Below are 283,616 nucleotides of genomic sequence, written 5' to 3'. Positions count from 1 at the left end.
CCATCTTTCCTCTAGTGTAAGTTTTTGGCCCTTTGTCAAACATCTGGTAGCTGAACGTGCTTGGGGTTGTTTTTGCATCCTCTTTTCTGTTCCATTGATCCACAACCCCCCCCCCCCGCATACAATGCCCTTAAAGAAAATCACTGCAGCTTTGTAGTATACCTTGAGATTAGGAATTGTGATGCCTTGCTCTTGTTGCCCAGGGCTGGTTTTGCCATTCCAGATCTCTTCTGGTTCTATATTATTTTTAGGATTGTTCTTTTTCTAGTTCTGTGAGAAATTCGATTGATATTTTTATTGGGATTGTGTTAAATCTTTATATCCCTTTTGGAAGTATGGCCCTTTTGGACTACAGTATTTTGGTTCTGCCTATTCAAAACAGGGGTTATCTTTCCATTTTCTGATGTCCTTTATGAGCTTTTTCAGGGTACTATAGTTTTCATTGTAGAGGTCTTTCACTTCCTTAGTTAGGTTAATTCTTCAGTATTTAATTTTTCTTTTTCTTTTTTTCTTTTTGGTACTGGGGATCTAACTCGGGACCTTGCACTTGCGAGGCAGGTGCCAGCACCACTGAGATAAATCCCCGGCCCATAATTTTTCTTGATGCTGTTGTGAAAGTTGTTGTTCACCCAATTTCTTTCTTGGTGAGTTTATTATTGGAGTACAGGAACACTACTGATTTTTGTGTCTTGACTTTGTATCCTGCTATGCTACATATGTGATGCATTACATCTACTGATGTGCATATGTTGAAACATTTCTGCATCCCTGAATGAATTCTACTTGGTCATGATGTATAATCTTTTTGATGATATGTTAAATCCTATTCACCAGTATTTTGTTGAGGATTTTTATGTCAATTTTCACTGGAGAGATTGGCTTGTTATTCTCTATTTTGGTTGGGTCATTTTCTCATTTTGGAATCAGGGTAATGCTAGCTTTCAGGAATGACTTTGGGAATAGTGCTTCCTTTTCTATTTCATTGAAGAATTTGAGGACTATGGGCATTAGATCTTCCCTAAAGTTCTTGTAGAATTCAGCAATGAAGCCACTGGGACCTGACCTTAGTTGTTAGTTTAAAAAAAAAATTACTCCTTCAATATCATTGCCTATTGTTGGATTATTAGGGATTTTTTTTTAATCTTCTTGGTTCAGCTTTGGTAGTTCTAGAAATCTAGGAATCTATCCATGTCTTTGAATTATCTATTTTATTAGAGTATAGGTTTTCAAAAGAGTTACTATAATAATCTAAATTTCAGCACAGTGTATTATGATTTCACTTTTTTTTTTTATATCGAGGATCCAACTTAGGACCTTGCGCTTTTGAGGCAGGCACGGTGCCACTGATTTAAATCCCCAGCCCCATGATTTCACTTTTTAAATTTCTTTCTTTCTCCCTCTCTTTCTTTCTTTCTTTCTTTCTTTCTTTCTTTCTTTCTTTCTTTCTTTCTTTCTTTCTTTCTTTCTTTCTTCCTTCCTTCCTTCCTTCCTTCCTTCCTTCCTTTCTTTCTTTCTTTTTCCTTCCTTCCTCCCTCCCTCCCTCCCTCTCCCTCCCTCTCTCTCTTTCTTTCTTTCTTTCTTTCACCAGGGAATCAAACTCAGGATCTTGTGCTTGAAAGGCAGGCAACAGAACCACTGAGCTAAATCCCTGGCCCACTTTTTAAATTTCTAATTGCATTGATTGGGTCTTTTTTCTGGTAAGACTGAATAATGCTCTTACAAACACTGTCACCAAATGTTTTCATATGCACATGTTCATTCCTTTTGGGAAAATAATAAATGGACTTGTGAATGAGAGCATTGGTACAAGTTTAATTTTATAAGATACAAACCCTGATTTCTTTTTTAAAAACTGCTACTTAATCAAATAGAAAAATGAACTTGAAAACATGTACAGATTTCTACAGTATGTGTAGAAAGCATGACCCACATGGTACAATTTTTATGTATTGGAACAGTGATTCACTGACTCCTCATTTATTTTTCTTCTTTTTTTCTCTCTCTTTTTATTTTGAAGTACTGGGGGCTGAACCAATCCCTAGCATTTTCTAATTTTTTAAAATTTTGAGACAGGGTCTCATTAAATCACTAAGTAGCCAGGTTGGGCACGCAATCAACCTGCCTTAGCCCCCATAGTTCTGGGATCACAGGTGTGGGGCACCGTGCCTGGCTCATTTAAGTATGTTTCTGTTGAGAAATACACATAACATAATACTGCCCATCTTAATCATTTCAAAAGTGTACAATTCTGTGGGGTTATTGTTATATACATTCAGATTGTTAGTCATTACCACCAACAATCTTAAGGATTTTTCATCTTCCGTTCTTCCCATTTTGCATTTATATTTCTTCTTTCGGTAGCCTGGACTTTCTAGGGATGTGATAGAAACTGTGAATATCTGGGAACAATTCTGGACAAAGTTTCTTGTTTTTTCCCCTGTTGAGTATTCTGTACAACTCTTTTTTTGTTTTTTGTTTTTTTTTGGTACCGGGAATCGAACTCAGGTCCTTGCGCTTGTGCAGCAGGCGGCGAAACCACTGAGCTAAATCCCCGGCCCCTGTACAACTCTTTTAACATAGTGTCTTCATTTATTTCATTTTCTATTATTCTCTTCTGTCCCACCCCCTTTCTAGATCTTCTGGGAAACCTTGAACAGGCATTAGAATTATTCTAGGCATGGGCAAAAAAGGTATCAGGAGTTATTTTTCAATCAGAAGTTTTCATGCCTGACTGGTTGTCAGAATCATCTTGAGCACTTTATTTATTTATTTTGTGATATTGGAGAGTGAACCCAGGACTTTTGCATGGAGTGACATCCCCATGCCTTTTACATTTTTTTAGTTTCAGATGAGATCTTGCTAAGTCACTAAGTTGCTAGGGCTGGACAATCCTCTTGCCTCAGCCTTCCATGCCCAGATTGGGAGCTTTAAATAATAAAGACTTTAAATAATAAAGAGCCCATCTGAGATCTGCTGAATTGGAATTTCCATGTGTGGCACCAGGAATACTTTATTATTGTTTTTAAAAACAATTTGCTGGATGTGGTAAGCAGAATTATATGACAGAGAGTATACCAAAATGAGCCCTGGATAATGACACAAGCTCTTTAAATCTGCATCTAGAAGTAAGAGTTGCAGAAAGTCAGATGTCAGAGAATCAGAACTTGAAAAGGATTTGACCTGTCATTGTTGGCTCTGAATGTGGTAGGAGCCATATGGCAAAAGCCTGAGAGATCTTCTAGAAGCTGAGAATGACATCTGGCTAATAATGGTGACAAACCAGGGACCTTAGTCTTCCAATTCAAGGAACTGAATTCTGATAACATGAATGAACCGAGGCACAATTCTTCCTCACAGCCTCTGTGGAGGATGTAGTTTGGTCAACACCTGCATTATGAATCTAGCTGAGCTTTTCCCAGACTTTTGACTCACAGATGCCATGAGATAATAAATCAGTGTTGCTTTTAGCCACTTCATTTGTGGTAATTTGTTACACAGTAGTAGGTAACTGATACATCTGGTTGTGTGGCCAATCTTTTTTTTTTTTTTTTTTGGTACCGGGGATCAAACTCAGGACCTTGCACTTGTGAGGCAGGCATCGGAACCACCGAGCTAAATCTCCGGCAAGTGTGGGAAATCTTTTTCATTTATTTTTATTTTTTTATTTATTTTATTTTATTTTAAATATGACTGCCTATTTAATGCCGTGGACTATTAGTTGCCTTAGGTGTGTTAGTAGGTTTTTTTTGGTACCGGGGATCGAACTCGGGTCCTTGCGCTTGTGAAGCAGGTGGTGGAACCACTGAGCTAAATCCCCAGCCCTGTCGCATCATTCTTGAAATTCTAAAGCAGGTTGGAAGTCCTCTCTCGTTGCACTGTTGTGGCTGCCTTGGTGTCTTCAATTGGTTAAAAATGTTGACCTTTCATGGTGATTTTGACTTTGGGAAGAGCAAGAGGTCACACAGTGCGAGATTCCATGAATAAGGTGGATGGAGACACAGTGTAATGTTTATACATGGCACTCAGCCCCACCAGCAGCTACTGGATTTTTGACCAATTTTTGACCATTTTGTGAAAGCACTCATGATATAGGACTCGTAGAACTGCTTCAGAAAGTGACAAGAATGATGGGCTAAGTGTGTTTGAAGTGAGGAGGAGTCATTTGAGGGGCACTAATGACAATGTTTCTTTTTCTGTCATAAATTTGTTAATGGGAACATTTACCATGTATTTCAGTCACCCCTCAGGTGTGCACTCAGTGTTTCCTTTTACTGACTCATTTATTTATTCATACATATGGCAGTACATAATGATTGCATTGGGAGTTGGTACATGTACATAACACATCTTAGTTCTAGTTAGGACTCCTCACTTTCTCCCCTCCTCCCTCAATCTCTTGGTCCATTTCTTATTTGTAAATGATCTATCTTCTTATTTTCTATTATCTGTCTTTTATTTTACTGTATAGTTTATTTATACTTTGAGTTTCTCATGTCAGAGAACCCATGTGATATTTAAGCTTGTGTGTTTGATTTATTTAACTTAATGTTATTGTCTCAAGGTGCATCCATTTTCCTGCAGTTGGCCCAAGTTTATTCCTCTTTATGGGAGGGTAGTACTACATCGTGTATAAATACCACCTTCATTCATTCTTTCTATTGCTTTTTTAGTCTTGATTTCATTAATTTCTACACTGATCTTTATAATTTCCTTCCTTATATTATTTGCTTTGGATTTGAATTGTTCTTGTTTTTCTAAGACCTTGAGGTGCATAATTAGATTAGTATTTGGGCTCTTTTTTTGTTTGCTTGTGTTATTTTTTGAGACAGAGTCTCACTATGTAGTTCAGGCTGGCCTTGAACTCACTATGTAGCCCAGGCTGGCCTTGAACTCATGACAATTCTCCTGCCTCAGTCTCTCAAATGCTGGAATTACAGATGTGAGACACCATGCCTGACTTCATTTTTTTTTTCTAATGTGGGCATTTACAGCTATTCATTTCCCTCTTAGAACTGCTTGCATTGAGTCCCGTAAGTTCTGGTATATTGTACTGGAATTATCATTTGAATCTAGGAACTAAGTTCTTCCTTTATTTCTTCTATGACCCATTGATTATTCAAGAGTGTATTGCTTAATTTCTGTGTATTTGCATAATTTCTGTGGTTTCTTTTGCCATTGCTTTTTAGTTTCATCACACTATGATCTGATAATATGCATAAAGTAACTTTGATTTTTTTGTATTTTTATGTATTTACTTAAGGGTGCTTTATGGGTTAGTGTATGGTCTATTTTGGAGCAAATTGCACGTGGTGCCAAGAGGAATGTGTATTCTGCTGTTGTTGGGTGGAGCATTCTGTGGATAACTATTAAGCCTATTTGTTTGAAGGTGCAGTTCAACTCTGATATCTCTTTCTGATTTTTTACTACTTGATCTATCTATTTGTGATAATGGGGTATTGAGGTCCCTCACTATAAATATGTTATTTATTTTATCTTTCATGTCCAATAGTATTTGTTTAATGAAGTTGGCTGCACCAGTGTTTGGTGCATATATGTTTATAATTGTTATGTTTTACTGTGGAATTATTCCCTTCACCAATATTCAGTGACCTTCATGGCCTCTTCTGATCAATTTTAGCTTAAAGTTTACTTTTCCTGGGCCAGGAATTTAGCTCAGTGGTTTCACTGCCTGCTGCTCAAGTGCAAGGACCCGAGTTTGATCCCCAGTACCAAAAAATAAATAAATAAAGTTTACTTTTCCTGAAAATAGGATAGCTACTCCTGATTGTTTTGAGGTTCCCATTTTATGGAATATTGTTTCCCATGCTTTGATTTTTATTGTGTGAATTTCTTTTTGGATGTAATGTTTCTTGTATACAGCATACTGCTGGCTTTTGTTTTTTGATCTAGTCTGTCAGTCTGTGTCTTTTGATTGTCATGTTAGGACCTTTTACTTTGAGTTGTATTTTTGAAAGGTATTGACTTATTCCTGCCATAGCATTATTTTTCTGATGTTGGTTCCTGTTTATTTCCTTATGCTTACCTGGTCACCTTGGCTAGTGTATTCATCCTATTTGGAACTTTTGGCATTTTTTTTTAACTTCATCATCTTTATCTAAAATAGCATTGAGAATTTTTTTTTTTTTTTTAGTACCGGGGATCAAACTTGGGACCTTGTGCTTGCTAGGCAGGTGGCAGAACCACTGAGCTAAATCCTTGGCACTACACTGAGAATTTTTTGGAGTGCTGGTTTGATGACTTTCTTAAGGTGCTCTTTGTCATTGAAAGATCTTATTTCTCCATAAATTTTAAAAGATATTTCTCAGGATATATTAATGTGGGTCAGAAGTTGTTTTCTTTTAGGCCTTGAAACATTTCACTGTAAATTCTTCAGTACTTTAAAGTTAGTGTTCAGATGTCTGCTGTAATTCTAATGGGTTTACCTTTATAAATGATTTGTTATTTTTCTCTAACAGCTTTTAAAATTCTGTTCTTGTGTTGGACTTCTAGGATCTTGACTATGATGTGTCACAGACAGGTTCTTTTATGATCATGGATATTTTGGATTACTTATGCTTTTCTTCTGTGTATTTTGTTTTCCCATATTTGGAAAGTTTTGAGCTATTATTTTTGTAATCCAGTTTTTTAATGCCGTTTGTGCTGTCTTCTGATTTTTCAACAATTCCAATTAATCTTAGATTATTCTTCTTTTCATTTAGTTGCTGTTTAATCTATTTTTAATTTTCTCTTGTTTTGAAAGTATCTCTGAGTATGTGGTCACCTGCATGAGCCCCATCTTTTAGTACTGACACTCTGTCCTTATCTCAGCTGCTTTCTCAACAGAACCCCAATTTCCTAAAATGTAATTCCAAGAATCAGCCAATGGCACTATATGAAAGTAAAAAGTTTTTGCACAGCAAAGGAAGCAACCAACTGCAGGAAGAGGCCACTTACAGAAATATTTTGCCAGCTACTTCTCAGGCAGAGGTCTAAAATATAGGACATATAAAAAACTTCAAAAATTAGATTCCCCCAAAGAAAAGATGCATTTAAAAAATGAGAAATTGGGCCAGGGATTTAGCTCAGTGGTTCCACTGCCTGCATTCCAAGCACAAAGTTCTGAGTTGGATCCCTGGTACCAAAAAAAATGTTATCAAAAAATGAGAAATTGAAGTGAATTTGGTCTTTGCTGTTAAACTTTAACAGGGAGCTTATACCAATGTTTATAGCAGCACAGTTCATAACAGTTAAATCTGGAAGCAGCCTGTATACCCATCAACAGGTGATTGGATGAAGAAAATGTGGTATCTATATATAATGGAATACTACTTGGCTATAAAGAATGATACATTTGAGACATTTGTAGGAAAAGGGATGCACCTGGAAAATACAATGTTGAGAAAAATAAACCAGACACACAAGCTTCTGTATGGTAGCTCTCATCCAAGCAAGACAAAGTACAAAGACAATGATAGAAGATGGGTGGAAAGGGATAGGGGATGGATCTCTTGCAATAGGAAAGTGGTCCAAGGGAACAAGGGTGAGGGGCGAGGAGGAGGGGAAGGGGAAATAAGAATAAAGATGGACCACGTACAGGAACCTAATAACCCCAATGAATGTAAACACTCTATGCCATAACATGAGCTAAGACGAATAATATCAACAAGTATAAAAAGGGGGTAGGGGGACTGGAGGAAGCGTGGGGGAGGGGAGGCAATGAAGGGGGTTAAAAAGAAACAAACTGTAACATGTACACGTAACCATTCCCGAAGATGACTGTAAACTGCATGAATGTCAAACATGTAGTAATAAAATAAAATAAATATTGAAAAAACAAGGTGCCTAATTTCTTTGACCTAAGTTTTCTAGTCTTTATTTACTATATCTTCTCTTATATCCATGTTATGGAGCTCTACGGATTGTTTTTTAAATTCTAGCTGCTACTGAAAATTCAAGAGGTAAATCTCAAGATAATTCTACCCACCTGTCAGGGTTCTCAAAATCCTGAGACCCTTCTTGACACCCCTGTGGGAGTGGTCTCTCCCCAGGCTTGATTAAAGTATCCAGAGGGTCTTTGTAGTTATCGGTCTCTGGGAAGGATGATTATTTTGCCAGCAGGAAGGAGAAGGCGCTGTGTTTTTGCCGATCAGATGGGTGGATTCTCTTATGGACGAGTGTTCGTCACCTTATACTTTCAGCTTTATTTCTGGGGTTGCCATGACGCGTGCCTATGGTGATTTGCTACTTTCCTTTCCCAGCACAGGAGCAAGATGGAGCCTCCTTCAGCCCACTACGAGCTGGACCCCTTGCGGATCTGTGTGCGGTGTGAGCAGTAAATAAATTTTACTGTGAAAAGATTTTTTAAGAGCTGTTTGTCACTACAGCAGGAACTAGCCCCGCCCACTCCAATACACAGCATCAGGTTTTTTATGAAATTATAGCTTTTGGGTTCCTATTAAGGCAACGCTAAGTCTTTTTTTCCCCTTTTTGGGGAATTACTAGGGAGGGAACCCAGTGCTCTGCCATTGAGCTACATCCTCATTTCAATTTTTATCTGTACTGTTTTTTTTTGGTACCGGGGATCGAACTGGGGACCTTGCACTTGCGAGCTAGGCGGAGGAACCACTGAGCTAAATCTCCGGCCTCATTTCAATTTTTAGATGAATGGATATTAAGTATGCAGACAAGTGGGCATCATTTTTATGTTTGTGCATGTATACATTACACATTGGCCAGTTTCTCCCTGAGCCCCATCTTCTTCCCTCCCCTTTCTTTTTTTCTAATAGTCTCCTTTCTTTCACGCCATCTCTTCTTTGTTTTTGTTTTTTCTGTTTTTCCCCTAGATTTATCATAAGATTGAATAAGTGATATTTGAGTTTCTGGGTATGGCTTATTTCACTTAACATGATGATCTCCAGTTCCATTCATTGTCCTGCAAATGCTATGATTTCATTCTTCTTCATGGCTGCTTAATAATCTATTAGGTGTTTTTTATACCCCACATTTTATTTACCAATTTATTTATTGATGAGCACCTAGTGTCATTCCACAGCTTTCAGGCTAAGTCTTGAACACAAAGTTTTGCCAAGAGAAAAAAAAGTGTTTTATAAATTCTTTAAGTCTTCAGGCTCCCAATTACGTGTTGGCATTCAGACCTACAAGACTGGTCAAGGTTACTGTTTGCCAAATATAGAAAATATTATGGTAGGAATTATAGTAATAAGAGCAGCAACAGCTGTAAGAGTAGCAATAAGTAGAAATAGTAGCAGTATAATAGTAGCCACCACCAGTTCCTTACTATGTGACAGCTCTGGGTTAAACAGTTCAGATGAAATTTTACATTTTAAAAACTCTTCATAGCAAGCTTATGTGATAGATACTTCTATTCTTCTGGGAAACTGAGGCACAGAGAGGTTAAGTGCCTCTATTGTTTATTCAAAACATTTGAGGGCCAGGGATTTAGCTCAGTGGTTCCGCTGCCTGCCTCGAAAAGACAAGGACCCAAGTTCGATCCCTGGTACCAAAAAAAAAAAAAAAAAAATTGACATTTTGTTAAATATTGATCTTTTCTGCATTAACTTATTAATTTTTTTTTTTTGGTACCGGGGATGGAACTCGGGTCCTTGCACTTGGGCAGCAGGTGGCGAAACCACTGAGCTAAATCCCCGCCCTTAACTTATGAATTTTTAAAAATATTACACAAGCAGGGTGTGAGGGCATGTGCCTATAATCTCAGCAAACTGGGAGGCTGAGGGAGGAGGAGCACACGTTCAAGCTCAGCCTGTGCAAGTTGGCAAATGAGCAATAAACTGCCTTGAAAACATTTTTTTTGAAGGCCTGGGGCTGTAGTTCAGTGTGAAGGCCCTTGATTCAATCCCTATTACCCCAAAAAGAAAGAAGGAAAGGGAGAGGGGGAGGGAGGAAAAGAAAAAGGAAAGAAAAAGAAAAGTGAGGTGAGGGACTGCCACGTTCGACAAAGGGGAAGATTGGAGGTGACCCTTGTAAGGTATCCTTAGACCCCAGAGCTAAGAAGGGAGGCAGGGATTTCCAAAAAAATCCCCACAGAAAGCGGAAGGCACCCAAAAATCAGCCCGGGGCGGGGGGGGGGGTGAGGCCAAAATGACGTCACTTCCGGTGTCCTCTCGCCCCTAAGCCAATCGCCCGCGCTGGGCTCCGGAGTCTGCGGACTTAGGGGAAGAGGAGTGGTGAGGGGGCCGGAAGGGAGTTGGCCAGGGAGGGGAGGCTGGGGTGGCGAAGTTTCTCCTGAAGAGAGTCTGCAGCGGGGAGGGAGGGGCAGGTTCCAGAAAACCCCAGATGGACCACAGACGATGGAATGCGTGAGATAGTGGTAAAAAGAAAATTTCGGTGTTTGAGGTTTCAGGCCAAGACCAGGCAGACCTTGGATGTCTAGTGGGGGCCAGATGGCAAGGACTGGGGTTCATGGTGGTGCGAACGACTCCCCTCACGGCCAGGAAGGAGAGAAAGGGGAGGGGAGGGCCGAGACCAGAAGAGGGCAGGGCCCCCAACTCTGCAGCCACACTCCCAGTGACCTAAGGGCGCGGCTCTGTTTACGGGGACACGCAGGACCCAAGCTGACAATCCTCTCAGCCTCTCCCGGACTGGGGTGCAGTCAGTGAGAGCCAACTCCAGTCACCAAGGGCCGGGCTGGAGGGCCGGGCTCTTCACGTGAGTGGTGCAAATCTTTTCTGCAGAGCGAACGCTCCCACAGCGGTTCTTCTCGCCAGGAATGACGCTCCGGATAGGGGAGATGGGAAGGCCAGGCAGGCAGGCTGCGCAGAACTGGGCGATGGCTGCAGTGGGGACCATGACAGCTGGGAGGTTCTACAAACCTACAGCAGCGATGGAGCCAGACCTTAGGACATGGCGGGGATCGGTCAGACGGTGATGAGGAAGACTGGGGAAAGTTACTCCGTCCATCCCTCCACGCTTGGGATATCTTGGGGTGAAGTCATTTTGGAGGATGCTGCCAGCTGAGCCCCAATATCTGTAGACGACGTAGGACTCCTGAGAAGCAAATTCTGTCAGTGTTGAGGGGTCTAAAAGAGTGTATGGTGACTACTGGATTCCCAGAATTGCGGACGTCATTGAATCTCCGCTTTCTTTTCTTGGGGTGGATGGTGCGTGCTCGAAATTGATCTGGGAGCTTTTGAATTGAGCTCTATTCCCAGCCCTTTTAATTTTTTTAGTTTCGAGACAGAGTTTCACTCAATTGTTACATTTCTGGGCTGGGCTTGTAATTGTAATCTTCCGCCTCAGCCTGTACCTCCATAACCACCTGGCTGGCTGGCTTCCCTCCTTTTTCATCTCCCCTCTCCCCCTATCACCGCGTACAGGAAATCCAGAACTCTTGCATTTGCATCTCTTTTCCTACCGGAGTTAGGCCACGGTCTTCTCTCACTTTCAAAACAAAATTTCCGATTTCAGTTTGCAAGAACAAAGCTTTCCTAGACCTCAGTTACTCAGACTGCCACGTGCAGTCTGCAGTCTGCAGAGCGATTTCAGGTTCAGGGCGAGTTGGGGGGGCGGTGCTGGGCTGTGGCCCGGTGGGGAGCGCTTTCCTAGCTGCATGAGCCCTGAGTTGCAACCCCAGCTGCACACACAGACACACACACACACACACACACACACACACACACACACACACGTGACATCCTGGCACAAATCCTCCATTGTAGGTCTACATGGCACCTATTTCTTGGGGTTATCATGACAAAGAAACACAGAAATGGACTCTCCCTGTCCCATGAGCTAAAGTCTAAAATCAAGGTGAAGCCTCCCCGAAAGGATCTTTTGCCTCTTCCTGTGTCCGGTGGTCACCCCCAGCTCAGTTGCTCTTGTCTGCTTTTGTCTTCATATGGCCGTCTTCCCTGTGCGTCTCTGTGTCTCTCCCCACTTCTTACTTTAAAAATTTTTATTTTGTCATGATTGAAACAGGGCCTTAGCAGCGAGCCTCATCTCCAGCTGTTTTTATTTTCTACTTGAGTCAGGGCCTCACTATATCTCTTAAGTTGCCCAGGTTGGGCTCATATTTGTGATTCCCCTGCCTCAGCCTCCCAGGTGCTCGGACGACAGGCGTGCCTGCACCCAGCTTCCTCCTCTTCCTATGAGCACTGTCGTTGGATCTAGAGCTGCCCTGCCCATCTCAACCTACTACCTCGGCATGACCTGTGCTCAGCTGAAGTCACGTTCGAGGTTCCAGGGGACTTGCGCTTTGGGAGGACGCTGTTCAGCCCACTAAGCCGTCAGACAGGGGTCTCCAAGGACGAAGGGCCCTGTGGAGAACGGACGCGCGGTGCCAGATCGCTGTAGGAGCCACCACGCCAGGGCCATTTGAACTCAGTGCACTTGGCAGGGCTGTCAGCTCGTCCCCCTGACGCAGTCGGCAGGGGACAGGAGCGCACCACCTTTCCGGAGCCCTGCCAGGCGCAGGATGCTTGCTGTGCTTTCCCACTAGAACCCAGCACAGCGGCTGGTCGTAGATGCTGAGTCAGGGTTTGGTGAATGAATAAAGGAGCACCAAGCAGTCTGCTAAGAAGATGCAAATATTCTCTGCCCAAGGGGCGATCCCCACCCAGCCCACCCACCTCACCCCTGCCGCTCTGCTGAAGAGGGGATGAGATAACTCAGAAGGGAGCTTCCCTGCCAGCGAGGAGATCGAGGTCTTCCCCTGGAAGGGGTCTTCCACAAGGTCAGACCAGGCAGACACCAGGGCTGGGTGAGGTCAGCGGCGGCGTCTCCTCCCCTCCTGCAGCCACTGTTCGAGGATCGCGGAACAGCGGGGGCTCCGGAGGCTGCGGAGGAGGACGGCTCGCTGGGCGCGGTTGCCCGCACCTACCGGCAGGTGGCGCAGCGCCCCACGGTCCCCGGCTCCTGCGCACCCGCGCGGTGCAGCTCGGCCCCGGGGCTTAGGGACGGGGTGCAGGGCCCGTGCCGCGGCTGGGGGAGCCCGGCGGGAGAGCTGCGCCGAAGCGCAGCAGGACGAGGATCTGGGAAGACGAAATGGGCGTGAGCCAGGGATAAAAGGAGGAGGAGCTGGTGGAGGGGAGAAGGGAGCTGCGGGGAGGGATGGGGAGGGAGGGAGGGGGCGGGCGGCCTCGGCCTGCGAAGGGTGGGGGTGGGGCGGCCCCGACCCCAGGCGCCCGCGTCCCGTGCTCCTCGGTCCCCACCCGCGTTGCGCCCCGACGCCCGCGCGACTTCCGGGAAACCAGCCGTGTCTCTGCGTCCCGCGGACCCAAAGCAACATTCTGGTCAGGGCGTCTTTTATCCCATTATGTTTCTCGGTGCGTTTTAGGTACATTATGATCGCATTCATCACTGGGAATTTGTACCTGTACATGATGTATCTTGGTTCTTGTTTTCCCCCATTCCCAGCCCTCCCTTCCCCTCCACCCCTCCCTATTTACAAAAGCTTTGTTTCCGTTTTTTCCTTTTTTTCTCATATTTTTGTCTTTCCCTTCTTTGCTTTCCCCCATTCTCCCGCTTTACTTCCCCTTCCCCTTCGGTCCTTCGTGTCAGCCCGCAGTATCGATGATGCCCCAAACACGCTGTAAGCAGTGCAGGCTGCTGAGTTAAATCCCTCGATTGGCTTACTTTAAGAAGCGAGTCTGACTGAGGCTAAGTGACCCACAGAACCATCTCGTGAGCACTGCGGTAGCGCGCAGGTTAACGTGACCTCCCCGCTGACGGCCACGGCCCAGACCAGAGTGATGACCTAGGAAGCTGTAGGGCTGTAACATCCAGCTGAGGTCGAGGAATCGCACCCAAATTCCATTCCCACAGTTCGTGCCCTCATAGCTTGAAGGACAGTGCTGTAATCACAACCATATATTTTGTCCATCTTGATTCTAATTTGAAAATGCTTTGACTTCTCTTTAAAGCCTTGCCTGCATTAGTTTCCATGGTAATTTCGCGTACTGCACATCTGTACATGCACCTTTACCCTGATTGATGAATAATAAAATTCGGTGGAAGAGACGGGACGGTGACTTTTGCCGAAGGAGCATTGACCGTCGCAGTTCACACTTTCTCTTTAACGCTGTCTTAAGTGTCACGCAATGGGCAGGTGCGGACTAGAGACTTACTGCAGGAGTCTCTGGGATTGGCGCCCAACGGTGGGGGCTTGACCCACAAGCAACCACCTGCTCAGTGAAGCTACTCAGAATAAAAAAGAATAAAAGGAAATCAGCGACCAAGGGGCAAGAGTCATCAAAGGACGTACACAGGAGCATAAACTCGAAAAAGAGAAAGAGGTAAGTGCTTCAGATGTGAGTAAATAATTGACTGGGACTTAATGAAAGAAAGAAAGAGAGAGAGAGAAGGAAAGAAAGAAAAGAAAAGAAAAGAAAGAAAGAAAGAAAAAGAAAAAAAGAAAGAAAGAAAGAAAGAAAAGAGAAAAAAAATACGGGGCAGTCTTTCTCAGCTGAGCAACGGAGTTACATCCATGTGCTCCGTGCTCTTTTTAAACCAGCAAATTGTACTGTGTCAGTCCGCAGTATTGAAAACATGCCAAAAAGATGTTTAGAAACATGATTTGGGATTCCCAAGGGCAGGTTTGGCAGCTTGTGGGAGAAAACTTCTGCGCTGCTCAGCAGAGAGGAAAAACTGTTTCCCAGAGACCCTAACAGCTTGGGCTCTGGTGTGCTCCATTCTGGCACCTTTGCAGCCTAGCTCGGTAACGTCCAAAACTTTCACCAAACTTGCTGCATTCCACACAGCAGCTCCTTTCTTTTTTTTTTTTTTTTTTGGTACTGGGGATCGAACTTGGGTCCTTGTGCTTGCACAGCAGGCGGTGAAACCACTGAGCTAAATCCCTGGCCCATGCCCCAGGGCCCATGCTCCAGAGCGGTGGGTTCTCAGTGGAGGCTCCTAGTGATCCTCCCTTTCGGGAGGAGGAACACTCTCCTCCTCTGCCAGAGCTGCTGGAGCCTGCTTTGCCCACGAAGACATTGCAATCCAGCAGCACTGACACCTGGTATTAAAAGGTGATACAGCAAGCTGCTAGGCGCAGAGAGCATTTTGGCTCTGCAATGTGTTTTTCTGTCGGCGTACAGGAAGATCCTGATCATCCTGATCAGAAAATACAAGCTTATGCACCATTTGAATTTAAAATCTTGAAAAATTTGAAAGACAGTGTTGCCAGTAACGGCATACAAAGCCCTTACACCACTGGTTTAGTAGAAAATGTTTTGCAAGCTTATATGGTGACACCCTTTGATGTCAGTCATTTGGCAAAAAACATTCCTGCTCCCTTCCCAGTATCTGTACTTTTAAGTTCAACGGCAGTCTGATAAATGAACAGGCTCATAAGAACAGGAATGGAGGAAGAGAGGAAGCTGACATCACTTTAGGCTTGCTTTCAGGTACCGGTGAATTTGCTGATGTAAATCAGCAGGTCCGTTGTCCTAGGGTGTTTTTCACTCAGATGGCTGATTTGATGTGTCATACTTGGACTTCGGTGCCCGAGGATGGTGCCCCAGTTCGATCTTTTACTCAGATCTTCCAAGGTCCAAATGAGCACTGCATGGAGTTTGTGGTCAAATTACAAGCTACAATTAAGAGGCAGCTATCTAATCTGCAGGCAGCTGATATCTTGGTGTTACAACTGGTTTACAACAATGCTAACACTCAGTGGTTCCGCCACCTGCCTCACAAGTGCAAGGTCCCAAGTTTGATCCCTGGTACCAAAAAAAAAAAATGATAATGCTAACAAAGATTGCAGGCAGGCAACTAATACCATAAAGTTTCCCAATGATCTTGGAGCCTACATTAGAGCCTGCAGGGATATTGGATCTCCCTCAAATAATACGGCTTTGATGGCACAAAAAATTAGGCAAACTATGCAGGGAAATCAGGCTGATCCAAAAACGCCAGGAGCCCAAAGCCACTTTCTCTTTAGGACTTCTTTGAAAAGGAAATGGATGCATGCCGAGATATTGCATAGTTTCTCCTTTTTTTAAAAAAAGAGAAATATTTTTATTGTAATATAAAATGCACGTGTAAAATGTCCACAGAAGGCATGTAATTTTTGACTGCTATATAAGTTTATTGGGAGTATGTTATTCACCATCGAGTGCCACCTAAAACATCATATAAACAATGAGTCGTACTCAAATACGAATGCTTCACTGATTCTCAACAACCATTGGTTTAATAATAATTAAAGATTATATAATCACATCTATATTCTGGAGTGCCCATTTGCTTTCATTTGTGCAGTGGAAATTTGAGTATAATTGCACATGAGTCCTACAGGAAAAACATTCACTGGTGAATGATTGGATATCTTCAACAGAGGTGATCATCATGACTAGAGAGTGCAGCTTCAGCTGTGCTCTACAACATAGGTCCAGGATTCTTGGTTTTGTTCCTTTGTTTTTTTTGGTACCCGGGATGGAACTCGGGTCTTTGTGCTTGTGTAGCAGGTGGCAAAACCACTGAGCTAAATCCCCGGCCCAGCTCCAGGATTCTTAATGCAACAATTTGCAAGTGTATGTGTCTATTTGTGCGCCCATGGGAAAACAAAGTATATCTTTAGTAAACAAGTACAACTTGACTCTTCTGCAGTTTAAATGGTTGAATAATTTGTAAACAAACAAAAACTTCCACACAAACACTCAGTTGTATTTTTAAAAACCTGACAGGGCCTGGGGATTTAGTTCAGTGGCAGTAGGCCTGACTTCCAAGGTCCTGAGTTCATATCTGGTACCAGAAAAAAAAAAATCCGTCAAACCATAGTTATAGGATGTATTTCATACACGGAATTTCTGAAAGGTGTACGTAGTATCTTAGGCATTAAGCTTTAGCAATGAGTGCTTCATATTTCCTACTAGGAAATTTGTATTTCTAATATTTGTTTTATACAGCATGAAGTTTAGGTCAAGAAATTACAAATCCTGGATACTCACAGTTCACTTAGAAAACACCCGCAGTGGCTCTGCAGCAGGTCTAACAGATTAAATCTGAAATCTTCTAGCTCCTTTATTTCAAGTATCAAACAAATATGAGGCACAGAATCTCTGTAGGTTGTAAATGAAAATGCACAGCTTTAGAGAAAAGTTAAATATGTTTTGAAATAAGCTATTAATTGAAACAAAATTCATAGACTAAATGTATATTTGTGTTAGGTTGTTTAATGGTAGGGCTTTAAAACAATTTTACATTTGAATAATTGCTAAAAGTGATAAAGAACATAATTCGCCTATAAATACATGGTTTTGGAGAAAAAAATTCTGAAACTTTTAAACTATTTTCACTTTAGTTTTGTTTCTGTTTGAATGATAGTAATTTACATTTTACTATGAACATAAACATTTGGCCTCACAGTACTCAAAATGAAATGACTTACTTTAGAAAGAAACATTTTTTAAAGTACTAGAAAAAGAATTTACGAACATTGTTAAAGTCAGTGGCAACAGAAATTCTGCAGTATAGAAAGTGTCTGGGGCCAGGGATTTAGCTTAGTGGTTCTGGCGCCTGCCTCTCAAGCGCAAGGTCCCGAGTTTGATCCCCGGTACCAGAAAAAAAAAAAAAGTGTCTGGTAACCTAGTTTCAGCATGAGCTGCTCTTCAGAATTTTTTTTGTTTATATTTTGGTACCAGGGATCTAACTTGGGACCTTGCACTTGTGAGGCAGGCATGTGGCACCACTGAGCTAAATCCCTGGCCCTCTTCAGAGATATTAATGCCACAAAAACCCCCAAAATAAATCTAAAAAAACTGCTGCGATAAAGCACTATGTGTAAAAGTCGAAAACTTGATCCCAGTCCGTTAGTGTCAGCATTGTTCCTTAGAGTAAGCAACTTTCCATCTTTTCTGAGGCGCCTAACATTTCAGCCTAGAAAATAACCTACCCTGGTTCTTCACCCAGTCAGCAAGGAGCATGACTCTTTCACGGACTTCCTGATTCTCTCTCTCTAAAAGAAAAAATCAGATGTCTCATTATGAGTAAGGAGAAATATACCCTTTTAAAAAAGATATTCAACTTTCTCAAACTGGCCTGACTATATAGTTTTCAGAATCATGAAAGTGTGGAATCAACACTGTGAAAACTATGACAAAATTAAACATCACTATGTTGAAACTCTTTCTAGCTTTAACTCAAAAGCAGAAACCATGAGTTTTCTATAACATAAATTTTAAAAACACATAGAAATGAAAAGTGCTGTTTTTCAAAAAGTACAATTTCTCTCCCTACTATATAACATGGAATGATTTCAGTTCTGTACTAAAAGCTGAATTTTAAAAAACTAGTCTTGCAATGTTTAGTTTAAGAATTTTAATCAGTGGTCGTTTCTGTTTCAGCTGGAGCCCTAAGAAGTCTTCACGTTCCTCTACTTCCCGCCCGGACCTTTTGGTTTTGCAAAACTTTGCTTATGTGGGTGCTGCTTGGGATGTACTTCCTAATAAAGGAACTGGGCAGTCTGTTCATCCCCAGTGTAGGTCTGGATCTTTCTGATTGCATCCATTTGTAGTTGTCTTTCTGTGATTTCTAGCAGAGGACGCTTGCAGCTAGAATGAATACAGCATCTGTTCTCTTATACTTCGTGTGTATCCAGGCACTGAATAAATAAGAACTATGGACTCTTAAGTAGCCTTGTTCGTGGACATGTTTGTACAGAAAGAAATGATAACATGCAGAATTTTTTTTGGCAAATCTTTCAGTTCTCTATTTGTTGTGTTGGCCAAAATTATAATTTCATTTTTTACATCTATTTCCAACTGCACATAGTTCAGCTGTCTGTTATTCAATTTTTCACAAAGCCTGCAAAGCTTTCTGGAGAAAAAGGAAGTGCTACTCCTTGTCATGTTTGATGCTTAGTGTCCACACCCCTGTCAGTTTGTACCTCATTCATTTTAATCTGTCTAATTCCTCTGCCCCTGCAGTCAGTGGTAAGGGGAAGACTGACAGCAAATATCTCTTCTACCCATGTAACGAGACATCTTCCTTTACTGTACCAAGTATTTCCTCCTTCACGTGCCCACCACCAAACTCCTTTTTCAGAGTTGCTCTTGTTGCTGTGTGAGACATTTTTTTTTTTGGTACTGGGGATGAACTCAGGTCTTTGCTCTTGCGAGGCAGGTGGCGGAACCACTGAGCTAAATTCCTGGCCCTTGCATGAACCATTTTTTGAAGAAAGTAAAAATGGTGTGGAGACCTTACGATGAATATCCACTCACATCCCTGGGCATTCTGAGAATCCAACCTGAATAATACACAGCATGGTTGTCCTCTTACAGGGGCCAAAGGAAGGAATCCTAATCCGTATCCCAGGAGCTGGAAGGGTAACTACAGGAGCCGACCCCAAGTTGGTCATTTTAATAGCTATTTTCAGAAGTCTGTATTTTCCATTTCTGGCTCTGGCAAAGATATCCTTAACTTCTTCACTTGCTTGGATGCAGGTCTGGTGGGACACAGCACGGCCAAGGACTCTGGCTCTGGCGGCTCCGGGAAGATGAGAAACCAAGTATAAATAACTTAGGACAAAATAAAAGAGAAATGATCAGAAATAGGGAGGTAGACTTTGCGGAGAGGGGAAGGGAAAGTCAAAAGCACTGCGACAGAATTCTCATAGGTTCCAGTTCCTCAAGGGGAATTCGTTATTGTGCATCTGAACATATAGTAATAAAAAAGGCAGGAATAAGGAACAGATACATCACTAGCACGCTGGTGGGGTGAGACTCGGCAGACACGGGAAGAGGCTCCTAGGGACAGTTCACCCCAGGCTTACGTCCTCTTCATGTTCTGGTCTTTCCTTCCAGAGGGACGCCGCGGAAGCGGAGCTGCAGCTGAACCTCGCTGGCGACGGGGCTCCGCGGGTGTGTGTGTGTGTCTGTGTGTGTGTGTGTGTGTGTGTGTGTGTGTGTGTGTGTGAGTGACAGAGAGAGGAAAGAGGAGGAGGAATATAAAAAAGGAAGGGGAGGAAACGGGGAAAGAATGGAAGGAAAAAAGAGAGCGAGGAAGACAAAAGGAGAGGAAGCTGCAGGAGGAAGGCTCTTAACTTGCGGACACTTAGCTCCTTTGCTCTGTGCGCAGAGAGAGGGAGAGAAAGAAAAGAGCGAAGGAGAGCCAGCTGTGAGTGCGTTTCCCGTTCCTGGCTCCTCCTAGGAGGCCTCGGCCTCAGTTCTGCATATTTTACTCCCGCGCTGGGAAACCCGGAAACGACTCCAGCAGCCCGGCGCGCAGGGCTGTAACCTTCCCCCGTTCTCACGGAGACGCAGAGGCGAGGCCGTCCAGGTGCGGCCGGGTGAGCGGAGCGGCCAGGTCGGGGCTCCGCGTCCCTCCCGCTCCCGCCCAGGGCGACCGCGAATCCGCCGGGCCTCCCCTGCCTGAGCGCCCGGCTCCATCCCGGCCGGCCCGGACCCCAGAGCGGGAAAGACGGAGCCAGGCCGGGAGGAGAAAGCGGGCGGAGGGCAAGTCCGGGAGGGAAGCTAAGGCCCGGAGCGCGGCCGGGCACCCCGGGAGGGCCCGCTCTCTAAAGTGGGGTGGTGGGGGGCAGCTGGGCCTCTGTGGGCGGACCCTGCCTTCCCGCTCCGTCTCCTCCCTGCAGCTTTCTCCCCTGGGGACGACTGACCCTTTCTTATCCCACCCCCATCTACCCTGTCCCCCCTTTCCTTTGCTGTACTGGGTTTGAACCCCGGGCCGGCCCGCTGAGCTACATTTCCGGCCCTTTTAATTGGGGGGGGGGGGTCCTCTGCAAGTCCCTAAGTTGCCTTACGTGAGATCCTCCTGCCTCAGCGTTGGGAATACCAACCTGTACCACTGCTGCTAGGTTTTCTCGGCCTTTAGATCCCTCCCTCTGCCTCCCTTCACCTCTCCCTCCCTATTTCCCTTGTCCCAGGATCTCCAGGAGTGCCCGGTTTCCCTAACCTCCACCCCAGGTCCCAGGCAGGACCCCAGGCTGCGCTGGCAGGCAGACCCCGCCTCGGGCTGCTCTTTCCTGCGCTGTCGACCGCGAGGGCGTCTACCAGCTGCACGTCCAGGTGACCCTGGCCAGGTGCTGCTCCCAAGGGACACCAGGCACCGCAATGCCACCCTGGCCGTGGGGCTCTGAACCCCGCCCCCCACAGAGTCAGCCTGCTGCGCCTGGGCTTGTCCAGGCCTGCACTGTGGCCTCTCAGCGCCTGACGCCCTCTGCGCCAACCTCAGCCCCCAGCGCCTGCCCTCCCCCAACACCGACAAGAACTTCTTGGGCATCCACTCCTGACCACCCCCGGCTCGGCTGCTCTGCTTCTGTTTTCTGTAAATGAATGTGTTTTTCAATTTCACCTTGACTTGCATATTTGATGGGTGAGTCAATGCCGGCACAGCTGGCTTAGATGGGCAGGAGACGCCTCAGTGTTCCCAGGGCACCAAAAACAAACGCAGCCTGGTGTGGTAGCCTACTTCTCTTGCCAGCAACTCAGGAGGCTGAGGCAGGAGGATCGTAAATCCAGGGCAGGCCTGGGCAACGAATGACTTAGGGAGACACTGTCTCCAAAAATCAAAATGGGTCGGGGGTAGAGTTCAGTGATAGAGCGCCCCTGGGCTTGGTGCCAGTAAAAAATAAAAATTATAAACCCACGCAAAGAACCTAAAGCAAAATGATGCGTAAATATGGTGTAAAATCACAGGAAAAAAGAACATTAAACAAGTAAAGGATATAAATACGGAGAAGTGATGACACAGGCCTCTTGACCCTGCATTCTGGGAGGCTGAGACAGGAGAGGCCCAAGTTTGAGCCCAGCCTGGGCAACTTAGCAACTTAGCAAGACCCTGTCTCAAAATAAAAAATAAAAAAGGCCTGGGTTCAATTTCGGGTAAAGAGACAGAGAGGGAGAGAGAGAGGGAGGGAGGGAGAGAGAGAGAGAGAGAGGGAGAGGATACATAGAGAGTATTTAATAATAGTGTACCATACTAAAACTGGATAAAGATAATAGAAGAGAAAAGTATGAACATAAGAATTTGTTTAATAAAACAAACTATTAGAAGTCAGATCTGGCAGTATGTAGTAAGTGGTTTTATTATAGGGATGGCAGTGTGGGTTCAGCATTGGAAGATCCACCCCCATAAGGCATCATTTTAACAAAGGAAAGGAAAAAGCCATATGATCCTGTCACTAGTTGGAGAAAAAGGTATCGGACTAAATTCCACAGATGTTCATGTTAAAAGCTATTAGGAGACTAGAAGTAGAACAGAACCTTTTCAACAGATTAAAGACTTGTACTCCATACTTCCAGCAAAAACACCTTATATGAATGGAAAAGATACAATGTTGATTTCCTAAAATGAGGGAAATGTTTCTTCTTTTCTCTGCTTTAAATGTTTGATATAATTCGTCAGTTAAAATGTATATGACCCTGTTTTATAGGTAGGTTTTCAAGCTAGGAATATACTTTCTTTAATAGGTGCTATTCAAATTTTATATTTCTTCCAGAGTCAGTTTCATTAATTTGTCTTCCAAGGTACTTCTTAGAAGTTGTCAGATTTATTTCAAAAAAGATTTTTGTAATATGCTTTCGATATTCTTTTAAATTCAGCAAAATCTGTGGTAATGTTCTCTAAATCTTGATATTGTAATTTTTTAAAAAAATGTATAATTGATATTGTGTAATAGGAAGAAAAGGTCTAAAGGAGTAGGGGAAGTGGGAGGGATGGGGAAGGGAAGGAAGGGAAAATAAAAAATATGAGAAAAGAAAAAAATGGAAACAAAGTCTTTGTAAATAGGGAAGGGTGGAGGGGGTGAAGGGAGGGCAGGGAAAGGGGAACAAATAAGAACCAAGCTACATCAGGTAAAGGCACAAGATCCCAATGATGAATGTAACTGTATTGTATCCCTAAAATGTACCTATAAACTTAATGGAAAAAAAATAAAAAAAAATAATAATGGATCTTTTTTTTTTTTTGGTACTGGGGATTGAACTCAGGACCTTGCACTTGCAAGGCAGGTGTGGCACCTCTGAGCTAAATCCCTGGCCCTAGGATTCTTTTTCATAAGAATCCTATCGCTTTATGTCTGGTACTCTGAGTAACTAGTTTGAAGATAATACACCATGTAATAATTATTGTTACTCTTATTATTTGAGTATGAAATTTTGTTTTATTTTTTCATAACATAGTAAAAGATTTTTAAAAAGATGCCACGTTAGTCATTTTGTGATGCAGTAACAGAATCGCTCACGCAGGACATAAATGTGTTGCTGCCAGTTTCAGAGGCTGGACGTTCCAGCTCAATGTGCTGGCAGATTCGGTGTCTGCTTCAGAAATTTGGAAGATGGCACCTGTATTTAGTCCTCAAAAGAGCAAGGGGGACCCCAGGCCTCTGCATAAGGACTGGAATGTGATTCCTGAGACTGCAGCCCCTGACTTAATCACGGCCCAAGTGCTCCGCTTCTTACTATTACATCAGGAGTCAGGCTCCAGATCATGCATCTGGGGGACAGCACATTCCGGCCACAGCAGATGTGACGAGCGAGCAAGTGTGCACATGGGTACACAGGAACTCCGCACACTCTCTGCTTAATTTTCCTAGACATCGAAAGCTGTTTTAAAATACAAAGGCTATGCATTTAAAAAAGCAAGTCAAGTAAAAATGTGGCAGGAAGCTGCAGCAAGAAAAAGGGACTCTGACTTTCAAAATGTTGAGCACGGGGTTTGTAAAACACGAACTCCCAAGGGGATCTCCAGGATCCGGGCAAAATGGTGTCAAAATAGATAAACTAGAAACTTTCCCTTAGGGCATCAGCACCCAAGTCACAGCAGGTTAATTTACCTTAGCTGAGAGGCAAAAGCAGCTGACAGATAGAAGGTCAAACACAGCCCCGAAATATCCCCAGCTGTGGGAGGACGGGTACCCGGCACTGCAGCAGCGTGCATGGGCCCTGAGGACCCTGCGCTCAGTGACCTGAGCCTGACACAGAAGGGCGCACACTGAGGGTCCCGCTCCCAGGAGGCCCTGGATTCCTGGGATCCGCAGAGGCGGGAGGGAGGACAGTGGTGCAGGCTGGGGAGGGGCCGGAGCCACTGTTTCTTGGGGACAGAGGCGCAGTTTGGGGAGATGAGAGGCCTCCAGGGCCATGGGAATGTGCTTCATGCTGCTGCACTTTGCGTCACGGGATGACAGCAAATTTTTTGTGTATTTTGTCCCAACAAAGAAATGATAAGATGAAAAAAAGAGAGGGTTTCAAACTCACTTTCTTCTATTCCTGTTGGATAAACATCCTCAGGGTAGAGAAGAACTCTTTAAAAAATAAGAATAAGCCAACATTTCCAAAACTTGATTTGGTTAATTGTCTTTGTCAGCAAATTGAAAGGTATGGAATACTCATATGTTTATACAACATTAGAAGAATGCTTATCTACACACAGTCACACACAAATGTGTTCACACTCACACATACATCGACACAAATCCCTGAAAATTGTTCCGATGATCTCTCTCAGGTTTAAAGAACATTTCCTATCTCCAATTGCATTCTATTCTATTATGATTTCCCTTCTACTATCAGTGAGTTTTGCTACCCAATGCTGGATGTTATGAGAATCATGAATTAATAAATTACACAGTAATTCTCAACTCGAAGCAAATGAAGTAATCTGATGTCACATGCCACTGAGAATTCTAATACTGTGTCTGTGTAAAAGACTCAAAGAGCAAATTTGAGGAAGTTTCTCAAAATTTCCCCCTTGTCCTTACTTAATGTTTAGGTACAAACGTATTTCATAAGGGGAGAGCAGAAAGCCCAGCTGGATAAATGACCATGCCTATCTCTTTAGCCAATACTAAACTGATCAACTTGAAAGATCTCAACTTAGTGTTATTCTTCTGTTCTACCAACCAACTCCTGCTTACTGTCAAGTGAATTCTGTTTTTTTAAACCACCTATAATATCTCTTTCAGTCACTAATTTTTGTAAAATTTCTTTTATTACACAAACCTCTCTATGTTCAAATTAACGGTTAGAATATAACAGAAAGATCAAGATATTGTTTTAAGAGTTCAGAGGAGCTACTTGGAGAATATAAAAATGGTACAAGTGGTGGACAAAGTGGATTCCTTTGAAATTTCGGCTTTAACATAGTCTGATGAAGTCCTGAAGGAATGCTTACCAAGAGCAGTTTTTCTTTTTCTTTTTGCTAAAAAGAAGCAAATTTACATGATAGGATCACTGAGGAAAGACTGAAATGCCCCTTACACCCAGCCAAAAAGAGAGACAGGGACAGAGGGTAAAAAATATCCCACCCTTCCTCCCTCTGGAAGATGTGGGCACACAGGAAGATGCATTAAGAAAGAAGAGGGAGTCCTCACTGGGGTACTGAGGAGACCCTGGTGATCTGAAGAAAAGTTCTGATGGGCAATAAGGACTAGACAAGATCCAGACAATAGCTCTTCAGAAAATAGTGCTTTATCTATAAATAAGCTGCAAATACTTTCTCAGTACGTCTCATAACATCTTTTCCAGCTTCACCAAAGTGTAACTGACACATAGGAATTAAATACATTGAAGAAGTACAACTTGGGGCTTTGGTTACATATACAGGGCAAAATGACAGCCACAGTCAGGTTAATCAGCACACCCTTCAGATGGAATGGAGTTTGCCAGGACCACTCTAGTTTCTGGAACCCAACAGCATGGAGCAGAACCTATAGCCTGATTGGCATTGCCTGGCAGCACATTCACATTTTCATACAAGAGGATGAGCAAATTAATACAAGACAGTGGATTCACTTGAACTATTATTACAAACCTGACTAATTACTAATGGTTACACAGCATTCTAGCCAGCAGTAATGGTGCAAGCTTATAATTCCTGTACTCTAGGAGGTTGAGGCAGTAGAATCACAAGTTCCAGCCCAATATGGGAGGCTTAGGCCCTTAGACCTGTCTCAAAATAAAATTGAAATGAGATAGAGATGTAGCTCAGTGTGAAGGCTTTGATAAGCAGCTTTCCTCCCTCACACCCTTCTGCTACAATGTTCTACCTCACTCCAGGCTCAGGATAATAGAACCAGCCAACCATGGCCTTTCTTCCTTTCAGTTGTGTTTCTTAGATATTTTGTGAAAACCAAATACAACACTCATTGAACAACCTTTCCTCATCCTTCCTTCCCGTTTGCTTTCTCTACCCTCTGGTAAGTATGTTTATTCTCCACTTCTATGAGATCAACTTTGGAAATCAGTATGGAGATTTCTCCAAAAAAAATTCCATTTGAACCAGCTATACCTTCTGGGGTGTCATACAGAAAGACCTAAAGTCACCATGTTACAAGAATACATGCATAGCCATCTTAATAGATGTACGACTCACAATAGCTAAATCATCAACATGCTATATATGACCATCAACAGATGAATGGATAAAGAAAATATGGTGGATACCCACAGTGGAGGGTTTGTCATGAAGAAGGATACATTTGAATCATTTGTAGGAATGATTCTTGAGACCACAATAGGTTAAATATCACTTGGTTTGTGTAGCATGAGAGGCTCAAGCTATAAATAACTTAAAATGCAGAATAAAGAGTCATGTTAAGAAACATGAAGGTAGATTCTGAAGAGATGTGAAAGGGATCTTGGGAAGGAGAGATTGTGGAGATTAGGGGAGAACGGGGAATAAACATGATCACGACATGGCCATGTGTATCTCAATCCCCCAGGCTGAAGGTGATCACTATGCTTAGTGAACACGCACTAATAAAAGAAAAAGAAAGAAATGCCTTTTTATGATTCATTGTCTGTATGTGGAGTGGACCAGTTCTGGCCTCCTGTAGGTCTCCTCACTAGGGGCTGATTTCCAGAAAGACCAAGCCAGGAGCAGAAGTGAAGACTTTCAGTCCCAGCTCCAGTCTTCAGGGAGGTCTGGCTGATCCTCATGGCTAATGCTTTCATCACCATTCCTACACTAGACAGGAGGTTTCCCTGGAATCTAAAAGGACAAAGTTTTGAGAGCAGCCAGAGAACAGAGGCCCCAGAGACTGCTGCAAGCTGAGAGGCCCAGAGAAGTCCCCAGAGGTCTGTGCCCCCCAGCCTTGTGGTGTGTGGCACCCTTTGAAATGGAAATGCTTCTCTGAGTTCTGTGAGCTGGGCTAGCAAATCCACTGGCCTCAAAAGGGGAGGGCTGGGCTTCCCCTCGAAACCCAGTTGGTCAGCAGCTTCGATGCATCAACTTGGGCAGTCTGAGCAGGGGTAGCCTTGTGGGGCAGCCCCAACAGCTTCAACGCCCTCTGAGAAACGGTTTCCTGCATGTGTGAGAGAAGGCCCTGTTCACATGCCTGAGACCAGTGGATGTTTCATTTGTATCTTCTCAGACCCTCTCCTAGCAGAAATACTGCTCTGGTTCCTCAATACTATCAATTCTATCTATCTATCTTTGAGACAGGATCTCGCTGTGTAGTTCAGGTTAACTTTGAACTCACTATGTAGCCCATGCTGCCATCAAACTCACAGAGGTCCTCCTGCTTCAGCCTACCAAGGGCTGGGAGTGCAGGCTGGCACCACCACGCCCAGCTCAATCCGATCAATTGTGATCATCTGTATGATTTAATCGCATCCAGGACTCTACCTTCCTACTTAACTGTTACTTACAGACCGTGACTCATCCCTGGGACCTGCACACCCCACAGGGCACAGATTGAAGCAAGGACCTCGGTTCTGTCATCCCCCTCCCAACTCACACCTCCTTGGTCTAATTAGAACCGGCCGGGCCGCAGGAAAACTGCCTGTGAAATGCCCTGGAGCCTACAAAGGCTCCAGTCAGACATCTCTTTCTCCCTCCTTGCTTTCACTCACAGTGGGACATGGATGTCCTGCTTGGCTCCCCCTTCCTGTTCCTCTGATCTCTCTGATCTGTGACCAGCCAGGGGTGGTGGTGCATACCTGTAGCACTCTGGGAGGCTGAGGCAGGTAGATCCCAAGTTTGAGTCCAGCCTGGGCAACTTAGGAAGATGCTGTCTTAAAATATAAAAGTGAAAAAGGGCTGGGAGTATAGCTCAGTGCAAAGGCCCTAGATTGAATCTCCAGAACTGAAAAGAAGTTAGAACTTAATCAGCCTTTCTTATGTTTTTCTTTAGCTTTCATGCTATTGCTGTATTGATTAGCTCCATCTTCTATGCTTCCCTTGGTTCATTTCACCTTTCTGCCTCTGGAACAGGACTGAAGTTTTATTGGATATCGTTCTTCTTTATCAGTGAAGGTTTCGAGGGCTGCAATGTTGCACAGAGAGCCACCCGGGCTGTGCCTTGTGGGTTTTGATATATTGCTATTTCTTTGTCATTACACACTGTGGAGAGTTTGTCTCCCCCCACCCCTGTGGCCCACTAATTGAAGTGGTGTTCACCCTAAATAACATGTATTTTGACATTAACACTGCCTGTCCCAGGAGGGGAGACTGCAAACTGTTGGAACAAACAGATTTGGCTCAGAGTACCCTTGGGGGACTTGGCTTGGGGCTCTACTTTGCCTTCAACTCGCCTTCCAAGGAAGCAGAGGGAATTCCCCTAAATCTCATTTAAAGATAAAGTCCCAGAAGTTGTGGCCTTCACAGAGGGCCTGCATGGAAAGGTTGTATATATTTTTAGAGTTTCTATTTTGATCACTATACTGCCATTCTAATGCACACATTCAGAGCAATAAGAGGTAGTTGTTTAGCAGGTTGATAGTAAAGGAGCGAAAATGTTGATAATGGTTGCAGTTAATTGATAGAGAGGAGAGATTGGCTTTTAGACCATTCTGCTATTCTATGTCTGAACATGGGGATTTGGATCTCTGGGTGAATTCACTTCATAACAATATAAAAAGCAGCGGCTTAAAACAACAGAGATATATTCTCTAACTTTTAAATTGCACTAGTAGGGGTTAAACCTAGAGCTTTCACACTGAGCCAGATTCCAGTCTTTTTTCTTTTCTTTTTTTAAATTTTGAGACAGTGTCTTTCTAAGTTGCTAAATCGCCCATGCAGGGCTCAAACTCGTGATCCTCCCAGAGTGCTGGGAGGGTAGTTGTGGATCACTGCGCAGGGATTCACTAATCTTATTGAGGCTGCAAGTGTAGGATCAAGGTGTCTGTGGGCTGGATCCCTTGGGGGCTTTCCCCGGGTTCTCTCCTGGTCCTGGTGGCCTGCTGGACATTTTGGAGGCCTTTGTCTTATAGAAGCATCACCCAACTCCTAACTTCATCTTCAATGGCATCTTCCCTGCATGTGTGACTCTCTCCGAACTTCCCCTGGCTGTAAGGACACAACCACCTTGGATTAGGAGCCATCGAACACCTGTTTGGCCTCAGTTTAGATAACTACAACTGCAGATGCTCTATTTGCAATGATCCCAGCACATTCTGAGGGACGAGGGCATGAGGACTCCATCACACAATGGTGGTAGACGCTCAAACTCAATCCACACCCAGTGGGGTCCATCCCCCGCTTGTCTCACACAATCACCACAGTGAAGCCCGGCTGTTACCAGTAGCCTGAGTTCTGAATGACTGCAGGTTGAGAATTTCACTTCTGCATGTCGAAGCTCACGAGTTCTAAGATAAGCTACATGGAGCTGCAAGACCATGGCTTCCGTTCTGCCAGCAGCAAGACTTTCCACTCAGCTAGATGACGTGGAATATCAGCCCAGAAAGACAGTTGGTGTGGTGCACTGTGGTCTGTTGAGTCAGAGAGGTGGAGCAGTCTTCCTAGGGTCGCACGGCTCTGGTTGGTGACACCATCTGAACCTGAGTGAGTCAGGCAGGTGTCCTGAATGTCTACCCAAGGCCACCCCTGAGTTCTGCCTCTGTGAGACTGCTTGATCTGCCCCTCTTCTGAAAAGCACCCTTACCACCAGGCACTCCGGTGGCCTATTTATACAGTTGTTTTCCTCCTCTGTGCTCAGCTCTGTGAAAGTGACACAAGCAAGAAGCATGAAAACAAGCTGCCTTTTGAGGCTAGGGATGTGAGAGGTCCCTGAGCGCGCGCGCGCGTGCGCACACACACACACACACACACACACACACACTATCTGAAGGGAACTGCTACACTTTCCTTTAACATCACCTGGCCTTTCCTTTCTTAGCATCATGAGGCGCCAGCTCCCAACCCAAAAGACTCCCGAGCTATGTCCATCTGTGCTCCTTTACTGTCACAAAGTGCCCGGGGTGGGAGCTCTACTGTGGATGGGGAAAGTCCTCCAAGGCCCCTGTGTTTTGCTTTTTCTTTTTTTTGTACCGGGGATCAAACTCGGGTCCTTGCGCTTGCGCAGCAGGTGGCAAAACCACTGAGCTAAATCCCCGGCCCAAGGCCCCAGTGTTAAAGTGTTAGTCTCCAGCTTGGAGTATTAACAAGGTGCCATGGTACCCGGTGCCCCCTCAGCGTCAATGCCTCTTTCTGCAAAAGGGCAACCTAGTCTCAGTCTTTTTTGGGGGCATTCTCTAAGAAAGCATATTAAGCTTTAATATAGAAATATTTAGTTTACGTTTAACTTGTGCTCAGGTAATAATAAACGTTTGTTCGATTTTGATCTCATACTTTCTCCCTTCAGGTATGGCCCATCTCCTGGATGCTTGGAGCAACCTTTGGCTATGTGGCTGGCCTTGTTATTTCACCACTCTGGATATACTGGAATAGAAAGCAACTTACATACAGGAACAATTAACCGGAGCAAAGGGAGAGACATTTCTTTGTGCAGATTCCATAAGGGCTGTGCAGAAATGTGTATGGTCAAAGCCAAGCAGTTCCATTTACACCACTGTTGTTTTTTTTCAAATATAGTTTCAACATGATGTGATTGTAGCTTTGTAAACTATGAAAACCCTGAGAGATTGTACCTTCTAGTTGAACTAAAGTATTTATAATAGATTGTGCCTTCAGATTCTGTTTGCTGCTTCATTACAAGAGGTCAGGGTATCGCTGTAGCATTTCATATGCTTTGTGAAGGAAATCGACAGTTTTCTTGGCCACTGAAGTTTTTCACGTAGTCAAACAACAGTTTATACATCTTGATGCTATTCTTTTTTTAACTGTATGTTTCTTTGGAGTTAAAATGGCCATGAAAGCCTCATCAAAAACAGTCTTCAATCCCTTCTGGGTTAAAGCTGAACATGCAACATAGCAGCATGCTCCTATCTCTTTTGCTAGTTTCTATCCTTGTTCCACACATACAGGTTTTTCTTTTATATCATTCAGACTTGCCAAAGTTTTGGGGTCATCCTGGAGATCAATCTGAGTTCAAGCCTATTAATAAAAAGGGTACATTTGGGGCATATTCCTTAAGTTCCGGTACCCACTCTTCTTTCTCATTTTGAAACGAGGCTGGACTGACCACGGAGAAGCATATGAGGAAGACATCAGTCACTGGAATGGATAAAGGCATCAGACGATCAGAGTCTTCCTGTCCCGGCATGTCACAGAGTCCCAGGAGGTACTGCTTGCCCCACGCACTTGAGTAACGGCGCGCTGGGCCGTGAGCCATGCTGCGGCCGGCCACCCTCCGGGGAGGGTCCCCCCCCCCCGCCACCCCGCGCCGGCCGGGCTCAGTCCCAGCGCGCCTGGGGGGGCCGCCGTCCCCACCCCCGCCCCAAGCAGCCCCCCCCCCGCCCCCGGCGGAGGGGAGGACGGGGGCGACGGGCCCGGGGGGCAGCCGCACCCGCCTCCGCCTCGGTCACTGCCGCCCGGGTTCCCGCGTCGATCCCGGTCCCCGCGCGTCCTCTCTGCGGGCCAGGCCTCCCTAGGAGGCTCCGCCGGATCGTAAGACTGGCCGGCCATGGGGGAGAGGGCAACTTGGCGGAGAGCGGCCGCGGGGAGGGGCCCTAGTCTATCTTAGTGAGGCTGCTCCCTGCTGTCTTTGCCTGGGTCCCTGGGAGCTCCTCTTGGGGGTCACACGAGAGGGGGAGAAGGTGCAAACACACCAGCAGACTCTCCCAGCCACTTATCCTCTGTGCCCCTAGACCGGGTCCTGTGGCAGTGTAGGGCTTTCTCTCCTGTGGTTAATCATATACCAGAAGGGCCCATACTTGTGGTTATGCAGATGCACCCGTAGGAGCTGCACCTTGACTACCCAGAAGACAAGCCCGGACATGATCAAGCTTCTTTTAGATTCATGAGCTGTTGTGTATGCCTGTGTGGTGTTCAGGACTGAACCTATGGGCCCTCCACCCCTGAGTGATATTCCTAGGCCTTTTTTATTTTTTACTTTGAGACAGGGTCTCACTAAGTTTCCTAGGCAGGGCTCAAAGTTGTCATCCTCCTGCCTCAGCCGCCTTCAGTGCAAGGATTATACATATCACCAGCCTTCTGGACTTGATTGCAAGCTCCAAATAGACACACCCTCCACAGGACTTGCTCTTTACACCCAGGGGTCTTGAACCTTCTGTTCACACTGTAGACAGCCACATGTCCCCTGGGAGTGTTGTGCTGGGCACACACACACTGAGACTCAGATAAGCAAAACACTTTTGTTCATGTGTGCATCAAGGAGTGGTCAAACTAGAGTAGTTACCAGATTCATCACCTTCGACTTTAACCATTTATTTTTGATTAGTACATTTGAAAGAATGTATACATGAATGAAGACACCATATTGTAATCTACGAAGATGCTTAATTATTAGGTCAATCCAAACATGTTTCAGCCAGGCATGGTGGTGCATACCTGTCATCCCAGCACTCTGGAAGGCTGAAGCAGAAGGATTATAATTTTCAGCTGACCCTGGGCAATTTAATGACTTAGTAAGACCCTGTCTCAAAATAAAACATAACAAAAAGATGGGGGATGTATCTCAGTGCAAAGGTCCTAGGTTCAATCCCTCAGATCAGGGGGAGGGAAAAATCTATATTTGGTAAGAGGAGACTTAATTCAAAAGGGTGATTGCACTGCATTGGAAAAGGACAGTTGCAATACAGCACTCTGATCATGAGATCTGCAAGCATCTTGGGAGTCAGGAACGAAGCTTTTCTTTCATGGAAGAGAAGTAAATGAAGCTGGGCATGGTGGTGCACGCCTGTAATCTAGGACTTGGGAGGTGGAGGCAGGAGGATCTTTGGGAGATTGAGAACAGCCTGGGCTGCACAGTGAGACCCTGTCTCCAAAACCAAAAGCAAACAAAGAAACAAAAGAAGTGAATGAGGCTGGTAAAAGGAGGTGCAGGAAAGTGGGAGGAGGAGCAGTGAGGGCTCCTAGATCAGAGGTCTATGACTGGGACCATCCTGTTTCCTGGAGGCCCTGAGTGCTGAGCGGGGTGAGCGTAGGGTGGGCCCCAGTTTGGAAGCCTGAGGAAGAGAGAAGCTGAACCCCAGTGTGGTCCACACCCACTTTACCCTGATTCATCAGCATCACAAAGAGTTCACTTCCCCGATTAAGGCAAAGACAGGGAGTTAGGAGTCTGGGTCAGGCCTTGCCAAGGGCGCAACGGTCACAGCAGGTGAGTGAGTCTCAGGTCTGAGTCATGTGAGGAAGAGCGGCTTCTCATCATCAGTCTCCAGAGCACAAAGGGCGTGGGGATTTCTTCAAGTCAACATTGCCAACTCATAGCAGAAGGTGAGAAGCCTTCAAGGTGTGAATTGCACTATCCCTAGAGTGCCTTGGTTTGATTCATCCAACAAATGTTAGGAAAACAAAAAATTTACTAAGGGCCGCTAAGGCCACACAGTGTGAACAAATCCATATTGTGAGCCTGTGTCCCTCTATGATCGCTGGTCTAGGAGGCTGAGGAAAGAGGATCCCAAAGTTCAGCCCAGCCTGGGCAACTGAGTGGCTTAAAGTGGGTTTGTCTTAAAATAAAAATGGCTTGGAGTCAAGTGCACTGCAAAAGGCTTGGTTTCAATCCCCTGAGTCACACCACCCCCCAAAATTCCACCATCTGTATAGACAAGAGAATTTACTGAAAGAGTTTTCAGTAACGAAAAGCAGTTTTCGGTGACAAAAAGGGACTGGGCCATAGAGTTAAAACCAGGAACTCTGCAGTGCCCTGCCTGGAACACACGGGCCCCCAGGGTAGCTATATCTAAAGGCACAGGGGCAGAAGCAATTAGCAGAACTCAGACAGCCTAGCTCAGACCTCACCGTACGGGTTACTGTAGACAATATGTGCATTTTGGTACAGTATCGAAGTATAGTTTCAAAAAGCAAACAATCATGGTGATCATATTAATATGTACACTGAGCACAATGTCAAAGATCATATCCAGGTGAGCATGGCGGTGCACGCCTGTTATCCCAGCTCCGGGAGAGCTGGAGACCAGATGATCTCAAGTTGGAGCCTGGCCTGGGCAATTTAGTGGCTTAGTAAGACTTTGACTCAAAATAAAAAATAAAAACCGGCAGGGCATGTAGCTCAGTGAAAAGGCCCTGGCTTACAACCTAATATGCCAAAAAAGAAAAAATTATCCATTTTCTTAATTAATGAGGGAAGCAGAAAGATTATATAATTTGGTGGGCTCAAATTCTCGACAAAATTTATATAGTCTGTCAAAAATAGCCTGAAATGAATTTCCTAATATATACAAAACAGATTAATGCTTATATACAGACATCCATAGAAGCCTTATTCATAATAGCAAAAAAAAAAAAACCCAACTCCATCTACCAACTGAAGAATGGATAAAAAAATGTGGAATAGTCATACAATGGAATATTACCCAGCAATGAAAAGCAAGGAAAAATATTTTGTGGTGTTGGGATAGAACTCAGGCACTGCTGCATGCTAGGCAAATGCTTACCACTGAGGCCCACACCAGCTCAAGCAAAGAGATGTGACACTTCCTATAATACAGATGAACCTTACAAATATTATGTTCAGCGAAATAAGTCAGATACAAAAGACCATATAGAACATAATTTCATGTGTATGATGTTTAGGTTTAAATACAAGGTGTCTCCAAGGACTTGAGCATTAAAAGCTTGATCTCCAATGTAATGCTCACTCCAGTGCAGTGCTCACAGGTCGGTCCTAAGAAGTGACTAAAGGATGAGGTATTTGACCTCATTCGTGGATTAATCCATAGAGGTTGTAGCTGAGCAGGCTGTTAGGAGGTGGGACCCTGATGGGAAAATAAGTCACTAAGGGTGCATGAAGTGTGTATTCTGTCCCCATTCCTACTTTTCCATTTTGTTTTCTGCCTCTATCTCTTTCTCCACTTTGTGACCACCATGAGGTGAGCAGCTTTCCTCCGCTATAGCCATCATGGACTGAGCCCTCTCAAACCATGAGCCAAAATAAACCTTTCCTCCTCAAAGTCTGGTATTTTGTTCTGGCAACAAAAATCTGACAAACACGTATTGGGAAAAGCAAATGGGTAGCAACAAGAGGGCCGGGGATTTAGCTCAGTGGTTCCGCCGCCTGCCCTGAAAGCACAAGGACCTGAGTTTGATCCCCAGTACCAAAAAAAAAGAAAGAAAAAAAAGAAGTAGATGTGTGGTTACCAGGGCTAGTGAGGGAGAGAAAGAGAGAGACTGCCCAAACTTCCTGGGTGATGAAATCATTATAAAATCGATTGCGGTGATGATTCCATAACTGTGAGTCATTGAAATGGATTGAATTTTATACTTTGCATCATATGGAAATACAAATTATATCTCAACCACACCAGCAGAAAGATATGAAGAAAGGGAGAGAGGGAGGAAGAAGGGAGCGAGGGAGGGATGGAATAAAAAAAGAAGAAAGGAATGAAACCAAATGAGAAAGAAGGAAAGAAAGAAAGAAAGAGAGGAAGGAAGGAAGAAAGAAAGAAAGAAAGAAAGAGGAAGAAAGAAAGAAAGAAAGAAAGGAAGAAAGGAAGGAAGGAAGGAAAGATTAAAAATGGTGGATTGGAGACTGGCAGAAAAATGTAGCCTCGGTGGGTATTTAAATTGAGAAGTCTGAAAAGCAATATGGTGCAGAGAAAAAAGAAAGTAAATCTGCAGGAATCAGGAGGGACTTGACAGGAAAACTAGAAACCCCAGAGAAGCTGAAGAAATGAAACACAACACAGGAAAAAAAAAAAAAAAGGAAGAATTCAGGATGTAATCCTGGTTCCTGGAGAGAGAATTTTGCCTTCCATTAACACGCGGTATCTCTGGAGAGGGTTGGTAGCTCCAGGAGAAACAATGGACCCCACCAGCGGCACTAGCCCAAAGAATTTCACTATTATGGCTTGGGTTTAGGAGCCCCCCGCAAAGCCTCATGCTTTTTCTTAGGTGCTGAATCTAGAGTGTGGGATGCTGGGATTAAGGGCATGTGATTACTAATCCTGGTAGTCTGGATGAGATAAAGAGAAAGAAAGACACTGTTGAGGTCCCTTGTTGCTTCTCGTGTCTTCCACTGCCGTGAGCTGCTGTCTCTCTGCCACCCTGCCTTGGAGCCAGTCGATTAAGGACTAAAATCTCTATGAACTGTGAACCAAATAAACCGTTTTCCCTTGAACTTTGAGTATTGGTATTTTGTCTCAGCAATGAGAAAAAAGCAACTAACATCCACTGTAAACTGTAAATCAGCTTGGAGTTTTACTCTGAAATCAACTGCTTCCACATGGCAGGCTAGAGTTGGAATAGAAATCCAGTGCACCTCCTGCCACGTCTGAGAGAGTTTAATCAGCTGCCATTCTGGGAAGGGGTTGACTGTTTAATTCTGAGCTACAGAACAACTATATTTCAGGGTTTCTGCTGTAGTCTACCACAGAGTAGGAGATGGCCATGAGAGTGACCGAGAGGGCACAGACTGGGCACAGATCATCTGAGTGGGTTAAGCTCAGGTGTGGAAGGCCATGGGGATCCCTCCCTCTGAGGTGAAGAGCCAGGCTGCATCAGTGTAGCCTTCAGAGGGGGTAGGTCTGAAAGTGCTGGCCTTAAGTTCAGGGAGCTGCTTGACTCCCCACCCCATTGCCTATATGCAGCACACACAGCTCGGTGATCTGTTTGGTTTCCCTGTCTGCCAGGGTGATCAGGGATATGCTTTGGCTTGGATGGTTGGTTGCCACAGCCAGGGACATATGGACAGAGGGGCCTCTGAAGTGGGTGGAAATCCACAGGCTGTAAAGCAAGACAGAGAAAGTAATGACTTTGCATGCACACAGGGACACGGAAACTGGGCACAGCTGGCATGACCACAGTCCTCATGTGGACACCATTGACTGACCACACCCAGTGAGAAAGGTAGGGAGTATTCAGCATCCACACACAGGAACCCAAGTGTGGTCATGAAACAGGCCTTTGCAGGGACTCACTGTCTCTGGTCTGTATCAGATGGATTTCCACATTGCAGACCTTGAAACACACTCACTCAAAAAGAAGGAGGAATTTTTTCTGAACATATTCCTTTCTTTAATCTTCATGTTTTGTGGTTTTGGGGACTTTCTTTCCTTTTTTATTTCTTTTATATTTTGCTCTTTGTATTTTCTTTGTTCTTTTCTGTTTTTGTTTTTTGGTACAGGGGATTGAACTCAGGACCTTGTGCTTGCGAGGCAGGTGGTAGAACCACTTAGCTAAATCCCTGGCCCCTTTTCTGTTATTTTTATCTAAGTCTACTAATTTTCTATTACTCATTATTATGATCCTTTATCTCATTTTCTATTCTCCTTTTCATCTTCCTTTTCCTTATTTTTAAAATTTTACTTCTTGTATTCTCTCATTTTCCACCCCTGCCATCATTACTAGAATTATTAAGTTTTATTAAACTTTAGATATTTAGTTAACTCTATGTTATTGTTGTTGAATTCTTTTCTATTGTTAATGGTGATGTAGTTGTTGCATTTAATACTTATTTACTGTATGTCAATATTTACTTTGTCTTTGCCTATTTTATCAATGTACATATCTTCTCTATAGTTAAGGGGTACAGTGTTAGCTTATATTCATACTTACGGCATGTCGATATCTAGTTTTTCTCTGAGTTTATTTTTGGTGCTGATTTTGGTGCTATTGACAGGATGGCATAGTTGCTGCTATTAATCGTTTTTTACTCTGTGCTATTATCTGGATTGTTTTTGTGTTATCAATATTACTGTGGTTTATTTCCAGAGAAATGGGTTCTGGGCAAATTATATTGTGCCCCCCTGTCTCAAAATAATGGAGGTTGTCAGATACTGGTACAAAGGCTAAGGCTTATAGTAAGACACGCCCAGTGATCATCACTGAAAAGCAGATAGTTACTAAAGAGATCACCACACTAGTAACAAAGACATTGCATTATAATTGATCCAGAAGCCTCACACACACACACACACACACACACACACACACACAATAGTAACATGAAGAAACATGGCAACAAAATGGTTCCATAAACTCCCAACTCCCCAAAGCTGATACATGGGACATTCAAGCAGAGGAAATCAAAAGACAAACAGTTCAATTATATGAAATGATAAATGAGGAGACTAAAATTCAGGTCAGTAAGGTGTTCAGTAAGCTCACAGATAATATACCTAAACAGATAATAAATTTAATAAGATAACTGGTGAGCTTAGAGAAGACACTAATAAAAAGCTGGCTGAGCTAAACCAAATCATACAAAACATGAATGACCAGTTTAGGAAGGAATTAGGATGCATGAAAAGGTAACACAAAGAAATCCATGAGACTGAAAATTCTTTTTTTTTTTTAATGATCAGTAATTAATCATTCTATTCCCCCTTTACATGCAACTGGAAAATGACAGGATAGCGGACAGAACAACTCGAACTCTGTACTGTTAAAATTATCATCCATTAAAAGAGCGTTAGCTAATGGTTGCTAAATTTACATATTAAGGAAATTGTATATAGAATACTGCAAAAACACAGTAAAAAGACTGAAGTTTGCCCATTTCTGCTCAGGAAGTCCCTCTACTCCCAAGCTTCATAGTACGCTGTCCTTTTGACTCCAAAATCTACTGCTACTATTACTGTTTCTCCTCCTTTTGATCTTCCTTTGGTTCTCCAGTGCCAGAACTTCCAGAGCCTTCTCTTTCAGATGCCACCTTTTTGTATGCCATTTCGAAGAGCTTCAGTGATGCCTGCTGGAGGGAAGATGCTGCCTGCCTGATGTTTTCTCCTGTTTCACTGTCTTTTCGAACCAAGAGCTCCCTCATTTTGGAAATCTCTTCCTTTAGCTTGTTGCACTCACCAGCAGGCAGTTGGTCCTTGAACTCTTCCATCTTTGTTTCTGTGTCATGAATTATTCCTTCAGCCATATTAACTGCTTCAACTCGTTCCTTCTTTGGCCGGTCTTCCTCAGCATACTTCTCTGCATTTTAAACCGTATTTTCTATCATCTTTGCTTAAACCACCAGAAGACTGGATTACAATCTGCTGCTCACATCCTGCACCCTTATCTTTGGCAGAAACATGTACAATCCCATTGGCATCAATGTCAAATGTAACTTCAATCTGAGGGACTCCAGGAGGGGCTGGGGGAATGCCAACCAAAGTAAACTGCCCAAGAAGCTCGTCTCCAGCCATCTCTCTCCCACCCTGACACACTTTAGTCTCCACTTGAGTCTGTCCATCAGCAGCAGTAGAAAACACCTGGCTCTTCTTGGTTGGAATAGTGGTATTCCTGTTAATAAGTTTAGTAAAGACACCTCCCAGAGTCTCAATACCCAGAGACAGAGGAGTGATATCCAGGAGCAGCACATCTGTGACATCACGAGCCAACACACCTCCTTGAATCGCAGCTCCAATGGCCACAGCCTCATCAGGATTGGCAGCTTTACTTGGAGCTCAGCCAAAAAGATCCTGTACAGTCTGCTGAACCTTGGGCATCCTAGTCATCCCACCAACAAGAATCACTTCTCCTAGGTCACTCTTGCTGACTTTGGCATCCTGCATAGCTTTCTGGCATGGAGCAATAGTCCTCTTGATTAGATCAGTGACAATTCCCTCAAACTGAGCTCAAGTCAGCTTCATATTCAAATGTTTGGGCCCAGAAGCATCCATTGTAAGATATGGCAAGTTAATGTCAGTCTGCACAGATGAAGAGAGTTCACACTTAGCCTTCTCAGCAGCTTCCTGCACCCTTTGAAGTGCCGTGTTGTCTTTGGTCAAATCAACTCCTGTCTCTCTCTTGAACTCCTTCACAATGTGTCATAACAAGGCCCGGTCAAAGTCTTCACCACCTAAGAAAGTGTCCCCATTGGTAGATTTCACGTCAAATACTCCTTTCTGAATTTCCAGGATAGAAATATCAACTCTAAACCACCTAAATCATATACAGCAATGATTTTGTCTTTGGATTTATCTAGACCGTATGCCAGAGCACCAGCTGTTGGTTCATTAATCACCTGAAGCACATTCAGTCCAGATATCTGGCCAGTGTCCTTAGTGGCCTGTCTCTGCGAGTCATTGAAATAAGCAGTGACTGTGATCACAGCATTTTTTGCAGTGTCCCCCAAGTAATTTTCTGCAGTCTCTTTCATTTTCATCAACACAAATGCTCCAATCTGACTTGGAGACTAGAGTTTTCCATGAGCCTCAACCCAGGCATCACCATTGGAGGCACGGACAATTTTAAAGGGTACATTTTTAATGTCTTTCTGTACTTCAGGGTCATCATAGCACTGCCCAATGAGGCGCTTGGTGGCATAGAAAGTATTGTTTGGGTTGGAGACAGCTTGTCGCTTTGCTGGCATGCCAACAGGTCGCTCCCCCTCTGCTGTAAAGGCAACAACAGAAGGGTTGGTTCTGGCACCTTTGGGATTCTCGAGCACCTTTGCTTGTTTACCCTCCGTTACTGCCACACAGGAGTTGGTAGTGCCCAAATCAATACCAACAACTGCACTCTTGATCGCTTCTGATGCATAATCTCTCCTTGAAACAAATCTAAATGCCTTTGACTAAGGCCATTCCAGCCATCCTGGTGGCGGGCGACCGTGCCCCGAGAGGCGGGGGCCCCTACGAGACGGGCTGCTGCAGCTCGGCTGGCGCTTATCATGGCGACTACACGGAGGAAACACGAAGAAGGGAACAGCTGTTTAGGTGGCCGTAAACTGCCTAGACTGAAAATTCTTTTGAAATTACGAGCAGCAGAAGTGACCAATGACAAACCAAATGACAAACTGTCAGACCGAGAAAAGAGCAGATGCAGTTGAACATATACTCAGATTCCCTATGAAGAATAAGAGAACATGGAAAATGGACCTAACATCTACCAAATAATGCAAAGAAGACTAATATGCAAGTAATTGCAATTCGTGAGAAATCAGAAGACAGGACAAATATCATGAACATCTGTTTACAGAAATAATATCATAAAACTTTCCAAATATAGGTAAAGAATTTAACATACATTAAGTGAGGTATACAAAGCCCATACAATCAGAAAAGGGTTTCTCCGTGATACATCAGAATTAAAATCCTAGAAGTCCACCCAGAACAGAATCTTAAAAGCTGTTAGAGAAAAGCAATAAATCACTTTAAAATGGAAATCCACTGTATTTACAGCAGACTTCTTAATGCAAACCTTAAAGGCCAGAAGAATGTGGAAAGACGGGTTTCAAGCCCTAAGAGAAAATAACTTCCAATCAGACTGATATATCTTATAAAATTATCTTTCAAAATTGGTGTAGAAATAAGGTATATCCACAACAAAGAGCACCTTAAAACATTTATGACGATAAAACCATTGAACTCTCACTCCAAAAAATTCCAGTGAAATGAATACACCAGGAGAGGTGAGCAGTTAAGCAAAAAACAAAAATCAGCACAGGAAAATGGAGTAATATTAGAAATGGACCTAATAAATAGCTATAGAGTATTCCACACACACACACACACACCAGAATACATATGCTTCTCAGAAACACGTGAATCTTTATCCAAAATAGACCACATAAAAACCCATAAGGTATGCTTAAGTAAATACAGAAGAATCCAAATTATCTCATTCATATCATCACCTTGTACTGTAATGAAACAAAAAATCAGTGGCAACAAACAACAGAATTTATGCAAACACATAGAAATTAAACAATATACTCTTTCTTTTTTCTTTTTTTTTCTTTTGTTACCGGGGATCAAACTCGGGATCCTTGCGCTTGTGAGGCAGGCGCCATAAACAATATACTCTTGAATAATCAAAGGGTCACAGATAAAATCAAGGAAGAAATTAGTGCCTAGAATCAAATGATAACAACCATTAAAACATGCCTGAACATGTCAAACACAATGACAACTGTTTTGTTTTGGTACTGGGGATAGAACTCAGGTCTTTGTGCTTGCGCAGCAGGCGGCAAAACCACTGAGCTAAATCCCTGGCCCCAACAATGACAACTGTTCTAAGGGAGAAGTTTGTATCTGTGAATGCTCACATTAGAAAAAGAGTGAGAGGAGGTGAGCCTTTTGGGCTACTGTACCACCGCCCCCAGCACAGAGGAGGAGAGTCCCCCCCTTGCCCTGGCAGTGCAGAGGAGGTAAGCTGCATGGGCATCAGCAGCACACACCCTCCCCCTGTTGAAATGAGAAGACACATAAACAAGTCTCAAAACCAGACTTCCAGATCACCTAAAGCAACCCCAAAGGGAAACAAGATGGAACAATTTGATACTCAACCACCTGGACTCCCTGAACTGGCAACAAAAGAGGATCTGAAAAAAATGAAATCAGAAATAATTTCTCAGATAACAGCAGAGATTGTGCCCATAGTGCAAGACATGATTAATAAATCTAGAGCAGACACAGATGAAAAAAATAGAGGAGCTGAGGAACATGATGGAATCCCAACATCGGAAACAAATGGAATCCATAAAACAGATGGAAACAGATTTCCAGGAGACTAAAAACTCCATTGAAAGGTTTTTTTTGGGGGTACTGGGGATCGAACTTGGGTCCTTGCACTTGTGGAGCATGCAGCAAAACCACTGAGCTAAATCCCCAGCCCTGTCCATTGAAAGTTTATGCAGCAGAATGAGCCAATGTGAGGACAGAATTTCAGATATAGAAGGTAAGATTGCAATTAATGACCAGGAAAAGAAAAATTGCTTTAAAATTGTAAGCGACAATGAGAAATCAATCCAGCAGCTGCTGGATGATCCAAAGAAGCATAACATAAGACTGATTGGAGTCAATGAAGAAACAGGAGAGAGTGCAGATGACATAAAAAAACTGTTCACAGAAGTGATGGCAGAAAACTTCCTAAGCAGGGGGAAAGAACTTGACACACAGATAAGTGAGGCATATAGGACTCCAACTAGCCTTGATCAAAAAAAAATCTACACATACGTATATAATTGTTAAGATTCCAGAAACCCAACAGAGAAACAAAGTTCTACAAGTAGTTAGAGAAAAGAAACAAATCACATACAAAGGAAAGCCCATCAGAATCACAGAGACTTCTCAATGCAAACCCTCAAGGCAAGAAGAGTTTGGAGTGATGAATACATCACTAAAGGAAAACAGCCTCCAACCCAGATTGATGTACCTTGCAAAACTATCTTTCAAAATTGATGGAGAAATAAGATACTTTCATGACAAAGAGCACCTTAGGGGGCCAGGGATTTAGCTCAGTGGTTTTGCCTCCTGCTGCGCAAGTGCAAGGACCCAAGTTTGATCCCTGGTACCAAAAAAAAAAAAAAAAAAAAAAAATACAGCACCTTAGGAACTTCATGAATAACAAATCAGAACTCCAAAAAATTTTAGACAAAATCCTAGGAAAAGACAATGAGGATCACAACCCCAGGAAGCCCAGCACAATGAATCCACTGGGCCTGGCAAGAAATTAAACACAAAGGGGGAGAATCCAACAAACAGAAAAAATCATGACAATGATAAGTCAATATGTATGAGTTATAACCATCAATGTTAATGGTCTCAATTCACCAATCAAAAGAAATAGACTGGCAGAATGGGTCAAGAAGCAAGATCCAATAATATACTGCATACAAGAAACACATTTAATTCAAAAAGAAACTCATAGTCTGAAAGTTAAAGGGTGGAAAACAATACTCCATGTGTCAGGAACCCGAAAAAAAGCAAGAGTAGCTATCTCTTTGCAGATCAGTGGATTTCTAACGAAAATCTGAAACACTCTGGTCCCAAGAATTTCAGATAAGGGATACTCAACTTGTATGTACAAATCTGTTGTGAACATGTGTTTTCATTCCTCTCAAGTAAAAACTTAAGAACAGGATTGTTGGTTCTTAACAGTAATACAAGAAATTTCTATATTGTTTTCCAAAATGGTTTTATCATTTTACATTCACATTAGCAGTATTAGAAAGGTCTAACTGGTTCACACCTAAGCTGACATTTGTTCTTTTAAAGCTTTTAACTTTGGCCAGGGATTTAGCTCAGCGGTTTCGCGGCCTGCTGCGCAAGTGCAAGGACCCGAGTTCGATCCCTGGTACAAAAAACAAACAAACAAACAAAAACTTTTAACTTCATATCCCTAATGAGTGTATAATTCAATCTTGTTATTGTACTGATTAGTTTTTTTCTGATTCTAGTGTTGCACACCTTTCCTTGTGCTGTACTTGCTATTTATCATCTTCTTGTGTCTACTTTTTAATTGGGTTGTCTATTAATGAGCTGTAAGAGTTCTTTATATATTCTGGTCATAGGTTATATGCATTATAAATATGGTCTGTTTAAGGACTACTTTTCATTATAATGATGTCATTTAAAGTTCTAAATTTTGATGGAATCTCATTTATCAATTTTTTTCTTTTATACATCATGTTTTTTATATCCTAGGAAATTCTTGCCTACCCTAAATTCATAAACATTTTCCCTTATAATTTCTTCTTAAAGTTTTATAGTTTTAGTCTTTCATATTTAGGTTCATAGGTCCTTTCAAGTTATTTTTATGTATGGAAATAAAGGGTTGAGATTAATTTTTTTTTGGTTCCGGGGATTGAACTTGGGTCCTTTTGCTTGTGAGGCAGGTGGCAGAACCACTGAGCTAAATCCCCAGCCAGAAATGAAGATTGTTTTGCTGGGTTTTTTTTTTTTTGGTACCAGGGATCAAACTCGAGTCCTTGCACTTGAGAGGCAGGTGAGCCTGTTGTTGTCATATAGGTAGGTTTTCAAGCTAGGAATATACTTTCTTTAATAGGTGCTATTCAAATTTTATATTTCCTCCAGAGCTAGTTTCATTAATTTGTCCTCCAAGGTACTCCTTAGAAGTTGACAAATTTATTTCAAAAACGATTTTTGTAATATGCTTTCTATATCCTTTTAAATTCTGTAAAATCTGTGGTAATGTCCTCTAAGTTTTGATATTATAATTTAAAAAATATATAATTGATATTGTGTAACAGGAAGAAAGGTCTAAAGGAACAGGGGAAGTGGGAGGGGTGGGGGAAAGGAAAAAAGGGAAAAGAAAAAATATGAGAAAAGGAAAAAAATGGAAACAAAGTCTTTGCAAATAGGGAAGGGTGGAGGGGGTGAAGGGAGGGCAGGGGAAGGGGAACAAAATAAGAACCAAGATACTCATGTAATGGTACAAGATCCCAATGATGAATGTAACTGTATTTTATACCTAAAATGTACCAATAAACTTAATGGGGAAAAAATAAGGCTTGGGAGTGTAGTTCAGTTGAAGACACTGGGTTGAATCCAAGTATAGAAATATGGGGGATGCTAAGGATCACAGGGCACACCAGGGTGTGTATTTATTCCAGGTGTCTTTGAGATACTTTGACCCAAATGGCCAAGAGGGTGTGTTGAATTGATTCTACAGATACACAAGCTCTTTCACTGGGATGTAAATCTTAGAGTATATGCAAGTTTTGGGCAAGGATGAATATCTTAGAAGCAACAGCAAAGATGAAAATGAATTTAGGCATGGTTGTATTTTCCTGTATTCCTAGCATTATGGGAGGCTGAGGTAGGAGGATTGCAGGTTTGAGGCTGGCATGGGTGTCTTAGGGACTTAGAAAGATGCTGTCTTGGGCCGAGGATTTAGCTCAGTGGTTCCGCCACCTGCCTCACAAGCGCAAGGTCCTGAGTTCCGTCCCCGGTACCAAAAAAAAAAAAAAAGAAAAGAAAGATGCTGTCTCAAAATAAAAATTAAAAAGAAGCTAAGGGTATAGCTCAGTGGTAGAATCCCCTGGGTTCAATCTCTAGTGCTGAAAATAAAAAGTTGAAAAGAAGGTATATAAGTCAAGTTCAATGAAACTTCAGTATGCAATGATTCAGTCTGGGAGGACAGAAAAATTCTGAGAAAGAGCAACAAAACAGGAAAGAAATCAGGATTCCAAGGAATGTGTTTCAAGAAAGAAGTAGTAGGGGGTAAGGATATGAGCAGAATATAGTGTCCCAGCTGAACTGCAAGCAGTGTCAAACTCGGGGCAGGGGAGATGAGTGGTGAAAATGACCACTGAGTTTTGTGCACGCGTGGATCTGCCAGAGTGAAAACCATGAATCTATATAACTGACCAAAAAAAGAGTGAAAAAAATCAGCACAAAAAAGTCAGATCAGAGTTTTCCTGGGGACAGGGACTCTGACAGGTGAGGAGCAGGTCTAGAAGCCACAAGGAGTCCCTAGGAGACTTTGGGGTGATGGGCTCATTCTACCTTGGCTGTGCTGATGGGGTCCTGGCGTACACAAATGTAACCCTCCAAACGTGCAGTCTGGCATCAATTTACTGTGTCTCTTTTAAAATCTGTTTTTTTAAAATGAAAGGAAAAAGGAGGAAATAGTGGTCAATAGTGTCCAGCACAACTTAGAGTCAGTTATGACAGAAACTGAGAATGCCCCGATGTTGAATCATGAGAATCACATGTTTTGTGAGGGTTTTTTGTTTTTCAATGTCACAAATGGAGTGGGTTGCATCACAGCAGCTCAGCAAAATTGCAGACGGGAGAATTTGTAACAATTGCCTGTTGTTTTAGTTACTTCTCTTTTCACTGAGACACAGTTCCCAACACCCACAAGTGTAAAGAGGAGAGGTTTATTTTGGCTCACAATTTGTAGAGGTTTCAGTCCTTGGTTGGCTGGCTCCAAAGCAGAAGGAAAAGAGTCAATGGCGTTGGGCAGGAGAGAGTAATCAAGGAAGGAGGGGGAAGATTGACCCTTACAGGACACCCCCCCCAGGGACCCACCTCCACCAAGTCTTCATCTCTCAACATCACACTTAGCTATAAACTCATCAGTGGACTAATCCAAAGATGAGTATCACACCCCCTGATCCAATCACTTCCCAAAAGCTCTGCCTATGAGTGCATGAGTTTCTTGGGGAACATCTAGATACAGACAGCATATGTAACATCTGTGCAGACAGTGGGGCATAACATTGGGTTACAACAATCCATTCCATATTTTCTACTGTAAATTTGTACTTTACCATAATTGTAGCCAGCTATGTGTCTCAGTAGCTGCCCCTGGGGGATACAGGAAGCAATCTTTGTGTTTACCCACTTGGTAGGATGAACAGCAAAGTGTATGCATGCTTGCGAAAGTGTCAAACCAGGATTTTAACCCACATAATGCTCCATCTAACAGGTTTTGCATATGTTTACCTGTGCATCATAGGGGATAAAATACACCCACACCACTCCCCCATTATGTAAACATGTATTTTACTCTAATGGAATGTAGGTGTGACTCACAGTAGCTGCCTCTGAGGAAAGCAAAAATCCAACTGTGCATTCATCCACATGACAAATGAACGACAAGGTGTGCACAGGAGCTCTAAAGCAGCAGCAGGTGAATTTTATCCATGAAATGCTCATTGCTAAATTTCTGTGCATTTAGGATTTGTTTTTTAAAAAGTTTTCTTTTGATGTTTCTAGTAGAAGTAGCCCAATTCAGTAAAATGGTACATGAAAAACAAGATTTGCAAGTTTTGGAGGAGGTCGAAAGTGAATCATCAGAATACTTACGCATGGATGACGAAGATGATAATGACTTTGACATTGGCCATGTGAGCCAAAGTTCCTGTGAAATGAAATGGGCAAGAATCATTCCTGCAGTAAGGTTCTAGTCCCCATCTGCCCAGTGTGCGATGTAAGGTTGACGAAAAACTTAAGAGAGTTAAAGAGAAAGTGTGAACTGCGACGGTCAATGCTCCTTTGGCAAAAGTCACCGTCCCGTCTCTTCCACCGAATTTTATTATTCATCAGCCAGGGTAAAGGTGCATGTACAGATGTGCAGTACGCGAAATTACCATGGAAACTAATGCAGGCAAGGCTTTAAAGAGAAGTCAAAGCAAGATGGACAAAGTATGTGGTTGTGATTAGAGCACTGTCCTTCAAGCTATGAAGGCACTAATTGTGGGAATGGAATTCGGGTGAGATTCCTCCAGCCTCAGCTGTGGATGTTATCTCATGTTATCCTGTATTAGCCCCACACCTTCATAGGCCATCACTCTGGCCTCGGCCGTGGCCGTTAGTGGGGAGGTCATGTTAACTTGCACACTACTGCAGAGCTCATGAAATACTTCTGTGAGTCACGTAGCTTCAGTCAGACTCACTTCTTAAAGTAAGCCCATCAAGGGATTTAACTCTTTGCAGCCTGCACTGCTTATAGCATGTTTTGGGCATAATCAATATTGTGGGCTCTGGCAAGAATCGACTGATACAGACACAGAATGCAGACCTCCTTAGTTCAGATGATAAAGATGATTTTATTTTTTTTTGGAACAGGGATCAAACTCGGGTCCTTGCGCTTGCACAGCAGGCGGCAAAACCACTGAGCTAAATCCCCGGCCCCATTCAGATGATAAAGAAAACAGTGATATGAATACATATTTGACTAGTCAAAATGGTACAAAATGGTCATGCCACCAAACAGAATGATGAAATGTTAGAACTAGGTCTGAAAATACAGTGAGGATCTTGGCAGAGGTGAAACCTTAGTTTTTTGTTGGTTTTTTTGGGTACCAGGGATTGAACTCAGGACCTTGCGCTTTCGAGGCAGGTGGCTGAACCACTGAGCTAAATCCCTGGCCCAGCAGGGGTGAAACCTTTTGGATGGAATGCCAGCACTGCCGTTCAGTGTTGGAAATTGTAACCCACAAAATGCTGCAACATGTTGTGAAATACACAAATGCTGAAATACAAGTAAAACATTCTGTATGCACCAATAGAGATACTCAAAAATGTATCTATTAAGACATCTCACCAGCTGAACTGAAAGCATTCATAGGTCTGCTGTACTCAGCAGGGCTTTCTCATGGTAATCACAGGAAGTAAAAAAACATGGAAAAGCGATGGGTATGAGCTTGAGGTTTGTAGAAAAACAATAACCCTGAGGAGATTTGGTTTCCTTCAAAATTGCCTGTGGTTTGATGACAAAACCACCTGCCAAGAAAGAAAAAGAACTGATATTCTGGCTGCTATCTGCTCACTGTTTGAGAGATGTATGGGTAATTGTCAAACAATTTACACACCATCTGTAAATTGTCACACCAATTTACACCAGTAGTACATAACTACTGGTGATCATCTTGAAGCATTTCATGGTCACTGTAGCATCACAAAGACTTACTACAACAACAATAAAAAACCAAAGATATCAACTGTGCCCTATAAGAAAGGACAGGAAAACAAAACAGACATCCTATCAGTGCAAGCAATACTTGTGTATGGAATGTGCAGTTGTCATGTGTGAAGACTTCCTTGGGTGTGAAAATTGAAGCAAAGACTATTTTTGTTGTAGAGTGCTATTGGTATTTTCATTGAAGTTCATATAGGAATTTATTTCTGATGTTATCTTTTAGGTTTTGTAAGCAAGTACACAGTTGATGTGAAAATGTTGATGTTTATTCTAAACACACAATAAACATTAAGAATTTAATACTTTATGTGTATTTTTTATTTCCTTGCCCTGGTGTAGGAACCAGCCTATGAACTCGAACCTGACCAAGGGGTGACAAGGATGAAAAGTAGACACAGAATCAGGTTAAAATCTGGAGGGCCGGGGGCTCTTGTCTCCCTTTGACATAGAGCCCAAGTGACTGGCACACCTTGGCTTTATTCACTCAGACACAGGCACAAGCAATTAGCGTTACACAGGATTCATCTGTCTCCCACCCTCCATGGTCGTTGTCTGGGTAAACAACAGGACCTCAGGTGTTCTTACTGTTCCCTGCAGTGTGTCAGCACACTTGCACACCCTCTTTCTTCTTAGTGGTCACCAAGGGGGCCAATGAGGCCTCAATCTTCATATCTGATCTCCCACACCTAGGTTCATTAATTGTCAACATTTTGATTTATTTGCTGTATGATTTGCTTCCCCATCTCTCTGTCTATTTTGATCTTTGACTTAGTTTTTTGTTGCTAATATGCTCACAGACAAGGTAAATTATAAAGGAGAAACTTATTCCAGCTCACAGTTCTAGATTTTCGAGGCTTAGGGCCTGAAGTCGGTGGTGCTTTTCTTGGAAACAGAGTCTCAAGGTGGTGCCGGGCGTCGGACGGCAGACACAGGGACCACAGTGTGTCAGGGTCAGTGTGTTCCCTTTCCTCCTCTGCCTACACCTCCTCCCCTTCCTCCTCCTGCTGCTGCTGGGCCTGGGATGGAACCAGAAGCCTCCTGCATGCTAGGCAAGTGCTCCACCACTGAGAAACATCCTAAGCCCTTTTCATTTTTTTATTTTGAGACAAAGTCTCTGTAAGTCTCCAGGAGGTACTCAAGCAGGTGATCCTGTCACCTCAGTTTGTGGAGTACCTAGGATTATAGGCGTGTACCACCCCATAGTCCTTCTCTCTTATAAATCTACCAGGATTCAACCTCAGGGCTCTGCTTGGCTCTGTCCAGCCCCAGTTTCTCCCCCAGGCTAAACCCTGATCCCCACAAGTAGACTAAGTCTCTCCCATCTTAGTACCTTGCAATGGATTGAATCCCTGCAGGGTTCCAGAGGGACAAACTGTTGCAGCCTAGCGCTCTCCCAGGCCCCTCTTCCTTCCTCTGCCCACTGTGGGATACAGTTTTGAAAGTTCCACTCCAGATGAGTCAGGCGAGATCAGGGTCATTGAGAAACAGAAAGAGAGGAAATGAAGCTTCAGAGGCCCGGGCAGCTCTAGGAACCTCCACAAGCAGCATGATTCAAGAAACAGGGACATCTTGGGGGACATCTGTCAAGGTGATTCCTTAGAGAGAAACATAAGACTTTTGGGGTCAGCTTTACTCATTCCTCTGTCCCATGCATTCTGCCCATTTGTCCTTAGGCTGAGAACCTGTTGAGCCTTTGGGAGTCCTTTTCTGATACGTGGTGACAGAAAACAGATCAGAAGCCAGACATAATGACACCTCAAGAGGCTGAGGCAGGAGGATCCCAAGTTTGAGCTCAGGCTGGGCAACTTTTTGACTTAGAAAGTTATTGTCTCAAAATAAATAAGAGCTCAGAATGTAGCTCAGTTTAAGGCACTCTGTAAATGAAAATAAAAATCACAATATCATCACCACCAGAAAAAAAAAGAGATCAGAAAAGAAAACCAAATTTTACAAACATAAACACAAACAGACTAATATGGATCACCAGGCATGTGTCCAAAATTAATACCATGGTCTGCCCCAAAGAAGAATAAGTTTCAGTCACTTGTAGGAAAATTGATGCACTTTTAGGCAATAATATTGAATGAAATAAAACAGACACACAAGCTTAAATATCACATGACTTGTCTAAGTGAAAAACCCAAAGTATAAATAATTCAAAGTAAAAGGTAGATATCAGGAAACAGAAAGGTAGATCTTTGAGAAATGGTAAGGGGGCCAAGAGGTGAAAGAAGAGAGAGGTGAGGAAAAGGAGACATGAAAGAACTAAGATGTGTTATATATGTATGTATCGACTTCACATGAGGAATGTGATCATTACCAATGGCAACCATGTACCAATAAAATTAATACTGTGAAAGACATTCCCCAAATCCAGAAGAACAAAACAGAATGAATATCTGAAGGAATGAAGCTGATGGAGTAAGCAAGCCTTCAGCTGGTTTGTCATATCTGGGGGAAGATTTTATTTTAGGTTAAATGATGTTTGAAAATATAATATTTAAGTCTACAAGGATACTTCCTTACGTTTAATTATAATACCTGTGAAACTTTCAGAGAGATATTAAAGGTTAACACAGCTAATCATGAAAACTATAATGAGATATCCAATCATGCCTGTTACAATGGGAATTATACAAAAGATAAATGACAAGTGCATGCAGAGTAAGGTCCCAGCACACTCTGGAAGCTGAGGCAGGAGGATTGTAAGTTTGAGCCCAGCCTGAGCAGCTGACAGACTTAGCAAGACCCTATCTCAAATCAAAAATAAAATTGAAAGGGCCTTAAGTGCCAAGACCTGGGGTAAATCACCCATTTCAAGAAAAGAAAAGAAAAGAAGAGTTGGCAACGATGTGTAGAAAAAGAGAGGTTGGCTCACAGGAGCGAGAAATGTAAGTTAGTATAGACATAAAAAAATGGTACAGAATTTCCTTGAAAATTAAAACCAGACTACTATATGATGCAGAAATCTCACTTATGGGTTTCTTTTCTCTGTTTTTGGTATCAAGGATCAAACTCAGTACCTTGTGCTTGCAAGGTAGGCATGGTGCCACTGAGCTAAATTCCTAGCCCTCACTTACGGGTTTCTACCTAGAGGAAATGAAGTCAGTGTGTTGAAGACACATCTATACTCCCGTAATCATCACTGCACTATTCACAGCAGACCAGATAGAGAATCAAGCAAAGAGCCTATCAGAAGGTAAGAGAAGCAGACAAAGAAAATGTGTTGTATGTATACAGCGGAATACTACTCAGCTGTGAAAAAGAAGACAAATCTGTCATTGACAGTGACCTAGGTGAAATGGAATGCATTGGGCTGAGTGAAATCTCACAATCATAGAAAAACAAATACTGTATGGTTTTGCTTATTTGTAGAAATGTTTAAAATTCATTTGTAGTGCTAGGATTTGAACCCAGGGCCTTTGTAGTGAGCTTTAAAAAATTTTTCTTTATGAGACAGACATTCACTAAGTCATTAAATTCCCCAGTGTCTTAGTTACTTTTTTCATTACTTAGACAAAAAAGGGTTTATTTTAGCTCACAGTTTGTAGAGGTTTCAGTCCATAGTTGGCTTGCTCCAAGGGAAGGTGGCATGGCAGAGGCATCACAGAGAAGAAACAGTTCATGGGAAAGCAGGGCAAGCAAGTGATAAGCAACAAGAGACTAGGGACCCTCTTTCTGTCCTTTATATTTTACCCCTAAGGGCCTGTAGCACGTACACCCTTAATCCTAGCATCACACTGTGAATCAATCCCGGCATCAGCTCCTTGATCCCAGCAGCACACACCCTAGATCCAGCCACCTCCGAAAAGCCGCACATATGACCACTTGAGGATTTGGGGGCACAGCTAGACACAAGCCATAACACCCAGGCTGGGCTTGAACTTTTGATCCTCCTGCCTCAGCCTCCTAAAGTGCCGGGGTGACAGGTATGCACCCCTATGCCTGGCTTAAATAGGTTGAATTCATAGAATCAGGGTCAACACCCTCAGGTGTATTCCAGGGGAGACTGCTTAGCAAGTTCACATCTCTGCTTCCAAACCAACAAAAATTTTAAAAATGAAAAAATAGAAAAAGAAAAGAAACACAGTAGGAAGGTCATGACCAGGGGCAAGTGGGCTTCGATGGGAAGGGGAGAGGGAAGATGTTCAAAGGTGACAAAGTTTCAGTTAGCCCTGAGGAGGAAGTTTGGGTGACCTGTCGCTTTGCTTAGTGACCACAGTTCATAATAATGCATATTTCACAGTTGCTGAAACAGTCTTTTAATGTTTTCATTGCAAAAAACAAAAAAAAGTGTGAGGCCTGGTGGCAAATGCCAGTAATCCCAGTATTTGGGATGCTGAAGCAGGAGGATCATAAGTTTCAGGCCAGCATGGGCAACATAGCAACATCCAGTCACAAAACACTGAAACAAAAAGAAAATCTAAACCAAAACCAAATAAAACAAAACCCAGAAAGAATTTAAAAAGGTAAGTCGGGAAGGTGATGGGTATATGAATGAGCTTGTTTAAATCTTTGTATAATGTATGCATCAATATATGCCCTTACCTATACACACTTCTATTTGTCAACTAAAGATGAGTCTAAAAATTTTAAAATGCCATTGCCCATTTAAGTTCAAAGGCATTAAAGTCAAAGGAACTGACTGATCAGAGAGAAAAGAGAATACTTTTTCATTCACTCATTAATTTATTCAATACATGTTTGTTCAGAATTTTATTTTTTGCACTAGAGATTGAAACAAAGGCCTAGGCATTGAGCTATTCTCAAGATATTTCTTATTTTTTATTTTGAGACCAAGTCTGGCTGAATTGCGGCATATGTACAGAGAGAGAGAAAGAGAGAGAGAGAGAGAGAACTGAAACACATTCATAACAAAGGAAAGAAAAAAATACTCATGAAAATTACAGTATCATTTCTGTAACCGGTCTTGCTGTAACTAGTCCAGCTTGGCCTGGAACATGATTCTCCTGGCTCAGCCTCCCAAGAGCTGGGATTATAGTCATGCGTCACTGCCCAGTGCATCGCTGGTATTTATAACTACCTTCTTCCATCTGTTCTTGGTATTTACTTCGCTTTGTGTTATTTCAGAGGGATGTGGCTCTTTACCTGGGCGGTGACCCACAGCTACATCCCCGAGGGCCTGGGCCACTCAGTGTCCCCGGGTTGGGTGTCCAGGGTCGATTTTAACCACGGGTGTGGTACTACGGAGAGACGCAGCCTCACGAGGTCTGCTGGACTCCAAACGCAGGCTTCTTCACCCCACTGAGGCACGGTGGGACAGCAACACAGTCACCCCTGGTAGAGACAGCCCTCACCACAAACCAAGTTGGATGGAATTTCGATCTTGTAGTTTTCTATCCCCCAGAACCGTTAGGGAATGATTTCCCATTGTTTAAGCACCTAGTTTTGTTATTTTGTTATGGTAGCCCAAGGTGACTAATACAGGTCTTAGAGCCAAGAAGCGTTGTGCTGTTAAACAAACACCAAAAAGAATATGGAAATTGTAATTGGGCAATGGGTACAAGTGGGAAAAGCATAACAGTGTATGGTAGAAAAATTCTACATGTCCATAAAGGGACTATTGGTAGAAATATGGACAATAAGGTCATTCAAAGCTGGACATTATGGTGCAGATTTGTTATTCTAGCTTCCCAAAAGGCTGGGGCAAATGGATCACAAGTTCAGAGAGGGAAAGTAACAAAATTGGATATTTATTGAAAGAAAATTTTCTCTTTTTCCTCCTTTTTTCCTTCCTTTCCTCCCACTCACCTCCATTCCCCCTTGCTCCCTCCCTCCTTTCCTCCCTCTTTCCCTTCTTCCTTTCTTCTTTCCATCCTCTTTTCTTTCTTCTGGTTCTGGCCAATGAACCCAGGGGTGCTATACCACTGAGGTATATCCCTAGTTTTTAAAAAATATTTCTTTAAAATTTGTAACACGATCTTGCTAAATTGCTTATGCTGGTCTCAAAAGTATGACCCTGAAGCCTCAGTATCTTAAGCAGCTGGAATTACAGGCATGAGCCTCCGTGCCAAGCAGCCGAGATTCCTAGGCAAAGTTTTGAAGGAGCAGCCTGTTTTCTCACAGTTTCTACAAAAATACAAGGAGGAGAAGATATGTTGAAAGAATTCTTTAGCCAAAAGGGTCAAGATCTGGGGATCTAGACAATTCTTCTAGAATCCATGTTGAAAAAACAAATCACAACTGAGAAAACATATTCTGAAAGGAACACCATTAGTGTCATTGAACAATTTGATAGACATTGCTATGGGTGTGAACCATGTATTTTCTTTCTTGCTTTTCTTTTCTTTTCTTTTCGGCCGTGCTGAGGATTAGACTCAGGAGTTCTCTTCTTGAGACACTTTTTTTTTTGGTACCGGGGATTGAACTCGGGTCCTTGTGCTTGCACAGCAGGCGGCAAAACCACTGAGCTAAATCCCCAGCCCTAGGAGTTCTCTTCTCATGAGGTACATCTGCTGACAATTTTTAGTTTTCATCTTGAGACAGGGTCTCAATAGGTTCCCTAGACATAACTTGACCTTGTAATCTTCTTGCCTCCCTTCGTGCTGGGATTCCAGGCTTCCACCATCACACCTGGCAGGGTTCCCCAGGAGTAACCAGCCATCTCAGTGGATGCAAAGAATGGAATTCCAGTTGGCACTAGAGGGACAGGAGGCAGAGCAAAATTAAGGGAAGATTTCACAATTCCGTAATCAATAGAGAGGACATTTCAGTGGTGAATATGAACTATCATTTTAGAAAATGGAAGAATGACATCAAAGGAAATTTGATATTCTCAGGGCTGCTTCTCTCACCCTATGTCAGTGACAAGACTGCCTCCTTCTCAGTTCCAGGAGCTAGGATTCCTCTCTCACTATCTGGGATTGCAGTGTCAGCCATTGCAGCTGCATAGGTGGCGTCACTGCAGAGAGCCTTGGGCTTGAACCACGGGGATCCATCTCCTGCCTGAGCCACAGGAGGTGAGGCTATCACTGCGGTGGGCCTGGAGGTAGGGTGGAGATCACTGAACCAAAAATGATTGTTCTCAAGCCTTAAGACTGAATTGAGTTGGGCATGACGGTTCATGCCAGTAATCCTACCCTTTGGGGAAACTGAGGAAGGAAGATTGCAAGTTCAATTCCTGTCCAGGTGACTTAGTGAGTTAGCAAGGCCTTCACTCAAAATGAAAACTAAAATGGGGCTGGGAATGTAGCTCAGTGCAAAGGCCCTGGGCTCAGCTCCCAGTTTCCCTCACCCCCAAAATTTATGGGATTGGCCCTGCCAAATTTTGAGGGGGCCTGTGATCTGTGTCTTAGGTCCATCCGTGTCATTTGTTACCATAGTTCATCCCCTTTTTCCTTGTCAAATGACATGCTGTTGCATGGACTGGGCACAGTTGTTTTATACATTCCTCAGCTGATGAACATTGGGGTTGCTTCCACTTTGTATTCATTCTGATTAATGCTCTTATAAATGCTGTCACCAAATATCTCCATGAGCCTATGTTCATTCCTCTTACAGGAAATAGCTACAAGCAGAATCTGGGCTATAGAGTTGGTTCAAGTTTAATTTGTAAGACTCAAACCATAAGTTTTAAAAGAACAGCCACTTAAATAGACAATGAAATTGAAAATAATTATATATTAGCACAGCACCTGTAAAATCATAGCACCCACAAAGTATCATTTTTATGTAGTGACACAATGATTCCCTGTCTCTTTTCTCATTTAATTTATTTTCTTCTTTTCACTTTATATCACCTTCCTTCTTTATTTCTTTTTTGCACTACTGGGCATTGAACCTATGCCCATCCACTTTTTTTTTTTTTTTTGGTACCAGGGATCGAACTCGGGTCCTTGTGCTTGTGAGGCAGGGGCCAGAACCACTGAGCTAAATCCCCGGCCCCAAATTTTAATTTTTATGATGAGACAGATTCTTACTAAATCATCAAGTTGCATGATGGGGCATATGATCTCTCTGCCTCATCCTTCTAGAGTTCTGGGAGCCACCACTCCTGGCTCATTTAAATTTGTGTGGGGAAATACATATAATATAATATTGACCATGTGAATCATTTCAGAAGTGTACAGTGCAATGTTACATACATTCAGGTTTCCAATCATCACCACCATCTATGTTTCAAATTGTTTTTATCTCATTTCCTGTTTTGCAACAACATTTCTACTTTTGGTAGGCTGGGCTTTCTAGAAGTGTAATAGAACATGAATATCTGAGAATAATTTTGGACAAAGCTTCTATTTTCTCCCCTTAGTTACTTCCTTGTTTCTGGGACAAAACACCCAACACCCACAAGTTAAAAAAGGAAAGACTTCACAGATGAAATGGCCTAACAACATATTTCTTGGATTGTGTTTCCATCGCGTGTCATATGACTGTATCGAAATTTAAATTAGGGAGAAGCTTGGTTTATGTGGAGTCTGCTAACTAACTGGAGGTTTTTTTCCAGATCACTGTTTGTTCACTGTTGGTTTGGGGATCTTTCTGAAACAAATCACATCCTCTGGTGTCTTGTTAGTGCTTGAGATGCTTTTTTAAATTACATGGAAAAATGTTTAAGTGCTTTTCAGTTTTGTTTTGGTTGAGTTCTACTGTATTTGAATATTATTGTAGTTTTTTTCCTCTTGCATTGTTCTTCTTTGAATGGTTTTAATTTTTTGTACGTGTGTGTGGTTGATAATAAAGTTATTTTTTCAACAAAAAGGAAAAGCTTATTTTTAGCTCACAGTTTGTAGAGGTTTCATTCATAGTCAGCTGGCTCCAAGGCAGGACGCCATGGTGGAGGGTCATGGCAGAGGGACATATCAGTCCATGGCATGGTAGGCAGGAGGCTGTAAGCAGTGAGCCCTTCTTTCCCTTTTATTCCATTCAGGCTACAAGCGTTTTGGTTGTTGGGTTTTCCCACTGGCCACACCCAGAAGTATGCTCATCAGTGGACTAATCCAATATCATACACCCATGATCCAGCCACCTCCCCAAAACCCCACCTATGAGTGCATGAGTCTTTGGGGGGGGGCATCTAAACACAAGCTGTAATATCTGTCAACGAGGAAAAGCCCAGAACTGGATGGATTCACCACTGAATTTTACAAAAACTTTAGGAAAGATAAAATATTCATGCTTGTCATATTCTTTAATGAAATTTAAAGGGAAGGAGTACTCCAGAAGTCACTCCTGAAAGCTAGCATTACCTTGTTTCCTAAACCATAAAATTTCCAACTAAAAAGAACTACTGGCTGATCTATTTAATGAACATGGGGACAAAAATTCTCACAAGATACCGGCAAACAGAATGCAACAAATCATCAAAAAAATCATACATCGTGACAAAGTAGGCTTCCACTCAGATTAAAGGGGTATGGAAAAGGAATGAGTAAAATATTAAGATTTGTTAGGTACAGGTACCAACTCCCCCATGAGGAATGTAATTATCATGTACTATAAACATGAACTAATAAAAAATTAAAATCGAGGAAGAAAGCTTTTATGGCTAATTACATTAGATTGAGTGATGCCTACACGGTTGGGAAAACATCGTTTTGGGTGTGTCTGTGAGGCTGTTTCTGAAGTAGACTGGGCAGGCAGGCGTGATGGCTCAGTCTTGTAATCCCAGTCCTCTGAGAGGCTGAGGCAAGAGGATTACGATTTGGAGCCCAGCCTTGGCAATTTAGTGACCTAGTGAATTCCTGTCTGAAAAACAGAAGAAGAGGAGATGAGAAATCGCATATGCACATCACACGCTCAGGCTTTCTTCACTAGGTGTGTGGTTTGCTGCTGTTGTCGCCTGTGGACTCGCACATTTCATGTACATTGGCACCAGTGACTCTCCAGGTGGCCCTCACAGTTCAGCCTCAGATGGGGCTGCATCATCGGTTCTCCTCTCTCACTCGTGTTCTGAAACTTTCAACTGCTTGGATTCCCTGGCCCTCAGCCTACAGATAGCTGCTGTGGGAATGTTAAATTCTGATCACATGAGACAGTCTATATATTGGTTCTATTATATATTTATATGTAATATATTTATATATTGGTTCTGTTCCCCTGGGGAACCATGACTAACACATTTCCCCACACCCCAGATAAGCGGTTCCTGTTTTAGACTGTCAGGATTAAACCTTTCCCACTCACCAAGAATATGGCCTAGTGGTGAAGTCGGTGAAATCTAGGTGGTGGCAAAGTCCAACAGGTTTCCCAGTGGCTCGGCTTCGGCTTATAGACAGGAGATAAGTAGGTCTGGACTTCTTAAGATGACATCCCACGAGGAAGGAGGAGACTCAGTTTCCACAAAGCGTCCCTTGTGAGAACCTAACACAGACTAGACTTCTCTGTCCTAGTGATGCCAGCATCATTAAGTACAAAAGAAAGCCACTCAGGGGCTTTTGTCTCCATATTTGGATCCATTAGTTCATTAGAGAGAAGGAGGCAAAGCCATTTGGTAGCCTTACCTAGTTCTTGGGTTTTTTGGTTTTGGTTTGTTTTTTTTTTGGTACCAGGGATTGAACTTGGGTCCTTGCGCTTGCGCAGCAGGCAGTGAAACCACCGAGCTAAATCCCTGGCCTGATCTTGGTTTTTTGGGTACTGGAGATTGAACTCGGGACCTTGTGCTTTTGAGGCAGGTGGCAGAACCACTGAGCTAAATCCTCAGCCCTCTTACCTAGTTCTTTAACTCCCATGCATTAAGGGTGGAACTGTCCCAAGCAAAGTTTCCTTAGCCACCTCGTTGAACCTCTTGATGGTCAAGACCCTTGATGATTGAATCTACTTGTGTTCTGAGCCTCTTAATGGCTCAGCTGGTATTTTGAGTCCCTTGATGACTACTTAACCAGAATGGAACGAATTGGGAAAATTGTCTCTTGTATTTACTCCAATAGTAAAAACAAAACAAAACAACCCCCCCACCGAAAAAAAAACCCCAAACCAACTAAGAACAGGGATGGTGTTTTGTATACACATAGTCTCTTTATTTTTGGTACTGGGGATCAAACTCAGGACCTTGCACATGAGAAGCAGGCGCTGGAATCACTGAGCTAAATCCCCGGCCCCATCTGTATCTAAATTTTAAACATTGTCTGTTTATTCTCCTCAGGTCATCATGGATAGGGTTTTAAATCATCTGCACTTAAACAAGGAAGAAATCCAGCCAGGAAGCTATAGTCTGAGGTAAAATTTGAGAAAGGGAGCAGATGACTCAGCTAAAACTCCCTTGAACAGGCTCTCCAGGCCATTACCTCACCCAGGCAAAAGGCTTGGGCATTTCTTTTTTTAAACAGAAAAAGTTTTCTGTTTGGTGTGGGGAAGAGCCACCATGCCAGGTAAAAGAATTCAAAAAGAAAAGAGCCTCCTCCCTCTTGTTCTTCAAAACCAGAGGCTTAGCTTGTTAAGGCCAGTTAATTAAAAAGGAAAATGATGGAGGGAGTTGGTAAAAGTCCACATCTAGCAACATGATTCCATGCAGGCTCTAAGCCTATTTATTGGTGTCACTCACAACCAGGGTGAGGCACCCTTAATCCTAGCATCACACCAAAACACAAACCAAGAAAAAAAAGCCATTTACAAAACCGGGGTAAGTGGAGATCAGATTAACCCCCCGCCCCAAAAGAAGGCAAACAAATGCAACACAAACTGAAAAAGAAACATTCCCTTCCCCCATTCCCACCATCAGGCCAGGAAGCTCCTCCCTGGTAACTGAGAATATTTCCCCAATTCCTGGCTTAGGGGAGAGAGTCAGGAAAAGAAGGAGAGAAGAAAAAAGCCTTGTGGGGAGAAACAAAAATTGTGTGCAACATGGGCCTTACTTGAGTTTTACTCCTGGTGGGCTATGCCAAAATGTTATCAGGAGCCTGATTCTAAAAGTAGCTTGCCAATTAAATGTTACTGGGCCTTGTGATGCTCATATCTTGTTCTGAACCTGATTTCCACGTTCTTCTCATCTGACGAAGAACTGGACAAAATGAGCTAAAAGCAGTGGCAAAGTTTATTTGAAAAAGTAAAAGTGAAGAGTGAGGGAGAAACTGGCTCTGTAGACCAAGCTTGGACTGAGTAAAAGAAGAGAAAAAATAAGAAAAAAGTACACCATGGAAGACACAGAGCAGGTCATCTTGAGGAAAGCCACAATGGCAAGCTCCTCTTGGCATCTGCATCTTTTTATACTGTCCAAATCTCAAGGAAGCCCACAAGAACTTCTACATACGTGTGCTGGGATCCCACAGCTCAGGCTGAGGTCAGGTCTGGGCCATCCTATTGAAAACCCCCTCGAGTTCTCATGAGCAGTCCATGTGCAGGGCTTTGAGAGTTGTTCTGCACATGTGTTCTGGAAACTTGTAATTAACAAGTCACAATTTCCCAGCCAGTTTTGCCATGCCCTAATCTCCTATCTCATTATGACTCCAGGAGTGTGTCACCACGCCCAGCTAAACAGTGTGCCTTGTATGAACAAAAAAGAGATGTCTATTTTCTGCATCATTGTGTTATTGTTACCATGGGTAGAGTTACCCTAATATACTTGCTGTCCTGCAGGCTGCTGGTTCAATTAATTGGGTGTTGAGATATTTTCTGTTTGTTTCTACAGGTGCTCTGTCTACCTCTTCCACCTCTTGAGAGGAAAAGCTTTATGAACAGCACCAACAAATACCTTCATTCTTGGCTGTCAGTTGCATTGTGTCTATGGATGGGAGGGGGTACTGAGGGATGGTATTTTTCCTGCCAATTCCTTTTTTGACTAAATTGCATATGTTTTAAAAAAAAACTTTCCTTCCTCCATCTCATTTTGATTCAAGTTGTCAAAATCTACACTTTTTACATTGTATAACCTTTAAATATTTATTCTATACCATATCAAAATAGAGTCTGAAAACAGAAAGGAAAAGACCCAACCTAGCTGTGGGTGGCACTAACCAGTCAACATGTGGCCTGGATGGAATAAAAAGAAAAAGAAGCCTCAATCCTTTTTTTGAATGAAACACCAGTCTTCGCCGTTACCATTGGACCTTGTTCTCCAGTTCCTTGAGCCCCCCAGCACAAACTCTTCAGCCTTCCAACACAGATGCTTCTGTCAGTGGCTTCCAGTCTTCAATCTTTGACTGCTGTTGGACCCTCTGGCTCTCCAGTGTGCAGTCCACCATTTTGGATTCTCTGTCTCCAATTCCTTCAGTGGTGAATGGGCCTCTGGTGCCTCTGATACTGGATACTTACCTAGTAAATTCCTTGAGCAATTAAATATATTTTGTATTGATTCTATTCCTCTAAGGAAATCTAACTAAAAGTGGTTTATCTCAGGTATATTATTACAGTAATGGAAAGCTGACTAACAGAGATAATTTATACTTTTACACAGACATTTTAAATTTTTATATTAAGACAGATTTTGCTAAGTTGCTAAATTTCACAGGCTAGGATCAAACTTGCTATCTTCCTGCCTCAGCCTCCCAGAGTCCTGGAATTATAGGTGTGTGCCAACACACAAAGCTTACAGGTAATTTTTTAAATGTGCCCACAATAGGTGAATATATACAAACAATAAACAGAGCAGAGAATTTTGGTACTGGGGATCCAACTCGGGACCTTGCCCTTGTGAGGCAGGCAGCAGAACAAGCAGAGAATTTTGGAGTGGGGAAGGTAGTGGAAGATGGGGAGAATTTAGGGAGTAAAAAGAGAAAGATGTTTTAATTTTTAAATATTTTAATACAATTTAAATATTTTAATACAAGGGTAATACAATCATTAAAAATTTTAATACAATCATTATATTTTAATACATATTTTAATTATTTTAATACATTTTAAAATCTTATATTTTAATACAATCATTGTAACTGCATTAAAAGACCCTACACATAAAATGAAGTTCCCAGTAGATAGAGGGACCATATCACCGAAGTCACCATCTACCCGTGCACAGGTCTGCATGACAAATATGTACTACCAAAAATAAAGATTAAAACAAAGAATGTCATAGTTGGGCTTAGTGACTTATAGTTGCAATCCAAGCTCTCTGGGTAGGTGACACGGGAGAATCACAAGTTCAAACCCAGCCTGGACAACTTAGTGAGACCCTGTCTCAAAATAAAATTAAATAGCCTGGGGATATTGGTCAGTACTAAGGATGTGGATTCAATATGAGCAACTGGGAAAATAAAATAAGTAGTTCACATAGCATGGTGTCTTCTACATTTGATTTTGTACCTACTTTTTCCATGACTTCACCACTTCAGGTTTATTTGTGTGCTTACTGGGCATGGAACCCAGGGCCTGAAGCATGCTGGGTAAGCACTCACCACTGAGTTTCTCCCCATGCAGATGTTCTCATTCACTTCCCTTTCAGCTTAAAGAACCCAGGTTAGTATAACTGCATGGTCTCTCTCTGGTGTGGGCACTAACAATGTTGAACTCATAGTGGGAGGAAGTAGAAAGGTGTTCACCATAGGCTTGGATGATTGGTGGGTAGGCGAGAAGATGTAGGTTAAATATATACTATGACGGCTGGAAAGACTCCGTGGATTGGACCCTAAGTGTCCCCAAAGCCCGTGTGTTGATGGTTTTGTTTCCCGTGTGGAGCTGTTGGAAGCTGGTGGAGCCAGGGAGAGGTGAAGCCTAGGGGAGGCCTGTGGGCACTGTAGTCTTCATCCTGGGAAGGGGTGGTGGGACTCTGACCTCTTCATCCTCCTTTCTTTCCCTGTCTTCTCTGGGCTGTCACACACTCCCTGCCATGATGTTCCATCCAGGCACAGGCCCCAAACGATGGATTAAAGAACCAGGAACTTGAACTTCAAAATCCATGGTCCAAAATGTGCCTTTGGTCTTTTAAAGGGAACTGTCTCAGGTATTTCATTACAATAATGGAACGCTGACTAACACAGTATTTTTTTTCTTTTAGCACTGAGATACTTCCCCAGATCTTTTACTTTTTCGTTTTGAGGCAGGGTCTGGTACATTGCTAAGTTTTACAGCCTGGGCTCAAGTCTGTGATTCTACTTCCTCAGCCTCCCAGATTACTAGAATTACACAGGTTTGTACCAACACACCCAGAACACAGACGATATTTTCAAAAAGTGCCTAAAATAGGCAAATAGAGAGAGCTAGAAAGTAGATCAGTGATTTGTGCATTGGGAGTGGGTTGGACATCAAGAGAGGACAGGCTGGGGAGGTGAAGAAGACAGGGAATGACTACTGATTGTTACGGAGTTAGTTCTTTATTTGATGGTAACACGGTGACTTTGATGGTGGTCATAGTGGTTCAAGTCCATGATCACACTGCAAAGTATAGCCACACCTGGTTGCACATGGCTGTAATCCCAGCTACTTGATGGCTGAAGCTGGAGGGTCAGAAGTTCTTGGTCAGTCTGATCTGTGTATTGATACCTTGTCTCAAAAGAAAAAAAAACTTTAAAAAATAGCTGAGGATTTAGCTCAGTGGCACTGTGCCTGCCTCGCAAGCACAAGGTCCTGAGTTCAATTCCCAGTACCAAAAAAAACCCAGAAAAGGCTGGGGAGAAAGCTCAGCACTAGAGTAATTGCCTACCCTGGTGAAGCCCCAAGTTCAATTCCTGATATGAGGGAAAATGAGAGAGTAATGAGGATATTGGCCAGATGATTCGCATGCTCTGGCTTGTCAATGACAAAATCAAAGGAGGTTTTAACTTTGGGGAAAAATAAAAGGCATTTATTCAAAGGCATCTCCCAAGTCACCATCTCCCCGTGCACAGGGATTTTGGGCTCTTTAACAGCAACAAACACTCGAGAGGGAAACCCTGAGACAGCACGGACATTCAGGCCTGATCCATCCCTCCTGAGCCCAGACTTTTCTTTCCGTTTCTGTGGAAATGAAATTGGACTTTCACTTTCTGCTGGAAGCGTCTGCATACACTGTCCCTTCATCTGGGCTGACAAGAGGCTGAGGAAGTTTGGAGAAGGAGCCACTTCTCTCTAGTAGCGAAAACTTCACTCTGAGGATTGCATTTTGCTGTGCAGTTGCATGACCAGCAATGGGGCTCAGAATACAAGATATTTCAGGCAGATTTTCAGCCAAGCCTACAAAGACATCAGAGAGGGGTATGACTCATTAAGGATTTCCACATACCCAGAATAACACAGAATCTTGTGCCCCTGGTAAGCCCATGACGGAGCTATCTCAGTTGAACAGTGTGGAACAGATCCGGAAGGTATTAGCTTCTGAAATTCTTGGCAAACTTCTTTCCTTGGAGGTAAATGGCCAGTTCTGGAAAAAATAAAGATATAAGTAGTTTACATACCATGCTGTCTTCTGAATTTCACTTTATATTTACCTTTCCAGTACATTTTATACTTTCAGTTCTTTTTATGCTTTTCTGGGGATGGAGCACAAGGCCTTGTGCTTTAAGTCAAAGGCTCACCACTGAGCTACACCTGAAACCTGGGTTTCGTTTTTGTATTTTGAGACTGTTCTAGCCTGTTACCCAGGCTGGGCTCTACCTTGCCATCCTCCTGCCTCAGCCCGCCACAGTACTGTAATGACAGGCATGGGCCACTCTGACTGGCTTACAAAGATTAAGCCTTTAAGGGGTGCTGAGGTGGGCTAGGTCATGGTCAATTGTTATTTTGTTCTTGGTTTTGTGGTTTTGGAGAAACACTTATGACCTGAGGGACAATTTGGTTCTTTTTTGGGGGAGGGGGTACCGGGGATCAAACTTAGGATCTTTCGCTTTCAAGGCAGGCATGGCTCCACGGAGTTAAACATCGACCCTTTGGTTCTTATGTTCTTGCTTTGGGGAGCAGTCTCAGTTTTGGGGCCACTGTGCTGGAAGGCAGAGTGACTACAGGTTTAGGGCAAGGCCTGGAGACTCGAGCTGCGCCTGTCAATGGGTAACATGTGGTAGCTGAATGACCCTGTAACCTCTTACTTAGTCATCCTCTGTCTTGAAAGAGGGTGAGACAGGATAGATCAATTTAGGGCTAATAAACCTCAACTGACCAGTTTGGGCCCTGATATCCAGCCAGGGGTGAGGAGAATAATTCTGTGAACTTGAGGACAGCACTGCATCAGAAGATCCTGAAGCCTAACAAGAAGAGAGGAAAATCAAAGGAGGTAAAAAATAAAATAAATTAAAAATTGAAAAAAAAAGTGAAGCAGAAAATTGAAAGACTTAAGTTGGCAACAAAAAGAATACATGCTTAAGAAAAATCTTAACCAAAGAGGAGAAAGACTTGTACACTGAAAACTGACAAAACAGTGATAAAGTAAACCAAAAGACAGCGCAGGTAAATGAAAGGAGAGCCTATGTTCATGGATCAGGAGAATCAATACTGTTAAAATATCCACTCTGCTCAAAGTAGTCTACAGATCCTCTTCCAGATCTTCCAGATCTCAGTGATAGTGTTTACAGAAGTGGAAAAAAGAAGCCAATAAAATTTATGTAAAATCACAAAAGATCCCAAGTACCCAAAGCAATCTTGAGCACAAAGAACAAAGATGGAGGCAACAACCTTCTGATTTAAAAATACATTGCGAGCCAGGTGTGGTGATGCTCGCTTTTAATCCCAGCGCTCTAGGAGGATAGGGGCAAGTTCAAGCCCAACAGGAGCATAGCTACTTAGCAAGACCAGCTCACAATATTAAAAAAAAAACAAATGGCTGGGGATGTAGCTCAATGCAAAGACCTTGGGTTCAATCCCAAGTCCCAGCAAAAACAACAACAACAAAAAAAACCCCCCACAAAACCCAAGGTTGCAGTAATTAAAATAGTATTATGAGAATAAAAGTAGATAAATAAACCAATGGAATAGAATAGAGAAACCAGAAGTAAACCCATCCATTTTTCAACTAGTCTTTGTCTCATCCTTCCTTCCTTCCTTGCTTTGTTCTTCCCTCCTTAAGTTTCTTTCTTTCTTTCTTTCTTTCTTTCTTTCTTTCTTTCTTTCTTTCTTTCTTTCCTCCTTCCTTCCTTTCTTTCTTTCTTTTTCTTTCCATTTTATGTAGTGTTAAGGATTTTAAAGTTGTTCTCATCACAATTTTAGTGGTTTTTAATATGTAAAAGTTTTCACTCAAATTTTTTGTCCTTTGGTCCAAAGACAGGTTGGGGAAGGTTGAATAGTTTCAGAAACAGTGCTCACTTATGAGCCTCTTTACGTTCTGACTAGTAGCTGTTTTTGGCAGTTATCACACTCCAATTTATAGCTATCCAGTGTGATCTCAGTTTCTGGATCTTGTCTAGTGCTTATTGCCCATCAGAACTTTTCTCAGGGTCACCTGGGTCTCCTCAGTACGCCAGTGAGGACGCGCTCTTTGTTAATGTATCTTCCTGAGTGCCTAGGGGGGGTATTTTCCATCCTCTGTCCCTGTCTTTCTTTTAGGTTGAGTGTAAGAGTGGATTTCAATCTCGCTTCAGTGCTTGTGTCATGCAAAATTGCTTCTTTTTAACAAAGAAGTGCTTTTGTTAAGTATTCCTTCAGTACTTGATCATATTTCTAAAAGCTGAGTTTATCAAAGGGATCCACTGTGTCTACTTGTTTCACTTTGTATATTCTCAGAGTGGCCCATGTCAACTTTAACTAACATATCTCAATCTTTCTGCTATATTCCAACTATTAATTTGCACATAGCAATGTTCTCTTAATAAAAGAAATTTTATTAAAAAGTAAAGACTGAAAAAGGTATTATAAGTTGTTTGAAAATCAGAATTCCCAGAACTCTGAGCAAGAATTAGTTGGTGGAACAGAAGGATGACACTAAGTTGAGATTTTTCACATGGATCAGTTTAGTACTGGCTGAATAGAGAGACATGGTCATTTATAGAGTTGGGCTTTCTTCTGTCCACTTATGAAATATATTTTTACCTAAACACTGTGCAGGGAAGAAAAAGAAACTAAGAAACTTCTCAAAATTTGCATACTTTTTCTTCTCATGGACACTATTCTAATTTTTAGTGGCGTGTTAAACTGGATTGCTTAATTTCCTTTGGGGAGAGAATTACTGTGTAATTTATTAATTTATGACACTCATGTCCAGCATAAGTGTAGCAAAAGTCAGGTAGCAGAAGGAAAATTATAATTCTGTAGAATGCAATTTAAAAGTAAGATATGACCTTTATTTTTTTTTTAATTTTTTTATTTTTTGGTACCGGGGATCAAACTCAGGACCTTGTGCTTGCGAGGCAGGTGGTGGAGCCACTGAGCTAAATCCCCAGCCCCTAGATATGGCCTTTAACTCTGAGATCATTTGAATCCTTTATCAAGGATTTGTGTAGATGTGTGTGTGTGTGTTTGTGTGTGTGAGCGTGTGTATAAATAAATATACAGACACGGACATACATGCATTAATCTAATGTATATACATATGCACATTACATACTTTTTAATTTATTGACAAAAAAGTTTTGGAAAAATGGGAAATTCTTGTTTTTTTAAAGAGCATGTTTGAAGCCATCAGATTGTGTCTAGAATTAGCTTTAGCACACGAATGTTGTACATATTGAGTTCTTTGCTATTTGAATTATAGAGGTCTACAGTATTTGTGTTGGCATCGCTTTTTTAACAAGTTTAACAACTATCAGTGTAGTGGAAAACTAGACCTGTGTATTCTTTTTTTGGTACTGAGAATCGAACTCAGGACCTTGCGCTTGTGAGGCAGGCAATGGAACCACTGTGCTAAATCCCCAGCCCCTAGAGCTGGTATTCTTACCTTGGTGTACATTTCTTCAATATCCTCTAAGCAGTGGTTTATTTTTGCTGTTGATCTGGATTAGTATCTTAGTTTCACATTTATTTGCTTTATTTTAAGAAGTATTGGGATAATTTTGAGGTATCTTGACTTTTACACCATACACACACACACACACACACACACACATTTAAATTTATTCAGGACTTTTTAAAACAGCAGTACACATTTAATAGTTGTAATCTATGCCAAAATGTTTTGAGATCTGATAACTTACATAGTAAAAAAAAAAAAAGAGAGAGAGAGCATGTTTGAAGCCATCAGGGTATATCTAAAATTAGCTTCAGGGGCCAGGGATTTAGCTCAGTGGTTTCACCACCTGCTGTGCAAGTGCAAGGACCCGAGTTCGATCCCCAGTACCAAAAAATAATAATAATAATAATAATAATAATAATAATAATAATAAATAAAATTAGCTTCAGCACATGGGCATGTCCATATTGAGCTCTCTGCTGTTTGCATTATAGAGGTCTAGAGTGTGTGTGTTGGCACAGCTTTGATAAAAGACTTACCAAATACCAGGGTGGTGCTTTTATTTTGGCATGGATTCACTCAATGTCCTCTAAACGATGGGGGTTTAAAATGTTGATTTGCCATAATATCCTATTTTTACGTTTATTTATTTTAAGAAGTATTGGCATATCATTTTTTGAAACATCTCTACTTTTACTCTCTGTGCGTGTGTGTGTGTGTGTGTGTGTGTGTGTTCAGGACTTTAGAAATAGCAGTACACACTTAGAAGCTGTAATCTATGCCAAAATGTTTTGAAATCTGATAACTTACACAGTAGTGCGATGTGTTTTTGATGCATTACTTAATAGATAACTCACTGGAGATGGTCAGGATTGCCCAGCAGCTCCTTCAGAATGCCAGAAACTATGTCTAAATATTGTAATCAGCTCACTGCAGCAGTGTTTGAACTCTGTTTTCAGAGCCACAGTTTCTGTCTGTCTAATACCGTGAGAGTGCAGGGCTATCTCTGGCCCCACCAGATCTGCTCCAGTTTAAGAAGCAGCTCTGATGAATCTCTCTATTCAGTCAGTGTGAGGCAGAGGCAGGAGGATGACAAGGTAGATGCCAGCCTGGAGGACTTAGCAAGGACTGAGACCCTGTCTCCAGATTAGAAACTCAAAATTTAAAAATCACTGCGGTTCCTGTCTGGTGAATTTAAACTCCTCAGGAGTGTACAGTAGAACTAAAGAAGAGAATGACCAAGTGTCACCCAAAATCAGTCTGTTCACTGACAATCCCAGGACAAGGTCTGAGCTCACTCCTGGAAGAGTAAGTTTTCCTAAGACTGCTACAGAGATGTTTGCAGAAAGGCTCGGACTCAAGAGTGTTGTGGATTGGGCTTCAGGGGATGCATTTGGTTTCCTGAAAACTGTGGTTTTAGCCCCAAGTCCACTGTTCTGAGCTTTCCTGTCCTGAAAATTGACTAACACAATTGAAGCCCTGGAGAAGAAGCAAAAAAAGAAATAAAAACATGAAGAAAATCTTGCAAAGTTAAGTGATTTTTTAAAAAAGATTGAGGGGATGAACAGACTCTGCAAGCAGAGAAAAATCATGTAGAGAATATGCACCTTTGAAAAGACCCAGTAAAATTTGCTTGGATTCAGTGACACTTAGTACTTGGTAAATGAAATCTGTCCATACAGATGAATCACCCTAGAATCTGACCTCAGGATGGTAGTCACTTTCAGGCTGGAGTATAGAAGCTTGCAGGTAACTTTTGGCAGTTAAAATAAATTAGCACGTGTTATTCATTTTACTCGGAAATTTGAAACTTTTCATGTGCAGTTGTCAGGGGGTGGGGGGATTCCACACCTGACCTCTCACGGGTCTAAGTCAAAATACAAGTGCAATGGTCAGGTGTGGTAGGACACACCTGTTATGCCAGCACCTTAAGGAGGGAGGATTGCAAGTTCAAGTCCAGACTGGTCATTTAGTGACGTAGCCAAATCCAGTCTCAAAGCAAAAAATATTGGTGATGTAGCTGAAGCTCAAGGCCCTGGGTTCAATCCCCCATACCACAAAAAAGCACTAAAAGTACTATATAACATTACCTTTGGATTATATGAAATAAGTGAATTCAGTGTTTAGACTCGTGTCCCTTCCTCAAGATAGCTCATGCAGCTGAGTGTGGTGATGCATATCTGTCATCCCAGAGCTCGGGAGGGTGAGGCAGGAGGATCTCTGAGAGTTCAAAGCCAGCCTGAACTACATAGCAAGACCCTGTCTTCTCCCACTGCCCCCCCAAAAGCAACATCAAAACAGGATATTTCGTGTGTATGCAAATATTTTGAAATCTGAAAAAAAAAAATCTAAAACATTTCTATTCCCACACTGTCTTAGTTACTTTTCTTGTTGCTGAGACAAAATACCCGACACCCAAAATTGAAGGAGGAAAGGTTTATTTAGCTCACAGTTTGTAGTGGTTTCAGTTCATAGTTGGCAGGGCTGGCACATGGCAGAGGGGCATCATAGAGCAGATAGAAGGTGGAAAGCTACAAGGGACAAACAACAGATTCTTTCTGTTCCTTTATATTTTATCCAGGGTGCCTGCCCTTAGGGTAATAAGCACTCATATCCAAGGTGGTGCATCCTTAAACCTACCCAGAACTATGCCTAATCAATCAGTGGACTTGTTTAGTAATTACACACTCTTTTTTTTTTTTTTTTTTTGTACCCAGGATAGAACTCGGGTCCTTGCACTTGCGAGGCAAGCATCAGAACCACTGAGCTAAATCCCAGGCCCTAATCACACACTCTTAATTCCAGCATCACACAACCTAGATCCAGCCACTTCTGAAAAACCCCACCTATGACTTCATGAGGGTTTGGGGGGTACAGCTAGACACAAGCCATAACACATGCATTTCAGAGAAAGGATATTCTATCTATAGTACCAATTCTTTATATGTACTTGATTTATTTGCCATGTAGCAGCTTATTACTGAAATGAAAGCATCCTATGGGTTAAAAAATGACTTTAGGGTGGGGATTTAGCTCAGTGGTTTCGCTGCCTGCTGTGCAAGTGCAAGGAACCGAGTTCCATCCCCGGTACCAAAAAAAAAAAAAGACTTTAGACTATGATCTCTATTCAAGTAGAATACAGTTCATAGAAAAGTCAGAAATGACCTCTTTCAGTGAAAAATTTGCTCAGGTTTAAGAGATATAGTATATTAATCACATCTTTTATTATTATTGCTTATTTCATGCAATGAAATCATTTCCATTTTTCTCAAACCAAAATAATTTTGATCAACAAGTACATCATTTATTTTCTGAACTTATTCTAAGAAATCTGGTAACTAACAAGACATTTGCATTTTAAAGTTTAATTTTATAGAGAATTGTCTTATTTTGACTATGTATAATAACACCTACTGGATATAACCATTTCTACTTATGGACACTACCATATTCTTGGAGCCAAGTTTTTCCGTAACCGTAGGATTTAAATGCACTGAAAATACCAAGCCATGTGGTATCTTGGAAGGTTTCCTTGTGCTAATTAGAACTGTCAAATACTTAGAATGTCTTATCAGAGAATTTGCTGATTGTGTAGGTATTTGTGTAGAATTTGCTGATCTCATTCTTGTTTCATGCTTTGTTTTAACCTGTGATTATTATTATTATTATTATTTTGGTACCGGGGATGGAACTCGGGTCCTTGTACTTGCGCAGCAGGCAGCGAAACCACTGAGCTAAATCCCCGGCCCCTAAACTCAGGTCCTTGCGCTTGCGCAGCAGGCGTCGAAACCACGGAGCTAAATCCTCGGCTGTTTTAACTTGTGTACTAGAGATGTCCTGTACTTTTAAATCAAGCAGGTTGAGGTGAAAATTAAAATTTAAAATTTCTTTTAAAGAACTCTCTAAGGGTTAACATTTAAGTCCTACTGCTTGAGTGGGAATGGAAGGCTTAAAAGTTGAAAAAAAATTATTGGCACAGTAGTGATCCAAATAGAAATTATGTCAAAAAGAGAATATGCTGTCCAGAGCAGAAGGATCTTTCTGTTGAGTAGTGTAACCGAAGCTTTCGGCGATTAAACATGACTTTTAAAACACATGGTCTGCTAATTTTATTCACTGCTGTATTTAATAAGCTTATTAATGTTTTCTGCACCCCTGGTGATGAATTTTATGTTACAGTAATTGAAACAGCTCTTATTTAAAACTAAAACTGCATGTTAAAATACATGCTTTACAAAGGCAAGAAGTGCTGTAGGTATGGCTCAGGGTGAAGGCCCTGGGTTCGATCTCTAATGTCCCCCACACCCACAAAGACAGTTTTACAGAAAAGCAAATGCAAATGATTTAAATGGCTTACCATCTTGAGAAAAACACTATTTTACTAGCAGTAACACAATCCCTAAAAGAGGGTTTCATATGGAGATTAATGCTGATGAGTTGAGCACACCTGCTCTTTGACCCAGCAGCTCCACTCCTGGAAATCACTCCTATAAATTTAGGCAGGAAAAGACCCGTCCAAGGATGTCCACTGCTGGCTGGGTTCTGGTGATGAGAGACTGGGAAGGGCCGGGAGTGAAGGCGCACACCTGTAATCCCAGCACTTGGGAGGCTGAGGCAGGAGGGTAGCTAGGAGTTCAAGGCCAGCCTGGACTACGTAGTGGGACCCTGACTCAAAGAAAAGACTGAGAAGGAACACCTCCATCTACAGGAGTCGCTGGGTCACCAAAGTCAGACAGGTGATGGTAGGTAACCGTGGTGCACAGTTCAGCAGCATAAAGCACATTCCCATGGCCCTAGAGGCCTCTCATCTCCCCAAACTGCACCTCTGTCCCCAAGAAACAGTGGCTCCGGCCCCTCCCCAGCCCGCACCACTGTCCTCCCTCCCGCCTCTGCGGATCCCAGGACTCCAGGGCCTCCCGGGAGCGGGACCCTCAGTGTGTGCCCTTCTGTGTCAGGCTCGGGTCACTGAGCGCAGGGTCCTCAGGGCCCATCCCCGCTGTGGCAGTGCCCAGTGCCGGGTCCCTGTCCTCCCACAGCTGGGGAATACTCTGTTGCACAGTGGAGCCAGCATGCATTTGTCCTTTGATCTGTCGGCTGCTTTTGCTTTGGGGCTATGGTAAATTAATGCTGTTATGCACACAATTTTGTGTGCACAGGGGAATTTTCAAGTTCCCATCTTTTGATATCATTTTCTGGGCCTGGGATTTAGCTCAGTGGTTCTGGTGCCTGCCTCACAAGCACAAGGTCCCGAGTTCGATCCCCAGTACCAAAAATAAAAAATAAAAAAGTCCTTGGCAAAAAGCTTCTGCACTGCAAAAGAAACCACTAACAGAGCTAAGAGACAATCTACAATGTGGGATATCATTTTCCGTGGGTCCTGGAGATCTCCTTGGAAGCTTCTGTTTAACAAGCCTGGTGCTTAAAATTTTGAAACTTGGAATCCCTTTTTTTCTGCTGCAATCCTTCCCCATCTTTATTTCACTTATTTTAAAAACAAATGCATCTTATATTTTTGAATGGTTTTAGACGTACAGAAAAACTGAGCAAGGAATGTGGAGCTTCCTACGTACCCTAGGCACTTCCTCACTTGTGACATCTGCTGTGGTTGGGATGATGGTGTCGCCCAGAATTCATGCTTTGGACCCCAATACCTGATGCAATGGTAAGCCATGGAGCCTTCGGGAAGGGATTATGTCAAGGGGGCTGCACCCTAATGATGGGACCAGTATCCTTGTAAAAGATGCTGGGGTCCCCCTTGCTCCAAAGAGGACTAAATACAGGCGCCATCTTCAAAGTCTTTGATGCAGACTCAGCCCTCACCAGACACTTAATCTGCCAGACCCCTGATCTTGAACTTCCAGCCTCAAGAACCGTGAACAACACATTTACGTTGTTTAATAAGATGTCCAGTGTAAAGTATTTTGTTACTGCATCCCAAAGTTACTAAGACAGCATCTTGCACTAGTCAGATATATTTGTTATAACTAAGAAACCAAAACAACTTTGTCATAATTAAATCCTTACTACCTCTCTCTTGCTTTTTTCTTTCTTTATAATTTTCTTTCTTTCTCCCTTCCTTCCTTCCTTTCTGTTTTTCCCCTTTCTTTCTGTGATATGGGGGATTCAACCCAGAGCTTTTACACTGAGCTACATCCCTATGTCCTTTTTATTTTTTATTTTGAGACAGGGTCTCACTAAGTCATTAAAAACCCCAGTCTGGGGTCAAAATTATAATCCTCCTGCCTCAGCCTCCCGGAGTGCTGGGATGAGAGGTATATGTTGCTACTCCTAGATATTTATATTGTTTTTACTTGTTCTCTAATGTCCCTTTTCTTCTTCATGATTTTTACTCACCATTTTTCCTTAGATTCCTTTGCACAACCTTAATTTTAATGTGTGTGTGCGTGCACGCGTGCACACACGCGCGCGTGTGGTACCCACCGAACTCTACCCCAGCCAATTGTTTTTGACACAGGGTCTCTTCAATTCACTATGTTGCCCAGGCAGGCCTTGAACTTACCATCATCATCCTCTGCCCCCCAAAGAGCTGTGACCACAGTTGGGCTCTGACACAACTTCCTGGGTTTGGTTTTGAAGCCCTGGGCAGCACTGAGGAGTCTCCTGCCCATCTAAGCCAGCTGTGCCCGGCTTTGCTTACCCATCAAATACACAAGTCAAGGAGAAATTGGAGCATATATGTATTTACAGAAAGCAAGCAGTGCAGCTCAGCAGGGTGAGGTCAGGAGCTGACCCACTGGATGCCCAAGAAGGTCTCATCAGCGTTGGGGGAGGGCAGCAGCGGCAGGCTGAGGTTTACGCAGAGGACGTCCCCACGGGCCAGCGGCGTGAGGCGCTGCGAGGCCACAGTGCAGGCCTGGCCAAAGCCCAGGCGCAGCAGGCTGATGCTGCGGGCAGCGGGGTAGCAGAGCCCCACGGCCAGGGTGGCATTGCGGTGCCTGATGTCCCTTGAGGAGCACTTGGCCAGGGTCACCTGGACGTGCAGCTGGTAGACGCCCTCGCGGTGGACACGCAGCTGCCCATCGTCCAGCACTGGGCCACGCAGGAAAGAGCGGCCCAAGGCGGGGTCCGCCTGCCAGCGCAGCCTGGGGTCCTGCCTGGGACCTGGGGTGGAGAGAGGGGTGGAGGTTAGCGAAACCTGGCACTCCTAGGGATCCTGAGACAAGGGAAATAAGGTGGGAGAGGGGAGGGGAGGCAGAGGGAGGGACCTAAAGGGAGGTAGAGACTGGTAGCGGTAGGAAAGCTTTCAATCCCAGCACTCTGGGAGGCTGAGGCAGAAAGACCACAAGTTAGGGTCCGGCTGGGCGATGTAGGGACCTAGTGAGGGCTGTCAAAATAAAACAGGGCTGGAGATGTAGCTCAGTGTGAAGGTCCTGGACTCCATCACTGTACCAAGAAGAAAAAGTGGGTCTGGGAGAGAGCAGCAAGACAGGTAGGGGGGGATAGAAGAAGAAAGAGAAGTGGCGGGAGACACAAGCGCTACAGACAGGGGACAGGAGAGGGGCAGAGGGACGGGAGACTCCTGTGTTCCTGCAGGTCTAGGGTGGCTGTGCCCTGTGCACTTTCTCCCAACAGCGGTGGCCCTGTCTCTCTCCAGGGTCACCGGTTCTTCCCGTCCTCCCAGCTCCTCGAGGGGAGTCCGTCCTGGCCGCAGGTCGCAGCGAAAGCTGGAGGACTGGGCATGCGCAATGCCTACACCGCATCGGCTACTCTACTTTTTCCTGAGGAACTGGCTAGCAAAAGAAACACACGAGACAGGGAAAGAAAAGAGGCAACCCTAGGACCACACATCTGTGAATATTTACATCGCACTTTTAAAAAATTTTAAGTCAGTATCCCGCTAACTTGCCCAAGCTGTGCTTGAACTTCAGATTCTCCTGCTTTAGCCCTGCCGTGTGCCCTGTGTGCTCAAACTGCTGCTTTTATCCCACGGGTTTCGTGAGCCACCTCCTTTGCATGCTGCCTGGCCACACTCCGGGTCCTGACTATTCTCTCTGCCGGGTCCTCCTACACGATCGTCATCTCGGTGTCAATAAGGTGGACTCGGCTCAGCTGAGGGCAGCTGTCATTGTGAGCCAGTCTCCTGGCAGGGGGCATCGGGCCATCTGCCGGGTGAAGCCTTGTAAATACCCACAACCAGATGTGCTGGACCCGGAAGTGCTAGATTGTGTGCACTTTTTGCGTCGTGGTGGTGGTGGTGGGGAACAGGAGGAAGAAAGAGAGGGAGAGGGGAGGAGACGGAGAGGGACAGCGACAGGAAGAGAAACCAGCCACGCGCACGTGCTAGGACTGAAAGAGCTGCAGAGGTCCCCGGGGGAGAAGCAGAGGTCCCCTCCGGGACAGAAAGGGTCAGCTGCAGGGCCACCTTTCCGGAAAGGGGAAAGGGCGGCAGGGAGGGGAAGGCGAGGCCTCCCCAGCAGGACCCCTACCCTCACTTCCCTGGGCTGCTCTGCGGCTCCCCAACCTCCAACGCCCCCTGGGGCGCCCCAGCTCCCCCAGGCTTACCTTCCCTCCCAAACATCCTCTCTGCCCGCTTACTCCACCCGGCGTGACTCTGTCTTTCGCTTGCTCAGCTGTTTGTGTGCAGTGCGGGGCAGGGAGCTGGGGGTTCCGGAATGGGAGGCTCCGCCCAGCTCCTCGGCCTTTGGATTTGCTGTCACCCCTGGGCGGGAGGGACAAACAGAGGCCGGACCTCGCCGGCTCTGCTCACAGCTGCAGCACCTGCTGCGGTGTCTGCACTGGTGACGCGCTTCCCGACTCCGGAGCGAATGAGGGAATATTACAATAATGTCCCTGGGGCTGTTTTAGTTGCTTTTGGTTTTCCCAAGGGGGTGGTCAAAAGTGCAGAACCGAGAGGATGAGGGAGGAGCCGAAGAGCTGATGGGGAACACGCCACTGCCCTCTTCATTTCTTCCTTCCTTCCTTCCTTTTTCTTTTTCTTTTTCAGTAGTGGTGATTGAACCCAGGACTTTTTCACTGAACTGCACCCCCAGCTTTTCTGCTTTTCTGCTGAGACCAGGTCTCTCCAAGTTGCCTGGGCTGGGCGGGGAGTTTTGATCCTTTGACTCAGCCTCCCAGAGTGCTAGGGTTACAGTCGTGTATTCCCACCTCTCTCTCCCTCTCTCTCCACCCGGGGAGCCCCGTCACCTGTGAGGTTCAGCTGCAGCTCCGCTGCGTCCCTCTGGAAGAAAAGATCAGAACACAGGGAGAGGACGTAAGCCCGGGGTTTTGCGATGTCCCTTAAGCCTCTCTTCCTCCAGCCAACCTCTCCTCCCACTGGGAATAGAGACGCTGTGTTCTTTCTTTTCTTCCTTTGCTCTTAGTGCGCGTCTGAGAGCCCTGACGAACGCACTGACTGGGGAGCCGTACACAGCTCGCCTGTCGCTCGTTTTCGCTCCCCCTTCCCTCCCTCCCATCTCCTCCCGCCCGGGTCCCCTCCCCTCCCCACAGTCCACCTCCCCGTTTCCCATCACCTTTCTTTTATTTCGTCTTAAGTTATGTATCCTTTGCGTTCCTCATCTAAGAGAAACCACGCAACCTGTAACCTCCGTTGTCGGATTCGTTCCCCACCCTCCGGCCTCAGCGCGCCCCGTTCTCTTTCAAAGAGAAAATCGCCTCGGACCGGCAGGGAGCTCGCAGGGGAGGCCTCGGCCGGTTTCTTGGAACTCGCGCCCGGTCCCGCGATCGGACCCGGGTCCTGGGGTCGCTGCTGCCTGCGGGCCCCGGGAGGCCCAGCTGCGTCGTCTGCAGGGAGCGCGGTGGGGGCCTCGCCCTGCCCAGGAGTCTCCCCGGCCCTCCCGCTCCCTGCCGGCCTCGGCCGGCCGGGCCTCTCCCTCCCACCACCTCTTTCTCTTTCCGATCTCGTCTTCTCCGAGCTTCCCCGGCCAGTGCTGCAGCGCCGTCCCCGCCCCACTCACCTGGGGCTCCAGCGGGCGAGGCTGCCCTTCGCAGCGCTGGGTGCAGTGGAAGTAGGAGACCAAGTAGGAGACCGAAGCCACCAGGCAGATGACCAGGACCCAGGCCAGGCGCCGGCCGGCGGCCCGGGACAAGCTGGGCACCGCGCAGCGCGCCGTGTCCTCCTCCATCGCGCTCGGCTCAGAGACGCCCTGCACCGCGGCTACAAAAGGGGAGGGAAGCGCCGCCCCCCTCCCCCCAGTCCTGGGCTCGCCGCCGCCGGGCCTGATTCACTGGGGACCTCTCTGGGGATATCCGACCGACCGAGGGGAAGACCTCGGTCTTCTCATGGCAGGGAAGTCCCCTTCTGGGTTCTCTGATCCCCTCCTGCCCAGAGGGATGAGGTGAGTGGATAGGGTGGGGATTACCTGCCTTGTCCTGTCTGCCCCCTCTCCCCAGATACAGGGCAATCCCATCTTGTTTGGCTTCTTGGCACACATTCATTCATTCACCAACCCTGCCTGAGCATCTACGACCAGACGCTGTGCTGGGTCCTAGGGGGACAGCGCAGCAAGCGCCTGGCAGGGCTCCGGAAGGGTGGTGCGCTCCTGTCCCCTGCCGACTGCACCAGGGGGACGAGCTGACAGCCCTGCCGCGTGCACTGAGTTCAAATGGCCCTCGCGTGGTGGCTCCTACAGCGATCTGGCACCGCGCGTCCGTTCTCCACAGGGCCCTTCGTCCTTGGAGACCCCTGTCTGGCGGCTTAGTGGGCTGAACAGCGTCCTCCCAAAGCGCGAGTCCCCTGGAACCTCGAACGTGACCTCAGCTGAGTAGAGGGTCCTTGCCGATGTAGTTAGACCTAGGATGGACAAGCCGGACCCTAGATCCAATGACTCGTTCCTTCTAAGAACAGAGAAGTCAGCTGTGGTGGCAAAGGCCTGTCATCCCAGCACTCTAGGAGGCTGAGGCAGGAGGACTGCAAGTCCCAGCTTGGCTTGGGCAATTTAGCAACTTGGTGAGACCAGAATGACAGAGAGAGAGAGAGAGAGAGAGAGAGAGAGAGAGAGAGAGAGAGAGAGAGAGAGAGAGAGAGGGAGAGAGAAAGTTGGGAGACACAGGGGAGCCGGCCCTGTGAGGAGAAAAGCAGAGATCTGGCAGTGGAGCTGACCTCTGCTCATGACTGCAAGAGCAGGGAAAGATCCCTCCCTAGAGCCTTCAGCCAGTCGGCCCGCTGACACCTTGATTTCAACCTTCAGCCTCCAGGACAGGGAGCAAATAAGTTGTTTCTTTGTGATGGCAGCCCCGGGAAAGGAATTCTCTGGAGAGCTGTGGATGGAGAGACACTTTGAACCTTGTAGGATTTATGCCAGGGCGACGCGCGCATGCGCGTGCACGTGCGTGTGTGTGTGTGTGTGCACGCGCTCAGCTGGGGCTGCAGCTCAGGGCTTGTGTAGCTAGGAAAGGGCTCACCATAGGGCCACAGCCCAGCCCCCCCAGACAGCTCACCCTGAACCTGAAATCGCTTTGCAGACTGCACTCGGGTTGTGTGAGTGACCATGATCTAAGAAAGCTTTGTTTTTAGACCCTGAAATTGGACAGTTTCACCGTCTGAAAGTGAAAGATGATGGTGGCTGAACTAGAGTGGAAAGAAGGAGATGCAAATGAGAGACAGTTGGAGCCTACAGGATTTGCTGACAGTGGTGTGTGTGTGTGTGTGTGTGTGTGTGTGTGTGTGTGTGTGTGAAAGAGTGGTTCCGCTGCCTGCCTTGCAAGCACAAGGACTGGAGTTCGATCCCTGGTACCAAAAATAAAAGAAACAGGGTAGTCAACCCAGAGGGTGTGGCAGTGCAGGCCTATAATGTTAATACTCTAGGAGACTGAGGCAGGAGGGTTACCAGTACAAGCCCAGCCCGAACAGTTTAGCAACTTAGTGAAACCTTGTCTCACAATTGAAAAACAAGAAGAAAAGCTGGAGCTGTAGCTCAGTGCAAAGGCCCTGGGGTCAATCCCCCAGTACTCCCATCCTCCCCCCCACAAAAAGGAAAGAGGGGAGACAAATAAGTCCAAAATCCTGGGGATCCAGGTAGTCACCATATATTCCTTATGATCTTCAACTACTGAAGGAATTTGCTTTGCCAAACTCTTAGGGTTCCAGATTTGGGGGTTCACCTGGCAGCACCCTCCATAATGACCCTTCACTCCAAGATAGCCCAAGCATGGAAGGATGACCTTAGGAACTCTTCCCAGCCTTCTGTATCACTGTCTGACACCCCCCACCATGTCCTAAGGTCTGGCTCCATCGCTGTAGGTTTCTAGAACCTCCCAGCTGTCGTGGTGCCTACTCTAGTCATCTCCCAGTTCTGTGCAGCCTGTCTGGCTATCCTCTTGGGATGTCTTTCCCGGTGAGAAGAATTTTATGGAGAGTGTTAGCGCTGCAGGACAGACTTGGGCCACATGTGTAAAGGACCAGGACCTTCTCACCAGGCTCCTTGGTGACTTGAACTTGGGTGTAATTGATTGCACTGTGGTCTGCTGAGGCTGAGTGGATATTCAGTTTGTCTGTTGGATGACCTCCAAGGCCCATGTGTTAAAGGGCTTGGTGCTAGGGAGACCTCGGTCACTGGGTCACTGGGAGTATACTCCGAAGACCAACCTGACCAACCTGACCGTGAGCTCTGAGCTCGGGCGCTTTCTTGTCTCTCTGCTTCCTGGCAGTGAGGGGAGTCATATGCACCACCACAAAGCCCCACCCTTGCCATCTGGCCCCCATCCTGAACTCAAGGGATGGGTGTGTCCAAGCCTAAAACTGAGTCAAAACAAAACTTCCAGCAACCATCTAGCTCATTCTTCTATACCCACATGCATTGCTTGTGATCTGAGGTTTTCTTCATGGGAAATCCAAAACCCTAATTTGATCTCAAAACTGAAATTTCCTCCCTCCCTGATGTGTATTGGAGTGGGTGGGGCTAGCTCCTGCTGTAGTAACAAACAGCTCTTAAAAGTGGTTACACAATGAAATTTATTTCCTGCTCATACCACACACAGATCTGAAAGGGGTTCAGCTCGTGGTGGGCTGAGGGAGGCTTCATCTTGTTCCTGTAGTGGGAAGTGAAAGTAACAAATCACAGATAGGCACAGATCACTGTGACTCACTTTCCAGTCAAAGCAAGGTCTGCAGGCCTGCTAACTGCAGGGGATGCAGAGAAGTGGCCTTGTGCCTGAGCCTGGGGGGAATACAGATGAAAATATTAGATGGAGAACCCTCATCATTGGTATCAGAATCCACCATCTGATCACCTAAAACACAGTGCATTCTCCTTCCTGCTGGAAAATACAGCCATCCTCCAAGGAGTAAAACAGCTGCAAAATACCCCGCTAATACATCAAATCTGGGGAGAGACTATTCCCACTGCAGGGTCAACTTGGACTCAGTTAATATTTCAGGAACCCTGACAGATATGTGTAATTATCTTTGGATTCATCTCATGAATTTTATGCAAAAGCTAGCATTTTAGGGAAAATCCATAGCTATCTCCCTAATTCAGATATATGAAAAGATTTCGTAAATGACAACAAAAAAACTTAGGTTTAAAGAGGGTAAGCACCTTGAAAATTAAAATCAAAAGTCTATGTTGTTGCCAAAGGTCTTTTTTGGGGGGTGCTAGGGATATGGAAGAATCTCTATATAAGAAGTGATGTGTAACTCTCAACAGTAAGTCTACAGAAGAACAGAGACACGTATCTGTCTCTTTCAATTTCCAACATCTATTAGTGAGTTCAGGGTCTCACACCCATAATCCCACTTGCAAAGAAGAAGACTAGGAGAGAAACATAAAATCTAGTCTGCAGCAGTTCTGAAATTCTGCTGGACAGATCTTATGAACACTCCAGGGCCTCCATTCTGCTCCTCAGTTCATTACTGTGTGCGATCATTGGTATTGTCATCTGCCAATGCCTTCCTTTTAAAATTTTGTTTCTGATCCCTCATATCTATCCTGTATGTACACATAATAACAGAATTCACCAGTTCATGGTCTCAGAGCAAGGACTACATTTCCCAGGTTCCTGTGTCTGGGTCATGTAACTACGTTCTGGCCAATGGGTTGTGAGTAGAATTGGTTGTGCAATTACTTTTCTCAAAAGGAGGGCAGGTACCTTCCTTTCACTTTTACCCTTTCTTGGCTCTTGGCTGTGGTGGTACCATCATGGATTCTGCACACAAGGACTCTGCATCAGCTTTGGCATGTGAGAACCATGGAAAAGAATCCAGGCTCCTGAAGATTTTAAAGAGCAGAGGTGATCTACCAACCCAGACATTCTTATAGGAGAAAATTGTGGGTTTTGTTGCTTCCTTATTTATTTAATCTTTTGGAGGGCGGTATTGGGGATGGAGCCCAGGAATTTTGCACTGAACATTCTCTCTCATTCTGGGCTTACTTCTTCAGCATAAAGGAATTCCTAAGATGTATGCAGTAACATTTAAAAATATGATGAATGTTTACATTAAAATTATTACAGTAAATAACACATTGCCATTAATCCCCCTCAAAATCCTCACCTTTGCTTCAAGCACACATCCCAATATTTTTTAAATTGTTTTTATTTATTTATTTTTTGGTACCGGGGATGGAACTCGGGTCCTTGTGCTTGTGCAGCAGGCGGCGAAACCACTGAGCCAAATCCCCAGCCCAATCCCAACATTTTTGTTACTTTCTGAAGCAATTCTGGAAGTCTTCTTTTGTGAATGTCTTCAGTTCCACTGTTATGGCTGCCTGGATGTCCTGAATTGATTCAAAACATTTACTTTCAGGATCATTCTGACTTTGGGGAAGAGCCTCAAGTCCCATGGTGGCAGATCTAATGAATAAGGTGAATGAGGACACACTGTCATGACTTTAGGAGCTGCCTTTTCATTGGATGGCACTCAGTAGCAGCATTCACCATATTTTTATTTTCCATCACAACTTATGAAGATAAAAGGACTTCCAGCACTTCTTCAGGAAGTGGCAAGAACGAAGGGGTCTGTGTGTTCTAAGTGAGGATAAGTATTCCGAGGGGGATTCATGACAACGTGTCATTTACTATAATAAATTTTAAAAATTTAAACATTCACTTTATGTTTCCATCACATTCCTCATCTGTACATGTTTTGTGAGGAAAGTGTGGGGATGAGGAAGGGAAAGTTTCCAGGAGCAATTAAATACCTACGGGAGTGTGTACACTCATACACACACACACACACACACACACACACACACACTATAACGCTCTGTCCTGTGCCTCCTAGGGGAGAGTCTTAACTCACATAACTCTTACTGGGGGAATAGAGGACAGCTTATTATGGACATTTAACTGAAAAATGTAATCTGCTCATTATTTTTATTTATTATTGTATTTTATCTTATTTTTATAGTGCTAGGGATTTAATCAGGCCCTTTGCACAAAGCTGTACCCCAGCTCTTTTTATTTTTATTTTTTATTTTTTTATTTTTGGAACCAGGGATCGAACTTGGGTCCTTCTACTTGCGAGGCAGGCGGTGGAACCACTGAGCTAAATCCCCTGCCCTTTTTATTTTTATTTTGAGGCATGGTCTCTATAAGTTGTCCAGGCTGGGCTCAAATTTATAATCCTTCTGCCTCAGCCTCCCAGAGTGCTGGGATTACAAGTGTGTACCACTATGCCCAGCTTCCTCTGCCTTTTCGATAATAACCATCCCACCAGCTTTGAGGTGATAAGTCACGGTGGTTTTGATTTTCATTTCCCTGAAAGCTAATGATTTCAAACACATTTTTGTATACTTGATAACCATTTTTTAAAAATTAACTATATTGGTACATTTAAGGTATACAATATAATGACATTGATCATTGGAAATTTGCACCTTTACATAATCCATCTTGGTTCTTATTTTTTCCCCATTCCCCTGCCCTCCCTTCAACCCCTCCACACCTCCAAGATAACCATTTGAACATCTTCTTTTGAAAAATGTCTATTAGAGCCCTTTGCCTATATTTAAATAGGTTTGTTTTTAATTTGCATTCTTTCTTTTGATATTGGGCTGTGTGAATTCCTTACCTATTCTGGCCTTTGACCCCTTAATGGATGTATGGTTTCTTTCTCTGTTTCATGGGATACTGATTAGTCTCTTTGCTGAACAGAAGCTTTTTAGTTTATTATAATCCCACGTGTTATTTTATTTTATTTTATTTTTTTGGTACCAGGGATGGAACTTGGGTCCTTCCACTTGCGTAGCAGGCAGTGAAACCACTGAGCTAAATCCCTGGCCCACCCCACTTGTTATTTTTGCTTTTGTTGCCTATCCTTTTGTTTGTCAAATCCAAAAAAGACTATTGCTGAGACCAGTGTTGTTAAGTTTTCCCTATCTTTTCTTCTGTGAGTTTTGTGGTCTTAGTTGATTTTGAGTTTCGCTTTGTTTGAGATATGCTCTTACTATGTTGTCCAGCCCAGCTTGAAATTCCTAGGCTTGAGCAATCCTCTTGCCTCAGTCTCTCATGTAGCTGGGAATGCAGACATGTGTCACCATGCCCGATTGACTTGATTTTTGTATGTAGTGTGATACAAGAATCTAATTTCATTCTTCAGTATTTAGATATCCAGTTTCTCAGCAGCTTTTAATAAAGAGCTTCCTTTCTCTGGGGTATGTTCGTGCTGCCTTTGTCAAAAATCAGATGGGCACAAATACGTGGCTCTATTTGTGTTCCATTGGTTTCCATGTCTGTTTTTATGCTGGTAGCATAGTGCTTTGATTACTGTAGCTTTGTAATATGTTTTGAAAAAAGGCTGTGGTGCCTCCTGCTTTGCTCTTCTTGATCAATTCTGTTGTGGATGTTCAGGGTCTTTTGTGATTGTACATGAATCTTAGGATTGTTTTTTCTATTTCTGGAAATGCCCTTGGAATTTTCATAGGGGCAATTTGAATATACAGATTGAATATGCTGGGGCTGGGGATTTAGCTCAGTGGTTCCACCGCCTGCCTCACAAGCTAAAGACCCGAGTTCAATCCCCGGTACCAAAAAAACCGAAACAAAACAAAACAGATTGAATATGCTGAATTTGTAGATTACTTTGTATGTGATTAGCATTTTAATAATACTCATTCTTCCATAACCTAACCAAGGAAGTGAAAGACCTGTAAAATGAAAATTACAGAACTCTGAAAATGAAAATCAAAAAAAGCATCAGAAAATGGAAAGATGTCCCCTGTGCCTGGACTGGCAGATCCAATATATTCAAAATGGCCATACTCCCAAAACTGATATACAGATTTAATGCATTCTCAGTCAAAATACCAACAGCATTCCACACAGAACTGGACAAAACGATCCTAAAATTCATACAGAATCAGAGGAGCACCAGAATAGCAAAAGCAATCTGGGTAACAGAAGCAAAGCAGGAGGCATCACAATTTCAGATTTCAAGTTATATTACAAAGTTTCGATGATAAAAACTGCATGGTACTGGAAGAAATAAAAGACACACAGATCAGTGGAACAGCATAGAGGGTACACAACACCTCTAGGCGCATTCAGTTATTCAATCTTTGACAAAGGGGTCAAAAACATACACTGGAAGAAAGACAGCCTCTTTAATAAATGGTGCTGGGAAAACTGGTAATCCACATGTAGAAGATTGACGGTAGATCTACATCTTTTCTTATATACTAAACTAAAATAAAAATGGATTAAAGATCTAAATGTTAGGCGCAAGTGCAGGATCCAAGTTCAATCCCCAGTACCAAAAACAAAAAACAAAACAAAAAACCAAATTAAACGTTAAAACAGAACATTAATCTGCTGGGAGCTAAAGTGGGTAAAACTGTTGACGTCACAGGCGTAGGCAAGGACTTTCTGAATAGAACCCCAATTGCACAAGAAATAGTACCAAGAGTCAGCAAATGGTATCATATCAAATTAAAAGGCTCTGCATAGCAAAGCAAACAAGGGAGTGAAAAGACAACCTATGGAATGGGAAAAATTTTGCCAGTGATTCCTCAGGCAAAAGATTGATATCTAGAATATATTTTAAAAAACCAAAAATATTAGGCCCTTGCAAATAAGAGACCCAATAAAAAATGGCCAAGTGAAATGAATAGAGACTTTACAGGAAAAGTACAAATGACCAATAAATACATGAAGAAATGCTCACCATTATTGGTCGTTAGAGAAATGCAAATTAAAACAACACTAAGATTTCATCTTACTCCATAAAGAATGGCTGCCATCGAGAAATCAAATAATAACAAATGCTGGAGAGGCTTCTAAGAAAAAAGAACCCTTCTACATTATTGGTGAGAATGTAAATTAGTACAGCTATGTAAATCAGTATGGAGAGTCCTAAAAAAAAACCAAACTAAACTAAAATTTGAAAATCCTTCTGACCCAGCTATTTCCCTTCTAGGTATCTTTCTGAAAGAGTTAAAGTCATCATACTACGATGACATTCTCATATCCATGTTTATAGCCGTACAATTCCTAATAGTTAAATCGTGGAAGATGCCTATATGTCCATCAACAGATGAATGCATTTAAAATGTGGTCCTTATACGCAATGGAGAATATAAATACTCTGCCATCAAGAAGGATAAACGTGAGTCATTTGCAGGAAAATGGATGCACCTTGAGACCATAATGTAAACTGAAATAAATCAGACACACAAGCTTAAATATTGTGTGGTTTCTCTTATGTCAGAAAGCCAAACTATAAATAAAAAGCAAAAAACGAGATAGTAATAGGCAGGGAGCTAGATCTTTCTCATATGTGAAGGAAGTTGGGATAAAGGGCAAGGGAGGGAGGGCAGGAGAACAGGCTGAGAAAAAGAATGAAAATGTGTCACGTACACCTCTCAGCTCCCCTCAAGGCATGCGATCATTATGTACCAGAAATGTGTACTAATAAAAAAAACCTTAATAAATAATATTAATTCCTTGGATCCGTGAAACTGGCTATCTTTCCACTAGTTTGCTTCTTGTACCGTTTATCACCTCATACCTGGTGGGGTTGCTATTACCAAAAAAAAGCTAAGGAGGCTGGGCGTGGCAGCAAGTGGTTATAACCCTATCACTCTGGGAGGACCACAGGTTGTAGCCCAGCCCGGGCAATTGAGGGACGTAGTGATATCCAGCTCCAAAATTAAAAATGGCTGGAGAGGTAGCTCAGTGTAAATTAAATCCTCAATAACAAGAAAAAGAAAAAAGGATGAAGGAGCCAGCTCTTTTGGCTCTTGGGAGGCTGAGGCATAAGGATCATACATTCCAGGCCAACCTGGCTGCATAGCAAGTTTCAAACTGGTGAGATAAATCAGACACACAAAGTTAAATGTCACAGGGTTTCTCTTATATGAGAAACCCAAAGTCAAAATGAAGGGCAAGCTCCTGGGCTGCATCCTGGCATTTGCTTCTCCCCACTCAGCTTCCCACTCTGGGCATTCCAAGGCGCCGCTGCCACTGGCCTCACCGCTACCACCATGATCTCCTTAACAGATACCCAGAAAATTGGAATGGGATTAATGGGATTTGGAGTGTTTTTCCTGTTCTTTGGAATGATTCTCTTTTTTGACAAAGCACTACTGGCTATTGGAAATGTTTTATTTGTGGCTGGCTTGGCTTTTGTAATTGGTTTAGAAAGAACATTCAGATCCTGCTTCCAAAAACGTAAAATGAAAGCTACAGGATTTTTTCTGGGTGGTGTATTTGTAGTCCTTATTGGTTGGCCTTTGATAGGCATGGTCTTCAAAATTTATGGATTCTTTCTCTTGTTCAGGGGCTTCTTTCCTACGGTTGTTGGTTTTATTAGAAGAGTGCCAGTCGTTGGATCCCTCTTAAATTTACCTGGAATCAGATCATTTGTAGATAAAGTTGGAGAAAGCAACAACATGGTATAACAACAAGTGAATCTGAAGGCTCATTTAAAATATTGTATTATTTATAAAATCCTTTGAAAAATATTCAGCACAAACTTAAATTACATGAAATAGCTTGCAATGTTCTTTACAGAAGTTTAAATGTGTAGCCTACAATGTACCAACAGCAGTTAGCAAAGAACCAGCGAAAACAGGTTTCTGATCAAGTGGTCTGAGAAGTCAGCAAGCAAACTGAGGGAGATGAAATCCATTTTACAATGCGGATTGAAACTCTAGAAGGCTGTTTTTCTTATCTTTCCGCAGTGTGTGAAACACAGCCATCCTTAGAAAACTCTGCTGCCTGTTACTTCTTTTTATTTTTAAGGTTCAGGAGCATCCCTAAGCATTGGCTTTTAGAAATATCCACTGTGATGGCAAAAACATTTCTAGTTGCACTGTGTCTCGGAAAGTGATGTGTGAATTGGAAGAGACTATGTCATTTTGATGTATTTAACCCAAGGAAAGCTCGTTTTCATGTTTTGAATCACTTTTTGGGGTAAACGTGATTAAAATAAAACTTTTATGGTTCTTCTGAAACTTCATATTTTAAAGCCAAGTGAAAATCTGAACTAGACATTCTAAGTCATCCTTTACTAACTTTTAGTTTCTGAATTCCAGCTGATGAAGCAATTTTGGTCAGTGACAGACCCTAAAAACACTCATACTTCTTGGACGTTCAATCTACGCACCTGTTTGTATTGTTCATTACATGTAAGCATTTCACAGAAAGTATTCTTGACCAGGAAGTCATTGGTTACATAGCCTGTTTCTTTGAATTGTCTTTTATTTAAGATACTAAAGGATGCATACCAAATGGGTTTTTGCCATCATGCTGCTGTTTTTCTTTTTTTTAATTATTTTTAAATTCAGCAGTGGTTTATTTTTTATAAATAAAAACTAGCTTTTGGTAATATTCAAAACATGTAACATGTTAAAAAACTAAACCTATAACTGTTGTTTAAGGGCTGTTCACTTAATGAGCTTTCCTGTATTTTCAGCTTTTGCATAACACACAACAATCAGGATGTGTGATACATGCTTCCCGTGATCGCTCTTGTCCTTGAGTTAGCGGAGAAAATACCTGCTAACATTATTTTACCGTAATTCAACTGCCTGTGGTTTCTTTAAAAAAATAAAATAAAATGAAGGGCAAAATAAAAGATAGATAATAGCAAGTAGGGAGAGAGATCTTTCTCCAGTGGGAAGAGAACAGAGAAAGAGAGAGGGAGGAGGGAGGGATGGGACATTAAAAAAAAGAATGAAAATGTATTGTGTAGATACACCACTCCCCACAAGGAATGTAAACATCACGTATTGCAAACGTGTGCAAGGAACGGTGATAAAAGGAAAAAGGAAGGAGATTAAGACATGGGTGGAGGTGGAAGGAGGGAAGAGAAGGGGATGAAAGAGGAATTAAAATGTGCTATGTCTGGGCTGGGGATTTAGCTCAGTGGTTCCGCTGGCTGACTTGCAAGAGCAAGGACCTGAGTTCGATCCCCAGTACCAAAAAAAAAAAAAAATTTGCTGGAGATTCAGCTCAGTGGTTCCACTGCCTGCCTCACAGGCACAAGGACCTGAGTTCGATGCCTGGTACCAAAAAAAAAAATGTACCAACTCACACAAGGAGGGTAAACATCATGTACTATATACATGTACTAATAAAAAATGAAATAATTAAAAAGGCAAAAACATTAAAAAAATAAAACTAGTCTTGACTACATAGTAAGACTACCTTAAATGACAAAAACAAAACAAAAGGCAAAGAGTAACAAGAACTGGTAAGGATGTGGAGAAGAGGGAACTTCTGTTCGCTGTGGATGGAAATGCAAACTGACATCCCATTATGGAAAACGTACGGACACTAGAACTGTCACACAGGCCAGCAGCCCCACTCTTGTATACATGATTCACAACAGCCAAGACATGGAAGCAGTAACTTCACACTGGTGGATGAATAGAAAAAGGAAATGTGAGATATGCACACAGAGTACAGCAATATGGCTGTATTGCTCATGAATGCTTCTTTCACTAGCAATTCAGTTTGGGAACAGGAGCATTCCACAAAATTTTGCTTATGTTCACAAACTCTGCATTGGATGAGGAACAAAACCATGGCCATCTTCCCCCGAATCGTGGAATGAATGAAGTTCATGAACTGAGGTACTACTGCACAAGAGAATATTATTTAGCTTTGAAAAAGAATGACACCTTGTCTTTCATGACAGCATGGTTGAATCTAGAGGATATTATGCTCAGTGAAATAAGCCAGACACAAGAAGACAGATATTGTATGATCTCACTATTTGGAATCTAAAAATGTTAAACTCACAGAGGCAGAGAACAGAATGGTAGCTACCAGGGCCTCAGTGAAGGAGAAGTGGGGAGATGAGATTAAAAGGTATGAAATTTCAGTTATGCAGAGTAAATGAGACCTGAAGGTCTAAGGTACAGCATGTTGTCTGCAGTGAAGAATACTGTATCTTACCCTTGAAATTTACTGAGTGCAGATCTTAAATATTCTCAACCACCAACTAGTGGTAGCTTTTGAGGTAGAATAATTTAGTTAACTTCATGGTGGCGATTATTTCCCAGTGTATGCACATACAAATCATCGCACTTACACCTGAAGTATATACAGTTTTTGAGATTTTTCTTTTTATTGGTATATGTTTGTGATACATAGTGGTTTCTTGTTATCTATTTTCAATTTTGCTCCTTTAGTTATTTATATGTTGAGCTTCTCATATCAGAAAAACCATGTGATATTTAAGCTTGTGCATCTGATTTATTTTACTTAACATTATGGTCTCAAGGTGCATCCATCTTCCTCCAAATGACTCAAGTTTCTCTCTCTTTATGTCCAGGTAGTTCTCTCTCTCTCTCTCTCTCTCTCTCTCTCTCTCTATATATATATATATACATACACATATATATATACACACATATATATATGTGTGTATATATATACACATATATATGTATATATATACACACACATATATACACACATATATATGTATATATATACACACATATATATATGTGTATATATATCACATTTCTTTATTCATTCATCTGTTGATGGGCACATAGGCCACTTCCGAAAGTTAGCTCTTATGAGTTGTGCTGCTATAAACATGAGAATGAATGGATCACTGTAAAACCATATCTTTGCCTCTTTCGAGAAGATATCCAGAGGATGTATAGCTGGGTCAAATGGAATTTCTATTTTTAGTGTTTTAGGAATCTGCAAAAAGTGTATACAATTTGTATTAGTCAATTCTACCTTAGTAAAACTTGGAGAGAAGACTGACAATAATGCTGTAGTTGGAATGAGACAAAATTCTCACACTGGGTTTTTGAAGATGATAGAGTGGAAATTGTTTTAGAAAACCAGTGATCTCTAATTAAGTTGAACACAGGCAAATCTACTCTTAGCAACACACTCAGCAGCAATGAAATTCACAAGAATGTATGAATTTCACTCATGAACTCATATGCAAAAGTTTTAATAAAAATATTAACCAGCACCCAGTAATAAGTAAAAGGATAGTCTACTGTGAATTCTTCATGATTGGACTGGCTTATTTTAGAGCAAAGAAGCTGGCTTAACATTAAAAAAACCAATTAATAGAAAGGGGAAAGAAGCCAAATATCCAACTACAGGGATGTGCATGCAGAAATTTTGACATGTCCACATCATGGGATACTAAGTAGCAATCACAATGAATGCTACAGCACGCATGAATCTCACCTTAGTTATGTTGGTTGCAGGAAGCAAGAGACAACAATGTGCTTACTACCACAGGGAAGTATCACATTAAAATGCAATTGTAGGCCAGGGATTTAGCTCAGTGGTTCCGCTGCCTGCCTCGCAAGCGCAAGGACCCGAGTTCGATCCCCAGTACCAAAAAAACCAAACAAACAAAATGCAATTGTGAAACAAAATAACCAGTGGTGTTAGAATTCAGAATAGGATTTCCCTTGAGGAAAGAGAGGGAACAGTAGTTGGGAGGCAGATAAGAGGGCTGCCTGGGTGCTAAGAAAGCGGCCTGAGTAATTCAAGTTGTAAAAACTGACTGATCGGGGCGCTGTCCTGGGCACTCTAGGATTTCTGTACTGTACTCCAGTGCAAAGCGGACTAAACCTTTCGCCGGGACTGCCATATGGAGAACGGCCGGTAGGGGGCGAGAGTAGATTCATGCAAACCAGGTAGGAAATCAAAGAATTAGAATAGCGTTAGGCTCTGATAGATTAAATACATAAATGTCAATGTCTAAAGAAATTTCTAAAAGAGTGGGAGCAGAAGGTGTAATGTCTAAGTGGAATAAAAAAATGGAATGAAGAAAAAATCTAAAACCAGACAAAGGAGAGAAAAAGAAATATACAAAAAGCATGATAAATCCAAATTTATCAGAGATTACTGCACAATCAACGCAAATGGTGTAAATCTGTGCTGTTTAACACAGTGGTCACGAGCACGTGTTGCTGTTGACTGCTTGGATTGGATTTCTGAGTTTATGTGTGATGTTAAAGTGGATGTCAGAATTGAAGTCCCGTCCTGTCCCGTCCGTGCCCCCCCCCCCCCCCCCCCCGGTTTCTGAGGACAACCTCAGGGCTCACAGGCTATGCAAGGGCTCTACCACTGAGCGGTATCTCCAGCCCTTTAAAAGAATTTTATTTTGAAACAGGGTCTTGCTGAGTCTGAGCTCACACTGAGCTCAAACTTGCAATCCTCCTGCCTCAGCCTCCAGAGGTGCTGTGATTACAGTCTATGACACTACACCCAGAAATGAAGAACTTGAATGAAAAAGAATGTAAAATATTAATAGCTTTATATTTATTACATCTTGAAATGTTCATATTTTGAATATGTCATATAGTTTGTCACATAAAACATATGTTTGTAAAATTCACTTCACCGTTTTAAAGACATTTGAACAGTAGCTGCTAGAAAAATTTGAATTACATAAATGAATCACATTTTCTTTCTGTTGGACATTGGTGGTCTAAGTGCTCTAGTTACAAAGCAGCTATTGTCAGACTGATAGAACAAATTAAAATCTAGCAATATGTTGCTTACGTTTAACCATAAGAGATGTAAAAAGTTACAAGTAGAGGAAGGAAATAGAAAGAATGCCAGTTTAAAAAAAATAAAAGGAAAATAAGAAGATGGGAGAGAAAGCTGGTTTAAACATGTTATAGGAAGCCGGGAGTGGTGGCACACACCTGTGATCCCAGCCCTCAGGAGGCTGAGGCAGGAAAATGACCTCGACCTGGGCTACATAGTGAGTTCAAGGCCACCCTGAGCTACATAGTGAGATCCTGTCTCAAAAAAAAAAAAAAATCATCTCATAGGATAGAGTTTAGTACAGAAGGCATATCTAGAGTTAACAGTCTCTGCCATGAAAATGTAACAATTCTAATTGTGCATTTGTTTCAAGAGCTTTAGCCCAGCCCTTGGGAGGTGGAGGTAGGAGGGTTGCAAAATCAAGGTCAGTCTGGGATACACAGTGAGACCCTGCTCACTATAATACACATAATCTCAAAATAAAACAAAAGTAACGGAACTACTCAAACCACATGGGTGGTCTGAATCAAAATGTGCTGTTAGAGACAGGCATAGTGGCCCATGCCTATAATGCCAGCACTCTAGGAGGCTGAGACAGGAAGATCACAAATTCAAGCCCAGCCTGGGCAAGACTGATGACTTAGCAAGACCCTGTCTTAAAATAATGGGGATGTAGCTCAGTTCGATCCCCAGTAACACACACACACACACACACACACACACACACGCACAGCTGTTAGCACAACATGCACTTAGGAATGCAAAATATCTTATGTTAGACAACCACACCACCAGTGTTGGAGTTTTTGAAGAATTTCTCTGAGCAACTGATAGCTCAGAGAGACAAAAAGTGATAGATTTGAACAATTCAATGAACAAGCCTGTCCTCATGATCACATAGGTGGAATGTACATTGGACCACCACAAAAGACATGTTTAAAAATGCCTGGGGGGTGTAGGGGACAGGGGAAGGGGACGTTACCAGAACCTCTGCAGTTAGTCCTGGTCTCCTGCGAGCCACGGCAGCACACGGCGAATTACAGGAAAGGTAGAAAAATGAGACCGAGAAGAAGCTGAGCTTTGGGTCTGATCAGTGCTGCTCTGTGCAGCAAAGACAAAAGCCCCCAGCTTACCACACCTTTTATTCAGTACATCGGGAGAAACAAATGTAACAGATGACTTGCAGAGAGTTCAATAGTTCACATTGGGATAAACAAGGTGTAACGGAAGGCTTGCAGAGAGTTCAGTACATCTCCGGCAAACAAGATGTTAATCAGTCCAAGAACAATGAGGAACTGAGCAGGTGTTTGTTCTCCCAGGATGTTTCTTGTCCTGGAGAATCACAGCATCACTGGATCACTGAAGTCTCAGTTGTGACCGGAGGCCAAACTGGAGTTATTCTGTAGCTGGGCTGTAGGCAAGAGAACTAGGCTAACCAAATGATTTATCCCTAGAATTATGTAGCATTGCTCCCAACAGGGGGGAGGGGGGGGCAGGGGTTCAGCTCGGTCGTTCCGCCACCCAAGTTCAATCTCCGTTACCAAAAATGAAAAATAAAAAAAATAAAAATGCCTGGGGAGCTGGCGGGGATGTGAAATGGTGCCGCTGGTATGGAAACAGTAGGGCACTTCCTCAACTACCGTAGAAGGACCATATGACCCAAGGGTGCTAGGTCTGTCTACCCCAAGGAACTGAACAGACATTTGTACACATGTGGTCATAGCATTGCCTACTGATAGGTCAGAGAATAAACAGAAGGTGCTAGAGACAAACCATGGAATATTAGTCAGCCTTAAAAAATGAGGGCTATTCTAGCTGGTCACAGTGTCACACACTACTCAGGAGTATAAGGCAAGGGGAGCGATTGAACCCAAGAGTTCGAGGCCAGCCTGGGTAAGATAGTAAGACTTTGTCTCTGAAAAACAAAACCCATAGATGAACCTCGAGGCCATGCTGTTCAGGGAGCTGCAGCAGATAGAGGAGGACTCGCGCTGCTGGGCCCCACCCCCAGGAGGCCCAGCTCGGTCAGATCCACAGGAACAGGAAGGAGATGGTGGTGCAGCTGGGGAGGGGACGGGAGTCAGCATTTCCTGGGACAGAGCTCAGCTGGGGAGATGGAAAGTCCTGGAGGTGGGCGGCGGGGACGGCACAGCCGTTGGATGCGCTTAAAGCCACTGAGCTGGGCACTGAAAAATGGTTAAAATGTTATCTGATATTAGCATAATTTAAAATATCCGAATTTAAACATGCATAGAAAATATTCACAAAGCTTGACTTCATAGCACTACAAAAAGCACTGGTATCTTGTAGACGTTCTGACTTACTCGTCATGCAGGATTAAAGAAGGAATATAAATGTAATTAGGAAATGTCTAGAAGGTTTCTTTTAATAGGAAGAGGAGGGCTGGGGATTTAGCTCAGTGGTTCTGCCGCCTGCCTCACAAGCGAAAGGTCCCAAGTTTGATCCCCAGTACCAAAAAATAAAATAAATAAATAGGAAGAGGAGTTGGAGTGGTGGCACACACCTACAATCCCAGCACTCCGGGAGGCTGAGGCAGGAGGATCACAATATCGAGCCCAGGCTGGACAACTTAGTGAGAACTTGTCCCCCCCCCCCCCCAAAAAAGAAGAAAGAGAATGGGAAGGAGAGAGGAGGGGGCGGAGGGGGAGGGGGGGAGGGGAGGGGAGCGGGGAGGGGGGGGAGGGGGGGAGGGGGGGGGGAGGGGGGAGGGGGGAGGGGGGGGGGGAGGGGGGAGGGGGGGAGGGGGGAGGGGGGAGGGGGAGGGGGGAGGGGGGAGGGGGGAGGGGGGGGGGGGGGAGAAAAGGGTCTGCAGATGTAGCTTAGTGCAAAGATCCTGAATTCAATCCCCAGTCTCCCAGCAAAAACATTAAACTTAAAAATAGGAAAAGGAAAGTTCCAATGTTCATCATCAAATTCAGTGGGGGTTTTTTCCCCCAGGAGACACTGGCAGTGCCTAGCAATGTCTGTGGTTGTCACCTGACGGAGGTGCTGGTGACAGAGTAGGTGGGGGCTGCTATGACACACAGGCTCGCCCACCGCAGGAAAAGAACGGCCCCCAAATGTCCACAGTGCTGAGGCTCAGAAACCTCAAACTCGCTAGCATTCACCTGTTTAGAAAGAGGGGTTCCGGCTTTCACGTTGGCTCAGGGGAGTGAGACATTCTACCACAGTGATATCTGCACACCCATGTTTAGAGCAGCACAACTCTTAACATCTGAATCATGAAAGTGGCTTCAGTAGCTAAATGGATACAGAAATATGGTATTAAAAATATAGTATTCATAAACAGGATACATGTGAGTCATGTTAGGGAAATCGATGCACCTTGAGAACATCATGTTAAATGAAATAAACCAGACACACAAGCTTAAATATCACATGCTTTCTCTCACATGAGAAACCCAAAGTATAAATAATTTAAAGAGCAAAAGAAATGATAAATAGTGTGGAAGAGGGAGATAGATCTTTTGCAGAGAGGAAGAGGCAGGAGAAGGACAGGAGGAAAAGGGGAACCGCGAAGAGTTAAGATGTGTTGTGCCCATGTACCAACTCCCCGCAATGAAGGTCTTCATTATGTCCTGAAAACGTGGGCTAATAAACATTTTTTTCAAACTGTTGCTTCAAGGGAAACGAATTAAGAAAATCAAACTGAGTCACAGAGTTTTCAGAGACTGAAGATTACTTTAACAGGACATACTACCCGGCTGTGAAGTTCAGGTATATAGAAGCTTCCTTTGTATAAAAGGGTGTTTGTAAATCTGCTTTCATGATGCAGAATAACATCTTATTTTGGCAGATGAAGGAGGAGGAACGTCTAGTGAATGTCTTCCTTCCATTCCCCTCCTTCTGTCTCTCCATTCCTTCCTTCCTTTCTTCCTTCTTTCCTTCCTTGCTTCCTTGCTTTCTTCCTTCCTCTTTCCTGTTTAGCCATCTTAGCCGTTGCTGGGACAAAATACCCGACACCTGCCTTTTGAGGGAGAGGTTTATTTGGGCTTCAGGTTTTAGAGGTTTCTGGCTCAGTGGCAGAAGGGCAGGCAGAGAAAAGCGGCTCATCTCACTGCAGCCAGGAAGCAGAAAGACAGGGAAACACCCTGAAAGGAAGGAGCCCCAGACTGATTAGTGTCCCATCTCCCAGGCTCCTCTGCAACTGACCAAGTTGACGGTCAGGATTGGCCACCACGCTCTCCTTCTCTTCTTTCCCTTTGTCAGTCACCTCTTCCTTCTTTCTCCCCCTACCCCTTCCTCCTCTTCCTCCAGATTCTCCTCTTTCTCCTTGTTTTTAAACCAGCAATTTGAAAGCTTTGTGGTTTTCAAGCATTAGTGTGGGGTTTTTATTAATTACCAAGAGTTGATAAACCAGCACGAAAAGCTCAGTATTATAATGTGGAAAAGAAGAAGAGAGGAAAAGTTTCATTAACAAACAGAAGGTAGGGCCGGGGATTTAGCTCAGTGGTTCTGCCACCTGCCTCGCAAACACAAGGACCTGAGTTCAATCCCCAGTACCAAAAACAAACAAACAAACAAACAGAAGGCAGGGAACAGTTTAGAGAATCATTAAAGAGGACCAAAGTCAAAGGAGAATTATATAATGCTTTGCTATTGATTGTATAGAAATATCAACACTCTCTAGTGGGATCTATAGAATCTTGGGGTTCAATAAAAACCCCAACAGAGCTTTTTCTGAAACTTGACAGGCAGAGCCAAGATCCATGCATAACTAAAATAATTCTGAAGGTGAAGAATAATAACAGCTTTGTCCTTCCAGGATGTGTGACCTTCATTATATTTGTGAAGGCACAGAGATGAACAGATTGGCCAGAGGAACTGGAATCCAGGGCAGTGGCCGACTTAGGAACAGGACTCAGGAAATGAAAGGCGACCTTGGGAGACTTCCCTGTTGTCAGGATAATGGTAACATGGTAATCTACTTCTTTCAGTTGGTTGAATGTAAATCTGGAATCCATATCGTCTCCTTCTCCTTCTCCTCCTTCTTTTTCCTTTTTGATACTGGAGACTGAGCCCAGGGCCTGGGCATTGACCTACATCCTCACCCCTTTGATGTATTTATTAATTTATTTATTTTTTGGTACCAGGGATCGAACTCGGGTCCTTGCGCTTGCAAGGCAAGCGACGGAACCACTGAGCTAAATCCCCAGCCCTGATGTTTTTATTTTGAGAAAAGTTCTCACTAGGTTGCTCAGGCAGAGCTCAAACTTGCAGTGCTCCTGCCTGAGCCTCCCAGTGTGCTAGGATTATAGGGTTTGTGCCCAGCTTGCTCCTTTCATTTTAAAAATTCTCAGTTGCATAGATTTTTATTTAAAATTGAGAAGTACCCTGCAATGGATGGCTATATTATATGGGTTAGTGCTTCCTTATTTTTAGTTCAAAATAGGCTTTTATTATTTTAGGTTTAGGATTTAATTTAGAATAGGTGCATTTAACATTCATCATCTAACCATCCGCTCTTTCATCTATCCATGTATCTATCCATGCATCCAACCATCTACTCATGTACACACTCATACCCTCATCCACGCACACTCATCCATTTATCCACCTACATATAATCCGTTCTTTTATGCATCCATCCATCCACCTATCCATCCATTCACTCATTACTCTCCATTCATCATCCACCTACCCATCCATTCATCCACCCATCCATCCATTCATCTGTTCTTTCATCCATGTAACTACTCACACATCCTCCCACCCATATGGCTGGTAAACTCCTTGATGTTTGGCCCATGACAAGACAGTATATCATGCAAGGAGCACAAGGCAAAAGAAGCTACTTACTTCACGGTTTCAGGCAACTAAAAAGAGAAAGGAAGGGACCAGGGGTCACCCTTGTGACCTAACATCCTCCCATTAGGCTCCACCTCTTAAGGCTCCATCATCTCCTAGTAGCACTATAGACAAAGGACAAAGCTTTTATCACATAGGCCTCTGAGGAACACTTACGTAAACCATCATTCCACCTATAATAAATATAGGGTTTTTCTAGACCCTCTTCGTCATAATGGACTGGCTATGGTTTACATATGGTTTGAATATATCCCCTAAAAGTACACGTACTGGAAGCGTGGTAACCAGCTACTATGGCTTCTATCTGGATGTCCCCTGAAAGCTTCATGCAATGATAGGTGGAAAGTTTCAAAGGTGGCTAGATTAGGGTATGTGAATGTGGATTAAGAGTGTGATGCTGGGATCAAGGGTATGGATAATGGAAGCCCCACTCTGGCTCTGGGTGGCACCAATGAACAGGCTTGTGGTCTGGGTGGAATATAAAGGAACAGAAAGAAAGCAGACTTGCTGCTATTGCTTCACTGCCTCCTGCCTTCTCTGCCATGGACTGTTTCTCCTCTGTGATGCCCTTCTGTCATGCTACCCTTCCTTAGAGCCAGCCAACTATGGGCTGAAACCTGAGCCAAAATAAACCTTTCCTCCTTTAACTTGTGAGTGCCGGGTATTTTGTCCCACCAAAGAGAAAAGTAACTAAGACATCGGCATGCCAGTGGTGAGCTGGTGGAATCTTTAAAAGGTGAAGCCTCAAGAGAGTTTATTAGGTCATTGTAGGTGTTGCCCTCAGCAGAGATAAATTCTGATTTGCTGGAGTAAGTTAGTTCTTGCTGGAACAGGTTGTTGTTATGGTTTAGCTCCAAAATACCTCTCTGATCCTTGCACATTCAGAGGTGGGGCTTTTGGAAGGGATTGGATCATGAGAATGCTATACTCATCCATGGATTAATCCATGGATGAGTTCATGGCTGAATGAACTGGTAGGATGTGGGACCTGGTTGGAGGTGGCTCGCTAGGCACATGACCTGGTAGGGTAGAATCTTTTCCCTGGCTCCTTCCTTCTCTCTTTGCCTCCTGGCTGCCATGGGTGAACAACTTTCCTCCATCATGCCCTTCTGCCATGATGGTCCTGCATTGGAGCCAGCTGCCATGGACTAAATCCTCTTAAAACAGGATCCAAACTAAACCTCTCCTTTAAGTTGTAGGTGTTGGGTATTTTGTCCCAGCAACAGGGAAGCTGACTAATACAGTTGTGAAAAATAGAAAGAGGGGTGGACTGTCATGGGGTCTATAATACAACCATCCAATTACTGCTGTGTGAGTTTTCTATTGCTATAACAACAAGTGACCAATAATACAAAGTTATTCTCTTAACGTTCTGGAGGTCGGAATCCAAAATCAGTTTCACTGAGCTAAAACTGAGGCTTTAGCAATGTTCAACACTTGGGTGTACATGAAAGTAGTCTGGGCCAGAGAGAGGGGTTAGGTGTGGCATGGTTGGAACAGGCGCCTCCGTGGGATCTGAAGCTATTGTGGTTGTTCAGAATTGCCTCAACTTCCCTTTAATATTTTGACCAAACTCCAAACCTCTCCATCATATTTAGGATGACTGAAGACATCAAGAGATTCAAAGAGATTCCTGATTTCTATCCTAAATGGATATCTGAAGCCAACGACTGCTTTAATGGATAAAGGAACAGCTGGAGAGAAATGAATAATGCTAAAAACAACAGTAACCAATATTTACTTAGTTTGTGCCAAGAACTTGGAACTTGGGATGTGTCCATCACACCCTGGTGGGAGGGAAGCTATTACGACGTGTGAGTTCATGGAGATGTTGTTATCACAGTTTTCAAAGGGGGAAACTGAAGTACAAAGAATCTAAGTCAAGTTTCTTAAGGCCACATAAGCACTAACTGACAGAGTGGAGATTTGAATTCTAAGCAGGAAAGGGAAAAAAACCTTTTACATTATTATTATTATTATTATTATTATTATTATTATTATTAATTTGATGGTACTGGGGATTGAACCCAAAGCCTTGGCACTGACCTACATCTCCAGTCCTTTTCCTTATATTTTAAATTTTGAGACAGGGTCTCCCTGAGTTGGTAAGTTGCCTAGGGTGGGCTTAAACTTGCAGTCTTCCTCCCTCAGCCTCCCAAGATTCTGGGATTACAGGGGTGCACCATCATGCCTAGATTGATTTATATTCTTTTTTTCAAAATTGTTGGTTTTGAATATCCACAACAGTTTAAGGTGGATGAGTTACTTTTTTTCATACTGTACAGTGGAGGAAACTGAGACTTGGGGAGGGGAAGTACTTGACCACAGTGATATAGGAACCCCATAGGAGTGTGACAATCCATTCCCCAGGGCAAGTCCTAAAATGAGGTGGAGGATGAAATATGGAGAATACAGAGTAGGAAGATCTAAAGAAGAAGGTTGAAAGAAAGAGATTTGAGGTCTAGGATGGAAACCAACACACAAATGCTCAAAACTCTTTTCTTTACCTTCACCTGAGGGCACTTAGAGCCTAGGGCAGGAGACCGTGGACCCAAAATGACACTCATGAGGATGTTCATGACAGCACTGTGTATCACACTATGAAATAACCTATGTGTCCATCACTAGAGGCATTGGTGAGAAAGCGGGGTCTGTGCCTAGGAGCTGAGCCCTTCACAGCAGATATAGGAGAGTGGTTTGGGTTAAAGGCTCTGAAATCAGAAAACTCCCCCACTTCCTCCATGAAGCACCTTGGGCTAGTTATGACACCTCTTTGTGCCTCAGTTTCCTCATCTGTAGTCAGAGAATAGCAGTAGTACTTGCATCATATGATGATTGAGAAGATTTGAAAAGGTCACACAAGTTGAACACTGGGCACATGGAAATCACCCAGTAGATCAGTTGTCATCAGGCTAATGGAAGCCTCTGAAATTGATTCCCTTTACACCTCTCATGGAACAAGACCCTAAATAAAAGGCAACAGTGTGTCACAGCGGAATGGTAGAGGTTAGTGTGTCACTTTTGGAGTCCTAAGGCATGGTGGCCAAGGTCTCAGACCCCTCAGGGGTGAAAATCTGGATGCCCCTCCCAGTGAAGCCACCTAGACCAACAGAAGGGCCACCCACAGGTGAGGGGATCCTAGAGTGGCTATCAGGGAGGAAAGCAGAGGAGGAGGCCATTAGATTCAGCTCAAACAGTGGAAACTGGCTCATCTCACTGGTCTTCATTTTTCTGTCTGGAATGGCGATCAGTAATGCTACGTGAAATAAATCAGGCACAGAAGGATAAATATCACACGGGTTCTCTTCTATGAGAAACTCAAAGAATAAATAAAAGACAAGATGATAGGAAACGGAGCTGGTCTGTGGAGCCAGGAAGAGGATCTGGAGACAGAGGCAGGAAGGAGGGAGAGGTGGGGAAGGGGAAGTAAAATTATTAAGGTGCAATATGTATAGGTACCATTTTCCCATGATGAATATATTTATTATGTATCACACTTATACTGATTTTTAAAAAACATTTTAAAATATCCTGAAGAAGCTGTCCTTAAATGCTTCTTTGTAAAGCAAGTAGATCCAGATAGTACAAGGGATGGACTGCAGTGGATGTTGTGGTCCTACCCACCCAACTCCGGAAGTATTGTTTTATCCTTGCTATTGTAACAAGTGACCATGCACTTATTGGCTTAAAATGATACAAATCTATTATCTTAAAGTTCTGGATGTCAGGGTCAAGAATTATTTCACTGGGATAAAACTGAAGTGTTAGTAAGGTTGCATGATTCCTTCTAGAAGTCCTAGAGAAGAATCTGTTTCCTTGTCTTCCCCTCTTCCATAGATCACCCACATTCCTGGGATTGTGGGTGCCTCCTAGCAATAACGTGGATGTTGTAGCTCCCACTCTTTCTCACTTGTAAAGCTCCCGCCTTCAATGCCCCTTTCTCTCACAGTCCAACTCAAAAACAGGATTCTTCCAGGACTGGCGGAATGGCTAGATGTGGGTGTGTAGTAGTTTGTTATGGCTGCCATGACAAAGTAACATGGTTTGGGTGCCTTAAACAGCAGAAACTTATTTTCTGACTATTCTAGGGCCAGAAATCTGAGATCAAAGTGTTAGCAGGGTTGATTTTCTCTGAGGTCTCTCTCTTTGACTTGTAGATGGCCACCTTCTCCCTGTGTCCTTACATGGTCACCCTTCACTCTGATCTCCGCTTCTTATAAAGACTCCATTCATATTGGTTTAGGGCTCGTCTTGATGACCTCCTTTAAGTTATTTACCTATTTGAAGACCTTATCTTCAAACAGTCACATGCTGGGACACAGGTGTTAGGACTTCAGTCTGAATCTGGGGGCAGGGAATACAATGCAGCCCATAGCATGGGGAAAGTTCCTATGTCTTGTTTTTTGAGTACAGTCCTAGAAACATGGAAAGTCCCCTGGAGGAGCTATAGGGGAACTCAAAAGTGGCTACAAGTGGCTCGGATTCTGCTCCTCATGACAGAGATCAGAGAGGCTGCAGGTCCTCAAGAAGGAAATGACTCAGTGGTATTTCCGGGCAGCTGAAGCCACAGACAGCCTCAAAGAGTTTCCTGTGCCTCCTCTCAGCCTCCTGAGGTCAAAACCAGCTCATGAACCAGGCTCAGGACCATCAGAGGATGCACCACTATTAATAATTGGGACTACAGGTGTCCTGCTCATGCACCACTCTTAATAAGAGACGAGGCCAAGAATGGGGCCCGATAGATCTGAAGCAGACTGGTGGGGGGTGCTGGGGTGGAGATGCAGATGAGATTGAGGTGGCCACTTCACTTACCCATAATGCCTCAGAATGTCCCGAGCACCCTGGGATTTTGACACTTTTGGGAGAGGAATAGGCATGGAGGAATAGTTTCTAGCTGGATGATAAAGAGTTCCCAGCATCCTGGTGCAACGGAATCTTAACATAGAAATAAAATTGCATTACTAATGGAAAAGGGAAGTTAATTAATTTTTGATCCTGAGGACTGAACCCGGTGCCTCGCACTGAGCTACTTGCCCAGCACTTTTTGTTTTATTTTTTATTTTGAGACAGAGTCTTGCTAAATTACCCAGGCTGGGCTCAAACTTGAGATCCTCCTTTCTCAGCCTCCCAGAGTGCTAGGATTATAGGCATGTGCCACCACCACTGGCTAAAGTTAAACATTTATGCATTTTTCACAGACTAAGATTTATATGAACTATATTTATGCCTTAGTTTGGGTTCCACCAGTAGCAGACCCTGAGGAAAGGATTTGTTTTATTTTTACTTTTTTGAGACAAGATCTTGCTATGTAGTTTGGGCTGGTTTTAAACTCACTATGTAGGAGCTGGGGATTTAGTTCAGTGGTTCCACCGCCTGCCTTGAAAGCGCAAGGTCTTGAGTTCAATCCCTGGTACCAAACAACAACAACAACAACAACAACCAATAAACTCACTACGTAGCCCAGGCTGGCCTCAAACTCTCAATGATCCTTTTGCCTCAAACTCCCAAGTGCTGGGATTATAGCGTGCACCACCATGCCTGGCTCTGAGGAAAGGATTTGGAGGAACAGATTTATCTGGAAAGTTGTATTATTTAGCTACTGCTGTGTAATAAATCTGGCAGCTTAAAACCATGCCAGGGATTTAGCTCAGTGGTTCCAGCGCCTCCCTTGTAAGCACAAGGACCTGAGTTCAATCCTCAGTACCAAAACAAATAAAAAAATAAAAACAATACACATTTGTTAATTATCTCATCTTCCCAAGTTCAGGGGTCCAGTATAGTTTAGCTGGATCCTCTGCCTAGGATCACACAAGACTGCAATCCAAGTGCTAGCTGAGCAACATTCCCTTCTGTAGCATGGAGTTTTCTGCCGAGCTCACCTGGTTGTCGGCAGAGTTCAGTTCTTTGTGGTAGTAAGATTGAGGCTGCCTGCATTTCCCTGCCATGTGAACCTCTCCATCAGTGGTTACCCAGTGACAATGTACTTCTTCACCAACATCAGGATGACTTCTCACTCTAGTCTGTTAAAATACAGTCTTTGGGGGGGCTTTTTGGGGTTTTTTTCAGTAATGGGAATGGAACCCAGGGCCTTTGCACTGATTTAAATCTCCAGCTCTCATTTTTTACTTTGAAACAGAGTCTTTCTAAGTGGCTAAGTTGCCCACCATGGGCTCCAACTTGGCATCCTCCTGCCTCAGCTTCCCAGGGTGCTGGGATGACAGGCATGCACCACCACGCATGCCTTCCTTTAAGAATTCTGAGACAACTGATTTTCCCTTTTCTCATTTTTCAAGAATATAGAATCTAGATTAAGAATGTAGAATGTAGTGTGTGCTACCACATCCGACTTAGGTAAGAGCCTTACATGAGGCAACGTAATCAAGGGAGTAAGATCTCATCACCTCTGCAATCTCTTCTTGGTTTCATGCTAATCAGATCCTGCCCACACTCAAGAGAAGGACACTGTATAAAGCTGTAGATGCCAGGAGTTGGGAATTATTGGGTCTTCGTACTAGAGGTGACCCCAGGAGGAGGAGGGTGTGAGGAAGACCAATCCAGGGTGCATTAATGGACAGGACAGGTGTCTGCTATGGGCATTCAGGGCTCATTCTCACTGGAGACCTGTGGGAGACTGTGTAAATGATGCCTTGGATTGGAAACTTTTTTTTTTTTTGGTACCAGGGATCAAACTCAGGTCCTCATGCTTGCTAGGCAGGCGCTGTGCCACTGAGCTACATCCCCGGCCCCATGCCTTGGATTGGAAGCTGGGTCCCCCACCACCACCAAATCCCATCTGCCATTCAGGGCTGCTCCTTGCGGAGTTAACAGTCAAGTCTCCCTATTGCCTATAAGTGACACCAGAATTCATCACCCTGCATTTGCATTCTCCTGTCATTCTGCCTCACATAGATAGCCTCACCCCACTGAGCTAGTTTGCGCTCTCTCTCTCTCTCTCTCCAGAGGTTTTTTTTCCCTCAAACTCCTCTCTGGAGTGGAAAAGCCCAAAATAACCAATCTCCAGGTCTTCCCTTGGGGGTCCGCTGGCCTGGGTAGAGGAGTCACAGACACACCTGACATTCTTAGCTCTGCTTGGTCTGGTCTGGGACCCAGGAATGGGGAAATGGTACATGGGTGGGATTTGAGTAAAGTTTCTTGGAGAAAGTCTGAGCTCCTTCTTCTCCCAGAGCAGCTGGGGTGTCTTTCCAAACTACAGATCTAATCATATCAGTTCTCTGCTGGAAAATTTCCAATGTTCAATTTCCACAATTGCTATAATGGTGTCTCTTTATGATCAGTGTGATGGCGGATTTCATGTGTCAGCTGGACTGAGTCCCAGTGGTTTCCAGATATTTTCTCAAATACTATTTCTGCGTGCACCCATGAGGGTATTTCTGGATGAGATGGACATCTGAGCTTATGGGCTAAGGAAAGCAGATGATCTTCCCCATTATGGGTAGGGCTTATCCAATCCTCACACAGCCTGAATAGAATAAAAGGCTAAATAAGAATGAATAGTGAATTCTCTCTTTCCCTGATTGCCTTCAAGCTGAAACACCGGTTTTCCAATTGGACTTGGAGTAGAACTTAGACCAGTGACTCTCTTCTCAGGCTTTTAGACACAGACTTAAAAATTTTCCTTCGATTTCTTGGGTCTCGTTCTCAATCTTGCCTCTCTCTCTCTCTCTCTCTCTCTCTCTCATTTTGTTACTGAAGTTTCAGAAGATCAGAATTTTTTTTTTTTTTTTTTTTTTTTGGTACCGGGGATTGAACTCAGGTCCTTGCGTTTGCGCAGCAGGCAACAAAACCACTGAGCTAAATCCCCGGCCCTGAAGATCAGAATTTTAAGGTGAACTTTCCAAATTGGTTCTGAGATTTCTAGAACTAGCTCTCTAATTTGATTAGATTGAGAAATCCCCATGAACTGATAGTCTGTGGAGTCAGCTGGCAATAGAGATTTGCAAAATATCACCATTAGATACTCCTGATCAACCACTTACGAGAAGCAAGAATCTGCATACCATCTGTATGTATGTATTATGTACTGTGCAGCACTTTTGGAAAGCTAATGAATATAATGAGATTGGCTGGTTTATCCCAATGTTGTTAGACAATGTGGTGAAAGAAAAGGATGAACTCAGGGATTTGAGCTCCCAGCTCAGGCCCTGCAGAAATGTTCTGACAGCTTCTAAGTGTACCCTGAAGGAGGCCTTATCTCCTGCAGCATCAGGGCTGACAGTGATGAAAATCAAACTCAGAATTTCATCCTGTGATTCCCTGCATTACAGTGCACATTGGATTCTAGTTCTCACCAGGTCCCTACTGTTGAATTAAGGACACTGATTAGGAAAGAATGGGATGCTGTAAGTTGCATATAACATCTGTTTCCAGAAGATTGAAGTGGGATCCTTATCTGTCACCATGCAATAAACTAAAATCAAAATGGATCAAACATCTAAATATTAAAATGGATCTTTGATCCAAACATTAAAACAGAAACATTGAACCCAATGGAAGATAAAATAGGTAACATTTGAAGTCATAGGTGTAGGAAAGGATTTTTTAAAACAGAACCCCAATTGGATAAGAGTCAACAAATGGGATTACATCAAAGTTAAAACCTTCTGCAAAAGTAATTTAAAATTTAAAGCAAAGGAATCAATTAGAGTGAAGATACAACCTACAGAATGGGAAAAATATTTTGCCAGCTATCCTTCAGACAAAGGTCTAATGTCTAGAATATATGAGAAACTCAAAGAAATTAGACCCCCTAAAATAAAAGACTGAATCAAGAAATGGGCAACTGAAGTGAACAGACTCTTCTCAGAAGAAGTACAAGTGGCCAAAAAATACATGAAAAAGTGTACAACATCTCTGGCTATTGAAGAAATGCAAAAGAAATAACATTAAGAATCTATCTTATACCAGAAAGAATGGCACTTATCAAAAAGTCAGAGAATAGCAAATGCTGGCATAGCTGTAGTGAAAAGGGAATTCTACATTGTTGGTGGGAATGCCGACTAGTACAACCAGTATGGAAAGCAATATGGAGATTTCTCAAAGAATTAAAATTAGAAATTCCATATGACCCAGTCTTCCCCTTCTAGGTATCTTCCCCAAAGAGCTAAAGACATTATAGTACAGTAATACATGTACATTAATGTTTAGAGCAACACAATTCATAATAGCTAAATCCTGAAAGCAGCCTGTATACCCATGAACAGGAGATTGGATTTTTAAAATGTGGTATTTTTAAAAATTAAATTCTTTTATTGGTACATTGTAGGTATACAACACAATTGCATTTCTCATTGGGAATTGTACCTTTACATAATGCATCTTGGTTCTTATTTTTTCCCCATTCCTAGCCCTCCCTTCACCCCCTCCACCCTTCCCTATTTACAAAGACTTTATTTCCATTTTTTCCATTTCTCATCATAAAATGTGGTATTGATACATAATGGAATACTACTTGGCTATAAAGAAGGATAAATTCAGTTGTAGGAAAATGGATGCACCTGGAAAATATAATGTTCAGTGAAATAAACCAGATACACAACTTAAATACCATATGGTATCTCTCATTTGAGTGAGGCAAAGTGCAGTGATACTTCGGTTCACTAACTTAATTTGTTCTACGGTTTTGGAAAAGATGGCCATGTTTGTGTCTGTGTGGGAAAGATGGCTGTGGTTGTGTTTGTCATCCAATACAGAGTTTGCAAAGAAAAAAAAAATTTTTCTTGTCAAACACTTCTGTTTGTGAACCAAACTGTTTCCAAACAAAAGCATTCATGGTGTACTGTACAGATAAAGAATAATAAAGGATGGATAGAAGGAGTCAAGGGAATGGATCTCTTGCAAAGGGGAAAGGGTTCAGGAGACCAAGGGAGAGAGGAGAGAAGGAGGAGAAGGGAAAGGGAAAGTAAGAAGAACTAAGATATACTATGTACAGGAACCTAATAACGTCAATGAATGTAAACATTATATGTCATACACGTGAGCTAAGAGTAATAACAACAAGAATGAAAATGGAGGGGCCAGAGATTTAGCTCAGTGGCACCATGCCTACCTCAAAAGTGCAAGGTCCTGAGTTCAATCCCTGGTAACACACAAAAAAAGAATGAAAATGGAGAAAGGGGATCTAGAGGCAGAGGGAGAGAGGCAGGTGAGAAGGGGAAGGGAAATAAAAAAAGAAACAAGCTGTATTATCTACATGTACTTCCTCACCAAGATAAATGTAAACATGTACTGCAAACACATACTGTTACAGAAAAGTGCAACAGCTTAGCATTACAGTCAAGTGTTACAGCTCTGTGTTACAGTCAAGTGTTACAGTCAAGTGTTACCACTATCCGAAGGTCTCTGGTGGTAAAGAAGTTGAGTGGCATTCAGAGAGATTGAGGGATTCTTTATTACGCTGGCAGACTCAGAGGAGTTCGTACTCTGAAATCTGAGTCCTGAATAGCAACGCAACCAACCTTAGATAGAGATCTTCAGGGTAGGGGGATGGGCCTACCTACTGGGAGAGCATCCTCATTGAGGTGGAGGGCAGAGTTAATAGAACATTTTTGAAACCTTAGGTATGAACACCCTGCAGTACAAACAGTAACATTGTTTGAACAGAACATCATATGACAAAAGAACAAGGGGGTTGATGGCTTGGTAACAAACAAAAGCCTGCCTTGTTGTGCATTATTTCATTATCAATACTAGTAAAGAAGGAAAGGAAGGAAAAGACTTGGAAAAAGTGTAGTGAAGCTGAGGAGTCCTCTGCCAGTGGAGGAGGACTCCATACTCTTCTACTCAGTGGTTCTGTTCTCTGAAGAGCCCTGACTAACACAGTTGATTTGTTTCAATCTGGATCCAAACATGGTCCACACATTTGCATGCATCTCTTACTTAAAGAAATCTATACATAATTTTTCTCTCCACCCTGTATTCCAAGCCATTGAGGACACCAGGCCATATACTCTGTAGAATTTCTCAGTGAGTGGGATTATGCCACTCTGACCTCTGGAACATCACTGCACATTCTGCTACCCTCTCCCCATATCTTGTAAACCAGGGTCATCAAACACTTTTTGTAAGGGACCAGATAGATGTTAAATAGTTTTGGATTTGCTAATCATGAGTCCCTGTAACAACTTCTCAACTCTGGCACTAAAGTGCAAAAGCTGCCATGGACAACACAAACAGACAAGAGTGGCCCAAAACTTTTTATGGTGGGCTGAGTTTGTAGCTCAGCAATAGAGAACTTGCCTAGCATATGTGAGGCCCTGGGTTCCATCTGGAGCACCACAAAGCAACACAACAAAAAAACCAACCACAGGAAATGTTTAATGGACCCTGTAATTTGAATTGCATGATATTTTCATGTGTTATGAAACATTATACTTTTCATTTCTTCAGCCATTTAGAAATGTAAACACCAGTCATAGCTTGTGAGCTATATAAGAGTCAGGGGTAGACAGAATTTGGTTATAATTTATGGACTCCTGCTATGAATTATGCATTTGGGGTAAGACCAGGGAACAAATGCTCTCTAGGTGGGACTTGTCTCTGGAAAATCGATGTTATTAAAAATTTTTTCTATTTTTTTAGTGTGATCATGGTTGCATTCTTTTCTTGCAGTGCTGGGGATTGAACCCAGAGCCTTCACACTGAGCTTCATCCCCTGTCCTTTTTTATTTTTTATTTTGAGACAAGGTCTTGCTAAGTCACTAAGTTGTTCAGGGTAGGCTTGAGCTTGTGATCCTCTTGCCTCAACTTCCCAGAGTGCTAGGATGACAGACAGGTATGTGCCACCACACTGGGCTGCATGGTTTCTAAACTATACATGGTCATCTGCTTCTATCTATCTACCTATCAGCTCTCTGTTACTGTGAGGAAATACCTGGGGTAATCAACTTCAAAAAAGGGAAGTTTTATTTAGGCTCATGGTTTTGGAGGGCCCAGTCCATGACTGGTTGGGTCTATTGCTGGTGAGGTAGCATATTATAGTGGGTGTTTTAGTTACTTCCCTCATTGCTGGGAAAAATATCTGACTCTCAACAAGTTAAAGGAAGAAAGGTTTATTTTGGCTCACGGTTTGTAGACATTTCAGTCCATAGTTGACTAGCTCCAAGGGAAGGCGGCACTTTGGAGGCATGTGGTGGAAGAAAGCTGAGCAGAGAAGTTGAAGGGAGCAGAAAATAGACACTGCCAGGCCACACCCCCAGTGACCCACCTCCTCCAACCAGGCTCCAGCTCCAAACATCACGTTTAGCTATAAACTTACCAGTGGACTAATCCACTGATGACTGTCACACTCCTATGATCTAATCACCTCCCCAAGGGCCAGGGATTTAGCTCAGTGGTGCTGCCACCTGCCTCACAAGCCCAAGGTCCTGAGTTTGATCCCTGTTACCAAAAAACAACAACAATAACAACAACAAAAGCTAATCACCTCCCCAAAGCCCCACCTATGAGCATATGAGGCTTTAGAGGGACATCCAGATATAAACCATAACGGTAGGGGACTTGCTGTAGAGGAAGCTGCTCACCTCAGGGCAGCCAGGAAGCAGAAAGAAAGTGAAAGAAACCAAAGCCCCACAATGCCCTTCACAGCATAGTGCCAATAGCATAAAACCTCCCACCAGGGCCCACCTCTTAAACATTCCCCTGCCTTTCAATAGAGCCAAACCTCCAAGGCCTGGGCCTTTCGGTGATGAAAATATTGAGGGGAATGTGAAATGGTATGATTCTGAAATATCAAAATAAATAAATGGATTAGCTGATAAAGTCAGCATGGCAAGACATTGAAACTGTTGAATCAGTGATAAATGATGAGTGTTCTGTTTTCGCTTTTTTGACACAGGGTCTCACTACATTCTAGGCTGGTCTCAAACTCATAATCCTCCTGCCTCAGCCTCCCAGAAACCACCCAACCTCCCATAAAGCCCAGGTTTATGAGTATTCTTGAGACTATTTTCTTGTCCTTTTTTGGGCATGTTCACAAATTTCTCCATAAAGTTTTTAAAAAGTCTTTAGGAGCTCAGTGAGGTAACACAGGCCTGTAATTCCAGCACTCTGGGAGACTGAGGCAGGGGGATTGCTAGTTTGAACCCAACCTGGGAAATGTAATGATGTGGTGATAACATATCTCAAAACAAATCTTTCATTTTGTTCTTTATTTATATTTTGGCTTCCTCATATAAAAGAAACTAGGAGACATTTAAGCTTGTGTGGCTGATTTATTTCACTCAACACTGTGGTTTCAAGGTGCATCCATTTTCCTACAAATGACTCAACTTTAAAATTCTACCTGCTAAACCTCTTTATATCTCTTACCAACATGTCTTGAAAATTCTTCTGTGATGGATGTCAGCAAACCTGCAACCTGACCCTTGGGTGGGGTGAGCCAAGGTTCCTCAATTTCGCTTTGGGGAATCCTCCTGGGAACCCATCTAGTGATGTACCACACACTGCTGACCCTAGAAAAGACCAAAATACAGGAGCCAAAGGGTGGCTTCTGCTGAATGGCTATTCCTTAGACACCCGTTTAAAGTCAAAGAACCATGAAGTCTAACTATCATAGGTCAGGGACTGTCTGTGTGGCACAGTCTGAGATGACCACGACACTGAGGAAACATGAGCAATTGTAGTCACAGTAGTAACTATGACTGCTGCAATACACTACTAACAACACTAGCTGGTTATCTTAGGGTTCTGGGAGTCAGAAACCCCAAATTAAACATCTTGGGTTACAATTAAGCTATCAGCGGGGCTGTTCTTTCTGGAGGTTAAGGAAAAATCCATTTTTCTGCATTTTCAGCTTCTGGAGTCCTCTGGACTCCCTGGCTTATTGAAAATAGAGAGAGAGAGAGATCTTTCTCAGATGGGAAGAGGACCAAGAGATAGAGCGCAGGGAGAGTAAGGAGATGCAAAAGGAATTAAGATGCGTTATGTACACGCTCCAAGCCTACATAAAAAATGTAAGCACAATGTACTGCAAACACGTGCTAATAAAAAATAAAAACAAGACAAAACAAATAAAAAGAAAAGTACACATTTTTACAAAGTGCTGGGCCTCAAGAGGGACAGAGGCCCATTGTGGTCTGGAGCTCGGTATATTTTTGTGGTTAAAAAAACATAAAAACAAAAAAATGGTAAAAAAAATTGTTTTTGTTAGGCAGAAATTTGGTCATCAGCAGGCCTGGGGGCTTCTTGAAAAGCAAAGAAGATGTGATATTTTTTCACTTTCTTACTCATTAGTTATAGATAAAATCCACACAAGCTTGTGATTTCAAACTTCGCTCAAGAGAGCGTACCATCCTCTGGGTGTGCTGACACGGTCCAGGGCCCACAGAGTCAGAACCCCGTGAGAGTTCAGAAAAACCTCAAGGTCTCAAAACAAACTAAATGAAGAGGGTCCCCAGGGAGTAAGCAGTGACCTACTTCTCTCTGGAGTTGCTCAACACAGCCCATTTTATTTACACAAGAACAATGGCCTCAGAGGAAGGGGAGATTACTCCTTGAAAGACCCAGTTAATATAACTGTCACCTGAGGGCCGGGGATTTAGCTCAGTGGTGCCACTGCCTGCCTCACAAGTGCAAGGTCCTGAGTTCGATCCCCAGTACCAAAAACAAAACTTGTCACCTGAGAGTCATTCAGTGCACCTGCCACCTTGGCCTTCTCCCCCCCGCCCTCTCTCTCTCCTGTCTCCCATCTGCCAGGCTCCTTTAGAGAGCACACCATTACACCATTTGCCTGAGTTTGAGGTGAGCCCCGCTGTCCACTGCCCAGTGAGTTTTCTCGAGGATGTGGTCAGCACAAGGGAGCACAAGTTACAGGTGAAAGGCCCAGGCCCAGCGCCCAGTTTACAGCCTTCTTAAGACCCTTAGGAAATTTTTTAGTGAGTTTCCTGGAAGAGAAGAAGGACTGAGTGACTTTTATGTGGTGATGGTTTAGTTTTTCCTCAAAAGTATAGCTTTAAAATCATGATTCTCCTTGTCTCCTTCGTATCTGCCTTCATTTCTTCTATCCTACCTCAGTAACACTGTGGTAGCTGGCTGACCCGATCGACAGGCTGCTACACGCAAACAGCTGATTCTCTACAGTGACCCTTTTAGGCAGTGTCCTTTGGACACAGGTACTTAATAATGAGATATTCAATACTTTATTATAAAATGGGCTCTGTGTCAGATGATTCTGGTCAGGTGATTGTCCTAAGGAGGGGTAGGAAGGAGAGGCTCTTCAGTAGGTTAAATGTACTCAATGAAATTTTTTTTTGCAGTGCTGAGAATGGAACCCAGGCCTCCCACATGCTAGGGAAACAACTGCCTTTGAGCTATACCCCCAGCCCTTCTTATTTTTTATTTTGAGACAGTGATTCATTAAGTTGCCCGGGCTGACCTTGAACTTGTGATCCTCCTGCCTCAGCCTCCTCAGTAGCTGGAATGATATGTGTGTGTCACTGTGCTCCGACTCTTCAATGCATTTTTTTACTTATTTATTTTCAAGTTATGGTAGGTTTATTGGGACCTAACCCCAATGCAAGACAAGAAGCATCTGCTTTTGCCCACTTTTTTTTGTACCAGGGAACAATGATCTGAGGACCAAGGAAGTGAGGGTCAGTTCCTTGTTGCATCAGGAACTGGCTTCTGGGTGACAAAGGGAGTTGCCTCTACTCAGCAGGGCTGTTGTTCCAGCTTACACCTTCCCCAAAGAATCCAGAAATCTGGAATCATCAATGTGCAGAATTTTCTCATAGTTAAATATTGGCTACTAATTCCTATTTAAAAACACATTCAAGTGACTAGATGTGGTCTATGCATATGAGACCACCTTTGATATAATAACTGAGAAGGATCAAAAATTTAAATGTTCATTATAATTATAAATGTGTTAGTCAGCTTTCTGTTACTATAACAAATACCAGGAACAATCAATGTATAAAGAGAAAAGGTTTGTCTTGGCTCACAGATTTAGAGATTCCAGTCTATACTCTGTTGGTCCTGTTGTTTTGGGCCTGTGGAGGCACACAATGGTGATAGCATATGGTGGGATGAGGACTTTTGATGGACACTTCTCCAAACCTTGGGAACAAATTATGCCTACAAAAAGATCAGCTACTAAGGATTAAAGAGCTCACTGCAGGCCAAGCTTTGTAAAAGTACTTAAAGATTCAGGTCACTTAATCTCACAGTAATGAGCATCAAGGTAGAGGCCACTCTGTCTTCCTATACAAATGAGGAAACTGAGGCCCAGAGAAGCCAAGGATGGAGCCCAAGGTCACCTGTTTGGGAAATGGCAGAGCAGGGACTTGAACTCAGGTGGTCTGGCTCCATGGGAGAACCACTGTGCTTCTGTAACATGATGCATATCAGGGTTTGCACACAGTGACATGCAGCGAGAGGAGCCTAGTATGGTAATATAAAGTTAAAGATTTAGTTTATCATCACTTTACTTCTCCTACCTCTGGGTCTTGGCAAGAAATGAAGAGAAGGGGAGGTATTTCCTGCACAGGGGTCGGGATTGGGTGAGGATGCTGGACTGCAGGCCCTCAGGAAGAGTTGCCAGTGGGGCCCAAGAGGTGAAAGAGGAAACAGAGAAGATAAACTTCTCAGAAATTGCAAAGTAGGTCAGTGACATGGGCTAGGGGCTTCCTGTCCCTATACTTCGTCTGAACCAAGTCAGGCCCTAGGTCTCAGCTTCTGCTCTAGCTAGACCTTCTTCATTCCTTCCTATCTTTTCCTCTCCTTCATCTCTTCCCCCTCTCCTTCCCCCTTTCCTTCTACCTCTTCCTTCCCTCTCCCTCTTTCACTCTCTCCTTCATGTTCCTGTCTTCATCTCCTCCCTCTTCCTCCTCCTCCTTCTATCCCTACTTCTTCTCCTCCTTCTTCTCCTTTTTGCCACCTTCTCTCTTTCTACCCCTACCTCTTCCCTTCTTTACTCATGTCTACTTCTCCCTCTCCGTCCTCCTCCTCCTCAAGGCTGCAAAGCCCCTGTTAGAATGATTTTTGGAGACTAAACTTAGCAAGTGGTTCCATCCCCAGGCAGAAGTTGGTGGCTGGTGGTGGTGGCTTTTATAAATACACTGTCCCCTTACCTTGGTCTCCTCATCAAAGTAAGGGAAACAGAAAGACTGTGATGACCGTAAAGGAAACTCCAATGGGGGCTGGGGCTTGGCACTTGGGGGCCCTTCTGCCTCTTACCAGCCCTGTGGCGGGGAAGGCAATGGGAAACTTTTCTGGACTCTCCAGCCCTTGGTAGAGGGAGGCTTCAGGGCCAGTCTCAGGTCACAATTTTAGCCCTTAAAAGCTGGATCATAGTAGTTCCTGCCCAGAGCTTAGATATGGTGACATATGATACAACTTACACAGGATGCCAGAGAACAGCCCCACAGATGTTATTAATGTGTCTAAGTCTCTCATAGCCCTGCATGCTTACTGACCTCTGATTCTGCACCAGTTGTCAAAACAAACAAGTTTTCCCATGCCTGATCTGTACAATGAACCTAAGGAGTGAGTTGTCTCCCCTTGAGTTGTCTTCCCCTATTTTACAGATGAAGAAACTGAGGCACTGAGAAGTGGAAGGCCTTGCTTAAGGTCACAGTGACTAAGGGGTAAGCTGGACTTGGAAGCCGGGACCTTCAGATGGTAAAGCCTGTTCCCTTCTCTGCTGCATGGTGTAACAATGTTAACAACAATACCAAGAATGCCAATAATAACAAATAATTCATCTCCCATTCTCAGATTCTAGGAACGAAGACCTCACTCCAGCCGCACTGTGGTAATGCTCATTTGCATAAGCCACAAATTTGAATGCACATCATTATCTGCCCCTCTCCCATCTTCCCACACTCTCTTCACTCCAAGCTTCCAGTTGGCTCAGCAGACTGACTCTGTTCTGGATGTGACCAATAAGGTGCCTTGTAGGACAGAGCCTTCGCTTCCTTGGAGTTGTGGAAAGCCAGGCATGAGATGTCTGGTTTATCCCATGCTTCCTGCATGGTCCACGTTCTTCATCTATAAGATGATCTCACTGGGCTCATCCCTCCCCTCTGTGAGTCACTGCCTCTCAGCACTTGTCCATTTCCCCTTCCCTTGGGGCTTTTTGGGCCTGCAAACCACATCCCATCTTCCTCCTCCAATGTCTTCCCCCAAGAACTAGACGGACCGAGTGCAACTGTTTGCTGTTTATTTCAAAGACCAGGGTCAAGGGGACCATGGGCCACAGACAAGGGCTGGTCCTGAGCCCAGGATGTGTCCGTTCCAGCCAGGAAGGCTCCTCAGGCTGTGTGTGTGACATGTGTTTGTTACTGTGACTTCATGTGGGTTCCCGGGGCTGGCAGTGACCTGGCATGTGAAGCCCACAGAGACCAAGTGAAGTCCGGGGACAAGTGTGACTCCGACCCCCGGTGGGTGGCTGGGGGTGTGTGTGTGACGCTGCCTCTGAGCTGTGTGTTCTGTGTTTCCTCCGCTTGTCACAGATTCTCCATGACAAGGCAGGTGTGACTGTCGAGTCATCCTTTGCTCCTTTCTTATACTCAGCAAGCATTTCCTATGTGCTGGGGCCATGACAGCGGTGTCCTCGTGGGCTGCGTGTGCCTCTCAGTGACAGGACACAGCCAGTGGCTCAAGGCCACCTTGGCAGCTGAGAACCCACCAGGTGGGACTGTCTACACCATGGTCCCCAGCAACACCACACGCCTGGGGGTGAGACTTGGCTATGACTGTTTGTGGCACTGGACCCACCCTTCTAGGTGGACCAGTCCTGATGTCTAGTGTTCCCCTGACCCTCCTTGTGACAGCGGGGAGACCCACACAGTTGCCAGTGTCCAGCCCAAATCCCTGGAATCCCACTTTCCTTGGGAAGAAAAGTATAAATAGCCCCCCCATCCCTTCTTCCTGAATATCAGGCAAATCAGCTAAATCTCATACTCAAGGGTCTATAGACCCCCAAGTCTTTGGGTCCTTGTCTTTAATTTGGGGGGCACTGGGGACAGAAGCCCGGGTCTCGAGCAGTCTCAGCAAGTGCCCCAGCCCCAGGTCTTTGTCATTAGAATTGTCGTGGCAATGCCTGAAGTCTGGGGGAGAGGGGGTCCTCAGAAGGGTCCTCTGGGTCTTCAGCCTCAAGGTGCTGAGATCATGGTCCTGGAGGGATCCATCCAGCTGTCCCCCTGCCGAGTTTTGGGTTCCCTGGGAGGCCGCCGATGTCTCTGCTGCCAGGTTGTCTGTCCCCTGAGGGATTTCTGAGGTCTCTCCATCCAGTCCACCACCTCTCCTTCCTTCACACCATGAAAGCTCCAAAGTAGGACCGAGTGCCATCACGCAGGCGGATCAGACGCTCATCGGGCACCCGGACGACCACCTCCTCCCCGGCCTCCAGGTGCACCACGCCGCCCAGGAAGCTGCTGTCCCACCAGACTCGGGAGTTGTTTGCCCGCCCACAGGGCGACCGTCGGCTCACCAGCAGCTCCAGCTCCTCAGGGTACCGGGGCGTGCGCTTGTACAGCCCGTGGGTGATGGGGAAGCCACTGGCCAGGCCCTGGGGACAGCCCATGCCGCCCAGCTGCACTTTAGAGTAGATGTAATAGTAGCCAGCCTTGGTGGTCACCAGGGCCCCATTGCGGTAGCTGAGGCCTCTTAGGAACGCCAGGCCCAACTGTGACTCCCACAGCAGCGGGCCGCCACGGCTGGTCAAGCTGGAGTTGGCCCCTGCCGGGGAGGGGGGGGGACCTGATCAGCTCATGTCTCATTTTTGGGTTTGTTTTTTGCGGGGGTACCAGGGATCGAACTTGGGTCCTTGCGCTTGCTAGGCAGGCTGCGGGACCACTGAGCTAAATCCCCGGCCCTCATGTCTCTTTCTTGCTGTGGGACCCGAGGCTGGTCATCGCCACTGTCTGATCCTCTACTTCTGTGCTAGGCTGTGTATATGGATACATTCACTATATCCCTGCTTTGCAGGTAGGGGAAACTGAGGCACCGGGAAGCAAAGTGACTTGTGTATTATGATTCTTAACTCATTTCACCCACATTTTTGGGTAGAGCATGGGAGGCAAAGTAACTTGAGGCATAGCATAATTAAGTCACTTGGGGAAAATGTCAAATCTTGAAAGCTGCAGAATCAAAGGACCAAGGCAGAACACACTGCAGTGCTGGCAGCCATGGGACCCCTGTGTGGCCCAGTTTCTCTCTCTGGAACATGGAGACAGTAACAGTATCTGCTTAGGACATCGTGAAATTCACAGGTATGAATAGTGTCCTACGGTAGGACACAGAAAGCACTGGAGACAGGTTTATTAAATGAAATTAGACACGCACTACTCCCTCCTTATTTGCAGTTGCACTTTGCATTTTTTCAGATGCCATGGGCTCACTGTGCTACAGAAATATTAAATGGAAAATTCCAGATCAAACAATTCATGTTTTAAATAACTTCTATGCCAGGATAGTGGCACGATTATTCTATTTTGTTATCAATTATTGTCAATCTCTTCCTGTGCCTAATTTATAAGTTAAACTTCATTGTGGGTATGTATGGGTAGGAAAAAATATAATATATACAGGACTTGTTACTCTCTGTGGTTCCAGGGGGTCTTGGGATGGGTCCCCCATGGATAATAGGGACTAGTTTTTATAGCCACCAGAGCCTGTGTGTGCTAGACAATTCTGTGGATCAAAATATAGTGAATGTTTACATTTGAAAAGTGTATTATAATAAAAGACATATTGTCATTCCATCCTCTTCGAAGTTCTCCCCCTCACTCCAAGCACACAAATCCCATTGTCCTGCCACTTTCTGAAGCACTTCTGGAGTCTTCTTTCAAGAGTATTCCACCTTATTCACTGGATCAGGCATGGTGTGACCTCTGGCTCTTCCTCAGTCAAAGTCAGCATGGGAAAAAGGCTAGCATTTTGAGTTGATTCAGGACATCGAGGCAGCCATGGCCGCACAACTAAAGACACTCACAAAAGAGGACTCCAGAGCTGTTTCAGAAAGTGACAAGAACAATGGGATAAGTGTGCTTGGAGTGAGCAGGAATGTCGGAAGCAATGCTACATAATTTTAGGGGAAAATCATTTGTTAGCCTAGTTCTCCTGCCTACAGCCCAGCTATGCAATTCCGAGGCATAACTCCATTTTGGCCTCCGGTCACAACTGAGACCTCAATGATTTGGTGATGCTGTCTGTGATTCTCCAGGACAAGAAACATCCTGGGAGCTGAAAACATCCTGGGAGGAACAAACATCTACTCAATTCCTCATTGTTCTTGGACTGTTACCATCTTGTTTACGCAGGATGTACTGAACTCTCTGCAAGTCATTTGTTACATTTGTTTTTCCCAATGCACTGAGTACTGAATAAAAGGTGTGGTAAGCCGGGTGTGGGGGTGGGGTCGCCGCTTTGTCTTTGCCACCCAGAGCAGCACTGATCAGACCCAAAGCTCAGCTTCTTCTCAGTCTCATTTTTCTACTTTTCCTGTAATTCGCCGTGTGCTGCCGTGGCTCACAGGAGACTAGGACTTACTGCAGAGGTTCTGGTAATGTCCCCTTTCCCTGCTCCCTACACAGGAATGTTTTGAGAGGGATTCATGGCAATTTGTCTTTTACTGTAATGCATTTTTAAAACATTTTTAACACTCACCTTAGTTTTAGATCACATTGCATATTGAATGAGGGAATGAATAAATGCTCTGCACATCAAGCATGGTCTGGTCCCCAGGACACCTGCCCCGGCCTGCACCAGGACCCACGGGCCCTCTCACCTGTAAGGTGCGCTGCTGGGTTGGTCTGTTGGGATCTCCACTCTGGGGAGAGAGGGTCAGAGATCAGAGACAAAAACAATAAAGGATAAGGGTCAGCCCCCTAAGGGGTCATCATGGGGACATCTCAGCGTCTGCCCCACCCCTTCCGGAGAGACCCAAACTTCTGCTTCTTAGGCAGCAGGAGTGGGGAGGGGCACCTGTGGGCTTGGGTGTTGCTCAACTGCAACTGAATTGAGCAAGGGGCAGAGGGGGTGGGGGCAGCATGGGAACTGGGTGCTCCTTCTTAGGGACCGGACTCTGACTCACCTTGTATCAACTTCTCCCGGGGCCCTGCGTCTTGGTCCTAAAATGCAGAAGGAGCCCACGGTGAGGACCTGCCACATCCCAGCTTCAGACACGCGGTGATGAGACAGCCAGACTATGGCACAGACACTGCCCTCAGACACAAGTACAGAGCCACATGCCCGGTACACACACACACAGGCACACACATGCGCACGCTCACCAACCAGCAGCCTCCAAAGCAGTCCGTGTTTCTCTGTGTAGGCATAGTTACAAATACTGCTTGCTGTGGATTTAATGAATTATTGTGTGTGAGGCCTGTTACAGTCCCTGGAGAATGTTTATTAAATAGGTTGATGACTTTTATTCAAAATGCTTGGGACCAGAAATATTTCAGATTTGTTCTGGGGATTTGGGAACATTTGTATAGATTTTATCACTTGAGCATTCCTCATCTGAAAATCCCAATCCCAAAATGGTCCAAAATGAAACTTTTTTTGGCAGTACTAGAGATTGAACCCAGGGCATTCACACTGGGCTATATCTCCAACCCTTTTTAAATTTTTTAATTCTGAAGGCTGGGGATTTAGCTCAGTGGTTCTGCCGCCTGCTCCGCATGGGCAAGGACCCGAGTTCGATCCCCAGTACCAAAAACAACCCCCCCAAAAAACCCCACAATTTTTAAATTCTGAGACAAGGTCTCACTAAGTCATTAAGTTACTCCAGTTGGGCTGGAACTTTCGATCCTCCTGCCTCAGCTTCCCAGAGTGCTGAGATTATAGGTGCGCACCACTGTGCCCAGCTCAAAATCTGAAATTTTTTGAGTGTCATGTCCGTGCTAGCAAAGTTTCAAATTTTTCAGGAGTTAAGAGTTCAGATTTAGGATTTGGGGATTTGGAAATACGCAGGCACCCTGATGGCTAGACACCTGGACACCAATTTGGATGTGTGACTCGGCACAGACCTGATCCGCAGTGACACGCAGAAAAGACACACACGGATGCAGATGCCCAGACACGTGATTTATGGACCCATGCAGGTCCACAGACACAGAGACCCAGAGACAGAGATACATTCATCAGCATTCGGGGTGTGACAGGTGAGTACATGGGCGGTGGGACCCATGCACTGGACACACAGGAACTGGAACTGGATGTGAGGAGGCGGGACACAGTGACCGGGACACCAAAGGGCAAGACCACATGTGCATACCGTGGGACACGCACGTGTGGCACATAGGCTCATCCATGGCCAGGTGACAGTGGACTGAGAGAGCCATTCACACAGTGAGAATCCCAGTGCTGGGCCCAGGAGGGCATGGTTAATAATGACAGCAGTGTTTGGACTTCACCCCAAATGGCTAAGCACTTGCCTTGGGCCAGCCACCACCCACCACTGCCTCTCCAATCATACTTCACTTTCTAGCCAGTGGCCAGTCCTTTTTTCTCTTCTTTTGCAGTACTGCAGATTGAACCCAGGGCCTTCACACTGAGCTCCATCCCCAGTCCCTTTTATTTCTGAGACAAGGTCTCCCTAAGCCACTAAGTTGCCCAGGCTGGGACGGAACTTGCGATCCTCCTGCCTCAGCCTCCCAGAGTGCTGGGCTGACAGGCGTGTGCCACCGTACCAGGCTACAGCCACTCTTACTGTCATCTCCATTTTATAGATGAGGAGAATGAGGTCCAGAGAGGCTGGGCTGACAGCAGCACCTCAGGGCTCAGGCTGGATGTCCTCTGTCCTGCAAGCACACAGACACATGGACACACAGGGACGCAATGTCACAGGAGGCCCCCCAGTGCCAGCCCTAGGCCCTACTCACCGGCAGGCGGGTGACCACCTCCTCTAGACGCCAGTACAGCTGCAGCAGGAACCAGCCCTGCGCGGCCAGCGTGGCCCCCAGGAGCAGCAGCAGGACCCCCAGGCCCACCCGGGCCGGGCTGCAGCACTGTCTCCGGTGGCTCGGGCCCAGCCTCCTGAACGGGATGTCTGTCTGTCCGTCCACCACAAACACCGAGGGCCCCACGACCTGCTCCTCCATGCCCCGCAGACAAGTCCTCAGGCGCCTGAGCTCCAGGGCTCGGAGGAAACCACAATTGCCCAATTCTCTGGGCTCTGCACGCTGCAGAAGGCGCCGAGCGCTCCACAGCCGCTTTTAGAGCTGGGGTTCAGCCCCTCCCCTTTCCCCACGCGGCCCGCTCTCCTTCCTGTGCCCCCACCGGGGCCCCTGAGCATCTCACTGTCACTCATAGACCTCGCACAATTTCCAGAGCCACCTGAAAATGTGACTCGGGTGGGGACGGGAGAGAGGTGGCCACAGCTTTCCCCTCCTGGCTGCTGGGTTCCCTCGCGGAGTGGACCATGCACCGCTGTGTGCTCTGGGGACACAGCAGGGAGCAGGACAAAGTCTGTCTCTGATTCTGGCAGCTCACTTCTACCCAGGGGACACGGATGTGGACCTGGATGAACAAGAAAAGAGTAGGTTGGGCCGGGGATTTAGCTCAGTGGTTTCACTGCCTGCTGCGCAAGCGCAAGGACCCAGGTTCAATCCCCGGTACCAAAAAAAAAAAAAAAAAAAAAAGAAAAGACTAGGTACTGTTTACACGGTGATGGGACGGTGGGAATTCGAGAGGAGGAAAGGAGTTGTGGGTGGGCACGTGTGTCTGTGTGAGCGTACTGTGCAAGTGTGAGCATGCATGCACGTGTGTCTGTGTACGTGCATGCATTGTGGTGTGCACTCAGATGTGCGTGCATGGATGCGTATGTGTGTGTGCACATAAGCGGGTGCACAATACATGGACATGCATATGTACTCCATGTGTTTGTGTGCACTTCTGTATGCATGCAGGTGTGTGCACTCGTGTCCTGTTGAGGTGTGCAAGAGCATGTACAAGTGCATGCACATGTGTGGGTCCTTGCATTTGTGTGAGCATGTGTGCTCACACCCATGCCTCAATTTTCCAAAATTTATTTTGGTACTGCAGAATGAATCCAGGCAGGGTCTTTGCACTGAGCTGCATTCCCAGCCCTTCTTTGAGACAAGGTCTGCCTAAATCATTGGGCTCAAAACAAGACACTCAGGTCTCAGCCTCCATGGTGCTGGGATTGTGGGTGTGTGCCACCGTGCTCAGCTCCGGATTTTTAAGACTGGAACTGACAGTTGGGAAGGGAACCACTGTCTACTCCGCCAACCAAGCTTGGGACCTGGGAGTCACTCTGACCTTCTCCCTCTGTCTTGTCCCCCCACATCTCACCTGTCACCGTTGGGTGTGAAATTCACCCTCACAGGCTCCTGTGTTAAAAGACTGATCTTCAGCTGACAGTGCCCTGGGGATTGGTAGGAGGAAGTGAGTTTAGTAGGGGCATGAAATGAAAGGAGATGTTCCATTTCCAGCCCCCACCTCGCCTGGTTTCCAGGTCCCCATGAGGTGAGGAACTTTGCTCTGCCACACTTCTGAGATGATGTTCGAGCTCGCCACAGACCCAAAAGCTACCTGGCCAAGAACCATAAACCTCTGAAATCATGAGCCAAAATAAATCTTTTCTCCTTTTAATTTTCATTTGTGTGTGTGTGTGTGTGTGTGTGTGTGTGTGTGTGTGTGTTACTGAGAAAAGAACCCAAGGCCTTTCCACTGAGCTACAACCCCAGCCCTCTTTATTTTTTCTTTTGAGACAGGCTCATGCTAAGTTGCTAAGTTGTCCAGACTGGGGTCAAACTTGCAATCCTCCTGCCTCAGCCTCCCAGATTGCTGGGATGACAGGCATGTGCTATTTAAACCTCCAAGCCAGCCAGGGTCACCTCATGGCTTCAAATCTCCCAGTGAACTTCCCATTGAGAGGACAGGGATTGGCAGATCACTGCCGTGGGCCAAATCCAGCTGCCCCTCTTTCTGTACCGTCACGGAAGCAGCTCCAGGGGCTGCCTCTTGCTGAGATTTGGAGACTGTTCTGCACCCCGTCCCCATTCCAGCCCTGGTGCCTGCTTCCCAGCCAGCTGGTGGCCAAGGCCTCACCGCTGCCCAGGGACTGTGTGGGGCACGGAGAAACGCCTGCCGGGATCTGGGTGTCCCTGCAGCAAAGGAGGAAGCTGACACTGGGGTCCCCTCAGCCCCTCCACCCTGCGTGACCCTCTTGGGTGAGTCAGTCCTGATCCAGCAGCCGGAAACAGAGCCTCCTGTGGCCCACACGACCTCCCACCGGGTGTGGCCACTGCATGAGGCTCCATGAGGATCCTCCTCAGAGCCCTCCAAGCTGAAAATAGCTCCAGTCTGGCCCTGATAGCAAGTGACATCCAGTGGGTCGCAGCTGGGTCTCCACTGGTCTTAGTGCCGCGTCGCTGTGTCACTCTGTGCCCAACATCTCAAAGCCGGGAGCAGTCTCCTGAGGTGGCTCTTTGGGGACACCTACATCAGCACACAAGAGGGAGAGAGAGAGACACCCAGAGAGACAAGGAAGGAAAGAAGAGATTGACAGAGATGGAGAGCCTGGTCTGTTTTAAGGCTATTGCCAAGTATGACAACCATGGACTAAGCCAGCAGCCCCGAGACACTTTCAGGTAAGAGCTGCTGCTGCAGTCCTCATCCAAAGGCCAGAAACTGAGGCAGAGTTTCTGTTTCCCATGCCAAAGGCTTGGGGCAGAGCCCCCGTTCAGGAACTTCAGCCTCTGGCCCAACGTGCTGCCTGCAGCCCACCCTCGGTGCCCAGGGCCATCTCCTACCTGATGTGGCCTCGCCAGCCACACAGACTAAGGACCACCGTTTAGCTAAGTCGACACAACAGTAGCCCGCACTGCTCTGCATGCAGAGGACCTGATCCAGCCACCTGGGCAAGCTTTATGACGTCACCCCACCCTACGTTTCCTAAACATCCTCTGTGAAATCAATTCCATGCTGCCTTTAAAAATACTCATTCGGGGGCCAGGGATTTAGCTCAGTGGTTCCGGCGCCTGCCACGCAAGCGCAAGGTCCCAAATTCAATCCCCGGTACCAAAAAAAAAAATATTCATTCGTTTATTTATTTTTGCACTGCAGGGGGTTAAACACAGAGCCTTCACATGCTAGGCATGTGCTATACCACTGAGCTACATCCCCAGCCCTTTGGATTCTGATTTTGAGACAGGCTTTTGCTAAGTTACCCAGTCTGACTTGAATTTGGGATCCTCCTGCCTCAGCCTCCCACGTAGTGGGATTAGAGAGAGGTCAGCACCACCGCACCCAGCTTCCACACTGTTGTAAGTGTTGTTTTCTGTTCCCCTTTCACAATTTCAGGTTAAGCTCCTACCCATGCTGGCCATAACCTAGAGTTACAGATGGGTGAAATTACAACCCAAAACCCCCAGAGGCCCCTGCCTGTTAAAGAATTGATGTTATAAATCCCATATCAAAGAAAAGGGAAGGACATAAATGTGGTGCAGGGAGGATCTGGCAGTAGGGGGATACCCCATGAGGAATGGAGAATGCAGTATTTGGGGGCTTCCCCGGACAGGAGCCCTTGGCATTTGGGGGCTGTAGAAACTAGGGGTGGGTTGTGACTTAATGTCCGCTATGTTCCCGGAGTTGGGAGGGGGGCTTTCCAGGGCCTGGGGGTCTTAGGGGAAGGCACTGTGCCCCCTGACTTTCCGGCAAGGGGGTGGGGCTTCCCCATGACCTCATTCCCAGCCAGAAGCCTGGTCCGGCCCCCAGCAGTGGATGCTCGCAGACTCCGACGGACCAAAGGTGCCTTTAGAAGATGCACTTTCAAGCCAGGTGTGGTAATGCACACCTGTCAGATCAGCACTCTGGGAGGCTGAGTCAAGAAGATAGCAAGTTCCAGGCCAATCTGGGCAAATTAGTAAGACCCTGTCTCAACAAACAAACAAACCAACAAACCTCCTCCAGGACGACCCCTCCCCCCTGAGCAGGAGTGGTTCCTGCCCCCTGCTGTGGTGGGTCCTCCTACGCAGGGTGGTGGTGATGCGACCACAGACACCCTCGCCTTCCCCACTGCTGACTCATCTTCCCCTCCAGGCATCAGCTGGAAATAGGCCTCCCCCCCCCCCGCCTGCAGCCCCTGGCGCCCCCTTCCGGACGTCTACATCCGTGGTCTCCCATCTAAGACCAGAAGGAGAGCCGCCGCCGAGCAGGGCAAGTGGAAGGCAGGGAAGGCAGGGAAGGCAGGGGAGACAGGAAATCCAGCGAGCGGGGAGCTGCAGAAGGGCACGCAGGATCCACAGAGGGTCAGGGGGTTTGAGGAGGAGGCAGAGCAGGACTTAGGATGCTGGTGGAGACACAGGTAAGCGTGCAGGTAGGAAGACAGGTAAAAAGCCTGGCGTGTTGGCGCATGCCTGCCAAGCCAGCACTCTGAAAGCCTGCTTCAAGAGGATTGCAAGTTCCAGCCCAGCCTGGCTAAGTTAGGGACTCAGCTGGACTCAGTCTCAAAATAAAAAAGGCGGGGCATGCAGCTCATTGTGAAGGTCCTGGGTTCCATTCGCAGGACCAGAAAAAAAAAGGGTACCGGTAAACTGACAGGGGAAGAGATCTGTGGTAGGCTAGGTGAGGACCAACAGATACAGTTGAGGGTGCAGACAGAGCAGATTAAGATGGGACTATCATTAAAAAACAGGTGAGAAACTGGGGCCGGAGATTTAGCTCGGTGGTGCCGCCACCTGCCTCACAAGCACAAGGTCCCGAGTTTGATCCCCGGTACAGAGAAAAAAAGAAAAACAGGTGAGGCAGCAGTGAGAAGGGGGTGAAGGTGGCAGCAAGCAGCTGGTGAGGGCGGAGGGTATCCATGAGAACTAGGTGGGCTGGAGCTGGGGGGGGGGTCACAGTGCCGCTTTTTCTCTCAAAGAACTTTAGACTTTGGGAACCAGGTGACGTAGGCCTAAAGCTTTATTAGAGGGCGGGCGAGGGGCGTGGTCAGTTGGGGCATCCAAAGACCACCATGCTCTCCGTGAAGGCGCCCAGCTCCTGGCACTGCTTCTGGTTCTCCTCGTCTTGGCATTCTTCCGCCTCGGGCCACAGCTCCACCCAGGTATCCTTCCCGATGATGTAACTGATGCTGTGGGCCGGACGACAGGTCAGGAGAGGAGGGCCAGGGTAGCGTGTGTGGAGGCGGGGCGTGTCAGGGGCTGGGCGGGCCGGTTGGGAGGGGGCCAATGGGCGTGGGCCTGGGAGGGCCAGGCTAGGAGGTGGGCGGGACCGGCCAGGAGGCGGGGCGCACGCGCAAGCAGGCCGGCACTCACTTGGGTTTCTCTCCCCACAGGTCGGAGGAGACGCCCCACATGAGGTAGTGCTTCCCGTCCTTCAGGCGCAGGGCGTCTCTGCACTTGACGTGGCTGATGAACCTGCGCTCCTGCCCAGCCTGCACCTCATCGGAGCCTGGGTGGAGAGGGAGGGATGCTGAGCTGCGGGGTGGAGCGGGGGGACAGAGGGGAGCGGGCAGGAAGATGAGCGCCCCGCTGACCTGACTTGATGACCTGTTCAATCGTCATTATGTATTCGTCGAAATCGTCGGACAGCTCCATCTTGACCAGCTTGGTTTTGTACACTGTGGGGTGGAGGGGGCCGTGTGGGTCCTGGGCGGGGTTGACGGTTGGGCCCCCAGCCCCAAGCAGAGACACGGGGATCACAGCCAGTCGCGTGGAGTCCACCCAGTGAACACCACCACCACACAGGGTGACAGTCACAGCCCACGCGGTCATGCACAGAGGCACAGATGACAGCCGCCCGCAGGGACGGTCACGTGCAAAGGACAGATGCTGATACACACCGGCATCTAAGGCAAGGCCACGCAGCCAGTCACACGCAGCCATGCACAACTCCAGCCACATACACAGCTCCAGAGGCACCAGTGACCCACCAGCACGGCAGCGCACCGCCCCGGCTGTGCACGACGGCCTCAGCCCCTCAGACACACAGTCACACCCACTCACCACCACACACAGTCACACTGACAAGCACAGCCTCACATGGCCATGCACAGCCACCCTTTTTTCTTTTTTTTTTTGGTACCGGGGATCGAACTTGGGTCCTTGGGCACAGCCACCTTTTATCACACACTTGTACATACACCGCTTACAACCACGGTTCTCCACAAAACCATGGCCTCTCACACATTTTCACACACACGTGCTGGCGCAGTCACCCACAACCACAGCCTGACAGTCACAGCCATAGCCAGTCACACACACAATCACACCTAATGTCACACAGCCTGGTGCACACACCATGCCCCAGAGCTACATGTGCCTGCACTCCCTGTTGCCCACTCACCGTAGTCCACCCCTGGCTCGCAGGCTTTTTCTAGGCGCTCATCCAGGGTGACCTTCTCATCCGCCTGGTGCATGAAGCAGTTTTCTGCAGGACAGAGAAGATCCAGTCTGCATCCTACTTCTCATCCAGGGCTCACTGCCCAGGGCTGTAGTAAAAGTGGGGGGGCCCTCCCCTCCCCTCCCCCTCCCCTCCCCCTCCCCACTGTGCCCTGGCACCCACCCTCTGCGCAGCGGCACAAGTCCTTGTGGCACAGCTTGCTCAGCATCCCGTCCTCCTTCTCCGGGTGGTAGAACTGGGTGCAGGTCTCATCTGAGCGCAGAGGAGATGGGGAGGCGTCAGGGCACCAGGCCTCCATCCCAGAGAGCACGCCCCGGGCTCAGGTTCCCAATGCTCCTGCACCTCAGACCTGGAGGTGCCAGGTCCCTGACCCTCAGAACTTTACTGTCTGATCTTTGGGACCCTCCAACCCTGGGGTCTTCAAATCTGCAACTTGCAAATCCTTGAGACACCCCCCCCCATTCTCAGATCCTTAGGACTCTCAACTCTCAGACCCCAGGACCTGTATCCTAGCACCTCTGACCCCAGCCCACAGATCCCTGGAGCCCTCAGACCCCCAACTTGCAAATCCTTAAGACCCTCAGTCCTCCAACTCTTAAGCCTATCAGAGTCTTGGACCCCAACCCTCATATTGCTGAAATTCTCCGACCCTCAGCTCCCAGATCCCTGGGACCCTCAGAACCTCAACAAACAGAACCTAGGGAGCCTCAGAAACCCTAATTTTCTGGGGCCTTCAGACCTTTGAGACTGTTCCACCCCCAACTCACCCAGGACCCACAACCCCTGGGGCACTTAGGCCCCGGGCCCAGCTCGCCTGCTCACCGAGGTTGTAGTAGGAGTAGACTTTGACAGAGCCAGGCTGGATGAGCCCCACATTGAAGAACTGGTGGATTTTGAAGGACAGACATTCTTCCTCGGAGTGCGAGAGCTAAGGGAAGAAGAGGCCAGTCAACGGGAGACACAAAGGGAGTCTGGGACAGGATATTGGCAGCTGGGGCCGTGGTGGAGAAATCAAAGGACCAAGGAAGGTTATGTGTCCAGGGGAGAAGAGGAAGGGCCAGAGGGGAATGGACAGCTTGGCAAATCTGTTTTCATTTTTTTTCTTAGCCACACAGCTGGGCTACATTGCTCATCCCCGCTTTCAGTTAGGTGTGGCCAGCGACTGGGCTCTGCCCAGCAGGTTTCCAGGCTGCGCCTGCTCCGGTTTGAATGTGGTTTGTTCCCCACCCAAGCTCATGGTGAAGCCTCGTTCCCCTTGATACACTGATACACTGAGGGATATTATCAGGCCACGTGGGAATGGATCAGATCTCGAGAAACTAGATCAGTTACTATGACAGCACATTGTCAAAAAGCAAGTGTGGCTTTCTGGGCTCACTCTCCTTAGCTCCCACCATGTGACCTTTCTTCTGCACTTGCCTCCAGCACGATGCCAGCAGGCCTTTATCAGGGGATGAACAGTTGAGGGCCACCAGATCTTGGACTTTGATCCTCTGAAACTGTGAGCTAAGTAAACCTCTTTTTTTAATAAATTACCCAGCCTCGGGTATTGTTGGTACAGCAACACAAAACAGACTAAGACAATGTCTATGAAAACATCATGTGCACAAGCAGGCATGGTGATGCATTCCTGTCAGCCCAGCTACTCAGGAACCTGAGACAGGAAGATCACAAGTTTGGGGGTAACCTGGGCAACTTAGTGAGATCCTGTGTCGAAATAAAAATTTAAAAAGACTGGGGATGTAGCTCAGCTAGCATGTTCAAGGCCCTGGATTCAATCCCTAGCACTGAAAACAAAAATCCCATGCACAATCCTCCCCCCACCTCTCTCTCATTCTGCAGAGGACTCCCAAGACCCTAGGCATACACAGACACAAGATGGGAGGTCCTTGGGTCACAGAGTGACTGCATGGGTCGGAAGGCCTATTCCTTAGCCCCCATACTTATGGACTTTATTTTTATTTTTTTGAGATGGGGTCTTGCTATATTGCCCTGGTTGGCCTTAAAGTCCTAAACTCAGCAATTTTCCTGCCTCCGCCTCCTGCATACCTGGGATGACAGCCATGTGCCACTGTGCCTGGTTCTGATTGGACTCCACACAAGTGAGAAATACAAGCATCTTGAGCCACCGGTGAGGTTGGTCAGGGTTGAGATGTTTATAAAAGGTGGTCCTGGGTCCATACCTTTGTTTACAATTGCTTTCTCCACCCACCCAATGACACAGACCTTGTCCCCAAATAACCTGACCTGGAGGCAGAGAGCCAGGGAGAGGAGAAGGCCAGCCAGGTAAGAGCCAAGATGCCCACAGGAGTCCCCCAGGGGAGGATGCTGCCTCACCTTGTCCAGGTAGATGATGAGGGTGTTCTTGTTGGCGAAGGCTTTGTCCAGCTCATACTTGGAGATGTATCTGTCCACGCCGGTGGACAGCTGGGGAGGGGTGGGTGAAAATCTCTTCTAGAACCCTTCTCTCCCCATAGCCTCCTCCAGACCTCAGGCTCCTCCCCAGTGGCCCAGCCCCTCAAGCCGCTCCTACCAGCTTGAGGTCATCTGTGTCAGGAACGAAGCCGGTCATCATGGCTATGTCCAGGATGGACATTGTGGCATCCTGGTCTCCTAGGTACCTGGACAGGGGCAGGGAGAAGCACGTTGAGTCCCAGCGTAGGGGCAGCCCTCAGGGTCTGTCCCTGAATGAGAGGTTCTGACCAGAGATCAAAGCTTTTGATTCCTCTCCAGCACCTAAATGGATGTTCAAGTTTAGGAAACACTTCTCCAAGGGCAAAAGACGGAAATGTAGTTTAATGGTCAAGGTCATGAGGGTTTCAGGCTCTGGATCCAAGCGCACGGGTTGAAATCCCAGCTTTCTATAAAATCTGATGAGCTCTTCAGTCCCCTCTGTGCCTCAGTTCTTCTATGAAATACAAACAAGAATATGAGCAGTCCTCATTTTGGAAAAGCCAGCTTCTATGACTTCATGAAATAACACTGGCTCCCCAATGAAAGAGTTTAAATTTGAGCATCAGTGTAGATGCTATGGCTTGGATCTAATATGTCCTTAAACCTCATATGCTTAGGTGTTGGTCCCTGGTGTCCAAAAGGGAAGCCTCTGGGAAATAACAGGATCGTGAGGGCTCTAACTTCATCAGTGGATTAATGGATTAATCCAGGGGCATGGCTTTTACTAGCATATTTTGTCCCCAGCCCTTTCTTTGCTGGCTCTCTGCCATCTCTATGTTTCCAGGCCGCCATGAGGTGAGCAGTTTTCCTCCGCCATGCCCCTCTGCCAGGATGGAAGCCCAAAGACCTGGACCAAGACAGAAAGATGGAAAAGGATATCCCTGAGTCCTGATCCAGAAAGACATTAGAATACAGGTGGAGACGAGGGGACAGAAAGGGCTCTGAGCATGTGTGAGGTCCTGAGTCCCATCCCCAGCACCTCTGGAAAACGGGGACTCTTACTAAAGGTAGAGATGAACCCAGTGACCCAGCTTCTTACTTAGCGCAGATCCCAAGGATCATGGTGCTCTTGGCATCCTGAGGCTTCTTGACTAGAAACACAGAAGACAGAAAGATGAGGGAGGGCATTCCTAGGTCCTAATCCAGAAGGACGTTAGAATAGAGATGGAGGAGAGAGGACAGAAGGGACCTATATTTCTCTTACCTGTATCAGGGGCTGGACTGACTGTGACCCTGAGGTCAAACTTCTTGCAGGTGACTTTGCCTTTGACTTTGGCGTGGTACATCGTCACCACCTAGAGAGATGGGGGGTAGACAGAGCCTCATAGGTCTTGAGAAGGCCAAGGGCAGGGAGGAGAGGTTCCCTGGCGGGGACAGGGGCCAAGGGAAGTCTGCCATTCCTTACCGACAACGTGCCTTGACCTTTCCCTTTAGCTGTTAATGTGAAACCCTCGTTTTGCTTGGTCTGCAGAGAATGAGAGAGAAGAGAAGGTATGAGGAGCCAAGTCTCCCCCGCCTGATGGGTACAACGGTAGTCATCTGCCCTCCCTCCTGCCTCCTGGCGAGCCCTGGTGGGTGTGATGGTGACAGTGGTGAGGGCTTGGCCCAGTGGCTGTACCTCTTCTGACCGGAGGAGGCCGCCTATGTCCCAGAGGAGGCGATGCTTGACCAGGGAGCTGCGGCTGGGCAGCTGCAGGGCCACCTCCATGTTCAGGTCCTTGTGGTCAGGAATGTCTGTTTGGTATTGGGCCAAGGCTTGGAACACCATGAAGGTGGCCTGGAATCCATGAGAGAAGGAGGGTGAGGTATCAGCTTGAGAGACTGGTTAGGACCCAATGGGGGGTGGAGATTCGGGCCAGAGTTAGGGCAATGAGACTATGCCTTGAAGCCATCATAGGGGTGACGTGGGGAAGTGCTGGATACTAAGCATTTGTCCTGGAACTCTGTGACAGAGAGAGGCTCGGACTCCCGACAGTAAGTCTGTGGCCAAGAACCCAATGAGTATGAAGGTGAGACTCAAGGTCCTTAGACATCGAGGACATGTTCTAGAACCCTCCAAGGTACAGAGGCTTAGACAAGAACTTGGAGATGCTGAGAGCATAGCTAGCACCCACCAGAAAATCCACCTCTTAGACTGAAAGCCTAGAAACACTGACAGTGTGGTCTAGAACCATCCAGAGGAGAGAGTCTTGGACCAGGGCTTAGGGACCCTGAAAAGTGTCTAGAATATACTCATTAAAAGAAAAGAATAAAATTGAAGCCCAGGAACATTGACTCCAAAAGTGATACTGAGAATCTGACTGAGAGGCCTCCAGAAAGAAAGGTGGTCAAGCTGGAGGCTGAAGTTATTGAGAAGTCTAGAAAGCACTGGGCGGGTGGGGATAGTATCCCAAGGGAACGGAGAACCTGCTCTAGAACCCACCCATGGGACAGGGAGCCACCGAGAGCCTAGTGAAACTAGACACCTGTTCTAGAACCCGTCAAGGGGAGAGGGAGGCTGAACCTGGACCCCAAGAACATAGTATGTGACCAGGAGAGCACAGGGGCTCTGAACAAAGTGTGGAGCATCTAGAATGTAGTCTAGAACCTGGAGATGGGCTTCTCCACTTCCCCTCCATCCTCCTGGCTTGTGGGACCCAGGAACTGCCTGTCTGAGTCTCCTCTGGGAGGCCAGTGGCAGGCTGAGGTGCACAGTGAGATGCCTGGGGGTGGGGCCCTTGCCTGGGTGGAGCCATAGCCGCCGCCATAATATCTCTGCTCATTGAGCCAGCGCGCAACGGGAGGCACAGAGTCAAAGTCTCTCAGCAGCAGCAGGGCCAGGAGGGCGTAGGACGTGGCTTCCACACTGTACAGCTTCTGACCAGCCTCCTCCCAGCGGTTCTTCTCTACAAAGAGAACACCCCCGGCCCCAACACTTGCTGTCTATCCATCCCAGGTGTTGCTCAGGGAATGCTCCCGGAGAGACTCAAACTAGACCGCTAGGTATTTCGGTCTCTCAGCTGACATTCAAGGCTCTCAGTCTGCTGACGCCTGCCTCCTCTTTCGGCAACTCTCAGGCCCCTTGGTAGCACACGCTCAGTGCACAAGCAGTGAATGAGCACTGCAGGAGGCCTGCTTCCCTGGCATGGCACATCTCAGAGCCCTGCACCCCACCTCTGCTAGGAGCATGCATCCCAATGTGGCTTGGGGCCATCCATCCCTGCTCAGCTAAGAGCCAAGCATCCTAGCTCAGGATGTCCTCCCTTAAACCCCAGGCACGCATCCCCCTTGAGGCTGCCCCTACCTGTGGCCGCACTCCTAAATTTAACCAGGAGGGGGCCGCCCAGCTTGTCCAGCTGGGCCAGGGCATATCCAGCAATGGCCACAGTGTATGGTCTCTGCAGGTTTGCGTAATTGGATGCAATGTAATCTCCGGCTTTATTGATGCTGTTTGGTAGGCTCTGTAGGAAAAAGGGGCAGGTAGTCTGGTCAGGTGGGCAACGCCTTTACCCAAAAATAAGACCTAGCTGGAAAATGAGCGCTGGTCATTACCATGGTGATGGCCAGTGTCATGCAAAGGCTAAACTTCACTATTCCCTTGCTGCGTGGCCACTCTGTAATGGCCAGTCAGGTGGGGTGATTTCTTGTTTTCGAGGCTGATTATTTTCTGGTTTGGTCTTCTTTTCGGGGAAACATAGCATCACCACCATAGACAGCCACTAAAGACGATGCAACCACCATATCTGGGGCACTGGGATAATGTCTGTCCTTGAGACGTCTCTGTCTTGGATCTATTTTTGAGGCTTTCTCAAACATTCTAGCCACCTTTGACCACCTATGCAGCTGTACCTCTCAGGTGCCCGGAGCAGTCCATACAGCCCACAGAGTGCTGGTAAATGTGGAGTAATGGGCTCTTTATTGAGGGGCTGACGGAACCCTGGCTTACAACAATTGCCACTTCAGTGGTGTAAATACTCCCACTGGTGCCAATGTCAAAGTGCCAGTGGAGCATCACTGAGCAAAGTGTAGGCAGAAGAAGCTCCAACAGGCAGGGAGAATTAGTAAGGGGCCAGAGTGGGCAGCTGCTGGGAACATTCGCCCTGTTCCCCCCACCCCCCATTCTCTTTCTTCTTGTCCTCCTCCTCTTCCTCCTCCTCCACCACCACCAGTAACAGCATGTTCCCATCAGGTCCATTTACTGAACCTCATAAAATCCTATGGGATGAGTGAGCCCTGCCCATGCCTGAGGTTGTGGTGATTCTGCCAAGACTACCTAGGCAGGAAGTGTGCAGGCGCGGGCACCTCCTCCCCTTCGGAGGTGGACGTGGCCAGGCAGGGTGGAGACTTAAAGGGTACTTACGTTGACCTGCCCTTCGCAGATCTCTTTAGCCTCCTGTAGCGCGATGAGCACGAAGGCGGTGAGGGACACTTCAGCCTCCTGGGTGTTCCGGAAGCCGCCCTGGAGGGGAGCAGAAAGCACGTGAGTCACCACGTGTCTGTGCATGGCAGTCAAGGTCCCTGCAGAATCGGGGATCTGGGCAGGGTAGGGGCTCCTTCTGGGGCTCTCCTTCCACCAGGAAGGTCAAACTTTTATTCTATTTTTTATTTTTCTATGTACTGAGGATTGAAGCCTGGGCCTTCACACTGAGCTCCATCCCCAGCCCTTTTAACTTTTTGTTTTGAGACAGGGTCTCGCTAAGTTACTAAATTGCCCAGGCTGGGCTCAAATCAATGATCCTCCTGCCTCAGCCTCCCAGAGTGCTGGGATGACAAGTGTCTGGGGGTCAAACTCTTTAGTATGAAGTGAATCGATCATTTTTTTCATTCTGCAATTTGTTAAATTGTAACAGCTTGTTAAAACTCAGAATTTCCGGTTCAATAACAGGTCTGAGGTCCAATCTCGGAAGGTACATTTCTGATAACTTTGTGGCTAATGTCACTGCTGGTCGGAGGACCACATTCTGACAACCCCTACTCTAAGGAGTTCTGTGTTTATTTAGACCCATGGGCAGCACTGAGACTCTCTAAGAAGGGATGCTATAGGTTTGCATAAAGCTTCCCATTGGCTCTGGCAGGTGCCTGAGACTTGACAAGAGGAGGAGCCCGGAAACAGGGACCAGGGAAGTGGCTTTGGAAAGGTCTGCTTAGGGAAGGAAGGCTCTGTAATGGGGAGAAGGGGACAGTTTGAAGCCACCTCCAGACAGTGGAGTCCGGCAGGGGTTGGAGATGGCTTGGATTGGATTGGATTAGATGTGAGAGGATCTCTGTGCTTGGTTTAATAAAATTCTTATTTATATCTGAACAGGATGCCAATTTTCATTTGGCAGTGGGCTCTGGAAATCAATTTCTCTTTCTGTTTGTCTTCCTTGGCATGAAGGGATTTACCAGGCAAAATTTGAAAAGCACACTCAAAGAAATAGAGCGCAGGGCTTCAAGAGAGGAGCACAGTATAGACTAGAGCTGGGAATATTTATGTTTTTGGCAATAGAAATCTGTGGCATTTGTGAACCTATAGAAAGTTTGGATTTGGTTTACAGGAAAAAGTGATGGCCACCATACAAGTAGAAAGATAGTGGCTCATTTTACAGGGGAAAGGCAGGGCCCAGCCCATTATATATGTATGTATTTTAAAGATGGGTAATCTAAGCCGTTTTGCCTAAAAACATTCTTTGAAATCTTTGAATGTATCTTTCTGTCTTTCTTGTACAGGGATGGAACCCAGGACCTTCCCTCTGAGCTACATTTCCAGCCCCCTTTTTTACGTTTTACTTTGTGCCAAGTTCTCACTAAGTTGCCCAGGCTGGATTCGAACTTGCAGTCTTCCTGCCTCAGCCTCCCAGAGGGCTGGTTTGACAGGCGTGCGCCACCACGCCCATCTGGGTCTCTGGTTTTTGCACCGTTGAAGTGACCTTTATTTCCCTGGCCCCACCTCCACGCTCACACAGTGAACTGGACGGTGGGCAGATCCATCCTGGGCCGCTCAGGCGCCCCTCCCCCACTCTGCCCCAGATCCCAGCTTCTTACAATCATTTCTTGGTGTATCACGGGCCCGTCCTCCTGGAAGACTCCATCAGGCTTCTGCTTCTCCAGAATGAGCCATTTCACAGCCCCACAGAGGACCTGGGAGTCGATGGCGATGAGGTTGACCGCCAGAGAGAAGACCTTCACCACATAGGCTGTCAGCCTGAGGATGTGCGACAGAGAGTGAGCCAATCAGCTCTGGGATCCAGACCCTGCCGTCATCCCTGCCAGCCAATGAGCAGAGAGGGGCGGGGCCTAGGGCCAACAGCCCTTTACCATGTGGCACTCACCAAGTGCTGGGGTTCCGGTTCAGGAAGGCTGCGTAGGCCGAGCTGGGCTGTCTGAAAGCCAGCTGCTGGGTGTACCCTGCAGGGAATGACAGTCACCAAAGGGAGGGACCTAGGGGGCGGGGAGAGCTGGGGGCGTGGCCTGGTGATGGGGCGGGGCCTAGAGGGGGCTCTTGGCAGGGGCGGGGCCTCGAGAGGAGCTGGAGCCCCGTAGCGCTGCACGCACCCTTTTTGATGAGGTCCAGGGCCGCCTGTCGCTTCTCCAAGCCGAACTTCTCCCACTGCTCCGTTTGGTCCAGGTAATGCACTGCGATCACCGTGGGCGTCATGCCGATCATGTTCTGTTCCCCGCAGCCCGAGGGGGTCACGATCAGGTGCTTCAGCCGCTCCCCGTCCACGGCGTCCTCGGTCATCTGAGCCACTGGGGTCCCTGCAGCCCGAGGTGGGAGGACGCTGCTCCAGCCAGGTGCCCATAGCGCCCGTCCCCAGCCTCCCTCCACCCAGGAACGAGTAGGAGCTGGGGATGGGGGGTGACAGCGGCCCAGAGGGGCTTGAGTTTCACAGGGGTCCTGTCCCAGGCTCTCATTTCACCAGCTGTAAAATCCTGAAAGCCGTGGATACGTGTATTGCTCAATGATCCCTATTAGGCTCAGCCCTAATAGGGAACCTTATAGTATCTCGTGTAACACTACAGCCTGCTTGGAGGTGTGTACTATTATTCACGCCTATCACAGACAAGGGAACTGAGGCTCTTGGCCCGGAGTCCTACAGGTCCAGGGCTGCCAGTCCCCCCCCACCCCCCACCCCTTCTTTCCCTTTCCTGCTCCAATCTTCCATTCTGTGCAATAATTTGCACCATTTCTGCTTTTGAATTATGTGACTTCTTACATGAATTTTGTGTGGTTCTTTTGTTTGTTTGTCAGCACTGGTGATTGAACTTGGGCCTTTGCACTGAGCTACATCTTCAGCCCTTTCTACTTATTTATTTTTATTTTGAGACAGGGTCTCGCTAAGTTGCCCAGGCTGGCCTCAAACTTGGGCTCCTCCTGCCTCCCAGACTGATGGGATGACAGATGTGCACCAGCACTGCCAGCCTCTCATCTGAATGCACTTATCAGCAGAAGCTCTTTGCTGACTGCCATCCTGCCAGGAAGCTCCCATTAAACAGATCCTTGTGGCACTAGTCTAGCTTACCAGGAGGAGGCACTGCAGTTAATCACCCCTGACTAGATGGAGCTCAGCCCCTTCTTGGTGGCCCTTCTGGTGGCCGTCCATGATGCCTTCCTGGGCCCCAGGGCAGCAGGGCTAAGGGGACCTCACCTTGGAGGAGAATCCTGGTTTCAGAGTCAGTGTCTGGGACCTGGTCGCTGAGGTCTGCAGGTGGAACTTCCTCTCTCTGCACTCCATCTGCAGAGGCGTAGGACAAGCATGGCACCAGCACCTCCCACCCCTGCCCCACTGCCAGGCCCAGGTTGTGCCCCTCCTGGCTCACCTTGGCCCAGGTGCTCTGGGTCCAGAGTGCGAACGGCCACTGTTTTGTTGACTCTGATTCCTTCCGGCTATGTGTGTGGTGGGGGAGGAAGTCAGGTGAACATAAAGACAAACAGACACACAGAGGTGGTCAAGGCACTGTTTTGAGGGTTATTCCAGCATGGGTGCTATGGTGCCAGAACCTGATGCCTTCCCCTTCCAGCTGTGTGACTGGGGGCCAGTTACCCAACCTCTCTGTGCTTCAGCTTCCTGCTATATAAAGAAGAGACAATAAAACACCTACCTTATACTGTCCTACAAATTCATCACAAGATTATAGATCAATAATGAAATAATACCTTTTGAAATCTTCACATGCTTCAAGGAACTGTGGTCAGGGTAACTCATTCAGTGAGCACAGTCTGACGAGGTGGGTACTACTGTTGCTATATCTGGACTTTTTTTTTTTTTTTTTTTTGGCAATGGTACTAGATATTGAACCCCAGGGCCTTTACACTGAGCAACATCCCCAGATCTTTTTTTTTTTTTATTTTGGAACAGAGACTTGCTGAGTAACTAAGATAACTGGGCTAGGCTCAAACTTACAATCCTCCTGCCTCAGCCTCCCAGAGTGCTCAGACTACAGGCATGTGCCACCTTGTCCAATTTATTTTCATTTCTTTATATTGCTTTTTTTGTTTCTGATGCTGGAGATGGAACCCGAGGATAGTGCATAATAAACAAGTGCTCTACCACTCAGCTACATCCCCATCTTAAAATATCATGTGAAAGCATTCTAAGTCTACAAACATGGAAAGGAGTCTGTGGAGGGATGGTGACGGACACACAACAATATGAATGTACTCAGTGTCACTGAATTGTACACTTAAACGTGGTTAAGGTGGTGAGTTTTGTGGTATGCATATTTTACCACAATAAAAAATTGAAATGAAAGGACCGAGGATTTAGCTCAGTGGTTCTGCTGTCTGCCTCGCAAGTGCAAGGTCCTGAGTTTGATCCCCGGTACCAAAAAAAAATTGAAATAAAAGAGAATAAGTAGCCAGGCATGGTGGCACACACCTGCAATCCCTGCACTGTGGGAGGCTGAGGCAGGAGGATTGAAAATTCAAGCCCAACCTGGGCAATCTAGCCAGACCCTGTCTCAAGAAAAAAGTTCTGGGGATGTAGCTTACTAGGTTTGTTCCCAGAACCATAAACAAATAAAATAAATAAAAACATCATTTATCATAACAGTGGTCATGATATAGAAAATTATTGCACTAAAATATTCTTGATCTAGATTGCTGATCTTTTCGGCAGCCCCTAAACTTCTGGGCCCAGGGCATCTCACTCGCTTTGTCCTGATCCTGGTTCCGCTCCCAAGTGCCTGGACCGTCTACAGTTCCTACGCGGGCACGGTGCGTGAGCCAGGTCTCCCCCGTGGGCGACAGCGCCCTCACCTCCGAGGCCCCTTCCCGAGGGCCGGGCGCACTCACCACGACCTTGAGGGTCTTCTTCACACCGTCGCTGATGAAGTGGTTGTAGACGGCGGCCTTGACCTCCACCTCCTGCAGGCCGGTCTTCAAGGGCACGATGACGTAGGGCACCGGCAGAGAGGACTTGGGCGGGATCGTCACAGTCTGGTAGTGCCGCTTCTTGGCGGTGGCCAAGCTGCAGAAGGCCGGGTTGTGGAGCAGCTCCACTCTCACCTGCACGAGGATGGGTGAGGCGTCAGGGGCGGAGGACGCATTGCCAGACGCCCCGTCTTGCGTCCCCCGGCTTCGGGCACGCCAGGGCCCACCTTGAGACTCTGGTCCTCGCGGTAATTGTAGAGCACGGCGCGGATCTCCACCTGCTCGTTGCGCACCACGGAGTAGGGCAGCCGCAGGTCGATGAAGAAATCCTGCACCACAGTGACCTCGTAGGGGTCGGCTACGCAGATACCTGCAGGCGCGGAGACAACACACTGCGCGTCACGTCACCGCCGGGCTCCTGGTTCACGCTGCTGTGACAGCCAGCGTCTGGGCTCTTACTCGCTAACCGCGGGAGCTGGGCCTGGGTCAGACTGTCTTTGCCCGAGCACACGGACTACACTTCGCTAGCGATGACAGGGTCCTGGGGGTGGGAGCACCTGGGAGTGGCTTTTACTTAATGATTTTCACTGAAGTTCGAGGCCTGGATGTGTAGGAAGGAAGAAAGCAAATGTAGCTCTGCTTGGTGGCCCACGCCTGTAATCCCAGCGCTCTGGGAGGCTGAGGCAAGAGGATCGAGCCCAGCCTAAGCAATTCAGCAATTTAGTGAGACCCTGTCTCAAAAAAAATTTTTTTTAAGAGTTGGGGATGCTGGGTATGGTGCACATGTCTATCATCCCAGAACTCTGGAGCCTGAGGCAAGAGGGTCACCATGAGTTCAAGGCCAGCCTGAACTACATAGCAAGACCCAATATCAAAAAAATAAAAGTTTATTTAACCTAACTCAGACTTAAACTCAAACACTACTGCCCGTCATGAATATACATACCTGCACCAGCTGTGTACATGACAGCACATTTTAAGACGTTAACTTGTATGGCTGTGTGAATTCAATCTAAATTTATGGGAAGTGGCCCTAGATTCAGGGACAGGAAGACGCTATGGATGCTTGTAATAAGTGTTCAACTGTATCATTGACCCTAACATGCAGACCAAGGTACCCCATCCTAACTGAGCTGGGCTCAAGTGTAACATGAACACTTGATCTGGCAGATCAGCACAAACAGAAGACATCATGAATAATTCTGACATATTAATAAGTCATTAAATATTAAAAGATTTGTTGTTATAACATTATCAGTGTACTAGTGATTTAGAAACTTTTTACAGAATGTTACAATGATACTATTTTGGGACAGATAAATGTGTTATAATTATATCATAACTTTATAATTCATAATAAATAATATTATCTAATATATACTATGTTATATGTTATATAATATCCACTGTTATATAATTTATTGCATATAGCTAATGTTATGATTTATATTATATATTTGTAATAATATAATACATAGTAAACTTTATAATCATATATTTAGTCATACTTATATATTAAAATTATAATTAAATTAAATTATAATAAATTATACAAAGTTCTGGTTTGGGTATATATAAAATATTTGCACTTAGTGTTGTAAGTTTAATACTTATTTTTCACTGTTTCTCACTAGTTCAATGTTCTGAGAAAAAAGCGTATAAAATGTGTATGTTTTTCATGTTGCTATAGACTCCAATATGTCTTGACATGGCACTGGTCTTTAAAATTTGGGTATTTTCTGCAGCATGGAATTTTTTTGTGTTCACTTTGAGTTTGACATTGAAATATATTTATCATGGTGACTGAGGTTTGGGACAAGCCCTTCCATTTTATGCCCATGGACACCGCTCTCTCCTTTCCCTTTGCCTGGCCCTGCCGTGAGCCATCACATGTGCCCAGGGCCAGCCAGGGTCTCACACCAGGCTGCTGGTGGCCAGGGCAGGATGTAAGAAAGGGACCACCCTTGTGCTTCTTTTTGTCTCATTTCTCCACCTGATCGCTAATGTTACAATCTCATGTTTCCTCTTTTCTTAATCAATCTGCCCACACCCAGGTTGACATCATCCCTTAGAAGTTTTTGTTGTTGCAAACTCTTCTGCAGGACACACTTCGCCCAGCCATCTGTGGATGGTTTGTGACATGGCTGGTGGGAGGGGAAGGAGCAGGAGGCCAGCTCTCAGCTATAAACTGTGAGGGCATGCTAAGAAATTCAGATTCATGTCATTATGCATTTTTCCAAACCCATAGGCTACTTAGCAAAAGGAAACCATAGGTGAGCCGGGTGCGGTGGTGCACACCTGTAATCCCAGTACTTAGAGACACTGAGGCAGGAGGATGGAACACTCAAGCTCAACTTGGACAACTTAGTGGCTTAGCAAAACCCTGTCTCAAAATAAAAAATGAGGGCTGGGGATTTAGCTCAGTGGTTCTGCTGTCTGCCTCGCAAGCGCAAGGTCCGAAGTTCGATCCCTGGTACCAATACATAAATAAAAAATGAAAACAGGGCTGGGGATGTAGAGAGTGAAGGCCCTGTTTTCAAGTCCTAGTATTAAAAAAAAAAATAGAGCCCTACATAAAACTACAGACCTGGGTAATAATATATCAATGTAAGAGTTTGGCAATTTTAACAAATGAACCACTCTGAAGGGGAACTCTGATCTTGGAAGAGGAGATATAATATATATATATATGTAATATATATTATATCTAGATATAATATATATATTTAAAGGACCAATTTTGGAGTCCCTCCTCATAGCCCAATGTCTGATGCTGCTGCAGAAACCAGGGTCCAGGTGCAAGGAGCCACAAAACAGCCGACCTGTTGAGTTTGGATGGGTAAGGAAATGCCAGGGGGCCTTGGTGTCCTTTCTCACCTTTCTTGTCTGACAAGCTCACGGCCAGAATCTCCCAAGTAGTGATGCTGTCTTTCAGAAAGATGTTCATGGTCTTCGTGGAGATCCTGGGTGGGAGAGAGACAGTGAGGGGTCTGCTGTGAACACACAGCTCCTGACTTCTAGGCTGGACTGTGGGTTCCATGATTGTTGAAGTCAGGAAGGGGCAGGTGCATGCTAATGAAATGGTAGTGATCAGCGCTGGCTTGGGATAGGATGTGGGGTGGGGGTACACCAGCCCTACCCATTCTTCTCTGGATCCTTCAGCTCCTCTATGGCCCAGAGCCAGCTCTCTGGAAACTGACTTCTAGAAATGATGTCTTCTTCTGGGATAATGTCCTCATCCAGGTCGCCTGAAAGGGGTCAGATCTGGGTTCAGAAAAGACTGGCTTTGCCTGGGAGGAATTCACAGCTTGGGAAAACGTCCAGGGTTGTGTGATGATTTTTCATGATTCCTAGGCAGGTGTGCCTTTTGAGACTCCTTCCTTCATAAAAATATTAAATGTTCTATTTTGCAAATGTGTTGGTATAAAGATGAATATAATCCAAGCTGGGAGATTTAGGAAATGGAAGCATTCACATGGGCTTCTGCAAAGATCAAGGATCCCAAGCCTCAGGCCTGCTTTCTCTAATGGACCAGTAGGTCCTGGATGTCACCAGGGATGTCACACCAGAAAGTGTCCCCAGACTTGGTGGAGGCCACTGAAGAAGTGGTGGCCTTTAAGCCCAGCCTGAACAATTTAGCAAAGACTCTGCCTCAAAACAAAACAAAAAGGGACTAGGGATGTAGCCCAGTACTGCAGAACCAAGCAAATGAATAAATAAATTTGGCTACATTTGGTGTGATGGTGCATGCCTGTCATCCCAGCACTCGGAGGACGAGGCAGGAGGACTGCCACAAGTTCAAGGCCAGCCTGGACTACATAGTGAGACCGTTTCCCCAAAACAACCCAAAATAATAATAATAATGATAATAAATAAAAGATAAATAGAGTTAGCCATCAGCAAGTAAATAAACTGGGGCCAGACTAAGGTTCAGCCCTTGTTGGCTTTCTTCAAACATGATGGGCATATTCTAGTTTGGCTCTGAGTTCTCCATAGCACACAAATAGGTGGAATTCCATAAATGCCGAAACACACTCATGTTCTGGAATAATCCGTGCAAGTGTCTTTGGGGTAGTAACACTGAAGCCATTATTGGTCTGAACCTCAAATAGGTAAGGGAACTACAAACGCTGGGAGGATTCACATCCATTAGCCCGGCCTTCCTCCCTGGTCCCGCCCTCTTCAGGCCCCGCCCCGAGCCCCGCCCAGCCTCCCGACTCACTCCGCGCCAAGCCCAGCTTGCGGTCGCGCGCGCGCTGCCGGCGCAGCTCGGCCAGGTAGGTGCAGCAGTCCAGGAAGGCCTTCACGCACGCCTCGCGCAGGCCCGCGCTCACGTCCACGTAGCGCGCGCGGCGCTGGCAGGAGAACTGCATGGGGTTCTCGCGCATGCCGTCCTCGCAGCACTTGCGCAGCTCCTTGTTCTGGTACTGGCCGGCTGTGGGACGGATGTATCAGGGCCCTGCCCGGTGGGGCCGCGGGTCCCCGCCGGGCTCCGGGTCGGCGCCCACCTTTGTCCCTCCTCCTCTCCATGAGCTGCACGGAGCGGCGGCGGCGCGCGGCGGGCCTGGCGCACTCGGGGTCTGCGGGGGCGGGGAGGGCGGCGGTGAGGCCGGGCCGGGGCTGCTCCGGGCCCGCGCTCGGCCGCCCCCGGCGCCTCACCTCCCCGCTGGGCCGTCTGCAGGCCCTTGCTGGTCTTCAGGGATAGCCCGGCGTCCGCGAAGACGCCCGCGTAGTCCTTCCCGCTGCCCGGGGTGCAGCCGATGTCCGCCTTCTCCACCACGTCCCAGATCTGCGGCACGCAGGGGCCGGGGTGGGAGAGCCCGCGGCAGGCCCGGCCTCCCACCCCACGACCTTCACCCTCCAAACCTCGTCGTCCCACCGCACCGCACCGCACCGCACCGCACCGCACCTCCGCCACAAGGGTGCGCACCTTACTCTGAGTCAGTTTGTTCTTCTTGTTCAGCACAAACACGCCCTTGTCCACGGCCACCAGCCCCACGCGGGCCCCCTGGTTGCCCTCTATCCTGAGGGTCATCTGCTGCCCGGGCAGGTGCTGACTCTTCTCCTTCCCGTCCTTCCCACCGCCGCCCTTGACGACCAGCTGCGGGGAGGCCGGCGGGGAGACAGGAGAAGTCAGCTGTGCGAGGAGGGCCAAGCCGACGGAAAGGAGAGCAGGAGGGTGCTCACCGTGCCCACACAAGAGTCCTTGACGTCCACCCACACGGAGTCGGCCACCACCTCTCTCTGGCCGCTGGCGCCCACGAGCGTGTAATAAGCCACCAGGCGGAAGGACGGGATGAAATCCTTCGTGATGGTCAGGGGCAGCACCACCAGGTCCTGGCCGGGTTCTCGAGCCTGCCGGCCTGCCTTCAGCAGCTTCCCCTTATTCATCACCTGGGGGACAGCGTGGGTGAGGATGGTGATGGGAGGAGGGGGAGAGGCAGGACTGGGGAGGGATCTGGGGAGGCTGGAGAAGCCAGGAGGGGGTGCTGAGGCGCCTGCTGTGGCCACCGACCAGGTAGGTGTAGTAGCGGATCTTGGCCTCCTGGGTGGCGTCTGCCCGCAGGTGGAAGTTGACATTGATCGTCTCGCCAGGCTTGAGCTCGGAGCGCGGCATGGAGAGGTGCAGGTAGTTGTTGGAGTTGTGCATGGTGCTGTAGGGCAGGGCCTGCATGGTGTTGGTGGCCTGCCGGGCCTCGAGGATGCCCTCCTTCTTTGTACGCACCTGAGCAAGAAGGAGAGATGTGTGCTGGTACCCGAGAGATTCCCGTGCTGAGCTCTAAGCCCTGGGATTATGGGAAGGGGACTTTGCATATGGGATTAAATTAGGGGTCTTGTGATGGAGAGGTCGTCCCCGGATGATCTGGGTGGGTCCAGTGTTATCTTGAGGCTCTAAAGGTAGAGAAAGAGAGGGAAGGGCCGGGGATTTAGCTCAGTGGTTCCACTGCCTGCCTCAAAAGCGCAAGGTCCCAAGTTCCATCCCCGGTACCCCCCCCCAAAAAAAAGAACTGAAGTAAAATATGCTAGTAGCCCAGAAAGACAGGGAAAATGAGAGGTAGGGAGGGAGAGGGCAGGAGGAGGAGAAGGAGGAAGAGGAAGAAGGAGAAGAGGAAAAACAAGAAAAGAAAGGAGAAAAGGAGAGGATGAAAAAGAAAAGGAGGAAGAAAAGAGGAGAGAGGGATGGGGCTGCAGATGCTGCGCTGCTGGCTCTGAAGAGGAAGGGGCTGCAAGCCAAGGGGTGCAGGCCTTTCTAGACCCTGGAAAAAGTGGGACACAGATTTTCCCTGGAGTCTCCGAGAAAGAACTAGCCCTGCCCACAGCTGGGAACTAGGACTTCTGACCTCCAGAACTGTAAGGGACTACTCTTGCATTTAGTCCTTAAGCGGTGGTTTGTGTCACTGCAGCCACAGGAGACTCATACGCATGCTGAGCATCTCGAGACAGGCTTCCCAGCAAGGCAGAGCGGATGCCCAGCCCGGGGACCAGAGGGGACCAGGAGGACATCTGCATCATCCCAGCAGCCCACAGGGAAGGGTGCTTGCCTCCCACCCGGCCACACCTGTGGACTTCAGAGCTGCCGCACCATGGTGGAGCCCTCTGACTCCAAGAGTGGGGGGCAGGAGGGCGTGCACAGAGGTGCAAGTGCAAGGACCCAGGTGTGCGAGTGGAAGAGCCTGGGTGTCTGGCGTGGGCCCTCTGTGCAGAAGGCAGAACCCCCGTGCAGTGTGGACCTGAATTCCTCTCTGCCTGGGGATGGGGCCCCTTCCACCCTGCCTGCACTCCACTGCTCTGGGGCCGAGTGGACGCACCGTGATGCTCAGGGGCTGCCGGTTGTTGGGCGTGTTGATGCTCAGCTTGGCCACACCGTCGTCTTGGGTGAGGGACTGCACATTGGTTCCCTGGATCACCACAGGGACATGGGGGGCCGGGGAGCCATCGGGGTTTGTCACGAACACCTGTGCATGCCAGGGAGGGGCAGGAGGGTCAGGTCAGGCAAACCTGATCCAGTCAGCGCTCCAGGGGGGACTTCGGGACCTCCGTAGGCCTCACCATGAGGTCGAAGGGCATGGCCGGCTTGAAGTACTTGGGCGTCTTGGTGAAGTGGATCTGGTAGGGGGAGGTCACGATGGGGATCCCGCTGCGCTCAGCCTCCACCATGTCGCTGCCTGAGGGGTGGACTGTGAGGGCAGCTCCCGGCCAGGCTGCCCCCCACCTTTGGGCAGGGCCGGGCCTCACCTGAGTGTAGGATGACAGTGACCGACACGTACAGGGACTTCCCCACCAGGGCCGCGGCGTTGGAGGGCTGCACCCCGTCCAGCAGCACCTGCCTGCTCAGCACGGCCTCCCCGCTGCCGTCCTCTATCTGGGGAGGGGATGTGGCTCAGACAGGGCCGGGTGAGGGGGTGTAGATGGGGTGCAGGGGGGGGGCCTCTGTCAGGTACCACGACACGGGTGAGGGACTGCGCCAGGGAGATCCTCTGGTCACCGTCCTGGATCCCAAAGATGACGAAGGCCGTTCCGTCCACGTTCTTCCCATACAGGAACCTGCCGGGCACAGGGGCTCAGGGCCGCCAGTCTCGGAAGAAAGTCTCTCCCACCTGCCACTCGCTATGGCCAGGACCCAGGGGCTCTGTGCCCCCCCCCATCCTCACCTAGCCATGATGTTGACCTCCAAGCCCCTGGGGTCATCGATGTAGTAGAATTTCTCTCCAGGCTCCACCACGACCTCAAAGCTGGGCAGCACTGGGGGAGACACCGTGTCGGCAGGCAGGGGTGCAGGGCAGGGAGCGAGGGCCCCGCACCCCCCTGGCCCTGAGCTTACCATACTCCTTCACCTCAAACTGCGCAGAGAAGACCTGCTTGGGCGAGTGCTCGTAGAAGGCCTGGATCTTCCACTGCCCCATGCTGGGGGAGAGGGGGAAGTGTGTGGCCAGGCTGAGGGGCCACACACCCCACCCCTCCTGGACAGCCTGACCTACTTGACCAGCTCCGGGATGTTCCAAGACAAGGGCAAGATGCCATACTGGTTGTGGGAAGACAGGGTGTCCCGCTTTATAGGGATGCCATCGGGGGTCTGCAAGGAGACACAGGGATGAGCATGGTGAAGGGGCCCTTCTGACACCAAGCTTAGCCTCCAGCACAATTTGGTGCCACTATTGACCCCCTCTCCCTCCATCACAGCTATAGGGCCTGCCATTAAGAAAGTGGACTTAGCCTAGGTTCAAATCTACAGTGTGCCACTCACAAGCTGTGTGACCTTGGACAAGTTATTCAACCTCTCTGTGCTCCATGTTCATGTCTAGAAAAGAGATGATAAGGGCTCCTACCTCACTGGCTTGGGACTTAGTTCATATAAGCAGGAACTCATTAGTGTCAGTGTATCTCGGGACCCTGCTGATTAGTAGCATTTACTACCCACTTTTGTGCAGGACTCTGAGCATTTGATTAGATCAAAGCCCACGTCATGGCCGACATTCGACTTTTGGCCTCCAAGATCAGCAAGTTCGTGTTATTCGACCTATACATATACAAGTTCGTTAAACCTGGTTTTCTGGCTTCTGTTGGAGTTTAGGAAGTTCTGTGGATAATGTGCTCCTGCCTCAGCCTCCCGGAGTGCCGGGATGACGGGCGTGCGTGCAGGAGGCCTGTGAGACTGGAACAGGGAGTAAGGAGGAGAAAGGGCGAGGGGAGGCTGGGGGAGATTAGAAGCAGGTTGTCAGGGGCTTCGTGGGGAGGGAACCCTCACTAAAGTGCTCACGCGCGCCCTCTAGTGACTGCAGGCGACACCACCGAATTATTTTTGTCTAGCATTGTCACCAACTCCAGGTGGGAAACAGGCTCAGGGAGGTGAAATGACCCTGGATTTATCTGAACCCGGAATCCGTGATCTCTGGTCTCTGCCCGCCCCTCCCCGGCTTCTCTGAGTTTTTGTTTGGGTCTCTCTGCTCTGGGGCCCCTGTCCCCGGCCTCTCGCTCGGCCTGTCCATCCCCAAGCTCTGCCCTGATGTCCCCAGGCCCGGTGGGCTGGTACCTCGATGATGACAATGACAGTCCGGCCCACGGGCAGCAGATCGTGGTCCACGGTGAAGATCCGATAGAGGACTGTGAGGAGGTGGCAGAGACAGGAAGGGTGGGTGAGCCTGGGTCCCCTGCACTGCAGGCCCCTTCGGCCGGCCCGGCCCCCCAGCCGGCCCGGCCCTACCCGTGGAGCCCGGCGTGTAGATGGTCTTGTCCGTCTGGATGAAGAGGTACCCGCTCTGCAAGCTGACCAGCACTACCTTCTCCAGCTGCGTGCCCCCGAAGGCCGCCTGCACGATCACGAACTTGTGCCCCTTATCCGACCGGAACTCCTTGCTGGACGGGATCTGGGCCAGAGCCGGGGGTGTGGTCAGGGGGTCTGCTGGTGGCCACACCCGGCTTCCAGCCTCTGACCAGACCACTGCCCCTCCTACTCTTTCTCACTACACAGCCGGCCTATTACTCTGCTTTCCCGGTTAGCCCAGTTTGGGGGAGGGCAGGGCACCCCAGAAGGAGCAAGAGGGGGCAGCAGAGAGGGTGGGCTCTCGAGGGGGAGGGGGCTCCCAAGAGGGAGGGTTCTCTGAGAGAAAGGAGGCCGGGAGGGGAGGGGCCTGAAAAGGGGTGGGGACTCGGAGGGGAGGGGCTTAGAAGAGGAACTTAGGACCTGCCAGGAACCTCCGAAAGGGCTGGGCAGTGGGAGGAGTCAGAAGGGGGTCTCAGGGGCAGGGCACAAGGAGTTGCAGGTCTGTGCCCACCTTGATGGTGACGGTGCCCAAGTGTCCCGTGGCACTGGTCAGCACAGTCTTCTCACTGGACAGCACTTGCTTCTTGGCCGGGAAGTCGTGGACAGTGACTGTGACCGGAACGTTGCCTTGCACTTCGTGGGCCTCTAACACTATGGTCTCCTCGTTCTCCAGCCTCAGGATGTTTGGAGTGATGATCGAGTACCTGGCAGGGGGGCTCGGATGTCAGCCCAGGGATGGGAGACTCCAGCCCTCATCCGGTCAGCGTATGTGCCTGGCCACTCCTCTGTTTCCAGGACTTTACCCAGCCCCGGGGCTTGGAGGAGATCCAGCGACAGCCTGGGGCACCTGCCTGGCCAAGGCCTGGGCCCTGCTCCCCTGGGCATGGCCACCTCCCGGTCCCCAAGGACAGGATGGCAGCCACCACGACCACCCGACCCTGGCCAGTCCACCTGGGCTTTGGAAGCCTGTGGATCCCACCAACACATATCCTCAAAACCAAAACCATCAACCTCTCCAAGTTCACCATAGCCTGAACCCCAAATCCTAAACTAGTACATCTTTAAACACTCCCAAATCTAATAAACACCGTAACCCTCAGACACCCCAAACTATGCACACCCAAACCTACATATAACCAAACCTTGAAACCCAAATCCTACAACTCCCCAAAGCTAAACCTCTAACACGCCAGCCTTATAAATATAACCATAATCCGAACACCCCTGACGCTACACAAACCCAAAATGCCAATCTCTAACTCCCCCAAATACTCTAATCCATCAGCCCCCCAACTGTAAAGTCCCAAATCCTGTAAGTCTAAGCTTCCAAATTACTCCAACCACACAATTACACCCTAAATCTACAGACCCTCAGTTCTACAAACATGCAACCCCTAAGATCACAATACCTGGGTTCCACAAACAAACACCATGAACCACAGGCAGCCCAGATCGGCTAACATTCCAGCCCGCTGACCCTGGATGCCTGCATGTCTCTTGAATTCCACAAGGACCTGCACCCACAAATGCCTGCTCCCCGCCAGGAGCTGGTTACTCACATAGGGTCTCCCAGGGCCAGGGGGAGGCTGGCCAGCAGCAGCAGCAGGCTGGGACCTGAGGCAGGTCCCATGGTGCAAGGAGAGCAGATGGACAGAGGGACGAGGGACAGAAGGACCAGACGGGAGGAGTGAGAAGGGGCGGCCAGAGCTGCCTCTTATCTGGCTCCTGAGTCCTGGACCCCACCCCCCAGCCCTCCCTTCTCCCTGTGGCCTCCTCCTTCTCTGGGGCTGCCCCAGATTTCTCAATACTGTTTCCTAAGTTTTCAAGCCCTGTGGCCAACAATTTGTGGGGTGAGAAACCTGAGGGCATGGTCCCTCCCGACACAACGTGCCCGCCCCCTGCCCTGGTGTCCCAGGGTCGAGACTGGCTGGTGAGATTGTTCCTCAGTGCGCCCAGCTTGTAGTAGAGGAACCCCAGGGTGCAGAGAGCCTGCTTGGCCGGAGGCCTGGGGCTCATCCCCAGCCCACTTTTGGCCCTCTGTTTAATTTTTACTTATTTGTTTATTTTTTTGCCAGTCCTTGGGATTGAATCCAGGGCCTTAGCACTGCATCCCCAGCACCCCTCCCCCATTCCATTAAAATTTTTTTTTTTTTTAATTTTGAGACAGAGTCTTGGTAAGTCACAAAGATGCCCAATCTAGGCTGGAATTTCTGAGCCTCCTGCCTCAGCTTCCTAGGATTGGATTAGGTGTTTGACTTTTTTTTTTTAAGAGGGGGGTCTTGCTCTGTTGCCCAGGTTGGCCCCAAACTCCTGGGCTCACTCAGTCCTCCTGAGTAGCTGGGACTACATGTGTATGCCACTGTGCCTGGTTCATGCATTTATTAAACAATTTTTTTCTCTGAGTCCATCTTAAGCTGGGAGCTAGAACCCTACTTCCAGAGGCCTCTAAGCTGAGAAAAGAGCAAGTAGGAGGGGCAGAGTCCAGCATAGACATTCCCAGGCCCACTGAATGTTTACCCCAGTGGAGAAGATGAAATCTGCATCTTGAGGAATCAGAGAAGGCTTTGTGGAAGAAGGGACATTTCAGCTGGGCTTTGAAATATATATAGGAGTTCATTATCCAAGGATGCTTGTTTTCTAGGGAAAGAGGAGCCTCAAGCTTCCTTCACCTACCCTTGTCTGAATACCTGATGGTATAAAAAGTCATCAATGAGGAAAGTCTCATTTTTAACTTTTGTAACTATCTTACAGTCACATCCTCTTAGTTTATTATTGCTTTCAGTTGTATTATTATTATTATTATTATTATTATTATTGTACTGGGAATCAAACTCAGGCAGGTGCATCCCGGCCGGTTTAAGTTGTATTTTTTAAGTTGTGCATGTGCAGGAAGGTAATGGATTCACAAGATCCAACACCTAAAAGTGCAAATGAAAGTAGAGAGGAAAAGGTTGTCTTCCTTGTACTCCTGCTGGCAGTGCACACATTTTCCCAAGTACTGATATACTCCACATACTTGCCCTTCTGGCTTCCCCGCTCTGCACCTTGCTTTGCACTGCACAATACATCACCTTAGCAACAGCACCCATCAGTGCGCACAGTGCTTCCTCATTCCTTGCCCCTTCCTTCTGTTACAGGGTGTGAAAGGAACCAACCCCTGCGTGCTTTTGGATCTCTGATGCTCAGTAGCTGTGATCTTCAGCTGAGCTGCTGCTACCCACTCTTTGCCTCAGTTTCCCCTGCAAAATGGGGAAAATTGTGATTGCAATCAAAGGCTTTCTAGTGATTTCCACACCCATCAGCTTGCAGGAAGTTCATTGCCAATTTCCCCTGTGGCCTCTGGCAGAATTTAGATTTTTTTTTTTTTTACCAACCTCAGAAGTGAAAACTGAAACCTTGGTGTTGTTTTCTTTTGCTTCTCTTTGATGCTGGGCCACAGCCACGTTGTATTCCAGGTACAGTGTGGGGAGGGTGCAGGGTCCCAATCCCTGGAGAGGTGATTTCCAGCCACTCACGGAAGGGGTTAATGGGAATTTTCACTGATTTCCTGTAAACCACGCCTTTTTCCTGGCCCTACCAGTGTAGGGGGAGGCTCAAGAATTAGAACAAATCTGGCTCCTATCTGCTGTGATTGCAACACCCTGGGAGAGGAGGAGGAGGGAGGAAGAAAATACTTGCTTGTTTGCAAAACCGAGGTTCGACTTTTGAAATTGAGCCCCCCAGCTGCCCCCATAACTTCCTTTATTTCTCCCTTCACCCCTTCCCCCAAGACGCTCATTTCCTGGTTTCCCTAGAGCCCTGGGACTGGGGCTTTGTGGTTTGACAGCAATTCTGGCCTTGGCTTCTGTCTTGCTGCAAGGACTGGTTCCTCCTTTCTGGTGCCTTGGTTAAGTCACCTGCAGGTTCTGAGCCAACCTGAGCCATGGGATCATGGTAAGCCTGGCTCAAGTTTATCCTTCTTTATGCCAGAGTAGTACTCTGTTGTGCATAAATACCACACTTTTTAAATTGTTTTTTGGTTTTTCGAGACAGGGTCCCACTGTGTAGTCCAGGCTAGCCTTGAACTCACTCTGTAGCCCAGGCTGGCCTCAAACTTGCAGCAAACTCATGACTTTGGGACCCTGTGCTTAGAAGCTGCATGGGCTGAGAGAATGACATCATCAATCAATTCGATGGTTGGTGCGGGTCATGTTCCCGGTGTTGGGCATCTACCGAAAGGGGGCCAGATCCTGTCATGATCTCCGGAAGAGATCGAAGGAGAGGGAACTGGAGACACCAAGGGGTGGGAGGGAGGGAGATGGGAAGGGGGAATTCTTCAGCCCATGACTTTCCCCTGGGGGATGTGTATTTGTGTCCAGAAGTGTTGGACTGAAGTAGTAGACAAGATGAGCCAACAGAGTGGGGAGCTAGGACATGTCAGGGGATTTCCACTTAACAGATCCACCCAGGCCAGAGAGAGGGCAAGATGGCCCGGTGCTTCGTGGGATGTGGAAAACATACTTTTGCTAAAAAGTTGCTTGGGGCAGCACAGGTCTATCATCGGGGCACTCTGGGAGACGGGGGCAGCAGGATTGCAAATTCAAGCTCAGTTCAGGTGACTTGGTGAGGCCCTGCTTCAAAATAAAAAGGAGAGGCTAGGGATGTAGCTCAGTACAAAGACCCTGGGTTCAACTGTAGCAAACAAATGACAACAACAAAAAAGTACAATCAGCCCTCTGCATTTGTGGTTTTTGTGGATTCAACCAACCACAGATAGAAAATATACAGGAGAAATAATAGCACCTGTATCGCACATGTAAAAGGTTTTATTCTTGTTAGTATTCCTTAAGCAATACAATGTAACAACTAAGTACATAACATTTACATTGTAGTGGGTATTATAAAGTCTAAGGAAAAATGTGTGTAGGTTCTATGCAAATACCTGTGCCATTTTATTTCTTTCCGTTTTTTATTAGAACATGTTTGTAGTGTATGGTGTTCACACTACTGGTGAGGAGTTGGTCGATGTGCATGACGGATTTTAATTTCCTTTTTCATCTTCTTCCCCTCCCCCCCATCTTGTGATTCCCTTCCCATTTGCCAAAGATCTGTCTTCCTATTTCCTATTGTGTATTTTTTATTTTGCTCTTTATTTATAATTTTGGTTTCTCATATAAAAGAAACCATGCAATTTTTTTTTTTGAGACAGGTTCTCACTATTCAGGCTGGCCTTGAACTCACTATGTACCTCAGGCTGGCCTCAAACTCACAGCAATTCTCCTGCCTCAACCTCCCTAGTGCTGGGATTACAGGCATGTGCCACCACACCTGGTATGAAACCATGCAATATTTAAGCTTGTGTGCCTGATTTTTTTTCATTTAATATTATGGTCTCAAGCTGCATCCATTTTCCTATAAATGACTCAGGTTTATCCTTCTGTAGGACAGAGTAGTACTCCATTGTGTGTGAATACCACACTTTCTTTACCTACTCATCTGCTGGTGGACACACAGGCCGATTTGGGTATCTGTTGGGGTCCTGGGACCATTCGCCCAAGGTACTGAAAGATGATTGTACTTGTGATTTACCTGAAATTCAGATTTAACCAGAAATCCTGTTTTGTCTGGCATCCCTAACTGGAAACCCTGAGGAGAAGGAGGTGGGAATGATTTCAGGGTAAGCACACGGACTCTGCACTGCCTGGGTTTGGTCGCCTCCTGAAAACACCACTCTTTCCAAAACAGAGGTGCAGCTGGGCCTGGGATCCACGGGCACCTCTGCTGCCTGCTCCCCCAGTTCCAGGACGAGACTGGGTGCCACTACACTGCTTTCCTGGAATTTCTCTCCAGAACCACAGGTCATCCCCTTCTCCCAGCCCATTACTCATTAACTTGCAGGTAGCCTTGACCTGCGAATGGCTCAGTAGCCCAGTGACAATGGTCTCCCCTACCACTCACTTGTGTTCACGCACACTGTGGGCACTGGGGACCCCTGCTCTCAGAGGATACAGACAGGAGTTTGGATTCCAGATCTGCAGGGTCCCCTGGGCCACCTGGCCCCTTGTCCCAGCCTCTGTTCCTTCTCCAAACTGCAGATCCACAGCCACAGAAGCTCCTTTCTAGTCAGGGTGAGAATCCAGCCATACCAGGCAAACAGAACAGGTGGCTGCCTGACCCGCACACACTGAGCACTTCATTTTTGTATTTTTTTGGACATCTGCTGCTTCTCCCCCTTTGCCTGACTTTGACGATGGCCCTGCCCCGCCCCCCCCCCCCCCAATCCTCCTGTCTTGTTCCTGGACCCAGAAGCTCACCAAGCCCCTTCCTGGAGTCTTGCTCCCAGCACCTCTTTCCTCCTCTCCCCTCTCCCAGCTACTCAGGAGGCTGAGATAGGAGGATCACTTGAGCCAGCCTGGACAATACAGTGAGACCTTTTTAAAAGAAAAATTCCAGAAATAAATCATTTTTAAGTCTTAAATTGTGCACTATTCTGAGTGGTGTGATAAAATCTCCCAATATCCCACTCCAATCCTCCTTGGGCCTGAATCATTCCTTTGTCCAGTGTATCCGTCTTGTAAATGCTACCCTCTCATTAGTCATTTAGCAGCCGTCTTGTTTATCAGATTGACTATTGAGGAATCAGTGATCTTGAGTCCACATACCCCTTATTTTATGCAATAATGGCCCCAACCCACAGAAATAGTGATTCTGGGAACTTGAATGTGCAGAAGTGCTTCCTGTAAGTTAAAAGGTGAAAGGGCAATAAGATATTTTGAGGGAACTTTTATTACAGTATATTATCAGAATTGTTCTATTTTATTTTTATTGGTACATGTTTGCAGTATGTGATGATTACATTCATCATAGGGAGTTGGGTCTATGGACATAACACATCTTATAATGGTCATTTTATGATTAGGCATTGTTGATAACCGTTAGCTGTGCCCAATTTGTAAGTGACACTTTGTCAGAGGCATGCATGTGTAGGAAAGGACACTGTGTCTATAGGGCTGGGTAGGTGCTTGGCTTCAGGCATCCATTGGGAGTCCTGGACTGTATCCCCATAGATAAAAGGGACCCCTGAATAAGACATGCGTACGTGCTAATGACAGCAAACACTGGCAGCATCTTGATGATTTCTTGAATTCAACTTGTTTACCCCATAGGCTGGAGGACATAGCACAGTCCCCACTGTACAGGGGAGGGACACTTTATACGGTGTCCCCACTGTACACTTTTTTTTTTTGTACACTGTCTTTGTAGGTCACTTGCCTACAATTCTGCAGCTGGTAAGAACTGGGATTTGGACTCAGGCTCCAGTTTGTCCCAAGCATTGCAATAAATCCTTTGCAAACTTGGTGGCTAAAAACAACACATATTTACGCAGATGTGGTGGCACACATCTAATTCTAGCATTTGGAAGGCTGAGGCATGAGGAGCACCCAGATAATGCAGGATAATCTCCATCTCGAGGTCCTTCACTTAATTTCATCCTCAAAGTCTCTTTCACCACAGCAGGCCTTGGGGATCAGGGTGTGCACAACTTTGGGGACGGGGAGACCATGATTCTGCCTACTGCAACATACACAAGGAGAGAAACCTAGCTCTTCGCGCTCAGGAGGGCTTCTGCCAGCTCCTCACGCCCTCAGGCTGTCTCCAGCCCCTTGCAAGATAGTCCAGGCTTCTGCCTCCTTTGCACGCCTCCCACAGCATGCAGTGCCTCTCCACTTCCTTCTCCATCTGGCTGGGCTGTTTATTCACGTAGGCCCCAGCTGTATTTGCTTCTGTTTACAGGAAGACTTCACCCATCCCTGGATCTTATCCCACAACTGTGCCCCTTCCAAGGACTGTTTTTCAAAGGGGTCCTCAGTGCCCTAGAAGAGAGGAGAGGGATCTTGAGCATCCATCCCTAAGGGAGTGGTTCCCAATCTCTGGTCACACTTCTGGCACTGTGTACAGTCACTGACATCCACTGTCACAGGGACAACTCAACCAACTTGAGGCCCTGTTTTACGTGCCAGGAAACAGAGAGGTTGAGCCAGTGGCCCAGGTCACACAGTAATAGGCAGCCAGGTGGGAGAGGTTTGGTCCCAGGGAATCTAGTTGCAGAGGGGCAATGCATGTAGTACTGAAGTGTCTGGCTTTCAGCCTGGAATCTCTCGGTAACCCATGAGCTGTGATTGAACAAGTTACTTAGCTTCTCTGTGGCTCACAGGCTAACGTATCCCTAGGAACCTTATATAGGGTGTGGCATACAGCAATCGCTATAGTGTTAGCTACTATTTTTACCCTGCAGTCTCGGCCAACTGTGGATCTTTACATTGCAATTTTATTTTTCCTGGTACTGAAGGCCTTTACTTGGAGCAACATCCCTAGCCCTGTTTTATTTTTCACGGTGAGACAGGGTCTTGCTAACTCGCTAAGTTGCCCGAGCTGGGCTAAACTTTCTATCCTCCTGCCTTAGCCTCCAAGCGCTGGGATGACAGGTGTGCTGTTCTCTCCCCTGGGCGTGCATTTGTTCCCCAAGTCTCTTCACCTTCTCGGGTCAGGGCCCTGTGTAGACCCCGTCACAGGTGTGGAGGTACAATGACAGCATTGCCTGTCACAGAGCTCTCCCTGACCCCTACCCCCAAGGACTGTGAGCCCCTGGAGGCCTGGGACGAAGGCCTGCTCACTGCTGTCCCCAGTCCCTGGCATAGGGCCTGGCAGGCACTAGTTGCTCAACAAGTATTTATTGAATGTGTAATGCATGGACGATGGATGCCCCACCCATGAATACAGATTTCTAGACTGCAAACACAACATCCACCTTGGACCTCAACCCCAGAAAGGCAAGAAACCCGGATAGCAAAAACAGATTGGTCATTATTGTACAGAAGTGTGGGGTGGTCCTGCAGCTAGGACGGGGCTGCCCAGGCCTTGGGGCTACAAGTGTCTTCTGAATGGACTCCTTGTGGGAAGGCAGGCGGCTCATCCCTACAGGGTCCTGCCTCCCCCACTCGCTCTGGGCTGGTGAAGGAGACAGGAGGACAGGACGGCTGGGCTTAGAAGTGGAGACAATCACAACTGCTCTCGTCCGCTTGCTGTTTTGTTGACTTTGGAGAGGCCTTCCCGGAACCCAGAGTCCGTCATCCTGCGGGGGCAGACACACAGCAAGAGGTGTCCAGGAGGTGGAGGGGAGCAGGCCCCGCCCCGCCCCGCCCCAGCAGCCGCGGGCTGGCCCAAGCCCTCCATCGGCCCTGACCCTGCCCCCAGATCAGCCCAGTCCCACAGCACACCCTCTAGCCTTTTCCTCCTAAATGTTAGCTACTCCAGAACCAGCAACAACAGTCCCTGCCCACCCTGACTCTCCAGCTGTCAGTCCAGTCCCACTTCAACCGGGCCCCATCCTGCTCAGCCCCGCCCTAGCCAGCCTTGGTCCCCCCCCATCCCACTCAGTCCCGCCCCTGAGCTGGGCCTGGTCGTCTGGCGGGCTCCAGGCCCTTTCCTGTCGGGCCCAGGCCTTACACTTGCTCCATCTGTACGTCCTCCTCGTCCTCCTGGGGCAGCTGCAGGTACGGGTTGTCCCTGGTGGGCTGGAACTTGTAGCCCGTGAGCACAAAGAAGGCGAGCGTGGAGCCCTCCACTAAGAGCTGCGCGACACAGGGCCAGGCGGGAGGTGAGGCACAGCCCGCCTCCCGTCAGGCTCACCCAGGTCCGCCCAGCTCACCTGGTACAGCCATTGCCACTGGAAGGGCACAGCCACGCGCAGCAGGATGGCGATGATGCGTGTGAAGTAGACATAGCAGATGACCTAGGGACAAAGGACCCGGGTGTGGAGGGGGTGGGGACCCCGGGGCGGGCGGGGAGGGAGGGAGGGGCAAGGGCAGGCGGGCAGGTCTCCTACCATGACGTAGTAATGTCGGAACAGCTTCAGCTTGGCCAGGTTCACCAACACTGGGGAGGGCGCACAGAGGGGGCTGGGGTCACGGAGGACGGAGGGGCCGGGGCAGACAGGGCAGACAGTCCCGGGGCGGAAAGTCTGGAAGGGCGATCAGGGGGTGGGAGCCAAAGAGGAGGGAAGGGGAACCAGGGGGCAAAGGGCTGGCTGTGATGTCCCAGGGGAAGAAGAGGCTGGCCAGGGTCCCCCAGGACAAGAATGCAGAGGCCAGGGGGGTGGGCAGCGTCAGGAGGGGCATCCAGGGGGCAGAAGCAGGGGAGGGAGCAGGAGGGGCTGGGCCTCACCCTTCCCATCTGTGCCAGAGGCGTCCTGGAGATGTCGGATGGACCTGGCACAGGCAGAGGACACACGGTGCGGTCAGCACTGACCGCCCCAGTGCCCTGGGAGGAGCCTCGTCCGGGGGCGGGGCCCTCACCAGACAACTGGGAAGAGGATGGCGCCACAGCAGATGAGGTCCACCAGGAACAGGATCTCCTTCCAAAGCCCATAGTCGCTGGCGCCCGCTTCTCGGGACTCAATGATGATGTAGGCCACGTTGGCCAGGACCTGGAGAGCGGGGTGCGGTGGGTGGGGGCCCCTGAGCTGTACCCCTGTCCCGCCTTCCTCCAGGGCCTCTGCACCCGCACCTGCAGGGGAATCACAATCCCGAAAATCTTCTTCTCCTTGTCGGACAGGACGTACTTGACGAAGGCCCAGCCGGAGCCGATCAAGGCGATGGTGATGAAGAGGAGTGCGCCCTTCAGCCTGGGGGCCAGGAGGGCCCAGTGAGGAGGCGGGGCCGGGCCCTCACCCGCCCACCCGCACAGAGGGGGCACTCACAGGTGCGTGACGTAGTGCACCACAGCGAGGCCTTCGATGGGGTGGCCCTGGCTGTTGATGAAGTAGTAGTTGATCTGCAGATGGACGGACGGATGGGTGGACAGTCAGACAGGTGGAGGGAGGGAGGGAGGAGTGGGTGTGTGGGTGGTGGGGTTGGGAGCGCGGGCCATCACGGGGGATGGGCGACCGGAAAGCCGAATGAACCAGTGGTCATCAGCAGGATGAAGGGTGGGCTCAGAATCAGCCACAGTCACAAGGTAGGGACAGCCACCCGTGGGCGGGAGAGACGGTGAGGTCACGGCCAGACCAGCAGTCAGGTAGCCTGGAGGGCGGTGGGGAGCGGGGCAGAGGGACTGGCGGACAGGTGAGATGGAGGGCCAGCTACGCGGGGGACACACAGACTCCCAGCCGGTCTGCAGGGAAAGGGTGCCCTGGACGTCCGTCCTGTGTGCCCAGCCCAGGGGCTCACACTGTGGAAGAGGAGTGAGATGCTCTTGGTGAACGCCAGGGCCGCCATGAGCCAGTGGATCTTGAAGACGTTGTACCTGGTGGAGAGGGGGACACGTGGGGTGGGATCAATGTCAGTGGCAGGCAGGGAGGGGAGGCTGTCGTGCGGGGCAGTGCTGGGAGGGCCAGGGCAGGGGCTTTACGTGTTCCTGCAGAGCACGTTCACCCAGAAGATGCCGGAGGCCAGGAAGCAGGCGGACATGATCAGGTAGAGCTTGAAGAGGGGAATTTCCGCTGCAGATAAGTAGCCCTCGGGGTTCTTCTCCCGGATGAATACCTGGGGACAGGTCAGCCACAGACATGTAGCCCAGGCTCTGCACGTGGACAGCTGTGAGTTCACGCCTCCAGCTCTCCCATTTTCTGGCTGGTGACTGGCCTTCTTTAAACCTCAATTTGTCCTACCTTTCCAACTGGTAGACACTGGCCACCCTCAATATCCTTAGGGCATGGCTCCAGGGCGGACACGAAAATTGGGCATTCTCACGTCCTTTATGTAAAATGGCAAAGTATTTGCACAGAAACTATGCATATTTTCCCATAGGCTTTACATCACCTCTAGATTACTTAGAATACCTGAGGCAGGAGGATCATAAATTTGAGCTAACCTGGGCAACTTAGCAAGATCTAGTCTCAAAATTAAAAAAAAAAGAAATGCTGGGGATGTAGCTCAGTGCAAACAAAGGCCCTGGGTTCCACCCACAGTACAAGAACCACAAAAAAAGAATATCTGATGCACTATAAAGGCTAAGAAAACAGTTGTTACGACAAGCCTATACATGGATACAGACAGAATTGCGTGTGTGTGTGTGTGTGTGAATACTTTGAATCCTGCAGATACGGACAGCTTATGGTCCTGGCTCCTACTTCCCATCGAGGCCACCAGGAGAGTTTTGAGAGGCAAGCCTGGCCTGGCCACAGCAAGTGCCCCCTGAGCCCGTGGCCCCTTGGTTCACCCACTGTGAGGTCGAAGGGGCGTTCCTGGCCAGGCATCAGGTTGTAGCAGTTGTGGAAGTTGAGGTTGTACTGGCCTTCCTCGGCCCTGGAGCCAATCACCACGTGGAACTGGGTGGGGGAGAGGAGTCAGTCTGGGGCCCCCACTTCTGATGGAGGAGGGGGTGCTTCAGGGGCTACAGACACTCACACTGAAGTTGTAGGAGTCATTGAGGTGGCCCAGGTCCAACACCAGGTCCTTGTTCTTCTCAACGGGACCCTGAGGGGGCAGAGCCCTTCCAACAGCTGGCCCCGGGCTTGGGAACCCAAACACCCTTGGGGTATACCTTTCTCCGGCCCACCCCAGCTCCCCAAACCTGAGACCCTGCAGGTTTAGCCTTGGCTTTGCCAGCTGTGGAGTTTCCTGCGAGAGACAGGTGGATGATTTTAAGAGATCGAGGGATGACAGACAAAAGCAGAGACATGCAGGGGACCCCTGCCCATCCCCATGCTGCCCACCGGACTCACCGCTGTCCACCTCAGGAGTGTCAGTGTGCTCTGCCTTGGGGAGCCCAGGTTTGGCAGGGAGGAGCCCGGGAGAGATGAACAGTTTCTCCTGTGCCCCATACTTCCGTACCTGGACCCTGAGGTGAGGTTGAGGGGGGCGGTGTCTGGCTGGGCCAGTGGCCACCAAGTTCCAGATCTGGCCACTTCTGAGCAAGGTAGATGCCATGCATGTATGCTGCCCACACTAGTGATTATTTGTCACTTCCCGTGACCCTTGTCTTCCCCGTGTCTAAGTACTTCACTTAAGGAGAAGACACCATACGTGCAGTGAGGTACCACAGTACTGTGAGACCCTGGCACCAGGCTACTTGAGTCTGAACCCCCATTTTGGGGACTCAGTTTTGGCATCTGAAGAATGGGGATAATAAGAGTATAAAGAAATGCATTCATACGTGTTGAAGTTTTCAGGATACCACAGGGAGCACAAAAACGAAGGATCATCGTTAGTCCACATAACAACCTTCAGAACCGGGTCTTCTGCTCTGAGGGACCCCCTTCCCACATCCTGCAAGTATCCTCCCCACTTTTCCTCCTTCCAGCATGCAGAAGGCTAGACAATGACACTAAAATGTGAGTGGCTTTCTCTCTAGGGGGTTCTTTTCAGCTGGCTTATTCTGCCTGATAGCTCAGCGACAGGTACATGTCACATCCAGGAAAAGATGAACATGGATTTATTATTGTTATTATTTGCAGTGCAGGGGATTGAACCCAGAGCCGTGCACTGAGCTACATCCCAGTCCTTTATTTAATTTTTTAAGACAAGACTATGTCACTAAGTTGCCCAGGCTGGCTTGAACTTGCAATCCTCCTGCCTCAGCCTCCCAGAGTGCTGGGATGACAGGCATGCACCACTGTACCCTGCTAGATGTGTATCTTTAGCCAGCCCCCAGCCCCAACTCACTGCAGATCCTTGGTGTTGATGAGGAACAGAACCACGAGATTGCTACTGTTTCTCTGGAGTAGGCATTCATGGGAATCCTGGGCCTGGGAGTGGGCAGAGGGAACCTGGGTTCCGGCTTCCTGTGGTCCCAGCCCCACCCTGCCTCCCTCCTTCCCTCAGGATCTGTTCCTGCCCCCACTTCTGGGAAAGAGCAGGGGTCTTCAGGCTCCAGAGACAGGAGACAGCCCCACCCAGTACCCCCACAGTACTTCCTCACTCCCCCACTTACTGAGTAGGATCGGATGCTGCCAGATCGAACCCTGCTCAGGCTGAACCCCACCTAGTGGGTAGAAAGAAGAGAAGGGATAAGTGCCTGCAGAAGGGACCATGAAGCTATCCCTCGTAGCAACAGAAATCTGGCCTTACACTTATTGAGCAGCTACTATGTGGCAGATCCCATGCCTTGTTTGAATTTTTCAACAGTCGGTCCCCATGCCCCTTGTCCCTCCTCTTCATTTATCTCCAACCACTCAATGGGACCCAGCATGGATGCCACTTCCACGCAGAGACCTTTGATGGCCCATCCTCCTTTCCCCAACTTAAAATGTTGATGTTTTCCTGCTCTGGGCTCTGGAATTCAACACATCAGAGTTGAACCTGGCCAGGCTCTGCCATTTCCAGGTTGTGGAATTTTCAGAAAGCCATTCCCAGCCTGTGGCCATCGGATCCAGCGAATTTCCACAGGCTCCCTGAGGGGTTGCTTTGGGGGAACAGACCCATGGAGATTGCTAGGCATGGTACCTGGTCCTACTGCAGTCAATAAATGCTAGTTGTTTACTTTGGCTTCGGGAACTGGGGCTGTCTTGTTTAGTGGGAGCCTCTTCACACATATTAAGAACTATTAAGAACAGTGCCTAGCACCTTTCACTGAGACATCTCCCCCCTCTAGGTCACAGAGGAGGTACTGAGGCTCAGAGAGGGTAAGTGACTTGCCCAGGATCACATGGGCGAGGGGCAGGGCTAGGCTGGAAGTCTAGAATGGTGGTGGAGCGGGAGCTGTGAAACTTTTGCATTCAGCCCCAGCCTTCCTCGAAGGCCCTCACCAACGGCGACTTCTCTTCTGTCTCCTGGGGGCTCAGCCGCAAGAGGCTCAACTCCACTTCCAGGGAACCATTGATGTAGAAGCCGAAGCTATTGAGTTGGATGTCTGCTCGCTTCTCCCCCTACCGGAGACAACGCAGAAAGAGGCAGCTCAGGTGTTTCCTTACCAGCCCAGCCCCAAGGCTCTGGCACGAGCTCCCCCCCCCCCCCCCCGCGAGCCTCTTGGTGGCCCTTTATTTAGGAAAGAGGGTGACAAGAGAGGGTGAGAAGGCCTCCCTGGAGGCCCTGTCCCCCGATCAGTCCCAGGCAGGAACAGGATGGCCCTGGAGTTTCCGACTACGGTTTTGAGTTCAGGAAGTGAAACCCAGGGGCAGTTGGAAGCCACTCACTGGGTAACCACCCCGAGTAGTTACTCTTCTCGATCTGCAGTCCTTCATCGCCTGGGAGAGACTTAGATTACAGTGGGCCCCCAGGGTACTAGGATTTCAGCTGAGCCGCCAAGATCCCAGTGAATGCACAAAGATCTCACTTGAGAGCCCTCCAGCGCCCCTTCTAAATGGCTCTAAGGTCCCGTAGCATTCCCAAACAGATCCCAAGAACTTAAAAGGCCGAAGGGTTATAGGGTCCCGAGAGATGAAGCCCCGCCCCCGATGGACGAACAAGGCTCCAGCGCGGTCGGCCAGGCGCCTCTAAACCGAGCTCACAAGGGGATTCCCGAGACAAACCACTCCGGGTCTGAACGCGGGGGGGGGGGGGCGTCGGACCTCTCTACGCCGCAAAAGGAGCGGGGGGAGGACGGACCCGACCACTCCACGCTAGGGGCTTCTCCCGGACAAAGTTACGCCCTTTGCCCTAGACCACCGGGCGGCGGACCTTACCGTCAGCGCCAGTCGGTGGATACGCCCCGAACAGCTGCCCACCAACAGCAGCAGAAGAAGCCGCTGCCCTAACTCTATGGGGTTCCAGCAGCCGAGCCCCCTCCTCTCGCTCTCTGCCATCGCTGGAGCAGCCACCTCCCCTGACACCGCCTCTGACGCCCCTAAACCCGCCTACCCGTGAGCCAATCGCCGCACGGCAAGCCCCGCTCCGCGTCGTTTCCACCCAGCTCAACCAATCATCGAACAGATCTTCTCAAACACGCCCTTACACAACACTAGATGGACAAATGCAGCTCCGAATGGAAATGCGGAGACTGCTTAGTCCCACCTCCACACCCACCAATCACTAGAAATATTGTCCCGGATGTAATTTGATAAACAGTATAGCTAGCCAATGATCATGAATCTGATATCCGGTCCTTGAAAGAGGAATTTCTTCTCCCAACTCTTTTCTTTTCTTTTCTTTTCTTTTCTTTTTGGTACCAGGGATCGAACTCGGGACCTTGCGCTTGCGAGGCAGGCGCCGGAACCACTGAGCTAAATCCCCGGCCCCCAACTCTTAACGGTCCAGAACTACGTTACCCAGAATTCAGCGGGAGCAGACACGCCCAGCAAGGCATAAATGAACTACATTTCCCAGTATCCTCAAAGAAGGACTTCTTGTTACCCTGGGGACGTGGCTTTCAGCCAGACTCAGGCTTTTTTGGTAGACTCACGCATCTGTCAAGGGTTGTCCCTTTATCCTAATTTTCCCGGTTCACAGAGAAGTCTAACCCTGGATCCAGGTTAAATCTTGCCCCTAGGGTGACTTATGACCCCAAGCTGAGTCACAACATTAGGCTAAAGCCACTGTCCCAAAGTGAGGCATTTGGAGAATCCTCGACCCCAAGCGTAAACCCTTTCTGCAGCTGAGCCCCAACATCAGCCCGAAAACCTGACCTCCTCCTACTAACACTGGACACCTCCCACCCCTCATGCACACTGAGCCCTAATCTCTGGCTCAGACCCCAACTCGATTAGGCCTGGCCGCCGATCCCTAATTGGATTGCTGACCCTTCTGCTAAGCCTCAGACCCTATCCTTAACCATGGTGCTGAACTGGGCTGAACCTCAAATCTAATTTGAGTCTCTGACCAGAGTTGAGCCCAGAATTTCGCTCGGCTGAACTCCAAACTCAGATGGAGTTGCCGAGCCCCATTTTGCAACCAGAGGCTTTCTAACCTAGATGCCGCCAGCAGGTGGGGCAGTTCTAATTGGGCACCCAGCCTTCCTGCAGAGGGGACCTGGTCCCGGGGTGTATACTCCAGCCCCAGCAGGGCACTTTGTGGCCTTTGTAACCGCCAAAGGCAGGGGAGGATGGGGATAGGAGCCACAGACGGCTCTCCTCTTTCATCCCAGAGCCTCAAGGCAAAGGGATTTACGAGGTGCGAACAGATTTTTATAGGTGAGAAAACTGCCTTCCAAGCCCCAGGGCCCCAGTGCCCAGAGGAGGGGCCACCGGAATCCCAGGGCCAGTGCTGATCTTTACACCTGATTGGTCCTGAATACTTGAGACTAGAAAATGTTCAAGCGCAAACATGAACTGAGCGGAAGCCGGGGAAAGACCTGGGACCGGCGCCCCAAGGACAGTTCGCCCTCAGTTTCCCAGCGGAGACTCTGGGGAAGGGAAGGCAGGATGCGGTGGGGGCGCTAATGGACCCGGCCTTGGAGGAGGCACGTCCTGGGCTGGATCGAAGTCTCCCATCCTCTCTGTGGCCGGAGAGACCAGACCATTAGTGGAACGAACGTAGACACCTGGAGCCGGGTCGGCCCGCAAGAGCCAGGTGACCTCAGGTTCTCCCTGCTCGGAGTGGGGGAAGGACTTAGCTTTGGGGTTTTACCGTCTTGGTCCTTTAAGGAATGGTTGTGGGGAGAAAAGGAGAAAGGAAGTACATTCCAGAGAGGAGGTGGATGAGAGGATAAGAACTTGGAGAAATGGGTGGGGGTCGTTTAAGTGGTCTGTCCAGTGGCGTCCGGTAGCGATATTCCTTTAAGAGGGGGCCAGGAGGCTGTTGGATCCCTCCTCCCTGGAGTCCCGCCACCAAGGCTCCAGGCTTGGGGGCGTGGCAAAGCACAGAGGCGTGGCAGAGAGGCGAGTGGGCGCGGCCAGGCAGATCTGGGCGGGGCCGGGCGTGCCGCCCTAGGCTGAGTCTCCTCGAGGAGGGCGGCGGGCGACCGGGACCGGGCGCGGCGGCGGCCTCCGCGGCGGCCTTGGGGCGGGAGCAGCATGGATTGGGGCACCGAGTTGTGGGTGAGTCCGATCGGCCCGTCTGCAACTTCTCGCCTGCTGGGATCCAAACTTCACCCGCTTTGTCTCCCGCTGTACTTTAGCGAGGGGTCCACGTTTTTCCCTGCGTAGACCCCCTGGGTCCCCGCCCTCTGCCCTCCTCTGCCTTCACTCGGAGTTTCCCCGGGAGTCTCGAGCCAAGACAGACCTTGCAGGACGGGCGCAGGGAAACTGAGGCACAGCCTGGACAGGAAGGCAGCCAAAGTCCTGGGACCAGGCCGGGGCAGCCGGGCGAGGTCACCTATTTTGAGCACCCCGGCGGGACCAGGCTTATCTTACTGCCCCTGGGTCCCTGCCCGCCACCCGCCTGTCCGGCGCGGAGGGGGAGGGGCCCTCTGGCCACCCCCGTCCCCCACGTGAGGCCAACCAGCCCTGACCGCCTTCCAGTCTCCTGGGACTGTACCTAGGGGCGCTCCGGGGTCTGGGGCTGCAGGCTCGGCCGCAGCCCCCCGCCTTTGCCTCCCTGCTGGCCCCAGACACAGGGCGGGGCTGCCCTGGTTGCCTCTCTCACCCGGTAAACCCCAGAACTTTCCCCCAATCCTAGCTGGACCTCTGACCCCTCCCCTGTGGGGGCGGTGGAATCCCTGGTTTCCTGGGTGCCGCAGAGCCCCCAGATCGCCTTCGCCCCTCCAACTTGGGGAGGTGGAGTGGAGTCATTGGGGGAAACTGAGTCACACATCGAAAAGCATGGGAAGTCAGGGAACTTGGTGCCTGCCCCTGGCCACTCCGATTCCCTCCTTTACATCCCCCCCCCCCCGCCCCTGCGCCTCTGGCCCTGACTCACGCCCGGCCGGCCGGATTTTCCGGAATCTGGGGGGATTAGGGGAGCTGAGGCAGGAGTGGCCTAGCTCCGTTCCACACCCCTCTTGGCCATCCGCGGACCCAGGCCCTGCCGTGTCCGCCTGGGGCCCATCCCGGGAAGGGGAGGGGGTTCCCGCCAGCTTCCTGCCCCTCGCCCGCGCCCTGCCGGGGCGGCGCTGGGAAACCACGCCTCCTCTGCGCTCCAGGAGGGAGGCTCCCGGGGCCTCTGTCGGTGGGCTAGGGGTTTCGAGGAAGGCTGTGACCCGGGCCCTCCGCACCCCATGCCCCCCATCAGGATCAGTTTGAGGTGCTGGAGCGCCATACGCAATGGGGGCTGGACCTGTTGGACAGATACGTGAAGTTCGTGAAAGAGCGCACGGAGGTCGAACAGGCCTATGCGAAGCAGCTGCGGTGAGACCCCCGGGGTGGAAGCGGCCTGGGGCCAGGGGGCGCAGCTGGAGGGCCGCGGGCTCAGCCTTCTGCCTCTACCTCCCTTCAGGAGCCTGGTGAAAAAATACCTGCCCAAGAGACCGACCAAAGATGACCCCGAATCCAAGTAAGATGGAGGGGGTTGCAAGGGCTAGTCTTGGGTTCCTCTCCTTCTCCCCCTGCTGGTCACCCCACCTCGCGCCTCTCTCCAGCTAAGGCGAACCTGGGTGCAAGATCCAGACGACCTGATTGGAACCCTACATCCACTCCTTTGTACCAAAGTGGTTTTGGGCACGTGACTCAGTTTCGCTTCTCAAGGTTTTTTTTTGGGGGCGGGGTTCCAATACGAAGATTAAATCCAGGGCCTGACTGACTGAGCTGCATTCAGCAGCCCTTTTTATTTTTTTCATTTTGAGACAGGGTCTGGCTAAGTCCTTCACTGAATTGCCCAGGCTGGGCTTCAATTTGCAGTCCTCCTGACTCAGCCTCCCAGAGTGTTGTACAGTCGGGTTCTCTACCTGTTTTCCTCATCTATTAAGTGGGGATGTGCCAATAGTTGCAAAATGAGGGTTTTTGCACAAGTGGCTCATTTTGTGCCTCTCTTTCTCTGTGATTTGGGGCTAACAGTGTGGTACCTAGCCTGTAGGTCTTGCATGAAGATAAACTGAATTCATGTGTTAAAGCAGTGCCCCATCCACAGAAATTGTTAGAGCATTTCACTTTATTCCACAATCCAAAACATCTCTAGAAGTAAAAGTTGCTTGCTTTCTTGTTGGTTTTGCACACTTGTTAGATAGCGACCTCCAAGCGGATGGACTTGGTGTTAATTATAGTCTTTTACCTCAGCCAGTGTGAATACAGTTGTCCCTTCAGATCCAAAGATCAAAAATACCCCACTGAAATAATTGTGCCTCTACTGAACCTATATAAACTTATTTTTTCTTGTTACAATTCCTTGAGCAATACAGTGTGACAACTATGTACGTAACATTCAGATTGTATCAGGTATTGTAAGTCATCTAGACATAACAAAGTCTAGGGGAGCATTGCACAGGTTCTATGCAAATAGTATGCTTTTTTTTTTTTTTTTTTTTTGTCAGTACCAGGGATCAAATTCAGGACCTTGCACTTGCCAGGCAGGTGCTAGTACCACTGAACTAAATCCCCAGCCCACTATGCCTTTTTTTAATTTAAAAAAATTTCTTTTTGAGACAAGTTATTGCTAAATTTCCCAGGCTGGGCTTGAACTTGTGACCCTTCTGCCTCAGGCTCCCATAGTGCTGGGATGACAGGTGTGTGCCACCACACCCAATTTATATTATGCCTTTTAAATAAGGAACTGGAGCAATTGAAGATTTCAGTATCCTTGGGGCATTCTGGATATGATCCTCCATGGATACCGAAGGGTGACTGAACTAATGCATCTTGCTGTAAAATTTGATCACAGATGCTGCTAACTGGGGTGAGGCATACATGGTATAAGGATTGCATCTCCTTATTGAGGCCCACAATAATTCTAAGGTCTGAAATACATCCGAATACCAGGGTTGAGGGGTAAAGGACAGGGACCAGAATTCTTCTTGGCTGGAGGATCCATGCTTCAAGCTCACTATTTCCCATCCAGAGCTGGGTGTTTGGGCACCATCCCCAGGGTCCTGACTCCCCTTCCTCCACCCAGGTTCAGCCAGCAGCAGTCCTTCGTGCAACTCCTGCAGGAGGTGAATGATTTCGCTGGCCAGAGGGAGCTGGTAGCCGAAAACCTCAGCGTGCGCGTGTGTCTCGAGCTGGCCAAGTACTCGCAGGAGATGAAGCAGGAGAGGAAGATGGTGAGGGGTCCCCACTGGGGCTTGCAGGGAGCCCCTGCCAGAGGAGCCCCCAGTGAGCTGCCTCCCTCTCCTTCCCCCAGCACTTCCAGGAAGGGCGGCGTGCCCAGCAGCAGCTGGAGAATGGCTTCAAACAGCTGGAGAGTGTAAGTTAGCAGAGGTGCTGCAGCAGGGAGGGCCTTGCTGATCCACAGGGCTGAGCTGGTTCTGGCTGCACTCCCTCTCCCCTGGGGGATCCCCATGGCCCTACTCCGCTCCGTCAGCACCCCCACCCCTCCCAGCCCAGTCCCTGTGCACACACCTCAGTTTCCCGGCTCCCCCATTTTGGGGACAGCAGTTGCTTCCCTCTAGTTCCATGTCTCCTGCAGAGTAAGCGTAAATTTGAGCGAGACTGCAGGGAAGCTGAGAAGGCCACCCAGACCGCTGAGCGGCTGGACCAGGATATCAATGCCACCAAGGCTGACGTGGAGAAGGTGTGTAGGGGCTTGGGCAGGTTAAAGGCATCAGAGTGGGATGCTGCCAGCACCGTCCATCACCTCCCCCTTGATATCCCCCAGGCCAAGCAGCAAGCACACCTCCGGAGTCACATGGCAGAAGAAAGCAAGAACGAGTATGCAGCCCAGCTACAGCGTTTTAACCGAGACCAGGCCCACTTCTATTTTTCACAGATGCCCCAAATATTTGATGTGAGTGCCCCAGACTCCCAAGCCAAGCTTCTTACAAAACCCTAAAAGTTAACCAACTCCTATACATACAGCAAAACTCTTGCTGCCATGTCCCGATTCCTACATTGAAAGAGAACTAGAAAGCTAAAGTAATAGTGAGCCCCATACTCAATCTGGAATCTCTGTCCTCAACTCTGTGTCTTCCCACACCAGACTGGGATTAGGGGGCGAATCCCCCTGAGCTCCTTCTGTCTCTGCCCCTGCAGAAACTTCAGGACATGGATGAACGCCGGACCACCCGCCTAGGGACTGGGTATGGGCTCCTGTCGGGGGCCGAGCTGCAGGTGGTACCCATCATTGCCAAGTGCTTGGAGGGCATGAAGGTGGCTGCGGATGCCGTGGATGCAAAAAACGTGGGTGCCAGGTGTGGGTCCCGTGGGCCGAGGACTGGGCCCCTAGAGGATCCCCCTGACTGTCCGCCTACTGCCCCCTCCCCAGGACTCCCAGGTCCTCATTGAGCTGCACAAGTCAGGCTTTGCCCGCCCCAGTGATGTGGAATTCGAAGACTTCAGCCAGCCCATGAACCGCGCCCCCTCGGACAGCAGCCTGGGCACCCCATCCGACGGCCGCCCAGAGGTCCGGGGCACGGGCCGCAGCCGTGCCAAGCGCTGGCCCTTCAGCAAGAAGAACAAGGTGGGGACCCCTGCTCCTGGGGTGCGGTGGGTGGGGGAACAGTGAGTGGGGACAGCAGAGGCCCCCACTGAGTCAGCCCCAGGCACTGGAACGCTGAGTCCTGGGCAGGAATTTTCCTCTTGGCTGCTGGCCCAGGCTGGAGGGAAGGGAAGGCGGGCAGCCTGCCGATTGGCCTGGGAGTCCCCGGAGGCCGAGCGGGGCTGGGCCTGGCCTGTGGTGTCTGTCTACTGCTGGGGATGAAGACAAGACCAGCTGGAGAAATTCTGCACCCGCCCGAGGGCTGGAGAGAGCATCTCCAGGGAGCCACCCTGAGCTTCTCTATCCTGAGAATGTTGTCTCCAAACCTCACTTCCTTTATTCTTACGGTGTTTGGCTTTTGATGGGAGGGAGACATCTGGGCACCTGTGGTCCCGCCTTCCACGGCCCCTGCCTTTGACTTCCTTGGCCAGCCTTTCGGGCCCCTTGACTTAGACTGTTGTGCCCCTCCCAGTGACACCTGCCACCCTGGGCCTTGGCCTCCACTCCCGGCCTCTGACCCCTGCTCTCCTCTTGTCCTTTTGGCCTCTGTGTCTGAGCCCTTGGTTCCCGAATGTGCCTCCCCCGCCTTCTAGACTGTGAGTCTGGAAATCCCGAGTAGGGACACAGGCCTCCTTGTCACTGCACCGAGGTTCCAGGGCCGAGAGGGATGCGGTAGGGATGGGGTGGCCTCCTCCTGGCTCACAGTCTCATCAGCGCCATCTCTCCACCTTCTGGGTTTTGTGCTGCTCTCACCTGCATTTTCTGTGTGTGATTGTACATCTCCAGTTGTGGTTTTCTTACCATTTTTTTTCTTTCTTTCTCTATTTTGTTTTTCCTTTATCTGCATCCGTCCGTCCGTCCGTCCATCCATCCATCCATCCATCCTCATTCTCTACATCTTTCCATCTCCATCCCTGACCCACCTCCCCTCCCGGCCCTCGCTGGTAGCCGCGCCCCCCATCCCTCTCCCCCCTGGGGGGTCCCCCGTCCTCGGTATTGCCTAATGGGCCCCCATCCCCCCGCTCCGGCCTCGACCCCTTGGCCATACTGAGTGAGATCAGTAAGTCGGTCAAACCCCGGCTAGCGTCCTTCCGCAGCCTCCGAGGCGGCCGAGGGGTAAGTGGGGCCTGGGGAAGAGGAGGAGGAGGCGGTGGTCACAGGCGGCCGGTGGCCGGGTGGTGGGACCCTGGGCTTGCTTTCTGTGGCTGGCTGGGCCCCCTGTCCTGCTTCGCTTTACGCATGGCCTCACCCCAAGAACTCTGCCAGGGAGAAGGGGGCACTCAGCATCTCCCAGGAGCATGCAGTGCCAGGATCCCCAATTCCGACCTCTTCCACCTCGCAGGCAGTGGTGACGGAAGATTTTAGCCATCTGCCCCCAGAGCAGCAGAGAAAGCGGCTTCAGCAGCAGTTAGAAGAACGGAATCGTGAGCTCCAGAAGGAGGTGGATCAGAGGTACGAGGTGGAGGAGTGGTGGGAGAGGAGATGGGCAGGCAGGGGCCACAGTAAACTCTGAAATGGGAGGCTGGGGTGCACCTCAGTGGTGAGTGCTTTCAGGGCCTGCAGGAGGCCCTGGCTCAATGCCCAGCACAGCAGAGACAGAATGAAGTAGAACCATTGAGTTCTCCCCAGCCCACCCTAGGCCCTGATGGTTCAGTGGGTGATTCCTGCCACACTTAGAGGAAACTGTTGCTTTCCATCTTAGTCCTTCCAGTAAACAGATAAAGAGCAAAAGCTACAGCGTTGTTTTTTGTTTGTTTTTTTCCTGGTACTGGGAATCAAACTCAGGACCTTGCGCTTGCCAGGCAGAGCTACCAGCATTTTAGGAAGCTGGTAGAATCTCAAATCTTAAATCAGTGAGCAAGAAGTTCCAGAAAATAAAATTACGGGCTCATTTTACCTCATTTATGATCTTAGATAGGAAATCCTAGCCAAGCAGATCTAATGATGGATTTACAAAATAATGCATCACGTGGGGCCATGGTTGGGTGAAGGTGCTTATGCCACAGATTTGTACACTTAAAAATGGCCACAATGCTACATTTTATGTTATGTATATTTTACTACAACAACAAAATTTTTTAAACTAAGTGTGGTGGCACATGCCTGTTATCTCAGCACTCTGCCAGGCTGAGGCAGGAGGATCATAAGTTTAAGCCCAACCTGGGTAACCTAGAGACTTAGTGAGACCCTGTCTCAAAATAAAAAAATAGAAAGGACCGAGGATGGAGCTTAGCATAAAGGCCCTGGGTTCCAGCCCCGATACAGGCAAAAACCAAATAAACAAACCAATAACAACAAAGGAAACCCCAAAACACAAAACTCATAAAACAAACACAATCATCTTTTGAATGATTAATAATGCAAAGATGGTTTGATACATACGTTTTAAAACCCTATCAGTCTAATTTGCCACATGAATTAGATTAAAGAAAAAAAAACCCTGTAGGTTATCTGTTTAATACTGAAACACTCAAAATAGTAATAAAAAATCTGCCAGATTAAAAAAAAAAAAAAAAAGAAGAAAATCTTTACTCACTCTTTCCAAGCAACAAGATCCTCTTCCCAGTCTGATTACATAACAGGGGTGACGTTTGCCACTTGCTAGCAGGCAGCCAAATTCTATTTTGCTGTTCGCAGGGAACCTCTTAGCCAAATGGCTTTTATGGGTGCGAAGTTCCATCCGGAACTGTCTGCTTCCTGGGTTTTTAGGGTGGAGGTGCATGCCTGGAGTTAGCTCAAATTCTAGCTGTCACGGAGTCTTTGGCAGTTTGTTTTACCTTTTTATGCCTCAGTTTCTTTATCTGTAACATGGGTCAAGTACACAGCTAGAAGAAAGTTGAGCTGAAGTCTAGCATATTCCATAAGTTTTATTTTGTTTTCTTTTTTTGCAGTGCTGGGAATGGAATCCTGGACCTTGTGTATGTTAAGAAAGAGCTCTGCTGCCCTTTTTTTCTTTTTGGTACCGGGGATTGAACTCAGGTCCTTGCGCTTGCTCAGCAGGCGGTGAAACCACTGAGCTAAATCCCTGGCCCTCTGCTGCCCTTTTTAAGTTTTACTTTGAGACAGTCTTGCTCAGTTGCCCATGCTGGTCTCAAACTTGTGTTCCTCTTGCCTCAGCCTCCTAAGTAGCTGAGATTACAGGCGTGCACCTGTGCACCTGGCCAGAAGTCTATTCTTACAGCTCTTACTACCTGTTCATGTAGACACAGAAGAGATGAGAACGATAATTATCACTGATGGCATTTTCTAAACCCTTCACATGGATTCTCTAGAATTCCCAACTTTTCCCGAGATTGTAAGCAGAGCTAGGAGCCTGGATGCCATTTTTTTTTTCTTTTTAGTTATATTTCTGATTCTTAGAATAGTGACTGTTATACACTAGGTATTCATATGTATTTGAATAATTGGGTTATAGGACTTATCCTGGGTGCAGTAGCACATGCCTGTAGTCTCACCTACTTAGGAAGCTGAGGCAAGAGGATCACAAGTTCAAGGCCAGCCTGGGCAACTTAGTAAGACCCTGTCATAAAACATAAAAAGTGCTGGCAGAGCATCATTGGGTTCAATCCCTGTACCTGGGGGTAGGGGGGAAGGTGGGACTTAATATATACCAAGTACTATTCTAATCCTCTTACCAACAAATATATATCCCCTTATCCCCACTTTCAAGATAAGCATACTGAGGCAAGGATTTGATAACATAAGCTCACAATAGTAAGAAATGCTCAGCTACCGTCATACCTAGCCAGTTAAGTGCTAATATTGGAGTTGTTTTTCTTTTCTTTTCCTTCCTTTTTTTTAAAAATGGGGTTTTCACTATGTTATACGCTCCTGGGCTCAAGTGATCCTTTTCCAGTCCCCTGAGTGGCTGGGACCACAGGTGTGCACCACTGCACCTGGCTCCCACCTTTTATTGGGGGGGAAGTCAGTTTTTTTTGAGATAGGGTCTCACTATGTATTCAGGGTAACCTTGAGCTCCCAGCAATCCTCCTGCCTCAGCCTCCCCAGTGCTGGGATTACAGGCATGTGCCACCACACCCAGCCTCAGTCCCACATTTAAGTTCTTTTTTTTTCCTTTGCAGTACTACGTATGGAACCCAGGACCTTTGCACCAAGCTACATGCCCAGCCCTTTAAAAACATTTTTTAAAAAAAAATTTTCAAAATAGAGTGTCTCTGAGTTGCCCAAGCTGGAATCAAACTTATGATTCTGCTGCCTCAGACTCCCAGAGTGGCAGGACTACAAGTGTGCACCAGCTTCCTTGGTTGGGTTCCATGTTTGATTTCTTCACCAATGTCTAACCTTGTTCCTTGATTCAAAGCCTTTGTCACTTGCAAAATCACATGGGACTGAGCTTTCTTGCCATCTCTGTCTTGTCCCAGGGAAGCCTTAAAGAAGATGAAGGATGTGTATGAGAAGACGCCTCAGATGGGGGACCCGGCCAGCTTGGAGCCCCAGATCACAGAGACCCTGCGCAATATCGAGCGGCTGAAGTTGGAAGTACAGAAGTATGAGGTAAGGGGCAGGCCCTGGGGGGAGGCGGGCCGGCTGAGTCACTCCCAGGTGGGCAGGGGACAGGACCGGCAGGTGATGGGGGAGGGACCCAGCTGTTTCTCATCACCGCCTTGGGTGTGCAGAATGATCTCAGGAAACCACCAGGTCCAGAGCTGGTGACCTTGGAGCCCTGGCCTGGAACTGATGTTGTGATCCTGTCCCCAGGCTTGGCTGGCTGAAGCCGAGAGCCGGGTCTTGAGCAACAGAGGGGACAGCCTGAACCGGCACACCCGGCCTCCCGACCCCCCGGCCAGTGCCCCGCTGGACAGCAGCAGCAACAGCAATAGTGGGTCACAGGAGAACAAGGAGAGGTGAGCAGGAGGCCAGGGCAGGGAGGCCTTGGGGACCCAGCAGGGCTGGCGTCTACCTGCCGTCTGCTCCCCAAGCAGCTCTGAAGAGCCCCCCTCAGAAGACGGACAGGACACTCCCATCTACACAGAGTTTGATGAAGATTTTGAGGAGCCCACGTCCCCCATAGGCCAGTGTGTAGCCATCTACCACTTTGAAGGTGAGGACATCCTGGGTGGACTTGGGGGGGACATGTCAGTTGCTTGGGGGTGTCTCCGGCTAGGATCTGTTGAAAACTACCTAAAGCAGAGCCCTGGGCTCTGTCCCACACGACAGGGTCCAGCGAGGGCACCATCTCCATGGCCGAGGGTGAAGACCTCAGTCTGATGGAGGAAGACAAAGGCGATGGCTGGACCCGGGTTCGGCGGAAACAGGGAGGGGAGGGCTATGTGCCCACCTCCTACCTTCGGGTCATGCTCAACTGAGCCCTGCCCAGGTGGAAGTGGGGGGCTGTCAGCTGCTGCTTCTGGGCCACGGGGGGCCCCAGGACTTATGCACTTTATTTCTATCCCATCCCCCAGCTTCAACTGAGACCTGTGTAACCTTGTGCCCCCCTCCCATCCCACCTGCTACCCACAATGGACCCGCTGTGCCTTCTAGCATTGATGTACATACTCATGTTTCAAAACTTTTCTTCCTGCCGCTCGGCTTGGGCCGTTTTGTTTTATATAAAAAAAATTATATAAAGTTCCTTGAGTCCTGTGCCTTCTTAGGGATTTAGATATAGTACTGGGGTGGGGTCCTCCCACATCACCCTTGGGAATGAGGAAGGAGAAATCCCCTTGGGCACTCCTTGGGGCAAGCCCTACCCTTTTGGGGAGTTGGCTTTGAATTTGCTTGTGACTCTGATAGAGGAAGAAAGGCGCCAAACTTCATTCCTTCTGTATGTGCTGCTGCAGAGAATAGGTAGGGTTTATTGAGCACCTACTGTGTGTCAGGTATTCCCCACCCAGGTTCTTATAGAAACATTGATTTTTCCCTCCTGCCTGGAAAGCAGTCCCACTATTATGTCGAAGGTGGGGACGGAAAGGCCAAGGCATCTGACAGAAGTCACACAGCTTTTATGAGGCAGAGAAAGATTTGAACTCTGATCCCAGATCTCCAAGTGACCATGAAAAGCCATATGCTCACTGCTTGACACTGCTTTCTCAGTGTCATATGTGTGTGTGTGTGTGTGTGTGTACAAGCACATGCATGTTCGAAGTGGCCTCCCAAGATACCTGGGTTAGTCTTCTAGTGTGAGGCAGGAGGATCCTGCAGCCCCATCCCTGGAATCTATGTGCAATAATCAGGGTCAGATTTCCGGCCCCCACCAGTACTGGGAATTTTATCCAGGGCCTTCTCACTGAGCTACATCCCCAACCCTTTTTATTTTGAGATAGGGTCTCTGAGTTGTCCAGTTTATGATCCTCCAATTTATGATCCTCCTGCCTCAGGCTCCCAAAGTGCTGGTCTCTGGGTGGTTCCTGGGAACATGGGTGACCTGGGTGTAAAGAGGGACCTGTGCTCTTCTTAGTGGCCAGGCTCCAGGCACTGGGACAGGATGCTGAGGACACGCTGGAACTTCTGCAGGCGGTCAGCTCTCGGTGCCCTGGCGCCTCGGCTTCCCCAGAGCAGCCTCTGTAGGAAGCCGGTGGTCAGTGCCTCCCTCAGCTCCGGATTAGGCCTGAATCCTGGAGACAGGGTCAGTGGGCTGGGGTGGGGCCCAGTCGCACCCAGCCCTGGTCTCTTTCCTGGGGACTTTGACCCAGGAGAGGCCAAGCAGGACTCTGCTGGAGGACGCTGGGGCGACTGGGTGGGGCAGGACGAGCCTGGGGTGACAGAAGGGCTTCAGGTGGCTGCAGCCTCAGCAGGGGACGAGGGGGTGGCCTGTTCCAGGTGCAGGGTACAGGGAGCCCCACCTCAGCAGCTGTGCTCGGAGGCAGGATGTGAGGTCAGGGTGGCCCGGGAGACCAGCTTGGGGGAGGAGGGGCCACCTTAGAGGCAGGGTGCAAAGGTCACCAAAGGCGGGGCTGATCCCGGTGAGGGACTGGAGGCGAGGCGGGGCTGCCCCTGGACTGCAGGGACTGTGGCACTGCGAGGGCTCAGCTCTCTCGAGCTGAAGGACTGAGTCTTTTGGGGGGACGCTGGGCATCCTTGGGGGTCAGGATCCCCTGAGGGCGGGGTTGTCCCAGGTGGGAGGGTGGAAGTGGGGCCTGGTGGGTGCGTCTCTGAGGGTCATCCCTTTTGGAATGCAAGGGCTTCCCTCCATATGCACTACCGCAGGAGCTTGAGGTGGCACCCCCCCACCCCACCCCCGGGATGGGGCCTCCCCGTTTGGGTGGGACCCATGGAAGCTTAGCTGGAGGCTTCCGTCCTGGGACCCAAAGGCGGGGCGTCACTGCAGGCGGGATCCTCACCTTGTAGGCGCCGAGCAGCCGCCAGGCGGAACTTGGGGGCGTTGCGCACCATTTGACGCGCCCCCTGCAGGGTGCGCAGCAGCCGCTCGCCGCTCTCTTCCAGCGGCCCCTCGAGATCCTCGCCCTCCAGCAGGCGCACAGCGGGTGCCACGTGCGGCAGCGCCACCTCGCCAGGCTCGCTGGGGCCTGGGTGGGGAGGGTGTGATAGTGCTTAGGGCCTGGACCGGACCTAGGGCGCTTAGGGACGGAGGAAAGGTGGGGCCCGCTAGAGCCCCGGAGCAAGGCTGAGTCAAGGGCGTGGCCAATGGCAAGGCGGGGCTTAGGGCAGATCGGGGGCGGGGCCTAGTGGAAGGACGGCCCGGCCGGGCATGGAGGGCGGGGCCTATGGTGAAAGGGGCGGGATTTAGGGCCGAAACGGGATGCAACGAAGGCCAAGGAAGAGCCTAAGAGCCTAAAGCAGAACTAGAGGATTGAGTGGAGCACCTGAGTTTCGGGCAAGGCAGGAGCTTAGGACAGAAGCTGGCGTGGGAGAGTGGGGGCTAAGAAGGTTAGGATGGGGTGGGGCCTGGCCCTAGGAATCGCGTTAGAACCCAGCTTCCCAAGGGTCGGGGCTAGGACTGGACTGAGATTCCAGCTTCCGTTCTGGGGCTCCAGGCAACACCAACCCCAGATCGCCCCTCACCTGAGCCCTCATCCAGAGCTCGCATCAGCGGCTTCAGCTCCTGCTCGAAGGCCAGCGCAGCCTCTGTGTGTCTCTGTCGGAGCTGGCGCCAGGTGCACTCCAACCGCGACACCTGGGGAACAGATGTGAGCCTGCCTCCTCTCCCCTCTGCACCCTGCCCCCCCCCCGCCTCTGTTCCCTACGCACCTGGGGCAGGAGGAGGGCGCCCATGACCGCGGCCAGCCCGGCCAGGTCCCCTGCCGCCCCGGGCCGCAGCGCCAGGGCCAGCTCCACGAGGCCCCTCAGTGCGGCCGCGCGCTCCTCCAGCGGTCCCGTGCACCCCAAGACAGCCAGCGCCCCTGCCAGCTCCAGGGTCTCCAGCCTGCAGAGGTGGAGGGCAAGGCTCTGGGGGCAGTGGGAGGTGGGTAATGCGAGGGTGACGGGCACTGGTAGTGGCACCGCCCGGCCCCTTCCTCCCCTCCCAGGGCGGCCAGGAACGGGGAGATGTTTGGGGACTCGCGACCCCCACCTACCCCAGGTTCCAGGCTGCCGGCTCACCTCTCCAGCAGTTCCAACCTCAAACGATGCCCATGGGGAAGGCTGAGCAGCTCCAGGCCAGAGCGGACCCCCATGGCCGCTTGCTGAGCCTTGGTCACTCCCAGGAGGCCTGCGGCCTGCAGGAGGCAACAAGGAGGCCAGGAGGTCAAACTCCGTGCGCAGGCCGAAACCCCAGCCCGGGAGAGGAGGGACCGGGCGGGAGACCCACCTGGCAATCCACCAACAGCAGGTGGAGGGCCGTGCTGTCCGCGTGGTGCTCCAGGAACAAGCCTCGGAGAACATGCAGTACTTTGGGGTCCAGGGGCCGATTCTGGGGGCCCAACAGGCTGGAGGGGTTGCCAGGAGGGCAGAAAGAGACCTCGCCCTGTGGTCTTGCGAAACACCTGTCCTCCTCCTCTTCCTCCTCTTCAGCCTCCCACCACGGGGCCTCAGGCTCTGAACAGCTGTGGCCAGGGTGTGTTCCCTGGGCGCTGGGCACTCGGGGAACCAGCTCACAGTACGTTGAGGGGAGTCCAGGGGCATCTGGAAGCATCAGTGAGGGTGTCCGGGGGGGCTTGGTTGGTGCCTTGGCGTGAAGCTGCCCATCAGAAGCTCTGAGGCTGTCAGCAACGGTCCCCAAGGGAGCTGGGACATTCGGCAACACGGGGTCACTGCCCATCCGGAGCAGGGCAGATTCGGGTGTGGTGCAGGCTCCTGGGGCCCACAGAGAAGACAGCTCGGTTGGGGGAGGGTGGGTGGGAGGTTGACCAGTTGCCCCTCCACTTCATCCACTCATCATCAGCCAGTAGTGGGGTCTCCTGGCCAATCTCCGTGCAGCTTTGAACGTTAGCAGCTTCTTCAATACGAACAATTTCAACACTTCTGTCATTTTGTGAATTTTAAAAATTAATATGTGTAGTACATAAGCTACATTTATCATGTGGAAGTGGTGCATAAACGTATTGCATTTTGACCCTCTTTACTCCCTCTCCTTCCCCATCTTCCATCATCCCCTTCCCCAGAATTCTCTTCTGGGAAGAATTCTCTTCCAATGTGCACAATGTCTGTGCCTCTGTTTCCTATCATCCGCCTTTTATTTTGTTCTTTAATTATTTATACTATGGGATTCTCATATAAAAGAAACCATGTGATATTTGCCCTTCTGTGTCTAATTTATTTCACTTAGCATTATGGTCTCAAGGTGAATAGACCAACAATGATCCCACTGAGAAAATCAGGAAAACAATCCCATTTACAGTCACTTCAAAAAAAAAAAATTAAATACCTAGGAATTAACCCAACCAAGGAAATGAAAGATCTCTAGAACAAAAACTACACTACCCAGAAAAAAGATAGAAGACATCAGAAAATGGAAAGATGCTCCCTGTCCCTGGACAGGCAGAGCCAGAACCAATGTTATCAAAATGGCCATGCTTCCAAAACAGATACACACTTAATACAATCCCAAGAAAAAGACCAACAGCATTCCTCACCAAACTAGAAAAAAAAATCCTCAAATTTACACGGAAGCAGAAGAGCCCCAGAATAACCAAAGCAATCCTGAGCAACTAGTTTTGGTGGACTCAAAATACTATATTTTAAATGTTTTTGCCGCTGTGAAGAGAGATGCGTGAACTGAACAAAAATCTATTTGAGAATTCACAAAATTACAAAAGTATCAAAGAATCTGAACTCATTAACCTTTCAAATGATGTCTTTTGTGAGCAAGTGGTGTGTATACATCCAGTTAGTATTTTAAAAGGTAGCAAGACTTTAGGGAGTGATGGCACACGCCTGTAATCCCAGTACTTAGGGAAGCTGAGGCAGGAGGATTGAGAATTTGAGTCCCTTGTGGGCAACTTAATGAGAACCTGTCTCAAAATAAATAAATAAATAGGACTGGGGACATAGCTCAGTGGTACACTATCCCTGGGTTCGATCTCCAGTACCACCAAAAAATTAAAATTAAACAAGTTTTGTGAAAAAGGTACCAAGATTTTTGGGAGACTGTTTACCAAACATTTAAATAGCCTTTGTTCTAGAGGTTTCAAGCTCACTCTGAGTAAGGGGCAAAGGCCTCTCACAATAGCCAATACAGCTCCAGCAATCAAGCAGCAAAGCCTCTCTTGAACCCTCTCCCTGTTTTCATGGTTTCAGCTACATTCATCTTTGTTTGAAGGAACAGTCCAAACTCTTGTTCTGACCTTGGAGCCTTTGCACTGGCTGCTCCTCCTTCCTGGTCCACTCTCAACCTGTCATCTGCGTTATTCTCTTCTTCACAGCCCTCAAGTCTTTCTCAATGGGGACTTTCTTGACCACTATTTACAATTCCAAATCTGCATCCACTCCCACATGGCACTTTCCCTTACTCTCTTCTACTTTTAATTTTGACCCCAAAGCACACACAGTTGTCTTGTTTTAATGGTTCACAGTCTGTTATCCTCTGATAGAATGCTGGCTACCCTTGGTTGGGAATCTTGGTCTTTCTTGCCCACTGATATATCCTAGCCTTTATTTATTTATTTTTTTCAAAACAGGGTCTTACTAAGTTACTAAGTTGCCCAGGCTGGTTATGAACTTGTGATCTTCCTGACTCAGCCTCCCAGAGTACTGGAACAACTGTAAACACACATTTTTCAATGCTTACAAAGTACCTGCACAGAGAGCATTATCATCTCTACTTTCCTGAGCTAGAAGTTGAGCCTCCAACAGGTTAAATCACTTGCCCAAGGTCACATAACTGGGACGTGGCAGAGCCAATCTGAGTCATGTGGTGGTTTCCTGCTAGACACTCACCTGGTCCGGAGTGGGCTTCTGTGGCCTGGCCCGTATGATCCAAGTCTGCAGGTTGGCTGTTGCTCCACTTCCTAGCCCTAGGGGACCAAGGTGGGAGAGAACTGTGGGCCCAGCCTAGCAAAAACATCCCCCACCATGCCTGGAAAACCTGTATCCAGTCCCTCTGTAGCCGTGGCTCTCAACCAACCTAGGGGATTCACCTCCAGGTGACTCTTGCAAAGTGCGAAGACATTTTTAGCTATCACAACTAGCCAGGACAGAAGGGTGGGGTTTCTATTGGCATCTGGAAGGGAGAGCCAGGGATGCTGTCCAACAATGCCCAGGATGGCCCCTCACAAAAGTGAAGTGGAGAAATGCAGGGGGTGTTGGGTGCTAACAACGAGGTAGAGGTAGTGGGTACCTGAAGGACTCAGCCCGAGCTGGGTTGCCCATAAGGGTATCTTCACTGAAGCTGCGCCGCAGAGGCCTCTGCCGGACCACAGGCCTGGAGGCCACAGCCCCTGTGGCTTGGGACAGTGGGCGCTGGCCGGTCACGTAACTGTGCACCAGCGCTGGCATGCTTGTGAATCTCTCATCTTCCAGTTGAAAGAGGGCCTCAGGCCGGCCTGGTCGGGGACGCAGGGCCACACGGAATACCTCAAAATGTAGAGCAGACCCCTGCCAGCGGCATGAGATCACAGGGTGGTCCCCACGGGATCCAGAGGTGCGAACCAGGAAGTCACCATCTTGGAGAAGAAGAGCTTCAGCCTTCTGAGAATAGAGGACAGGTGGCAGGGGTTTGGGGATGAATCTAGCTGTTAATGTTGACTCCTTTCCACCAAAGCCCCCCACCCCCAATAAAAGCCACCCCAGTGAAACTCTTGTCGCAGGCAGACTCTAGGTAGTTTTGCAACAAACCATTTCCCGTTTTCTTGTGGTCACCCACCTGGACTACACTTCCCAGACGTCCTTGCAGCTAGCACTGTCATGTGACCAGATTTGGCCAATAGGAGGAGGGCTGAGGAAACTCTCCGGCACAATCCTACAAGTTCTGTCTTCTGTCAGCTGGACCTCCCCAAAGCCCTGCTAGATGATGAAGTCAAGATGGACTTGGCTTCTGACTGAGCAATGAAGGTTCCTGTCCCCATTTCTTAACCACCTTGGGCTGGGACATGAACGAGCTCATGAATGATGATTGTTTAGCTGGTGGTGTCTTAGGGCTATTTGTCATAGTCACCAGCTATTGTTGTCCAACGCAATGTCCACCCTGACCGAATGACCTGGGCTTGCATTACAAGTGTGGGTTCAAGGCAAGCCATTCGCTGCCTCTTTCCAGAGTGTGGTCCTCTAATTCTCCCTTTATAAAAGTTTGCAAGCAATCTTATGGCAGCTGTGGTGGCTGCTGTCAAAGTAGGGGAGCAGAGTGGAGACCTTAGACGGAGGCAAGCAGAGTGGGAGATGAAGGCTGGGAACTGATTAATAAATTCAGTGACAAATGTACCACCCTTACTCTGGGGTGTGCCAATGTAAAAGGTATGAAGAACTCAATAGACCCTTATAACAAGCCTAGTGGGAGGTACTATTGGCCACTTTCTAAAGATGGTGACACAGAGGCTCAGGGAAGTCAAGGTTACATAGAATATAAGTCATGGGGCTGGGATTTGGACCCAGGGTATCACGCTGGAGGGCATGGGATTTGAACCACCAAGCTATACTGCCTCCCATGGTTTAATTGGGTATCAGGGACCCAGGACTCCTGAGGCTGTAACCCTTGATTTGAAGCTGGGATTGGGGAGCCTTGGGTTGAGTGGGAGGTGCCAGGAGAGAGACAGGGCCTGGAGGAAGAAACAGGCAGGACGAGAAGATACTTTGGGGCATTAGGACCTCATCAGTCTCCATCACCAGCCCAAGAAGGCAATCATTCAAATCAACAGCAGCCAGCCAAGAAAGCTTCAAGAGTCTCCAGTCCCCCAGGCCCCTGTCCCAAGTGACCTTGGCCCCGAGTCCCACAGGCAGGACCCAGGAGTCTCCTGGCCTGAGGGGAGGAGACTCCAGGTGGGGTGGGCACAGTCCTACCTGGCGGGACAGGGTGCCATGGTACCAGGGTTGGTGGGAGAGGTCTTCTCCATCCTGTGGCACCTGCATGGATCCCTTGGGGGCAGAGTGTGCCTGGCTTGGGCTCTGTGCACCTTCAACAGGATTCAGTCTTCCACATCTGGAAAATGGGAGCAATTAGCCCTGTTCCCTGCGTGGCTGGGTCAGCTCCTTCCATCCTCCTCTTCATTCTGGATGTGGCAGCCCACATTCTGGTCAAGCCTTAAAATGTAGCCATGTGATGAGGCAGGTAAATAAATGTCATGCAAATACATAGGCCGTATATTATTCTGAATTAACCAGGTTGCTAATAGCCAAATTTTATGAATATGTTCACATGTGTGTGTCTTGGGGATTGAACCTAGGGCCTCAGGGATGCTAAAGGATGTGCACAACCACTGAGCTACCTTCAGATTACCCATCTTTCAGATTATATACTTTTGTGCATAAATAAAATAAATATATTAAAAAACAGATACATACAAATAAAAATTATATATATTATATATAAAATCTGGCTTGAGTCACTTAAGTTTCCTGTATTCTATTTATAAATAAACAATATTTATTTACACATATATATAATGTAAAATAAATTATAAGTAGTATGTATGTTATCAATATATATATTATACTATGTATTATATCTACAGACTATATTAGATATTATGTAGACATGCTATACATTATATTATGTATCATAATACAACATATAATGTGTAATGTGTAGTATATAATATATAATATAAGCATTATAAACAGTATGCAGTATGTTTTATTAATACTGCATAGGTATATTTATCATATTATATCTACATAATAAGATATATTACATATTATACACAATATATAAAATATATAACATTTAATATAATTTCTATATTGTATTATTTGTAATATATAGTATTATATTTATGTATGTCATATAATATATAATATATAAATACATATTTATTGAACATAAGTGAATATATGAAATCTATGAGTAACTTGCTTATATCTAAAATATAAGTGGGTTGTTGAATTTAGCATTCCAGTGGTTCTATGGAAAGAGCCGTTCATCTGTGGGATTCTTTCTCTTTTTTTTGGTACTGGGGATCGAACTCAGGACCTCGTGCTTGCGAGGCAGGCATGGTGTCACTGAGCTAAATCCTCAGCTCTTATCTGTAGGATTCTTGCAAGGCCAAGAGAATGAAACATATGCATTAATTTCATTTTTTGTTTGTTTGTTTGTTTTTGGTACGGGGGATCGAACTTGGGACCTTGCGGTTGTGAGGCAGGCACCAGAACCACTGAGCTAAATCCCCAGCCCCCATACGCATTAATTTCAAAAGGAACACTATTTTTTTTTTTGGTACTGGGATTGAACTCGGGTCCTTGCGCTTGCACAGCAGGCGGCGAAACCACTGAGCTAAATCCCTGGCCCCAAGGAACACTATCTTTATGAAGTACAAAAATGGATGAAGGTGCCATCATGCCACTACGTTTTGTAGACATTTAACTCACAAAGCCACTGCCTTATATTGACGGCCACCTCCAGTGTGGCACCGCCAGGTGCTGTCATGGGCCCTGGAGCCCCTGCAGGGAAGAGAACACATGGGACCCCAGCCGTAGGGAGCCCATTCTAGTGGCAGAGATGGTGACTGAGATGACACGAGCTGGCTGATGGATTATGTGTCTCAGAGTGCTAGATGAAAAAATGAAACCAGGGGCAGATGTGGAGAAGGTTCACATGTTGGAGTGAAAATCTCCATAGGCTGGGCAGGCAAGGTGTTGCTCAGTAAAGATTGTCAGGATTATGGAGAAAGTGAGCCAGTTGGTTCTTTGGGTAAAAAAACATTTCAGGGAGGAGAATTCAATTTACAAACATGCACAGCTTCTGAGCAATCTAGGCTGGGATTCTCTAACCCATCACACTAGCATCTAATGCTGTTTTTTTTCTTTTTCAATTTTTGTATGGTGCTGGGGATTGGACTCAGGACCTTATGCACGGCTCCATGCAGGTGGTCTAGCACTGAGCTCCACTTTTTAAATTTTTGTGTTTATTACTACACAATGATTACAGTCATTGCAGGAAGTTGGTACATGCAGATAACATATCTTAATTTTTAAAATCCCCTTTCCCTCCCCCTCCCGCTGTCCATCTCTTAGTCCCCCTTCCCTTTTGCAAAAGATCATTCTTTTAAAAAGGTCCCATTTTAGAGAGATGTGCGATTGTGTGTTTGCAGTTTCTTTTTATATTTTGGACCCTATCCATTTCATTATTATTAGGGCCAAATTTGATCTCAGACATGTTGGTAATTCCCTGATCCTCCCATAGGCCCCAGGGCTGGTATGTCTCAAGTGTCTAGGGGCAAAACTGGGTGGGAGGGGAAGACAGTCATCTACTTCTTTCTCTCCCCCAACCCCACCTGCCAAAGTCTTGTGAATTTGGGGTGAGGCTGGCAGGAAAACAGCCACCAGGATTCCTACTTGGTGAGTCAGAATTTTACAGGCCAGGTAGGGACAGGAGGTTCCCAGTTCAGCCCTGGACAGCTTTTGGGGCGGGCAGCTGGGCAGGGAGCTGGCTCCAGGTGGTGCATACCTGAAGCCAGGTGTGTTCTGACTACCTGAACACTTCCTGTTTGTCAGATGGGCCAGGCCCTGCTGCTTCATCTTTGAATCTCTCCAGTTGCTCCGTCTCAAGCCCTTCCTCAGTGGAATTGGGGGTGGGGGGCGGAGAGGCTCTAATCTGCTTGGGGAGCTCAAGGTGGGGACAGGTCACCTACACACCAACTTTGTCACCCTCCTGCCTCTGCGTCCTTTGGGATAATTAATTGGGCAGGGGAGAAAGGAAGGCAGAAGAAAAAGGACTGGGAAGGATTGGGAAAAGAGAGGGGACTATTCCTGCTCTGCCCTATACGGGTGCAAAGGTGTGTGCACCCAGGTGCAGGGGTGAGGGGGCAGCCAACATGGACACGGGTGGACTCCAAGTCCTAGGTCTCACACTGGACATTGAAGAAACATTGATTGAGTACCTACTGTATACTATGCCCATTCTATACTCTGGATGCCCTCCAGAGCTCCCAGACTGTGGGTAAGATGACAAACACACAGTGAATGAAGAAAATAATGTGTGAGAATAATCAATGCCCAGGATGAAACAGGAAGACAGGACAGGGACAGCTGCAGGGGGCAGGAAGGCCTCTTTCAGGAGGTGGTGAAATGGGAATTGAGACTTAAGAGTGGAAGGAGTTCTCTGGATGTGGGATACAGCAAGTGCAAAGGGCTGGTGGTGAGACAGTCTGTGTCTCTGTCTCTGTCTCTGTCTCTGTCTCCTTTTTATTGGTATTGGCCATTGAACCCAAGGCTGTTGTACTGGCTGTGTCCCTAGCCCACCTGCCTGGGCTAGGATTGAATTTGTGATCCTCAGGGCTCAGCCTCCCAGAGAGCTGGGATTACAGGTGTGCACCACCCTGCCTGGTGTGGAGCTTGTTTTTTACATTTTTCATTCTCAAGGAGCTGACAGGGCTGCGATACAACCAGCAAGGAGGCAAGAGTGGAGGACGAGGAAGCTGAGAAGACCGGCATGGGAAAAGACCACGCAGGACCTGATGGCCCCTGAATTTTAATCTCAGTGCGACGGAAAGAGTTTAAGAGAGGGAGGGGCACGATCTGATTTGTGATCGCTCAGGCAAGAGGAAGCCCAGGCAAGAGCAAGCCGGGAGGATTTCCTTGTTGACAGGAAATGCACTTAGAGGAGCGTGCCCAGGTGCGACCAGGTTTTGGGCCACGCATGACCTACAGCGACTCAGTAGCTCACTCGTTCTGCTACCTTTTCTACAGCATGGATGGACCCTCAGAACCTCCCCTCAAGCCTGTGGCTCCACCCTAATAATTCCCTGGTCCTCGATGTGCCTAGGGACTCCCACTCACCTGAGCAGGACGCAGCGGGCTCCAGTGGGGCTGCGGACAGGCAGAGGCTTGAGGATCTGCGGCTCGACCGGCCACTCCCTCTCCGCCCCTGTCGGGCTCAGCCCCGCCCGGGAGCCACGCCCACTCAATGGGCCAAGCCCACCCATGCTCCGCCCCCTAGTAGTCCGGCCCCCTACTCGGCCGTCCCAGGCTCTCATCCCGCCCCTCGTTCTCACTCCGCCCCCTTGGAAAGTTTCTCAGCTACTAACCACGCCCCTTTAGAACTCCGCTTCTTCATAGACCCCGCCTCCTTGGGAACTCCGCGGTTTTCCCCCCGTGGCCCCGCCCCCTTAGAACGCGGCTCCGCCCTCCTCTATTTGGCCACGCCCACTCCGTGCCCTGTGACCCTTAAGAAACTGTAATGATTTTCAACTCAGCAGCTTGCCTCGTCCAACCCCGGCTGGCCTTAAGCGCCCGGACCAGGGTTCCGGGTAGGGGCAGAGAGGCCGAGGGTGGCGGTGGCTGTGACGTAGAGAAGGGTACACTTCCTCCATACTGACACCCTGGGTTTCCTGGAAAAGAGTCCCAGTAGGTTTTGTGGAGAGACATGCGAGAAAACACGATGTCTTCCCAAGTGTGAGGAATTATAAGCGGGCAAAGCAGTAGCTGCAGATTTTATTGAGTGATTACTGTATACCAAAACTGTTTTGCTTGCTTGACCTGCCCTATGGGGAGCTAGGTACTATTTTCACCACCACCTTCCACTTTCCAGACGGAGAAACTGAAGCAAGGGGCGCGAAACCGTGGCCTCAGTTGCGTCAGGGTGACCCCTTAACCCCGATCTGCGCTATAATTCCGTGTGCAGTGAAGTGAATCGTTACCCATTTCACAGATGAGGAAGTGGAAGCCCAGAAAGGCAAGGAAGCTTGGGAATGGAAAAGTTTGGATTGCAAAACTGGGAGTTTCCAGCCTGAGTTCCCCACCTCCTCTCCAGTCTTCCCCAGTAGCGAAGAAGACTCACTCCAGCTTTGGTGGTCAGAGGGCAGGGCCCTCCGCCCGGTGCAGGGGTCCAGCGCCTCCTAGTAGTTTCGGAAATGAAAGGACAAACTGCAGGAGAATCTGGGTCAGTGGAGAGGGAAGGGTGAATTACAGCCGTGGCGGGTACCGAGGAGAGGCCGCCTATGAAGGGCTAGGAAGACAGCAAACGTTAGTGAATTGATAATAACACCATCGCAGTCCATAAGGAGGGAGAGGATGGCGACTTGCATTTGGGTGGTGGGCATGGCTGTAGCCGAAAATGGATGGATTTAGGATCAATGCCAGAGGTTGAATCAATACAGCCTTCATTTATTTATTCGTTCAACAAATATTTATGGAGCCCTTGTATGTGCCAAGGGCTGGGTGCTAGAGGGAGAAGCAGAAAACAAAACAGACATAAATTCCTAAAAAGGCAATAAAGAAATAAATATGACCAGGTATGGTGGTGCACGCCTGTCATCCCAGCACTGTGGGAGGCTGAGACAGGAGGATCACAAGTTCCAGGCCAGCCTGGGCAACTTTAGTGACTTCGACCCTGCTTAAAAATACAAAATAGGGCTGGGGATTTAGCTCAGTGGTTTCACTGCCTGCCTCACAAGCACAAGGTCCCAAGTTCAATCCCTGGTACCAAAAAAAAAACACCCCAAAACAAAACAACAACAACAAAAAAGCAGGCTGGGAATGTAACTTAGTGCAAAGGTCCTGGATTCAGTCCTCAGTACTGAAAAAAAAAGTGCAGTCACCCTTCAGTCCCACAAAACTGGGGTGGTGTGGTTTGAGGACTCTTGAGGATTCCAAAATCTGGCTGCTCATGTTCCTTGTATAAAACAGTGTAGTATTTGTATACAATCTGCAGTCTGTACACGTTAGTACAGACACAATTTTTTTCTGAATATTTTTGTTCTGTGACTGGTTGAATCCAAGAATGTGGACACTGCAGACAAAGAGGGTTGACTGTATAATAAATACCAGGTTTGTTGGGGTATGGATAGGATGGGAGGGAATAGGGAAAAGCTATGGTTTAAAATGGGGAGGTTTGGGAAGATCTCATGAGAAGGGGATGGTTGAGCAAAGTTGTTAGGAGGTGAGGGAGCTGGCATGAAGTTGCCTAAGGTAGAGGGTGCAGCCTGTGCAAAGGCCCCGGGGTAGGATCAAACCTGGTGCAGCACAGGAGCTAGGAGAAAGCCTGGGTGGCTGGAGCAGCAGGAAGGAGGGACAGAGAGGAAGGAGGGGAGGTGTGGAGAGGGCTGGAGGGTTGTGCAGGGCCTTATGGGAAGACTGGAGCAAAGTGGGAGCCTTGGGAGGCTGTTGGTAGAGACTCAGGTGCTCACAGACGCCCTCTGGCTGCTGCAGGGTGGATGGACAGTGAGGGACCAGGGCCAGAGTTGGGACACCAGGCTAGGGATGATGGGGGCCAAGGAGGCTGGAGGGGGCAGAGGAGGTGACAAATGGGGGGGTTCTGGGTAGGCTGCAGAAGCGGCTCGTTTGCAAATGGTCCGGAGGAGGCGGAAGGCAGCGAGTTGCCTCACTGTCTGGTTGGCCTGTCGCCCTCTGGTCCCCAGCTCCCAGGTGCCCAGGCCTGCGCCGAGGGGGAGGAGAGAGGCCCGTGCCCTCGTGGAGGGGCGGAACAGGGTTACAGGTGCTGCCCCTGCACCCCACAGCTTCTCCTCCACCCCCCCTTTCTGGGCGACAGTTACAGGCACAGAAGAGGAAGTGGTAGCCTAGTTGTCGCTCCGGCGGGCGGGTGGGGGAGGCCGTGAGGGCACAGGCCCGTGGCCTGAGCTGAGGGCGGCCATGGAGCTGTGGCGACAGTGTACCCACTGGCTCATCCAGTGCCGGGTGCTGCCGCCCAGCCACCGCGTCACCTGGGAGGGCGCTCAGGTCTGCGAGCTGGCGCAGGCCCTCAGGGATGGCGTCCTCCTGTGTCAGCTGCTCAACAACCTCCTGCCCCATGCCGTCAACCTGCGTGAGGTCAACCTGCGTCCACAGATGTCCCAGGTGAGGTGCCTGCCGCCTGGTATGGTGGGGCGGGATGCAGGGGGCACGGCGGGCTGGCGGAGGGAAGGTTAAGGTTCGGTACTTCTACATCAGCAAAGGCAGGGCCAGTAAGGGTGGGCCTGCACTGGGCCAGGGCCAGAGCTGACCCAGGGGGTGGTTGCACTGTGCGATTCAGGGGTGACCACCCCCCCCCCATAACGGGTCTCTTGGATGGGCTCTGAGTTGGCCCTGGTCTAGGTTGAGAACAGGCAGCAAAGTAGGGGTTAACCCTCCCAACTCCCAGGCTGACTACGGGGACAATCTTGCGGGTCCTGGGGGGCTTTGGCCTCCTGTGAGCCCAGATTCTGGCTGTGAGGGAGGAGCCTCCACCTTCCTCCTCACATGGCCTCCTCCTCCTCCAGCCCCGGGCCCCTTCCTTCCCCTGCATCTTCCTTCCCCTTGGCTTCCTGCCTGGGCCTGGGGCTGTGTGTGTGCTGCTGGTGGGGGCTGCAGGCCTGGGTCTCTGGGCTTCTGCTTCGCACCCATCCCAGAGGGGACACTGAGGCGAGGCCTGGTGCTCAGCTCCCAGACTAGGCCCGGGGGCTGGGAGCCTAGAAGAACCACGTTTGGGTGGGGTGGGGGGTAGATCTGTGCACAGCCTCCCCAACCAGCTCAGGAAACGTATTCAAATCTCCATTTGAATGCGGCTGGGTGGAGGTGGGAATGTGGGCCGTTGGCTCTGTGGCACCTTCTCTGCTTCCCCGGGCTGCTGGGTGGGTGGGTGCTGAGCTGGGGGTGCCCACCTGCCCTGGGGTGTGAGGAGCTCCAGCTGGATCTCAGAGGTCTGCGAACATGCCCCAGGCCTGGGCTCTGAGGACACACAGCTTCATGGACTCTGGAGACATCGCCTTCTTCTGGAGTCTGGGGCACAGCCCTCCCTTGAAGTCTGGGGACATGGCCTTGTGCTAGGTCTGGGGACATAGCCCTGCCTTCGGTACCAGGGGACAGCTGCCTTTCTGCTTGCAGGCTCCCCTTCCAGGATGGGGGCCTCCAGGAGCTGCAGTCAGGTCTCTCTAGGGATACCAGGCAGTGGCAGGAGGTGGGATGGGCTCCTCTCTGGCCTGAGGGCCACGCGTGGTGGGACAAGGGGAAGTAACTGCTCAGACAGGGCCACTAGGGTCTCTGACGGGGGTTCCCAGGGCAGAGCCATTGGTGGAGGCTCTGTCCTTAGCGCCAGGGAATTGGCCCGCTCCACCCCTGCAGGGCTCCTGAGAGGGAGAGGAGGGCCCAGGCTCTCTCCAGCCCTCTGTGACCATCTCAAATTTGCCTTTGTTTGCCCGACATCTTTTTGGCTTCCAGGGCATGAGGAAGTAGCTGTAGGAGCTGATGGGCCTTGGCCCCCACAGGGAGTCAAGGTACCCTTGATGCTCTAACAGCAGCTGGCAGGAAGGCAGATAGCCTGAAGGTGCACTGCCCCTCTGTGTGCACCTTGGCCAAAGCCAGTTTCCTGAAGGGGAGCGAGCATCGTGCTCATCTCCGCACTCCAACCACAGGCTTAGTCCTCTACACAGGCCAGGCTGGGAGCCTGGGTCTGGTCCTCAAAGTGCTCTCGAACTCCTGGACACAGAAAAGCTTGCTTCATTCCTATGTGATCTGGGCTGGGGCGCTGGGGTGAGGGCCAGGCATTATCTCTGGGGTCAGGCTTATGGATGAGAGGACGTTTTTGTTGGGTTGTGAGGAGTGAATAGGAGTTCTCTCATTGCTTGGCTTTGTGTGCCCAGCTATGACAAGCCCCAGGCAGGGGAGGGGTGTACCCTGACCCTCCCTGTCTAGGAGCTTGGGGTCTTCCTGAGCCTGCTCATTTTGCCTCTCTTTGAAGCCCCATCTTGTGCCTGGTACATGGGAGCGGTGTGTCTGGGAAGCTAAGAGGTACACATAATAAACAGGAGAAAGATACCACAGAATGTCTGCGAGCCTGTCTGTCAGCAGGGTTAACTCAGAGCCACAAATGCCCATGCGGAATGAGGAAGGGCAGAAAGAAAAAGAAGGGTGCTTCTGACAGGGGACTAGCGTAAACAAAGGTGTACAGGTTGAATTGGGGCACTTTTCAGTTTCTCTCATTTTTTCTTCCTAGTCCTTCTGCTTTTGCATAGTTGTTTCCAGAGACAATGGAGGAAATAACATATCCATCCGTCCATCCACTCAACCATCCATCCATCCATTCCACAATCCATCCACCCACCTACTCAACAATCCATTTATCTATTCATCCATCCATCCACCCATCCATCCACCCACCCAGCAATGATCACATATTCCAGGCCCCGTTCTTGGTGCCAGGGTCAGTGGGAATCAGATACACACAAGACCCTGTTGTTGAGGAGCCTTTCTTTCTGCTGAAGAAAGTCAACAGAGAGCAAATAAGGATGTGTATAAATTGTCAAGAGGTGGAGTGTGTTCTGCAGAAAACAAAGCAGAAAAACTGGCTTATGAGTGTGGGAGTGGCATCTTTGAATAGGGGGTCCAGGGGGCTTCACTGATAAGGTGCCATTGGAGCAGAAGGCTGGATAAAGAGGAGGAATGAGCCACGTGGATCTGGGGAAGCTGGGTCTCAGGCAGGTGTAGCTGGCACAGAGGCCCTCAGGTAGCAGTGGGCTACTGTCTGTAGACTCAGGGCAGTGGCTGGCCTAGCCAGTGAAGACAGTGGGGTAGGTCAGATGATACCACAGATCTCCCTCATTCCTCTCTTGGAGTGTGAAATTCCCAGAGAGGAGTGGGATGGGATTTGAAGGCCAAGGGTGTGGGGAGGAAGCAAAGGATTATGGAAAGGATCCACAGGGTTGTGGGGCTCATTACACTCGGGGTGGAGGCAGGCATTGGAGCCTGGAAGCTTCTGCGGTCCTTGGCCTCAGTAAGTTGTAGCACCTGCTGCCACTTGTGGCGGTGCCCATCTGCAGTTCTATTCATGGGAGACTGAAGTGGGTGGATTTCTTGAGCCCAGGGGTTCAAGGCCAGTCTGGGTAACAGAGATCTTGTCTCAAAAAAAAAAAAATCTGTTTGAGTGGGGGTGTGGCTCAGTAGTGAGCACCTGCCCAGCATGCATGAGGCTGTGTTCCATCCTTACTACATTGCCCCCCCAAAATGTCACTCAGTGGAGGGAGAGGGTGGGGTGGGACAGTCAGGATGAGGGGGTGGGCTTCAGGGTGGTGGCTTGGAGGACCCAGACCTCCAGGTTCAAATCCCAGCACCACCACCTCTGCTTTTCTTCTCTTGAGCCTCAGTTTCCTCATCTGTGAAAGGTGGGTAGAAACGGGGCACCGCTGGGATATTTCCGTACTGCTTGGCATGGCACCTGGCACCTGCTCAAGCCTTGCTGAATACTTTCGGCTTTAGGAAGGATGTGGTGTGTTGAGAAGGTGATCAGTCCCACACCGTAGGGGCTGTGTGACCTGGGGTGGTTGTTCTCAACTGGGGGGTTGCCTTTCCCACTGCCCCCAGTTCAAAATTTGGAGACATTTTCCCCAGTTCCTCAAATTCTTTTTACTTGAAATTTCTAATTGACAATATTGATACTTAATTACAGGGTACAGGATTATAATTAGATACATGTATACAATATGCAGTGGTCAAATTGGGATAATTGGCATTTCCATTTTCTGTCATGACTGTCTTAGTTACTGTTCTCTCACTGCTGAGACAAAATACCCCACACCCAAAGTTAAAGATGGGGGAGGTTTATTTGGCTCACCGTTTGTAGAGGTTTCAGTGCACAGTGGGCTGGCTTCAGGGCAGGGGGCCATTGCAGAGGAGGAACAGCACAGGCAGAAGGTAGCAAAGGGGTGACCATATCTCTTTCTACCCTTTATATCTTATCCAGGCTGCTCTGAGCGGGTAGCACTCACACCCTTAATCCTAGTCCAGCGGCACACACTCTAGATCCAGCCACCTCTGAAAAGCCCCGCCTTTGACTGCTTGAGGCTTTGGGGGGACCATCTAGACACGAGCCATAACAATGACTTTGCATCTGGAGGCTTTGAACTCTGCTCTTCCAGTTCTTTATAAAACATAAAACAGGACCATATAAATGATTGTCCTCCACTGTGCTGTAGGCACTAGGACTTAACCCTCCTTTCTCACTGGGTTTTGATACCTGTTATCCAGTCTCCCCTAACCCCCTACTTCTTACTCATCCTAGTTTCTAACAATCACTATTCTATCTACTTCCATATGCTCAATTCTTTTTTCCTCCCTGTAGTATTGGAGATGGAGCCCAGGGCCTTTGCCCTGAGAATCCTCAGCCCTTTTTATTTTTTATTTTCAACCAGGATGCCGCTAAGTTGCTAAGTCGCCCAGGCTGGGCTGGAACTTGGGATCCTCCTGCCTCAGCCTCCCAGAGTGCTAGGATGACAGGTGTGCACTGCTATGCCTGATTGAGATCAACTCTTCATTTCCACAAATGAATGGGAGTGTGTGAGATTTCTTGGAGACAGTTTTGGTTTTTACAACTCAGAAAGTCTCTGGAAGGGCCGGGGATTTGGCTCAGTGGTTTCGCCGCCTGCTGCGCAAGCACAAGGACCTGAGTTCGATCCCCGGTACCAAAAAGAAAAAAAAGAAAAATGTTCTTGGGCTGGGAATTTAGCTCAGTGGCACCGCGCCTGCCTAGAAAGTCTCTCTGGACATGGAGTGGACTGAGCCAGGGATGTGGAGGACACCTTAACAGTGTGACACAGCCCCAAACGTCAGCACCGTCAGCTGCCTTTTCTGTGGTTTCAGTTACCTGCAGTCTGCTGCAGTCCAAGAATATTAAATGGAAAACTCCAGAAAAATAGTCTTAATAACAGTTTTAAATAGCTTTTATTATAGTCTGTTATTATAATTTATTCTATTTTAACATTCATTATTGTCAATCTCTTTCTGTACCTAATTTAAAAATTGAACTTTATGGTAGGGATGTATATATGGGGAAAAACCACATTGTATACAGGGTTTGGTACTGTCTGAGTTACTTTGCTCATCGTTGGGACAAACACCCGACACGCACAACTTAAAGGAGTAGAGGTTGATTTTGGTTCACGTTGCAAAAGTTTCAGTCTATGTTCAGCTGGCTGAAACCCTGAAACAGCCTGGTGAGGGCCTGGGTGGGTTGAGGGCCACGGTTGAGGAGAAAACTGCTCAGCTCTTGGCATACAGGAAGCAGAAAGGAAGGGAGGACCTGGAGGAGGGTTGTAGACACCTTTCCAGGCCACGCCCCCGGCGGACTACCTCAAACAGGCCACGCCCTCAACGACCCTCCTCTGACCAAGCCACGACCCAGCGAATGGCTTCTGACCAGGCCACGCCCCCGGCGACCCGCCTCTAACAGGCCACGCCCCCAACGCCCCCCCCTCCTTGTAGGACATTGTTGATTTAACCCCTAAGGGTACTTTCTCCACAGATTCAGGCATCTACTGGGTTTTTGGGCTAGCAACAGTCACCTGTTTGACTGAATAATACATTTGTATGATCCAAGCTGGGTGTGGTGGCTTGCACCTACAATCCCAGGATTCTGTGAGGCTGAGGCAGGAGGATCACAAGTTAGAGCCCAGCCCGGGCTACTTAGTGAGACCCTGTCTCGAAAAATAAAAAAGGGCTGGGGATGAGCTCAGTGTATTGGCCCTGGATTTCATTTTCAGGGCTGCTTCCCCCCAACCCTGCAAAAAAATTTTATATGATTCAAATATTATAACACCTAAAATGATGAACAGGGAAAAATATAACTTCTATTCCTGTGCCTCAGCTACCTTACTGTTGGTAGCTACCCTTTCTTAGTTTTCTTTATATTGACTATATATCCTTCCCAAATTTCTTTTTGCAAACATAGCGAGTAGAAATGTAGTTTCTTATTTACAGATACGTGTCTTACCATGATGTTTTGCTCAATGATGGTCTGTATATACATCATGGCCCCTTAAGATTATAGTGGAGATGAAAAATTCCTGTTGCCTAGTAACATCATAGCTGTTGTAACATTGTAGCATGACACATTACTCATGGTTGTGGTAATTCTGGGGAAAACCAACTGACTCTGCTTCCAGTAGCTGAGTGGGAGAGCTCTTCCTTAGCAAGTGCAAAGGTCCTGGGTTGACTCCTAGCACTGCAAATAAAATAAAGTTGCATTCAATTTTAATGAGGCTAGTGAGGGCTAATTACTCTGGCCCTACGTTTATACAAAATGCATAGCACATACAATTTGGTGCAGTACATAATGCCTGGTAATATATTTGCTATATTATACTTGTAATAGTTATTTTATTTTATTTTTGCAGTACTGGGAATTGAACCCAGGGCCTTTGCACTCAGCTACATCCCCAGCCCTTTTCTTTTTAATTTTTTAAATTTTGAAATAGGCTTTTGCTAAGTCACTATGTAGTTCATGCTGGGCTCCAACTTGTGATCTTTCTGCTTCAGCCTCCCGCAGTGCTGGGATGACAGGCATGCATCATCATGCCTAGCTACTTTTAATTATTATTTTACAGTGCACTCCTTCTACCTGCAAAAAAGAAAAAGGTTTACTGTAAAATAACCTGCTGTGGGATGATAGCAGCAACCTCATCCATGTCACATTTACTGCTCTCTCGACTGGATCAGGGGGCCACGCAGAGTGACTAACACCACCTAGGTTTGTGCAAGCATGTGCTATGATGCCCCTTCAATGGCAAAATCATCTAACAATCCTGTAGTAGTCACTTTCCCACCACAGGGACACAATACCTGACACCTGCAACTTAAAGAATTTGGCTCACAGTTTAGGGGATTCAGTCCATGGTGGGCTGGCTCCAAGGCAGAAACAGCATGGTGGAGGAAAGCCGCTCACCTCATGGAGGCTAGAAAGCAGAAGGAGAAAGAGGGGGAGGCAGGGAGGGAGATACACCCTTCCAGGCCATACCCCTGGTGGCGCCCCCTTCCTGACCAGGCTTCACCTCCTAACAGCACCTGTAGCCATGAACTCATCCATGGATGAATCCCCCGGTAAGCACAGCACCCTCATGATCCAATCACCTGTCACACACTTGAGACTTTTTTTTTGTGGTACCGGAGATCAAACTCAGGACCTTGAGCTTTTGAGGCAAGCGGCGGAACCACTGAGCTAAATCCCTGGCCCCACACTTGAGACTTTTAAGGGACATTTTAGATCTAAACCACAACAGGTGCAGTTCTCAGAACATGTCCCCATCTTTAAGTGACAGGTGACTGCGTGCCTCTCTTCATTTATAGGAAAGATGGCGAATACTTTCTACTGCTGTATGTCTGCTTTCCTCATTTAATCAGTATCTTGAGAACCTTTCCAAGTCAATACATAAATTGTCCTCATTCTTTAAAGGGGGGGGCCCTGCAGATATCAAGTTTATTTAAACAAGTATTGTATTTTGCTTACTAGGTACCAGACACTGCTCTAAACCAAAAGCCAGCAAATAAGAGTTTGAGGGTCAAATGTAGACCTCACTGTAGTCTTGTAAATAAAATTTTACTGGCACACAGCCGTGATCATTCATATATATGTTGTGGACAACTGGCTTCGTGCCTGGGGAACTGAAGATATGCACTAGCTGGACCTTTGCAGAAAAAAAATGTACTTGGGCTAAATGCTTTCTATACATTAACTTGTTCAACACCCATAACAATCAGTTAAGTAGATAGAATCATTATTCCCATTTTTCATAGAGGAAAACTAGGGCACAGAGGAAGTTGAGCGAGGGATGTAGCCCAGGTGGGCTAATTTGAAATGGCACAGTCAGGTTCTGAACCTAGGCAGCCTGGTCCAGAATCCTCATTTCTTAATGATAACTCTGCCTCCTGTCTGCCTTGTGGCTCAAACATCATTGATCTGACTGTCTCCCCCAACCACATCTTGATGGGCACTTGGATCATGCCAGGCTTTTGTTACAACAAGTTTACTTCAGTGAATGATTTTTAAATTAAGTTTATTGGTACAGTTTTGGTATACAGTATGATGACATTCAACATTGGGGATTTGTGCTTTTACATGATATATCTTGGTTCTTATTTTTTCCCCATTCCCCTGCCCTCCCTTCAACCCCTCCACCCCTCCCTATTTACAAAGACTTTGTTTCCATTTTTTTTCCTTTTCTCATATTTATTCCTTTCCCCTACCCCTCCTACTTCCAGTTCCCCTTTGGACCTTTTCTTCTTCCCTGGTGTGAGAAACTGAAAGTGTAAATAAGGATCAAAACGTATAATAGATAATGATTTTTTTTTTTTAGTGATACTGGGGATGAAACCCAGGGCCCTTGTACTGAGCCGCATAATCCCCAGACTTTTAACTTTTATTTTCTTTTGGTGCCATGGATCAAACTCAGGACCTTTCGCTTGCGAGGCAGGCACAGTGGCACTGAGCTAAATCCCTGGCCCCAGCTTTCTAAATTTTTTAAAATTTTGAGACAGAATCTCGCTAAGTCACTAAGTTTCCCAGGCTGGGCTTGAACTTGCAATTCTCCTGCCTCAGCCACCTAGAGTGTACCACATGCCTGTCTGTTATCTGAGATCTTAAGTGTCTTCAGCACACACACATGCACCCACATACACACACAGGGTAACTATGAGTTGATGGATGTGCTTTTAATTTGATTTTAATAATCAGAGCACAGTCTATACATATATCAAATCATCATCCTATACATCTCAAATGTATTTGTTAATCATACCTCGATGCAAGTAGAGAAAAATTCTAGAATTTTTCTACAAATTATTTTACAGTGACATCTAAAATTAACAATCTTACCCATGGATCATTTTTCACATGATCCTGACCATGTTAATTAACTTCTGTGTGTCCCAACTTCCTTCCTCCTCTGTAAAATAAGGAGAAAAACACCTTTATCCCTGAGAGATAAACGAGTTTCCATGAAGACATTAGAAAAGTACCCGGCTGCATTTAGTTGTTGTTATTATTACCGTATTGATTAACATCTCACACATGAGCAAGTCTATCCATGAGGGAGGTTCTCAGAGCTGAGAGGTGCTGGCTCAGAGTATGTGAGTCTTTCTTTTTCCTGGGGCTGGGGATGAACCCAGTACCCCATGAATGTTAGGCAAGTGCTCACCAGCTTCTGGTTTCGTAGGACACTGTCAAATTGTCCTCTGTATAAGGACATTGATAGTACTTTTATCTCCGAGTTGGGTGGGGGTGAAACTTGGGTAAGTGACTTCAATTCCTAGCTTGGTGACTGATGTCTAGCATGTGCTGAATTAATGGAAGTCGTTATTTTGTCAATTTTATCTCATCAAGTCTGGTTTGTCAATAGGTCATTGTAATAAGTCAGGCTGTGTAATGTTAGCTGCTGTAACAAGTTGTATTACTTTCACAATAACAAGTTTGCTTCTGGCTCCATCACAATTCAGTTTGGGTTGCCAGGTGGTAGTCCTTCCTTATAAGATCCCTCCAGGGTGCAGGCTTCCTTTTTCCTGTGGGCCATAGAACCTCAGAACCATCAGAGCCATTCCTCACTGGCTTCAGAAATGCTGGTCTGGAGAAGGCTGGCTTGGAGGAAATTCAGTGCAATGAACAATGAGTCAAGGCCCTGGGAAAAGATTCACTTGGGAATGAGGGGTCTGGGTGGGAGCAAATCTAAGGAAAGTGGAAGACTTCATCTCAGTGTATCTTCTAGGACTGGTAGGGAGGGAAGCCTGGGAGGGTCAACATTCAACACTGTGGCTTCCTTTTCATTTCATTCTGTCTGTCCACTGACCTATGCGACCCCAGTGCCCTTGTGAAAAAAGATAAAATCCTTACTGTGGCCCATGGATTTGGGCTTTGCTCATTGCTCAGTCCTTGGTTCCTCCTAATCTCCTCTTTTCTAACTCTATATCAGCTACATTTGGCCTCTCCTTGTTCTTAGAAACCACCAGGTATATTTCAGCCACAGGGCCTTTGGACATGCTATTCTTTCTTCATAAAGCTCTCTTCCTCCAAATATACTTTGATGTTATCTTATCTCCCTCAGGTTTCTTATTAGCTCTTCCATGATTTCCACATATAAATTCCTGCCCCACCCCTTCCCAATTCCTTCTTTACTGTTTTTCTCCACAGTACTCCCTGTCCTCTGACCCATCATACATTTTACCTAGTGGGTTATTATCTGCTTCCTCTGTTAGAAGGTCAGGGGAAGGATTTTCATCTGTTTTGTTCACAAGTCTGTCCCCAGTTATAACAACACCTGGCACATAGTAGGTGTTCACTGAAGTATTTATCAAATGAAAGAATGAGTGTATTCACTTCATTTATGCACTTAACACAAGGACTGGCAAACTAATATGTGGGCCTGAGCTGCTTCTTGTATTTATTTATTTATTTATTTATTTATTTATTTATTTATTTATTTATTTTTGCTTCTTTGTTTTAAACAAAATTTAATTGAAACGTGGCCACATCCACTTGTGGATCTGTTGTCCATGTCTGCTTTCAGATCATAAAAACAGTTAAATATTTGAGACAATGACCTAAGAATATACAGCTGAAAACAATACCTATACCAATTGAGTACAGCTTGCCTGGATCAATCCTGCTTCTTCTAACTTCTAATTATGTGGATTTGGGCAAATTTTGAGTTTCCTACCTTTGGTTTTTTTATTTGTAGGATGGGGATAATGATGGTGAGGATATTAGTACTGCTATTGTGAATGGTAATACCATCGAGCTCATAAACATTTCTTTGTACTGGGCTATGACCTTGGTGATGGTGAATTTCCTGATAAATGATAATATGGGCCTTCATTCTGCTTGTGGGAACAGAGTAGGAAATAAGTACTGACAATATGGTATACCATGTTCAGCAATGGCAGGTGGAGCTCAGGGAATTGTGGTAGCAGAGAGGATGAAATCTGCAGGAGCTATTATGGTAGGCTTCCTGGAGGAGGTGGCACACCAACTGAGAGTAGGGAGATATCGGAGAGGCTAAAAAGGCACTCTGTTTGTCACTGTTGTTAATACTAATGGCAGCAGGAAGTGGGCAAGACCCAAGGATGCCTCAGGTGACCATAGCCTGGTTTCTAAAGATCTTACCACCTCTGCAGCAGTGTCAGTGGACTGTCAACTCTTGAGATCAGGGATGATTTTCTGAGACCTGAGATTTAGGAGGATCTTGGAAGTTAGGTTCTTAGTGGTGCAGTGGAGGAAATAAGGGATGTTTAGGTGGAGAATTGTGAGCTTTGAGGAAAATCCATCTGAAGAAATTTTAGTCAAGAGTCTTAGATCTTATGAGAAAAAAGCCAACTGAAACTGGCTTGATTAAAAATATTTCCCAACTCACATAACTGAAAGTTCAGGAGAAATACGTTCGGGTCTGCCTGGTGGGTAGTCCAGCACCTCTCTTGTCCCTGCTCCTTCCGTATCTTAGCTCTGGTTTCTATGGGGTGTTTCCCCCATTTTTAATCATCCTTTCACCTCACAGAGGTAGATAAGGGTGCCTGGATGTATCACATTTCTTCCTCCAAAACTTAGAGTTATTAGGAAACAGGAGGGTCCATTTTCTAGTCACTCAAGACAAAACCCTGGGATTATCTTTCATTGAACATTATTTTATTTTTTGTAGTTATAGGATCAAACCCAGAGCCTCAGTCTTGCTAGGCAACCACTCTACCACTGAGCTAAACCCTAACTCCCAACATGATTTTTTTTGGCAGTTGGGGGGAGTCGTAGGTCTATTCCTGAACCAATGCTGTGACCAGGAGAATATCATGCTCTGACTGGATAGATCAGGGTCATATACTCATTCTGGACCCAATTGCTGCAGCTAGAAGAACACCATTTGATTCCACAGACCAGTGTCACATGCCCAGTCCTGAACCAATTACTGCTTTGAGGAGAATACTATGGTTTGATTGGCCAGGCTGGAGTCACATGCCCACTTCTTGAGTTGGGGGCAGATTTGTAGGCTGAGAGTAACGGAGCATTGATTCTGCAAGAGAAACTGAGGAGACTGAAAGAGAAGGGAATAATATATCAAGAAGTAATCAGTTGCTCATGGCCAAGATCAAATATAGCTAGATTGGATAGACGACTTACTTGTTTACTCAAACGGCAGGAAGAAACATTTTGTTATTCCGTTGTGTGTGTATATATTCTATATATACTGTATATAAGGTTATTTTTCCTTTAGTATACTTTATTATAACACTTGGCTCATTTTGTTTGTATATGTCTTAAATGTTTTCTTATAAAATCTAAATGACATTTAAAGAGGTATCAAGGTAACTTGTATAAAACTACTTTTTGATATTTTGTCATGTTTGTGTTTTTTCTTTTTTTGTTTTGTTTTGTTGAGACAGGGTCTCACTATGTAGTCCAGGCTGGCCTTGAACTCACTATATAGTCCAGGCTGGCCTCGAACTTGCAGGGATCCTCCTGCCTCGGCCTCCTGAGTGATGTTTGTTGTGATATTTCCCTCACCACAGAGAAGGAAAGTAAAAGCAATTGGGTCTTTATTTGAAATTAATTCATTTGGGGGAGAATTACACAGAGCTAAAGGAACCAGACTGCAGGAGGGCTCACCCATGTTCAGTGTGTTTGTGCTCTGTATGGCTGTGTATTTCAGACAAAAACAAAATAAAAAATACAAGCATCTATGCTCTTCCCTAGGTAATAGAAACTTGCTCTGCATAATCTAGTTGATAGTTAATTTTGCTACTGCTTTTCTCATTTTGTTATATAAAATCTTTTCAATACAGGCTTAGTCCTGATGGAAATAAAACATTTGGGAGGCTGAGGCGGGAGGATCGCCACTGAGTCTGAGGCCAGCCTGGGCTACATAGTGAGTTTAGGGCCAGCCTAGAGTAATCAGTGTTTGTGTTAGGACAAAGTACTGAATGTTGGCCAGAGTTTCTCAAACTGTCTTCTTGACATTTTGATCGTTCTTTGTCTTGGGAGGTGCTCTGTGTATCATAGGATGTTTAACATCATCGTTGGCCTCTTGAAGCCAGAAACGCCTTTCCCTCGGAATTGTGACCATGAAATATCTCCAGACATTTGCCAGATGCTCCCGGGGGGGATGGAATCGCCCTGGGTCAGAACCACTATTTTGGAGGGAGTGACCTTTCTATCCTGAGAAAGACCCCCCAAAATGATGAACGCGTGCTGGCCAGGGGTGGTGAAGAAGAGATTCAGAGCTTCTTAGAGTTAAAATATCCATTGGTTTTATTATCAGCCACAAGAGGCGGGCGGATAGCGGGGTTACCAGAGCGAGCATAAGAGCCGAGGTCCACGGTACCTTGACGGTTAGAGGCCAGGGCGCGCATTTCCCCTACTGCTGCGACTACGTGGAAGCTTCAGACGATGGGCCTCTGCCCTCCAGCACTCCGAGGAGGCTGAAGTCTGAAATCAAGGTGTCTGGCCGCCCGCGCTCCCTCTGGAGGCTCTGAGGAGAATCCCTCTGCGCCTCTTCCACCCTCTGGCAGCTGCAGGTGTCCCTTGGCCCGGCTGTCTTCCCTGGGCTGTAGCCTTCCTCTTGCATGCTCCTGCTCTGTGGGACTCTGCAAGGAAACTTGCCATTGGGTTAAAGGCCCAGTATAAGAATCCAGGAGATCTCCTCTTCTAAGAGCCTGAGTTTACTTACATCTTGCAAAAATCCTTTCTATGGAATAATGTCACACTCATACATAGATTCTAAGGATTAAATGTGGACATGTCTTTTTATTTTTTAATTTGTTCAGTAGTGGGGATTGAACTCAGGGCCTTCACACTGAGTTACACCCATCTCCCTTTTGTTTTTTATTTTGAGACGGGGTCCTACTAAATTTCCCAGGCTGGGCTTGAATGTGGGACCCTCCTGTCTCAGCCCCCCAGAGGGCTGGGAATACAGGTGTGCACCACCACGTCTGGCTTTTTTCTTTGTTGGGGGGATGGGGAGTCACCTTTTAACCCACTCCACACAGTAAACACGTAGACAGGCAAATCCGCAAAACACAGGCACGCTGGAATCTAACCTGTAGATGAAACAAAACATTGAGGTGGAGAAGAACAGAGCACATGCTTTCTGGAGTGTGGTCAAGAAAAACTGAGAGCTTGATTTTATTTCTTGTACCATTGGGGTTTGTTCCGAAAGCCTTTGCCTAGGCCTGTGTCTTCAAGTGTTTTCCCTGTTTTCTCTTCCAGCAGATGAAGTGCCTCTGTTTTAACATTTAGATCTTTGATCCATTTTGCTTTCACTTTAGTACATGGTGAGAGATACAGGTCGAGCTTCAATCTTCTGCACCTGTGTAGCCAGTTTTCCCAGCACCATTTATTAAAAAGGCCATCTTTCCTCCAGTGTATGTTTTTGGCCATTTGTCAAAGATCAGATGGCTGAATGTGCCTGGGGTGGTTTCTGCATCTTCTCCTCTATTTCATTGATCGGCGTGTCTGTTTTTGTGCTAGTACCAGGCTTTTTTTTTTTTAAGCACTGTAGCTTTGTAATCTAACTTCAAATCCAGGATTGTAACGCATCCTGCTTTGCTCTTTTTGCCCTTGAGGCCATAATGTTAAGCGAAATAAATCAGATACACAGGCTTGGGCCGGGGATTTAGCTCAGTGGTGCCGCCGCCTGCCTTGTAAGCGAAAGGTCCTGAGTTCGATCCCCGGTACCAAAAAAAAAGAAAAAACAAAAAAACCCCAGATACACAAGCTTAAACATAGCATGATTTCTCTTATATGAGAAACTCAAAATATAAATAAAGAGCAAGATAAAAGGTAGATGATAGGATGCAGGGAGTTAGGTCTTTTGCAAAAGGAAAGACGACCAAGAGGTGGGAGGGAGAGGAGGGATAAAGAGAAAAAAGAATGAAGATGTGTTTGGTCCACGTATCAACTCCCACAGTGGATGTAATCAATTGGTGCTGCGACGTGCACTAAAGGAAGCAGGATGTGGCTCGGGTTGTATCTCGGGGACTTGCGTGAATGAGGGTGTCATTTGCTACGATGGGATCAGCGGGGAGGATCAAGTCGCGCGTGTCTGATGGGGCTGTCAGGCCGGAGACGGAAGACAGCACCATACGGGGGTTTCTGGCTGTTGCTCTTAGAGAGACTGGTGTGCTGAGGTATCTAGTGAGTGGAACCAGAGCTGTTGCTGAATGCACTATAGTGCACCAAACATGCCCCCAGCTCCCACATCTCAGTCATCCCAGGACTGAAAAGTTGGTGTAGGGGCACAGGCTCCAGTTGCCTGGGAGCCGTGAGTGCAATTCCAGCTGTGGGATTTTGGGCAGTTACTGTAGCTCCCCATGACTCAGTTTCCCCATCTTTCAAATGGGGATAACGATCATCCCTACCTTGCAGGGTTGAGCTAAGGATTAAGCATGAGGTCCTGGTTGTGATGTTGGACGGTGCTTCAGGCGTTCCCTGCGTGTGAGGGGTCAATGAATCTGTGGGAATGGGTGAGGTCATTTAGGAGACAGAGGGCAGAGCAGGAGGCTGAGGGCTGGGCCCTGCAGGATAGCAGCACAGAGCAGTTGAGGGGGGAAGAGGAAACAGCGAAGAAGTCAAAAGTGGAGAATCTAGTGAGCTAGGAGCTGAAGCAGACGGGTGTACCATCCAGAGGTTAAATCGAGGAAGTGATTCAACATCAAAGTCTCCACACTTTGAAAAGAATCGTTTTGGTGAAGTAGAGGGGAGCCAGCTATATGCTTTTCTTATTCTCAGGACTCATTTCAAAACCGCCCTGGTGACTGTGACCCATGGCCCACCCAAAGCTGCTTCCACAGTCCGGAGTCTTGCTACAGCAGCAGTCCACTTCTCAGCACCAGTTTTCTGCTTCAGTCCATTTTCTGGTGCTCTGACAGGATACCTGAGACTGGTTAGTTTATGAAGGAAAGAGGTTTATTGGGGCTTATGCTTCTGGAGGCTGGAAAGTCTCAGGCAGCTGCACGCAATAAGAGCCTTGTGCTTCTTCAACTCATAGCAGAAAGCAGAAAGGCAAGTGGGTGCTTGGAGAAGACAGAAAAGGGGCCAAATCTCACGACAGATGACCCCTTCCCATGAGAAAGGCTTGTGCCATTCATTAGGGCTCCTGGCCCTGCCCCAACGCCTCGCCACGGTGCTCATTGAGGAGTTAAACCTCAGCATCAGTTTCAGAGGGAACAAGCCACATTCAAGCTACAGTAGGAGTAGATTCAGAAAGTAAAACAAAAAACAACAAAAGCAACAGGTCACACGGGTGTGGTGGTGCATGCTGGTCATCCCAGCACTCTGGGAGGCTGAGGCAGGAGAGTCGGATATTTGAGCCCAGCCTAGGCCACTTTGTGACTTAGCAAGAGCCTGTCTCAAAATAAAATATATAAAAAAAGGCCTGGCAACGTGGCTCAGTGCGAAGGTCCTGGGTTCAACCCCCAGTACCAAAAACCAAAGTAAAACAAAAAACGGTCACATTGATCGAGCACTTATTATATATGTCATTTATCGAGCACTTACTGTGTGCATCATTTTTTTATTGTTGTGTTTTGTTTGGTTTGGTTTATTTTTTTGAGACAGGGTCTCACTGTGCAGTTCATGCTGGTCTTGAGATCACCATGTAGACCAAGCTGGTCTCAAACTCACAGTGATCCTCCGGCCTCAGCCTCCCAAGTGCTGGGATGACAGGCATGCGCCACCATGCCTGGGATATGTGGCTCATTTACAGAGCACTTACTATATGCAACTGTTGTTTCAAGTACTTTACACTTATTAGTGCTTTTGATTTTCACAGTAAACCTGCGGCATAGGTAACATTCTCTTAGCTCATCTGTTGTGAAAGAACCCACCCCAAACTTAGTAGTGATGTCACACAACTATTTCGTAATTCTCAGATTCTGTGACTCAGGAGTTCTGAAACCATGGTAATAATGGGGTCTCAGCTCCACGATGAGAAACCTTGGCTGTCTGGAGCCGGAATCATCTGGAGGATTCTTTTCATTTTCTTCAGTACTGAGGATCGGGCCCAGGCTCCCAGGCAGGTGCACTACCTCTGAGCTCCACCCGCAGCCCCAGTGGTGGGGTTTTAGGGAATAGATGAAGCAGTAGAAGTTATTTGACTCATGGATCTGCAGGCTGGGAGACCCGAGAGCCTGAGGCCGCCCCGACGAGGGTCTTGCTGCGTCCTGACCTGGGGGAGGTCGGCATGCTCTCTCCGCATGGGGAAAACGGTAGGAGCCCATCTTTTATCAGGAAGCCACATCCACCATCATAATCTGCTAATCTAGGTGCAAGGGCAGAGCCGTCCTGGAGTAAATCATCCCGTCCTAAAGGCTCCACCTCCCAGCACTACTCCAATGGGGCTCGGTTTGCAGCACAGGGAGTTTGAGGGACTCGTGTCTCCATGGCAGCCACTGAACAGCCAGATGTATGCGGGGCCTGACCTAGATTGAGAGTACCCTGGGGGCGCTGGTATGCTTCGATGTGACTTTACAGCTCCACTTTTAGCAGATCAGACCCTTGGTTCACTCCAACATTTCCCTGCTCACTCTGCTCCAGCCACATGGGCATCCTTGTCTTCTTTCGACACACCAGGCAGTCCTGCCCCAGGACCTTTGCACAAGCTGTTTCCTCTCTCTGCCCCTCCGGACACCCACCTGGATCTCTCCTTCACCTCTTCAAGCCATTCACACCAATGCTGCTTTCTTTTCTCTTTCACCTCTCTTCACGATGACCTTTATTCCCAGCCCTTTTTTATTTTTTAAGTGTGAGCAGGGTCTCTAAATTGCTAAGTTGCCCAGGCTGGGCTCAAACTTGTGATCTTCCTCCCTCAGCCTCCCAGTGTGCTGGGATGACAGGTGTGCGCCACTGCGCCTGGCCTTTTCTGACTGTCTTTGATTTAGGGTTGGTTGAGTCCATCCCTGTAGAGCCTGTGGCTGTGGAGGGCTTGGAGGGCTACCTGTACATAGATACATTAATACATTCTGTTTGTTTTCTCCCATTAGCAGAACCACCAGTCTCATCACAGCAGGGAGATGTTTCTCTTTTGTTCATAGCTACATCCTGGGAACCTAGACCAGTACCTGGCACATAGCAGTTGCTCAATAAACATTTTAGAATCAATGAAGAGGGGGGTTGAATGATCAGGGCCCCCATCCCATGCTATTTCCCTGGCCTGGAACCTTTGTCTTCCTCCATACTCTTAAGTAAGCCTGATTTGAATAGAAATATAAATTTGCCTTTCATTTTGTGCACTTTATCAAGAACAGGAACAAAAATGTGACCAGAGAGTATCTTTTGCATTCTTGGCCAAGTGGTTTACAGCATTTCCTTCTTTTCCACCTCCCACAACCCATTTCCTAGAGCTCAGAGTCACCCTGTGTCCTGGTTTCAGGGGAAAGACACAGCAGGGCAGCCTGTACCCTCTTTTTAAAATTAGCTCATGGGTGTGTTTTTTTGTTGTTTTGCTTTTGTACCGAACTCAGGACCTTGTGCTTGCAAGGCAGGCAGCGGCACCACTGAGCTAAATCCCTGGCCTCCTTCTTTTTTATTTTAAAATAAAACACTACAGTTGCCCCTTAGTATCTGCGGGAGGTGGGTTCCCGGGCCCCCAAGGATGCCAAAATCCAGAGGCACTCAGGTCCCTTATGGGTAACACCGTAGTATTTGCATATAACCTCAAAAATCCTCCCATAGACTTTAAATAATCTCCAGATGATTTATGATACTGAATACCATGCAAATGCTATGCAAAATGTTGTACAGTTTAGGCAGAAAGACAGGGGCTGAAGTCTGCCCGTGATCAGTATAGACCCACTCTCTTGTTCAGTTTTTATATTTATTGGTACATGCTTGTAGCACATGATGATTACCTTTCTTGTGGGGAGCTGGTGCATCTACATAATGCATCTTGATCCTTTTCATGCCCCTTCCCTTCCCTTTTGAGAAAGACCTACAGTATCTCACTAATTCTTATTTTTATTTATTTTTGGTACCAGGGATTGAACTTGGGAACCTGCACTTTTGAGGCAGGCGGCGGAACCACTGAGCAAAATCCCTGGGCCCCTAATTCCTATTTTTTGAGGCCAATAGTTTGACCCCAGATTGTTTGGTTGAGCCCTCTGATTCTGAACCTGTGGCTCTGGAGGCCCCCAGTTCACAATAAATGAAGTATTTCAAAATGATTTGATACGTTTTGACCCACATGTACTCCTGTGAAACCCGCCCCACAACCCACCCTACTTCTTCCACCCTCATCCCTGTGCCCATGGAGCTCCTTTCATTGACTACAGATTGGTTTGCATTCCTTAGCGTTTTATTTAAATGGAATTGACCATATGTGGTGTTTTGTGGCTTCCACATGCATCCATATTGTTGTGTGACTCAGTGCCTCATTAACTGTCAGTATTGAGTAGTGTTCCATTGTACAGATGTACGGGTTGAGCTTCCCAATCCAAAAATCTGAAATCTGAAGCTTTTTGAGAGCAAACACAAGGCTGTCATGTGGTGGCTCAATGAACACATACCTTGTTTCATGCACAAAATTATTAAAATATTGACCAGGCGACAGACGTGGTGTTACACGCCTGTCACCCCAGGATTAAGGGAGGCTGAGGCAGGAGAATCACAAGTTGGAATCTGGCCTGGGCTTAATGATACTCAGTCTCAAAATAGAAAATAAGAGTTAGGGATGTAGCTCAGTGGTAGAGCAGCCCTAGGTTCCATCCCCAAAACCACAAAGACAAAAGCATTGCATACAGTTTCCTTCAGGCCATGTGTAGAAAGTTTATATGCAACAAAAATGAATTTTATGTGTCAATTTATGTCCCAGTTGCAAGATATCTCATTTTGGATGTGTATATATTCACAATCTGAAAATAATCTGAAATCTGAAATGCTGTGGATTCTAAGCACTTTGGATAAGGGATATTCTACCTGTACCACAATTTGCTTCTTTGTTCTCCTGTGGATGGATGTCTGGGTTGATTCCACCATCTATTGCAAATAAAGCCGCTGTGAACATTTGGGTACAAGTATGTGTATGGACGCGTGCTTTCATTTCTCTTGAGGTTCTGCTCAGGAGTGCAATAGGCTGTAAGACAGGTGCATGTTTCACATTATGAGAAACTGATGAAGTTTTCCGAAGGGGGCCACTGCTACACCTTGGGCATTGGGCTCCCTAGAACTCTTTTACTCTCTCTGCCACCCCCCTGTCTGCATGGCTGGCCTCCCTTGGACTACCTGCTCCTCCCTCACCCCAGAACCTTACCAGATGCCTCCTTTGTGTAGCCACATATATACAGCCTCTCTGTACCTCCTAGCACACCGATCACCACAATTGTTACCCTCTGTTCAGGGTCAGTGCCTCTGCTAGACCACAAGCTGTGTGCGGACAAGATTGTGTTTGCCTCTGCTACCACTGGGTCCCAACAGACACTCAATATATGATTGTCAGATCAGTGCATGACCCAGCTTGGTGAGTCAGGCTTTGAACAAGATACTAGAGTGGAGATTCGGTTGGTAAAAAGAAACATGAGATGATAAAGTGACTCGCCCAAGATCCCTGAGCTTGCTGAGCTGGCTGGGAATCAACTCCTGATGGCATTGAGATGTTGGGTGTGCTGGGCAGAGGGGAGACAGGCTGGCTGACAGCCGGCTGAGAGGCAGGATGAGGAGCGAGGAGCACAGGGTCTGCACTTCCTCCTCAAAGCTTTGAAAAGGATGCACAGCATGCCCACCCTCTCTGGGCAGCCTGTGGGCCCTTCAGGGAGCCCGAACAGGCAAGATTAAGGAGCTGAGGGGCTGAATGCAGAGGGCCCCTCCACCCTTTTACTATCTCCCCTAGACAAGCCCTGGTGGCAGGCATTTCCTGTTTCCGGCCATGTCCCTGGGGCGGGGCTGTGGGTCGGGGAGCTACGCTCTGGGCCCCCTGCTCCCAGCCCCCAGCGGGGCCTTGTCTCTGCTTGCTGCTTCCCTGGAGAAGGGTGGCAACCAGTTGCCCTTCTCGGCTGTGTCTCCAGCAGGGGCTGTGCCAAGGGGGAAGCAGTTGGCAGAGGGGGGAAATGAGCCTCCAGCTGGGCTGCAGCGCCTGGCTGCTGATTTGCACATGGGCGCGAGGCCAGCCCTACCTGTGGCCCTCTCTGAGGTCCTGGAGGAAGCAGGAGGGGAGCTGGGAGGGTGGCACCCCAAAGCAGGGGAGGTGAGGAATAGGCCTCGCAGGCTGCTACGTTGGAGGGGCTCCTGTCCTTTGCCACCTTTTCGCACACCACAGGCTGCTGGGAAGTCCTTCTGGTGGTCTAACCGCAGTCACTGCCGCTGTGGAGGGACCCCTTTCCCTGGGGGCCCCAGCCCAGCCCACAGTGGGTAATGAATTACCCCTCCCCGCCCCCTCCGAAGGGTCACATGACTGCAGGGAAGTGGTCCCAAGGCTCAGCTGATCCCCCTGAGGTCAGGAGGGAGTTTCCTCCCTTGGGCCAGACAGAGCCAGCTGCTGCCGTGCCTCTGGTGACCCATGGCCCACACCCGGCTAGCCTGCACTGTGCAAAGGCTGCTGGGAGGCGCTGCCCACCTTCCACCCCAGGAGGTGCTTGGTGTGGTCCAAAGAGGCAGCGTGGTTAAAGGGAGGCCTCAGGGCTCCAAGTGCCGAGTTCTGGCTCTCTGGTCCCAGCTGGCAGATGGTGTCCTCCTTAGGACTCTCAGGTGTCCCATCTCTCCAGTGGGAATTCATTCCTTCAACAATTTTTTTTGGTACCGGGAATCTAACTCAGGACCTTGTGCTTGCAAGGCAGGTGTGGTGCCACTGAACTAAATCCCTGGGCCTCCTTCAACAATTTTTATTGAGCCTCTGCTGTGATGTAAGCATGGTAGCAGCAAGGGAGGCCATGACAGTGAGCAGAACACACAGAGAATCTCGTTTGCACGGAGCTGATATTCGTGTGTGTGTGTGTGTGTGTGTGTAGGTGACTCCAAGGACAACTTTGGGAAAATGAGTCCATAGTGAGGAAAGGAAGGCAAGACATGAAACAAAAAGAATAACATGCATGTTTGCATGGGGGGACATGCATGTGCAGTCAAAGAATGAAAACACCAGGCAGGGTGGTGCATGCCTGTCATCTCAGCACACTGGGAGGCTGAGGCAGGAGGGTTGCAAGTTCCAGCCCAGCCTGGGCAACTTAGTGACTTAGCAAGACCCTGTCTCAAAATAGAAAATACAAAGGGCTGGGGATGGAGCTCAGTGGGAAGGCCTGACACCCCCCACACACATCAAAAACAAAACATTACCAGAAGAATGGTATATGCCAATTTCTGAATAGGGGCAAGCAAGGAGAGAAAGAAGGGACTGAGATGGCAGAATGTTGTACATGAGTTTGAGAAAGAACAACAATGGTTAAAGAACAAAACATATTTACCCAAAGGAAATTTTATCCACGCAAAATCCTGCATGCAAAGGTGTCACTAGCAGCTGGATTTATAGTGGCCCAAATTCGGAAGCAACTGAGACATCCTTAAGTAGATGAATGGATCAAAACTATGGTACATCCAGATAGTGGAAGATTATTTAGTGCTTTAAAAAATGGACTATCAAGCTATGAGAAGACATGCCGAAAACTGAAAAGCAAACAACTAAGTAAAAGAAGCCAATCGAGAGAGGCTACATAACGCAGGGCTCCAACTCCAAGACATCCTGCAAAAGACAAAGTTATGGAAATGGTTAGAAGGTTGTTGGTTGCCAGGGTTGTAGAGAGGGAGGAGTGAGTGGAGCACTATGGATCTTTTTTGTCCTGATGGTGGTGCTGGGGATTCAACTCACTGAGCTACTGAGCCCTGAACTTTTTTTTTTTTTTTTTTTTAGTATTGAGACAGGATCTCACCAAATTGCCCAGGCTGGGCTCGAACTTGTGGTCCTCCTGCCTCAGCCTCCCAGAGTGCTGGGATGACAGGTGAGCACCACCAGGCCTGGTTAGCGTCGGGGATTTGGGGAGCAGTGAAATGTTCTGTATAATATAGAGGTGAGGCATGTCTCTGTATTTGTCCACATCCATACAATGTGTAACCCCAAGAGTGAGTCCTAATGTGGACTACGGACTCTGGGGGATCATCTTGTGTTGGCCGCTGCTTGCAACAGAAGGACCACTCTGGTGCATGTGTTGATGCTCAGGCAGGTGGGGCAGAAAGGGATACAGGAACTCATGGCTCCTTGTGCTCATTTTTGCTGTGGACCTAGATTGGTTTTAAAATAAAATTCTTTAAAAAAATGAGAGAGAAGGATAGGGGAAGGAAGAGCAGTCGGAGCCTCTGACCGTGCTGACGGGAGTACTATGGGTGCCTGAGGGGCTCATGGGGTGTCTCTCCCCTTGTTCTCTCCAGCCCACTAGGCTCTGGCAACCCATCAAGGCCGTGGGGGATCTTCCCAAGGAGTTTGCAAGTGTCAGAGACCCAATTTGCCTGCTACCTGCTTTTTAAAATAAAGTTTCATTGGCAGATAGGCATGCTTGTTTATGTGCTATCTATGATTTCTTTTGTACTACAGTGGCAGAGCTGAGTAATTGCAATAAGGGACTGTCCATTCTGCAAAGCCAAATGTTTTTGTCTTCTGGTCCTTTACAGAAAAAGCTTGATAAGGTCCTAATTCACACAGTCTTACACTGTGTGAGGAATTTTTTACTTACCCAGCAGAAATCAGGTGTGGGTTTTAGGTACAACTTCATTTAATAGCTCCAACAATGTCACTAAAGACTGAATATTTGTCTGTGATAGATTATTTTCCAGGTTTCAGGAAGCTCCAAGATCTCCCCCTTGGGGCAACAAAGTGGCTGCAGTTGCTCCAGACTTAATAGGCTCACCCCTGATCACCAAAGGGTAGAATAAGTCATTGTCCCAGAAGGTGAACTTAAAATCTGGGACTCATAGTTTCATCGGGCTGAATTGGGTCACGTGGTAATCTCTGAACTAATAGCTGTGGGTAAGGGGGGGCTATGCTAATTGTCTGGAACTGGGGATGGAGTCTTTCACAGTCACATGACCAGGAGGGAAAGGAGAAGACTATGTTCTTTTCAAAGGCAGATCAGTGTGCTCTCTCTCTCTCTCACTATTGTACACCCAACAAATGCCCACAAAGTATGAGAATTATGAGCCTCAATTTATTTGTTTTGTTTTTGTTTTTTGGTACCGGGGATCGAACTCAGGACCTTGCGCTTGTGAGGCAGGCGGCAGAACCAGTGAGCTAAATCCCTGGCCCTATGAGCCTCAGTTTAGCCACTTATCAGGACACCATTAAGAATTAAGATGTTTAAACAAAGCCCAGGTTGCCTTGGCATTATTGGTCACTTAGTATGCTCATAATTAGTTAATGACTGTATTCGTTCTTTGTACCCATTGCTCATTGATTTGTCTCCTGTGTGTCCCAGCAGCTGGGGATTTGATGCCTGATAAGAACTCATTTCTGTCCTCTTGATGATCAGTACCCAACAGGATTCCAGGACCTTCACAGACAATTACAACCTAGTGTGACCCTTGTTGTGTATTTATCAGGGTAGAGATTCAGCCACTGTGACAGATGGTGAAAATTAAATCACTATCTAGACATTTAGGGTGTAAAAGAGGGTAATGTAGTATTTATTCTAGGGGAGAAAGAGTGACAAGAATCATCCTAAAGTTGGTGGGAGAGAAAGGCTGTCAGTGCTTTGAGATACTGTTTGTTATTATCTGTTAAAGAGGGACAAATGTTACATCCCAGAACTCAGCAGTTCTACTTCTGGGTCTGTACCCCAAGAAATAAGTTCATAAACAGAAGTGGAGAAGGGTGTTCATAGCAGCTTTGTTCATATACAATGCCGGAGTCGACACAAGTGTCCATCAAGAGGAAGTTGGCTAGAGTCAACACCTCCAGGACTGTAGGGAATACACTTCTTTTCCATATTGTTGATGGCAAAGCATGAATTTTGGCAGATCACTGGTGTTCTCTTCCTACAGGTAGGCAGCAGTAATTCAGGTAAGGCGTAGAAGGTGGCCATAAACCTTCTTCTCCCTGAGTTTCTCCTTCTTCCTCGGTGAGGAAGGTTGAAAGCTGGTGGATATCTGAGGTCTTTTCCAGTTTAAGAATTTATGAGTCCATGAACACTCTTATGTTTTTACCTGGAGCCAGGATGGTGATGGTGATGACGGATGGCAACAGTGAGTGTGGTGACGATGTGGATGGTGGCAGTGATGGTGACAGTGAGGGTGGTCATGAAGATGATAATGGTGATGGTGAGAAGGTGATGATCATGATGACGATGATGATAATGGCGATGTGATATGGTGTTGGCGTGGACGGTAGCAGTGACAGTAATTATGGTGATGATCGTGATGAAGATGATGATAGTGATGATGGAAGAGATGGTGATGCTGGTGATGGTGATAATAATGATGGTGATAGTGACTGGGTTGGTTTTTAGTCACTCTGACAAATACCCGACAGAAACAACTTAAAGAAGAAAAGGTTTATTTTGGCTCATAGTTTCAGAGGTTTCAGTCCATGACCCACTGGCTCCATTGCCTTTAGACCTGTGATGAGGCAGAAACATCATGGCAGAAGGGTGTAACAGAGGAAAGATACTCACCTCATGGAAGCTGGGGGAGTGGAGAACTGAGGGCCAGCAGAAAGTAGAGGACCAGGGACTGGATACAGCTCCCAGGATCATGCCTCCATGACTCACTTCCTCCAGGGAGGCCCCTCTTCTCTCAGACCATTCACCTCATCAGTGTGAGGTTAACATCCTCACAAACCATCATCTCTCTAGGCATCTCTTAATCCAGTCACGTGAACAAGTGAGAGTAACTGTCTCAGTGATGGTGGTGGTGGTAGTGATGGTGATGGTGAAGCTATCATGGTGAAAATGGTGATGCTGATGCTGATGCTGATGAAAATGGTGATGCTGATGCTGATGACAATTGTGATGCTGATGCTGATGCTGATGACAATTGTGCTGCTGATGCTGATAACAATGGTGATGCTGATGCTGATGCTGATGACAATTGTGATGCTGATGCTGATAACAATGGTGATGCTGATGCTGATGCTGATGACAATTGTGATGCTGATGCTGATGACAATTGTGATGCTGATGCTGATGACAATTGTGATGCTGATGCTGATGACAATGGTGATGCTGATGCTGATGCTGATGACGATGACCATGATGATGAAGAGGATGGTGAAAATGGTGATGGTGGTGATGGGGGTAATGATGGAGATGCAGATGGTGACGGTGGTGATGGTGGTGTGATGTTGCTGTGGATAACAATGATGACGGGTATAAGGACAGTCATAATGATCACGAGGATGATGGTGTGTTATTGATAGTGATGGAGATAATGATACTTTCCAGACACGAAGTCGCACACCATGTCGAGCCCTTTACACCCACTGTATTATTGATTTAAAACATAGTGTCCTATACAAATCCCTCAATACTGGTTTTTATTTGTCCTTATCCCTATACTACCTACCTATTACTAGGTAACAAATTATTCCAAGACTTAAGAGTGTAACACAGCCATTTAGTATGCTCGGGGATTATTTAGGCCAGGAATTCCCAGGATCCACTGGGAATTTCCCAATTGCGGTCTCATGAGGCTGCAGCAGATGTTGGCTGGGGCCACTCTTTCCTGAAAGCCTGGGCAGAGCTGGAGGATCTACTTCCTGAGTGGCCATCCACAGGGCCCTTACTTCCTCTACATGTGGTTTCCCAATATGATGGCCAGTGAATTATCCAAGAGGTCAAAGAAGAAGTTCAATCCCTTTTGTTAACTACTCCTGAAGAGTCACTAATTGTTACTTCTGTCAGGATCTCTTAGTCTTACAGGGCCTGTGTTGGTTAGTGTGGGTGGGGTTAAAAAAGAGCATCTCGGCTTTTGCACAAATGCAGGGAGGTCTGGTCCACTGGGCCTGGACCATGGGGTCATCGTGGAGGCTGGCTGTTCTCATCACATTGTTACATTGTTTGTTTGTTCATTTTGGTACTGGGGATCCAACACAGGACCTTTGTGCTTCTGAGGCAGGTGGTGGAACCACTTAGCTAAATCCCTGGCCCTGCATTGTTTTAATTACTGTAGATTTATGACAAGCCTTGATATCTGATAGGAGTGGTATCCCCACTTGGGTTTTTCATCATTACGCTGGCTATTTATGCCCCCATGTGTTTCCAGATAAATATTATGATTAGTGTAACAAGTTCATCCAGAAACCATTTGGGGACTTCAACTGAAGTTGCATTGAATATATAGCTTCATTTTGAGCATCTTTTTTTTTTTGGTACTGGGGCTCGAACTCTGGTCCTTGCACTTACAGGGCAGGCAGCAGAACCACTGAGCTAAATCCCCAGCCCTATAGCTTCATTTTAAAGAGAGTTGAAAAATTTCAAGTTTTGAGCCTTCATAGATAAAAATGAGTGTGTATTTTACTTTATTTATTTAGGTTTACTTTTACATCTTTCCATAAAAGATTATAATCCTTCTCAGTGAAGGATTTGCACTTGTATTTATGAGCTTCTTGGTGTTGGCTTATTTTATATCTTTAGGAGATGGTAAATGGTATCTTTTTTTAGTGGTACAGGAGCTTGAACACAAGGCCTTTGCAATGAGCTATGTCCCTCTGCCCCTTTTATGTTTTTGTTTTGTTTTGCTTTTTGGTACTGGGGATCGAACTTGGGACCTTGTGCTTGCACGGCAGGCGCCAGAACCACTGAGCTAAATCCCTGGCCCCCAATCCCCTTTTTAGATTTTTTATTTTGAGATAGAGCCTAAGTTGCGCAGGACAGGCTTGAACTTGTGATCCTCCTGCCTCAGCCTCTCAGAGTTTTGTATTACAGGTGTGAGCCACTGTGCCCCGCTAAATGATATTCTTTTAAAACTAAGATCTAATTTCCCTTCAGTTTATTGTGTAACCCATTCTAGCAACTCTGTACATTTGTGTAATCCACATCCTTATCAAGACACTGAATATTTCTATATTTGTGGTCTCTCTCAGAGTCAATCTCTGCCCCAGAACAGCCACTGACCTGATCTCTATCACCGTAGGTTAGTTTTGCTTACACATTGAAAATGTGCTAAACATTATCTTTTTAAGAAATATATACATATATTTTTGTACCAGGAATTGAACTCAGGTCCTTGTGCTTGCGAGGCAGGCGGCAGAATTACTGAGCTAAATCCCCGGCCCAAGAAATAATATATTTTGATTGAATGTCGATGTACTGACACACACTAGACTTGTTATATTGTTTTTGTGTTCAGCAACATTGCCAAACTATGTCATTACTTCAAGCAATTTATCTACATGTTCTTTGAGAGCTTCTCTGTTGACAATGGTATCTTCCATAAAAATGAACACTGTATTTCTTTCTTGCCTTTTGTTTCTCCATCTTGTCTTCAAGTGCAGGCTGACTCTTTAAAAGAGAATTGGAGGGGCCAGAGATTTAGCTCAGTGGCCTTGTGCCTGCCTCGCAAGTGCAAGGTTGTGAGTTTGATCCCCAATAGCAACCCCCCCAAAAAAAACCCCCACAATAAAACAGAGTTGCACAGAAATAGTGAGAAAAAGCACTTTTGCCTCAGTTTTGATTTCCAAGGGGATCTTTTCAACATTTCATTATTCAGTATATTTTTCTCTAAGTTTTTGAAAATGACCTTTGCCATGTTACAGAAAGTCCCTTCCAACCTCTCCTCTCTCTCTCTCTCTCTCTCTCTTCCCCCTCACCAATGAATGTTGAATTGCTACTGTGTCTTTTAAACATCTCTAACAGTCACCATTTTTACTTTTTTACGGAGAGAAAACAAGTCTAAGGTCAGAACCTCAGAAAGATGGAACGTAATAACATTGTTTCCATCATGTCTATTTTAAGGCAATTCTGATAACAAATGATCTTAGTTTTTCTTTTATTCTAGGATGTAAATGATGCCTCTTCTTAAATACATTTAATTTATTTTAAAGTAAATTTAAAGTCCATGTTCCACATGTAATGGTTTAGGTAGATTTGGGACGTTATGGCTTGTATCTAGATGTCCTCCCAAAGCCTCATGTGCTCACAGGTGGGGCTTTTCAGAGGTGGCTGGGTCATGAGTGTGTGAATAAGGGCTAAGGATGTGTGGTAACTAAATTAGTCCACTGATTGGTTTAGCATAGTTCTTGGTGAGGATAATGGGAAAGCTCAACTTTGCCGTGGGTGTCACCAACCAATAGGCTTGTAGCTTGAGTTGGATAAAAAGGGAAAGAAGGAAGGCTTGCTGCCTCCTGATTGCCCTGCCATGCACTGTTTCTCCTCTGCCACGCTGCCTGGCCTTGGAGCCAGCTGACTACAGATTGAAACCTCTTCAGGCCATGAGCTGAAATAAACGCTTCTTCCTTTGACTTTTGTGTATCACATATTTTGACAGCAAAGAGAAAATAATTTGAGACATAGGATCTGACAATAATCAAGAAGGTATGATCTGAAGATGGAAGTATGAGAAGCATTCATTTCTGTTTGTTCTCATTTGCAGATTCAACCAACTGTGGATCAAAAATATTCAAACAAAATGGCATCTGTACTGAACTGACTTTTCCTTTGCCATTATTCCCTGAAAAATAAGCTGTAAAAGCTCTTTACATGGCATTGACATTCTAGTAGGTATAAGTCATCTAGAGATGATTTTAAAGTATGTGGGAGACCTGGGTGTGGTGGTGCACACCTGTAATCTCAGCACTCTGGGAGGCTGAGGCAGGAAGATCACAAGTTCAAGCCCAGCTTGGGAAACTTTTTGTGATTTAGTGAGATCTTCTCAAAATTTAAAAAAGTAAAGTCTGGGAATGTAGCCCAGGGTGAAGACCCTCAGTTTAATTCCCAGTACTGCAAATACCAGCAGTAACAACAATAACAACAAACAAAAACAGTAACAAACTAGGTGTGGTCATGAGACTGCACTTAACCCAAGTACTGATCTATGTGTTACAGGCATCCACAAAATGCAAATATTATTACAGCAGACTTATGGGCTTGCGTTTAATAAGGGCAAAGATCTCAGAGATATCGCAGGTTGGGTTCCACATGACTGCAATAAAAAGTGAATATTGCAATAAAGCCAGTTACATGAATTTTTTGTTTTTCAGTATGTATAAAAGTTATGTTTGTGCAACACCGTCACCTATTAAGGGTTCAATAGCACCATGTCTAACGTAGCAATGTACATCTCTTTTTTTTCCCTTCAGTACTAAGGATTAAACCCAGAGCCTTTGCACCGGGCTGCATCCCCACCCCTTCTTTTTTATTTTTTATTTTGAGATAGGGTCTTGCTAAATTGCCCAAGTTGGACTTGAACTTTTTTTTTTGGTACTGGAGATCGAACTTGGGACCTTGTGCTTGTGAGGCAGGCGGCAAAACCACTGAGCTACATCCCTGGCCCTGCAATGTACATCTCTTAATTAGAAAATACTTCATTGCTAAAAGACATCAGCAACCATCTGAGCCGTCAGTGAGCACAGTCTATTTACTGGTAGAGGGATTTGCATTTTTTGCTGAGGATGAGGTTGCTGAAGGTCAAGGTGGCTGTGGCAGTTTTTAAAAATAAAACCACAAGGAAGTTTCCCGCACCATTTGACTCTACCCTTCCTGAAAGAGTTGTCTGGAGCTTGTGGTGCTGTGTGAAAGCTTCTTTACCCAGAATACGACTTCTTTGCACATTGGAATCCATGTTCTTAAAATCTGTTCCTACTTTATCAACTAAATAAAGCGGGGAGGGAGGAGAACCAGTGGTGAATAGAACAGTCTGAACATTTATAATGTTTGCTGTCTTGTATGGGAGTTGTTATGGCTTCCAAAACAATTAGAATAATGACATGGAAGATCACTGATCAACGTGGGCATGGTGGTGCACGCCTGTCATCCCAGCACTTTGGGAGGCTGAGGCAGGAGAATCATAAGTTTGAGCCCAGCCTGGACAACTTAGTGATTAGCAAGACCCTGTCACAAAAAATAAAAAATAAAAAGAAATAAGGATGTAGTTCAGTACAAAGACTTTGGGTTCAACCTTTAGTAACAAAACTTTAAGTATCATAAAATAAAATAAATACAGTGGTCAGAGATGGTCTCCCAGGGAAGGAGACCCCTTGAACACAGACATGAAGAATGTGGGGAATAGTCTTGTAGTCATTGGGATGGACTTGTTTCCTTGGGACACCAAAGCAAAGTCCCCAGAGCAGCGTGTGAGCTGGCTTTCCATAGTTGTAACAAAATAGCACAGAGGATCAACTTACAAGGAGGAAAGGTTTATTTTGGCTGATGGTTTCTAAGGTTGCAGTCCATGGTTTGTTGTCTCCATTGCTTTTGGGCCTGTGATGGGGCAGAAACATATGGCAGGAGGCCATGGTGACCAGGAAGCAGAGAGGGAGAGGGGAGAGAAGAGAGACCAGGATTCCTTCCAGGGCACAGTCCCGGTGACCTTCCACTAAGGCCCAACTCCTAAAGGTTCCCCCAACAGCCCCACAGGCTGGCGACCAAGCTTTAACGTATAAGCTTTGGGACAACATTCAAAATCCAAACCATAGCAATGGAAATTTATTCATTTTATTTTATTTTTTTTCATAATAAGCACCCTGGTCCTCTCCCTCCCCTCTCCTCTTCCTTCTGCCCTCCCTACTCCCCCTGCTGCAGCAGCAGGGTCTCCTTGATGTTCCTTCAAAACCCAGGGCGCTGTCCTGCCTCAGGCCCTTTGCACAGGCTGTGCACCCTGACTTCATGGAAAAGCCAAGACTGCATTCGGGGAGACTGGTGGATGAGAAGTTGTTTACAATTCTTTAGAATCAAGGGAACTCAGAGAGCTGGTCCCATTGGCACACTGGATGAGCTGATATTGGGCAAGTGCAAGGAAAGGAAAGCTTTTTAAAACTCAGAGCCAGGTACCCAAATGGTAGCACAATATCTGTGTCTGAGTGCTGTCTTAACTAAAGTCTTTTGGTTGTGAGTCACAGTGTCTTGATTCGAACTACCTTGAACAAGAAAAGGAATGTCTTGGCTCATGAAGTGGAAAAGCTCAGGGCTATTTCATACACATGGAATCATACAATATGTGACCTTTTATATTTGGCTTGTTTTACTTAGCAGACTGTTCTTAAGGTTCATTCACATTGTGGCATGTATCCGTACTTCATTCCTTTTGATGGCTGAATAATCTTCCGTTGCATGGACATACCACATGTGTTTATCTGCTAGTGATTAATTTTAGGTTTTCTAAATTTCACTGCAGTCAAAAAAGAAAAAAAACTGAGTCAGGACTTGAGACCCAGATCCATGGCGAAGCACTTACCTAACATGTGTGAGGCCCTGGGTTCCATCCTTAGTGCCACAAAGCAAATTTTAAGCATTAGATCTGCCTGCCTTCAGGTATGGCTTGCTCTTTCTCAGAAGAGAGCATGGTTTTGTGGGAGGGAGCTCAAGCTTTCAGTTTTCTCCCTCTGTAGTAGGCCCCAAGCCATGCTACCTTGGGGTCAGCTTCTCCTGCATCCTTCATCCCCACCCGCAATTTCCCTCTCCCTCCACAGTTTCTGTGCCTTAAGAACATCCGAACCTTCCTGTCCACTTGCTGTGAGAAGTTTGGCCTCAAGCGCAGTGAGCTCTTCGAGGCTTTTGACCTCTTCGATGTGCAAGATTTTGGAAAGGTGAGATGGGCCCTAAAGCTCAAAGACTGGGCTTCAACTCATTTCCATCTACATCTGTTTGGGAAAATGAGCTGTCCGGGAGCCAGCAGTTGAGACAAAGCAGGGTGCACACAAGGTGCTGACAGCACTGGCGGGGGACTTGTGGAACTCCAGGGCCTGCTGTGTGGCCTCAGGTGCAAGGCTGTGCCTCTCTGGTCCCACATGGGGATAACATCATCCTGGCCTTTCTGGGTGGCTGGGAGGATTGACTAAGATTACCGGATCTTGGTGAGGCTCAGTTAATGGATTCGAAAACCCCGAAGTGGGTTCCTGAGAAGCACAAGGTCTAACTCGAGTCTGGCTCTGGTGCTTGCAGTCCCGGGGGCCGAGGCTGTGCCCTGGCGTGGGTGTGGGGAAGGGGCTTGCTGAGCGACTCTGGCCTCCATCACAGGTCATCTACACGCTGTCCGCTCTGTCCTGGACCCCGATCGCCCAGAACAAGGGGATCATGTGAGTACCCCTCCCCCGCCCCGGACCCCTCCTCCGGCTGTGGGGGGCCGCGGCTCACAGCGCCCTCCCCCAGGCCCTTCCCCACGGATGAGGACGGCGTGGGTGATGACGACATCTACAGCGGCCTGTCGGATCAGATCGAGTGAGTGTCGCGGCCCAGCCCTGGGGTCGGGGGGTGGGGATGGGGCGCTCCCAGCCTGGACCTAGAAAGGTCTGAGGGGCTGGGGCTGCGTGGGCCTTCCTGACTCTGCTTCCTACAGCGACACCGTGGAGGAGGACGAGGACCTGTACGACTGCGTGGAGAACGAGGAGGCCGAGGGCGACGAGATCTATGAGGACCTCATGCGCACAGAACCGGTGCCCATGCCGGTGAGGGCGGAGGCCAGGCGGGGGGGGGGCCGGGCCCGGGGCGCAGGGTGCGGGAGGCCGGGGCCCCACTGACGCCCGCCTGCGCTCCCCTCGAAGCCCAAGATGACGGAGTACGAGAAGCGCGGCTGCTGCTTGCGCGAGATCCAGCAGACCGAGGACAAGTACACGGACACGCTGGGCTCCATCCAGCAGGTGCGCCCTCTGAGACAGGGTCTCTCTAAGTTGCCCAGGCTGGCCTTGAACTTGCAATCCTCCTGCCTCAGCCTCCCAAGTAGCTGAGATCACAGATATGCACCACCATGCCCAGCTTCCTCCTTTTTCTTTTCTTTTTTTTTTTTTTTGATGATACTGAGCTTTGAACCCACGGCCCTTGCACTGAGCTACAACCCCGACCATTTCTATTTATTTATTTATTTATTTATTTATTTATTTATTTATTTATTTATTTTTGAGACAAGATCTCACTAAGTCACTTTGTTGCCAGGTTGAGCTTGAACTTGCAGTTCCCCCGCCTCAGCCTCCCAAGTAACGGATCACAGGTGTATGCCATCTAGTCTGACCTTCTCCGTGTCCTTTAAAAATCAGCTTTATGAAGGGTCAGGGATTTAGCTCAGTGGTTCCGCCACCTGCCTTGCAAGCACAAGGTCCGGAGTTCAATCCCTGGTACAAAAAAAAAATCAGCTTTATGGAGCTTTAACAAGTGTACATATAATTCCCCACCCGCAGTTCCGCGGTTCTTGTTGTATTTAGAGTGTTGGGCGACCACGCACACTAATTTTAGACATTTTTATTCCTTAGATTAAATCTCATATCCCTTAGCTCAATCTTCCAGCCCCTCCTCAGCTCCTGGCTCCCACACATCCAGGTGCTCTCTCTCTGGACTCACCTGTTTGGGATGCTTCCTATCTACTTCATCACAAATCTCATGTCCTTCTGAGTACAGTGTTCACAAAGTCCAGCCGTGCTGTAAATGTGTCTCAGCTTGGTTCCTTTTCATGGCTGAATACTATTCCACCGAGGGGACTAACCATATTTTGTTTGTCCATGTATTTACTGATGGACATTGGAGTTGTTTCCACTTTGGGGCTGTTATGAATAATTCTGCTGTTAACATTTGGAGACAAGATTTTGTGTGTGGGTGTTCTCCATCTTTTTCTCTGTCTCTCTGTTTCTCTCTGTCTCTGTCTCCCTCTGTGCTTTCCTCTCAGGGGCTGAGCAGGGCTACGGGGTCTCACTTCCCTCCCCCCTTCTCCCCCCTCGGTGCAGCACTTTATGAAGCCCCTACAGCGGTTTCTCAAGCCCCAGGACATGGAGATAATCTTCATCAACATGGAGGTGGGCCTGCTGGTCCTGGGGCTCTGGGCCTCTGTGCAGTGGGGTGCTGCGTCCGCCCCGGGGTTGGGGTGTGAGCTGGGTGGGTGACTCCCCTGCCTGGATGCTGAGCCCCCCTCTGCCCAGGACCTGCTCCGCGTTCACACCCACTTCCTGAAGGAGATGAAGGAGGCGCTCACAACCCCGGGGGCTCCCACCCTGTACCAGGTCTTCATCAAATACAAGGAGAGGTGAGCCTGGGTCACTGCCCTGCCCGTGCCAGGCACTCGGGCAATGTCACCCTCCGGGGTCACAGGCAGGGAGGACGCTTGCTATGCACGCATGAGTCAGGGGCTTCCCACCTGATTCAATTCCCACCTCTGCTGTGTGACCCTGGGAAACCACTTAACCTCTCTGTGCTTCTGCTTCCTCGTCTGTAAACCAGTGTTTATGGGGTTGTGGCAAGAGCTGAACCAACTGATGCATACAGTGCTTAGCACAGGGCCTGGGACACAGTAGGCAGTCAATAAGTGCTTGTTAATAAATGAACAATGGGCAGAGACTATATGCTATGTGTCAAGTCCTCTGGTAAGAGCCCCTTTTGAGGTGCAATAAAAAATATGGTGTGTTTAAATTTCAAAAAATTTAGCCAGGTGTGGTGGTGCACACCTGTCCTCCCAGCACTCAGGAGGCTGAGGCAGGAGGATCACCATGAGTTTGAGGCCAACCTGGGCCTCACAGTGAGTTCAAGACCAATCTGAACGATACAGTGAAGTCCTATCTCAAAATGACCAAAATTTTTTTTATTACAGCAAAAGACACATGACCATGGATCCCCCTTTAAATCCTCCCCTTCACTTCAAACACATGTATCCCATCATTCTTGCTACTTTCTGAAGCCATTCTGGAGTCCTCTCTTGTGAGTGTCTTTAGATGTGAGCGTCCTGGCTGCCTCAGTGTCCCGAACCAATGCAAAACGACCTTTCATGGTTATTCTGACTTCAGGGAAGAAGGCACAAGTCTCCTGGTGCCAGATCTGATGACAGGGGAGATGGGCATGCACCGTGGTGTGTCTGTGAGCTGCCTACCTGTTGGATGGTGCTTGGTAGCAGCATTTGCCCTATTTTCTTTTTATCACCCCTCATAGAGACACTCAGGAAAGAGCACTTCCAGAGCTGCTGCAGAAACTGGCAAGAAGGGTGGGATCAGTGTGTTCCAAGTGAGGGGAGGATTCTGGGCAATGTGTCTTTGACTGTCACACATTTTAAAAATCTAAACATTCACCACCTTTTCCCATCACCCCTTGTATGTGCTACCACAGTTAATGTGATCATGAGCCGGGGTGGAAGTGCTATTGTTAGGGCCATTTTGCAGATGGAGACACTGAGGCTCAGGGTCATCTCTCTGGGACCAGAGAGGCCAGGACTGATGCCGAGACTCACCTGACCTGGGTGCCAGCCACTCTTACCTGGAGGCCTGTTCTCTCCCTGCAGGTTCCTTGTCTACGGCCGCTACTGCAGCCAGGTGGAGTCGGCCAGCAAACACCTGGACCAGGTGGCCACGGCCCGAGAGGACGTGCAGATGAAGCTGGAGGTGGGGGCCTGGCTGCCCCTGGGGAGGGGGTCCCCCTCTTTCCCAGTCCCAGGGGCTGCAAGGAACCAAACCTGACCCCAAACGGAATCCTACATCTGGGCTGAGCTCCAGTTTCACCCGGAGCCCCTGATCCCAGCCAAGCCCCAATCCCAGGCCGAGCCCCGTTCTGAGCTGAACCCCAGCTGGGATCCTGGTGTCTCCTGGCCGTGCTGGCTGCGCTTCCCTGGATCTTCACCTGCTTCTCACCCCAGGACATCCGCCTGCCCTTTTTCTTCCTTTCTCCTTATTATTTTTTGGCGGGAGATGCTTCAGAGCAGCCGCGTTCCTCCAGACCCTCCCCACCCCTCCTCTGCTTCGATCCTGCCCCCTTCATGACACCCGTGTCCTCTGATTCCCAGGAATGTTCTCAGCGAGCCAACAACGGCAGGTTCACCTTGCGGGACCTGCTGATGGTCCCCATGCAGAGAGTGCTCAAATATCACCTCCTTCTCCAGGTGCGGGGCCAGCGGGGTCCCCCAGGAAGGCCCTTGGCAGAGCTCCCGTCTGGGTCTTCGGAGACCCCGTGGGGTGGGTCATTAGGGTCACATCCGGCCCGCGGGGAGGGCAGGGTGAGGGGGTCTGCTTGCAGGGCTCCCGGGAGGAGAGGGGCGGCGGAGTGTCTGAGTCCTTGTCCCCGCAGGAGCTGGTGAAGCACACCCAGGACGCCATGGAGAAGGAGAACCTGCGGCTGGCCCTGGACGCCATGAGGGTGAGGGGGTGGGGGTGGCGTGTTCCACGCGGGCTGTGGCGTCGTCTTTGAGCCTCCGGCCGGCAGGGGACTTGGCCAGGTGTGCGTAGGTGGCCAGGCTCACCCTCGTCCACCCCCAGGACCTGGCGCAGTGTGTAAACGAGGTCAAGAGGGACAACGAGACGCTGCGGCAGATCACCAACTTCCAGCTGTCCATTGAGAACCTGGTGAGGGCTGGGGTGGGCCGGGGTGTGGCCACGTGGGGCGGACGTCTGGTCTCCTTCTTGGTGAGCCCTGACCAGATTCCTCCCGCCTGCTGCGCAGGACCGATCGCTGGCCAACTACGGCCGGCCCAAGATTGACGGGGAGCTCAAGATCACCTCGGTGGAGAGGCGGTCCAAGATGGACAGGTGGGCGTGGGGCCTGGGGGCGGGGCCAGGACGCTGGATAAGCAGGTGGGTGGAGTCAGCATTGGTCTGGGGGATCCTGGGTGGTGCCAGGTTCCTAGATCTGTGGGTGGAGTCATAGCGAGAGTGGGTGGGGATGGAGGTGGGGCCTGATTTCCAGCAGAAAGGGGGGTGGGGTTTCCTGGACCGGGATTGGGCCTAGCGGGATGGATAGGTGGAACCCAGAGCCGTGGCGGCCAGGCCAGTAGGGGTCACGTGGGTGAGGTGGGCCCTGCCAACTCCGCCAATGAGGAAGAGAAGGGTGGGGACCTTGATGGGCGGGGTGGGGAGCCGACAGAGCCCCTGACCCGGGGGTTCCAGGTACGCCTTCCTGCTGGACAAAGCGCTGCTCATCTGCAAGCGGCGGGGCGACTCCTATGACCTCAAGGACTTTGTGAGCCTGCACAACTTCCAGGTTCGCGACGACTCCTCCGGAGAGCGAGACCACAAGAAGGTGGGGTTCTGAAGCCGGGGGGTTCCCAGTGCAAGGGCACGGCCAGGGCTCCCCACCTAGCCTTGGGACGCCCGTGTGTCCTGTGCTTGGGGGAGCTCGCAGCACCACGTGTTCACGCACACACGCAACGGGCTTTGAATTGAGCGCCTGCTGTATATCCTGGTCATTCTTTTAGGCATAGGACTAAAAATGAAAACAGAACAGACACTGCCCCCCCTCCTATGCTGCCTCCATTCTTGTAGGAAACAAGAAAAAGGCCGAAAATAACACTGGAACTTCCACAGTTGTGGGTGGGGTGGGAGGGGGGCTTCTTATCCATCGGTCTGTTCTCCTCTGGGGGTGACATTTGAGCCAAGACCTCTCTCCTGGGCTTTTCTCTTTCTCTTGTGAGCTTTTCCACTTCCTTTATGCCTCCTCCTCCTCCTCCTCCTGAAAGTCTTCCCCCTTTCCCAGCTGATGGATCTCTCTCCTCTATTCTTTTTTCAGTTTTTTGAGACAGGGTCTCACTATGTAGCCCAGGCTGGCCTCAAACTCGTGGCGATCCTCCTGCCTCAGCCTCCCAAGTGCTGGGATTACAGGCATGCGCCACCACACCTGGCCTCTTCTTTCTTTTCTTTCTCTTTCCTTCCTCCCTCCCTCTTTTTTTCCTTCCTTCCTTCCTTCCTTGTTCTGCACTGGGGATCAAGCCCAGGCCCTTCACACTATATACCCCACTTTTTAAAAATTTTTGAGATGGGTTGGTGGTGTGTCCCCCCTTCTGCAGGGGCGGAGGCCTCAGGTCTGGACTCTGCTTCCCTACAGTGGAGCCACATGTTTCTCCTGATCGAGGACCAGGGTGCCCAGGGCTACGAGCTGTTCTTCAAGACCCGCGAGCTGAAGAAGAAGTGGATGGAGCAATTCGAGATGGCCCTGTGAGTCCCTTCCTCCCGCTGCGTCCTCAGAGCCCCGGGGTGCAGGGCCGGGGTCAGCCTGGGGCTCCAGCATGCACGCTGCTCTGCCCAGCACACTGAGGGGCCTCAGAGCCTCGGTTTCCTCATCTGGGGAGGGGCAGGGCTGGCTCAACACCGCCGCACACCTCAGCAAGCCGGCTTCATGTGTGCTTCGGCCCCAGTGTTCTCCTCCCATTCCTCTCTTTCTCCTTCCTCCCCGGCCTCTTCTGGTTTTTGTTTGTTTGTTTTGCTACCGGGGATCGAACTCCAGACCCTGCACTTGCAAGGCAGGCGCAGCACCACTGAGCTAAATCCCCGGCCCTCCCGTCTCTTCTGATGCTTCTCCTTCTCTTTTCCCCTCCTCCCTCCTTTCTTCCACTCCTCCTCTTTCCCCTTTCTCTTTCTTTTTCTCTCCATCTTTTCCTTCCTCACTCTCCTCCTCTTCCTCTTCCTTCATCTCCTTTTTCCTCCTCCATCTTTCCTTTCTTCCCCTTCTCATCTTGCTCCACCACCTCCTCCTCTCTATTGAAGTAAAATTCATACAACAAAAAATGGAGCATTCTGTGCCATTCACTTCTGTGGCGTCACCTCTTAGCTCCAAGACACAATGTGGTATACTCAATCCACACCATGGAATACTATGCAGCCATGTAAAGGAGTGATGTATCAATGATCTCTGCTTTTCTTTCTCTCTCCAGCTCCAATATCTACCCGGAGAATGCCACTGCCAATGGCCATGACTTCCAGATGTTTTCCTTTGAGGAGACCACGTCCTGCAAAGCTTGCCAGATGCTTCTCAGGTTCATGTGTGGGAGGCGAACCCGGGTCCTGGGTGCTCCCATTGAGCCCCTCTGCTGAATAACGGGCAGCCCGGCCTTGACCCGATGCTCTCCCCATACGAAACCGGGGGTTTGCAGAATGGCGAGGGCGCTGGTCCCGCCTCTGACCATTTTCTCCTGTGCCGCAGAGGGACCTTCTACCAGGGCTACCGCTGTCACCGGTGCCGGGCGCCTGCGCACAAGGAGTGTCTGGGGAGGGTGACTCCGTGCGGCCGGCACGGGCCAGGTAGGTGCAGGGCAGGCGGGCTGGCTTCCCCGGCGGGCATGTCCCGCCCTGACTCTCTCCTCCTCTCTCTCCTAGATTTTGCAGGGACCATGAAGAAGGTAAGATGAACCCCGCCCGCCCTGTCCACGCTGCTTTCCGTGCATGGGAAATCACAGGGCCCAGGAGGGCGGACCCAGGAAGCCCAGGCGTTGGGCTGAGGACGCCTGCCTTCCTCTCCTGTCCCCGCAGGACAAGCAGCACCGCAGGGCTCAGGAGAAAAAACGCAACGAGTTGGGTGAGCCAGCAGGGGGCGCGCGAGGGGTGGGAGAGAAGCCAGGGATTTGTGTGTTTCCCGCACCCTGGCCCGCCCGTCCCAGCCCAGGAACCCGCAGGGAATTTTAGAGCAATGAACTCAGAGTCGTGAGGCACCTTTACCCAAACGCCCTTGAGTGGCTGCCTGGAATGTAGGAAGCTCTGCTCAGATCCTCCTCCCTGTACCCACTTTTCCATTCACTGTCTTAGCTACGTCCCAGTAACCACAATGACGCTTAAGTTTAGAGCTTTCCCACTGGTCAACATAATGCCCATGGAATTCACTGATGATGTTGCTTATAGTGGTAAAACATCCTTTTTCATAGCTGTATAATATTCCACCCCGCAATTGTATCACAATCTATTTTTCCCATCCTATGAGGACATCAGTTTGTTGCCATGTTTTGGCTCTTGCAAATAAATCTACTATGTGATATTCTTGGTTTTCATTGCTTTTGGGCATATATATTGGAGTGGAATTGCTGGGTTCCAGGGTGGATGTATATTTAACTTTAGTAGATACAGCTTGCCAGGCATGGTGGCACATGCCTGTGACCCCAGCACTCAGGAGGCTGAGGCAGGAGGATCACTGAGAGTTCCAGGCCAGCATGGGCTACATAGTGACTTCAAGGCCAGTCTGAACTACATAGGGAGTCCCTGTCTCACCCCTCCCAAAAATAGATGCAGGTCAACATTTTTCCAAAATGGATCCCCCTCCCATGTACAAGGGTTACACTTGCTCCCCCCCCCACCACCACCACTTGATATTGTGAATCTTTTTAATTTTAGCCACTCTTGGGGGATGGGTAGTGAGACTCAGATTTCAAAGTCCTTGACTTCCAGCCGCATTGTCCCACCACCCTCCCTGTCCTCCAGGTCTGCCTAAGATGGAAGTGTTTCAGGAATACTATGGCCTTCCTCCTCCACCTGGAGCCTTTGGACCTTTCCTACGGCTCAACCTTGGGGACATCGTGGAGCTCACAAAAGCTGAGGCTGAACAGAACTGGTGGGAGGTACAGGCTGAAGCCGGGAGGGATGGATGGGGGCCAGGTGTGGCGTTGTGGCTGCAGGTGACCTGGTCCTGCTGATTCCTAGTAACTTGATCCTGGGTGACACCTCTCTGGGCTGCCCATAGGTAGATGGGTACATGACAGCCATTGCTCAGAGAGATGGACACATACGGAGACACTTGTATGTGCTGCTCATGTTTTGTCTCCTGGGTTTTTAGGGTAGAAACACGTGTACCAATGAAGTTGGCTGGTTTCCCTGTAACCGGGTAAAGCCCTATGTCCACGTGAGTACCTGAAGTCTGGGTAGCCTGAGGGTGCTGGACTGAGAGAGGCCCTGGGAGGGTGGGTAGACTCAGGGGACAACTGAGACAGGCAGGGGCAGCCTCTCATGGTGGGTCACCCCCAACTCGAGGCTTTGCCTGCTTCCCCAACTGACCAGCCTGGGAACCATAGCTGGTCTTTTTCTTCCTTCGTCCTTTTTTCTTGTGGCACTGGGGATGGAACACAGGACCTTTGCACTGAGCTCCTCTCAGCCATTTTATTTTTTATTTTGTGTCAGGGTCTTGCTCATTTGCTGAGTTGCCCAGGCTGGGTTTGAACCTGTAATCCTCCTGCCTCAGCCTCCCTGAGCGCTGGGATGACAGGTGTGGGCCACCATGCCTGGCTTCCTCCTTGATTCTTTTTGCACAAAGGGCATTTGGACTGCTGCACAGGAAAAGCCAGGTGTACAGCAGGTGGCTTGTCCCTGCCGTCCTTCAGGGACTCTGGATTGAGTCCTGTGGAGGCCTCGTGCTTGCTCTTAAGTCCCGGGGAGCAGGCCTGTCCACCCTGCTCTGCTCTCTCCATGGTGACTTCAAATCTTTCCCACTGTCTCCAAACCCAGACACCCCCTTCCTCCCTCGGCCACGCCAAAATGCCTCTATTACCCAGTCAGAGCCAATCAGAGCCTGCAGAGAGGAGCCCTCCCCAGGTTCCTTGTAGCCCATTTTACATTAGTTCAGACTTCTAGCAAAGCTTTGAGAATAATGTGAAGAGCTTCTGCTTGTCCTTTGCCCAGATTCACAGGTTGTCAACATCTTATCCCATTTGTTTTGCTGTTTACATTCCTTATCTACCCATGTGTTATTTTCTTTCCTGAAACAATTATTTCCTCCTCATGCCTAAATATGTGTTGACAGAAGAACCTTCTCGTGTTTCACCATTGTGGGATTTTGCTTTTTTTTTGGTTCCAGGGATTGAACTCGGGACCTTGCTCTTGTGAGGCAGGTGGCGGAACCACTGAGCTAAATCCCTGGCACCATCCCGGGATTTTAAAACAAGGACATGATGCTCTTACATAATCCATAGCATCTGTGGAAGTTCTCCCGAGAGATTTAGAGAATGCTTTTTGATCCTTTGGTTTCTTCACTGTCAAACTACAGTGCGAGTTTTGCACACCGTGTTTGCTTCCAGGTTTACCGGGTGATGGTCTTCTGTAAGGGAGGGCTGTTCCTTTACCCCATCTGTCTGTGTACCCATCTGCAATCCACCTCCCTGGCATCTGTCATCTCCCTGACCATCTCTCCACTACCTACTGCTTTATTACCTATCTATAATCTCCTGTCCAGCATCAGCATCAGTAATTACCAGCTCTGCCTACCTATTACCTGTCACCTACCTGATCCATCACCTACCTGCCTACCTAGCCCTATCTCTCACCCCTCATTTATCCATCTATTATCTACCTCCCTGCTTTTCACTGACTCTATTACCTTTTTCTCATCATCTCTTACCTCTCTGCTGTTCGTCTCTGTCTACCTATCACCGGGCTGTGTGTGGACTACCATCTACCTACCTGTCTCTCACTGATCTAATCAATCACTTCTCTAGCATCTGTTATCTACCTGCCTGTTTTCATCTGCCAAATCTATAATCTGTCTCTCACCATCCTCACTTTGCCTATTTAGGCATTGCTTATCTGTATCTATCTACCTACTTATCTCATTTATTATCTATAATCTCTTTAGCAACTATTTTTCTATTTTCTACTTAAGGACCTGCCTTTGCCTATCTATTGCCTATGTATCATCTATTCATCTATGAGCTCTTTATCATCTATCTGATCTATTCATTCATCAATCACTTTTTAATCTATTATCTTGCAATTACATACCTATCTATCTCCTGTTTATCTACCACTTACCTACCCCCTATCACTATTTATCTATATCTATGTATCCTCTGGCTTTCTCCACTTAGGTCTGTTATCTCTGGATTACCTGTCTGTCAGTCATCATTTCTTTTTTTTTTTTTTTTTTTTTTGGTACCAGGGATCAAACTCCGGACCTTGCGCTTTAAAGGCAGGCAGCGGAACCACAGAGCTAAATCCCTGGCCCAGCCATCATTTCTTTTTTTGTTTTGTTTTCTGGGTTTTTTTGGTACCGGGGATCGAACTCGGGTCCTAGAGCTTGGGCAGCAGGCCACGCAGTCATCATTTCTTTATCTTTCAATTGCCTACCTGTCTATCTCTCATCTCTTATTTATCTACACGTCTTTTATCTCTCAGTTACCTGCTCACCATCTCTCTGGTCTGTCTCTTTCCTGTCTGTCCGCCCTCCCTCTCCTCTCTGTCTGTCCATCCATCCTCACCCCCAGAACAGCTCAAATCCTCCTCTAAACCCTGGCCCCTCTGTCCCGGCCAGGTCCTGATTTTCTGGCAGCACCAGCTCCATCCCGAGTGGCCCCTGTCCTTTGGCCCTCACTTCCTCCCAGGGCCAGGGCCCTGCAGCAGGCGGGGCCCTCAGAAGCTGGACGGGGCCTCTGCAGTTTCTGTCCCCAAATGCGCTGCCTGCGGAGCTCAGCGCCTCCTCCCCTGTGCCGGGCGGGCTCCCCACGGGACAGACAGGAAGAGGACTCTGCTGGCCTCGCGGCCACACCCCGCGCAGACACCTGCTGCTGTTCGGTTTCTGGGGGCACTGTCCAGGAGTTCTTAATGTAGGCACAAGTTCTTAAGCAATGTGGATTCACATTTCCCCGAGTTTACTTCACAGAGTCGACCGCAAGCTGCCACCGGGTTTTTAAAATGTTTCTGGGCTCCGGAGATTTAGCTCAGTGGTTCTGGCCCCTGCCTCGCAAGCGCAAGTTCCCGAGTTCGATTCCTGGTACCAAAAAAAAAGTTTCTGTTTTACCTGGGAATCTTTCCATATTGCTTCACGTAGAACATCTCTTTTTTTTCCTTTTTAAACAGTGAAACTTGGGGTGAACTTTGCACAATACAGAATTACCATTTTCAAGTGCACAGCGCAGGGCTGCTGGCTGCATTTGCCGGAGAGCGGTGGGCGGTGGGCAGCTGCTGCAGCAGGGCGCTGATTGCTGACTGGGGAAGGGGGGTGGGATTTTCTTTTGGGGTGATAAAACCATTTTGGAACTAGATAGAGGTGATGGTTCCTCATTCTTTTGATTGTCTTTCACTGTGATAAAATACGCATAACATGACATTTACCATTTTCGCCGTGAAATGTAATCATTTCAAAGATACATTTCATGATACTAAGTATATTCCCAATGCTGTATGTCCATCCCCAAATCCTTTCCATCTCCCCAGCTGAGCTCTGTCCCAGGAAACGCCGATCCCCGCCCCCTCCCCGGCCCCGCACCATCCTCCTTCACTGTCCCTGCTGGTCCTCCTGGGAGTGGGGCCCTGCGCTGCGTGTCCTCCTGTGTCTGTCGCAGCTCCCTGAGCAGCGCGGTCTCCAGGTCCATCCAGGATGTAGCAGTGTCAGGATTCCCTTCCTTTTCACAGCAGAAAAATATTCCATTGTGTGTATCCGTTCTTTCACCCACGAATGAATGAGGCGGCCTGCAGTCTGTTGTCAACCTGCGGCTTTGCTCTGAGTCCGGGTCTCTGTCTGTTTCTAGGGACCTCCTCAGGACCTGTCGGTTCACCTGTGGTGAGTAGAACTACATTCTTCTTATTTTCAACTGGGGCTGTGTGGGGTGGGGGCCCAGGCTGCGCATGGGAGGGACCTCCAGGCAATCAGTTAGTTATTCTCTGAACCCTGGTTATTGGCTTCTGGGTCCAGCCCTGTGCTGAGGGCTGCTGTGGGGGGAGACAGAGAGGACCCTGGCCTTGGGTGACGAAGGTCTCATCGGGAGGTAAGCACCTATTGACTGTTGAGCAGTCCTGGGGTGGAGGGTTACAGTGTGGCTTTTGGAGCCTGTTAACCTGTGTTCAAATCCTAACCTTAACATTACTCAGCTGTGTGACCTCCCTCGGTGACTTAACCTCTCTGCGCTTCTGTTTTCTTCTGGAAAATAGCTTAGTTGCAGTCTCTACTCAATAGTGTCATTAGGAGGCATAAATGAGCCTGTTGAATGCTTACTCCTGGACCCAGCAAACTGGAGGCACTTTGTATATAGATACACATATCTGTATATATTACCTGCTGCTATGGTCATAGTATCCATTCTGAGATAAACATTTTTTTTCACATTTTAACATCTTTGACTTGGGGCTGGCTCTTGGAATCGATGGATTCTCAGTCTTCTGCCTAACTTTGGAGGCAGCAATTTCTTTTTCATAATGGCATGCAAGGAAAGGGCATTTTGCCACCGTCTGTACCTCGCTAAGTATGCTCTTGCCTTTATATCCATGTGTAAGGGGTGATCAAAATATGCAATGATATTTAAATTGAAATGTATTACAGTTAAAGACATGTTGGTGTGAATCCCCCTTAAAAATACTCCCTCTTGTTTTGAACACTCCTATCCCATTGTTCTTGCCACTTTCTGCAGCAGTTCTGGAAGTCCTCTTGTGAGGCTCTTCACAAGGTGTGATCAAAAATACAGTGAAGGGTGCTGCTGAGCGCCGTGCAGTGGAAAGGCAGGGTCATAAAAAGAGGTCAGTGTGCTTACCTTATTCACTGGATCTGGCACCGTGCAACTCCTGCCTCTTCCCCGAAGTCAAAATGACCGTGAAAGGGAAATGTCTTGAATCAATTCAGGCAGTCATGGCAGCATCACTAAGGACTCACAGGACAGGACCTGGAGAGCTGCTTCAGAAAGTGGCCAGAATGATGGGATGAGTGTGTTTGAGACAGGGTGGTTAGAGGAGATTTCTGGCTATGGGTGTCTTATTGTAATAAGTTTAAAAAATGTAAACTTTCACCATATTTTCAATCACACCTCTGTATCAGCACTTTAATGAGGCCCTCAAATCCTCCTCATAACCCCTTGAAATAGTAGCTAGTCTCACTTCCTTTTTTTTGGCTAAGGAGGAGTCCTGTTTTTGCAGAGGAAGTGCAGAGAGGGGAAGTGATTGGTTCAGGGTCACCCAGTGAGGAAGTGACGGAGATGGGATTCGAACCCACAACTGTCTGACTTCCTCTCTTGATAGTCATGACAGTGAACACAGTCATTCTGTTCCCAGCTCCTTGCACACCTATAGCCCTCCACGTGCTTTCTTGCCATCTATTAAGAATGCCTTTCTGGCTGCCCTCGTCTTTTTAGAGGAGGAAACAGGCTCTGAGTGGCAGAAATCCATTCTGAAGACTTAAAGCAGGCAGGTGGCCAAGGCCGGATTTGACACGGTCTCTTTGGTTTGTGCTAGCTCTGCCCTTTGCACCAAGCTGTGGACAGCAGGGCCGGACTCGGGGAGTCTACTGATATTTTCATTTTGGCTGTAAAACTTAAGAGAGCATTGAAAGTTTCAGAGATCAAAATGCATAATAGGGGCTGGGGATTTAGCTCAGTGATTCTGCTGCCTGCCACGCAAGCACAAGGTCCTAAGTTCAATCCCCCGTACAAAAAAAAAAAAAAGAAAAAAAAGATGCATAATATGTAGTTGGGCACCATGGTGCAGGCCTGTAATCCTGGCCTTCTGGAAGCTGAGGCAGGAGGATCTGAGCTCTAGCTCTGCCCGGGCAGTTTAGCAATTTAGAGAGAGCCTGTCTCTAATAAAAATATAAAAGGGCCGGGGATGTAGCTCAGTGCCAAGGCCCTGGGTTCAATGCCCAGTGCCATAACACAAAGAAACAAATGAAACCATAATATGTTAGTGCAGTATATAAAAACAATAAAAATCACAGCAAAAGATCTCCAGTGAACAAAAATATGAAAATTATAAAGAGAAGAAAAAAAATATATAAATAAAGAGAAGATTCAAGAGGTCCAGAACTAGATCCAAAGAAGCAGCTGTCTGTCCTCTTAGACTCTATGTTTTTCATAGGTTTGTTTTGAATTTATTTTTAAAAAAAGAATGGAGATGAAATTCACATAGAATTAACTATTTCATGTTTTGTGGCTTTTCTATTACTAGTCCCATTTACATTTATGTTACATTCTATATTACATATTATATAATCAAAATTTATCCTCTGTACTGTATATTTACATTTAAGTCACATTACACATCATGTATTATACCGTGCACTTAACATTTATATTCTGTATCATATAATTACACATTGCATAATTAAATTATTCATGTTGTATATTTACATGCATACAATTTTATTATATATTATATAATGTTATAATTACATTTATACAGTGTATTTACACTTATATGGTCACATTATGTAGAGATAATATTTATCATTTATACAGCACATTTACATTTTCTCATGTTATTGCATGCTATATATTATCACACTGTTATGGCACATTCATATTATAATATACTTATAGTATGTTATATGTTATGTATAAGTTACATTTATATAATTAATGATTATTATTTATGTCATACATATACATTTATATAATTTCTTATGTTTCATATTTTTGCATTTATATTTCATATTTAAATTTACATTACATTATATCTCATGTACAGTTAATATTAATATTGCACTTTACATTTTATATTACATATCATGTATAACAAATATATTGCATTTATATTATAATGTATCCATATGTATTATATACATTTACATATCACATCATGGTTACTATTTATTATTTATATTGCACATTGACATTTATGTCAAATTGCTACATATTATATAATTATACTTGTATAATTATACATAGTGAATATATTACTTATTACATATAGGTAATATATTATTGGTACGGTATGTTTGCATTTGCAAACTATATTCATATTTAAACATAGATTCAGTAATTTTAGCCCATTCTCGATGGTGCGCACCTAACCCTTCTATCTAGTCCCCAAACACTTCCATTGTCCCCGGAAGAAGCGCCTCCCCCTTTGTCAGTCCCTGTGCTCCTCCTGGTCCCCTGGTCCTCACGAGTCCACTTCCAGTCTCTCAACTCGCCCTCCTGGATTCTCTGACCACGGAGTCACACGCCTGGACTTTCGTGTCTGGTGCCATTCACTGCGCCCAGGGTTTTCGAGGTGCATCTACCATGTAGCATGCGTCAGTGCCTCTTTCCTTTTCAAGGCTAATTTTTCATAAAGATTGCATTAACATATTGTTTTATTTATCATTATTTGTCCAGATGACTGGGATTTTGGGTCCCTCTTACCCTTCGCACCCGAGGCTGGTGCCTGAGTCCCCCGAGCCCCCTCGTAACCCAGTGGCCACAGACATGGACACCAGTGGCTCCTTCGATGCCCACGGAACCAATGACGAATCCGAGACCCAGCCAGACTCAAAGGCCGGAGCTGTGCCCTGCGCGCATGCGTCCAACCTTGAGCGCTACTTACAGAGCCCGGACGGCCTCTCCCTCCCGCTGGGCTCTCGCTTTGTGTGCAGGGAGCTTGCCCTGGTGTCTGAGGACTGCTGAACCCAGGCCATCCCACGATCAGTAAATCACGGCAGCTGGGGGTGGAGCCTCTCTGTGTTCAACTCCGTCCTCCGCGTCTCTGCAGGTACGCAGGCCCCATGGAGCGCGCAGGAGCTGAGAGCATCCTCACCAACCGCTCGGACGGGACCTTCTTGGTGCGGCAGAGGGTGAAGGACGCGGCAGAATTCGCCATCAGCATTAAGTAACTCCTCCCCCCAGTCCCTGTCCCCCTGTGACCCCGACTCTGAAGGTGCCGGAAAGCAAAGGACCTGGTTCTCACTTTGTAGAAGTGCACAGCCATGACGACCCCTTTTATTGAGCGCCTGCTAGGTTTTGGGGCTTTTACCTTCCTTATTTCTTTTAATTGACTCTCACTTGCAAGAAAAATATCATTCCTTGGGAGGCTCCCAAATTTTTAGCTTCCGTGTATGAGTAAGAACAGGTAGAATTTTTGTTCTGTGTCTGGTTTATTTCATTGAACACAATGTCCTCCAGTCTCATCCATGTTGCTGCCGATGACAGGATGGCATTCCTTTTTGATGGCTGGGTAATATTCCATTTTGTATAGAGAGCTTTTTTTTTTTTTATGCATTCATCTGTCAGTGGGAGGTTGGTTCCATAGCCTCAGATGAGGGTGTGAGTGTGTCTTTTCAATATGCTGATTTGATTTCCTTTGCATATCTGCCCTCTGGTGGGATTTATTTATTTCTGGTACCGGGAATCGAATTCAGAATCTTGTGCTTGCCAGGCAAGCATGTGCCACTGAGCTACATCCCCACCACTATTTTTAGTCTTTAAATGAACCTCCATACTGTTCTCCATAATGGCTGTTCTAATTTACATTCCTCCTTCCCCACTGGTTGTGATTTTTTTTTTTTTTAATCATTGGAGATTAAACCCAGGATCTGAACACCAAATTACATCCCCAACCCCTTAAAATTTTTTTAAAAATTTATTTTGAGACAGGGTCTTTCTGAGATGCTAAATTGCCTATGCTGGGCTTGAACTTGTGATCCTCCTTCCTTAGCCTGGGATTATGGGTGTGCAGCCCCATGCCTGGATACTATAGTGTGGTCTTGAATGGGGCTTTGCCTGTTGGAATCTAATGCTGTCTGGATTTCTGGAGAATTTGCATTTGCTTTTTTTGAGCTCATCAATAAGTGAATTTATTTTTTAGGTTAACATTTAGGTTAATTTTGTGGTTTTTTTGCAGTACTGAAGATCAAACTCAGGGCTTTTGTATTGAGCTATATCCCTGGCCCTCTATTTAAAAAAAAATTTTTTTTTGAGAAAGGGTCTTGCTAAGTGGCGAGGTTTAACTTCCAATCTTCCTGCCTCAGCCTCCTATAGCTCTAAGATTACACGCGTGTGCCACCAAGCCTGACTCATTTATTTTGATTTCTTAAGGGTTACTTTCTTAGCTTCTCAGCCTACATTTATTTATTTTTAAAAAGAATTTTGCTTTTAAAAATTATTTATATTTTATTTACATTAGACCCCGGACCTGCAAGAGAGCATGTGCAAGATAGGAATTCTCAAAAGATTCTTTCTTTTCTGCTTTGAATTTGAGACATAAGCTTTTCTAGCCTACCTGTTTCTTGGAAGGTATAGATGTTTGCTTTTTTTTTTTTTTTTTTTGGTACCAGGGATCGAACTCTGGACCTTGTGTTTTCGAGGCAGGCGGCAGAACCACTGAGCTAAATCTCCGGCCCGAGGTGTAGCTGTTTGGATGGTCCAGTCTTAGGGACCATGGGCAGGTCCCATCCCCAAGTCTTCACCCTGTATAGCCCAGTAGTGCCTTCACATTTCCACATCACCAAGACATAAGTTCCTCAGTCACCAAGACCAGCAGACCTGCTAGTGTGGCCTTAGCATTGACTTATGCTGATTGCTTGGTTTTTAGTTTCATCTTTAGTTTTGACCCATGGGGATTTCTCTCTCTTTTCTTTGAGAACTCAGCATTCTTTTTTCCTTTGTATTTATAGGGGTTTTAGTGAGAGAGTTTTTTAGGTTGCCACACTGGCCGAAGTGGTTTTCTCATGCAGTGTCGCTTTTAGTCCATGGGCTGCCATATTGGCAAAAATGGCTCCCTCGTTCCACATCCACTGTATTCTATGGTCCTCCATGTTGGGAGAAGTGGAGAGTCTTCCCGTGTATTGAAGAACGTTGCTTTCTTTCCAAGATTTTATAGGCTTCTCTAAATCCTGTCACAGGGAAGATGACTCCTTTTATCTGAGAGGAAGTTGGAGGTTCAGCACAGCCAAAGCCCCCGTGGAGGATTCCACTGGGACAGTGTCAGTTGCAGGGCTTTGAGGTCCTCCTTTCCCGAAGTAGCCCAAGTTTCTTCTCTGTCCAATTGTAGCCAGAGCTGAGCCTGGCTAGGGCATGGGCCTGGTCCTCACACTCAAAGCCTACTCATCCAGTCTTTCTCTTTCTGGTCCTAGGTTTAACGTCGAGGTCAAGCATATTAAAATCACGACATCAGAAGGACTGTACCGGATCACAGAGAAGAAGGCTTTCCGGGGGCTTTTGGTAAGGGCCAGTCTCTGCCCAGCCCCAGCCTCCCTGAAGCCCATCTTGGGACCCTCGTTTTCCATACTCAGAGTGGCCCTTCTAGAGGCACTGTGGAACCACTGGCCTTCAACTTACACTCCTAATGACCAACAGTGAGAGTAATAACAGCAGCGAGTAGCAGCCGTGAGATGAACAGAGTGCTCACTAACGTCCACATGGTAGAGCTGGGACTCCAGTTAATCCCAGACTCATTCTCTTCCAAGTTTAGCTCCGTATAATCTGCTGAGGACCATTTTGCTAAGAATTCAAATGCCTTTTGAGTGTTTTTGCTTCTCTTTGGAGCCCTGTAATTTTCGATAATCTTTTAGACCTTTTAAGCCTATTGGTCTAAGACACATGGGTCTTACCCAGGGTCTCTGGGTCCTTGTGGAGCTGAGGAGTCCTCCGAATGAAAATCCAGAATTCTGTACCTGAAGTACCTGCATTTTATTTTGGAAGGGTGATGTCTTAGATTTCACTTGGCCCTCAAAGGAACTTTTGGTTCCTCAAAAGTTTAATTCATTCCAAAAATATTTATTTCTCCCTTAAACTTTTGATTCTGAAACTCTTTGTTTGTTAGTTAATTAGTGTGTGTGTGTGTGTGTGTGTGTGTGTGTGTGTGTGTGTGTGTGGTACTGGGAGTGGAGCCCAAGACCTTCACACTGAGCCACATCCCCAGCCCCTTTTCCATTTTTTATTTTGAGACAAGATCTGGCTAAGTCACTAAGTTGTTTGAGTTTGCTGTCTCCCTGACTCAGCTTCCAAGAGTTGCTGGGATTGCAGGGATGTTGTACCATCGCGCTCAGCTCCAGTTTCTTATTTCTCAAAACTTTCAGAAGCAGTGCTGTACAATGCAATGAACATCTATGAACCTTTCGTGTGGATTTACTATTTGTTAATATTCTGTTTCTTTTACTTCTGCCTCTCTCTCTCTCTCTCTGTGTTTCTGTCTCTCTCTCACACACACACTTTTTCTGCACAATTTAAAAATAGAATGAGAATTCTTTGCCCAAAATGACTTTAGCACAAATCTTCCAAGAACCAAGACATTCTTACACCTCAGCAGAGTGTCATTATCACACTAGGAAGCTGAACATTGATGCAAAACTACAGTCTATACTATCCAGTTCATATTAGAAACTGCTCAATTGTACCAATTATAATTTTAAGCCAGGGGTTTGGCTCAGTGGTTCTGCTGCCTGCCTTGCAGGTGCAGGGTCCTGCGTTTGATCCCCAGTACCAAAAAACAAAACAAAACAAAACAACCCAAATAATTTTAAGCTGTTTTCCTCCTAGGATCTGATCAGGCACGAGACACTGCATTTAGTTTTTCTTAATTTTAAATTTAAATAATTTCTTAATTAAAAAAATCTTTTATGATCTTTGAATTTGAAATTCCCAAACACAGTGTCCTGTTTTGTGGAATATTTTAAAATTCTGACTTGCCTGATTATTTCCTCACTATTAGAACTTAGCTTATAAAGAACCTGGCTTCTCTGGACTTGGTGGGAGAATCACGAACATTTTCACTATGCAGGAGTTTTAGGAGATCTAGATAAGCATATTGGTGCTTTAAAAACTATTATTATTATTATTAAAGATAAGGCCCTTGTTACTCATAGCAGGCATTGAATTTGGTGAGCTGATTATTTGTTAAATGTATCTGGAAGTGAATTAATTGGCTATTAGGAGCACTGGCCTTGGGCTGTTAGGTTTCTTCCCCATAACATGGCCCTGGCCTTTCAGGAAGGGAAGGAGTTCCCCATTACGGGAAGGATTCAAGGAATCGTTTGCCAGGGAGTCCAGCAAAGGGCCCCTGGGCCTGCCCCACCTTGGACAGGCCAGCTGGGATAGCAGGTATTGTGCTGTTCCCCTTCTAGGAGCTGGTAGAATTTTACCAGCAGAACTCCCTGAAGGATTGCTTCAAGTCTCTGGACACCACCTTGCAGTTCCCCTACAAGGAGCCCGAGAGAAGAGCCATCAGCAAGCCACCAGGTGGGTCTTTTGCATCTGTCACTTCCCAGCTTTGTTGGAATTATCTAGCATTGCTGGATACAGTTTGCTATGTGTTAACACAATTGTAATAACTACCTTAGGAGTCCATTCTTCACAATTGCATTTAACTCACAAATACATTATCACGAATTCTTTAGGCTCCATCTGTATTTGTTTTCCCTGCTTCTCTTTATTTAAAAATTTTTAAGTATGATTCATATTTTATTTCACCAGTATGGATTCTGCAATACATTTTTCAGAAAAGTCACATAGGTAGGATAGTTTCTGAATTCTTATATGTCCAAACTTTTTTAAAAGTAGGATTAAGAATTATTATTAAAATGCAGTATTCTATTTACTTATTTATTTTGGTTTTTTGAGACATGGTCTACTCACTGTGTAGTCCAGGCTGGCCTTGAACTCATGGCAATCCTCTTGCCTCAGCCTTCTGAGTGCTGGGATTACAGGTGTACACCACACAGGCTAAAATGTTGTATTCTTCAAAAAGCAATATCAACCAGTTAGTACTTTGGAACAAAAATTGTTTCTATGCTCATTACCCAATAAAAATAATGTTTCCATTTGTCTCCATATCACTTACATGTCCTGCTTTGTGTATATTCAACCAAGAATGCTACAAATTAATTTTATGCTTTACAGTTTCACTTACTATGAAAAGTTTACTGTGCCTCTCCTCTCTCCCTTTACTTATCTGTCCTTCACTCTCTGTCTTTTTTTTTCTCTCGGTCTTTTTTTTTTGACCCTTGGTCTTCCTTAAGATAATTAAAATTAACAGCCTAGATTGAACTTTTTCATACTTTTCTTCTTGTTCCTTGTCCTATAAGTATAATCATCCTTTGGTCCCTGTGGAGGATTGGGTCTAGGATCCTCCCAAATCCACAGATATTCAAATCCCTTATACAAAATAGTGCAATATTTGCATAAAGCTTGCACACATCCTCCTGTAAATTTCACATCATCTCCAGATGACTTATAGTATCTCACACAATGTAAATGCCATGGAAATAGTTGTTGTACTGCATTGTTTAGGGAGCAGTGGCAAGAAAACGGATCTGTATGTGTTTAGTGTGACCACAATTTTTTCTTGAATATTTTTGATCTATGCCTGGTTGGATCCGTGATGGAGGATCCACAGAAACAGTGGGCCAGTTGTGTATAAAAATCATCAAAACAATTTCAAATCTGGTTGTATTTTGTGAATCTGGATGCTACTTGGGGCGGGAGGGTGATACTGGCTTTACAGCTGTATCCTGTGAACATCACGAACACCTGATGCATCACACAGGGATCTCTGAAGGGCCCCTCACCCAGAGCAGGCTGCTAAGAGTGTGTCTGCTCTCCACTGCCTCCACCCGGTGGGACATGCACCAGATGCTTACCAACCTCTGTTCTCTCTTCACAGCTGGGAGCGCCAAGTACTTTGGCACAGCCAAAGCCCGCTACGACTTCTGTGCCAGGGACCGATCAGAGCTGTCTCTTAAGGAGGGCGACATCATCAAGATCCTCAGCAAAAAGGGGCAACAAGGCTGGTGGCGAGGGGAGATCTATGGCCGGGTGAGGAAGCAGGAATGGGCAACCAGGAAAAGGGTGTGGGAGTGGGTGACCTGGTCATGGGGGAACTGCGCTGGGGCTATGGAGCGGAGGAGGAAAGGTGCAGTTGGAAGGGACACAGATGTTTAATTCACTTGTGCAACCTATATTTATTTACTGAGCACCTACTATGTGCCAGGCATTCTGCTAGATCCAGAGCATGGTAAAATTACTGTCCTCACGAAACTCACTAGGAAGGAGGACGTAACCCAAACCTGTAGACTTGTGACAATATTGAGGGCTCCAGATTGGGATGGGGTACCGTGGGGTGACAGAGGCATCCCAAGAAGCCCCCAGCCCACCCTATAAGCAGTCTTGGATGAGTTCTGAGTGGCCAAGCTGATAGGTGGGGAATAAAGGTTAACTAAGTAAAAGGGTCATCGGTGGGGTTGGGGGATATGTTCCAGACAAAAGAACCAGCACGTGTAAAGGCCCTGGGGTGAAGCCAGGCTTGGTGTGTGTAGGGGACACAAAGGCAGGGATGTGTGTCCGTCTGGTTCACTGCATTATTGCCAGTGCTCGGTCCAGTGCCCATCACACACTAAGTGGTCAGTAAATGTTGAATGCATGAAGAGGCAGACCTGACATTAACCACTGTGCTTTTTTGCCTGTGTAAATTTAGACTTTCAGGATTAGGATGGGCCTCAAGGCTCTTCAAACCAACTTGGTTCTGCTTAGCTCTCATTTTTGTTCCACCAGGCAAAGCACCTTCTTATTTTATCCATAGATGAATTTCTGGCCCCTAGAATTCTTCCTTACTTGAATAGTTCCTTCAAATACTTGTTGAGTAAAGACAAGGACAATAGTTTATATCCTACTAGAGGAAAACACATGGGAAAAAACTGAGGAGAATCATTGCTGAGGTGAGTAGATTTGTTAAGAAAATTGGAGGGTAAATTTAGCGAGCAGGGGAAGGCTTTGAAAGAGGCTCTTGGTGTGCTTAGAAAGGTCTGGGATATATAGGATCCATCTATAAATCCATTCATAAATCATCCATCTTCTTTTCATGCATCCATCTGTCTCTATGTATCTGTTCATTCACCTATCTGTTCATCCATACACCCATCCATTCACCTGCTCGACCATCCATCCATCTGTCCATCCATCCATCCATGCATTCACGGACCCATCCACCCACCCACCCACCCATTCATCCACCCACCCACCCATTCACAGTCATCCACTAACACATGCACCCATCAGCATCCATCAACCCATCCAACTTACTTTTATTAAGTATATGCTGTGCATCAGGAACTGTTCTAAGTCCTTGGGATTCAGTGGTAAGGCAGACAAAAATCTCCACCTTTGTAGAGCTCTCACTTTGTAATGTGTTGAGGGCATAAAAATAAACCCTGTAAATAAGTAAAGTGTGTGACTAATCAGATGCTGGTGCTATGGAGAAAGATGAAGCAGCAAAAGAAGATATGGAGTGTTTGGGTAGCACTTGCATTTCAATAGGGGATTAGCAAGGCTTTACTGGTAAGGTGACTTATAAGCAGACACTTTTAGGAGGTGGTGGTGGGTTATCATAGTGTGTGTTTGGATGATATATTTTCTGGGGTAGAAGAAACAGCACATGCAAAGGCCCTGAGGCAGGCAGAAGCCTGCTGGTATATTGAGGAGCAGGAGAACATGCAGAACCTGTCCTGATGGATTTCTCTTCTCTTTCCAGATTGGCTGGTTCCCTTCAAACTACGTGGAAGAAGATTATTCTGAATACTGTTGAACCCTAGTGCAGTAGTGGAGAGATGATGATAAACTGCAGGCTCTGAGCCTAGGATGAGGAAGGAGACTCTGACAGGTCCTGGTGGGCAGTGAGCCTGGATGGACTGGAGGGCCGGCATCCAGCTGGCAGGGCTCCCGGACAATCCCCTGCCATGGTTAATTTATAACACACTGAGTGCCTCTTGGGTCCTCCCAGAAAAGGCCGGGCTCGAGGTGATTGCTTTTAATAAAATGATGAATGCAGAGGCTGGCGCGTTCAGGGAATATGCAAGACATCCGGCTCCTGTTCCTCTCGTGTGGGGAGATGGATGCTGGGTTGGACAGCTGCATGTCCTGGTTTGCCTGGGGAGGTCCAGGGAGCGACAGCCTGAAGTGGTTATTAACCATGAGGCTTCGCATTCTCCCAAGGGTCCTGGTTTGGAGGATAAATGATCCAGTGACAGTGTCAGCCTGTCCCCCCCAGGACAATCCCAATGAGGACTTGAGGGTGCAAGATTTTACCTGAAAGATGAGCCCAGGATGTAGCCAGAAAGGAGTAGGAAATAAAGATGGCAAAGGAAGGAACCAACACTCGGGGTATCCGGGGACAGCTGGGCCCTTCCCGTTCTGGTTGGAGTCATGCGGAACAGGCCTGGGAGCCGAAGGGCAGGGAGCTGCAGTACTGATCCCGTGACCCGCAGCCCGCTTGCAGGCATGCTAGTGGGCGGCACCCCGAACACGGAGAGGATTGCAGCAGGAGCACTTAGGAGGAGGGGGCACCAGGCTGCTTCTAGAACAAAGGGTTTCGACCTTTTATGGGTCACTGGGGTGGACGCAAGTCCAGTAAGTTTCCCTTGGCCTTGGGCCCAGTTCGAGACTCAGAACACCAGGTGGTTGTGCTCACTTTGTCCTAGAAGTTGTTGCATTTTCTTTCTTTTTTTATCTTTTTTCCTATTTTTTATTAGTACATGTTGCGATACACAGTGAGCACATTCATTGTGGGGAATTGGTTGTACATATATGTGTCGCATCTTGGTCCTTTTTACTTCCCCATCACATCTCCCCTAACCCCAGATCACTTTCCTGTCTCCACAAAGTCTGTCTCCCTGTCTTCTGTTGTCTTTTATTTTGTTAAATTATTTATACATTAAGTTTCTCATATAAGAAAAACCATGATATATATATTATATATACTATATATAACTATTGATATGTATATAAATATATATGTATATATGTATATATGTACATATATATATGTATTATATATAATAGATATGTATTTGGTACCAGGGATCAAACTCAGGACCTTACACTTGTGAGGCAGGTGCAGTGCCACTGAGCTAAATCCTTGGCCCAAAACCACATGATATTTAACCTTCTGTGTCTGATTTATTTCACTGAGCATTATGGTCTCAAGATGTATCCATTTTCCTACAGATGATTCAAATGTATCCTTCTTTATGTGTAAGTAGTACTCTATCTATATGCATATCTATATCTGTATCTTTCTATCCATTTCCTTTATCCACTCATCTATTGATGGAAGTCTGCTTCCAAGATTTAGCTGTTGTGAATTGTGCTGCTGCAAACATATGGCTATAAATGTATCACTATGATATGATATTTTCATTCTTTTGGGAAGGCACCCAGAAGAGGCATAGCTGGGTCAAATGGAATTTCTCTGTAGTTTTTGGGAAATCCCCATACTGATCTCCATAGTAGTTGTACTACTTCACATTCCCACCAACAATGAAGAAGGGTTCCTTTCCCCCCACAGAGATAGTGAAATTTTCATGTAGTTGGTGCCATCCTCCTGTTAAAAACATCCCAGCCAGGCCAGGGATTTAGCTCAATGGTTCCGCTGCATGCCTCACAAGCGAAAGGTCCCGAGTTCAGTCCCCAGTACAAAAAAAAAAAAAAATCCCAGCCTCGTGGGGCTGGATTTTATGATAAGGAGAATGGACCTTGGGTACTTGGGCTGGCCCAGCTGCTGAAGGAGGGCAGGAAAAAAGAGGAAGAAACAAAGAAAAAAAAGACATACAGCTCCAGAGAGCAGTCAACATACAGACGTGCAGAGCTGAGTGCAATCTGACCCATAAGTTAAGATAGCAGCGGAGACAGATACAGAGCAGGGGTGCTGAGGTTTTTTGTCCTGTTTCGCCACCTATCAGACATCCGCAGGCCCAGTGAGGAGTCTGTTCATAGCAAAAGCAGCCTTCTGGTCCTCAAGAAGTAACCTAGGCAACTGTTACCATGACCCATGTGTCAGAGGTATTATTTATGGCAAAGCCAGTCGGGAGCCAAGGGTGTACCATCCAGCTGTGTGACCTCTAAATTAGTGAACTTTTAAGCCAACTAAGAGAACGTGAAGCTAGAGGGCTCATTGAGGGTCCTCTTGGTAACAACGCCCTCATTTTGTGCAAAATTTTGCATGTGTGTTTTTAACAGGGTCGTAATGGGTCTGTTGAAAAACCACAAGAGCAAAGAATCAACATGCTATGCTACACAGGGCAATGGTTTACTACACCCAGGAGTTTATTTTGTTGTCCCAGCCCTTTGTCATGCTGTGGTGGTCCCTGACTGTGCCCGGCAGAGCCTGCTCTGTTGGCAAGAGAATGTCAGGAACTTTGGAAGTCAGTCATCCGTGTAAGTGCTAGGGAAGTAGTGGTAGGGGCAGGGGACTGGCATGACCTGCTTCACTCTCCTTTAGCACAGGACTCTGCTGGTGTGGCCTCTACAGCCTCTCTACTCAGTGGATGCCACTACATGCAAGGGGTGGAGAAGTCTGTGGAGCTTTCTGTATCCTGGACTCTTAGGGAAGGCACTGGGGAATCTTCCTTTCTTTTGTCACCCTGAAGACAATCTGGGTTGTGGGTGGGATAATAGGATAAAGGGCTCTGTCTCTGGACCACCTCTGAGTGAAATTCTTTTTGCTCTTGCCTAACTATTCTCGAAGAACCTCACTTAATTTTTTTTTTTTTTTTTGGTACCAGGGATCGAACTCAGGTCCTTGCGCTTGTGCAGCAGGCGGCGAAACCACTGAGCTAAATCCTGGGCCCAGAACCCCGCTTAATTTTGTTGCAAGAAAAGCTGACGCATACTGACAGATGCTCCTCCACATATATTATTTATGGCCAAACTTCTTTTTTTATTTAATAGACTTTATTTTTAAAATTGTGGTAAAATAGACAGAACATACAGTTTACTGTTTTCACTGTTTTAAGTGTACATTGCAGCAGAGTTAAGTATATTCACAACATCGTGTGACCAGCACCACCAGCCATCACGTGAAACTGAAGCTCTGCCCTCATTAAATGACACTTCTGATTCCCCTCTTTCCCCAGCCCTTGACAACCACTATCCCTTGGCCAGATTTTTATCTAGATTCCTTCAGAGCTTAAATTTTTTATGTTCATCAAGTCAAGATTCAGAATCTTTAAATAGACTTTTGATATTCCAAAGCCAGGAAGTTGCTTTTTTTGGTAAATTTCTTTCAGGAGACTAGAATAACCCTTACCAAGCAAAAACAAAGAGAGGTTGATGTGACCGTCCAAGGCTGGAGTAGGGCTATGGACTATAAGTTGATTTGGAGAACCATGAGTACTTCCAAAATGTTTATTTGGAAATCAATACTTCAAATACGACCCTACTCCACTAATAAGTGAGGCAGAACACCATGCTGAGCAGTCAGTCTTGTGGAGCCCTAATAGTAAGCATGATGTGTGCATGAGCTCTTCAACCTCACAGTCAGCTTTGCAGATAGTAAAGCATAATAGTCAAGACTCCAGAAAGAGTCTAGGGTCATCCCCATTCCGGTAAAATTAGCCGTAAAATTTTCAGAATGACTGCATGCGTCTGAACCACAGAAAGGTGAATTCACCTGCTCAAGAGCCAGCTTTCCATTGTTGGGACAAAAAAACCTGACACTCACAACTTAAGGAAGGAGAGATCTGTTTTGACTCATGGTTTCAGAAGTTGCAGTCCATGGTCAGCCAACTCCATGGCCGAGACATCATGGCAGAAGGGTGCGATGGAGGAAAGCTGCTTAGCTCAGAGCAGCTGGGAAGCAGAGGTGGTGGGAGAGCCTGAGAGGAAGGGGCCATGGACCAGATATTGACCCCAAAGTCATCCCCATGATCTGCTTCCTAGTAGACCAGATGGCTACAAACTCACCAGTGGGTCAACTATTGATAAGGTCAGTGCTCTCACAATCCAGTCACCTCTCTAGGAGTCTCCCAATCTAGTCAAGTTGACAATCAAGATTAACCAGAAAAGTGTCCAGGTACAAAACCACCCTCTCAATCAACACTGGAGGCTGATAGAGGACCTTCCATGTCTTAGCTCTCCCTCCAAGTAGGCCCGTGTAACACCTGTGCACACCTCGCCAGGCGTAGGCTACGATAGAGCAGCTTGATGTGAAGTGGAGCTGGGAAGCAGATTTGAAGAGGGGGAAGTGGAGTCACCAGTCATCAAAGCCTAAGCCAGGGGCTGGGAGGTTCTGTCCTTCCCTATTACTCTTTCATGTAAGAGAGGGACCGGGTCATCTGGCATTGGTGTGGGTGAGGTCTTGGGGTTGTGCTTAGAGTTATTGAGCCTCACTGGCCTTCGGCCCAGGATGAACTTTGACCCCAGACATGTGCTGGACTCTCACTCCGGTCCTAGGCTGGCCTTTTAAGCCTTGGCTCAAGACAAGGCTGCGTTGGTCACCTTAGGCTAAGTTCTACTTCGGTAACAAGTGACCCCACATCTCAGAATCTTATACACAACTCCTCCATGTGTTGGCTTCAACTCTACAGTAAAGAAGAAAGTTCTAGAGGATGCCTTGAAGAAGCCAGAATCAGAATATGTCAGGCTTATGACAGAAAGAAAAGAGCAATGGACGGCCTCCCAGGAGCACACTTCACTTCCTCTAACATTTTATTGGCCAAAGAAAATCACATGACTCAGAGCAAAATTAATAGGGCATGGATGTGTCATCTTCAAGAGGGAAAGGTGGTAAATATTTGGAGTCTTCTGCACAGCCACTCATCCAATTTGTTCACTGATATTCACTTGCATTTGTGATAAACACTAGTCAATGCCAGTTGTTATGGCTGAGTTGCAACCCTCTCAAAATGTACAGACTGAAGTCTGGACACCCCCCCCCCCAGAGTCTCAGAAGATGACTGTATTTGGAGATAAAGTCTTTAAAGAGGCCAACAAGGTAAATGGGTCATTAGGATGGCCCCTGATCCAGTCAAACACAGAGATGGCAGCGATGTCCTCAGACGCAGGGAGAAGGTGGCCATCTGCAAGCCCAAGAGAGAGGACTCCAGAGGAGCCAGCCTTGGACTCCAGACCCTGGAGCTGTGGAACAATGCATTTCTCTTTCATGAGCTACTTAGTCTGTGATGCTTTGTTACAGCAGCTCAAGGAAACTCATACACTGGCTTATTGTTGTAGGAGTCAGGCAAAGTGACTCACGGATTGCAAAGTGCACACAATCTAATGGGGCCTGTCACAGCCAACCCGGCCACGATGACACAGCATGATGCTTCCCATGGCTGGGGAGACAAGAAGCGCTAGGAGCAAATGTACATCTATGCCGGTGTTGAGTGGGGGAGGATGAGAAGGGAGGGGGAAGCATCTGAGGTGATATCTACTGGAGGGTTTGCCAGGAAAGAAGGGGGAGGGAGCTGTTATGGGGCAGGTGCTGATGGGGGAGGTCCTGGTAGGTTCTGGAACTTCAAGGGGGCCATTTGGCCTGCAGTGCAAGGGGAGAGGGAGAAGCTGTCAGGAGTTAGGCCAATCCCCAGTAAGACCCCAACAGGACCTCTGCTCCTCAGTGTCCCCCAGAAGGCCAGGTATGAGGGGATAAGTGGCTTCCTCAGGATGTCTTGCTGGGGTGCTGCTTCCTGCTGGAGTGGTGGAGGTGATGAAGGACCCTTGCTCACCCTCGGAGGACCAGGTGTGCCCTGGAGGGGCCTGCTGTTGGTTGGGAAGTTGGATTAGAGGGAATAGATGGTCCCTCGCTATGTCCACACTGAGGGGTTCAAAGACCACACAGCAGCCTCATATGCTCCAACTTGGAAGTCCAGCTGTGTTATTTCTGCACATACACACACGTGCGCACACCCATACAGAGTTAGAAGTTTGCCAAGCCTGCTATAACAAAGTATCACCAACATCCAGTGCAACCTCCCATATTTATTGACCCATAGTCCTGGAGGCCACAAATCTAAAGCTGACGCATTGGCAGCCCAGTCTCCTGAAGATGCCAGGGAGAGGCTGTGTTCGCCTCCTCCAGCTGGGGTGGTGGCCCGTGGTCCTTGGTGTCCTTGGCTGCTCCGGTCCCTGCTTCTGCCTTCACATGGCTTCCTTTGTGTGCTCAAGTCTCTCTCTCCTTTCTCTTATAAAGACATCTGTCATCGGATCTGGACCTGCATGAAATCCAGAAGGCTTTCATCTCAAGATCCCTAACTAACCACATGGGAAAGGATCCGAAGGATTGACCTGGGAATGGTAAAATTTTGAGTGATAAAATCAGGCACGGGGCTGGGTTTCATCTCGGGCCTAATCGTATCACACGGGGACTATTCATTCCAGCGAAGCAGGTCCTCAGGGATTCCTCAGAGCAGCCTGAGTTTCCTGGGCCTCTACCTGATTCCTTTACATCTTTTCCACTCCGCAGCACGCATTGGAAGCTGTGTGGTGGCCTCTAGTGGCTTTCAGGGATATAGCATCAGCTTCCGGGGCTACACTGTTCAGAAATCCACTAGCAGTGAAGACATGGGGAAGTCAGCTCCAGGCTGCAGGAGAGGGGGAGCCCCGGAACCGGGCTGGTTTCTTTAGTGGATGTTGGCTGATTTCAAGTCAGTGCTAGGATCTCCACTTCCTATCCAGGCAGAAAAGCATAGCCAACACCAGAGAGCCCAGGCACCGACCAGGCTGAGCCCTCAGGATGTCCCTCAAGGCCTTTTATAGCTGTCAGCTCCCTCTCTACTCTGGTCACACTGGCCCTATGGGGCAGGAAGGGGCAGAGGAAAGAGTTCAGGCTGGATGTGGCTTCAGCTTAAAGCAGAGCACAGGTTCTGCAGTGTTGACTTTCTATTTTATTTTTTTAATTGACAATATATAAAGACAAGCCTCTGTAAGTACAGGTTCTGCTTCAGCGGAGTCAACCAACCACACATCAAAATTGTATCTGTAATGAATACACATGCATTGTTTTCTAACTGTCATCCTCTGAACAATACAGTGTAGCAACTATGTGCACAGAAGCTATGTTGTCTTAGGTGTACTAGCCATCTAGGGATTCTTTACTGGCTACAGGAGGGTGTGCGCAGGTGCTATGCAAATATGTGTTAGGTTTTAGTCCTAATATGTCCCCCCAAAGTTTCATGTGTCTGGAAGGTGATTGGACCCTGGGGGTGCTATACTCACCGGTGGATTCATCCATCTATTAGTCCACGGCTGAATGTGCCTTAGGAGGTGGGGCTGGCTGGAGGGTGGGCACGGGGGGCGTGGCCTGAAGGGTGTATCCTTGTCCCTGGCTCCTCCCATCTCTCTCTGCTTCCTGGCTGCCGTGAGTTGTGTCTTAGTCACTTTCTTGTCGCTGAGACACAATGCCCCACAGCCACAATTTAAAGGAGGAGATGTTTATTTTGGCTCATGCATACAGTCACAGCTGGACGATTCTCAGGCAGAAACAGCATGGCAGAAGGGCTCGGTGGAGGAAAGCCGCTTATGTCATGGTGATCAGGAAGCAGGAGGAAAGGGGGAGCCCAGGCGGGAGGTCATGTCCATGTCATACCCCCAGTGACCCGCTTCTGATCAGGCCTCACGTCCTAACAGCAAGTCAGCTGTATGTCCCCATAATCCAGCGACTCTTCCACAAGCCCCGCCTCTGAGTCCACGAGGCTTTTCGGGGCCATTTCAAATCCAAACCACAACAGGTTTTGATCCACCATGTTCCTTCTGCCACCTTATTTCTACCTTGGAGCCAGAGAACCGTAGACCAAAGCCATGAGCCAGAATGAACCTCTCCTCCCCAAGCTGTGGGTCTTGGGTACTGTGTCTTAGTGATGGCTGAGGCATCTGTGGATCCTGGCATCTGCTGGGAGTCCTGGAACTAATCACCTGCCATGGGTATTGGTGCTGCTCTGAACTCTAGTGTACAGATTCCTGGTTGAGGGCTTGATTTCAGCTCTTTTGGGTTCCCAGCCAGAAGAGAAATTGCTGGATCTTATAGTAATTCTATTTTTAATTTTTGGAGGAACCCTCATACTGTTTTCCACAGTGGCTGTACCATTTGGCATTCCCACCAGCTCCTCTCAAGGGTTCCAGTTTCCCCACATCTCTGCCAACACTTTGCTCCTTTTTCCACTACACCCATCCTAATGGGTGTGAAGCAATTGTGGGTCTCATTGTGGGTTTGATTTGCATTTCCCTAGTAATTATCAGCATTGAGCATCCTTTCCTGAGAGAGGATAGTGATTCAGACTTGGGTGAAAGTACTTGAAAGGGCATAGCTCCCTCTCCGGCTCCTCCCTTCTCTTTCTGCTTGAAGTGAGCTGCTTTTTTCCACCCTGTCCATTCGCCATGGAGCCATCCAAGCTTGGATTGTATCCCCTGAACCATGAGCCAAATTAAACCTCTCCTCCTGTTTAAAAAGAAAAAAAAAAAAGAAAGTACTTGATTTGGAATTAGCGTGAGGTGTCCAGTTTGCAATTTTCAGGGATGTCCTTTGAAATTCGGAGCACTATCTTTATATTTACGGGTTGCTGTCCTTTCTGTTTCTCCCATGAGGTTTTTAAAAATGTGGACAGCGTTGAATTTTGTGAATTCTTTCTCATTCTTCAGCGTGTTATTGGAAGCTTTAATTAATCCTGGGTCTCTGTCCCTTGTTGCTCCTTGTCTGTGACAAAGCTGAAAAGCAGTAAACAAGATCTGAAAACTTCTGCTTTCTTGATTGTCCATAAGCATGACAAGAAAGTTCCAAATAAAGGGGGTGTCTCTAATTTCTTGTATTAAGGGCCCTATTCTCTCGACTGACTCCTCTTGGCCCAGATTGTCATAGCATATGGTGTTTCTCAAGCCCCCTCCTGGGTTCTTGTCACTTCTATGTCCTGTATCCTGTTTTCCATCAGTCCCCTGATTGGTTTTCTCTTTGCTTCCTGGTCAGTTACTTTAAATCTATTTTGTAGTCTCCTCCTCCTCTCTCTCTGTCTCTCTGTCTCTCTCTCTCTCTGTCTCTCTCTCTCTCTCTTCTCTCTCTTTCTTTCATCACTATTGTGGATTGAACCCAAGGCCTTCAGTATATTCCCAGCCCTTTTTTTTTTATTTTTTTGCACAAAATTGTACTTTATTCTAAGCAATACCATGTGTCTGCTCAGGAAGGGTCTCCTTACTTCTCTCCCATTCACTGTTTGAAGGTCGGGATACTTTTCCAAAATATTTCAGAAATTCTACTAGGATCTTTCTTCAAATGGTCTTCGACTTTGAACAGCTGAGATCTGTGGATATTCTTGAATTTTATCATTGGTCTTTTGTCCACCTGTAGCTTTTATTTTATCAATACCAATTTCCACTAATCTCTTGTTCTCATCACTTTGAAGTAACTCCACCCCTTGATTTAGGACTTGGTTAACCTTATGCTTAGTTCTTTCAGCTTCCAGTAATGCCTGTTTAGGTTGATCCTTAAGGGCTTTGTTCTCATTTTTCAGATCATCTGCTACTTTCTGGACTTGAAGCAAATCTTTTTTCATTTTAAACTCTTGAACTATCGGCATCTTCTGTTCTGAATCCTCAGATTTTTCTTTGTCTTTTTTCTTCTCAGGTTTAACAGTTTTCTTTGTTTGGTCATGTGTAGGTTTTGTTTTCTGTGTGCTTTTCTCTGTATCCTTCAACTTTTGTAATTTATTTTCCATCACTGATTTCTCCTCTAACAACAATTCAAAATCACTTTGCTTCTGTTTGCATTTAGCCTCTAACAAAGTTTGATCATTCTTAGCTCTCGCCAATTCACTTGCCTGTTTTCAAGTATTTTCAACACTGCATTCAATTGATTAGTCACTGAATAAAAAGTTTGTGGTTCTTTTGCAGAAACATCCACAGATTCTTCAGTGGAGTGGATTTTTAGGAATTCTTAAATTTGCTGCTCCACAGTTTCACAGCTATCCACTTTTGTTGATGGCTTTTCTTCATCCCTCATTGATTTAGACATCATAGATTTCAAGGAGTATTCAGACCTATGTTTGAAAACATTTCTCAGTTTTTGGCGTTTTTGCATTAAGGTTACTATTTGTGTATGTTTACCATGACAGTTTTATCAGGTGCTGGAAGATCTCCTTCTAAAAGACTATGATCTCTACTTATCTCCTTCATTTGACTGACCTGTCGCTGAAACCACTTAAACAGAGATTCTGAAATATGGTTTCTTCCTTCACTGCTTCTTCTAGCTGAGCTGCACATCAAGAACAAATTCATATCATCCCCAACTGATAAAGGTAAGTCTTCCTGTTCAGGCTTCACTACTTGTTCTTCATTCTCAAAGCCAAATCCATAGACTTTTTCCAAAGTAGAGACAACTGTCTTTGCATGCTTGATAGTCCTGTTCGCTTCATCTTTTCCCACTGATTCATTTGTCCTACTCGATGGAATAAGCAAAGCCTACTGCACAATAGATTCCTCTGTCGGTGGAGACTGTAAGACCACTGGTTCAATTTTATTTTGTACTAATTTTGCACCATGTTTTTCTTTTGTTTTGGGCAATGATGGTGAATTAAGCTGGCCTTTGTTTTTGGTACCTGGGATTGAACTCAGGACCTTGCACTTACAAGGCAGCGGGCGGCACCACTGAGCTAAATCCCCGGCCCGAGATGACCTTTTTTATAAGTGAAATCTTGAATACTTGGCGACTTGTTACTAGTGCCTGGCAAGTGTTTTGCTGGCTTCATTATGTTATTAACTTAGCTTCCAAATTTTAGATGAAAAACTTAATTCTTCCCTCTGCGGCTGCTGGAGCTGTGCCTGCAGGGCTGGCAGGCTGTCTGCTCAGGAAGTTGGGATTCCAAGCTGCCTGAACTCGAGCGAAGGAAGCCTGAGGCTCTACCCTCCACACACTGACATTTGTGCTGACAGAAAAGGCCCGGCCTTTGCGCCCTGGCCAGCTGCAATGACCCCAGCCCTTTTTATTTTGAGACAAGTTCTCACTAAGTTGCCCAGGCTAGGCTTGAGCTTTCAATTCTCCTGCCTCAGCCTCCAGGACTCCTGTCTTTTTCAAATGCTCTGTTTTAGGCCTTTCCCTGAGATCAATCTGTTTATTTTAACACATTCTTTTCAGCTGCACACGGGTCATTCTCCAAAACAGACCACATGCTAGCTCATAGGACATGTCTAAGTAAATGTAAAAGAATTGAAGTTATCCCCTATATATTATCAGACCATAGTGCAATAAAATTGGAGATCAATAACATAAGCCACAAAGCTCCCACAAACACATGGAAATTGAATAACACTCTCCTAAACAACCAATGGGTCACAGAGGAAACTAAAGAAGAAATTAAACAGTTTCTACAAGTAAATGATAATGCCAGTACAACATACAGGAATCTATGGGACACAATGAAAGCAGTTCTACGTGGGAAATTCATAGCAGTGAATGCCCATATTAGGAAAACAGAGAGAACTCAGTTAAATAACCTAATGCAGAACCTCAAACTCCTAGAAAAAGAAGAGCATAACAAACCCAAAGCTCATACAAGAAAGGAAATTATAAAGATCTGAGCAGAAATCAATGCAATGGAGACTAAGAGAACAATACAAAAAATTAATGAATCAAAGAGTTGGTTTTTTGAAATAATAAATAAAATCGATAAACCTTTAGCCTACCTTATCAAAAAAAGGAAAGAAAAGGCTCAAATCCATGCAACCAAGAACGAAAAAGGTGAAGTCACAACAGACCCAGCAGAAATCCAGAGGATCATCAATACCTACTTTGAGAACCTGTACTCTAATAAAATGGACAACACAGAAGAAATGGACAGATTCCTAGATATATACGAATTACCAAAGTTAAATGAAGAAGGTATAGAAATTCTAAACACCCCAATTACAATGAGTGAAATTGAAAATGTAATAAAAAATTTACCAACAAAGAAAAGCCCAGGTCCTGATGGCTTCACTCCTGAATTCTACAAGACATTTAAAGAAGAACTATCACCATTACTCTTAAACTCATCAAGGAAATTGAAAGAGAAGCAAGGCTTCCAAATTCATTCCTGGAAGCAAGTGTTACTTTGATTCCAAAACCAGGGAAAGACCCAACCAAAAAAGAGAACTACAGGCCAGTCTCCCTAATGAACATAGATGCAAAAATCCTCAAAAAGATCCTGGCAAACAGAATACAGAGGGTCATCAAGAAGATCATACACCCTGACCAAGTTGGATTTATCCCAGGGATGCAAGGATGGTTCAACGTTTGTAAATCAATAAATGTAATACACTATATTAACAGAGTCAAGGACAAAAACCATATGATCTGGGCCAGGGATTTAGCTCAGTGGTTCTGGTGCCTGCCCTGCAAGCATAAAGTCGCAAGTTCGATCCCTGGTACCAAAACAAACAAACAAATAAACAAAAATACCCATATGATCATCTCAATAGACGCATAAAAGGCATTTGACAAAATCCAACACCCATTTATGATAAAAACCCTACAGAAAATTGGAATAGAAGGTCTTTATCTCAACCTGATTAAGGCTATTTATGAAAAACCAACAGCCAACATCATACTAAATGGTCAAAAACTGAAAACTTTCATGCTAAAATCAGGAACAAGACAAGGATGTCCACTATCACCACTCCTGTTCAATATAGTTCTGGAGACATTAGCCACAGCAATTAGAAATGAGAAAGAAATAAAAGGAATAAAGATAGGAAAGGAAGAAGTTAAACTGTCATTATTTGCTGATGATATGATGCTTTACATAGAAGACCCAAAAAACTCAGTCAAAAGTCTTCTAGACCTAATTGACAGATTCAGTAGTGTAGCTGGATATGAGGTCAACACTCAAAAAACAATAGCCTTCTTATGCACAAATAGCAGACTCATTGAGAGAGAAATTCGGGAAACAATTCCTTTTACAATAGCATCCAAAAAATGAAATATCTAGGAATCAACCTAACAAAGGAAGCAAAAGACCTCTACACTGAAAACTACAGCACTCTGAAAAAGGAGATCGAGGAGGATATAAGAAAATGGAAAGACATTCCTTGTTCCTGTGTAGGAAGAACAACTATAGTGAATATGGCCATACTTCCAAAACTACTATATAGATTTAATGCAATGCCAATTGAAATTCCAACAATATACTTCACAGAACTAGAGAAAACAATCCAAAAATTCATTTGGAACAAGAAGAGACCTAGAATAGCAAAAGCAATTCTAGGCAATAGAGACATAGCTGGGGGTATCACAAACCCCAACTTGAAACTATACTACAAAGCTACTGTGATAAAAACAGCATGGTACTTGCAAAGAAACAGACCTGAGGATCAGTGGAATAGATTAGAAGATGCAGAAACAACTCCAGACATACTCAGCCACCTCATCTTTGATAAAGGAGCCAACCACCCTCACTGGAGGAAAGATAGCCTCTTTAATAAATGGTGCTGGAAAAAACTGGATTTCAACCTGCCATAGATTAAAACTAGACCCCTACCCATTACCATGCACTAAACTAAGATCGAAGTGGATTAAAGATCGAAATATTAAGACAGAAACACTAAAATTTCTGGAAAATAAGTTAGGTAGAACTCTTGAAGACATTGGCATAGGAAAAGACTTTATGAACAAAACCTGAGTAGCACAGGAGCTAGCACAAAGAATCAACAACTGGGATCTCATCTTATTAAAAAGCTTCTGCACAGCAACTTTAACCACCAACAGAGCTAAGAGACAACCTACAATGTGGGAAAAAATTTTTAGCAGCTGTACCTCAGACAAAGGTTTACTATCTAGAATACATAAGGAATTGAAAAAAATCAGATCCCCCCATATTCAAAGACCCAATTCAAAAATGGGCATCTGAAATGAACAGACATGTCTCAGACAAAGAAGTAAAAACAGCAAATAAATATATGAAAAAACATTCAACTTCACTGGTTATTCGAGAGATGCAGATGAAAACAACACTGAGATTCCACCTCACCCCAGAAAGAATAGCTGCTATCAAGAAATCAACCAATAACAAATGCTGGTTGGGGTGTGGAGAGAAAGGAACCCTTCTCCATTGTTGGTGGGAGTGCAGACTGGTGCAACCACCATGGAAATCAGTGTGAAGATACCTCAAAGAACTAGGGCTGGAGGTCTCATTTGACCCAGCTATTCCCCTGCTGGGTATCTTCCCCAAAGAATTAAAAGAATCATACCACATTGATATATGTGCACCCATGTTTATAGCGGCACAGTTTGTAATAGCTAAAACATGGAAACAGCCCAAGTGCCCATCAACTGGAAACTGGATAAAGAAGATGTGGTTTATTAACAAAATGGAGTACTACTCAGCCATAAAGAATGAAAAATTAGAGACATTTATAGCTAAATGGATGCATATTGAGGCCATACTCTTAAGTGACATAAATAGGACACGTATGTGTAAATACTGAATAGTTTCTCTAGTGTGAGAAACTGAAAGTGTTAATAAGGATTAAAATGAATAATTCATAATTTGAAATAGGAAAAGGTCCAAAGGTGTAGGGGTGGTGGGAAGGGAAGGGGAAAGGGAAGAAGGGAAAGGAAAAATTATGAGAAAAGAAAAAAAATGGAAGCGAAATTTATGTAAATGGGGAAGGGTGGAGGGGGTGAAGGGCCCACAGGCAATGGGGAAAAAAATAAGAACTAAGATACATCATGTACAGGTCCAAGCACCCAATGATAAATGGAAACGTATTGTATACCTAAAATGTACCAATAAATGAATGAAAAAAAATCTGTGTATTTTAGTTAGAGCAGATAGCACTAGCTGGTACAACAAGCAAGCTCCCATCTGGCCATGGCTTAACATAGTTGAAGCTCAGTTCTCACTCACTAAGTGGTTCAGTGTGAGTGTATGGTTTAGTGGCTTCTGGGCATTCTCTTCCAGAAATCATCCAGAGACCTAGCTTTCTCCCATCTTATGGCTCTGTTATTCCCTACAGCTCCCCAGATACTGCCTGCCAGAACCTGCATCTGGATGCAGGAACTGGAGTTCTGGAAGATGAGGCAGATATATAGATTGACTAGGTTTGGAAATGGCATACATTCCTTCTCCTTGCATTCCCACTGGCTGGATCTCAGTCACATGACCATACCCAACTGCAAAGAATGCTGGGAAATGTACTGTAGCTCTATGCCTGCCAATAAAAGGGAGTTCCTGGGCCGGGGATTTAGCTCAGTGGTTCCAGCGCTTGCCTCAAAAGCAAAGGTCCTGAGTTGGATCCCTGGTACAAAAAAAAAAAAAAAAAAAAAAAAAAAGAGGGAGTTCCTTTGCTGAGCAACTACAGAGTCTCAGATCCACTTATTCACAGCATAGCCACAGTTTCTCTTTCTCATTGTGTGCTCTTCAAACTTTTCATCTCAGGCACATTTCTCAGTCTGGATCTATGATTTTTAAAAGACAGTTTCCTTTCCTACCTCACTTCTCTTTTGAGGAGGTAAAGTCTTATTCCCCTTCATGTGAATTCAGGCTGGTTTTTATGACTTGCATCACTGATGGAATATGGGTTATATTGGTCACCTTTCTGTTGCTGGAATGAACATCATTCAGATGAGAAAGGTTTATTTTGGCTCGCAGTTTCATTGTTAATTTTTTCTAGATGATCTGTCTATTTGTGATAGAGGGGTGTTGAGGTCCCCCACTACAATAGTATTAGTGCTTATTTGGTTTTTCATGTCCATTAATATTTGTTTTGTATAGTTGGGGGCATTTGTATTTGGTGCATATATATTTAGGACTGTCATCTCTTCCTATTGGATTGTTCCCTTCACAAGGATGTAGTGACCATCTTTGTCTCTCTTGATTAGTTTTGGTTTGAAGTCTACTTTGTGTGCAAATAAGATTGCTACCCCTGCTTTTTTCTGGGTTCCTGTCATGTGGAGAACTGTTTTCCATCCTTTTACTGTCAGTCTATGAATTTCCTTTTGAGTTAGGTGTGTTTCTTCTGTACAGCATATTGCTGGATTTTGCTTCTTAATCCATTCTGTCAGTCTATTTCTTTTGATTGGTGAATTGAGGCCATTAACATTGATAGTTATAATTGATAGATATTGACTCATCCTTGTCATGATGTTTTACTGTTGTTGGCTCTTTTCTTATTTTCCCCCCTTTCCCTTTAGTGTCTTACCTCGCCTGGTGGCTTCCCTCTGTTGGGCCTCATGGAGTTGTGACCTTCACTGTCTTTTTCTAGGATATTGCTTAAAATTGTTTGGAGTGCTGGTTTGGTGTCCATGAAATATCTCAGGTGTTCTTTGTAGTGGAAGCATCTAATTTCCCCATAGATTTTGAAAGATAATTTTGCAGGCTACAACAGTCTAGGTTGGAAGTTATTTTCTTTTAGGGCTTGAAATACTTCACTCCAGGCTCTCCTTGATTTGAGGGGTTGTGTTGAGAAATCTGCAGTGATTCTGATGGGCTTTCCTTTGTAGGTGATTTGTTTCTTTTCTCTAACTGCCTGTAGAATTTTATTCTTCTGTTGGGTTTCTGGGATCTTGACTATTATATGTCTAGGTGTAGATTTTTTTTGATCTTGGCTAGTTGGAGTTCTATATGCCTCACTTATCTGTACGTCCAATTCTCCACCTCTGTCTGTGAAGTTTTCTACTATTACTTCTGTGAACAGTTTTTTTATGTCAATTGTACTTTCTCCTGTTTTTTCATGGACCCCTATCAGCCTTATGTTATTCTTCTTTGCATCATCTAGCAGCTGTTGGATTGATTTCTCATGGTCCCTTACTATCTTTAAGAAATCTCTATTTTCATGGTCCTTAACTGCAATCCTATCTTCTATATCTGATATTCTGTCTTCAGATTCCCTTAATCTGCTCTGCATGCTTTCAATGGAGTTTTTAATCTTCTGAATATCTGTTTGAATCTGTTTCATGGATTCCATTTCTTTCTTAAGTTGGGTGATCATGGTTTCCATTTCTTTCTTATGCTGGGGATTCATGGCTTCCAACATGTTTCTGAGCTCATCTATTTTTTTTTACCTGTTTCTGTTCTAGAGCCTCTAATCATGTCTTTCACTCTGCTCACCATCTCTGTAGTTATCTGGGAGATTATTTCTGCTTTGAATTTTTCTAGAGCCTCATGCATTTGTTTTGTTACTTCCTGTGCTATCAGTTCAGGGTGTCCAGGTGGTTGATTATCAGAATTTTCCACCTCATCTCTCCCAGAATTTGCCTTTTGTGGGGTGGAAGCCTGAGTTTGTGCCTTGCTTGAATGTCTTCTCATTTTTGTTTTTGGTACTGTCCTGGGTTTAATTCCTGGATTGATATTTCAAAATTGCTTAATGTAGGTATCTTTGTTGCTTGTGTTTAAAACCTTTGTGGAATGATTGCTTTTCAGAGGTGTCTTCCAGATATAGCTGGTGTTTAGGTTTTGAGACTCTAATGACTCTGAGGCTATTTCATTTTCATTATACCAGGAAAGAAAACTGATTAGATCAATCACAACATCTTAGCCCAAATGATAGAATCAGTAATACCATAGCATCAAGCGCAGCTTAGAAAATGACAATTAGTGGTAGTTATTAATCTATTACATTTAACTGTGTGAATTAAATCAAAACCAAGGACCAACCCAACATATGTTTATAGTAAATAAACTCTTCATTATAGCAACTTTAACCTTCGAGATGGGGAGTTAGAAGGAGTTGGGGAGGGAGGGGCAGGTAGAAAGATCAGGAAAGATTAGCGGTGAGGCCAGAAGACACAGGAAGTTCACACAAACTCTAAGAAATTGTTAAAGGCAAGAGGAAAAGGCAGAATGGAAGAACAAAGATGTGAACAGAACCACCTAACAGCAATAAGGAGGCTAGATACTGTATTTATTTTCCTTTAAAACTAATGATAATCAAGAGAAGGAAAAAGAGAAGAAAAGAATAATAAAAGAGAAATCTGAATTCAGTCCAGAAAGAAACAAATGGGGAGATGAAGAGCAATGTGAGACAATGAGAGAACAGAGAGAGAGAGAGAGAGAGAGAGAGAGAGAGAGAGAGAGAGAGAGAGAGAGAGAGAATAGATAAAAGAAAGAAAAAAAAGTAAAAATGAAGAATTAAAAATAAGAGAAAAATTTTTTTTTCTTTTTTGCAAATAACAAAAAATAAAAATGATGGGCCTCCTTCAGGGTATGTCTCTGCTGTCACAGTAGGCAATGTAGGTAGCCGTGTGCATATACAAGTCAATGAGTCTCAGCAAGCCAGTAGCAGACCTGTTAGCTTCAGGCAGATTTCTGGCTGCTAGTCCCAAGGTGAGCTCCCTGTCCTCCTGCAGGGTTGAACTCTGCAAAGTTCTACTGCAGGTTCCAGTTGCCCTTCCCCTGAAGATAGTGCAGGTTTCCGATGGGAGGTGATGATCCCAGATGATGATCCCTCCAACTTACCAAGTACAGTGGTCTGGTGTGCCTTTATTGTAGAGATTCTCTTTACTTTTCCGCTGAGCTTCAGTTTTCATCGAGGAGCCTGAGAGGCCTCTTTCTGTTGCTAACTTCTGCTCTATCTTGTGGTGCTCAGGACAAGGGCCTTTATAATCCCCTGTGCCTCTGTAGTGTGGAACCAGGTAGCGGAAGATTGGCTCACAGTTTCAGAGTTTTCATCCATGATTGGCTGGCACCAAGGCAGAACTGTCACGGCAGAAGGGCACAGTGGAGGAGAGCTGCTTACCTCACATTAGCCAGAAAGCAGAACTAGAACAAGAGAGCCAGAAAGATAAGAAAGGGCCAGGGACAAGAATGTATTCTTCCAGGTCACACCCTGAGTGACCTACTTCCTCTAGTCAGGCTGCACCTCCTAACACCATATTCAGCAATGAACTCATTTAGGGATCAATTCGCGTATGAGATGAATGTCTCATGATCCAATCACCTTCTCCATGCCTTACCTCTGAACACACAAAGCTCTTTCAGGGTCATTTAAAAAAATTTTTTTTTCAGGAACATTTTTTTTTTTTTTTTGTACTGGGGATTAAACTTGGGTCCTTACTCTTGCAAGGCAGGCGGTGGAACCACTGAGCTAAATCCCTGGCCCTCAGGGACATTTTTGATTCAAAGCATAACAGGGTTAAGTTCCAAGCCTAGGCTTTAAGAGGATGGGAAACATTCTCCTTCCCTCACTCTCAGCCCTAAGTCTCCATAGATGCCTGGATTTTCCAAGGCTGCCACATTGGGAGGAAGCCCATGCCACACGAGGGGAGCTCCGTGCGTTCCAGTATCACAGGGTGGGTGGCTGAAATAACAGAAATGTGTTTCTCATGGTTCCGGAGGCTGGAAGTCTGAGATCAAGGTTCCAGTAGGACATGCTGTGCCAGGTAAAGGAAAACCAGCCTTCAGTAACATACGTGATGGTGAGGTGGGGTGGGGGAGCCATCCACAGTGCCATGGTTATTTCTCAGCCTTTTGATGAGCCTGTTCCCCAGGGCTGTGAACTTCACAAACATTTCTCAGGTTTTTTTCCTCCTCTTTTCAAAGGGAGAAAATGGTTCTAGTGGCCTGGAGTTGGGTATTTTCCTTCTCTTGTATGGGAGGCTAGAGCTAAATGGAGTTGAGTATCTCTCTTCCCCCAGATCATTTAGGCTCTAGTAAAATCCCAGAAGGTTAGGCTATGGTTAACTAGTTTTGGTTAACTAGCTTCTCCTGAAGGCAGGCCCTGCTAAGAACAGAATGCACTGAGCAAAAGACAAATACCTCGTGTTCTCACTCATGAAGAAGCTAAAAACTTTAATCTCATAGAGACAGAGAATAGAACAGTGATCCTTAAAAGCTGGAAGGGGGGGCGTGGCTAAGCACACGCTGTGGTGGCGTGAACTCGAGTGCCTGTCCATGGTGCTCAAGGCCCACCACCGGCCCTGGAAAGCAGACTCCATAGAACAGGAGGTACACAAGACCAAATCATGGAAAAATAGAAAATGTGAACATACCTAAGACAAGTAATGAGATGGAAGAAATAATCAAAAAGCTTCCAAGAAAGAAAACTTCAGGACCAAATAGCTGCATCGGTGAATTTTTGAAACTGTTGAAGAATGAATGGCAGTACTTCTCAAACTCTTCCCAACAATTGAAGAGGAGGGAACACTCCCAGACACATCGTACAAAGCCAGTATTATTTACAAGAGCCAAGATATGGAAACAACCTAAGCGTCATTTAACAAATGAATAGATAATGAACTTATGGTATATATATATATACACTGGAATAGCATTCACATACAAAAAAGATGAAATTCCTGCCATTTGTGACAACGTGGATAAATTCATAGAAACAAGCAGTATAAGGGTGGCAACTGGGGATCAAGTGGTGGTAGAAATGGGGAGGTGTCGGTCGAAGGGAACTTACAGTTATAAGATGAGTAATTACCAGAGACCTAACACGTAGGATGGTGACCACAGTTAATAATTGCATATCATATACTTGAAATTTTCTAAGGGAGTAACACACACACACACATACACACACACAGGTCACTATGTGAGGTGCTGGATATGTTAGCCAACTTTATTTTAGTAATTACTGAAAAATGTCTATATGCCTTAAAATATCACATTGTTCATCTTGAACATATGCAATTTTTATTTGTCAAACATACCTCTATAAAGGTGGGAAAGAGAAAAAAAATGATGCTGTCAGTCTCTTCTTAGATCAAAACTTCAGTAGCTTATTAATAAAATGGATCAAGAAAGGAAAAAAAATAAAGGCTGGAAAGGGTAGAGGGGCAGGGGGATAGAGGGAGGTTAGCTACTGGGCATCAAAACAGAGTGAGACAGAAGGGATCCATTGCAGAGTTTTGCAGCACGGTGGGGTGACTATAGCTTACAATAATTAATGCATATTGTGTAAAGAACTAGAAGAGAGGAACTTGAAATGGTCAATGTTTAAAGAGATGAAAATGCTACTCTTCCAGATGTGGCCACTATACACACACACACACACACACACACACTATATATATATGAAATCACCCTGCACCCCACAAATGTATGCAATTATTATGTATTATTTTTGTGTTTTTTTTTAAAAAGAGCAGAATGCAGAATGTCTGGCCTATTTCCAAATTGTTCCTTTCTTCTCCTCCTTCCACAAGCACAGTCATTTTTCTTTGAAAGTTATGTGTGATCCTAGTTGAGCTCCTGAAGGTAAAAATCAAAAAGCATGGGGTCCTTCTCCAAGAATTCTCCTCACTGAGTCTCCAGAGATTCATTTCTTGGCCCAGGTTTCCCTTCTCCAGCTCTGCTCATGAGGTAGGGCAGTTTCTGTCCCAGTTAGCCAAGGGTTTCTGTACTCACCTGTCTGCCTCTCCAGCCTGGCTTGTGTCCTACCTCTTTTAAAGTTTTAAGAAAAGTTGTTCATTTTTTCAGTCTGTTCTGTATTTTTACTTGTTAAAATGTAGTGACTTTTTTTTTTTTAATACAGGGTCTCACTATGTAGTTCATGCTGGCTTTGAACTAGTGGTAATCCTCCTGCCTCAGCCTCTGGAGTGCTGGCATTATCGACATGTGCCACCACACCCGGTTTGAAGTGGCAATTTTAATTTTTGTCTGTCTCTCTCTCTCTCTCTCTCTCTCTCTCTCTCTCTCTCTCTCTATCTATCCATTTTGGATGCTGGGATGGAACCCAGGGCCTCATGCATGCTAGCCAAGTGCTCTACCATTGAGTGCCTCCAGATATTTTTGAGTATATAGGGACACTGAGGATCAGAGAAGATAAGTCACATGTTAAGAGAACACTGAACATGGTCAGAGGTGAATGTGAATGTCATGAACTGAATATGTTCCTTTCCCCTTTCATACCTTGGAGCCCTGACCCCAGGACCTCAGAATATGACTGCATTTAGAGACAAGGTCTTTAAAGAGGTCATTATGTTGTTATGAGGTCATAAGAGTGGCCCCTAATCCAACAGAACTGGGGCCCTTATAAAAGATTAGGACTCTGATACACCCAGAAGGATGAGCACAGAAAGGCACAGGACAAGGACGCCATCGGAAAGCCAAGGAGAGAGGCCTCAGGCGACATCAGCGCTGCCGCCACCTTGATCTGGGACTTCATTCTCCAGGGCTCCAGGACAAAATACCCCTGCTCTGTAAGCTTGCCAGGCTGTGGTGCTTTTATGGTGGCCAAAGAAGATGGATACGGTGACACTAGTTCTGCTGATCTGCAAAGCTAGTCCTCCAAGCTCACACAAGATAGCACCTTTTTTGGGGCTGGATATTAGTCAGCTTTCCCACCGATGGTACAAAATACCTGACACCCACAACTTAAAGGAGGAGAGGTTTCACTGGGCTGAGGGTTTGGGCAGTTCTGTCCATGCATGGACAGCTGGCATGGCAGCTGCCTCTAAGGCGGAACTGGCATGCAGGAGAAAAGCTGCTCACTTCATGGCAGCCAGGAAGCAGGGAGAGGGAGGAGGCGAGCACGAGAACCCACCCTTCCCGCTCACACTGCTAGGGACCCTTCTCCAGCCAGGCCCTATCCTAGCAGGACATTCAGCTCTGAGCTCATCAATGCATTAATCCATTGAGGAGACCCCCTCTCCCACAATTCAATCAACTTTCAAAAGCCCCACCTCTAGGCTGGAGATTTTTTCAGGAATATTTTATATCTCAACCCAAACAGGCTCCTTTTGAAGTATCTCTCCGCAGGACAACTTATCAGAGGCTTAGATGTAGAGGACCACTTTCTTTCTCCTATAGATTCTTTGAGACCAACGTGCCACAAATTCAGGTTCCTGTCTGCTAAGGCTCAGGGGCCCCGTCTTTGAGGAGGAAAGATGATGATTTATTATTTTTTCTTTACCCTTCTGCATTTCCACATCCTCTTCTGCATCTCCTTCTGGTGGTGTCTGAGGGCAGTGGGGCTAAGAGTTCTGCTAGCTGCTGCTTCTGCCTCTTCTGAGATGGAATGATAAGTAAACCATTCCAGGAACTAGCTTGGAGCTTGGTCTGCAAGCTCTGCAGAAAGCTGCAGCAACACTGGCAGCCTGCAGGTTCCCACTTCACAAGGAGCAGAGAAACACCTCAGTACACAGCCACACGACTGCCGTCCACACAGAGTCCAAAGAACACAGCCAAGTTCTAAACAGCAATGGGGAGGGATTTCCAAGGAGCATTTCTTATCAGTCTGGATGCAATTAGGAGGCAGGAGGTGCACCAGTTTTTCTTCTTGCTTTATTTTCGTTTTTAAGGAAGTAAACACTTTAAATGGTTGCATAGCTTTCCAAGGTCGAGTGTATTCTGCAATGACATTGACTCTCTGTGAAAACAAATTTAAAGATCACATTTCACTGAAGAAACTCCAAATACTTGTCTTTAGGTCCCTTTATATAGTATGCACCATAAAATAATTTGGTGTCTATTGAATTACTGAATGGTACTTATGAATATATACTCATATTATGGATCTGTTAAAAATAAAAGTTAAGCCAGGTGTGGTGGCACACACTTATAATCCTAGCTATCTTGAAGGCTGAGGACAGAGGACTGCAAGTTCAAGGCCAGCTTGGGCAACTTAGCAAGACTCTGTCTCAAAATAAAATAAAGTTTGGGGGTGTGGCTCAGTGGTAGAGAAAGCACTTGCCTTGCATTTGCAAGGCCCTAGGTTCAATCCCCAGTCCCCTCAATGGTTAAAAACATTATGTGGTCATTTTTATACAACATGCATAATAAAATACTTTGGTACAATAATGGATAGTCTTGAATTTAGAGTTAGTCTTGCCTGCTTTCTCTTGGAGTCACTGATATACCCTAAAATGCATTTGGTTGCAGTGTGCAGTTTGATGGGCTGTGGCAAAAACTGCCACAATGAAAAATTCAGAACGTCTCCATCAATCCCTCCAAAAATTTTTTTAGGTTTTTTGAGGCAGGGTCTCACTCTATAATTCAGGCTGGCCTTGAACTCACTATGTAGCCCAGGCTGGCCTCAAACACACAACGATCCTCCTGCCTCAGCCTCCCAAGTGTTAGGATTACAGGCGTGCACCACCACACCTGGCAACCACCTAAATTTCTTTGAGCCCTCGTGTAACCCCTTCCTCTCTCCACCTCGCCCTTAGGCCATCACCAATTTGTCCCCTTTACCCAGCTCTTTATGATGTCTATTTTCTAGAATTTCATATACATTAGCTTGTGGGGATTAATTTTGTATGTTAAGTTGGCTAGACCATGGCAAAGTGTTTATTTTTTTAATTGAAAACTTGCTAGGTTTCCAGGCTGGTTTTGAAATTCTGGGCTCAAGTGATCCTCCTGCCTCAGGTACCTCAAGTAGTTGAGACTACAGGTGCATAGTTCCACACTTGGTTAAGGTATTTTTAAGATATGATGAGCATTTATAGTCACTTCACTTGAAGCGATCTTTCATGATATGGGTGAGCCTTGTGTGATCAGTTGAAGGCCTTAAGAACAAAGACTGAGGTTTCTGAAGAAGAGGCCATTCTGCCTCCAGATTGTAAAATAGAAATAGAAAGCTTCTTTCTGAGTGCCAAGCCTTTGGGCCCAAAACTGTGATCAAATTTTACCTGAGTCTCCAGCCCATTGGCTTGACCTATGGATTTTGGACTTGAAACCCCCAACAATGCTAATTCATTGATCTCTCTCTCCTCTCTCTCACTCTCTCTCTCATCAGCAGGCATTTGAATTCTTTCAATTATTTGCCAACTGTGAATAAAGCTGCTGTATATATTTGTATGAGTCATTTTGTGTATATATGTCAGCACGTAGGAGGAGAATGGCTAAAACATGGGAAAACTTCCATTCTAGGTGGTGACTAGTCCTAACCCCAGAACCCCTCCATGCCTGACCTTTACCCCACAGCACCCTATGGTCCACAGTGATTACTGTGTGGAACCACAGGTGGCCCTTAGGATGCTAGCCAGTGTCCATTCTGATTGGCTGGCATCTGACCAGGTATCCTCTATCTCAGATGTCACCTGTGCTGAAGAATCACATGGTTGGCTCTGGGTGGTGTGTGGGGATTTAGATTTGGGAATGGGCTGCACCACATTTCCAGAACTCATAAGAGGGACTCACAGTGACTGCAGTTTGTGCAAAACACATGGTTGTGTTGTGCCCAGATTTCGAGGTCCCCAAAGACCACCAAGGAGCTGATTCCGATGTAAACACACGAGAGTCGTTTATTCAAGCTCGAGCATGGACTCCCAACCGTCACCACCGCAGCAGGTCAAGATTGAGAGCCCCGACTCCAAATCAGCAGGGGTTTTTATAGTGGTTACAGCAAGGTTCTAGATTGGCAATTAAACCTGATTGATTGTGCCTTGTGCACCCAAGCTGCAAACGGTTGCTAACTACTGATTAGCTGTTGCTAGTGGACGGCTGAACACTATCACATGCCGGTGGTCAAAATACATCTTGTGGTTTTTCTTAGAACTGAAATTTATGCCATCAAATTTTAGAATGGAGTCACTTAGGTCTCACAGTTGATGCTGAATATCTGCTTTCCTTCTGGGGGGAAAAAAGCCTTGAGCATTGTGTCTTTAATGACCTTCCCAGGTTGACAACATTTTGTACCTGTTGTCCGAAGTCACTGCTGAAGGAATTAGCTGTGCCTTGTGTGACTCTTCTGGGAGTGGACCCTTGGATGTCTGCTTGGCTTCCTCTGGACTTCAACCCATGTGCCTTTTCTGTTGTTGATTTTTACTTTACATCCTTTTGCTGCGGTAACTCAGAGCTTTGATTATGGCTATATGATGGGTTTTCCTAGTGAATCACTGAAACTGAATAGTCTTGGGCACCCCTGGCAAATAACTCTTGCTGTCAAAAAGGCTTAGGAGATGTATTGGTCAGCTTTCAACTGCTGGGACAAAATACCTGACACAACTTTTAAAAAGAGAAGAGATTTATTTTGGCTCATGGTTTTAGAGGTTTCAGTCCATGGTTGACTGGCCCCAAGGCAGAAACATCATGGCAGAAGGGCCTGGTGGAGGAAAGCTACTTAACTCATGGCATCCAGGAAGTGGAGAGACAGGAGGAGAGCTTGAAAGGAAGGGCCAGAGACCAGATATAGTCCCCAAGGACACACTTCTTTGACCCACCCAGTCATACCCAGAAGTGAGTTTTCCTAATCTCCTAGGCCAGGGTCCCCAGTCCCTGGGCCATGAGCTGGTACCAGTCCATGGCCTGCCAGTAAGCAGACAAGCTTCATCTGTATTTGTGGTTGCTTCCTATCACTTGTTTACCTCCTGAGCTCTACCTCCTGTCAGATCATTGGTAGCATTAGATTCCCAGAAATACAAACCCTGCAGTAAACTTCACATGCGAGGGATCTAGGCTGCATCCTCCGTAGAATCTCCTGATGATATGAGGTGGCCCTGAGGTGGTGATGTTCGTATTAGGGAATATAATTACTATGAACAGCAGATATATACTAATAAAAAAGAAACAACTTTCTCTTGACCATGGAAAACTTGTCTTCCAAAAAACCAGACCCCAATGCTCAAAGTTATGCACCACTGTCTTAGGCATCTCTCAAGCCAATCCAGTTGACAGTCACGGTTAACCATCCCAGGAGCTATAGATATGAGTCCTGAAGAAAGCATAGCTCTGTCCCTCAGTAGCCAGTTCCCTCCTGGGACCCCCCATCCTCCTGTCAGGCACAGAACAGCTGCTGTCCATCTCCCCCCTTTCGAAAGCGTAGTCTTTCTGTGGGGTATGGAAGATGATGGAGTTTAGATCAATAAATTCATCCATTTATCTTCTTTCTCATTTATCTCTTTAACATCTAGGATACAACAGCAAACACTTTTCCTTCCACACCCTGAGGAAGCTCCCATTCTTTTGGGGAAACGGGCACTCAAACAAGCATGGATAATAGAGTACTGGGATGGTGGAGGGATAAAAAAGAGTCCTCACTCTGAAGCAGGAGTCCAGGAAGCTTCCTGGGTGGTGACATTTGCATTGGAAGGATGCACAGGACTTGGGGTAAGCACTCATTTCAGATGCAGGATCAAGAGATTGCTTGCACCAGAAGCAGCTGCATGGTGAGTTCTTTGTCCTGGGGGTCTTTGAGGAAGGGACTCCGGGAGACCAAGTTGGGGTGGGGGAGGAGCTAAGCTGGAAGTGGCCTCACCTGTCCCATGGGGAGTTCTGTGGAGTGAATGGTTCTCCCCTGGGGGTAGCGAGCTGGTCTTTGCACCTCTGTGACCATTGGTTATGGGGTGTGAATTGGCTTCCAGGGTTTGTGCAGCTGTTGAGCTAAGGGCTGCCCCCTGGACAAAGAGAAAGCCGTGAGCTATTATCAGGCAACATTCACAGCAGCTAAGAGACGAGTGAAGTGGCCAGTGGAGAGTGTCTGGGGCAAGGTATAAATGGGGTCCACTACAAGGGCCCCAGTTAGTCTAGGGTGGTTAACCTTTCATGGGGGACAGGGAGAACAAATCAAAATAGGAAGACCAGAGTAAGATTAGATAGGGTCTTGAGGGCCACATTAACAAGCCCACATATCATCCTGAAGCCAGTAGGAAGCCGTGGGATGGTTTACAGTACAGGAGGGATATGTTCACGCTAGGCAGGGCTGCCCTGGAGCGGTTAGGATTGTTCATTTCCTCTACCGTGTCCTTCCACTTCTTGTCTCTGACCTCATCCTGTTAGGATCTCTGCGGTCTGGACTTCACAGTCCTAGTAACCTCTTTTGGGTTTGAAAGATGTCTGGAATCTTGTCTTTAAGTATGCATCTGGATGCAAGACCGCCCTGGGGTGGACAGGTAGGATAACATGCTCCCCTCACTGGCAAAAATTGTTCGTATCTGAAGTCCCCAAACCTGTGGATTTGTTCCCTTCCCTGAAACAATGGGCTTTGCAGATTGGATTCTGTCAAGGATCTTGAGATGGGGTCATTACTTTGGATGTTCTAGATGTCTCAGTGTCATCACAAGTGCCCTTATAAGAGAGAGGCGAGAGAGAGAGAGAGAGAGAGAGAGAGAGAGAGAGAGAGAGAGAGATTGGAAGATATCTCCCTGCTGACTCTGAAGATGGAAGAAAGAAAGATTCGCGAGCCAGTGGATGTAAGTGGCTTCTAGAAGCTGGAGAAGATAAAGAATGAATTCTCCCTTGAGCTCCCAGAGGGAACACAGCCCTGCTGACTTTGATTTTAGCTCCATAGAACTCACTTAGGACTGAGAGTCTGACTTTTTCAAGGCCCCAAGTTTGTGGCTATTTGTTACAGCAGCCATCGTAGACCCTATCCACTATCTCATCCCAGCCCCAGCTCCAGGAGGAATCTCCACTTGATCCGGAAACTTTCCAGTTCTTTATTTGAACCTCCAAATTTCCAATCTTTCTTCTGTATCAGACTTTCCATCCATACCCCTGAACTCTGTTATTTCTACCCCCTAAATTCCTCCTTCCTTCCTGTCTGACCATTCATGACCTCATCCTGGCCATTGCTCATCTTGCATGATGTCCATGTTGTAAGATACCAACCTGAGCCCAGGACTCCCTTGTTGGACCCCTTTCTATAGTCCTGAAAGTAAAATTGAAACCTTTTCACACATATTATAAAGTCCTGTATCATATGAACTTCACTGACTTCTCCCATTCAACTTTTTGTGGGTATCAAGATTTCTTCTATGAGTCACTGTAAATGTTTATTACAATGGAATGATAAAAACCATGTCTATAATTCTAGTACTGTGGGGAGCTGAGGTAGGAGGACTGTAAGTCTTAGACCAGCCTGAGCAACTTGGTGAGTTAGCCAGATCCTGTCTCACAATAAAAAATAAAGCAGTCTGGAGATGTAGCTTAGTGTGAAAGCCCTGAGTTCAAGCCCCAGTACAACAAAACAAACAAACAAAAAGACAATAATAACTAATATGATCAAAGATCTAATCTTGTCAGGCAGGGGTTTTATAACTGTGTTACATTAAACCTCAAATCCTCTCAAGCAGACATATTATTGTCCTTATTTCATTGGTGAGGAAAACCACTTTTGAGTGTATCCACTATCGCTTGTTGCACAACAGATTACTCCAAAGCTTTGCACCCTAAAACAACTAATTTGTTTTCTTACAGTTTCTGAGGGTCAGAAATCTGGGAGTGGTTTCCTTAGCTGTTTCTGGCTCAAGTATCTCTTGATACTGCAGTCAAGATTCAGACCATGCTCTGGCATTTGAAAACTCAATGGGGCCAGAAGACCAGATTCCAAGATTGCTTGCTCATGTGGCTGTTGGGGGGAGGCCTCCTCACACAGTGTCATGGTTTGGATGTGGTCGGAGTGTGTCCTCTAAAGGTTCATGTGCTGGAGGACTGGTCTCCAGGGTGGTGATGTTAAGGCAATAGAGGTTTTAAGAGATAAAGCCCAGTAGAAGGCAGCTGGGTCATGGGGCTGCCATTTTGGAAGGATTAATGCAGAACTCATGGGACTGAATGGCTTCCTCCTGTCTCAGTATGTGATCTCTTCCACTATTGGATGCCAATTGCCACTAGGGCTACACTGTGCTCTTGAATTTCCAGAACTTCGACCTACACTAACCTCTTTTCCTTTTAAGGTACTCAGCATCAGGTATTTTGTTACAACCATGCAACATGAACTAAGACACATGGATTTCTGTGTAGCACTGCTTGACTGTTCTCACAACACAGTGACTGGCTTTGCCTTTGTGAATGACAGTGGGGAGAGAAAGAGAGTTTCAGAGAGCAGGGAGGAAGCCATAATGCCTTAAAACTTAGTCTCTATGGCCACACAATGTCACACCCTCCTTTCTGCACTCATTAGAAGCAAGTCGCTTGTCCCACACTCGAGAAGCAGGGCATTAGGCTGACCCACATGAAGAGAGAAGTATCAAATAGTTTGTGGACATACATTAAAACCACCATATCGATCTCTCTTCCTCTAGGGTCCAGACTCCTGCAAATACACTTAACCAGAATTGTAGAACAAGACCCTGGCAATTTGTACAAGTTGGCAACATCATCCACAAGGATTTAATGGGAGGAGAGAATGAGGGTAATGGCCAGAGACCGGAAGTGGGCAGACAGAAATATTTAATACATCTGTGATTTCAGCCGAGTTGATACTTGCTGGGGAAATCCTCTTCTTTATTCTCTTTGTGTGTTTTCTTTGTGGCTATGTGGGCATCTGGAACAGTCACCTATACTCAGCTTCTGCTGACCAGAAGCATATTCAGAAGACAGGAAGAAGGGCAATGGGAGGATGTTAGCTCATGGATACAAAATTTCAGCAATAAATCAGACTCACGAGCTTAAATATCACATGGCTTGTCTTATAGGAAAGGCTAGAGTATAAATAAAGAGGACAACTGTCGTAGTACACAACTGTAGCAGTGTGGAGGACAAAGAGATTACTCGGAGATGAGACTTAGTCTGAACACAGTGGTGCCCAGAGTGGCTGTCCCCAAGCAGGCAACCATCGTGAGGGGGTCTCCAGGGAGTGGCCCCACACATAGAACTTGCTGGCTTTTATCTAGAATAAAAGAAGAGAAAAAACCAAGAAAAACAGCTTGGAAATGGAGCTGTCTCAAGGCTAAGCAGTGTGTTGGGGTAGGGGGAAGGACAGTGGCCAGACCCAACACGCTTCACTGGTGTGAACTCCTTGTTGTTTTCGGACTGTGCCGGGCTCAGTCCGTGGTGTACAGACCTATATGTGCTTCGGCTCCACCGTCCTTCCTGAAGCATAAGCAATCACTCCAGGGCCTGCATGCTTCTGCCCCAGGTCCTTTCCACAGTTTAACCTTTCACTCCTTGGCCAGGTCCCCCACACAAAACGACAGCTAGATAATGGGAACTAGGGAGAGAGATCTTTTTCCGAGGGGAAGGGGATCAAGGGGTGGAGAAAGTAGGGGTGCAGGGGAGGGAAAGGGGATGAGAAAAGGAATTTTATGCACGTGCACCAACTCCACACAAGGAGTGTACTCATGTTGTGCTGCGAGCATGTCCCAGTACAAAAGTTAAAAATGAAATTAGTATCACAAAGACAATTTCATCTAAACAGGAGGGATGAGTCCAAGCGATCTACTGTACAATAGTGGTGACTATAGTTCGTAACTGTGTGTGCTCCATAGACAGTATTGGCTCTGGTTATTGGATGCCGATAGCATTCCATCTCCTCAGTACCCCAGAGGAATCTACTTGAAAATTACCAAGACAGTAGCTTTTAAGCATCCTCACCACAAAAGTAAAACAATAAGCCTGTGAGGTGATTGATATGTTACTTAATTTAAAACATGGTGTTGTATACCATGAACATACACAATATTGCTTGCCAATTTGAAAACTAATAAAAGGAGAACAGATAAATCTCATATCCTAAAAAAATAATAAAAAAGGAACACATGGATTTCATACCCTAATTAAGGGATGAAAGATAAAAAATAAACCAGGGGTGAGAAACCACCAGATCAGAGCGGGTCCTTCTGTGTTTTGGGAAACAGAATCCTGGGGCTGTGGACACAGGGGTAGGACCCTTCTTCGGACAACAGCTTCCTGTGAACGTAATAGGCTTTTGCAAGTGTTGAACTTGTTCCTGCATTGTATTTCCTGCGAAGTGTGTTTGACTCTTACTTGTTCTTCAGGTCTCGGCTTAGACATCAGCTCCTTTGGGAAGCCACTCTCTCACCCAACCTGGCTCACATTTTCTCTGGCCAAGTGATAAATCCTCAGTTCCAGGTTGTTGTGTCCTACAATGAGGAGAGGAAGCCTGCTTTTTCCAAGCACGTGCCTGATAAACAGTGTCAACCCTGATGATTAAACCCAAATGATGTTCATACTCCCAGCACACCCCGGGGGTCGGAAAAAGGGATCTACCAAGACCCTGTTTCAAAAAAGCATTAGCTTGTCCTGCTGCATGGTGAGAGCTTTGCTACACCTCCTCCACAGTCTTGGGGACAGGGATGAGCTGCAGCCCTGTAGGAAACTCAGACTCAGTGCAAGTCACTGGGACAGTCACCTTGGGAATGTCTTGCAGAGTTTTTAAGCCCACATCTGTCGACTCCATCTATTCCCCTAATAGCCAGGATGTGGACGGATCATCCCTGGGCCAGGCTCTGTTCTAGGCTCATCACAGGCACCAACTCCTCAGAGGCTTATGGCAGCCCCAGGACATAGAGCTCACTGTGAAGCAGCCCTGTTGCAGATGAGAAAGTGGAGGTGCAGTGGCGATGCGGATCCACACTGAGCTCATCCTCGTGTGCTTCTGTGGCCCACACTGCAGCTCTGCTCGTCTTCCCCTCCAGTGTGATTATCTGGGTGTTCATGATGGCTCTTATCTGCAGCCTTGCGAGACAGGGTCCCTTAATGCAGAAAAGGGAAGTTCTCAATGAGCTAACTCACTTACTTTCTTTCTTTCTTTCTCTCTCTCTCTCTTTCTTTCTTTCTCTTTTTTTCTTTCTTCTTCCTTCCTTCCTTCCTTTTGTGAAGGTAATGCTAGCGAAGGCATTTTACCTTGCACAGAGCAAAAGGAGAAATGCAAAAACAAGTGGGCATTTTCTTCCCAAGAACTTGGCTCTGGTCTCCGCCTCTCTTTTATAGCTTGTGGTAGATGCAGTCGGTACCTGGCCACCTCCATGACCTGTAACACATCCGTATACCTAGCCGGGCATCTCACATTCATGGACTATCATTATCACCACCATTTTTGTGATACTGGCCATTGAACTCAGGGACTTTTCATCTACCCACACCTCCAGCCCTTGCTTGGTTTTTGGAAACAGGGTCTGTCCAAACTGCTAGTTTGCCCAGGCTGGGCTCTAATTTGCCTTCCTCCTGCCTCAG

At 46.8% G+C, this 283,616-nt stretch overlaps 8 protein-coding genes, 1 long non-coding RNA gene and 4 pseudogenes across 23 annotated transcripts; 4 read left to right on the top strand and 9 right to left on the bottom strand.

The window, feature by feature from the left end:
• The first annotated feature begins 12,906 nt into the window (after positions 1-12,906).
• On the top strand, positions 12,907-18,455 carry LOC110345935 (uncharacterized). The gene is made up of 3 exons (XR_002389619.2): positions 12,907-13,026; positions 13,899-14,270; positions 18,321-18,455. It is a non-coding gene; the product is annotated as an uncharacterized LOC110345935 (long non-coding RNA).
• LOC101711765 (twinfilin-1 pseudogene) lies at positions 15,191-21,052 on the bottom strand (annotated as a pseudogene). The gene is made up of 2 exons (XR_015447459.1): positions 20,887-21,052; positions 15,191-19,493 (listed from the first exon to the last, which is right to left on the bottom strand). The product of XR_015447459.1 is annotated as a twinfilin-1 pseudogene (transcript).
• A 9,739-nt stretch (positions 21,053-30,791) lies between these two features.
• LOC147821205 (rho-related GTP-binding protein RhoQ pseudogene) lies at positions 30,792-31,444 on the bottom strand (annotated as a pseudogene).
• Positions 31,445-75,718: 44,274 nt separating this feature from the next.
• On the bottom strand, positions 75,719-79,633 carry Cd70 (CD70 molecule). Its single transcript, XM_021245070.2, has 3 exons — positions 78,973-79,633; positions 78,203-78,236; positions 75,719-76,159 (listed from the first exon to the last, which is right to left on the bottom strand). Exons 1-3 carry the CDS (start codon positions 79,138-79,140, stop codon positions 75,777-75,779), a joined length of 585 nt encoding a protein of 194 aa, XP_021100729.1. The 5' UTR covers positions 79,141-79,633; the 3' UTR covers positions 75,719-75,776.
• Positions 79,634-88,422: 8,789 nt separating this feature from the next.
• On the top strand, positions 88,423-88,924 carry LOC101725245 (vesicle transport protein GOT1B pseudogene; annotated as a pseudogene).
• A 29,006-nt stretch (positions 88,925-117,930) lies between these two features.
• On the bottom strand, positions 117,931-127,824 carry Tnfsf14 (TNF superfamily member 14). Its single transcript, XM_004865629.3, has 5 exons — positions 125,051-127,824; positions 123,619-124,255; positions 121,824-121,860; positions 121,518-121,559; positions 117,931-119,467 (listed from the first exon to the last, which is right to left on the bottom strand). The coding sequence occupies exons 2-5, from the start codon at positions 123,835-123,837 to the stop codon at positions 119,040-119,042; spliced, it is 726 nt and encodes a 241-aa protein (XP_004865686.1). The 5' UTR covers positions 123,838-124,255; positions 125,051-127,824; the 3' UTR covers positions 117,931-119,039.
• An 823-nt stretch (positions 127,825-128,647) lies between these two features.
• On the bottom strand, positions 128,648-152,914 carry C3 (complement C3). Its single transcript, XM_004865631.4, has 41 exons — positions 152,712-152,914; positions 151,664-151,856; positions 151,093-151,255; positions 150,922-150,992; positions 149,870-149,964; positions 149,713-149,795; positions 149,543-149,633; positions 149,333-149,435; positions 149,127-149,253; positions 148,941-149,056; positions 148,700-148,846; positions 147,406-147,615; positions 147,078-147,284; positions 146,821-146,991; positions 146,550-146,679; positions 146,399-146,470; positions 146,113-146,325; positions 145,030-145,138; positions 144,768-144,853; positions 142,118-142,260; positions 141,813-142,025; positions 140,339-140,405; positions 140,167-140,253; positions 139,073-139,276; positions 138,850-138,925; positions 138,563-138,722; positions 136,899-136,997; positions 135,843-135,999; positions 135,281-135,444; positions 134,178-134,336; positions 133,965-134,024; positions 133,764-133,854; positions 133,599-133,650; positions 132,639-132,726; positions 132,443-132,532; positions 130,928-131,033; positions 130,268-130,357; positions 130,049-130,132; positions 129,240-129,323; positions 129,019-129,154; positions 128,648-128,834 (listed from the first exon to the last, which is right to left on the bottom strand). The coding sequence occupies exons 1-41, from the start codon at positions 152,780-152,782 to the stop codon at positions 128,693-128,695; spliced, it is 5,010 nt and encodes a 1,669-aa protein (XP_004865688.2). The 5' UTR covers positions 152,783-152,914; the 3' UTR covers positions 128,648-128,692.
• A 7,062-nt stretch (positions 152,915-159,976) lies between these two features.
• Gpr108 (G protein-coupled receptor 108) lies at positions 159,977-166,932 on the bottom strand. 4 transcript variants are annotated; one of them, XM_013065972.3, is made up of 19 exons: positions 166,754-166,920; positions 166,265-166,315; positions 165,878-165,997; positions 165,064-165,114; positions 164,796-164,878; positions 163,856-163,971; positions 163,705-163,751; positions 163,539-163,607; positions 163,355-163,459; positions 162,541-162,674; positions 162,360-162,435; positions 161,891-161,964; positions 161,698-161,815; positions 161,487-161,617; positions 161,356-161,399; positions 161,018-161,067; positions 160,841-160,924; positions 160,639-160,763; positions 159,977-160,264 (listed from the first exon to the last, which is right to left on the bottom strand). In XM_013065972.3, exons 1-19 carry the CDS (start codon positions 166,871-166,873, stop codon positions 160,192-160,194), a joined length of 1,671 nt encoding a protein of 556 aa, XP_012921426.1. In that variant the 5' UTR covers positions 166,874-166,920; the 3' UTR covers positions 159,977-160,191. The 4 variants fall into 4 exon arrangements, with proteins under 4 accessions (XP_012921426.1, XP_012921427.1, XP_087057672.1 ...); XM_013065973.3 differs by lacking the exon at positions 166,265-166,315 and having other exon boundaries at positions 166,754-166,932; XM_087201546.1 differs by lacking the exons at positions 163,705-163,751; positions 166,265-166,315 and having other exon boundaries at positions 163,539-163,704; positions 163,822-163,971; positions 166,754-166,932.
• A 1,459-nt stretch (positions 166,933-168,391) lies between these two features.
• Trip10 (thyroid hormone receptor interactor 10) lies at positions 168,392-179,097 on the top strand. Of its 8 annotated transcripts, none has more exons than XM_087201544.1 (16): positions 168,392-168,575; positions 170,175-170,290; positions 170,379-170,435; positions 171,987-172,134; positions 172,215-172,277; positions 172,500-172,604; positions 172,689-172,817; positions 173,063-173,209; positions 173,295-173,489; positions 174,456-174,623; positions 174,850-174,959; positions 176,399-176,425; positions 177,890-178,022; positions 178,227-178,372; positions 178,448-178,569; positions 178,686-179,097. In XM_087201544.1, the coding sequence occupies exons 4-16, from the start codon at positions 172,114-172,116 to the stop codon at positions 178,832-178,834; spliced, it is 1,515 nt and encodes a 504-aa protein (XP_087057670.1). In that variant the 5' UTR covers positions 168,392-168,575; positions 170,175-170,290; positions 170,379-170,435; positions 171,987-172,113; the 3' UTR covers positions 178,835-179,097. The 8 variants fall into 8 exon arrangements, with proteins under 8 accessions (XP_087057670.1, XP_021100498.2, XP_021100497.2 ...); XM_021244839.2 differs by lacking the exon at positions 168,392-168,575 and adding an exon at positions 168,897-169,042 and having other exon boundaries at positions 178,451-178,569; XM_021244838.2 differs by lacking the exon at positions 168,392-168,575 and adding an exon at positions 168,897-169,042.
• A 353-nt stretch (positions 179,098-179,450) lies between these two features.
• On the bottom strand, positions 179,451-190,892 carry Sh2d3a (SH2 domain containing 3A). 4 transcript variants are annotated; one of them, XM_004865647.4, is made up of 10 exons: positions 190,791-190,892; positions 186,858-186,996; positions 185,203-185,552; positions 184,803-184,879; positions 182,236-182,720; positions 182,028-182,143; positions 181,677-181,851; positions 181,491-181,602; positions 180,809-180,994; positions 179,451-180,082 (listed from the first exon to the last, which is right to left on the bottom strand). In XM_004865647.4, the coding sequence occupies exons 2-10, from the start codon at positions 186,924-186,926 to the stop codon at positions 179,922-179,924; spliced, it is 1,731 nt and encodes a 576-aa protein (XP_004865704.1). In that variant the 5' UTR covers positions 186,927-186,996; positions 190,791-190,892; the 3' UTR covers positions 179,451-179,921. The 4 variants fall into 4 exon arrangements, with proteins under 4 accessions (XP_004865704.1, XP_021100499.1, XP_087057671.1 ...); XM_021244840.2 differs by having other exon boundaries at positions 186,858-187,097; positions 190,791-190,870; XM_021244842.2 differs by having other exon boundaries at positions 179,801-180,029.
• A 2,626-nt stretch (positions 190,893-193,518) lies between these two features.
• On the top strand, positions 193,519-250,916 carry Vav1 (vav guanine nucleotide exchange factor 1). Its single transcript, XM_004865648.3, has 27 exons — positions 193,519-193,805; positions 226,250-226,366; positions 226,797-226,855; positions 226,929-226,997; positions 227,116-227,224; positions 227,321-227,416; positions 228,491-228,559; positions 228,683-228,786; positions 230,029-230,128; positions 230,527-230,622; positions 230,808-230,876; positions 230,996-231,082; positions 231,180-231,265; positions 231,623-231,755; positions 232,557-232,666; positions 233,383-233,484; positions 233,652-233,749; positions 233,825-233,847; positions 233,978-234,023; positions 234,917-235,053; positions 235,269-235,334; positions 238,948-238,979; positions 242,870-242,986; positions 245,229-245,316; positions 247,218-247,332; positions 248,756-248,907; positions 250,619-250,916. Exons 1-27 carry the CDS (start codon positions 193,602-193,604, stop codon positions 250,670-250,672), a joined length of 2,538 nt encoding a protein of 845 aa, XP_004865705.1. The 5' UTR covers positions 193,519-193,601; the 3' UTR covers positions 250,673-250,916.
• On the bottom strand, positions 218,124-220,179 carry LOC147821204 (uncharacterized). The gene is made up of 2 exons (XM_087201471.1): positions 219,396-220,179; positions 218,124-219,243 (listed from the first exon to the last, which is right to left on the bottom strand). Exon 1 carries the CDS (start codon positions 219,875-219,877, stop codon positions 219,476-219,478), a length of 402 nt encoding a protein of 133 aa, XP_087057597.1. The 5' UTR covers positions 219,878-220,179; the 3' UTR covers positions 218,124-219,243; positions 219,396-219,475.
• Positions 250,917-256,378: 5,462 nt separating the features above from the next.
• LOC101712476 (coiled-coil domain-containing protein 7-like) lies at positions 256,379-269,763 on the bottom strand (annotated as a pseudogene).
• Between the last annotated feature and the right edge of the window lie 13,853 nt (positions 269,764-283,616).

This window comes from Heterocephalus glaber, unplaced genomic scaffold (assembly GCF_053883595.1).
Source record: "Heterocephalus glaber isolate CG9 unplaced genomic scaffold, H.glaber_assembly_v1.0 deba00001760, whole genome shotgun sequence".
NCBI classification, from domain to species: Eukaryota; Metazoa; Chordata; class Mammalia; order Rodentia; family Bathyergidae; genus Heterocephalus; species Heterocephalus glaber.
Note: the sequence above shows the minus strand (reverse complement) of the source record. Positions and strands in the feature narration are given on the sequence as shown.

What these genes read in the sequence shown, in the direction of transcription:
- Cd70 (XM_021245070.2), bottom strand. Translation starts at nt 79,140, where the DNA reads ATGGAGGAGGACACGGCGCGCTGCGCGGTGCCCAGCTTGTCCCGGGCC. An exon ending in CTCGCCCGCTGGAGCCCCAG is followed by an intron (nt 78,237 to 78,972) that starts GTGAGTGGGGCG and finishes CTTTTCTTCCAG; the next exon opens with AGGGACGCAGCGGAGCTGCA. An exon ending in GCTGCAGCTGAACCTCACAG is followed by an intron (nt 76,160 to 78,202) that starts GTGACGGGGCTC and finishes TCTCCACCCCAG; the next exon opens with GTCCCAGGCAGGACCCCAGG.
- Tnfsf14 (XM_004865629.3), bottom strand. Translation starts at nt 123,837, where the DNA reads ATGGAGGAGCAGGTCGTGGGGCCCTCGGTGTTTGTGGTGGACGGACAG. An exon ending in CCGGGAGAAGTTGATACAAG is followed by an intron (nt 121,560 to 121,823) that starts GTGAGTCAGAGT and finishes CTCTCTCCCCAG; the next exon opens with AGTGGAGATCCCAACAGACC. An exon ending in CCCAGCAGCGCACCTTACAG is followed by an intron (nt 119,468 to 121,517) that starts GTGAGAGGGCCC and finishes CCTCCCCGGCAG; the next exon opens with GGGCCAACTCCAGCTTGACC.
- C3 (XM_004865631.4), bottom strand. Translation starts at nt 152,782, where the DNA reads ATGGGACCTGCCTCAGGTCCCAGCCTGCTGCTGCTGCTGGCCAGCCTC. An exon ending in ACAAACTGACTCAGAGTAAG is followed by an intron (nt 146,680 to 146,820) that starts GTGCGCACCCTT and finishes TGCGTGCCGCAG; the next exon opens with ATCTGGGACGTGGTGGAGAA. An exon ending in CTGTGGGGAGAGAAACCCAA is followed by an intron (nt 128,835 to 129,018) that starts GTGAGTGCCGGC and finishes TCCGGCCCACAG; the next exon opens with CATCAGTTACATCATCGGGA.
- Gpr108 (XM_087201546.1), bottom strand. Translation starts at nt 166,873, where the DNA reads ATGGCAGAGAGCGAGAGGAGGGGGCTCGGCTGCTGGAACCCCATAGAG. An exon ending in ATGACTCCTACAACTTCAGT is followed by an intron (nt 163,460 to 163,538) that starts GTGAGTGTCTGT and finishes TCCCCCACCCAG; the next exon opens with TTCCACGTGGTGATTGGCTC. An exon ending in ATCCTCTTCCCAGTTGTCTG is followed by an intron (nt 161,400 to 161,486) that starts GTGAGGGCCCCG and finishes TGCCTGTGCCAG; the next exon opens with GTCCATCCGACATCTCCAGG.
- Trip10 (XM_021244838.2), top strand. Translation starts at nt 169,019, where the DNA reads ATGGATTGGGGCACCGAGTTGTGG. An exon ending in ATGCCGTGGATGCAAAAAAC is followed by an intron (nt 173,210 to 173,294) that starts GTGGGTGCCAGG and finishes CCCCCTCCCCAG; the next exon opens with GACTCCCAGGTCCTCATTGA. An exon ending in GCCTCCGAGGCGGCCGAGGG is followed by an intron (nt 174,624 to 174,849) that starts GTAAGTGGGGCC and finishes TCCACCTCGCAG; the next exon opens with GCAGTGGTGACGGAAGATTT.
- Sh2d3a (XM_087201545.1), bottom strand. Translation starts at nt 186,926, where the DNA reads ATGCAGGTGCCACAGGATGGAGAAGACCTCTCCCACCAACCCTGGTAC. An exon ending in AGGTTGGAACTGCTGGAGAG is followed by an intron (nt 181,852 to 182,027) that starts GTGAGCCGGCAG and finishes CCACCTCTGCAG; the next exon opens with GCTGGAGACCCTGGAGCTGG. An exon ending in GGCTGCTCGGCGCCTACAAG is followed by an intron (nt 180,083 to 180,808) that starts GTGAGGATCCCG and finishes CCCTGTCTCCAG; the next exon opens with GATTCAGGCCTAATCCGGAG.
- Vav1 (XM_004865648.3), top strand. Translation starts at nt 193,602, where the DNA reads ATGGAGCTGTGGCGACAGTGTACCCACTGGCTCATCCAGTGCCGGGTG. An exon ending in GGGTAAAGCCCTATGTCCAC is followed by an intron (nt 235,335 to 238,947) that starts GTGAGTACCTGA and finishes GTCTGTTTCTAG; the next exon opens with GGACCTCCTCAGGACCTGTC. An exon ending in GAGGGGAGATCTATGGCCGG is followed by an intron (nt 248,908 to 250,618) that starts GTGAGGAAGCAG and finishes TTCTCTTTCCAG; the next exon opens with ATTGGCTGGTTCCCTTCAAA.
- LOC147821204 (XM_087201471.1), bottom strand. Translation starts at nt 219,877, where the DNA reads ATGGTCATCGTCATCAGCATCAGCATCAGCATCACCATTGTCATCAGC.